At 45.7% G+C, this 243,178-nt stretch overlaps 2 protein-coding genes across 2 annotated transcripts; one reads left to right on the forward strand and one right to left on the reverse strand.

Moving 5' to 3' along the window:
• Positions 1-70,861: 70,861 nt before the first annotated feature.
• Positions 70,862-95,424, reverse strand: SUDS3 (SIN3A corepressor complex component SDS3). Its single transcript, XM_087705647.1, has 12 exons — positions 95,115-95,424; positions 93,919-93,988; positions 92,170-92,225; positions 90,977-91,048; positions 90,669-90,688; positions 89,189-89,345; positions 87,144-87,239; positions 84,942-85,003; positions 82,722-82,743; positions 81,617-81,722; positions 73,554-73,638; positions 70,862-71,879 (listed from the first exon to the last, which is right to left on the reverse strand). Exons 1-12 carry the CDS (start codon positions 95,305-95,307, stop codon positions 71,781-71,783), a joined length of 1,038 nt encoding a protein of 345 aa, XP_087561773.1. The 5' UTR covers positions 95,308-95,424; the 3' UTR covers positions 70,862-71,780.
• Positions 95,425-101,550: 6,126 nt separating this feature from the next.
• On the forward strand, positions 101,551-229,578 carry TAOK3 (TAO kinase 3). The gene is made up of 22 exons (XM_087705648.1): positions 101,551-101,680; positions 143,825-143,936; positions 147,192-147,295; positions 148,363-148,580; positions 151,055-151,126; positions 154,198-154,299; positions 155,028-155,073; positions 157,216-157,312; positions 159,959-160,072; positions 164,283-164,374; positions 164,917-165,010; positions 166,829-166,910; positions 173,034-173,201; positions 178,634-178,822; positions 190,077-190,211; positions 210,975-211,220; positions 213,031-213,180; positions 214,042-214,245; positions 220,081-220,320; positions 224,200-224,412; positions 226,142-226,324; positions 229,164-229,578. Exons 4-22 carry the CDS (start codon positions 148,461-148,463, stop codon positions 229,323-229,325), a joined length of 2,709 nt encoding a protein of 902 aa, XP_087561774.1. The 5' UTR covers positions 101,551-101,680; positions 143,825-143,936; positions 147,192-147,295; positions 148,363-148,460; the 3' UTR covers positions 229,326-229,578.
• Positions 229,579-243,178: the final 13,600 nt, after the last annotated feature.

The raw sequence follows: 243,178 nt of genomic DNA on the forward strand, positions 1-243,178 counted from the left end.
TCTCCATCTCCATCTCTAATCTCTTCTCATCTCTAAATCTCCATCTCTAATCTCCATTTCAATCTCTGTCTCTTCTATCTCATATCTAATATCCATCTCCAATCTCCATCTCCATCTCTAATCTCCATCTCTAATCTCTTCTCTCATGTCTAATCTCCATCTCCATCTCTAATCTCCATTTCCATCTCTGTCTCTTCTATCTCATATCTATCATTCTCCAATCTCCATCTCCATCTCTAATCTCCATCTCTAATCTCTTCTCTCATGTCTAATCTCCATGTCTAATCTCCATCTCCATCTCTAATCTCCATCTCTAATCTCCATTTCAATCTCTGTCTCTTCTATCTCATATCTATCATTCTCCAATCTCCATCTCCATCTCTAATCTCCATCTCTAATCTCTTCTCTCATGTCTAATCTCCATGTCTAATCTCCATCTCCATCTCTAATCTCCATCTCTAATCTCCATTTCAATCTCTGTCTCTTCTATCTCATATCTAATCTCCATCTCCAATCTCCATCTCCATCTCTAATCTCCATCTCTAATCTCTTCTCTCATGTCTAATCTCCATGTCCAATCTCCATCTCCATCTCTAATCTCCATCTCTAATCTCTTCTCTCATATCTAATCTCCATCTCCAATCTCCATCTCTAATCTCCATTTCTAATCTCTTCTCTCATGTCCAATCTCCATCTCTAATCTCCATTTCCATCTCTGTCTCTTTGATCTCATATCTATCCTTCTCCAATCTCCATCTCCATCTCTAATCTCCATCTCTAATCTCTTCTCTCATGTCTAATCTCCATCTCCATCTCTAATCTCCATTTCCATCTCTGTCTCTTCTATCTTATATCTAATCTCCATCTCCAATCTCCATCTCTGTCTCTATCTATCATCTCTATCATCTCTATCATCTCTCTGTATCTCCATCTCCAACTGAACCTCCACCTCTGTAGGCTTGGCTCCATCTACGTTGTAACAGAGTTTTTGAAAACTCTGAACTCTAGAGATAAGAAAATGCACCGCATGTCTTATCTGAATGTCAACTGTATAAGAGAGAGAGAGAGAGAGAGAGAGAGAGAGAGAGAGAGAGAGAGAGAGAGAGAGCTCAATACATTAAGACCATCCATTATATGGAGAGCCAACTGGGGTCCACCGACAAATGTGCCAACGACAAATGCGCGCCGACAAAACCATGGCAAGAAAACTGTGATGTCAAAATCGCACCCACAACAGCGCACTGACAACAGCGCGCCGACAAAAGCGTGACATCAACAAACAACGCGAAAACAACGTAATAACCCTAACCCTAAACCTAACCCTAACCCTTACCTTAACCGTAATCGCTATTTTGTCGGTGCGCTGTTGTCGGCGCGCTGTTGTGGGTGCGGTTTCGACGTCGCGGTTTTCTCGCCGCGGTTTCGTCGGCACGCTTTTGTCGGGCGTGCATTTGTTGGCTCACGCCAACTGGGATGCCTGTATTAAAACAATATATTCCATGTGGGGTCAGAGCCTAAATATGGCTCACCACTTGGCCCCTTTATCTGAACACAGTACAGTACAATTAAGAACTGCCTACGCGGATCGGATGGGAGTACGTTGTGACATAAAATATGATTTGCACTTTTGTTTTAGTTCTGCCTTTTACTCTCTTTGGTAACACATGCTCTCTTTTTTTTTAAATGGTTCTGCATTTTGTGTTCCGATATGATCGTAAACTAGTTTTAATGAGCATCTACTTTGCCCCTCTAGAAGGTTCTGCAATTTGATAGATGTACCCTTCCGCGCAATAATCTTTATGCTCCCTATATCCATCCAATACTCCTACGCCTTCTTTAAAACTCTAAGTTTTTTTTAATATATCTACTCTCTGCTTATTTATACGTGCTAGAAAATCCATGCCTATAAGGGGATGCGGTGGTGCGTTGATTTAATGATTCTGGAACTGCTGGCTAGAAAAGTTCGAGTCCTACTAATTGGCCAAGTGTTCCACCTCTCAGGCTGGGGGTCAAATACTACGCCCCTCAGACAGGGTCCGCAACTTGGGAGTCCTCCTGGACCCACAGCTGACTTTTGAACACCATTTGTCAGCTGTGACCAGGGGGGCATTTGCCCAGGTTCGCCTGGTGCACCAGTTGCGCCCCTACCTGAACCGGGAGGCTCTCACAACAGTCACTCGTGCCCTTGTGACCTCTAGGCTGGATTACTGCAACGTGCTCTACATGGGGCTGCCCTTGAAGAGTATTCGGCGACTTCGGCTTGTCCAGAATGCAGCCGCGCGAGCGATCGTGGGTGCACCTCGGTTCACCCACGTAACACCTATCCTCCGCGAGCTGCACTGGCTGCCTGTTGATCTCCGGGTACGCTTCAAGGTGCTAGTCGTCACCTACAAAGCCCTTCATGGTATTGGATCTGGGTACTTGAGAGACCGCCTACTGCCAATTACCTCCACTAGACCAATTAGATCCCACAGACTAGGCCTCCTCCGAATTCCATCTGCCGGCCAATGTCGACTGGCGACTACCCAGAGGAGAGCCTTCTCTGTGGCTGCTCCGACCCTCTGGAACGAACTCCCCGTGGAGATTCGAACCCTCACCACCCTCCAGGCCTTCCGCAAGGCCCTTAAAACCTGGCTGTTCCGACAGGCCTGGGGCTAAAGACTCGCTGCCCCACTTTGAATGGTATGATTGTTGGGTTTTTTAACTATGTATGGTTTTTATGTTTTTATAACTTTGTTTGTTTTTCCCCTCCCTTGAGTTGTGAGCCGCCCTGAGTCCCTTCAGGGAAAAGGGCGGCATACAAATAAATTAAAATGAAATGAGTCCAGCTCTGTGAGATGGAGCGAGCTCCACCTATCAAATCTTTCCCAAGATTCTAAGCAAGGCAGATGTTATTGTTGGACAGTGTTAAATGTATCCCCTATAGCGTTCTGACCTTGGCTTCCCAAGAAAGCAAAAATCACAATCTTCATCCCCAAAACCCTCTTTTATTTGTACGGCTGTGAATTATGGTCCTTCCCAGTCCGCAAGTCTTCACAAACAGTCTGTGAAGATCCCGGCAGATGTCTGCTCGAGTTGCCACAGTCTTTCAAAGGAATGTTGATAAGCACCGACCTTATCTCCCTGGGAACACTGCCAGAGACCTAATTGCCAAATTAGTTTTGCAAGGCCAAACGTAGCACAGAGTCAAACAGAACTTCTCAAAGCTTGAATCGACCAAATGGACTACTTGCTTCCTGCCAAAAGTTCACATCTCGTTCGCTCATCTTTTATGTCTTATGGGAGGGGCCAATCATCTCCAAGCCTTACTCCCGAGTTGACCCTGTTTTCTTTAACTGTTCTTGTCTTCTGGCTGTCAGCGTTCCAAATATCATGCAGAATTAAATCAGAGTCCAAGGCAGAGCTATCCTTAAAGTTCCAATTTAATAAGACATGTTGGCATCGTGCTGTAGAATCCCAATTCTGGAAGTTACATTGGATTCCCACCCAGTTGAAAGTTCATGATCTTGTCCCCACACCCAGAAATCCATCACATGGTCCAATCTTCTTCTTCCACGCTGGCATCTCCACTCAGTTGGTTCCGGTCAGGTGCAGAGGTGCGGAGACAAAAGATGACCTTGGGCTTCTAGAAAAGAATGACAACAACACATTCCACAATCCTACTCCTTTCTATTCCCCCCTCCCAAGTACTACCCTAATGAAATAAGAGAGAGTGTGGCAGGCCAAAGATCCTAAAAGGGATATAACTGCAGGCCTGACAGTGGCAGCTCTGCGCATGCCCACATTGGGAACAGGCTCCTGCTGTTCTTCTGCCTCGCTGATGTCAGACTCCAGAGGCTCCGGAGGCAGCAAATAACTACCAGCTGGCCTTGGCGCCCTCTCTGCCTCTGACGCAGAGCCCTCATCAGAGCCTTCCCCAAACTCCAGGACTGGCCCATGCTCCTCCCCAACCTCCTCACTGTCTGAATCTGCTGCCAGCTCCACCGGCCACAACATATAGGATTCTACCTGTTTCAAGTACAACAGCTGTTTGCAATTGGCCGATGGTGGTTTTGCAACCCCTTCTGGAAGAACGTAGAACATTCCAGACTTGGGAAAGTTGGTGGATGAGAAAAACCGAGCTGTGCCAAGTCGAAGATTGCAAGAAGAAGAGGAAAAAGTGCGCCGGTTTTTTCACCAGGAAGCACCCGTAAATCACAGCTCTCCTGAAGACAGGCTTTTATGCAAAATGCCAGATGTGCAATTGGCGTGAAGGGCTCGGAAGGCCTTCCATTGTTGGGGAGAGACATGCAAATAGCAGCCAGGGGTCCATCAACTGTCACCCGGAGACTAGGCATCCTTGCTAATATCTGCAAGGTGTCATTATATTCCTCCGAATTTGTCAGCCACAGTTTGAGGCTGGACGTTCTGAGCTAATGCAATTCATGCTCCTTGCCAAATCTAGCTGAAAGCCATGTCAGTTTTTTTTACAGTGAGGTTTCATCGTGAAAGAACAGGTGGAAGAAAGCTTACAATACAATACAATAGCAGGGTTGGAAGGGACCTTGGAGGTCTTCTAGTCCAACCCCTGCTCAGGCAGGAAACCCTATACCGTTTCAGACAAATGGCTATCCAACCTCTTCTTAAAGACTTCCAGTGTTGGAGCATTCACAACTTCTGGAGGCAAATTCTGGAGTTCCACTGATTGATTGTTCTCACTGTCTGGAAATTTCTCCTCGGTTCTAAGTGGCTTCTCTCCTTGATTAGTTTCCACCCATTGCTTCTTGTCCTGTTTTCAGGTGCTTTGGAGAATAGCTTGACTCCCTCTTCTTTGGGGCAGCCCCTCAAATATTGGAAGACTGCTATCATGTCTCCCCTGTCCTTCTTTTCATTAAACTAGACATACCCAGTTCCTGCAATTCAAGCTTGATGCTTTCTTCTGCTTTCCTTAAAAAAAAACAGCATGAAGAAGTGTGGGAGGAATATTGTCAAGAGTACCCTACTCTCATCTGGTCACATGGGCGGCAAGCCACTCCCCTCTGGTCACATGGGCCGCAAGCCACTCCCCCCGGTCACATGGGCAGCAAGCCACTCCCATCCGATCACATGGGCAGCAAGCCACTCCCATCCGGTCACATGGGCAGCAAGCCACTCCCATCCTGTCACATGGGCAGCAAGCCACGCCCATCCGGTCTCATGGGCAGCAGGCCACTCCCATCCGGTCACATGGGCAGCAAGCCACTCCCATCCGGTCTCATGGGCAGCAAGCCAGTCCCATCTGGTAACATGGGCAGCAGGCCACTCCCATCCGGTCACATGGGCGGCAAGCCACTCCCACCTGTCACATGGGCAGCAAGCCACTCCCATCCTGTCACATGGGCAGCAAGCCACTCCCATCCTGTCACATGGGCAGCAAGCCACGCCCATCCGATCTCATGGGCAGCAAGCCACTCCCATCTGGTAACATGGGCAGCAGGCCACTCCCATCCGGTCACATGGGCGGCAAGCCACTCCCACCTGTCACATGGGCAGCAAGCCACTCCCATCCGGTCACATGGGCAGCAAGCCACGCCCATCCGGTCCCATGGGCAGCAGGTCACTCCCATCCAGTCACATGGGCAGCAGGCCACTCCCATCTGGTCACATGGGTGGCAAGCCACTCCCACAAAGGAGGCCACGCCCGCAGAGTAGGTTCGAACAATTTTTGAAACCCACCCCTGCCCCCCTCCCCTTTTCAATGTTATCAGCCTGCTTTGGAAACAGGTTAGTCCTCGGCTTACAACCATTTGTTCACTTTTTCAGGCAGGACAAGACGTAAATGAATCAAGGAGAGAAGCCACCGAGAACGAAAGGGAAATTTCCCGACCGTTGGAAGAATGAAACGGTAGAACGGCTTGCCTCCAGAAGTTGTGGGTCACTGGAGATTTATAAGATGAGAGTGGACAACCATTTGTCGGAAGTGGTCTAGCGTTTCCTACCTGAGCAGAGGGGGTTGGACTAGAAGACCTTCAAGGTCCCTTCCAACTCTGTTATTCTGAGCCATTCCAGAGGTGGAATGCTACCTGTTCAGACAGGTAAAAGGCTGACTCTGTAAAACTGACTCTCAGAGAAGGCTGTAAAGCATTGTGAAACAGTATATGTTTAAGTGCGATTGATAGTCCTTTTCTCCTTCCCTCCCTCCCTCCTTCCTTCTTTCCTTCCCAGATTGTTGGGGGCAATAGGCTCCCTCTGCAAACCGCTTAGAGAGGGCTGTAAAGCATTGTGAAGCAGTATATAAGTAAATGCTGTTTCTTCCTTCCTCCCTCCCTCCCTTCCTTCCTTCTTTCCTTCTTTCCTTCCCAGATTGTTGGGGCCTGTGCTGACTCTGTAAACTGCTTAGAGAGGGCTGTAAAGCATTGTGAAGCAGTATATAAGTAAGTGCTATTCCTTCCTTCCTTCCTTCCTTCTTCCCTTCCTCCCTCCCTCCCTCCTTCCTTCCTTCCCAGATTGTTGGGGGCAATAGGCTGACTCTGTAAACCACTTAGAGAGGCTGTAAAGCATTGTGAAGCAGTATATAAGTGCCATTCCTTCCTTCCTTCCTTCCTCCCGCTCTCCCTCCCTCCCTCCTTCCTTCCTTCCTTTTTTCCCAGATTGTTGGGGGCAATAGGCTCACTCTGTAAACCACTTAGAGAGGGCTATAAAGCATTGTGAAGCAGTATATAAGTAAGCGCTATTCCTTCCTTCCTCCCTTCTCTCCCTCCCTCCCTCCCTCCCTCCTTCCTTCCTTCCCAGATTGTTGGGGGCAATAGGCTCACTCTGCAAACCGCTTAGAGAGGGCTGTAAAGCATTGTGAAGTAGTATATAAATCTAAGTGCTGTTGCTAATTTATAAGTTTGTGTCTCAATCTATTTCCATTTTTTTTAGCAATTTCCCATTTTCTTCTACTTTTATATGCCTGGCCCTACAGCTCCGGAGGCATATGTAATGCCAAATGACTTTTAAAAGGGTGTGTGTGTGAAAAATTCATTCTCATGATTGTGTTCCCATGATTGCCACTTCCCATAAAGATGGAATGGGGGGGGGGGCAGTGAGAGGGTCTGGGGAACGGCATTTCCCAGTGACTCCCCTTTCCGCTATTCTGACTCTCTGCCCCATCGCTACCTTCCCCGTTATTCCGCTAAAACACAAAATGCCGCCATGAACAATCCAATTAAGATCTGAAATGGGCTCGACATTCCCCAACCTCTATTCTGGTTCCAATTTCAGGACCGGGACACATAAACCTCATTAATTTATGAAAAGAAGAAATCTAGGCAGGATCCTGCGAATGGGTCAGTTTGCTTCATTGGAGCACAGCACCTCAATAATGTATCGGAGAACATTGGTAATGACGTCCTAAAATATTAAACAAAAATGCTTCTTTATTTTCCCCCATCCCATCTGTGGACTTATTTTCTTTAAACCCATCTCATCAGGGATGAAATCCAGCAAGTTATGGAGTACCGATACTGGAAATTTTGAGTAGTTCAGAGAACCGGCAAATACCACCTCTGGCTGGTCCCAGAATGGGCTGAGAATGGAAACTTTGCAGTGTCCTTCCCCTGGAGTGGGAAAAGAGATTTTGCAATATCCTTCCCCCTGGAGTGGGGAGGGAATGGGGATTTTGCAGTGTCCTTCCCCCGGAGTAGGGAGGGAATGGAGATTTTGCAAGTATCCTTCCCCTGGAGTGGGGAGAGAATGGGGATTTTGCAGTATCCTTCCCCTGGAGTGGGGAGAGAATGGGGATCTTGCAGTATCCTTCCCCCGGAGTGGGGAGGGAATGGGGATTTTGCAGTATCCTTCCCCCGGAGTGTGGAGGGAATGGGGATTTTTCAGTATCCTTCCCCCGGAGTGTGGAGGGAATGGGGATTTTGCAGTATCCTTCCCCCAGAGTGGGGAGGGAATGGGGATTTTGCAGTATCCTTCCCCCGGAGTGGGGAGGAATGGGGATTTTGCAGTATCCTTCCCCCAGAGTGGGGAGGGAATGGGGATTTTGCAGTATCCTTCCCCCAGAGTGGGGAGGGAATGGGGATTTTGCAGTATCCTTCCCCTGGAGTGGGGAGGGAATAGAGATTTTGCAGTATCCTTCCCCTGCCACGCCCACCACACCCATCGAACCAGTAGTAAAAAAATTGAATTTCACCCCTGCTTCTCATGGTTTCTCTGGTGGACAAATGGAAAATTATGGTCGGTTGCACCATCAGTCAGTTTCAACTTGATTTCCTTTTGCCCCTTGTCCGCAAGGTGGATGGAAGGGGAAAAAAATGAATACGGAAGTATTATTAGGATATTTGCAAGCCGCTGATTGTGAATATATATTGAAAAAACTCAAATTAACTTAGGGTGGGGGTCTGCAACCTGCGGCTCCAGAGCTGCATGTGGGTCTTTGGGCCCTCTGCTGTGGCTCCCTATTGAGTGATCCCACCACTGGCTGGCCGTGCCCCTCACCCTCTCCTCCTAGTCACTCCTTGGCTGAGAATGTTAAGGGCAACTGCAGGGAATGGAGAAGCGGCTGTGGCTGCCCACGCCCACTCGGGTTTTATGGCTCCGGATGTTTTCTTTTCTGTGGGAAACAGGTCCAAATGCCTCTTTGAGTGTTTACGGTAGCAGACCCCTGACACCTCTGACTGCTTTTGCTAGAGGAAAACTAAAAGAATCAGAGCCCGTCATTAAACTTGTCCGTATTGGGGGGAAAACTTGGAAATGAAAAATGTTTTACTCATGCTTTAACTGAAGGAGTTAAATGATAACACAATCATGCTGTGAAATCAATTAACAATGATACAATGAAAAACTGATATAGTTATGAATTGAATACTTTAGAATTTTTTGCTCTAAAAAGGATAAGGATAATAATGATTTTATGTATACTTGATAGAGGATTGGTAATATAATGTATAACGTTAAGAACATATTACAATGATATCTTGTTGTTGATAAATAATTTTAACAAGGGAATAATTGAAAATTGGTATATATATGTAGCGACTATTCAGAATATTTTGTTGAAAAATGAAGGAACAAGATTTCTGTTTGAATGTATGATGTACAAGGATAATAATGAACATAAGCATACCTGGTAGTTGATTGTGGGAATTATGCATAATTGAAAATACTGATATACAAATATAAATGGTTGATAAAAAATTTTTTCTTTCACATGGGGATTATATAAAGGTATACTGTTATCAAATAGACAATCAAGAATGTAAGGGAATCATGATTTACTGGAAAAAAATAATACTAATTGTAACTGAACATATACTGTACAATGAAAGTGAGGTATTTAGTTATACTAGATGTAAAATCTGAGATGGTAAATGTTATTCGAGAATATTTATTTATTTATTTATTAGACTTCTATACCGCTTAATAGGGCTTTCAGCCCTCTCTAAGCGGTTTACAAATTTTTTAGCAAATTGAGTCAGCAACTTGCCCCCACAGTCTGGGTCCTCATTTCATCCACCTCGGAAGGATGGAAGGCTGAGTCGACCTTGAGCCGGTGAGATTTGAACCGCTGAACTGCAGAGCAGTCAGCTGAAGTGGCCTGCAGTACTGTACCCTAACCACTGCGCCACCTCGGCTCTATATATGGATGTTAAAACACCTGTAACCAAACGACATGCTGTATGTGATGATGTTTTTTTTCTCCTTTTTTTATTGTTGTGTGTACGTGTTGTCTATGTAATAAAAAATAAAAATCTATATTTTAAAAAAAAGGAGAGAAGAAAGGAGGGAAGGAAGGAGGGAAGGAAGGAGGGAATGTAGGAGAGAAGGAAGGGGGGAAGGAAGGAGGAAAGGAAGGGGGAAAGGAAGGAGAGAAGGAGAAAAGAAAGGAGGGAAGGAAGGAAGGAGGGAAGGAAGGAGGGAAGGAAGGAGGAGATGTAGGAGAGAAGGAAGGGGGGAAGGAAGGAGGAAAGGAAGGGGGAAAGGAAGGAGAGAAGGAGAAAAGAAAGGAGGGAAGGAAGGAAGGAGGGAAGGAAGGGGGGACGGAAGGAGAGGAGAAAAGAAAGGAGGGAAGGAAGGAAAGAGGGAAGGAAGGGGGAAAGGAAGGATGAGAAGGAGAAAAGAAAGGAGGGAAGGAAGGAAGGAGGGAAGGAAGGAGGGAAGGAAGGAGGAGATGTAGGAGAGAAGGAAGGGGGGAAGGAAGGAGGAAAGGAAGGGGGAAAGGAAGGAGAGAAGGAGAAAAGAAAGGAGGGAAGGAAGGAAGGAGGGAAGGAAGGGGGAAAGGAAGGAGAGAAGGAGAAAAGAAAGGAGGGAAGGAAGGAAAGAGGAAGGAAGGGGGAAGGAAGGAGGAAAGGAAGGGGGAAAGGAAGGAGAGAAGGAGAAAAGAAAGGAGGGAAGGAAGGAAGGAGGGAAGGAGAGAAGGAGGGAAGGGGAAGGAGGGAGGGAAGGAAGGGGAGTAGGAGAGAAGAAACGAGGGAAGGAAAGAGGGAGGGAGGGAAGAAGAAGTAGGACCGTCGTAAGATAAGATGGATCTATGGGATGATAAAAAAGCAATCTTCAAGTATATTGTCAACAGTAGGGAAAAATTGTTATAAATACATATTATTAATAACAGTTATGAGATCATATAATTGTGAATGTATATATAAAATTGATAAAATAAAATAAAATTAAAAAAAAACTTTGTCTGTATTAAACTTTGATTAAAAGAAAAAAGACAGGAAAAGAGAGCTTCACAACCAAGAAATGCCTTCCGTCTCCTACCTGTGTTTTGCCCTCAAGTTCTTCTTGAATTTAATAAAGTTATCCAGCGGGGCACTTTCATTAACCAGAGCTCCAATTTTGGGGGTTCTTTCGCCAGAGGGATGTCACCTTTTTCGCGAGATAAGTGCTTGCAAAGTATCGTTGCAGGCCGCGGGAAGGTGACTTGAAGAATGGCGAGGGGCTCCGGAGAGCCGTGATAAATGTTCCCGATTAGAAGGTAAAAAAGGGTCAGTTTAACCTTGCAGGGGCTTCTTCGCTGTATTTAGCAAGTGACCCCCAAGGACGAAGGCGAAGAAGGAAGAAGGTATTGCATTTTCTCCGCCGGGCTCTTAATCAAGCGGTGACAGGTGTCATATTTGGCAGTTCAGCCTTCCATAAAGATGGCAGGCCTCTCATCATATTGTACTGGCAAAAAGCTGCCCCATGCATCAAAAGTTTGGAAAGAGAGATTGAGAGGCTCGACACAAGCAGCCTAGGGAGGGAGGGGAAGGGATGGGTGGGGCAGGAAACAAGGGGGAGGGAGGGAAGACGGGAGGAAAACAAAGAGGGAGGGAGGGCAGGAGTGTGGTAGAGAGGGAGAAGAACAAAGAGGGAAGGAGGGGGGAAACAAGGGAGAGAAGATAGGGAGGAAAGGAAGTAAGGAAAGGAAGGGAAGGAAGGAAGGGGAGGAAGGAAGAAAAGGAAGGGAGGAAACAATGGAGAGAAAGAAGGGAGGAAAGGGAGGGAGGGAGAAGAGCAAAGAGGGAGGGAGGAAACGAGGAAAGGAAGGGAGGAAAGGAAGGGAGGAAAGGAAGAGGAAGGAGGGATGGGAGGAAAACAAAGAGGGGGGAGGGAAGGAGTGTGGTAAGAGAGAAGAACAAAGAGGGATGGAGGGAGGAAACAAGGGAGAGAAGGAAGGGAAGGAGTTCAAGGAAGGAAGGAAGGAAGGAAGGAAAGGAAGGGAGGAAACAAGGGAGAGAAGGAAGGGAGGAAAGGAAGTAAGGAAAGGAAGGGAGAGAAGGAAGGGAGGAAAGGAAGGAAGGAAAGGAAGGAAGGAAAGGAAGGAAGGAAAGGAAGGAAGGGAAGGAAGGAAGGGAAGGAAGGGAGGAAAGGAAGGATGGGAAGGAAGGAAGAAAAGGAAGGGAGGAAACAATGGAGAGAAGGAAGGGAAGAAACAAGGGAGAGAAGGAAGGGAGGAAAGGGAAGGAGAAGGACAAAGAGGGAGGGGGGAAACAAGGGAGAAAAGGAAGGGAGGAAAGGAAGAGGAAGGAGGGATGGAAGAGAGGAAAACAAAGAGGGAGGAGGGAAGGAGTGTGGTAGAGAGAGAGAAGAACAAAGATGGAGGGAGGGAGGAAACGAGGGAGAGAAAGAAGGGAGGAAATAAGGGAGAGAAGGAAGGGAAGGAAGGGAAGGAAGGAAAGGAAGGGAGGAAACAAGGGAGAGAAGGAAGGGAGGAAAGGGAGGAGTGGGAGGGAGGAAACAAGGGAGAGAAGGAAGGGAAGGAGGAAAACAAAGAGGGAGGGAGAGAGTTTGGTAGAGAGGGAGAAGAACAAAGAGGGATGGAGGGAGGAAAAAAGGAAGGAAGGAAAATAAAAAAGGAGGGAAGGAGGGAGGGGTAAAAGAAGGAAGACAAAGAGGGAGAGTGGGTGGAAGGGAAGAAGAACAAAGAAGGATGGGGGAGGAAAAAAGGAAGGGAGGGGGAAGACCAAAGGTGGAAGGAGGAGGAAAGGAAGGAAGGAAAACAAAAAAGGAGAGAGGGAAGGGGAAAGGATGAAAAACGAGATAGGGAGGGAGGATCAGGTGTCATGTACTCTCAGTAACTGTCTATCCACCTATAGACATTAACTTTTTTTAAAAAAAATATCTCTCTGTTTTACATTTTTAACCAAAGGAAAAGCAAAAGCGAAAATAAATTTAAAAAACCAGCCAACCCGCCATTCCGTAAGAGAGAAGAGAGACGACCAATCACCATTACGTCGAAATCATGGAAAAAGGAACGCGGGAACGAAGAACACCAAGGAATGCCTCTTCGGTGCTGGGCCTTCTCCTGGCCTCCAACATCTCCGAAATGGATGATAGCCGTCGTGGTGAAAAAACACCCACCGTCTCCCGAAGACAGATGTATGGCTGGCTGCGGGGAGCGAGAGGCGGCGGCCAGGTGCCCTCAGCCCAGCTCCCCATCCTCTCGCTTGGCTCTGAGATAAACATTTGAGGTGGGAGGACGGGTGTAGATCAAAATGTAATTTTCTTTTACAAGCTGAGGGAGAACACCAGGACTGGTAGCCAATCTGCCCCCGGGGTCTTCTGCCAACCACTTCTTCTTCTTCTTCTTCGCAAACAGTTCTTGGAAAAGGTCAAACGTAGCTGGAGGCAGGTGGCCAGGAGAAGCGGCAGAAGTTACAAAAAGGGAAAGGAGAAGGGAAAGGTTCCCCTTGGACATTTGTGCTAGTCGTTCCCGACTCTAGGGGGCAGTGCTCATCTCCGTTTCAAAGCCGAAGAGCCAGCGCTGTCCGAAGACATCTCCGTGGTCATGTGGCCGGCATGACTCAACACCAAAGGCGCACGGAACGCCGTTCCCTTCCCACCAAAGGTGTTCCCTATTTTTCTCCTTGCATTTTTTACAGGCTTTCAAAAAGAAAGAAAGAAAGAAGGAAGGAAGGAAGGAAGGAAGGAAGGAAGGAAGGAAGGAAGGAAGGAAGAAGAAAGGAGGGAGAGAGAGGGGCAGGGAAGCAGGGATGAAGGGACCAGGAATCTATTTATTTCTTTAAATATCCATTTGATGTTTAAAGGTAAAGGTAAAGTTTCCCCCCGCACACATTTGCTAGTCGTTCCTGACTCTAGGGGGCGGTGCTCATCTCCGTTTCAAAGCTGAAGAGCCAGCGCTGTCCGAAGACGTCTCCGTGGTCTCTGTGGCCGGCATGACTCAACTCCCGAAGGCGCACGGAACGCTGTTCCCTTCCCACCAAAGATGCTCCCTATTTTTCTCCTTGCATTTTTTATGTGCTTTCGAACTGCTAGGTTGGCAGAAGCTGGGACAAGTCACGGGAGCTCACTCCGTTATGCGGCGCTGGGGATTCGAGCCGCCTTCAACTAAGCTATGCTGGGGAATTCTGGGGAATTGAAGTCCACAAGTCTTAAAGTTCCCAAGTTTGGACACCCCTGGTATGGGGGGTCTATGTTTTATGGCAGACTTCCTGGTTGAAGTGGCCCTTCCCAGTCTGTGATCTCACTCAGATTTCTTTTGTTAACGGATAAATTTTGGACGCTTCTCGTTCGTGGAATCCTTCCCTTCCAACCAAACCCACGTTGAACACCCACACAAAGTTGACTTTCTATGAGATCCACTTGGGCAATTGTGTAACCTCTACCGATAAGAAGAGGACGCTAATTTTGTGCGTCTGCAGCCTCTCTCCCCCACAAAAGTTTAGCCTTTGAATAAAATGTCAATTTAGCCCCCATTTATGGGCCTTTGCATTAGCCTCAAATGGAAGCACTTCAAAATGTGCCGACGTAGCTACCGGATAGCTGAGAGAAATAATTTTTTTTTTAAATTTAAAAAAAAACCTTTTCACATTTCATTAGTGCTTCTAAATGGAAATAGCCTGCTCTTGAAATTTGCTATTTATTCAGTCGAGTCATAAATGTTTTACGATTAGCAGTTGGACTCAAGATGATTAAGCCCCAATGATTCATTCAATCCAAGCTTTCTCCTCGGCCAGATGTATCTAAGCACGGAGGGTGGATTCAGGAAGAGACAGATACTCATGAATTCAGAACCAGGAAGAGACCGTAATGGTTCCCATTTGGAACCCAGAAGGAAGGGAGAGTACTAGGGGGAAAAAAAACCTTAAAATTAAAGGTCCTGGATTGAGCTCAATTTCATGAGGATAGGATAGGATTGGATTGGATAGGGCAGGACAGGAGAGGACAGGAGATAGGATAGGATGAGTGGGGTGGGGTGGGTGAGAGGGGAGGGGTGGGGAGGGGAGGGAAGAGAAGAGAAAATATTGAAGGGAAGGGAAGGGAAGAGAAGAGCTGGAAGGGACCTTGGAGGTCTTCTAGTCCAACCCATGAATTCACAGCCAGGAAGATACCGTAATGGTTCCCATTTGGAAGGAAGGGAGAGTACTAGGGAAAAAAACCCTTAAAATTAAAGGTTCTGGATTGAGCTCAATTTCATGACGATAGGATTGGATAGGACAGGACAGGAGATAGGATAGGATGAGTGGGGTGGGGTGGGTGAGAGGGGAGGGAAGGGAAGGGAAGGGGAGAGAGAGAAGAGAAGAGAAAAGAAGAGAAGAGGAGAGAAGAAAAAATATTGAAGGGGAGGGAAGGATATGAAATTCAGCATGTATGACAATTCCACTATTAACGCTTGCTTGCTTGCTTGCTTGCTTGCTTGCTTGCTTGCTTGCTTGCTTGCTTCCTTCCTTCCTTCCTTCCTTCCTTCCTTCCTTCCTTCTTTCTTTCCTTCCTTTTCAATACAATACAATAGCAGAGTTGCAAGGGACCTCAGAGGTCTTCTAGTCCAACCCCTGCCTAGGCAGGAAACCCGACACCACTTCAGACAAATGATTAGAATAGAATAGGATAGAATAGAATAGAATAGAATAGAATAGAATAACAGAGTTGCAAGGGACCTCAGAGGTCTTCTAGTCCAACCCCCTGCCTAGGCAGGAAACCCTACACCACTTCAGACAAATGATTAGAATAGAATAGAATAGAATAGAATAGCAGAGTTGGAAGGGACCTCAGAGGTCTTCTAGTCCAACCCCCTGCCTAGGCAGGAAACCCTACACCACTTCAGACAAATGATTAGAATAGAATAGAATAGAATAGAATAACAGAGTTGCAAGGGACCTCAGAGGTCTTCTAGTCCAACCCCCTGCCTAGGCAGGAAACCCTACACCACTTCAGACAAATGGTTATCCAACATCTTCTTAAAAACTTCCAGTGTTGGAAGATTCACAACTTCTGGAGGCAAGTCGTTCCACTGGTTAATTGTTCTCACTATCAGGAAATTTCTCCTTAATTCTAGGTTGCTTCTCTCCTTCATTAATTTCCATAATTCTATTCTATTCTATTCTATTCTACCTGGTTAAAGGTAGGGTCTCCCAGACTCTTCCGTGACCTCTCTTGTGCCTGTATTCTGCATTCTGCAGTGTTCTTCTCCCAATGGAAATTTCGGGAAGCGGGGGTGACATCTGCCAGCGGCCCATCATGTGGCAATCAAAGCTGAATGCTGCCATCCTCCGCAAAGTCCTTCACTCGTACTTTCCTCCTGAGTTCTTCTTCTTCTCTCTCTCTCTCTCTCTCTCTCTCTCTCCCTCCCTCCCTCCCTCCCTCCCTCTCTCTCTGCTACTTCACACCACATTAGCCCGCAACCAAAGCTTCCAGCATTCATTTGCAAGAAAGGATTGACGCCTCGTCCCGAGAAAAGCAAGGGGTGACTTCGGTGAGCTCTCAAGCACGCAAGAAAAATCTGTTTAATCAAGGCAAGGGAGATTCCTCCTCCTCCTCCTCCTCCTCCTCCTCCTCCTCCTCCTCCTCCTCCTCCTCCTCCTCCTCCTCCTCCTCCTCCTCCTCCTTCCTCTTCACCTTCCATGGTGGAAAAAGTCAGCCCTCGGAGGTGACTCCTTCTCTCCCTCCAAAGTGTTGAGATTGGCTGCAATCGGAGGCAAAGGCTGATGACTTGAACGCCGCAAGTCTTTATTTATTTTATTTTATTAATTAGACTTATATACCGCTTCATAGGGCTTTCAGCCCTCTCTAAGCGGTTTACAGATTTTTAGCAAATTGAGTTAGCAAATTGCCCCCACAGTCTGGGTCCTCGTTTCACCTACCTCGGAAGGATGGAAGGCTGAGTCAACCTTGAGCTGGTGAGGAGAAAGGAGAAATGTGTTTTTAAGGATAAAGCAGCTTCCTGAAGCTCCCCTTCTTCTCCAAGGTGATGGGATTAAGATATGGCCCTCAGAACATGATAGGATTAGCCCTCTACCCCATGGCATGACAAAACTGCGGTCCACTAAAGCGCGCCCGATTAAAGCGCGTACCTGACGTCATCAGCAGCGCGACAAATAAAATTAAAATTAAATTAAAATTAAATTAAAGCAAGCCGATTCACATAAAGGTAAGGGTTAGGTTTAGGGTTAGGGTTAGGTTAAGGGTTAGGGTTAGGGTTAGGTTAAGGGTTAGGGTTAGGTTTAGGGTTAGGTTAAGGGTTAGCGTTAGGTTTAGCGTTAGGTTAAGGGTTAGGGTTAGGGTTAGGGTTAGGTTAAAGGTTAGGCTTAGGGTTAGGTTTAGGGTTAGGTTTGGGGGGGTTAGGTTTAGATTTACACGTTAATTTTAAGTTTACCGCTCACCAGCGTGCTGTTTTCGTCCCGCTGTGATGACGTCACGTACGCGCTTTCGTCGAGCGCGCTTTAGTCTACCGTGGTTTTGTGGTGGAACCCTCTACCCATCTCACCACATGGGAAGATTACATCACCCAGCAAGGTTCAACCAAGCCTGGGATTCGGGACAGCCTACAGAGATGCCCCTGCATGGCCCCACGGGAGTCTGACAACCAATCAGAAGACAAGCTCAAACTCAAAAGCCCAGAGAGGGCATGAAACCGGAGCAATCTCAGCATCTCTTCCCTTCCATTTCTTCTTCACCCAACATCTTCAAGGCGCGTGATCCTGTCCACCATTTAAAACCATCTTTTCAAACGGCCTCTGTGTTTCCTGGGTCTTCCTCCCCACGTGGAACGAAGCCCAGGCGGACACTTCTTCCAACCACGACCTTGGAGGGTGGTGCCCCACACCTCTTCCAAATCCGCGAAAAGGACCAATCAACCGCGCCTCGCCATGATGGGCCTCAGTGGATGACAGAGCTGAAAACGGGAAAGGGGCATTTTGTCCGTGTCGAGACGATTCGGTTCGGGCGGCCCACGAACGGGGCCGAATTTGGGTGGTGGGCAGTGGTGGGTTTCAAAAATTTTTCGAACCTACTCTGTGGGTGTGGCCTCCTTTGTGGGAGTGGCTTGCCGGCCATGTGACCTGGTGGGAGTGGCTTGCCGGCCATGTGACCTGGTGGGAGTGGCTTGCCGGCCATGTGTTTTCTCTCTCTCTCTCTATCTTTCTTTCTTTCTTTCTACCCATCCATCATATCTCTCTCTCATACACACACTATCTCTCTCTCTCTCTCTCTCTCTCTCTCTCTCTCTTTCCTTCCTTTTGTCTCTCTGTCCCTTTTTCCTTTTTTCTTTCATCTCTTTCTCACTTTTTCTTTTTTTTCTTTTTTTCTTTCTTTCTTTCTTCCTTTCTTTCTCTCTCTCTCTCTTTCCTTTTGTCTCTCTGTCCCTTTTTCCTTTTTTCTTTCATCTCTCTCTCACTTTTCCTTTCTTTTTTTCTTTTTTATTTATTTATTTATTTATTTCTCTCTCTCTCTCTCTCTTTCCTTTTGTCTCTCTGTCCCTTTTTCCTTTTTTTCTTTCATCTCTCTCTCACTTTTCCTTTCTTTTTTTCTTTTTTATTTCTTTCTTTCTCTCTCTCTCTCTCTCTTTCCTTTTGTCTCTCTGTCCCTTTTTCCTTTTTTCTTTCATCTCTCTCTCACTTTTCCTTTCTTTTTTCTTTTTTCTTTATTTCTTTCTCTCTCTCTCTCTCTTTCCTTTTGTCTCTCTGTCCCTTTTTCCTTTTTTTCTTTCATCTCTCTCTCACTTTTTCTTTCTTTTTTTTCTTTTTTCTTTATTTCTTTCTTCCTTTCTTTCTCTTTCTCCCTCTGTGTGAGTCTGTGCGGGTGTCAGTGGTGGGTTTCAAAAAATTTTTGGAACCTCTTCTGTAGGTGTGGCCTGCTTTCCGGGTCCACTGGTGGAACCTCTTCTAACCGGTTCGGTAGATTTGACGAACCGGTTCTACCGAACGGGTGCGAACTGGTAGGAACCCACCTCTGGTGGTGGGTGACATCCCCCAAGACCTCATTGTGGCCCCTGAGATGGTAGCTGCTCCTGCTAAATCGCTCCTTTCCTTTGTCTCTCGTGGGGTCGGTTGGTCAGACGTCATTTCGAGCGCTGCGTTGCTATTGTGGGGCTATTGCAAATCTCCGAATAAGAGGGATGCTTAGGTAAAGGCGTTGCTAAAGAGGAGGAGGAGGAGGAGGAGGAGGAGGAGGAGGAGGAGGAAAAAATAATAGTAATAATAAAACCACGACGGCTTCCATCTAAAAGGAAACCAGCCCACCTGAAATTATGGGTTTTCAACGGGCTCTGTTTGCATGATAAAAGGAAAGAGGGAAGAAGGGAGAGGAAGAAAGAGAATGGTCTTTTCCTAATGTGGTCCTTAGCAACAAGGAAGATGATGTGGTGGGGAGGGAGATAGAGGAATCAATAGAATACAGTACGGAGGTTCAATGCAGGAACCTCTACAGTCCCTTAATCCAGTGTTTCTCAACCTTGGCAACTTGAAGATGTCTGGACTTCAACTCCCAGAATTCCCCAGCCAGCGAATGCTGGCTGGGGAATTCTGGGAGTTGAAATCCAGACATCTTCAAGTTGCCAAGGTTGAGAAACACTGCCTTAATCAGGACGGCTGATGCAGTGATAATTGTTGAGAGAGCTAGTTTGGCCCAGTGGTTAAGGCGCCAGGCTAGAAAGCGGGTGGGCAGTGAGTTCAAGTCCTACCGCAGGCAAGAAAGACAGCTGAGTGACTCTGAGTGACAATCACCAGGAGAAAGGGAGCTCTAGTCTTGCCTTAGACATGAAAGCCAGCTGGGTGACTTTGGGCCAATCGCCAGGAGACTGTGAGTTCTAGTCCTGCCTTAGATATGAATGCAAGGTGGGTGACGTTGGGCCCATCACCAGGAGGCAGTGAGTTCTAGTCCCATTTTAGGCATGAAAGTTGACTAGGTGACCTTAGGCCAAATCACTAGGAGACTGTGAGTTCTAATCCCTCCTAAGACATGGAAGCCAACTGGGTGGCATTGGGCCAATCACCAGGAGATGGTGAGTTTTAGTCCTCCCATAGGCATGAAAGTCGACTGGGTAGCCTTAGACCAATCACTAGGAGACTGTGAGTTCTAGTCCCACCTTAGCTATGAATGCCAGTTGGGTGACTTTGGGCCAATCACCAGGAGACAGTGAGTTCTAGTCCCATCTTAGACATGGAAGCCAACTGGGTGGCATTGGACCAATCACCAGAAGATGGTGAGTTTTAGTCCTCCCATAGGCATGAAAGTCAACTTTTGGGCCAATCACCAGGAAAGTGTGAGTTATAGTCCCTTCTTACCTATGAATGCCAGCTGGGTCACATTGGGCCAATCACCAGGAGACAGTGAGTTCTAGTCCCTCCTTAGGGATGAAAGTTGATTGGGTGACTTTCTCTGCCCTTCTCTCTCTGCCCAACCCACCTCGCAAGACTGTTGCCGCGGAGAATACAGGAGGCGGAAGGAGTCTTAGATATGTCCACCGCCTTGAGTTACAGTATTTGCAAAAATAATCACAGTGGGATACAAATGCATAAGATGGTTTCCCCTGAGGATCACAAGACCATCACAAGAGAGGGAAGAGGGCAGAGGTGGGTTCCTACCAGTTCGCATCTATTCGGTAGAACCGGTTCGTCAAATCTACCGGATTGGTTAGAAGAGGTTCCACCAGTGGACCCAGAAAGCAGGCCACACCTACAGAAGAGGTTCCAAAATTTTTTGAAACCCACCACTGCTAAAGGGTTAGAGGTGCAAGGATCTTGTAACTTGACAGCTTTAAGACTTGCACACTTCAATGCCAGAGTTCCTGAGCCAACATGACTGGAGGAGGAATTCTGGGAGTTGAAGTCCACAAGTCTTAAAGCTGTCAACTTTGAACACCCCTGGGTTTTTTTTTTCTAAAGGGTTAGGGGTGCAAGGGTCTTGTAACTTGACAGCTTTAAGACTTGCATGCTTCAATGCCAGAGTTTCTGAATAGCTACTTGGACCGACCTAAGTACTAATTCATAATTTCATATCCGGTCACATGGGTGGCAAGCCACTCCCATCCGGTCACATGCATGGCAAGCCACTCCCACAAAGGAGGCCACACCCAACAATTTTTGAAACCCACCACTGGAAGAGGGGAAAAAAGCAAGAAGAAGATCAAAGGAAGGAATGATAGCAAGATTCCCTTCGAGTTTGAAATACGGGCTGGAAGAAAATAAGGTGGTTATTTCAAATTTCCTCGCTCGGGATATGATTTTTAATCCTCAGATCAAGCTACAAAGGTGTAGGAAGTTATCACCCAGCCCTCTCCCAGAAAAAATGAAATATCCTAGGAAATATTGAAAAGGCAGAATATTTCGCTGGGTGTGAAAAAAGAAAGAAACAGGTTTTAAAAGACAGAATAGCTCCCTGTAGCTTCCTGCCCATCCCTATTTTGTCAATGGGCCATTAAGAAGGCCAAGCTAGTCCCTTTACATAATAAAGATTTCCCACTGCAGCTCCAGGGGGATGGGATTAAAGCATGATAATATTGACCCCAACTGACCACATGGCATCTGAGAACTCAACCAAACCTGGATTCAAAACACAGCCCAGAGAGTTGCCCCTGCATGGCCCTGCATGGCCCCCTGACAACCAATCAGAATACATTTCTTACACAGGAACAGGAAACAGAGAGGTGGGGCTAAATAGCAATAGCAATAGCAGTTAGACTTATATACCGCTTCATAGGGCTTTCAGCCCTCTCTAAGCGGTTTACAGAGTCAGCATATCGCCCCCCAACAACAATCCGGGTCCTCATTTTACCCACCTCGGAAGGATGGAAGGCTGAGTCAACCTTGAGCCGGTGAGATTTGAACAGCCGAACTGCAGAACTGCAGTCAGCTGAAGTAGCCTGCAGTGCTGCATTTAACCACTGCGCCACCTCGGCTCTAAATAGGTTATAAAAAGCCTAGCAAGCCCCTTCCTCAGCCCTTCTCTTCTTCTCCACCAACATTGAAGCATGTGATCCCCTTTTCTGTTCAGGGCTCAAGCCATGTTGGTCCTGTCCACCAATAAACCATCTTTCCAAGCAGCCTCCATGTCTCCGGTGTCTTTTTCCCCACTTGGAGCCGAACCCAGAGGGACATTTCTTTCATCAAAGGTTCGGCTGAAAGGCGATTCAATCACGTCTGGGTTGTGAATGCGCTCAACGGCTGCCTTTGACCTCTCAAATTGAGTCGGAGGTCTGCAAATGGATTTGGTGGGGGAAAAAAGAATTGAATGCTTTTGCAAAAAAAACCCTTCTCTTCCATTTTTGACCTTCGGCTGATTCAGAGCCGCAGACCTGGCACTGGGTCAGTTTGATCCACTGAATTGAAAACCCTGCTTGAATCAAAGCCTCCAAACAGTGATGAAATCTAATCCCGCCCCCCCCTGCCACAGGTTCTGTGGGCGTGGCTTGGGAGGGGCATCTTCTAAGTTGCTTCTCTCCTTGATTAGTTTCCATCCATTGCTTCTTCTCCTGCCTTCGGGTGCCTTGGAGAATAGTTTGACTCCCTCTTCTTTGGGGCATCCCCTGAGATATCGGAAGACTGCTATCATGTCTCCCCTAGTCCTTCTTTTCATCAAACTGGACATACCCAGTTCCTGCAACCGTTCTTCCTATGTTTTAGCCTCCAGTCCCCTAATCAAAGCTTAATAATGAGCCCTTTGATGGAGTCTGGACAAGAGGCACAACAATGAATACAAACTCTATTAAAGCAGACGTAAAGTGAGATTTGGACATTAAGTGTGAAACCTACTGGGTCAGGCTGGACAGCCTCTTAGAGCCCCTTTACTTCTATATAAAAAGCCACATAGACAGAGTTGGAGCTTGCACAAGAAACAGGAAGCCAGTGCCTAATCACAAGATGTCAAAAGTCAAAAGCCTATGTCAAAAGTCCAAGGTTCAATTAAAGTTCGTTAATGGCACGTACTCCATAAACAAAAGGAGAAGTAAGACCCCATCTCCTTATAAGGCTTTCTCCTCAAGGTAACCACTAAGAAATGTGTTAAGTATTTCCGTGTTGCAATGCTTTTGAGAATGTATAACAGTGGTGGGTTTCAATTTTTTTTCAAACCTACTCTGTGGGTGTGGCCTCCTTTGTGGGAGTGGCTTGCCGGCCATGTGACCTGCTGGGAGTGGCTTCCCGGCCATGTGTTTTCTTTCTTTCTTTCTTTCTTTCTTTCTTTCTTTCTTTCTTTCTTTCTTTCTTTCTCTCTCTCTCTTTCCTTCCTTTTGTCTCTCTGTCCCTTTTTCCTTTTTTCTTTCATCTCTCTCTCACTTTTTCTTTCTTTTTTCTTTTTTCTTTTTTCCTTTCTTTCTCTTTCTCTTTCTCTCTCTGTGTGAGTCTGTACGAGTCTGTGTGTGTCTGTGTGTGTGTGTGTCTGTCTGTGTGTGTGTGTGTGTCAATGGTGGGTTTCAAATTTTTTGGGAGGTGTGGCCTGCTTTCTGGGTCCACTGGTGGAACCTGTTCTAACCGGTTCGGTAGATTTGACGAACCGGTTCTACCGAACTGGTGCGAACTGTTAGGAACCCACCTCTGATGTATAAGAACGTGTGCTTCGATAATGAAGGTGGTTCAGAACTTGCAATGCTAAGCCATGGGCTGGCTTTCTGAACCTGGCTGCCAAATAAACTTTTCCTATATCCTGAGAAGTCTAAAGCCTGTCATTTTCTGCAACCCTCTCTTTCTACATTAATAGACTTGTAAGTCGAAAAGGGCTCCTGATTTCCCTATATGGAAAAGCTGTAACCTCCATCACATCACACATCTCGGTCTTACTCGTTCTCCTGCACTATATTCCTTTATTCCTTTTATATAACTTTAAAGTTTCACGCTTTGTAGTCTTTTTTTTTTTTAAAGTCTAATGCAAAATATGGCATGCTTATCCAGTTTCCAATATTGTGTAATATATCTTCTTTTTCCTGGCGGATAAACCCGAATAATGAAATTCTGTGTGCTAATCGGCTTCCCGGATCAAAGGCTAATGCAAGGGGAGAGGAGGAACCACCGTCAAGCTTTTAAGCTTTTTTATATTGTTATAGAAGTGTTTCAGTACTTCTGCTTCCTGATCTGGCCTGCCTTGGAGGGCTGGTAGCAGTCTTCAAAGTCCAGGGGAATTTATCTCCCTTCTTCTTATGCCAAAGAGAATCGAGGAGAGGCGGTCTTTAGTTTCTTCCTTACCTCTTCCGTCTTTCAAGACTATGTTTTCTCAATGGGTGGGTGGCTGGGTGGAGATTGGTAATAGATAGTGGATGATGTTGATCAGTGTGTGTGTATGTGTGTTTTTGTGTGTATCTCTTTCTCTCTGTGTCTGTGTATCTATGTATCTCTCTATCTACCTATCTATTTATCTGTCTCTAAATATCTATCTATCTATCTATCTATCTATCTATCTATCTATCTATCTATCTAAACAGATATAGAGACAGACAGACACACACACACAAAGAGATACATATACATACATACACCCACATCTATCTGTCTCTATTTATAACTCTAGAAAGATATATAGATGGATAGATAGATAGATAGATAGATAGATAGATAGATAGATAGATAGATAGACAGATAGATAGATAGAATGAGAGATAGAGAGAGACAGAGACAGAGAGACACACACAGAGAGATTCATACACACACATCTATCTGTGTCTAGATAGATAGATGGATGGATAGATAGATAGATAGATATAGATTATATATATATATATATATATATATATATATATATATATATATATATATATATATATATATATATATATATATATATATATATATATGTTGTGTGTGTGTGTGTGAGAAAGAGAGACAGAGATATGATGGATGGATGGATAGAAAGAGAGATAGATAGATAGATAGATAGATAGATAGATAGATAGATAGATAGATAAATAGATGGATGGATGGATAGATAGAATGAGAGATAGATAGATAGATAGAGAGAGAGAGAGAGAGAGAGAGAGAGAGAGAGAGAGGGAAACACACAGAGAGAGATACATACACACACACATCTATCTGTCTCTATCTAGATAGATAGATAGAGAGAGAGAGAGAGAGAGAGAGAGAGAGAGAGATAGTGTGTGGGTGAGAGAGAGATATGATGGATGAATGGATAGAAAGATAGATAGATAGATATAGATGATAGAGAGAGAGAGAGAGATAGTGTGTGTATGAGAGAGAGATATGATGGATGGATAGAAAGAAAGAAAGAAAAGAAAGAAAGATAGATAGATAGATAGATAGATAGATAGATAGATAGATAGATAGATAGATAGATAGATAGATGAGAAATAGTGTCTGTGTGTGAGATAGATGATGGATGGATGGATAGAAAGAGAGACAGACAGAACGATGCAGATGGACGGACAGACAGATGGATAAATGGGCAGAGGGACAGACAGATAAGCACTTGAACCTGCTTTATAATTAAGCCATCCCTCTAGCCTAGCCCTGACTATTCAGATGAAGGGCAGAGTGTCCAGGATCTCGAAGTGGGAGCAATTCCCTCGATAGATTCTGAGTTTATCGCACACGGGAGAAATCCAAAATGGACTTTCTGATGATGTCCTCCCATCGTGAGCTATGGATCTCATTAGCTCAAAACGCAAGCGGTAATGTACAGATTCACGGACTGCCTCCAACGGCATCCATTTGTATGATAAATAAGGTGGATTAAAGTGATTTAAAAAAACAAACAAACCCCGAAACAATGAAGCCAGACAGTCATGAAGTGGAAGATGTTTGCTTTGAGGGGTAGTTTCTCTCTCCCTCCCTCCCCCCCCCTCTTTTCTCCTTCTTCTTCTTCTTTGAATAGTAGAATGCCGTTTATTGGTTCAATTAATTGTTTAAACTGCCAGGCGGATGAAAAGTGTGGGGACTAAACAGATGCTGATCATGATTCAATAGTCATTAAGGAAGAAAAAGGAGTCGTTTCCTATGCATGATTAACTCCTGCCAGCCAATGTTTCATAAAGCAGATGATCAAAAGAGGATTAATCGCTTCACAAATAGCCTCTTTGATAGCTTGGGAATGTCAGCCCGTGATTGGACTCCGCTAGCATTGGAGAGTCGGGAGTTTGTAAACTTTGGGGTTAGTGTGGTGGCCCGCTGGTGGCCAGCCGAGTCGGACGGTTCCACCACAAAACCGCTAAAGCGTGCTCGACGAAAGCGCGTACGTGACGTCATCACAGCGCGACGAAAACAGCACGCTGTGAGCGGTAAACTTAAAATTAACACGTAAATCTAAACCTAACCCCCCCCAAAACCTAACCCTAAACCTAACCCTAAGCCTAACCCTTAACCTAACCCTAAACCTAACCCTAACCCTATACTTAACCCTTAACCTAACGCTAACCCTTAACCTAACCCTAAACCTAACCCTAACGCTTAACGTAACCCTAAACCTAACCCTAACCCTTAACCTAACCCTAACCCTAACCCTAACCCTAACCCTTACCTTTATGTGAATCGGCTTGCTTTAAAACCGCTTTTTAAAGCGCCCTTTTTTCTCCGCGGTCGGTATTTGTCGCGCTGCTGATGACGTCAGGTACGCGCTTTAATCAGGCGCGCTTTAGTGGACCGCGGTTTTGACGGGTCACGGAGTCGGACAGTGAGGAGGTTGGGGAGGAACATGGGGCAGTCCTGGGGGAGGCGGGGAGGAAAGCTTGGATGAGGGCTCTGCGTCAGAGGCAGAGAGGGAGCTAGGCAGCAGTGAGGCAGAAGAACAGGTGGAGCCTGTTCCCCGTGTGAGCATGTAAAGAGCAGCCAGAACACAAGAATAACTAAAAAATCAGGGTCGACTTGGGAGTAAAGCCACACCTTGGATGGGGCCAGAGCCGTAGGCCAGTTATCAGCTGCCTTCAGAGTCAGACATCAGTGAGGCAGACGAACAGCTGGAGCCTGTTCCCAGTATGCACATACACAGAGTTGCCAGACAAAGGGAACAGCTAAAGAACAGGGGCCGACTTGGGAGTAAGGCCCACAGGTGGACGGTGAATGGCCCCTCCCAGAGGAAATAAAAGAGGAGCGAAAGGGGAGTGGAGTTTGCAGGAGAGACCATTAGTTCGCTTCATTGGCTCGCGACTCTCCGAGACTCCTTGCCAAGTTCTGCAGATATCATCCTGGCAGCTCTCCAAGCCAGATAAGGTCTGTGACCGTAAATCCTCCCTCGAAAGACTTTGCTGGATGTGAATGAGCAGAATTCACAGTCAATTTATAAAAGGGGTTTTTGTCGGAACAACAAGGAGTTTGTTTCAGGCTCTCGGGGAGCCTCGATCAGAACAAATCTTTCACCATATCGGATTAGAAGAATTTCGAACAAAAGGTGAGACAATTGCGTTTTTGCTGGAACATCACAGCTGAATAGAAACCCTTTCACCCCTGGGGTGAGCTGCACGCATGTCCATTTTCTGGCCACCGATGCTCCGAAAGGAACACGCCAAGGTCCTGCTGTTTGCTTTTAGTGAGCAGCTGTTTGGTGATAGATAAAAACGGCCCATCAGGCCACGCTCTATCTCCATTTGCTCACGGTGTGTGTCTTGCTGTGTGCCCGAGCAGATATTTCAAAACTAGCCCCATAAATCTCAGAATCTCTCCCTTCACAAAGGAACTGACCCCCCCTCCAAGCAGCTGCGTTTAGAAGTTCCTGCTGCTTTGGGGGGCGGAAACGGAGCATCGGTGCGCAAAACATTATCTTTGCCAAGGGACAGGAGGCGGGAGCTGGGCGGCCAAGTTTTATGGCAGTTTCTCTCCCGGGACATCCGTCTATTGTCTGGATTAAGAACACAGCAGAGAGTCCAATTTAGAGGTGGGCTCCAGAGGTGGGTTCCTACCAGTTTGCACCAGTTCGGTAGAACCGGTTCATCAAATCTACCGAACCGGTTAGAAGAGGTTCCACCAGAAAGCAGGCCACACCTACAGAAGAGGTTCCAAAAAATTTTGAAACCCACCACTGACACACACACACAGATACACACACACACACAGACTCACACAGAGAGAAAGAAATAAAGAAAAAAGAAAGAAAAAGTGAGAGAGAGAGATGAAAGAAAAAAAGGGACAGAGAGACAAAAGGAAGGAGAGAGAGAGAGAAAGAGAGAAAGAAAGAAAGAAAGAAAGAAAGAAAGAAAGAAAGAAAGAAAGAAAGAAAGAAAGAAAACACATGGCCGGCAAGCCACTCCCACCAGGTCACATGGCTGGCAAGCCACTCCCACAAAGGAGGCCACACCCACAGAGTAGGTTCAAAAAAAATTTTGAAACCCACCACTGACACACAGACAGACAGACAGACAGACTCACACAGAGAGAAAAAAAGGAAGAAAGGAAGAAAGAAATAAAGAAAAAAGAAAGAAAAAGTGAGAGAGAGGTGAAAGAAAAAAAGGAAAAAGGGACAGAGAGACAAAAGGAAGGAAAGAGAGAGAGCGAGAGAGAAAGAAAGAAAGAAAGAAAGAAAGAAAGAAAGAAAGAAAGAAAGAAAGAAAGAAAGAAAGAAAGAAAGAAAGAAAACACAACACATGGCTGGCAAGCCACACCCACCAGGTCACATGGCCAGAAAGCCACTCCCACAAAGGAGGCCACACCCACAGAGTAGGTTCGAAAATTTTTTGAAACCCACCACTGACACACACACACACACACACACACACACACACACACAGACAGACAGACAGACAGACAGACTCACACAAAGAGGAAGAGAAAGAAAGGAAGAAAGAAATAAAAAAAGAAAAAAGAAAGAAAAAGTGAGAGAGAGATGAAAGAAAAAAGGGACAGAGAGACAAAAGGAAGGAGAGAGAGTGAGAGAGAGAGAGAGAGAGAGAAAGAAAGAAAGAAAGAAAAAAAGAAAAAAGAAAGAAAAAGTGAGAGAGAGATGAAAGAAAAAAGGGACAGAGAGACAAAAGGAAGGAGAGAGAGTGAGAGAGAGAGAGAGAGAAAGAAAGAAAGAAAGAAAGAAAGAAAGAAAGAAAGAAAGAAAAGAAAGAAAGAAAGAAAGAAAGAAAGAAAACACATGGCCGGCAAGCCACTCCCACAAAGGACCCACAGAGTAGGTTCGAAATTTTTTTTCGCACTGGTTTGGTGGAACCGGTAGTGGAAATGGTGACTGGGTCACTGAACTGGCAGAGTTTGTATGCTCACCACAATCATTAACTGGTTCCCCAGCCACCGCAAGATCTTTTTTTGGATATATTTTTTTAAAGATATATATTTTTATTGTCTTTAGACAAAACAACACATACAAAACAAAGCAAGAGAAGAAAAAAGAACAACTTTCTTCCATTTCATCAAGCATCTCGTTTGGTTACAAGTTTTTCTGCATCAATTCTTAAGCTTAGAATTAACATCCCTGGTTTACATTAAACATAACTGAACGTTTCACTGTCATTGAGCATAATGTGTTCAGATTACCATTAATATTCTTTCATTTGTAACAATCCTTATGTCCTTGAATTCATAATTATCCATCAAACAACAATGAGTCTTTAAAATATTATAGTATCACCTATCTCCAAGGAGGAAAAGCGAAGATTGGAACAAAGAATTCCCCTTAATTTATAATATACATTCATATTTTCAATTAACCATAATGTCACCAATCATCCAGAATTCCAAGAATAGTTTCCAAGAAAGAGAAGGAGAGAAGGAGAGAAGGTAGGAAGGGGAAGAGAGAGGGTAAGAGTAGGGGAGAGGTAAGGGACGATCTACTCGTAGAGATCTGGACCCTTACCACCACCCCCGGCCTTCCGTAAAGCCACCAAGACCTGGCTGTTCTGGCAGGCCTGGGGCTGTTGATCAATATCCAGCCCCATTCAGACAGAATGGATGATGTGTAATTTTAATAATTGTATCTTTTATCTTAAATTTTTAAATGTTTTTTTTTTATCTTGCCTGTAAGCCGCCCAGAGTCCCAAGGGAGTGGGCGGCATACAAATTTTATTAAATTGAAATTGAAAATTGAAAAAGGGAAGAAGGAAGGGGAAGGAGAGGAGGAAGGAAGTAGAGAAGGGGGGGAAGAAGGGAGGGAAAGGAGAGGAGGGTGGAAGGGAGAGAAAGAGAAGGAGAGATAGTAGAAAGGAAGAGGAAGAGTGGAGAAGAGGTAAGGGAAGAAGAAAGAGGTAAGGAGAGGAGGGTGGAAGGGAGAGAAAGAGAAGGAGAGATAGTAGGAAGGGAAGAGGAAGAGTGGAGGAGGGGTAAGGGAAGAAGAAAGAGGTAAGGAGAGGAGTGTGGAAGGGAGAGAAAGAGAAGGAGAGATAGTAGGAAGGGAAGAGGAAGAGTGGAGGAGGGGTAAGGGAAGAAGAAAGAGGTAGAGAGGAGGGTGGAAGGGAGAGAAAGAGAAGGAGAGATAGTAGGAAGGGAAGAGGAAGAGTGGAGGAGGGGTAAGGGAAGAAGAAAGAGGTAAGGAGAGGAGGGTGGAAGGGAGAGAAAGAGAAGGAGAGATAGTAGGAAGGGAAGAGTGGAGGAGAGGTAAGGGAAGAAGAAAGAGGTAAGGAGAGGAGGGTGGAAGGGAGAGAAAGAGAAGGAGAGAGGGCAGGAAGGGGAAGAGAGAGGGTAGGAGTAGGGGAGAGGTAAGGGAAGAAGGAAGGGGAAGGAGAGGAGGAAGGAAGGAAGTAGAGAAGGAAGGGAGGGAGAAAAGAAAGGGAAAATAAGGTGGTGTTACAACAGGCACAGGGATGGTAAACAAAGCAACCCAAATTGGATATTATAACTTTTTAAATGGAATAACAAAGGTATAAGAATGGCAAAGAAAAAGAATAACTATGTGAATGTATACCTATAATTGTATGTAAGAGAATCAATGATAGCAAGAATATAAAGCATAATATAGGTAAACTATATTTTGTTATAAGCCGGAGGTGGCGCAGTGGTTAAATGCAGCACTGCAGGCTACTTCAGCTGACTGCAGTTCTGCAGTTCGGCTGTTCAAATCTCACCGGCTCAGGGTTGACTCAGCCTTCCATCCTTCCGAGGTGGGTAAAATGAGGACCCGGATTGTTGTTGGGGGCAATATGCTGACTCTGTAAACCGCTTAGAGAGGGCTGAAAGCCCTATGAAGCGGTATATTAAGTCTAACTGCTATTGCTATTGCTAGATTCTCCATCATCGAGGTCACATTTGCCCCAAAGATGCTTTTTTTCACCAAGAACCAACTGGACTTCCTTTGTTTTTCTTTGAAAATGTTTCGCTTCTCATCCAGGAAGCTTCGAACAGAACTGAAGACGCTTCCTGGACGAGAAGCGAAAACTCTTCAAAGAAAGCTTCTTCCGCTCTGACCGGATAATTGGGGAATGGAAGGATTTATACTCATTGCGGACAGCTGGTCATTTTGCATCTTTTTAGAGAGCCGTTGGCTCAGACGCCAAGCTTGTCGATTAGAAAGGTTGGCAGTTCGGCGGTTCGAATCCCCAGCGCCGCATAACGGCGTGAGCTCCCGTGATTTGTCCCAGCTTCTGCCAAACTAGCTGTTCGAAAGTAGAAAAATAGGGAGAAGCTTTGGTGGGAAGGGAACGGCGTTCCGTGCGCCTTCGGTGTTGAGTCACGCCGGCCACAGGAGAGACGTCTTCGGACAGCACTGGCTCTTCGGCTTCGAAACGGAGATGAGCACCGCCCCCTAGAGACGGGAAGCACCTCACTGAGGACTACGAGCATAGGCTTTCCAAGCAGAGGGAAGACTTGCGGGAGTGCAAGGCCAGGTGCCGGCTCCTGGAGGCTCAGCGGGCTGAGATGGTCAGCCAGTTCCAGGCCATGGTGCAGTCCCACTGGAACGAGGCCCTCTGGCTCTTCGCCACCAGCGACTCTTCCCTCCAGCCTTCGCCCAAAGCCCCCACCAGGAGGGCAAAGCAGACCCCAAGTTGGAATTTCTGCCCCCCTTCGACCCCCACAAAAAGACCCCGAAGGGGGAGACTCCCTGCAGCAACACAAGCGTTCATTGCACGTATCCGTCCCAGGGGCCGTACTTTGAGGACCCCTGATTTAGTGCAATATCAAAAACGCTAATAAGTTTTCTGCGGACCACCCAAATTTTCTCGCGGACCCCCAGTTGGTGACCGCTGCTCTAAAAGGATGCAAATGACCAGCTGTCTGCAAGGAGTATAAATCCTCTCCCCCTCCACCCCTTCTGCTGCTCTAACTCATAAAATCGTACTAGCTCAAGAAACAATCTGCCAGCCGGCTTGGATTGAGCTCATTCGCAGCGCCCTGGGTACGCATGTGTGTATAATTGTGCAAATGCTTTCAGTGGCGCTGAAAAACACAATTTCTTTTCTCCCCCCCCCCCCGCATTTTTAATTGTTTGGCCACCCTTCTCTCCCAACCCCCTGTTTCTGCTTTCCTTTCCAATTTGGACTTGAATTTCGGAGTCCAATTTAGCTGCAAAACACCGCAATGGCTTCCTTGCGCAGCCAAAGCAGGAAAAAAATGGGCTTAGAGATAGTCCTCGGCTTACAACGGTCTGTTGAGCAAAATCAAGATGGCGGCCTGTGTCGCTGTAACCGGCTGTGACCTCAGGCCTGCCACGCCCCGGAACCGGTTCTCTTGGTGGCGCCACAGGAGCCGCCATCTTGTTTTTGCCTTCTGTGCATGCGCAAAGCATTTTTTTGTTGCGCAGCACACGTCAAGCACATGAAACACCCACGCAGGGCGCATCCCTGAGGGAACCTGCCCTAGTGGCCGCCAGAACCCACCCCTGATCTGTACCAACGACGGTCATAACACCGCTGAGGTCATATGATGGCCACTTAGGGCTTGGCCGCTGTTAAAGACAGGTTGGGAGGTCCTGAAATCACATGATCCTGATTTTACAACCTCTTTTGTACCATTTCTGGCCCCCCAAAACACCCCAAAATGGCATCCATTGGCGGGAAATTTGATACACTGAATGACCCTGCAATTCGTTTTGCAATTACGTCGATTTGCTTAGCAAGCACTGTAAAGCCCCCCCACCCCGTGTACGTCGCCAAATGAGACAGTAGTTCAGTGTGTTTCGCCCCATGGTATGACCTTTCTCGCCAGTGGTGGGTTTCCAAAAAATTTCGAACCTACTCTGTGGGTGTGGCCTCCTTTGTGGGAGTGACTTGACGGCCATGTGACCTGGTGGGAGTGGCTTGACGGCCATGTGTTTCTTTCTTTCTTTCTTTCTTTCTTTCTCTCTCTCTCTCTCTCTCTCTTTCCTTTTGTCTCTCTGTCCCTTTTTCCTTTTTTTCTTTCATCTCTCACTTTTCCTTTCTTTTTTTCTTTTTTATTTCTTTCTTTCTCTCTCTCTCTCTTTCCTTTTGTCTCTCTGTCCCTTTTTCCTTTTTTTCTTTCATCTCTCTCTCACTTTTTCTTTCTTTTTTCTTTTTTATTTCTTTCTTTCTTCCTTTCTTTCTCTTTCTCTCTCTGTGTGAGTCTGTGTGTGTGTGTGTGTGTGTGTGTGTGTGTGTGTGCCAGTGGTGGGTTTCAAAAATTTTTGGAACCTCTTCTGTAGGTGTGGCCTGCTTTCTGGGTCCACTGGTGGAACCTCTTCTAACCGGTTCAGTAGATTTGACGAACGGGTTCTACCGAACTGGTGCGAACTGGTAGGAACCCACCTCTGTTTCTTGCCATTGTCCTTAAGTGAATCCCCGCAGTGGTTAAATTGGGGGCACGGCTGTTAACTGAATCTTGTTTCCCTCCCCCACAAGGACTTTGCTTGTCGGAAGCTCACCAAATGGGACTCAGATGACCCCAGGACACTGTGACCATCATGAATATGAGCCAGTTGCCAACAGTCCAATTTTAATTTTAATTTTAATTTTTAAACAAACAAAAACAAATAAAACCTAAAACACATACAATTGTTTTTTTTTCTGTCTTCTTTTAACTACAATAACAAAAGGGAATGTTAATGTATACTTTGGTGATTATCAACTAGAAATGTCAACATTTTTTAGATTGTTTTAGATTTTAAATGGTCATTTTGCTAACACATATTAATAGATTGTTGTTTAGAGATTGTTGTTTTGCGCCTGTGGAGAGGAGAGGTGAGAAAATTGTAAATAACCTCTAGTTAATTATAATAATAATAATAAATATATGTTAGGGGGAGGGAAATGTTAGATGTCCTATTAATTGATTTTCTTTAGATTATGTTATAAAGATATAAAGATATGGCAGATTGATTGAGACTGGGGGAAGGGGAAAAAAATGCCAGGAGGTGGCTGTGTTCTTGAAAACTTAATTAAATGAAAATGGTGGTATGGTGATAGTAAAATATATAAATTTTTAACATATACAATTCAAACTGAATGGAATATATGTGATTGTGGAAGGAATGCACGGAATGTACTTGTGACCAATGGATACGCTTTCTACAAGATGTAATGAAAGATGATTCTTTCTTTTTTTTGTGGTTTTCCTGTAATAAAACTAATTCAAAAAAATTCAAAAAAAAACATAAGACACATACAACCTTCTTCCCTTTCATAAGGCGTGCCGTTTGGTTACAAGATTCATCTTTTCCATGATCGCCACTTACGATTATATATCAAATCACAAATTATTCCTTAGATAAACATAAGTACATTATTGTCGTTATATATCAATCGTCCAACTGTAATTATTATTCCTTAATTTTAAGCGAGTACGTATGTATTGGGTACATACGTACAATGCAGTGGTGGGATTCAGCTGGTTCGCACCCATTCGAGAGAACCGGTTGGTAACTTTCTAAGCAGTTTGGAGAATTAGTTGTTGGAAGAAATATCCTTTTGTTTCCCCCCCCCCCCACTTTACAGGGCTTATCCTGTAAGGAAGTCAGGAAGGAAACATTCTGGTGTTGTTTCTAGTCTAATCTTTATTGACCTGCTTACAGAAACTGCCTCTCCGGTTAACCCTTATTACATTGTAACAGCTGAGGCGAAGCGCCCATCGACGTGAGTGATGTTGAGTTGGTCAAGTCTTCTGTGAGTCTTTTCGGGATGCAAGATTAACTATGCAGCTGGGGCTCGTTAGGGGCATATTCTGGGGATAAAAGGACGGATGGTGCCACGCCCTGGTTGCAGGAGTCAACGTTCCTTCGTTCATTCAACATTCATTGATCATCGGTCGTGGTTTATTTGAGAGCACTTGGAGAAGTGATTTGCTTTCTGTAACCCTGATTCAAGGAGACACTTGGAGAAGTGCATTGCTTTGTAAGAGTTTTCGTTTTGTATTCTGTTATCTTCTTGAAAGAGACTTTATTTCTGTTTATTTTTGGGCTCGCAGCCAGTCTGAGCCGAGAACTGATAAAGAGAGTTCCTTTTAAGTTTGTTTGCCTGTCGTCTGTTAACGAGCGGAGAAGGGGGACAGAACACCCACCTAGCCACATGACCCCTGAGCCCCGCCTACCCAGCTGGTCATTAGGGCAGAGAACCGGTTATGAAATTATTTGAATCCCACCACTGGTACAACATCATTTTGCATCATTAATTCAACTCCAATTATTTATTCCTTCATTTTAAACAGAGTATTCTATATGCTAAAATCATACGTACAACATCATTCCATTACATCATTCTAGTCTCTTTAACAATGCTAAATTGCCAGATAGCTTATGCTTAAAATCAGTAATAACTTAAACTGTTAAAAATTTGGGTAACAGCAAGAAGCTGAGTTCAATGTAGAGATATTTTAGACTGTGATTGTCAAAAAGTTATACCATGTATGGGCTCTGGGAAGTCGGGGGGAGGGAAGGGAGGTGGGGATCTAGGGGGAGGTGGGGGGGGGGGAATATAATATGTGTTAAATTTTAAAGCATGATTGCACTTGTATACTGTGGTTTTTTAATGTTAGTGTCAAAACAGAACAAACTGAATATATTGGAAGGTAATAGAAGTATACCGAAGGGAGGAGCTGAGTGAAAGAAGAAGGAGAGTAGAGAGGGTGAGAGAGAGGAGGAGGAGAAGGAAGGGAGGGAATGGATTAAGAGAGGGAGTGATAGGGTTAGGGTTAGATAGAGGGGGAGGGGAAGTAGGTGTAGAGGGGTATGAGAGAAGGAAGAATGAAAGTTGGAGGGGGATGAAAGAGGGTGTATGGTGGGCTAAGGCGGTATATTGGGTTTGTATTGTAGGGGGCATTTTCTATAAAAGTGAGGGCTGTGTTTATTACCCAATGTTATATGCCTCGGTTGCACAGTAAACATGTGATTGTATAGAATGAAATGGAAATAAAAAAGACTTGTGGAGAGAAAAAAATAAAATAAAATAATGAACAATGCTGAACCTTTATAGTATTGCATATATATCATTCTACTATTCTTAAAACATGAAAAAATCTCCAACCTTTTCCATTACCGTGATTTTTTTATCTAACCATTTGATAAAACAAATCCCAAACTTTGCAAAATTGTCTGTCTTCTTGTTCTCTAATTTCAAATGTCAACTTACTCATTTCCGCACGTTCCGTTATTTTGTAAATAATTTCCTCCTGCGTTGGCATTTTCTCATTCTTCCGAATTTTGATCACGTGACCACAGGGATGCCTGCGACGGTCATAAGTCACTTTTTTTCAGCACCGTTGTAACTTCGGACGGTGGAGTGGTGTGGTGGCCTAGAGGTGGCTCCTCACAGGCAGGAGCCTGAGGGTTCAATCCTAGGTGGAGGCAGATATTTCTCTCCCTGGGCACACTGAGAATATATCTGCTGAACAAAACTCCTCATTGGTGACATGAAAGGCATCCGGCCAGTAAAATACTCTGCTAGCACCATTCAGTTGCCCAGTCTCCCCCTCCCGCAAGGGATTATGAAGTCATTAAATGATGGTGATTGTAACTTCAGACCAGGGGTGGGTTTCTCGCCCCGTTCCAACCGGTTTGGTTGGAACGGGGCCGGCAGCATCCTCGTGCACACGCGCGGTGCACGCATGTGTACTAGCGTCTGTGCGATGCTCCAGCTGATCCTGGAGGATTGCGCAGGCGCTGTATGTGTCCTGCGCATGCGTGGAAGCGCAGAACTCATCAAAACCAGGTAAGGAGCGCGGGCGGGCGGGTCGGCCCTTCGCCGTTCCCGAAAGTTACTTACTTCCGGGTTCGCCGACCAACCGGTTCGCAGGGACCGCCGCGAACCGGTTGAAACCCACCCCTGCTTCAGACGATCACAAAACAAACTGTTGTAAGTGGGAGACTGCCTGTATTTCTACCTGACACATCTTTCCTTATTTCCTTGAATCTTTGTTAGAGTAGATAAAACCGACTCTTCCATCTCCTCTTTTCTCTCTCCTCCCATCGTCTGTCCTAGTTGCCTGGTTACTGACTGCTTCAGGAGACAAACCAAGGCTAACAGGCAAGCCAGCTAAACAGCTCTCAGTTCTTCTGCTTTCTGCTTTTGTTCACTGGCCTTTTTCTAACCAGCTCCCTCCGCAGAAATTCTTAATTGTATGTGTGCGTCGTCTTCCACGTCCTTGGTGTGTTCGCGAGCCATTCTCTGAATCTTTGGGAAAGAACTTTGCAGCCTCCTGGCCTCTGAATCATTCCAAGAAAAAGTTGGGATTTCGCTTAAAAAAAATATCTAGCTCTGTTGTGGCCCAGCAGGAGCCGTTGGAGCTGCCGATGGACTCCGATAGCAAGGACCCCTATGAGTCGGCTATGGAAGATGGGGAGAACCCTGGGCAGGGGTCAGACTCAGAGCAGGGACCAGAGAGGCTGGTGGCTACCAGGAGGCGCCTGAGGCATGGAGCAGTGGGGAAGATGAAAGGGAGTTTGTCCCTGACGCCCAGGCAACGTGGGGCAGAGAAACGGAGGCAGCAGTTACAGAGACAGACTCATAAGAGATAATCAAGCCCAGGTGGTTGTGGCTTGGCCCCTCCCAAGAGAGTATATAAGAAGAGACTTTGGGAGGAGTCCTTTTGCAGGACACAACCGTTCGGAGTAATCTGGAGAACTCCTTGTCTGGTTTGCCTTGTGTTCCCGCGTCTGTTGGAGTCTGGGTTGCTGCCAACTTCTTGCCAGTGAGTCGTGTCTGGGCTTTCAGCCAACAGGATTATAATTGCTGTGAATAAAGAGTGGCAAACAGCTAAGCCTGTGTCTGTGTTCATTACCGGATGGAGGGGAGGCCAGAACAAGCTGCCTCTGAACCATTCATCGACCTAGTTTGAGTAATAAAACATCTGTAAGAAAACCACCAAGCTCAAAATTGTCCTCCTGCTCCAACTTCTCTTTCTCCGCTCTGCAAACCCTAATCCCTTCCAGCACTGATGATGTTACCAAGTTTGGTAATGAAACGTCTGGAAGAAAACCACCAAGCTCACAGTTGCTGTCCTCCTGCTCCCACTCCTCCTCCTTTTCCTCCTCCTCTCCACAAACTTCACTCCCTTCTAGCACTGATGATGTTATGTGGTTGGGTAATGAAGTGTCTACAAGAAAACAAGCAAGCTCAGAGAGCACCAAGGACATCACAGACCTCCTCCTCCTGTTCACAAACCCTGCTCCCTTCTAGCACTGATTATGTTACCTAGTTGGGTAATGAAATGTCTGCAAGAAAACAAGCTCAGAGAGCACCAAGGATCCCACAGTCTTCCTCCTCCTCCTCCTCCTCCTCTTCCTCCTCCTCCTCCTCCTCCTCTGCAAACCCCAGTTCCTTCCAGCACTGATGATGTTACCAAGTTTGGTAATGAAATGTCTGGAAGAAACCACCAAGCTCACAGTTGTTCTCCTCCTCTTCCTCTTCCTCTTCCTCTTCCTCCTCCTCCTCCTCCTCCTCCTCTTCCTCCTCCTCCTCCTCTTCCTCCAAGCCCACTCTCTTCTACCACTGATGGTGTTACTTAGCTGGGTAATGAAATGTCTGCTCAGAGAGCACCAATAATCCCACAATCGTCCTCCTCTTCCTCCTCCTCCTCCTCCTCCTCCTCCCTACAAAACTCACTCCCTTCCAGCACTGATGATGTTACCTACTTTAGCAATGTAACGTCTGCAAGAAAGCACCAAGGGAGCACCAAGGACCCATCCTTTTGAACCCCGAACCCCAAATATTCTCCTCTTATCGTGGAACGCTACCCTTAAGAGTCTTACTCTCTTCTCTTCTCCTACCTTCCATTCATCGTGGCTCCTCTTTTGCTCATAATCAACCATAATCCCCAGGATTTCAGCATGGCAGCTCCAGAACAGTGCCAAAGGGCAGCCGCACAATTGGGGGGCTGGGAGAAATCTGCCCCAGGTAACTGTGAAGCACGAAGCCATCTGCCGGGATAAGAGAGGCTCCCTCGTCCTGACGCGTCGCCGTTTGATGGAGCCTCTGCAAATCTACTCCTTAATCTTAGCTAAGCGGAACTGAGATTACCAGCACCTGGCACTGGTCGGGAGTCGCCAATGGTGATTTCCGCGGCCACAAATCCTTAGCAAACATGATTAGAGACCGTGTGAAGATTTTGTCGTGTGAGTGGGTTGTTTTACATCCCTTAAAACTGAAATCAGCCTGACATTTTTTTCAATTTCATAACATATAATCACATGTATACTATTACATAACCAACATCATCTTGTATTAGCAATAGCAATAGCAATAGCAGTTAGACTTATATACCGCTTCCTAGGGCTTTCAGCCCTCTCTAAGCGGTTTACAGAGTCAGCATATCGCCCCCACAGTCTGGGTCCTCATTTCACCCACCTCGGAAGGATGGAAGGCTGAGTCAACCTTGAGCCGGTGAGATTTGAACCGCCGAACTGCAGAACTGCAGTCAGCTGAAGTGGCCTGCAGTACTGCACCCTAACCACTTGTATTGTTAAATGTTTACATCAATTCATCTTACCAACAACTCCCCAAAAGCAATTATTGGCTCTTCAGCTCTCCATACACCATATTTGTACCTTATCCATCACTTTCTTCTCCCTCTCTCCTCCCCTTCCCTACCTCCTTCCTTCTCTCTGTCATTCTTCCCTTCTCTACTTCCCCTTCCTCTCTCCTTCTCCTCTCTCCCCTTCCCACTCATTTCTCTCCTCCTCTTCTCCGCCTTGCCCTATCCCTCTCTTCTTCCCTTCCCTCTCTCCTTCTCCTCTCTCCCCTTCCCACTCCTCCTTTCTCTCCTCCTCTTCCCCCACTTGCCCTCTCTCCTATCCCTCTCTTCTTCCCTTACCTCCCTCCCCTTACCACTCCTCATTTCTCTCCTCCTCTTGCCCCTCCTCTCTCCTATCCCTCTCTTCTTCCCTTCCCTTTCTCCTCTACTTCCCACTCTTCATCTCATTTACTTGGTGCATTTCAGCTTCTGAGCAAGCTCCATTTTATTTTGATGGTATTTATAATTCTTTTTCAATGTACGTATTTAATTTTTCGCCTCCTTCTTAGTAAAAAAAATATGATATAACAGAAAAGCTAGACAATTATTATTGCTCCCTGGCAGATATATTTTTGTTCCAAAACTCATATTTTTCAAAATCTTCTTTGCAAGGTGCCTGGTATAGTTGGTAAGAAATGTCCATCGAAGAAATAACGGGGGACCATATAGACTAGAAACCGGAAGTATTTCTATTAGGCATAGCTAGAAAAAAGTAGAGCAGAGGAATACTGTACCTAATCCAGAGGTGGGTTCCTACCAGTTCGCACCTATTTGGTAGAACCGGTTCGTCAAATCTACCGAACCGGTTAGAAGAGGTTCCACCAGTGGACCCAGAAAGCAGGCCACACCTACAGAAGAGGTTCCAAATTTTTTTGAAACCCACCACTGGTCCTTGGATATGATTATTCTACACTATCATGCTCCTATTTATAAAACTCAGGGCCTCTGGGAAAGGTAAGGATGACTACTGCGTTTGTGGTGCAATCAGAACATTGCGTGTGTTGAAGTTGTTTTAACGCAAACCAAAGATGCCTTTAAAAAAACAAGTTTACATCATATTCTTATGCATGCCAGTGCTGTGTGTGAGATAATTTAAGGTGGTTCTGACAAGTGTCATCGGCATCTTCATATCCGGTCACATGGGCGGCAAGCCACTCCCATCCGGTCACATGGGTGGCAAGCCACTCCCACAAAGGAGGCCACACCCACAGAGTAGGTTCGAACAATTTTTGAAACCCACCACTGACCTAATCCCACGTATTATGACTGCAGCCAAAATAACATATTCCCAAAATTGGAAGAGTAATAATGCAGTACCAAAGGAAGACGAGGTGATAAGAAAGATTTTAGAATATAGTAGAGAATTGAAATATTTGATTGTAAATGTGTTAACAGTGCTAGAATTGTATTTGCAAAAAAATTGGAAAAACAAGAAAATACCAACGCAGGAGGAAGTTATCCAGAAAATAATGGAATGTGCCGAAATGAGCAAATTGACATTTGAAATTAGAGAACAAGAAGATAAACAATTTTATAAGATATGGGACTTATTTTATCAATGGTTAAACAAAAAAGTATGGAAATGAAATATGCTGGAGAATTTTAGGATATAAGAATGTAAGAATATAAGGATAATGGAATGATACAGAATGTAATATAATGATATACTACTATTGGATGGATTTAGGATGATGTAATGAAATGTCATAATATAAATTAATTCAAAATTCAGAATGTCTCGCATAAAATGAAGTAATAATAATTATAGTCAAATAAATGATTAACAATGATAACATATATACATATACATATACATATACATATACATATACATATACATATACATATACATATACATATACATATACATATACATATACATATACATATACATATACATATACATATACATATACATATACATATACATATACATATACATATACATATACATATACATATACATATACATATACATATACATATACATGTTCTGACCCCTCCTCTGTCCAGTAACGAATGCCGAGACAAGCTTAACTGGAATGTCCTTTAACAGCAAGACGCCAAAACCTTGGTGGCTGAAAGCCAAGCAGAACAAACAGATAAGGGCCTTGGCAGCAACTCAGACAAACTCAGGTAGCAATAAACACAGGTAAGGCTTGGCAGCAATCCAGCCTGCCAAGCTCACAGTAATGTCCTCCGACATTCAATACTGCGTTGACTTCTGCAAAGAGAGGTGTGTGCACCAGTAGCTTTTTATAGTCTGGAGAGGAGCCTAATGACCACCAGCTGAGTGCAATCACCTCCTGTAATTGCGTAATTGTTCCTGACGCCTAGTAGCTCTTCGATGGCGTGCATCCAGGAACAACTCACTCTCCGGCTCACTCTCCCTTGTCTCCTCCCCACTGGTCCAAGGCTCAGGCGCCACCTGGTGGCCAACCAGTCTCTCTGCGCCCTGCTTGGAGTCGAAACCCTGTCCAGGGTCCTCCACATCCTCCAGGGCCGACTCATAGGGTCCCTCATTGTCGGAGTCTGGTGGCAGCTCCAACGGCTCCTGCTGGGCCACAACACACACACACACACACACACACACACACAAGTGATCATATGAGATTCTATATAAATTGTAAGTGAAGACTATGGAGACTTTGCACAAAAGTTTTATAACCAACCGACACACTGTATGTAACTGGAAGATGGTTTTATGTTTTGTTTCTATTTGTTTGTCTAAAAATAAAAATTTATCTTAAAATGAAAGAAAGAAAGAAAGAAAGAAAGAAAGAAAGAAAGAAAGAAAGAAAGAAAGAAAGATTGATTTTAGAATGTGCCGAGATGGACACATTGACGAAGGAAATAAAAGGAAAGGAGGATTCGGAATACTATTTAATTTGAGAAAAATGGTATAAACGGTTAGATGATAGAAATAAGAAATAGGGAAATGCAAAACAACGATGTAGAAGAAAATTAGTACCTACTGATAAGATAGGAGTCAGTAAAGATACGTCAAGATAGAGCAGTGTTTCTCAACGTTGGCGACTTTAAGTCGACTTTAAGCATAGCTGGCTGGGGAATTCTGGTAGTTGAAGTCCACAGGACTGAAAGTCGCCAACGTTGAGAAACACTGAGATAGAGTATTTAAAATGATAGTAAGAACATAATGTATAATATAGGTCAAACAATATTTCGATATAAGCAGCTAAGCACAAATAAATACGGAACAGTACATAAGAATGGATAAGGGGCACAAATGTAAGATACAAATGTATAGGAGGTAAAACACTCATTGTAAAGATACACCGATACTGAACTGCTTCATGATGTATGATGGAACTTTTAGTTCCTGTGTTGTTTTAATGTGTGTGTTGATGTGTGTGTTGATGTGTCTATGTGTTTAAAATAAAATAAAAAACCTTTTAAAGAAATGTTCCATCTGGGTTCAGTTCCAAGTGGGGGGAAAGACACTGGAAACATGGAGGCTGCTTGGAAAGATGGTTTAATGGTGGACAGGATCACATGGTTTGATCCTGGGCAAAAAAAAAGGCGGGGCAGAGATGCTGAGAGTGCCTGGGTTTTATGCCCTCTGTTGGGCTTTGAATTTGAGCTTGTGTTCTGATTGGTTGTCAGACTCCCATGGGGCTGTGCAAGGGTAACTTTGTAGGTCGTCTTCAGAGTCCCAGGCTTGGTTGACTCCTGCTGGGTGATGACGTGATGAAAGGGCTTTGGGCAATTCCTACGATGGCTCTGCCTGAAGGGGGGAGATCTTTGTTATGTAGAATAGACTCCTGCTTCTGTGAGGGGGGTTAGACTAGATGACCTACACGATCCCTTCCAACTCTGTTATTCTGTTATTCAGAAGTAGGCGCTTCATCCCTGGAAGCTTACAAGAAGAGACTGGACTGCCATCTGTCAGAAATGGTGTATGGTCTCCTGCTTTTTTGGGGGGGGGTTGGACTAGATGACCTATAAGGTCCCTTCCAACTCTATTAATATGTTAAATCTGTGAAGCAGAGGAAGCAAGGAGGAGGAGGGGAAAGAGAAGGAGAAGGGAGAGGCCAGAAAAAGGAGGAGATTTCTAGTTTATGCCATCAGGACTTCATACTGGCAGCGGAGATCTTTTTAGCAATATATTCACAAGCAAAGTTGTTTTCCAGCCCCATCAAAATTTGACAGCTTAGCTCTCAAAGCAATATCTCTCCTTAAAGAAGAGATGTGAAGAAAGGAGAGATGGAGTAAGACGAAGGAAAAGAGAACGGGGAAAGGCAATTAGGTTTGGAACAGCAAACGGATTTGCAAAAATCGGAATATTTTCCCGTCAATCGTTTTAGAGGTGGTGGTGGTGAGGACGCAATTCCTTGCCCCCGATATTAGCACCTGGACTCCAGGTTTAAAAATGGGAAGGCTGTTGAGTCTTCATCTCTGTCTCTTCGCAAACCCCAGAAATAAGCTGCATTGATTTTCATTCGAGCTGTCAAAGCCGTTTCCCCTCGCCTACTGTGTTACATTCGCAACATTGGTGGGTGATAAATTCCAGACCGAAAAAAGAAAGGAAGATGGGAGCCAAGAGGAAAAATTCTGTCTGGCGAAGCCACCCACCCATTGCTACATCCAAGGAAGAAATTTCATTTTGCCTAAAATTCAACCGAGAACTTAGGAGAAACTTCCCAACAGGGTGAATAACAGAATGGGAAGGGACCTTGGAGGTCTTCTAGTCCAACCTGCTTCACAAGCAGGAGACCCTGTGCCGTTGTGGATAAACCGCCATCCAGTCTCTTGAAAACCTCCAGGAATGGAGCGCTCGCAATCTCTGGAAGTAGGTTGTTCCACTGGTTAATTGAGTACAATTAATCAATTGAGAACAATCAATCAATTGAGAACAATCAATCAATTCCTGGGGAGGAGAGCTATGGCAAATCTAGACAGCTTACTAAAAAAGCAGAGATATCATCCTGCCAATGAAAGTGTATCTAGTCAAGGCTCTGGTTTTTCCAATTGCAATGGATGGCTGTGAAGGTTGGATCATAAGGAAGGCTGAGCGCCAAAGAATGGAGGCCTTTGAGCTCTGGCGCTGGAGAAGAAGACTCCTGCATTGAGTCCCTTGGACTGCAAGGCCATCCAACCGGTCAGTCCTAGAGGAGGTCAACCCTGACTGCCCTTTAGAAGGCCAGATCCTGAAGAGGAAACTCAAAGACTTTGGTCACCTAATGAGAAGGAAGGAAGCCAAAGAATGGAGGCCTTTGAACTCTGGTGCTGGAGAAGACTCCTGCATTGAGTCCCTTGGACTGCAAGGCCATCCAACCGGTCAGTCCTAGAGGAGGTCAACCCTGACTGCTCTTTAGAAGGCCCGATCCTGAAGAGGAAACTCAAAGACTTTGGCCACCTAATGAGAAGGAAGGAAGGCCAAAGAATGGAGGCCTTTGAACTCTGGTGCTGGAGAAGACTCCTGCATTGAGTCCCTTGGACTGCAAGGCCATCCAACCGGTCAGTCCTAGAGGAGATCAATCCTGACTGCTCTTTAGAAGGCCAGATCCTGAAGAGGAAACTCAAAAGACTTTGATGAGAAGAAAGGACTCCCTGGAGAAGAGCCTCATGCTGGGAATGATGGAGGCCAAAAGAAGAAGGGGACGACAGAGAAGGAGGTGGCTGGATGGAGTCACCCAAGCAATCGGCGTGAGCTTCAGTGGACTCCAGAGGATGGTGGAGAATAGGAAGGCCTGGAGGAACGTTGTCCATGGGGTCGCGATGGGTCGGACACGAATTCGCAACTAACAACAACAATGATCAATGGAACAATTTGCCTCCCCGAGTTGTGAGCAGGTTTTCAAGAAAAGATTAGACAACCATTTGTCTGAGATGGTATACATTTTGCTGTCATGGGCAAGGGGTTGGACTAGAAGACCTCCAAGGTCCCTTCCAGTCCTTTGATTGTATGCCTTCCTATGCCCAGTGTGCGGCACTTCAAGCATATCAGCAAGTCTCTGAAATTAAGAAAAGATGTAAGCATTTCAATCACAATTTCCCCTTGTGATGAGGCTGCCAAGAGTTCGGTACCCATTCTGCATTTTGTAATTAAAGAGGAGGAGCAGATGGAGGCTGCCGTAACAAAAGCTAGGAGTCTATTAAAATAATATTTGCGCCCTCTCCTACTGTCTTGTGATTGTAAGAGCTCTTTGTCACTGGAGTTGGCTAATGAGCACCGTCACACCTGATTCCGGTCACACAATTTTTTCTATTTACAAGAAGTGGGGGAGGGGGACCCTTCTCATCTCAGCCTTACAAGGTGAGGGAAAGAATGAGAAGTTGTGAAATCCATAAAAATCCCTTTCAAATGAAAAGATTGGGTAAGACCCTTCGGTCTGTTAAACACGGTGGTGTTTTGTCTCACCGGGGGAACAATCAACAGACAGAAATCCATTTGACCCCTGGACCGAAATTCCCCTTTAAAAATAAAAAAATTAAAAACCCCTCACCTGCTTATAGGATGGACCTTCTCAATGGTCAACTTTTGATGCGTCAGTTGTATCACTCTGATTCAGTTTGGGTACCAGATGGAGGAGGATTCACCCCTGTCATTTTCAAAAGTATATTGTGGAATTGAATAGAGTAGGAATAGGAATAGGAATAGGAATAGGAAACGGAATAGGAATAGGAATAGGAATAGGAATAGGAATAGGAATAGGAATAGGAATAGGAATAGGAATAGGAATATAATAGAAATAGGAGTAGGAGTAGGAGTAGGAGTAGGAGTAGGAGTAGGAGTAGGAGTAGGAGTAGGAGTAGAATAGAATAGAATGGAATGGAATGGAATGGAATGGAATAGGAATAGGAATAGGAATAGAATAGGAATAGGAGTAGAATAGAATAGAATAGAGTAGAATAGGAGTTAGAATAGGAATAGGAATAGAATAGACTAGACTAGAAATAGAATAGGAATAGAATAGGAATAGGAATAGAATAGGAATAGGAGTAGAATAGAATAGAATAGAATAGAGTAGAATAGAATAGGAGATAGAATTGAATAGAATATAATAGAATAGGAATAGAATAGGAATAGGAATAGGAATAGGAATAGGAATAGGAATAGAATAGACTAGACTAGAAATAGAATAGGAATAGAATAGGAATAGGAATAGGAATAGGAATAGGAATAGGAATAGGAATAGGAATAGGAATAGAATAGAATAGGAATAGAATAGGAATAGGAATAGGAATAGGAATAGGAATAGGAATAGAGTAGAGTAGAGTAGAGTAGAGTAGAGTAGAGTAGAGTAGAGTAGAGTAGAATAGGAGTTAGAGTTGAATAGAATAGAATAGGAATTAAGAGTTGAATAGAATAGAACGGAATGGAATGGAATGAATGGAATAGGAGTTAGTTGAATAGAATAGAATAGAATAGAATAGAATAGGAATAGGAATAGAGTAGAGTAGAGTAGAGTAGGAGTTAGAGTTGAATAGAATAGAATAGAATAGGAATTAAGAGTTGAATAAAATAGAATGGAATGGAATGGAATGAATGGAATAGGAGTTAGTTGAATAGAATAGAATAGAATAGGAGTTAGAGTTGAATAGAATAGAATGGAATAGAATAGAATAGAATAGGAGTTAGAGTTGAATAGAATAGAATAGGAGTTAGAGTTAAATAGGATAGGATAGGATAATTCACACTAATGAATTAAACTAATTGTCTCCTGCAAACTCCACTCCCCTTTCGCTCCTCTTTTATTCCCTCTGGGAGGGGCCATTCACCATCCACCTGTGCCTTTACTCCCGAGTCGGCCCTTGTTCCTTAGCTGTTCCCTTCTCCTGGCAACGCTGCACATGCACCCATCAGGAACAGGCTCCAGCCCCACTGATCTCCAACTCCAAAGGCAGTTGTTAACCGTCGGACGGCCGTGGCCCCCTCTCTGCCTCTGACACAGAGCCCTCCTCAGAGCCTTCCCCAGACTCCAGGACCGGTCCCATCTTCCTCCCCAACCTCCCCACTGTCTGACTCTGCCGCCAGCTCCCCTGGACGCTGGTGGGCCACAACAGTGGCTTTGAGAACTTCCCAGCAGGGCCTTCCGATCCAAGGTGCTGCCCAGCTCTCATAAGAAAGCGTAATAAAATAAAATAAAACAATTTCCCAGTGGGAGCTCTTTGGGGCTGAAGAGTCGTACTCATCAGCTAGAGTACAGAGGTGTTTTCTTTTTTTTTTTAATGAAGTTGTCATCTTCTCCCAGCATATCACTCTTCCCAGAGCAGGGGAGGGAGAGAGGAAAAGAGATTAGATCTACTCAGGACATTCTTCCCTGAAAGACAGGCCTAGGCATGAGAGCTTTGATTCATATCAGCCCCAAAATGATGCAATGCACCATTGGAAGGGAAACAGAGGACGTGATTTGACTGACCAAGAGAATTTGCATCCCGTCACAATACTTTCATGAAATTTTTACAAAGGTATACGCCAGGGCTCGGGTGCTGGCGGCATTACTGCCGTTTTGCAACCCGCGTGCGATGCACATGCGCACAGTTCTGTGGAAATTGTTTTGCGCCCGCGTGCGGAACAATTCTCAGTGAATAAAAGGAAGGAGAATGGAATAGAGTAGAGTAGAGTAAAGTAGAATAGAATAGAACAGAATAGAATAGAATAGAATAGATTGATCTATAAGAATAGAATAGAAGAATAGAATTAGAATAGAAATTAATAATAGAATAGAATAGAACAGAACAGAACAAGGAAAAAAGGAAGGAGAATGGAGTAGAGTAGAGTAAAGTAGAATAGAACAGAACAGAATAGAATAAATTGATCTATAAGAATAGAATAGAAGAATAGAATTAGAATAGAAATTAATAATAGAATAAAACAGAACAAGAAAAAAGGAAGGAGAATGGAATAGAGTAGAGTAGAGTAGAACAGAACAGAACAGAATAGATTGATCTATAAGAATAGAATAGAAGAATAGAATAGAAATTAATAATAGAATGGAACAGAACAAGGAAAAAAGGAAGGAGAATGGAGTAGAGTAGAGTAGAGTAGAGTAGAGTAGAGTAGAGTAGAGTAGAGTAGAGTAGAGTAGAATAAATTGATCTATAAGAATAGAATAGAAGAATAGAATTAGAATAGAAATTAATAATAGAATAGAACAGAACAAGGAAAAAAGGAAAGAGAATGGAATAGAGTAGAGTAGAATAGAGTAGAATAGAATAGAATGGAATAAATTGATCTATAAGAATAGAATAGAACAATAGAATTAGAATAGAAATTAATAATAGAATAGAACAGAACAAGGAAAAAAGGAAGGAGAATGGAATAGAATAGAGTAGAGTAGTAGAGTAGAGTAGAGGAGAATAGAATAAAATAGAATAGAATAGAATAGATTGATCTATAAGAATAGAATAGAACAATATAATTAATAATAGAACAGAACAGAACAGAACAAGGAAAAAAGGAAGGATAATGGAATAGAATAGAGTAGAGTAGTAGAGTAGAGTAGAGTAGAGTAGAGTAGAGTAGAGTAGAGTAGAGTAGAGTAGAGTAGAGTAGAGTAGAGTAGAGTAGAGTAGAGTAGAGTAGAGTTCTTTATTGGCCAAGTATGATTGGACACACAAGGAATTTGTCTTCGGTGCATATTGCTCTCAGTGTACATAAAAGCTATAAGTAATAAATCATGCTCATGAGTCATCATAAAAATACATTCCTCATAAGATACAAAACTTAGTGATTGTCATAGGATACTAAATAAACAATCCACAAAAATCTTACTAGGAAGCTGAATAAAACAATATAAATCGGAAAGATACAAGCAACGAAGTTATAGTTGTAAGTAGAAAAGGGGATAGGCAATAGGAAGGATGAGAAGAAGAATAGTAAGACAGTCTTACTAAATAGTTTGATGGTGTTGTGGGGATTAGTCGTTTAGCACAGTGACGACTGGTGGGGGGGGGGAAACTGTCCTTGTGTCTAGTTGTTCTGTTGTGCAGTGCCCTATAGCGTCGTTTTTGAGGGTATAAATTAAAACAATTGATGTCCAGGATGTGAGGGGTCTGTAGATGAATGTTTTTGTGTCATAGTGTGGGATTTTCAGTCTGGCTTGCCACCAGAAGCTCCAGTGCTCCATCACTGGAGATTTTCAAGAAGAGACTGGACAGCCATTTGTCCGGAATGCTATAGGGCAGGGGTCTCCAAACTTGGGAACTTTAAGACCTGGCTACCTGAGAGACCACCTCCTGCCACTTACCTCCCAACGACCAACAAGATCGCACAGGTTGGGCCTCCTCCGGGTGCCGTCAACCGGACAATGCCGGCTGGCGACTCCCCGGGGCAGGGCCTTCTCTGTTGCTGCGCCGGCCCTGTGGAACGATCTACATGCAGAGATCCGGACCCTTACCACTCTCCCGGCCTTCCGTAAAGCCGTCAAGACCTGGCTGTTCCGGCAGGCCTGGGGCTGTTGATTGATATCCAGCCCCGCTTAGATGGAATTTTATGTGATGTGAATTTTAATATTGCATTTTTTATTTTTTATTTCTATTTTTTAAATTTAAATGTTTCTTGTCTGTTGTGAGCCGCCCAGAGTCCCCTGTGGGAGTGGGCGGCATACAAATTCTAATAAACTTGAAACTTGTGGACTTCAACTCCAGAATTCTGGGAGTTGAAGTCCACCAGTCTTAAAGTCCCCAAGTTTGGAGACCCTTTCTATAGGGTCTTTGGCTTGAGCAGAGGGTTAGACTAGAAGACCTTCAAGGACTCTTTGTTATTCTGCATTCAGATGCTTCACCCCACTTCCCCCTGCCTTGCAACAACCCTTATACACAACGGTGCGTTTTCGCCACCAACGGCGTTTGATGTGTCAATGGCTCCAGCGAGCAGAACTAATCGGAACAGATGAGGTGCCATTTTCATGCATGAAACTCAGCTTGTTCTTCAGGACAATTAGGCCGGAGGCAATCTCAGGAGATAACGGTCTGTGCAGGAGGCAGTGGAGGTTGGGATCAGAGGACAGGGCTGAAAGAATGCCATTCTATGAAGCCTTAGTTAGATCACGCCTAAAGTACTTCACCCAGTTTTGATCACCACATTATAAAAAAGATGTTGAGACTATAAACCAAGATGATTAGGGGACTGCAACAGAGTTGGGTTCCTACCAATTCGCACCTATTCGGTAGAACCGGTTCGTCAAATCTACCAAACCGGTTAGAAGAGGTTCCACCAGTGGACCCAGAAAGCAGGCCACACCTACAGAAGAGGTTCCAAAAATTTTTGAAACCCACCACTGGTCCTTGGATAGGATTATTCTACACTATCATGCTCCTATTTATAAAACTCAGTGCCTCTGTGAAAGGTAAGGAGGACTACTGCATTTGTGGTGCAATCAGAACATTGCATGTGTTGAAGTTGTTTTAACGCAAACCAAAGATGCCTTTTAAAAAACAAGTTTACATCATATTCTTATGCATGCCAGTGCTTTGTGTGAGGTAATTTAAGGTGGTTCTGACAAGTGTCGTCGGCATCTTCATATCCGGTCACATGGGCGGCAAGCCACTCCCTTCCAGTCACATGGGCGGCAAGCCACTCCCACAAAGGAGGCCACACCCACAAAGTAGGTTCGAACAATTTTTGAAACCCACCACTGGACTGGAGGCTAAAACATACAATCAACGGTTGCAGGAACTGGGCATGGCTAGTCTAGTGAAGAGAAGGACCAGGGGAGACAGGAGAGCATCTTCCAATATTTGAGGGGCTGCTACAGAGAGGAAGGGGTCAAGCTATTATCCAAGGCACCCGAAGGCCAGACAAGGAAGAATGAATGGAAACTCAACAAGGAGAGATTCAACCTGGAAATAAGGAGACATTTCCTGACAGTGAGAACAATCAACCCATGGAACATAAGTTGCTTTCGGAAGTTGTGGGAGCTTCATCACTGGAGGCTTTCAAGAAGAGACTGGGACGCCATCTGTCGGAAATGGTGTAGGGTCTCCTGCTTGGGTGGTGGGTGCTCGACTAGATGACCTACAAGGTCCCTTCCAACACTATTATTGTAGGTTCTACGTTCGAACTTCAGCCGCCACGACAAAGGTGGCCTCTCTTGTTTTGCTGCGATAACGTTCGTGCCGGTTGAGGAAGACGTGGCAATATTTTTCCAAATTAATCCAAATTGTCTCTCCGCTCACAGCCCAGTCTAAATATTCTTATCGCTGTCATTTCCTTCAGGGGAGAAAAATCTGGAGGGGAGACACCCCGAATCGCAACAACTTAATCTTGGGAGCATCGCCCGTTTTGTCATTCAGTTATTCCACATCTCATTTCTTGTGGGCTGTAGCATCCCGTCTCTGCAATCTGTTAACCATCAAACAAATAAATAGAGAACACCCAGCACCAGGAACATCGATTTCATATAATGCACCATTTATTTTCAATTATCGTGGCGCTTTCTGCTCCTTCCCCTGCGCCTCCTCTCTGCCTTCCCTCGCCTTTCCTTCCAACACCCTTGCCAGCTTGGTGCCAGAAATGTTGCAGAATTAAACAACCAACCTCCGCTGCAGAAGCTCTCTAGGGGTAACAGGTTGTTCTGAGCTAGGCTTCCCCAAAAAAGCACAGAGCGGATTCCTGGCCGTGACAAAAAACCCTTTTATGAAACGAAGGTGAATTCCTCTCATTCACGTTCAGCCAAGGCCTGGCAAACAGTCTTCCAAAGGAGTATTTATGACCACAGACCTTATTTAGCTTGGAAAGCTGCCATATAAATATCTTCCAAAGAAAGTGCTGTGCAAGGAAAGGCTGGGCACAGAGTCTCTGAGATTCACGGACAGATCTTCACACTCCTGAAACAAAGGAACGAATGAATGAATTGTTTCCTGCAAAAGCCCCCTCCCCTTTCGCTCCTCTTTTATTTCTTATGGGAGGGGCCATTGACCATCCGCCTTTGGCCTTATTCCCAAGTCGATCCTGATTTCTGACCTGTTCTTTTCTTTTTGAAGCTCTGCACATGCGCATACTGGGAACAGGCTCCAGCTGTTCCTCTGCCTCACTGATGTCTGACTCTGAAGGCAGCTGATAACTGTTGGATGGCCCTGGTCTCCTTTCTGCCTCTGACACAGAGCCCTCATCAGAGCCTTCCCCAGACTCCAGGACTGGCCCAGGTTCCTCCTCAACCCTCCTCACTGTCCGACTCTGCTACCAGCTCGTCTGGCCGCTGGTGGACCACAACACAGGCGTTTTCTGAAGTTGAAATAGAGGAACGCAGATTTTAGGTAACGTGAGATAGACACATAGAGATAGATAGATAGATAGATAGATAGATAGATAGATAGATAGATAGATAGATAGATAGATAGATAGATAGATAGATAGATAGATGATAGATGATAGATAGATAGATAGATAGATAGATAGATAGATAGATAGATAGACAGACAGACAGACAGACAGACAGACAGACAGACAGACAGACAGACATTGGATAGATGGATGGATGGATTGATGGATGAACAGACAGACACGGAGATAGATATAGATAGATAAATAAATAGATGGATGGATGGATTGATAGATAGATAGATAGATAGATAGATAGAAAAATAGATAGATAGATATTGGATGGACGGACGGACGGACAGACACACACATAGAGATAAAGATAGATAGATAGATAGATAGATAGATAGATAGATAGATAGATAGATAGATAGACAGACAGACAGACAGACAGACAGACAGACATTGGATGGATGGATGGATGGATGAACAGACAAACAGACATGGAGATAGAAGGATAGATAGATAGATAGATAGATAGATAGATAGATAGATAGATAGATAGATAGATAGATAGATAGATAGATTAGATAGATAGATAGACAGACAGACAGACATTGGATGGATGGATGGCTGGCTGGCTGGCTGGCTGGCTGGCTGGACAAATAGACACGGAGATAGAGATAGATAGATAGATAGATAGATAGATAGATAGATAGATAGATAGATAGATAGATAGAAAGAAAGAAAGAAAGAAAGAAAGAAAGAAAGAAAGATAGACATTGGCTGGCTGGCTGGCTGGCTGGCTGGCTGGCTGGCTGGCTGGCTGGCTGGCTGGATGGATGGATGGATGGATGGATGGATGGATGGATGGATGGATGGATGGAGAAATAGACACGGAGATAGATAGATAGATAGATAGATAGATAGATAGATAGATAGATAGATGATAGATAGATAGATAGATAGATAGATAGATAGATAGATAGATAAAGAGAGAGAGAGAGATTGGATGGATGGATGGATGGATGGATGGATGGATGGATGGATGGCTAGACAGACAGATAGATAAACACTGTGACAGGCATAAGTGCAATGAGCAGTCAAAAGTCATTTTTCCTGAGTGCTGTTGTAAATTCAAACAGTCACTAAACAAATGGCTGTAAGTCGAGGACTAGCTGCACACAATAAGGGCTTTCCCCATCTTTCTAGAAAGAAGAAGCCAACTGGAAGAGAGAACCAAATGGGGAACCACTGCTGGCGTTAATAAAGTTCTTCTGCAAACCTCGGGGGTTGTGAGCATCTGGCACTGAATTGTGTCCTTGCAGATCTCACTTTGCACAAGAGGGCAACACTCTGGACTTTGGTGCAGTAAAAACCCCTTTTGTGTCTACTGTGACAAAGCCAGAAATGATGGTTTGCTGGGCTTTGTCAGCATCTTTAAAGCTCTCTGTATCCCTGTCCTCATCTATCTTCCATGCCTGTGATTGTCCTGCAATTTTCTAGCCAATGTCACAGGCAGGAATTCTTCTTTCATTCCGCAAGGAGGGATTGGCTAAGAAATAAAATATCCAGCTGCTTTACTGTTGGCATTCTGCCTGGCAATTTGTTTGTCTGTCCGTCTGTCTGTCTATCTAGTTTTCATGTCATCTATCTATCTATCTATCTATCTATCTATCTATCTATCTATCTATCTATCTATCTATCATCTATCTATCTATCATTCATCTATCTATCTATCCATCCATCTCTTATCTATCATCTATCTATCTATCTATCTATCTATCTATCTATCTATCTATCATCTATCTATCTATCTATCTATCATTCATCTATCTATCTATCTATCTATCATCCATCTATCTATCATCTCATCCATCTATCATCTAATCCATCTATCCATCTCTCTATTTATCTATCTCTATCATCTATCTATCATCTATCTATCATCTATCTATCATCTATCTATCATCTATCATCTATCATCTATCATCTATCTATCATCTATCATCTATCATCTATCATCAATCATCTGTCTGTCTGTCTATCTATCTATCTATCTATCTATCTATCTATCTATCATCTATCATTCATCTATCTAGCCATCCATCTCCTATCTATCTATCTATCTATCTATCTATCTATCTATCTATCTATCTATCTATCTATCTATCTATCCATTTATCTCTATGTGTCTGTCTGTCTGTCCGTCCATCCATCCATCCATCCATCCATCCATCCATCCATCCATCCAACCATCCTATCTATCTATCTATCTATCTATCTATCTATCTATCTATCTATCTATCTATCTATCTATCTATCTATCTATCATCTCATCCATCCATCCATCCATCATCTAATCCATCTATCCATCTCTCTATTTATCTATCTCTATCTATCATCTATCATCTATCATTCATCTATCTAGCCATCCATCTCTTATCTATCTATCTATCTATCTATCTATCTATCTATCTATCTATCTATCTATCTATCTATCTATCTATCATCTCATCCATCCATCTATCATCTCATCCATCTATCCATCTCTCTATTTATCTATCTCTATCTATCATCTATCTATCATCTATCTATCATCTATCTATCTATCATCTTCTAATCCATTTATCCATCTCTCTCATCCTCTCTCTCTCTATCCTATATCTATCTATCTATCTATCTATCTATCTATCTATCTATCTATCTATCTATCTATCAAACTATCTATCTATCTACCTACCTACCTACCTACCTACCTACCTACCTACCTATCATCTATGATCTATCTCTATCATCTACCTATTTATCACCTATCTAACATCTAATCCATCTCTCTCTATCTCTATTTATCTATCATCCTATCTCTATTTATCATCTATTTATCATCTATGATCTCTCTCTCTCTCTCTCATCATATCATCCATTTGTCCATCTATCCACCCACCCACCCATCAATCTATATGTCATCTATTATCAATCCATCCATCCATTATGTCATCTATTAACCCTGTGTCCATCCATCCATCTATCAATCTATTGTCATCTATTATCCATCTGTCCGTCCGTCCGTCCATCCATCCATCCATCCATCTATCCATCCATCCCCTACCTTAGCTTTTAATATTATTGTTTTGTATTCCATGCCTCTTATGATGGTCTATAGCTGTAACAATAATGACTTAATGGACAAAAGTTTTGTTCTTTCTAAAGAACTGTATCAAGAGCTTCTGTGGTCTTGTTTTTTGAAGTCACCTGTGCCGTTATCTTGAGTTTACAAGGCCTGAGAAATGGGCACAGATGGGAAACGGTTTGGGGCAGCGAGAGCAAAACAGGTTCGCGAGCCTGTCGGAAGCAAGTAAGATTCGTCATAACTAATTATTAATTGTCAGGGAAAGCCTGGACTAATGAAACACAGCTGCACAGTAACATTTAGTTTTGCAAAGAAAAAAGAACAAATAAACTTCGAGACTGAATGTATCGCCCTTTTCTTTCATAAAGCACAGGCTGTTAATTATCTAAATACAGGCCCCTCCGAGCTGGCTGAATGAAGATTAATTAGTTTTTGAAATAATCGCTACATTGATGCTGGGGGGAAAAATGTGGGCTGGACTTTAGAATAATGGCTAAAAATTAGCCCCCTTATTATTATTTTTTCTTTGTTTCCCTTTGTAGAAGTCCAGATGAAATTTGTCTCCGTTGCGTTGGCAGGAAAAAAAAGCCATTAATCAGCCAGGCAGATGGTCCTTCTTGAAGTCAGAAACTCAGGGGAGAACAGGACAACATTTTGCTCGTGAAAAGCAGCAGTTGATTCCTTCTGCTTGAACACGCTCCAGATTTGATGCTTGAAAGTCTGTACAGAGTATTGATGAAGTCTAAGAAGCAGGTTCAAATTTTAGACGTGCTAGAGAAATTCTCTGAACTTAAGTGTGGAATAGGTGGAGGAGGAATCATAGAATCATAGGGCTGGAAGGGACCTCGGAGGTCTTCTAGTCCAACCCCCTGCTCAGGCAGGAAGCCCTAAACCATTTCAGACAAATGGTTATCCAACATCTTTCCACCCTTCTTGTTCTACCTTCAGGTGCTTTGGAGAATAGCTTGACTCCCTCTTCTTCGGGGCAGCCCCTGAGATATCAGAAGACTGCTATCCTGTCTCCCCATGTCCTTCTTTTCATTAAACTAGACATACCCAGTTCCTGCAACCGTTCTTCATATGTTTTAGTCTCCAGTCCCTTAATCATCTTTGTTGCTCTTCTCTGCACCCTTTCTAGAGTCTCCACATCTTGAGACTCTAGAAAGTCTCAGGAAAGTGTCTCAACTTTCTTGAGTCAAAAGTCGAAAGTTGAAAGTCTCTCAACTTAAAGTTGAGTAGAAGGAGAGGGAACCATAGAACTGAAAGACTGGAAGGGAGATTGGGGGTCTTCTAATGCAACCTTCTGCTCAAGCAGGAGACCCTGTACCATTTCAGACAAATGGTTCTCCAATGTCTTCTTCAAAACCTTCGGTGTTGGATCACCCACAACTTTTGGAGGCGAGTCGTTCCATGGATGAATGGTTCTCCCAAATTTCCAAATCTTTCAGGAGAACAAGAAATGAAAGGGTAAGGTTTCCTTGCCCTGTCCTTGAGTGGGTTGCTTAAGAGGGAGATTTTGTGTCTAGTTGCCATTTGGTAACTTTTAAAGATTTAGATTTAGATTTAGATTTGTTTTATTTATATGCCGCCCTTTTCCGGGAGGGACTCAGGGCGGCGAACAACTCAAAGGGGGAAAGGGAACATAGAACACAATACAAGTAGTTAAAATAGCCAAGAGTCACACAGCCACACAGGTCGAGAGGGGAAGGGAACTCATCAACCCCAGGCCTGCCGGCACAGCCAGGTTTTGACGGCTTTCCGGAAGGCCTGGAGAGAGGTGAGGGTCCGAATCTCTGCGGGGAGTTCGTTCCAAAGGGCCGGAGCTGCCACAGAGAAGGCCCTCCCCCGGGTAGTAGCCAGATGGCATTGGCTGGTAGACGGAACCCGGAGGAGGCCGGCCCTGTGTGATCTAATGGGTCTTTGGGAGGTAATTGGCAGCAGGTGGTCTCTCAAGTACCCAGGTCCAATACCATGAAGGGCTTTATAAGTGACGACTAGCACTTTGAAGCGTATCCGGAGACCGATCGGTAGCCAGTGCAGCTCGCGGAGGATAGGTGTAACGTGGGTGTACCGAGGTGCACCCACAATCGCTCGCGCGGCTGCATTCTGGATGATTAATTCTTGATTTAATGGTCTTATAAGCATTGCAGGTCAACCCTACTTCAAACTCTAGTAAACCAGCTGTGCGACTTCTGGAAAAAATAGGGCTGGATTTTTGAGGGCTCCATCCATTGCCATTTTTGTCTTTTCTCATTCAGATTAGCAGAGGGCCTCTTGAAGAAGAAGAAAAAGCTTTCTGCTTTTATGAAACGCAAAACTCCTCAACGGAGCCCAGCTGGGTGTAAAACAGTGATAAGGGAATCAACTCTTTCAGTATATCTATATTTTATTCAACTCAGCTTGAGAGGGAGATCCTATCTCGGTTTCAGATATCAGCCAACTGGTCTCTGTAAACTGTAACTTGAATCAAAGCCAGTTTAGCAGGAAAGGAAATAATGAGATCTTCTTGAAGTTAACTAGACGGCCTGCAGAAATAGAGATGTAAAAAGTTGCGGTAAGCATAGAATTTTGCCTGGGTTGGCAAAATTTCTTTGCTTATCTGAATCAAGTCCCGGAAAATGTCAAGGTTGACCATTGGAGTTGAACCACAAAAAAAGTTTTTAAAAACTCCATTGTCAATCGAAGTTGCAGACCGCAGCAGGTTAAAATGAGTTTCGACCAGCGTTATATGCCACCTTAACTGGTGTTGTTAGCTTAATTGCACTGTGTGACTCCCAAGTAAATCACTTGGGGTTAAATTAACTTGCCCCGATTAACATATTGTGCAAGAGATGAGGGATGCATGGGGCTTGAGACTCAGTTCCCCCCCCCCAAATGCTTCTGGGCACACTTCTACAATTCTTTAAAGCAGCTGTATCTTTTTTTTGGGGGGGGGAACTGCCCACCGTAGCAATCAGATAATCCTGGATAAAGACATGGCTGCTTTAAAGAGTTGCAGAGAAATGCTGTCCTGGTGTCTCAAATTACCCTTGGAGGAATGGAATCCAAACTGCAGCCTGTAATCAATATAGATAGATGATAGATAGATAGATAGATAGATAGATAGATAGATAGATAGATAGATAGATAGATAGATAGATAGATAGATAGATAGGGAGGGAGGGAGGGAGGGAGGGAGGGAGGGGGAGAGAGATATTAGATAGATAGATAGATAGATAGATAGATAGATAGATAGATAGATAGATAGATAGATAGATAGAAAGAAAGATAGATAGATAGATAGATAGATAGATAGATAGATAGATAGATAGATAGATAGATAGATAGATAGATAGATAGATATTGGATGGACGGACGGACGAACGGACAGACACATAGAGATAGAGAGATATAGATATAGATAGATAGATAGATAGATAGATAGATAGATAGATAGATAGATAGATAGATAGATAGATATAGATGTAGACAGACACACAGACACACACAGACACAGACATATGTATGTATGTATGTATGTATGTATGTATGTATGTATGTATGTATGTATGTATAAGGCTGTGTGTGTGTGTGTTTGTGTGTTCCAGCATAACTCTGGAGTGCCTTGAGCAATTTCAACCAAACTTGGTACACAGATGACTTACTCTCTGAAACAATTACTGTGGGGGTAAAACATCCCCAATACCACTCGGTGTCTGTGTCTGTGTGTTCCAGCATAACTCTGGAAAGCCTGGGCTGCCAAAATGAAAAGGAATGAATTATATCACAATATATCTATAGGATCAAATCACAGTACATTTGACAGTGATAGTGTGCATTTTGAATTCAAGTTCATGTGTTTGTGTGTGTGTTTGTGTGTGTGTGTCTGTCTGTCTGTATGTTTCAGCATTAGTTTGACTTGATACTATAGATATGATTCATTCCTTTGCCTATCAAATATAGGATTAGCATAAATAAATACCAGGGCAATGCCACGTTATCAGCTAGTAAATACATAAAAATGAATAAAAATGCATTACTACTCTTATAAGCTTTCCCATTTCCTAATCTTCTTATAATTTTGTTGCTTCTATCTTACGATGCATATTGTTTGATTTAGTAACCTGGCACAATTGATGTTGATTGCTTATTTACTATCCTGCGGCTGTCACTAGGTGTTGTATCTTGTGAGTGCATTTTTACGAAGACTTACGATCATGATTTATTACTGGTTGCTTGTATGCACACTGAGAGCTTATGCACGGGAGACAAAATTCCTTGTGTGTCCGATCACACTTGGCCAATAAAATAATTCTATTCCCTAGCACCCATGAAAGGAAGATTAGAAACACTTTTGGATTATATATAAATAGCAATAGCAATAGCAGTAGACTTATATACTGCTTCATAGGGCTTTCAGCCCTCTCTAAGCGGTTTACAGAGAGTCAGCATATTGCCCCCAACAATCTGGGTCCTCATTTTACCCACCTCGGAAGGATGGAAGGCTGAGTCAACCCTGAGCCGGTGAGATTTGAACCGCTGAACTGCTGATCTAGCAGTAGCCTGCAGTGCTGCATTTAACCACTGCGCCACCTATTATTAATAATAATAATTAAAAAAGAATTAAGTTAGATTTAGTTAAGTCTTGATTACTAGGGGGAAAATGATATGATGCAGGATATAATCAAATAAAGGAGGGATAATGATAACATGTATGTATGTATGTATGTACGGGTACAATATAAGGAAATGAGATGTAAATTGTAGACAATGATTTGGAAAGAAGGATAGAAAACTTTGTTATTAAATATTATGGAGGTTTAGCTAGAATAGGATATAAGGATTTAGTGTGATTGGAGGATTTTAGAAATAGTAAATGAAATGCCAGTATCTGGTTATGTATTAAATCTTGGTATATTTTATGATGAAGGATGTTTAAACAACTATAGTCAAATGAAAATGGAGGTATGATGACGGTAACATGTATAAATATCTGAGTTAAAATACTTGGGTGAATATGAATTATGCTTGATGACTGTGAAAGAAATGCACGAAAGTCTTCTGTAACCAACTGATACACTTTCTACAGTATGTAAGAAAGGAAGATTTTATGTGTTGTGTTTGTTTTGAAAATAAAAAATAAAAAAACTTAAAAAAAAGAATTCTATTCCACACAAAACACTTCAAAAATAGTGATAAAATGGACATAGAAAAGAATGCAGAATAAAGTACAAGGCACAAACATTATTTCTGGGTAGGGAAATTTTGCTTTTAATTTCCTCAGGCCCCCAACTGTAAATATTACACATATGTATAAGTGTATTTTTGACTAACAGCCTTTCATTGAGCGTGTGCTCAAAGTTAACAGTGGCACTGAAAAATGCGACGCGCGACCAGTCCTCAAACTTATGACCATGGCAGCAACCCCACAGTCACATGATCAAAATTCAGGTGCTTGATATTTATGACGAAAATTGCTAGCAAAATCAATGGGGAAGCTGGCTCTGTTGAACGACCGTGTGATTCTCTTAACAAGTGCAGTGATTTGCTTAACGGCCACGGGGAAAAAAGGCCAACAATTTTTTTTTTTAAAAAAAAAAACCTGGCACAATTCACATCACAACTGCCCTGCTTTGCAATTGTGGACGTTAAGTTGAGGGCTGTATGTCAACGGAGCTGCTGAATCTCGTTTGATTTTAATAAAGGAGACCGTTTGTTTCGCGAATGTCTTCCAAACGTGGGAAATTTCAATACAAAACAGGCAAAGCACAGCTTCGATTTCGCTGATGGGCTGCTTGGATCGAAATTCTGCCTTTCAGAATCAACCGCCCGACTTCCCTTCAGCAGCTGCAACCTTGTTGGAAGCTAATTGAATTCCATCCGGTTGCATGAAATCGAATTTCATTTTTCCCCTCGGTTTGACCCACTGCTCCCTTTTAATCCAATCTGCCTTCTGACGTGCCCCTATAAGTAAAAAACTAGCGGGTATCTTAGATCTCCCCCTGGCCACCAAGCGGCCTCTAAACAAGCTAGCATTTATCCTTAATGATAGGATGAGCTAGCAATGCTACCTTTTAAAGCTTTCTAGAATCCAGAGGATGAAATTCAGCAAGCGTGACCTCGCCACAGCTGTTTTAATTCTTTCTTCCTGCCATCCCATTAGCTACAAGGTTGGAATGGGACTGGACAGCCCCCCTCCCCCTTAAAGCTTTCTGAAATTTATTGTCTTTGCTTAGCTGCGCAGGCCTCTGCAGAGGTCACGCCATCACTGATATACAAATTTTGTTTAAATAAAGTTTAAATTTCATGCACTGGATTTCCGGAAGCTTAAAAGGAAGGTCGCAACTCAGCTACGCAAGGGCCATGCATGCTGAATTTCATCCACTGAGATAGATAGATAGATAGATAGATAGATAGATAGATAGATAGATAGATAGATAGATAGATAGATAGATAGATAGATAGATAGATAGATAGATAGCAATAGCAATAGCAATAGCAATAGCAGTAGACTTATATACCGCTTCATAGGCCTTTCAGGCCTCTCTAAGCGGTTTACAGAGAGTCAGCATATTGCCCCCAACAATCTGGGTCCTCATTTTACCCACCTCGGAAGGATGGAAGGCTGAGTCAACCCTGAGCCGGTGAGATTTGAACCGCTGACCTGCTGATCTAGCAGTAGCCTGCAGTGCTGCATTTAACCACTGCGCCACCTTGGCTCTAGATAGATAGATAGATAGATAGATAGATAGATAGATAGATAGATAGATAGATAGATAGATAGATAGATAGATAGATAGATAGATAGATAGATAGATATGATATAGAGATAGATAGATAGATAGATAGATAGATAGATAGATAGATATAGAGATAGATAGATAAATAGATAGATAGATAGATAGATAGATAGATAGATAGATAGATAGATAGATGATAGACAGACAGACAGACAGACAGACAGAAAGACAGACAGACAGAGTTGGTAGATGGTAGGTAGGTAGGTAGGTAGGTAGGTAGGTAGGTAGGTAGGTAGGTAGGTAGGTAGGTAGGTAGGTAGGTAGGTAGATAGATAGATAGATAGATAGATAGATAGATAGATAGATAGATAGATAGATAGATAGATAGATAGATAGATAGATAGATAGGACAGAGATAAAATAGAGGTAAGATAGATACAGATAGGTATAGTTGAGAGAGATGGAGATAGATGATGGATGGATGGATGGATAGATGGACGGACAGATGGACATATAATTGGAGAGAGAGATAAATAGAAATAGGATATGTAGATACATATAGGTACAGATGAGAGAGATAGAAATAAATAGATAGATAAATTGGAGAGAGAGATGAATAGAGGTAGGATAGATACAGATAGAGATGAGAGAGATGGAGATAGATGATAGATGGATGGATGGGACAGACAGACAGATAATTGGTGAGAGAGAGATGAATATAGATAGATAGATAGATAGATAGATAGATAGATAGATAGATAGATAGATAATAACAGAGAGCTGAATAGAGATAGTAGATAATGAGAGTAAGAGATGAGAGAGATGGAGAGAGAGATATACATAGATGTACATAAAGTATGTGGATAACACTATATGAGAGTAATATATTAAATTAAAACCATAACAAAATCACCATATTGCAATGGGACAGATGATATAATTCAATGTATGAAATTCAGCATGTATGACAATCCCACTATTATTTTAACCCTTCTTTCTTTCTTTCCTTCCTTTTCAATACAATACAATAGCAGAGTTGCAAGGGACCTTGGAGGTCTTCTAGTCCAACCCCCTGCCTAGGCAGGAAACCCTATACCGTTTCAGACAAATGGCTATCCAACATCTTCTTAAAGACTTCCAGTGTTGGGGCATTCACAACTTCTGGAGGCAAGCTGTTCCACTGATTCATTATTCACCCTGCCAGGAAATTTCTCCTTAGTTCTAAGTTGCTTCTCTCCTTGATTAGTTTCCACCCATTGCTTCTGGTTCTACCCTCAGGTGCTTTGGAGAATAGCTTGACTCCCTCTTCTTTGGGGCAGCCCCTGAGATATTGGAAGACTGCTATCCTGTCTCCCCTAATCCTTCTTTTCATTAAACTAGACATATCCAGTTCCTGCAACCGTTCTTCATATGTTTTAGTCACCAGTCCCCTAATCATCTTTGTTGCTCTTCTCTGCACTCTTTCTAGAGTCTCCACATCTTTTCTACATCGTGGCGACCAAAACTGAATGCAGTATTCCAAGCGTGGCCTTACCAAGGCATTATAAAGTGGTATAAACACTTCACGTGATCTTGATTCTCTCCCTCTGTTGATGCAGCCTAGAACTGTGTTGGCTTTTTTGGCAGCTGCTGCACACGGCTGGCTCATATTTAAATGGTTGTCCACTAGGACTCCAAGATCCCTCTCACAGTTACTACTACTGAGCAAGGTACCACCTATACTGTACCTGTGCATTTCGTTTTTCTTGCCTAAATGTAGAACCTTACTCTTTTCACCATTAAATATCATTTTATTAGATAGTGCCCAATGTTCAAGTTTGCCAAGATCCTTCTGTATCTTAAGCCTGTCTTCTGGAGTGTTGGCTATTCCTGCCAGCTTGGTGTCATCTGCAAATTTGATGAGTTCCCCATTTATTACCTCATCCAAATCATTGATGAAGATGTTGAAGAGTACTGGGCCTAAAACAGAGCCTTGGGGTACTCCACTGCATACTTCCCTCCATGTAGATGCAGTTCCATTGAGGACTACACGTTGAGTGCGGTTGGTCAGCCAGTTACGAATCCATCTGGTGGTGATGCTGTCTAACCCACATTCTTCTACTTTATCTATAGTAGGTTATGGTCTACCTTATCAAATGCCTTACTGAAGTCCAAGTAAACTATATCAACGGCATTCCTCTGGTCCACTAATTTTGTCACTTTGTCAAAGAACGCAATAAGATTAGTCTGGCATGATCTGTTTTTGACAAACCCATGTTGGCTTTTGGCTATTACTTTGTTTACTTCTAGGTATTTGCTAATTTGTTGCTTGACTATCTTTTCCAGAATCTTTCCTGGTATTGAGGTCAGGCTGATAGGTCTATAGTTTCCTGGATCTATTCCCCCCCCCCCTTTTTGAAGATGGGAACCGCATCAGCTCTTTTCCAGTCCTCTGGCAGTTCCCCGGTGCTCCAGGATCTCTGAAAGATATAATTCAGTGGTTCTGAGATCTCGTCTTCCTTCAGAACCCTGGGGTGTAACCCATTCATTATGCTATGGTTTAAGATGGACTCACAACCAACCTTTTAAGCTTCCTGAAATTCAATGTATGACAATCCCGCTATTACTTTAACCCTTCCTTCCTTCCTTCCTTCCGTCCATCCGTCCCTCCATTTCATTATGCTACAGTTTGGGATGGACTCGAAACCAACCTTTTAAGCTTCCTGAAATTCAGTGTATGACAACCCACTATTATTTTAACCCTTCCTTCCTTCCCTTCCTTCCTTCCTTCCTGTCCGTCCTTCCATTTCATTATGCTACAGTTTGGGATGGACACACAACCAACCTTTTAAGCTTCCTGAAATTCATTGTATGACAACTCCATTATTTTAACCCTTCCTTCCTTCCTTCCTTCCTTCCTTCCTTCCTTCCTTCCTTCTGTCCGTCCATCCCTCTATTTCATTATGCTACAGTTTGGGATGGACTCGCAACCAACCTTTTAAGCTTCCTGAAATTCATTGTATGACAACTCCATTATTTTTAGTATTTCCTTCTGTCTTCCCATTACATTATATATCCGGTGTGTCTCTTAGGGGCCCTGTATGATTGAAAGGTTAAGACACTGTTGGCCTTCCCCATCATCCTGATGTTCACCTCAATGGTAGGCTGTGACTCAAGCTGGACCCATGTTGCTAAACAGCTCATCCCCACCCAATTTGTACTCAATCCCAAGCCACAGTTTCTGGGGTGGTGGTGGTGTAAACCATCAACCAATGACAATTAAATTAACAGCAAAAAGCATCCTGTTTTAGCAATGGCACCTTCAGTTTTTGAAAGACTGAAGCTCCCCCAGAAAATAAGGTCTGGCACCAGCGAAGGGTAAATGTGCAATTTATCCTGTAATTGCTGTCACGATGATCAAACATTTATTCTGAAAATAAAGGAGATAATTAAGATGTGACATGAAGTGCCAGAAAGCTCAAGATTTCAGACTTGGAAACTTCCTTTTTTTAGAGAATAAATGTTTGCTGAATCCGAGGCTCCATTTGCCAATGCATGACTCTCTGTCCATCCATCATTGTCTCTTATCTATCATTTACCTATCATTATCATGTATCTTTTATCATTATCTATCTACTATCATCTATCTTGATCATGTCTATATCTATCATCTATTATCTTATCTATCTCTATCTTTATCATTATTTACTGTATCTAGCTTTACCTCTTATCTATCTATACCTTATCATCTAGCTACCATCATATCTAGCTAGCTAGCTACCATCATATCTATTATCTATTATCATTATCCTATCTATCTTATCATCTGTCATTTATCTATGTCAGGCCTGCAACGGTTCCTTTAAGAATCTTTGGCCTGCCACACTCTCATTAAGGGGAGGGGGATAGCAAGGGTAGAATGTGTTGTTTTTTAAAATAAAAAATTCCTTTCTAGAAGCTCAAGGTCATATTTTGTCTCCGAACCTTTGCACCTGACCGGAAGCAGCTGGGCGTGGGTGCTAGCGTGAAAGAAGAAGATTGGACCATGTGATGGATTATGTGTGTGGGGACAAGATCATGAACTTTTAACTGGGTGGGATTCTGATGTAATTTCCAGAATTGGGATTTCATAGCATAATGCCAAGATGTCTGATTTATTAAATCGGAACTTTAAGGATCGTTTTGCCTTGGACTCTGATTTAATTCTACATGATACTTGGAACGCTGACAGTATCCCAATTCTGGAAATTACATCAGAATCCCACCTATATCTATATCTACCATTATCTATCTTATCTATATCTTATCAATCCATCTATACTATCTATACTATCTATCATCTATCTATCTATCTATCTATCTATCTATCTATCTATCTATCTATCTATCTATCTATCTATCTATCTATCATCTATCTATCTATGTTGTATTTGTGCTGATAAATAAATAAAGGGAGACTAGTATAGATCTATTTCAAGCTATTTAGTTCTCATCAGCTAGCCGTACCCTTACTGGGATTTGAACCTGGGCTATATTACATACTAGGCAAACATCTTAGCCATTAGGCCACAGGATCTTATCCGTTATCAGCTAAGCCAGGGTGAAAGGTATCTATTAGATTTTTTTTTACAACCCCCGGTATGCCCAAATATGGGAGGAAGATCACTACTTCCATTCTCTGTCCTTCGGCTCGTCACAAGAGACCATCCAGGCAGAAACCCAATATTTTTACTGTTGCCCTTTGTTTATATATATATATATATATAATCTAATAATTAAATATCATTAAACCTGGTTGTTGCAGTTTGCCAAGTGTGAGATCATACTTGGAATACAGTCCTCGACCTATGACAATTGAGCCTAACATTTCTGCTGTTAAGCAAGACATTCGTGAAGTGAGTTTTGTCCCATGTCATGACTTTTCTTGCCACTGCCGCTAAGTGAATCACTGCAGTTGGGAAGTGAGCAACCTGGTTGTGAAATGAATCTGTCTATCCCACTAAGTTTGCTTTTGTCATGTCACAAAAAGTGATCGCATGAACCCTGGAACTCAGCGATGGTCATAAATATGAACCAGTTGCAAGCATCCGAATTTTGATCACACGATTAAGAGGTCCATAAGCGCACCAGCGTGCCCACCGTCCCTGTCTTACTGTCCCCATTTATCTGAATTTACTTCCTTTGTTCATGTTTATGTTCTTACCTATATTTGTTATATATACTTGTTATATACACTGAGTGGTAGCTCAGTGGCTAAGATGCTGAGCTTGTCGATCAGAAAAGTCGGCAGTTGGGTGGTTCGAATCCCTAGCACCGCATAACGGAGTGAGCTCCCATTACTTGTCCCAGCTTCTGCCAACCTAGCAGCTCGAAAGCACATTAAAGAAAAATGCAAGTAGAAAAATAGGGACCACCTTTGGTGGGAAAGTAACAGCGTTCCTTGCGCCTTTGGCGTTGAGTCATGCTGGCCAAATGACCACGGAGGCGTCTCCGGACAGCGCTGGCTCTTCGGCTTTGAAACGGAGATGAGCACCGCCCCTTAGAGTCGGGAACAACTAGCACATGTGTGCGAGGGGAACCTTTACCTTTATACTTATCTTGTACATGTTTGACAAAATAAATAAATAAATAAATAAATAAGATTACAGGGATTCTAACCAAACTGAGCTCGCCGTGTCAATACCTCTGCTAGGTATCTCACACAACCTGCTTATCCTTCATGCACATCAGGAAGCAGAGGCCCTCCACAAAATGAAGGCCTATCCCATTACGTAGGTCAAGCACGATTCTCCTCCCTGAGCTCATCTACGAGGTTATGCTAAAGCAACCTTTTAATTACGAGATTAACGTGCACAGATTAACCTCTGATTAGATGTAATGAGCCAGGTTGGCTTGTTAAGTCTTACTCTTGGGAGGGAGGGGGGGAATCAGCCTGGGGAGGGGGGTGGGAAGGGATCCCAAAACATTTTTTTTACAAGGATGAGCAGTGGAACTAACCCTGCCTTTAGTTTACGGTCTTTAAAAAAAATGGAATTTGAAGGAAAAGGGACAAAAGGAAAAAGGAAACACAATATTTTAAATTGATAACTGTTAGGGTAGAATCGTTGTTTGGTGCTTTTCAAAACTTGGCAACTCCAGATGTGCGGAATTCACAAGCAGCGTGGGCAATAAGAAGTGCGAGTGGTGCAGTGGCCTAGCAATAGAGGTCTCGCCTCACAATCGGCTGGCTGTGAGTTCAATCCCAGGTACAGGCTGATATTTCTCTCTCTCTGGGCGCAATGAGAATCTATCTGCTAAACAAAACTCCGCTCTGGTGACAGGAAGGGCAATGGGCCATTAAATACTCAGCTCCATTTAGTTGCTCCTCCCGGAAAGAGATTATGGGGCCGTTAATGACAAACAACATAGGCAACGAGAAGTGTACGAGTTGAAACCCGCAGATCTTTAAAATCTGCCAGATCTGAAGTTTAACTGCTCTCCAATGGAATCAACCTTCCTCTCTTCATCCCGATTTTGGAGCAGAGCTGTAAAGGGAGGTGGTGTGTGTGTGGAGAGGGAGAGGTCCATTGACTGCCTGCCTTCCAGGTGTGCTGAGCTCAATTCCTACAATTCTCCATCAACGCCTACACTGCTTGTCAATTCCACACACCTGGAAAGCAACAATTGAGGAAAGATAGGGAAGGAATGGCTTATATATACATCCTCTGGAAGTACGGCTGACATGTGTCCTCGGATTCCCAAGAAGTCCACTGGGGCTACATGTGAGGTGCATCCAGGTTGGAAAAATCCATGGAAAAACAATTCTTGATGACGAGGGCATGCAAATATTTTTGCACAAAGAGCACTATGGATTTACTTAGAGCCAATAGAATGCTCCCTGTGAAACCAGGAAATGGTGAGTTCTAGGCCTTGGGTGTGAAAACTGGCTGGGTGACATTGAGCCAATCACGAGGAGATAAGTGAGTTCTAGTCCTGTCTTGGTAACTGTGGGTCAATCACCAGGAGATGGCGAGTTCTAGTCCTTGGCATGAAAGCTGACTGGGCGACTTTGGACCAATCACGAGGAGACTGGGAGTTCTAGTCCCGAGTTCTTAGGCATGAAAAATCAGCTGGGGGACTTTGAGCCCATCGCCAGGATCTCCGTGGAGACTCAGGAGACTGGGAGTTCAAGTCCCATCTTAGGCACGAAAGCCAGCTGGGTGAAGTTGGGCCAGTCAACCAAGACATTGCGGGTTCTAGACCTGCCTGAGGCATGAAAGCAAACTGGGTGACTTGGGCCAATCACCAGGAGACTGGGAGTTCTAGTCCTAGCAATAGCAGTTAGACTTATATACCGCTTCATAGGGCTTTCAGCCCTCTCTAAGCGGTTTACAGAGTCAGCATATCGCCCCCACAGTCTGGGTCCTCATTTCACCCACCTCGGAAGGATGGAAGGCTGAGTCAACCTTGAGCCGGTGAGATTAGAACCGCTGAACTGCAGATTAACAGTCAGCTGAAGTGGCCTGCAGTACTGCACCCTAACCACTGCGCCACCTCGGCTCCTGAGTTCTTAGGCATAAAATATCAGCTGGGGGACTTTGGATCTCCATGGAGACTCAGGTATTCCATCCAACCTTGAAGATATAGGGCGGTATAACTATGACCCTTTTTTTTTACTGCATTCCTGGAATATTTAATCTTGGTGTAGATGGCCGTGGGATGCGTAATCTTGGTTTAACTATGTTGGAGTGTTCCGTGTTTATTTTCGAACCCAATTTCTTCGATTCGTTCCACCCGTAACCATCTGCAGAGCGATCTGGAATAATTTAAGAGACCTTCGCCCTTCAGAGAAGGTCGACGGTGGAGCCAGGGGTTCCACCACAAAACCGCGGTAGACTAAAGCGCGCTCGATGAAAGCGCGTACCTGACATCATCACAGCGCGACGAAAACAGCACGCTGTGAGCGGTAAAGTTAAAATTAACGCGAAAACCTTACCCTAACCCCCCCAAACCTAACCCTAAACCTAACCCTAACCCTAAGCCTAACCCTTAACCTAACCCTAAACCTAACCCTTAACCTAACGCTAAACCTAACCCTTAACCTAACGCTAAACCTAACGCTAACCCTTAACCTAACCCTAACCCTAACCCTAACCCTTAACCTAACCCTAACCCTTACCTTTATGTGAATCGGCTTGCTTTAATTTTATTTTAATTTTAATTTAATTTATTTTTAATTTTTTCCGTCGCGCTGCTGCTGACGTCACGTACGGGCTTTCGTCGGGCGCGCTTTAGTCTACCGCGGTTTTGTCGTGCCACGGGAGCCAGGAAGTGAAGCCGCACGCAACCTTGCGCAGCCTTGTGACACCGGGAGAAATAAAGCCAACACTTAAACACACAAAACGGAGAGATAAAAAATATTCGGGGAGCAACGTGTCATAAAAACAGTACAAGGCTGGGAAACTCAGCCTGTGCTTTCAGTCTGCATCCAAACTCTTACTCTCTTACTATTTACATTTTGGGGAAGGGGATGGGGTGGGGTGGGGGGGCTGCAGTCAGAGGAGAAGTCGACTTGCATGCACAAAGTCAAGGCCCCTCAAACGATGCGACCAAAGTTTTTTTGAGCCAGCCTGAAGAAGGGGAAGGTACCTCGGCAAAGGTGGATACAATCAGCCTCGCCGCTAAGCTGAAGAGCCTTCCTTTGCGGGGACTGGGAGGGGGGGAAACCCACCAAAAAGAAAAGCCCCCCCCCCCGCGTTTGTCCATCTTCCGAGAACGGAAAAAACCACGCCAAGCTCTGAACGCAGCTTGGGCTTAAATCAAGAAAATATGTGAAACCCCTTTCCGTATAAATAACGCAAAATCCAGGGGGCGCCAAGGCAAGTTCTGAGAATTCCCAGCTGTTTCTCGGCACGCCGATGCCTTTTTACGCGTTCCAACGCTGTCACGTTTTCCTCCTGGCGACGTTTTGCCGTCCCTCCACTTCGCCGGAGGGTTGGCTGAGCTTCTTCCAACCTGCCGCACCAGCTTTTGTCCGCGACGGAAACCGTTTACGACAGAATGAAATAATGGGAAGACGAGGGGGGAAAAAAACCCCGGCGGTCCTTCTGAACCTTGGAGATCACGAGACGGCGAAAACAAAACTAATCACTCCGGGCAGTTCCACACGCAGCGGGTGGAGACACACTTCCAAAGAAGGGAAGAATTATGGTTTGGTTTTGGGTTTTCTTGGCCTAATCACACCTACGGGGCGCAACCACACATCTCGCAGACGGATGATTGTCCTGAATACGAGGGTCTGCCGGGGGGGAAAAAAACGACAGTCAAGCTGCGGATCGCCGGCGGATCACAAAAGCGCCTCGCTGGAGCTGCCCAAGGTAGATTCTCATTTTGGTGCTGTCGCTGGTTTTCCTCACCCAGATCTGTCAAGAGTTGGGAGGAGAGAGAGAGAGAGAGAGGAGAGAAATTGTGACACTGGAGAGAGTTGTATCCGTAAACGGAGCGATTTTACAACTGGACTGGCTTGATACGCTGTTATGGCAGCCGGAGGTCCACTTGGATTCTCACCTGCAATTCCACCCACCTTGGTTAAATTACAACATAGAACAATAGGGTTGGAAGAGACCTTGGAGTTCTTCAGGTCCAACCCCCTGCTCATGTAGGAGACCCTATAGCAACCATGGTGGTGCAGAAGTTAGAGTGCAGTACTGCAGGCTACTTCTGCTGGCTGCTGGCTGCTTGCAGTTTGGCAATTCGATTCTCACTAGGGTCAAGTTTGACTCAGCCTTTCCATCCTTCCAAGGCGGGTAAAACGAGGACCCAGATTGTTGGGGCAAGAGGCTGACTCTCTAAACCGCTTAGAGAGGGCTGCAAAGCATTGTGAAGCGGTATACAAGTCTAAGTGCAATTGCTTTGCCCTTCCTTCCTTCCTTCCTTTCCTTCCTCCCTCCCTCCCTCCTTCCTTCCTTCCTTCCTGGCACAGGGGTTAGAATGCAGCATTGCAGGCTGATTCTGCCCTCAGCCAGGAGTTCGATTCTCACTGGCTCAACTCAGCCTTCCATCCTTCCGAGGTTGGTAAAACGAGGAACCAAATTGTTAGGGGCAATATGCTGACTCTGTAAACCGCTTAAAGGCTGTAACACACTGTGAAGCAGTATATACCGCATTTTTCGGAGTATAAGACGCACATTTTTCCCTCAAAAAAGAGGCTGGAAATCTGGGTGTGTCTTATACACTTAATACAGCATTTTTTTGCCGCCCGAAACCCTGCCCCTTCACCAAAATGGCCGTGCATAGCTTTTAGGAAGCTTTCAAAGAGCTCCTGGGGGCTGGGGAGGGCAAAAATGAGCAAAAAATGGCCATAAATAGGCTTTAAGAGGCTTACAGAGTGCTCCCAGGGGGGTGGGCAAAAAATTATGTTTTTCAAAAAAAGGGCATGAATAGCCTTTAGGATGCTTGTAGAGTGCTTGTGGAGGTGGGCAAAAAATGGCCCATTTTTTGTGAAAATGGGCCTGTTTTTCGTCCCAAAAAAAGGGCATGCCTAGTAGCCTTTAGGCTTATAATGTGCTCCTGGTGGCTGTGGGGGACAAAATTGAGCAAAAAACAGCCTGTTTTTCGCTCATTTCTGCCCTCCCCAGTCCCCAGGAGCACTCTGAAAGCCTCCTAAAGACAATGCATGGCCATTTTGGTGAAGGGGAGAGTTTTGGGAGGCAAAAATTGCTGTATTCAGTGTATATAAGACGCACCCAGATTTTCAATCTTTTTTTTTTTTTTGAGGGAAAAAGGCGCGTCTTATACTCCAAAAAATACGGTATATGTTTCTGATCTAGCTTTTACTGCTGTAAAAACTAGACGAGAGTTCTGATTAAGTTTCAAAAGAAGTAGCGGTGGTAAGATCAGAAGTGTAATCCAAAGAAATAATTGCTTGATGAAAATCTCCCTTCCTGAAGGATCCTTCCCCGAAGTCCTCCAGCGGACGGTTGCCATGCAACGGAAGCAAGAACCATGCCGTTTATCGCACGCCAAAGTTATGGGGAAGGATGCTTCTGATTCGCAACTACGGGAACACCTGGACGAAAAAGGAGACGTTGTCTTACCTCGTTGGCTCCCACCGAGCTGATCACGCAACTGATTTTGGTGTTCTCTTTTGATTCCAGGTAAATAGCCTGGCTCTTGTGATACCTGGAAAGGAAAATATTTACTGATTTATCGTAGGGCCCCTTCATGTCATATTTCAGCAAAAAAAGGGAACCCGGGAGTAAAATACAAGACATAAAGAGTGCAAAATCTGAAATCTGAACAGAAAGATTGGTTTTCAAACTACATACTTAGGCTGAATCAAGTTTAATTCGAACCGGGCTGTACTCGCTGTGTGAATACATCTGCTAGGTATCTGTTGACCTGACTCAGTGTATTGTGTGAACACGCGGTCTGTTTCTCCTTCCTGCACATCTGCCTAAGCAGGGGGTTAGACTAGAAGACCTCCAAGGTTCCTTCCAACTATTCATTTTCTATTCTATTCATTTTCAATTCTATTCCGTTCCATATTCTATTCTATTTTATTCCATATTCTATTCTATTCCATATTCTATTCTATTCCATATTCTATTCTATTCTATTCCATTCATTTTCTATTCTATTCTATTCCATATTCTATTCTATTCCATATTCTATTCCATTCCATATTCTATTCTATTCCATTTTCTATTCTATTCTATTCTATTCTATTCCATTCATTTTCTATTCTATTCCATATTCTATTCTATTCCATATTCTATTCCATTCCATTCCATATTCTATTCTATTCCATTTTCTATTCTATTTTACTCTATTCCATTCATTTTCTATTCTATTCTATTCCACATTCTATTCTATTCCACATTCTATTCCATTCCATATTCTATTCCATTCCATATTCTATTCCATTCATTTTCTATTCTATTCCATTCCATTCCATATTCTATTCTATTCTATTCCATTTTCTATTCTATTCCATATTCTATTCTATTCCATTTTCTATTCTATTTTATTCTATTCCATTCATTTTCTATTCTATTCTATTCCATATTCTATTTTATTCTATATTCTATTCCATATTCTATTCTATTCCACTCCATATTCTATTCCGTTCCATATTCTATTCTATTCTATTCTATTCTATTCTAATGTATGCATATACATGTATGGTGCAAGTATACATTTATGTACGCATATAGCATGTGTATACGTGTGTTATGTATGTGTTTGGGTAGCTGTACAGTCCCTTGACAGCAGGCAACTGAATTTCACTTTTAATGCGGGCCAGTGTTCTTGCAGTAAGAAAAAAATAACAATAAAATGATCTTATCTTCTTCCAATGCATCATTTTTTACCGGAGTCTCCTTCTCCCCAATGGGGAGGAGAGATTAAGAGTCTCAGGTAGAGCTCAGCTAAGATTAACCACCCCCTAATCGCAAGCCTAGATTGTTTGACATGCTTCCTTGTTTACGCTGCTCCACCTGGGTATCTAGGCAAGTACAGGGAACCGTTGAGTTCTCTCCCTGTTTCTGATTGCTCTTAATGGCTCAATCTCCAGCCCCACAGCGTTCAAGATGCTGTTTTTTTGCGTCGTTGTTTGTGTAATTTCCCCGCCACTGTTTGCATTACCGTATTGATTGGGAACTTCACCCGCCTGCAAGAAACGTTAAAAAAAACCCAAAACTCTGCAAATGTACGCTGGAGGGAAGAGGACAGGTAATGAGAGAAGGGGGCTGTTTTATGCTTCTCCCCAATTCCTGGCATTTAAAATGGAGTAAAGGTAAAGGTTCCCCTTGCACATATGTGCTGGTCGTTCCTGACTCTAGGGGGCGGTGCTCATCTCCGTTTCAAAGCCAAAGAGCCAGCGCTGTCCGAAGACATCTCTGTGGTCATGTGGCCAGCATGACTCAACGCCAAACGCACACGGAACGCTGTTCTCTTCCCACCAAAGGTGGTCCCTATTTTTCTACTTGCATTTTTTACCTGCTTTTGAACTGCTAGGTTGGCAGAAGCTGGGGCAAGTCACGGGAGCTCACTCCGTTACGCGGCGCTAGGGGTTTGAACCGCCGAACTGCCGATCACCTTTCTGATCGGCAAGCTCAGTGCCTTAGGCACTGTGCCACCGCATCCATTTTAAATGGAGTATACTTGTTGCTTTTTACCCTGCCTGCCAATTTTCATGGAAACGACCACAGGATTTAAGAGAGGAAGGGAAACCTTTTGCTTTCTGATACGATCTGAAATGTTACGCATGGGTTTTGAACGTACGAGTGTGTCAAATCCAGCAGCTTTGATTTCTGGGAGCGACTCGTTGTTCTGACCCAGCCTTCGCAGAAGCCAAAAACAGACTCCTCGCCAAGAAAAAACCCTCTTTATTTACCTCTTGTGAATTAATCGCTTTCACCAACCAAAAGTCCAGGCAAGAGTCCTGGCAAGGAGTTAACGGCAGCACCGACTTTATCAATTCCCTGCAATAATTGCCAGGTCATGAGCTCCCAACCGAAAGGCTGCAAATTTAAGTTCCGGCAAAGGAGTCTTTGACGTACGAAACACAGTGAGCCAAAATCTTCAGAAATACGAACTGTTATCTCCTACGACCACCACTTCCCTTTCCTTCTATTTATTCCCCAGCCAGGGAGGGGCCATTCAGCCTCCATGTGTGTTTTGCTTCCCGAGTTGACTCCTTGTCCTCCACTGTCCTCCTCTCCTAACAGCTCTAAGCATTCATGCATCTGGAACAGGCCCCACCTGTTCTTCCGCCTCACTCGTCTCAGCCCCCAAAGGCAGCTGCCTCGCCAGTGGCTGGGAAATGACAGACAGCCCTGGCTCTATCTCTGCGCCCGACACTGAGCATCCGTCGGAGCCTTCCCCAGACTCCAGAACTGGCTGAAAATCCTCCCCGACAACATAACAACAACCACTCTGCTGAAAGAAATTCTCGTAAAATTGTGGCCCTAAATTGAGAACTTCCTATGTAGCTGTTACAGCCATCTTTTTGCTCTCGTGTGTGCAATTGTCGGAACCAAGCCGCTGCCTGTCACACCTGATTCTATAAATGAGGGTATATTTCCACTAAAAACCAGGTTTCGCTCCAACGCTTTGTGCAGATTCTGGGTTCCAGACTGAATACCACTATTATTGTAAGTCTCAATGCCATTAAAGTGCTTTAGATATTCCATTCCTAGCCATAATCATTTCTTATTTTGAGATAATGATCCTTTTACATGTTCCCTATTAAGAAAAGGAGGGGGGGGGGGAAGAAATATATTTTTGCAGCAGCCGGCAGATTCATTTCTTTTAAAGACATACGATAGCCGGGGAATTTTAATTTGCACGTCAAAGTTGTCCTCCTACACATGAGAGCTATTTTAAAGGTATCAACTTTCTGCCAAACTATTGCAATTAACCTTTTTAATATATATATATATATAATATATGTATTGCAATACACATTTCTAACAGTAAAAGAGGATGGATACGCTGAGCATAGGAAAACCTGTGGAAGGAGAACGAAAGTAACCCAGGAACGTTATGCAATTAAACAAAACATTTAGCCTAAATGCAACAAATATTCTATTGCACGCAGAAAAGCTCAAACCGGAGAATACCGGTGCCAGAAGGGAGAGGGGTTTGTGGAGAAGGGAGGGAGAGAGGGAGGGAAGGAAGGAAGGAAGGAAGCTAATGGCAGGGAAGGAACCTTAGTGCTCTCTGAGCTTGGTGGTTTCCTTGCAGACGTTTCATTACCATACTAGGTAACATCATCAATGCTAGAAGGGAGAGGGGTTTGTGGAGAAGAGAGAGAGAGAGAGGGAAGGAAGGAAGGAAGGAAGGAAGGAAGGAAGGAAGGAAGGAAGGAAGGAAGAAAGGCAGATATATAGCTAATGGCAGGGAAGGAACCTTAGTGCTCTCTGAGCTTGGTGGTTTTCTTGCAGACGTTTCATTACCATACTAGGTAACATCATCAATGCTAGAAGGGAGAGGGGTTTGTGGAGAAGAGGAGGAGGAAGAGGATGACTGTGGGGTCCTTGGTGCTCTCTGAACTTGGTTGTTTTCTTGCAGGTGTACCAGACTAGGTAACATCATGAGTGCCAGCCCAGTAGCACTGATGATGTTACCTACCTTCATTTGGGTAACAGGTCATAAAGTGAGGATTTGTAGATGGGATCTTTTTTAAAGATATGGCAGGTATGGGAAAGGGGGAGAAAGCCATTTTTCTCAGAGAGAGGCCACTTCTGGTGGTCTCCTGCCACCTGGTGGCATAAAAAGTACATAACACCTGGATTTCCATTTCCTTCTGAACTCCATGGGGAGACTTTGGGACTACGATTCCCAGAATCCCCCTGCCAGGCTGACCTAGACAGGATAATTCCTCTTACTGCTCTCCATACTTAAGCTTCTGGCCAAGCAAACCCTCCACAATTTTGACAAATAAACGTGGCTTTCCGAGCGTTCTTAAATTTTCTGCACCAACTCAGGAACCTCAAACTTCCCAAGGAGCTGCTGTTTCTGTTCCACAGAGGAAGGATTGAGTCTCTCATCTGCACCTCCATCACTGTCTGGTTTTGGCTCTGTAACCCAACAAGGCAGACGGAGACGTCAGAGGAGAATCAGAATGGCAGAAAGAAACAAGGGCTGCCAACCTGCCTTCCATTGAGGACCTGCGCACTGCACAAGTCAAAAAGAGGGCTGTGAAAGTATCTACAGACCCCTCACATCCTGGACACAAATTGTTCCAACTCCTGCCCTCAAAACGAGGCTATAGAGCATTGCACACCAAGACAACGAGACACAAGTACAGTTTTTCCCTCCGAACGCCATCACTCTGCTAAAGAAATAATTCCCTCCCCACTGTCAAACTATTGACTAAGTCTGCATTATTATTACTATTAGTCTTCTCATCGTTCCTATCACCCATCTCCTCCCACTGATGACTGCAGGACTGTAACTCTGCTGCTTGTATCCTTACGATTTATATTGATATTCATGGTTTCCTGATTGCTTATTTGTACCCTGTGACTATCATTAAGTGTTGTACCTTATGATTATTGACGAATGTATCTTTTCTTTTATGTACACTGAGAGCATCTGCACCAAAGACAAATTCCTTGTGTGTCCAATCACACTTGGTCAATGAAGAATTCTATTCTAATTCTATTCTATTCTATTCTTTTATTCTTGATTAATATATTTTATTCTCCTTGTGTACACTGAGAGCATCTGCACCAAAGACAAATTCCTTGTGTGTCCAATCACACTTGGCCCGTAAAGAATTCTATTCTATTCTATTCCTTATTTTGCTCTATTCTATTTATATCGATATTGTCTCCTATTGCTTATTTGTATCCTATGACTATCATTAAGTTGCATCTTATGATTTGTGATGAATGTATCTTTTCTTTTATGTACACTGAGAGCATCTGCACCAAAGACAAATTCCTTGCGTGTACAATCAACGCTCGGCCAATAAAGAATTGTATTCTGCTCCGTTCCGTTCCACTCCACTCTATTTATATTTTGCATTCGCCTCTTTAAGGAAGTGCCTGTGGAGCCAAAATGACGTGACGATTGCGACCAAGATGAGGATATTTAATGCTTCCATCCGCACAATCTTACTGTACGGCTCGGAATCGTGGACTTTACTTAAAAGCGACCTGAACCTATTAGAACGATTCCAGCTAAGATGCCTGCGCAACATTCTGCACATAACTCTACGGGACCGGTGGAAAAACGAAACAGTATTGCAGCTGTGTAAAAACCAAACTACAATCGAACTTTACCTAAGAAGACAACGACTTAGATGGTTTGGACACGTTTGCCGTATGGACAATAGCCGATTACCTTACCGATCGATTAACTCGCTGCGACCGGATGGGTGGAAAATCGCACGAAATGCCCCAAAGAAAACGTGGATATCCCAAGTGGCTCAAGATCTTCAACCACTCCACTTCTTGATAACCGATGCCCAACAAGCCGCCCTAAATCGGAACCAATGGCGTGCTGTAATCCGTGACGTCCTGCCCCTGGCCTTCACAATGCAACGGTCACTGCCTTATGGACGTTGACATTTACGAAGATTAAGTCCAAGTAAGTAAGTCCATTTATATTTATATTCTATGCGTATTTATATTGATTGTTTCCTGATTGCTTACTTGTACCCTATGACTATCATTAAGTGTTGCACCTTATGATTTGTGACGAACGCATCTTGTCTTTTTGTGTACACTGAGAGCATCTGCACCAAAGACAAATTCCTTGTGTGTCCGATACAAGGCCGATATAAAATTGAATTCTAAAATTGAGTCTCTCATCCGCAGCTCTATAACTGTCTGGTTTGGTTCTGCAACCCAACAAGACAGACAGAGATTTCAGAGGATGATTAGAACTGCAGAAAGAAACAATTGCTGCCAACCTGCCTTCCATTGAGGACCTGTGCACTGCACGAGTCAAAAAGAGGGCTGGGAAAATATCTACAGACCCCTCGCCTCCTGGACATCAATTGTTTCAACTCCTACCCTCAAAATGACGCTCTAAAGCACTGCACACCAGAACCACTTAACACAAGAACAGTTTTTTCCCGAACGCCATCACTCTGCTAAACAATGAATTCCCTCACCACTGTCAAACTATTTACTAAATCTGCATTACTATTACTATTAGTCTTCTCATCGTTCCTATCACCCTTCTCCCCCCACTGAGGACTGCAGGATTGTAACTGGTTGCTTGTATCCTTACAATTTATATAGATTGTTTCCTAGTATGATTTGATTGCTTATTTGTATCCTATGACTATCATTAAGAGTTGCACCTTATGATTCGTGACGAATATATCTTTTCTTTTATGTATACTGAGAGCATCTGCACCAAAGACAAATTCCTTGGGTGTCCAATCATGCTTGGCCAATAAAGAATTGAATTCTGTTCTGTTCTATTCTATTCTATTCTTCTCTACTCTACTCTACTCTATTTCTATTGATATTTTTTCCTGATTGCTTATTTGTATCCTATGACTATCATTAAGAGTTGCACCTTATGATTCGTGACGAATATATCTTTTCTTTTATGTACACTGAGAGCTTATGCACCAAAGACAAATTCCTTGTGGAATCATGCTTGGCCAATAAAGAATTGAATTCTGTTCTGTTCCGTTCCGTTCTATTCTATTCTATTCTTCTCTACTCTATTTCTATTGATATTTTTTCCTGCTTGCTTATTTGTATCCTATGACTATCATTAAGAGTTGCACCTTATGATTCGTGACGAATATATCTTTTCTTTTATGTACACTGAGAGCTTATGCACCAAAGACAAATTCCTTGTGGAATCATGCTTGGCCAATAAAGAATTGAATTCTGTTCTGTTCCATTCCGTTCCGTTCTATTCTATTCTATTCTATTCTATTCTATTCTTCTCTACTCTATTTCTATTGATATTTTTTCCTGATTGCTTATTTGTATCCTATGACTATCATTAAGAGTTGCACCTTATGATTCGTGACGAATATATCTTTTCTTTTATGTACACTGAGAGCTTATGCACCAAAGACAAATTCCTTGTGGAATCATGCTTGGCCAATAAAGAATTGAATTCTGTTCTGTTCTGTTCCGTTCCGTTCTATTCTATTCTATTCTATTCTATTCTATTCTATTCTTCTCTACTCTATTTCTATTGATATTTTTTCCTGATTGCTTATTTGTATCCTATGACTATCATTAAGAGTTGCACCTTATGATTCGTGACGAATATATCTTTTCTTTTATGTACACTGAGAGCTTATGCACCAAAGACAAATTCCTTGTGGAATCATGCTTGGCCAATAAAGAATTGAATTCTGTTCTGTTCTGTTCCGTTCCGTTCCGTTCCGTTCCATTCCATTCCATTCTATTCTATTCTATTCTATTCTATTCTATTCTATTCTTCTCTACTCTATTTCTATTGATATTTTTTCCTGCTTGCTTATTTGTATCCTATGACTATCATTAAGAGTTGCACCTTATGATTCATGACAAATATATCTTTTCTTTTATGTACACTAAGAGCATCTGCACCAAAGACAAATACCTTGCGTGTCCACAAGGCCGATATAAAACTGAATTCTATTCCATTCCATTGTTAAAAGCCCCTCGTTCTACCCGTGCCCCCTTACCATCGTTTATCGTAGTAAAGCTTCCCGTCTTCTATCCGTGCCTCAAATCGCTGGGCGGGGGATTCTGCAGGCGTCGTTGGAAGATGCTCGGGCGAGGAAGGGGATGCTGGAATAGGAAGAGGGAGACGCGATAAGCATCAGTTTAAAAGTCTACGAAAGTTCTCCGGAACCTAGGTCATGGTTGTCCCAAAGGGTTTTTTTTTTTTTTTGCAAGCGGCAACTGGAACTTTTGAAGACGTTTCGCTTCTCATCCAAGAAGCTTCTTCAGCTCTGACTGGATGGTGGGGAATGGAAGGATTTATAGTCCTTGCAAACCACTGGTCATTTGCATCCTTTTAGAGGATCGTTGAGGCTGCTTGGAGTTTTTCTGTGTCCTACAGCAACTATTTGCACTACTCAGGTGACCCTGAGGACTTCAGATAAATCCTCCAAGTGGCCTCAATGACTCATATATGTGCTAGTCGTTCCTGACTCTAGGGGGCGGTGCTCATCTCTGTTTCAAAGCCAAAGAGCCAGCGCTGTCCGGAGACATCTTCGTGGTCATGGGGCTGGCATGACTAAACACCGAAGGCGCATGGAACGCTCTTCCCTTCCCACCAAAGGTGGTTCCTATTTTTCTACTTGCATTTTTTCACGTGCTTTCAAACTGCTGGGTTGGCAGAAGCTGGGACAAGTAACGGGACCTCACTCCGTTATGCGGCGCTAGGGATTCGAACCGCCAAACTGCCGACCTTTCTGGTCGACAAGCTCAGCGTCTTGAGCCACTGTGTCCCTCAAATGTTTTCCTTTAATGATAGCTAAGTTCTTATTGCCACCGGAGCCAAAAACTAAACAAACCGATAATGGCTTCCCGTTGAGAGACTCTATTAAGCCTTCCAGAAATTTACCAGGCATTCAGTTCCAAACATGTAACCAGGCCCAGGCGCTAGGGTTTCGAACCGCCGAACTTCCTGATCTACAAGCTCAGCATCTTAGCCACCGAGCCACCACGTCCCCTTCCATATGGCAAGGAGGGTACTAATATGCAGTCTTTCCCTCCGTTCCAACCCAAAACAGGCAAAATAACTAATTAAATTAAAACAGTGCCCCTGGTCATATTACTCACCTGGTCTTTTAGGTGATTTAAGCTAAAAAAAGAAAAAGAAAGAGGAAAAAAAGTTGAAGGAATAGTCACAAAAGACGGCCAAAAATTGGGAGAAATTCATTTTTAGCCGTTAAGTTTTCAGTTACATGAAGTGGGACCAGCTAAGGCTGCGATCCAGATGTGCTGGACTCCAAATCCCATCATTTCCTTGGGCATCGTAGCTACAGGCCACATTGACTGGGAGGATTTTACTGGAAGAGAGTCCCAGATCTCAGCTAAAGCTCTGAATTAAGTCAAATCCACGTTGAAATGAATATCAAAATATTCTTCGATTAACTCTCTACAAGGGAGCCCATGACTGACGACCGTCTCTTTAGTTTGAAGTTATGACGGCACTGAGAAGAGAGACTGATAAAACAGTCCTTGCACTTGTGACTTGTAGCAGTGTCCCTGCTCCAGAATGCAGCCGCACGAGCGATATTGGGTGTACCAAGGTACACTCACATCACACCTATCCTCCGCGAGCTGCACTGGCTTCCTATTGGTCTCCGGGCGCAATTCAAGGTGCCGGTCATTACCTTTAAAGCCCTACATGGCCTAGGACCCGGATATCTGCGAGACCGTCTTCTGCCACATACTTCCCAATGACCGATAAGATCGCACAGGGTGGGCCTTCTCCGGGTGCCGTCAGCCAATGTCGGCTGGCAACCACCCGGGGGAGGGCCTTCTCTGTAGCCGCTCCGACCCTCTGGAATAAACTGCCCCCAGAGATCCGGATCCTACCCACTCTCATGGCCTTCCGAAAGGCTCTTAAGACCTGGCTATTCCGGCAGGCTCCGTGCTGTTGAACTCATGATTAAGTTCCAGCCCCAATTAGATTGGGTGTATGTTGTGGTCTTTTTAATCTCTGTTTCTGTGTTTTTAACTTTCTATTTTTTTAAATGTATTGTTGTAAGCCGCCCGGAGTCCTTCGGGATTGGGCGGCCTATAAATTCATAAAACATCAACATCATGCTGTCTTGGCAACCGTCACACGTTTACAGCGAGCGTAGTGTCCCAGTGTCACACTTTTGCTGGCTTTGAACCCATCCGATTTTTCCCTTATACGTTTACAATAGAAGAGAAAAATCTATGGAGGTTTCTCAATCCCCAAGATCACGATTGTCCCAAGGGTGCTTTTTTTCAAAAGGAAAATGGATTTTTAAAAAAATAAATCGGCTTCTCATCCAAGAAGCTTCTTCGGTCCGGAGAACTGAGGAAGCTTCTTGGATGAGAAGCGAAATGTTTTCAAAGGGGAAAAAAAAACCATTTGCCTTTTGGAAAAAAACACCTTTGGGACAACGGAAAAGAATATTTGTAACTCGGGGTTGAACTGTGGAGCCCTCTGTGCTCTCTGAGCTTGGTGGTTTTCTTTCAGACGTTTCATCAACCTACAAGGCAACATCATCAGTGCGAGAAGGGAATGGGGTTTGCAGAGAGGAGGAGGAGAAGGACTGTGGGGCCCTTGGTGATCTCTGAGCTTGGTTATTTTCTTGCAGACATTTCATGACCCAATTAGGTAAAATCATCAGGGCTAGAAGCGAGATGGGAGGAGGAGGGATAAGAAGAGGAAGAGGGGGAAAAGAGGAGGAAGAGAAGGAGGAGAACTGTGGGGTTCTTGGTGCTCTCCTTGCAGACGTTTAATGACCCAGCTAGGTAACATCATCAATGCTACTGTTTTTAACTTTTTGCCATGTTTGGATGTGATGGTTTGCAATGCTGAATAATATGGAACAGGGGTGTCAAACTCAAGTGGGGGGGGGGGGGCTTGGATCTGGCCCGCGGGGGGGGGGGGGGGGGCACCCTGGAAACAGCAAAGAACCGGCCCGTGGCACCAATGCCAACGAAAACAGAGCCTGTGAGAGGAGCCCGTTTTCACCGGCTGAGCACTCGGGCCTCCACAGGTGACCCCAACACGAGTGAAGCCAAGGTCAAACCCTGGCCCTCCAAGGTCAAAGACACCCCGGATGCAGCCCTCGTTGAAATTGAGTTTGACACCCCTGATACAGAAAATAAAGAGGAAGGGTCTCCCCATCGACACCTGCCCTTCGGAAGACACTCGTGAAACCGGTTCTTCCTAATAAAAACAAAAAAATACTCGCTCAAAACCAGAGGAAAATAAAATGGGGGGGTGGTTAGACAGAAAACTAAGGGTGGTTTTTATCTCCCCCCCCCTTTGCTGCTTCCCCTAGCCGCACGTACCTTATTGAGTGTCCTCAAATCTTCCATTATCTGCTCATCCGTTAGGAGATAATTGAGCTGCGGTAATTCCACATTAAGGGCCATCCAAAAACACTCGTGGGCCTGCTGAGGGCAGGGATGGCAAACCTTTTCCCCCTCGCGTGCCCACCCCCATAATTTAATGCCCCCCTCCCACGCTGTGCCCCCTGAGCATGCGGACGTGACACCCGCCCCCACCCCCTTGCTGCCCTGCGCATGCACGCATGGCTTTCTAGGAGCCTGGGGAGGGCAAAAATGGCCTTCCCCATCCCCTTGGGAGGCCAAAAATGGCCCATTTTCTGACTTCTGGTAGGCCCAGGAGGTCTGTCTTTCGCCCTTCCCAGGCTTTAGATCAAGGGTAGTCAACCTTTTTATACCTACCGCCCACTTTTGTATCTCTGTTAGTAGTAAAATTTACTAACCGCCCACCAGTTGCACAGTAATGGTGATTTATAAAGTAGGGAAGTAACTTTACTTTATAAAATTTATAAAGCAGAGTTACAGCAAACCCCTACCGCCCACCTTGAAAGCTGGAATGCCCACTAGTGGGCGGTAGGGACCAGGTTGATTACCACTAGAGGTTTCCTAGGAGCCCGGGGAGGGCGAGAAACGGCCCAACACGCAAACTGGAAGTTTGGGAACGGACTTCCGGCTTGACCGTTGGGCCGTTTTTCCTCCCTCCAGAAGATTCAGGAGGCTGAAAAACACCCCAGTGAGCAAACCAGAAGTACGTTCCCCCCAAAAAAGGCCAAAAATCATGCCCAAAAAATCAGCAGGCACATGCGTGCTGGAGCTGACAGGGCAACACCTTATATAAATATACAATAGCAGAGTTGGAAGGGACCTTGGAGGTCTTCTAGTCCAACCCCCTGCCTAGGCAGGAAACCCTACACCACTTCAGACAAATGGCTATCCAACATCTTCTTAAAGACTTCCAGTGTTGGGGCGTTCACAACTTCTGGAAGCAAGTTGTTCCACTGGTTAATTGTTCTCACTGTCAGGAATTTTCTCCCTAATTCTAAGTTGTTTATCCCCTTGATTACAATACAATACAATACAATACAATACAATACAATACAATACAATACAATACAATAGAAGAGTTGGAAGGGACCTTGGAGGTCTTCTAGTCCAATCCCCTGCCTAGGCAGGAAACCGTTTCAGACAAATGGCTATCCAGCATCTTCCAGTGTTGGGGCATTCACAACTTCTGGAGGCAAGCTATGTGCTTTGTGGCATGCGTGCCATAGGCTCACCATCACGGGTTTAGGCCTTGCCAAAACAACCAAACAGTGCCCTCTCGTTTTTCCATGCCATACCGAGAGGTGTGCTGGAGTTTGCTTTTAGCCAACGTGGATTAAATACGAAGGAACATTCTGTTTTTTGGGTGGGGAAATAGAGGGAGGAGGTGGGAACACGGATCTTTATAACCCTGGAGGTCAGTTTCCCCGATTTGAGGCCATCTTAAAAAGTCAGCTGATGGGATGTAAATGAAACAGAAAAGGGAATGGATGGTAAACTTGATAACGGCAGCTAGATTAGTGATGGCTTAATACTGTGGATGGAATTGGGACATTCAAAGAAACGAGGGATATAATGGAATTTGGAGTATGGCAACAAATGATAAAACAACGGAAATTAAACTTAAAAAAAAGGGATGATCAAAGCGAACAGTTATAATGAAACATGGGGGCATTTTATAAAATCAGTGTTGGTGGAAGGCAAAGGGAATAAACCTACTCAAGAATATAGGCTGTTTTGGAGGGGATAAGGGCACCATTGGAATATATTGTATATTATTTTAGTTGTTAGAGAAGAAGAAATGTAAGTTGGGGGGGGAAAACAGTGTTTCTGGTGTGTGTGTGACTGTACTGTAATATTAGTTTCCCCCTCTTTTTTCTTTCTTTTTCCTTTGTATTTAGATGTCTATGCTTGCATTATTAGCATTTTAAGGAAAAAGAATTTTTTTTAAAAAAGTCAGCTGACTCTGGAAAAAGAGCTTGGAAAGGCATTCACGGGGTTTTCTGGCAAGGGCTGAAGCAGGGGTGTTGAACCTTGCCAACTTTTAAGACTGTTTTCAATGCCGCTGTGACTTTCAACAGCCGTTTTAAAGGAATCGCTGTAAGTGGAGGACCAGCCTACACTGGTTTTTTAAGGGCAGGGTTTCATACGCAGAAAGGATATCTGGAGCTGGTTTCCTCCTTTTGTCGGGAATGGGCACCGGGTCGTTGGGCCTCCTCCGCAGCTTCCTAGTCATGATTGGCTTCACTTCCATGGAATCTGAAGGGAGCAACAAAGCAATTGGATTGTAAGGCCCACAAATTTCTTTTAAAGGCACCCGAGTACTGAGGCATTAAAAAAAACACCTATTTCTTTCCTCCCCATTCTCCCCCCCCCCGCCCCCGATTATTCTGACTGAGGCTTCCCAAGAGCCTGAAGCAAAAACCCCTTTTATTAATTTCCTGTGAATTCTGCTCATTCACATCCAGCAAAGTCTTTCGAGGGAGGATTTATGATCACAGACCTTATCTGGCTTGGAGAGCTGCCAGGCCGATCTCTGCAGAACTTGGCAAGGAGCCTTGGAGAGTCACAAACAAATGAAGCAAACTAATGGTCTCCTGCAAACTCCACTCCCCTTTTGCCCCTCTTTTATTTCCTCTGGGAGGGGCCATTCATCATCCACCTGTGGCCTTACTCCCAAGTCGACCCCTGTTGTTTAGCTCTTTCCTTTGTCAGGCAACTCTGTGCATGCGCACACTGGGAACAAGCTCCACCTGTTCTTCTGCCTCACTGATATCTGACTCCGAAGGCAGCTGATAACTGGCATACGGTCATGGCCCCCTCTCTGCCTCTGACACAGAGCCCTCCTCAGAGCCTTCCCCAGACTCCAGGACTGGCCCATCTTCCTCCCCAATTCTCCTCCCTGTCCGAATCTGCCACCAGCTCTGCTGGCAGGCCACAACCCACATATTTTTTCACACCTCTAGAATGTAGAATCAAACTCTATTGTCCCAACTCTGTTGTTCAATCTCACTGAATCTCCAAACCAGTTTGGATTTCTGCTGTGGCCTCTCCAGCAGCCGAATCAGAGGAGGTGGTGTGGGAGTCGGGGTAAGCATCAGGGCAACCCGAGAGCTCTGAGGGGGAAGAGAGAATGGGGCTGTGGGTCAGCCCTCAGATGGAGAGAGACAGCCCCCAGGTATGGACGTGGCTGATCAGGAAGAGGAGGAACAGCTGGGTGCAGTGCCGGACACACGGATGCACAGACGGCAGAGGAGAGGAGAGCAGTGGAAATCTATGGGCCGGTCCACGGGACAGAAGAGCCACCCACTGCTAGCAAAGCCCCACTCTAACTCTGGGGATAAAAGGCAGGGAGATGAATAGGTGTGGCATCTTCAGAACGGATGGACGTTAGCCTAGGATGAGATAATTTTTTTGCCAGTGCTGCCGGAACTCCTAATAAAAGGAATCTTTTGAGTTCATGCCAGAGGGCTTGTGGTGTTTGGGGAGCTGGATCAGAACAGGCCCATAAACATTGCATCGAATCTGTGTATTGAATCAGGTGCATCCAAAGCGCTCTAATGGGGCTACCCTTGAAAAGCGTTCGGAGACTACAGCTAGTCCACAATGCGGCCGCGCGAGCGATATTGGGTGTACCGATACACACCCATATTACACCTGTCCTCCGCGAGCTGCACTGGCTGCCAATTGGTCTCCGGACGCAATTCAAGGTGTTGGTCATTACCTTTAAAGCCCTACATGGCTTAGGACCAGCCTATCTGCGAGACCGCCTACTGCCACACACCTCCCAACGGCCGATAAGATCCCACAGGGTGAGCCTCCTTCGGATACCGTCAGCCGGACAGTGGCGGGTGGCGGGCCCCCAGAGGAGAGCCTTCTCTGTGGCTGCTCCGACCCTGTGGAATCAGCTACCTCCAGAGGTCCGGACCTTACCCACTCTCATGGCCTTCGGGAAAGCCGTTAAAACCTGGCTGTTCCGGCAGGCCTGGGGCTGTTGACCTTAGTGTTAAGATCCAGCCCCGATTAGAACGTATGTGTGTTGTGAATTTTAAATTATTTTTTTTATTTTGCCTTTCTTCTTTTTTCTTCTTTGTTGTAAGCCGCCCAGAGTCCTCCGGGATTGGGCGGCCTATACATTTAATAAATGAAATGAAATGAAAGCGGTTTGTCTCAAAGGAAACTTGGAAAGGTTTTAGTCTCTGCCTTACCTCCTGTCAGTTCCATGGTGAGCTTCTCGCTCTCAATCATCTTCTTCTTCTCTTCCAACTCCGCGATCAAGCTCTCCTTCAGCTCGATCTTTTTATCCTCAAACTCCTTCACAGCTGCTTTTTTCTCTTTGATGTAGTTTCGTTCCACCTGCTCGGTCTAATCCACACCCAAAAGAAAAGGAGAGCATTTTCAAGGTAAGGCGAAATGCAGGTTTCTTTTCATTGAGCATTCGGTTGAAGAACAACAATTTATTATTACAGACCAGCGACCAGAGCAAATAAAAGCACTCAGTCTATATACACTTAAAACTTCGAGTGTAAAATAATAAATAACAACTAAAATCTATAATAAAATCCAGTGTCAATTATACATGGTCTGACTGTAAGATAGTTGCAATCCCCAAACTGTGTGGCCCGTTGCAGATTCAACGCTAAAAGATAAGTGACTAAGCAGTGCAAAAGGTTTGCCTCAATTGTTATATAACATTGTGTAGTTTATGTGGCAAGCAACCAGAGGAAATGGCAGGGACCAGCTGTGCATGCGTTTAAATATTTTCGGGGGAGGGCTTATTTTGGCGCATGTAATTGGCACATGCCAATTACCTCCAATAGACCTATTAGGTCCCACAGAGTAGGCCTCCTCCGAATTCCATCTACCGGCCAATGTCGCCTGGCTACCACCCGGAGGAGGGCCTTCTCTGTGGCTGCTCTGGCTCTCTGGAACGAGCTCCCCATGGAGATTCGGACCCTCACCACCCTTCAGGCCTTCCGCAAAGCCCTTAAAACCTGGCTGTTCCGACAGGCCTGGGGCTGACGAGTTCCCATCCCCGCTCGAATTGTGTGGCTGTTGATTGTTTTTAAATTCTTTCTGTAATTGTTTGTTGTGTTGTTTCTTTTCCCTTGTCTGTATTTCCCTCCCTTCGATTTGTGAGCCGCCCTGAGTCCCTCCGGGAATAGGGCGGCATATAAATGCAATAAATTCAATTCAATTCAATTCAATTCAATTCAATGTGCTCAAAAGCCCGATTGGGCTTCTTAGAGCCGAGGTGGCGCAGTGGTTAAATGCAGCACTGCAGGCTACTTCAGCTGACTGCAGTTCTGCAGTTCAGCTGTTCAAATCTCACCGGCTCAGGGTTGACTCAGCCTTCCATCCTTCCGAGGTGGGTGAAATGAGGACCCAGACTGTGGGGGCAATATGCTGACTCTGTAAACCGCTTAGAGAGGGCTGAAAGCCCTATGAAGCGGTATATAAGTCTAACTGCTATTGCTATTGTCCAGGGAGGTCTTATTTTCAGGGAAACAGGATAGTTGCGCATTTACTAGACTATTTTTTAACGAGATTGGCTAAAATCAAATCAACAGGAAATTTGTTTACATTTTGATGAATCTGTGCAAATCTGTCTAGGCTGGAAGCCAACGCAGTAAACAGAAAACAATCCTGAAATCCTGACATAAAATAGTTTTTGTGAGATATACTTACTTCCAACTGAAGAAAAAGCTCTGGAAGGAAACAGACATGACAATTATTAGAGGGAAGACACAAGTATATTTAATTTTAGTAGAATAATGGGAGGAGTTGTTCTGAGTTTGTGGATGATAAAAGAGGAGTGAGTTTTAAGGCCTTTAATGCTAAGGTGGCAAGCGAGCTTCGAATATACTTCTCTCTGAACTAAATCCCCCCCCCCCAAAGTACACAATTTACACAAGCACAAATGCACGCACACGCATTTGTTTATGAACCATTTACACAATTTTGATTTTGAATGTGAGGATGAATTTGCTGCTCACCTGCATTGCGAATCCTCTCTTTGTATTGCTGATCCAGCTTCTTCATTCTTTTCTGATATTCTTGTAAGGTACCTTATGGAATAAGGAGTCGGGGCATGAGAAATTGCAACCGTGCACCTCCCCAAAAACCCAACCCAAATAACCCTTCCCTCTTTTCTCAATGTCTTACTATACGCGCAGTTATCTGGGAATCACTGCCAGATTTGAAATACTGCCATCGATATACTTGGGAAGGGAATTATATTGATAGTTTAGCAAAAACTTTTGCATTCCCTCAAGGTTCTGAATCTCCTACCTCTAACACTTGACACACTCATGTTAGCAGGAGATAGTAGGTACTGAAATTAACAGAATAACAAAGAGTGTGAAGGAACCTTGGAGATCTTGTAATTCAACCCCTCAGAGCCTTCCCCAGACTACAGGACTGGCCCATGTTCCTCCCCAACTTCCTCACTGTCCGAATCTGCTGCCAGCTCTCCTGGCCACTGGTGGGCCCCAACAATTGCTTCTCTCCTTGATTACATTCCATTGACTGCCTTCTGGCACTTTGGGGGGATAGGTCGACCCCTTCTTCTTTGGGGCAGCCCCCTCAGATATTGGACTAACGGCTATCATTCACCCCTAGTTGTATGTTTTCCTATAACAATAGCAATAGCAGTTAGACTTATATACCGCTTCATAGGGCTTTCAGCCCTCTCTAAGCGGTTTACAGAGTCAGCACATTGCCCCCAACAATCCGGGTCCTCATTTTACCCACTTCGGAGGGATGGAAGGCTGAGTCAACCCTGAGCCGGTGAGATTTGAACAGCCGAACTAGCAGTCAGCTGAAGTAGCCTGCAGTACTGCACTCTAACCACTGCACCACCTTGGCTCTTCTATGTCTGAGCATTCAGCATTCATTTGGCTTTCCATTGGGAATTGATGTTAAAGTTGTCGGGCAGATTTTGGGCATATGCCACTGGGCGCTTCCTAGATTTGAGCCTTCCGGCTGATAAATAAGATAGGTCAGCATGCACCGGTAGGGATGAGTTGAATAGTTGCAGAAACCATTTTTCGGGACTAACAAACCTTCTTGTTAGCATAAAGGAAGGTTTTTCACCCCTGCAGGATTTGCAAGAGAGCAGATCCAAGAACTCGACATTCCAGTGTAGGCAAACTCACAAAACTAAACCATACCACAGTTGGCAATTTACCTTCCTGTAGCTGCTGCAGCTGCCTTTTCAGTGACGCCAATTTATCCTGGTACATCCTGAAAAGAGAACAGGTTTTAATGTTACATGCTCCTCAGAGTTACCTGGCAGTGGGATGGGTGACAAGCAAATTTAATAACAACAACAAACAAGCAACATGAGAAAGAACTGGAGAAGACAACAAAATACAAAGAATAGCAAATAGAAATAGAATGACTGTGTAGCAAAAGAAAGAAAAGGTGGTACCCATAGTGATAAGATGCTTTGGGTGCAGTCCCAAAACAACTGAAACATTACTGTTATTGTCACTTTTTTCTGTGAATACACTGGCCCAGATTAAAAAATGAAATTATGATGCTCACGCTCAAAAGAAAAATCGATATATAACCATAGACATACACGCACACACATATACATATGGGATATATGTATATGCATATCTACATCTCTCTCACTCTTTCTTTCTCTCTCTCTATGTGTATGCATATATATGTGCATGTATAAATAATAGATAGATAATAGATAAATAGATAGATAATAGATGATAGAAAATAGATAATAGATAATAAATAGATGATAGATAATAGATAGATTAGATAATAGATAGATAATAGATAGATAATAGACAGATAATAGACAATAGATAATAGATAATAGATGATAGATAATAGATTAGATAATAGATAATAGATAGATTAGATAATAGATAATAGATAGATAATAGATAGATAATAGACAGATAATAGACAATAGATAATAGATAGATAATAGATGATAGATAATAGATAAGATAATAGATAATAGATAGATTAGATAATAGATAGATAATAGATAAATAGATAATAGATAGATAATAGATGATAGATAATAGATTAGATAATAGATAATAGATAGATTAGATAATAGATAGATAATAGATAAATAAATAGATAATAGATGATAGATAATAGATAGATAATAGATAGATAATAGATAGATAATAGATAATAGATGATAAATAGATAGATGATAAATAGATAGATAATATAGATGATAGATAATAGATAATAGATAATAGATAGATAATAGATCATAGATCATAGATAATAGATAGATAATAGATAGATGATAGATAAATAGATAATAGATGATAGATAATAGATAGATAATAAATAGATAGATAATAGATAGATGATAGATAATAGATAGATAATAAATAGATGATAGATAATAGATAGATAATAGATAATAAATAGATAGATAATAGATAGATAATAGATGATATAGATGATAGATAATAGATAGATAATAGATAGATAATAGATAGTTAATAGATAGATGATAGATAATAAATAGTGAGAGGTGTAGGTAGATGTAGATAATAAACACACACACACACACACACACACACACACAGAGGGAGGATGGTGTGCGTATAATTATTGTATTTTATTCCAATCTCATTTTAAACTGTTTTTATCGGATATTAGTAATAATTTGTGTTTGGAACTCTGCACTTTGATATGGCCCATGAGCTAATCAGTAAACTAATTATGTACCTACACACACACACACACACACACACGCAGAGTGTATGTATATGTGTGAGCATGTATGTGTGTGGTTATATATTTATACTTATACACGCAGACAGAGTGTGTGGTTATATATTTATATTTATACTTATATTTATAGACACACAGATGTATGTGGAGCGGGAGGAGAGTAAGGAGGTCGAGAAGCTAGATGGTGCAAAGCTGCCACAATACTCACTGCTCCTTCATCTCTACGTAATCTTCCTCATCGTGTTTCGCCAGATCGGTTTCACTGGCATCTTCCGTATCTAAGCAACAGCATCAGCATCATGTCAGAAAACATCAAATAACAACCTTTTCAGCTCCAGAAAGTTTTCCCAGGGTGACCCTGCAGGGCCAAAGTTGCTAACTGGCCTTTTAAAAAGTTCTAGAGATGCTAGACCTCAGCACGGGTGAGTCTTAAAAGTGGCAGAGATGGGTACTGTGATCCACCACCCAGAGTCCCCATGGTAGGGAAACAGAAATGGGTGTTGTGGTCCAGAACCAGCCACTACCCCAACTATACGAGACACAGAGAGAGAGTTATGGGCGCTGTAGTTCATCCCAGGCAGTCTCCATTGTCGGCAGAGCATGATGGGCATTGGGGTCCAGCACCTGCCTCCTACCTCCAAAGCGATGGTTAGTGTGGTCCAACTACCCCAGTGAGGGAATTATGGGTGCTGGAGTTCATCCCATATATAGTCTCCATTGTCGACAGAGCATGATGGGCATTGGGGTCCAGCACCTGCCCCCTATCTCCAAAGCGATGGTTAGTGTGGTCCAACTACCCCAGTGAGGGAATTATGGGTGCTGGAGTTCATCCCATAGTCTCCATTGTCAGCAGAGCATGATGGGCATTGGGGTCCAGCACCTGTCCCCTACCTCCAAAGCGATGGTTAGTGTGGTCCAACTACCCCAGTGAGGGAATTATGGGTGCTGGAGTTCATCCCACATATAGTCTCCATTGTCGGCAGAGCATGATGGGCATTGGGGTCCAGCACCTGCCCCCTACCTCCAAAGCGATGGTTAGTGTGGTCCAACTACCCCAGTGAGGGAATTATGGGTGCTGGAGTTCATCCCACATATAGTCTCCATTGTCGGCAGTGCATGATGGGCATTGGGGTCCAGCACCTGCCTCCTACCTCCAAAGCGATGGTTAGTGTGGTCCAACTACTCCAGTGAGGGAATTATGGGTGCTGACCTTCCATTGTCGGCAGAGCATGATGGGCGTTGGGGTCTAGCACCACCCAAAGGGATGGGTATGGTAGTCCACCCCCCCCCCCACACACAGAAAGCGACGGTCCAGCGCCCCTCCCGTCCTCCACGGCCGGCGGGGAATGATGGGTGTTGGAGTCCTGCCCTCCACCCGCCCCCAGACAGGTCGGCCGGGCTCACCCTCATCTGAATCCCGAGCGCGTCCGCTGCGCTCGCCGTCCTCCTCCTCGGCGGGGCTCTCCAGCTCCTCCTCCTCATAGCTCTCGGCGGCGGCGGCGGCTGCTGCTCCGGCTCCCGGGGCCAGCGTGGAAGGCGGCGGTGGCAGCGGAGGCCCCGGGGGCAGCGCGGGAGAAACCAGGGCGGCGGCGCTCATGGCCCGCGAAGACGGACGAGGCTCGTCCTTCCTTCCTCCGTCCGACCCTCCGTCCGGCGGCGCCGGTCCCTCCTCAGGCGAGCGCCCTCAGAAGCGCGCTCCTTTCTTCTGCGCAGGCGCGCCAGCCGCTTCCGGGACCGCGGGGCGTTTCTTGGCCTCGTCTGGCCCGTAGCTTTTTCCGTAGACGCCTGGGCGGGGCGTCGGCTCCCAGGACGGGGTGGTGGACTCATTCTGTAGAGGTGTACGCGAATCGCCTTCTTCCAGGCTCCGTGATATCCATGTACATATATACATCCGAACTACAGTGTTGTTTCCCTATGTTATATAATATATATAATTTCGCTTTATTTATTTATTTATTTTTATGTAGTATATATTGGAGGTGGTGACCCTTTGACAGCTGTATGCAACGAAATTTCATTTTAAAGTGTGCCGATTAATGTGCATTTATGTGACAATAAAATTATTATTCTATTCTATTTCATTCCATCCTATATTCTCTTCTCTTCTCTATTCTATTCTATTTTATTCTATTCTATTCCATCTTCTCTTCTCTATTCATTCTGTATTCTATTCTATTCTTTTCTATTCCACCCTCTCTTCCCTATTCATTCTGCATTCTATTCTATTCCATCTTCTCTTCTCTTCTGTTTTCTATTCTATTCTATTCTAATTTATTCATTTATTCTGTCATGGTTATGTTGTGTGTATTCGAGATGGTGACCCTTTGACTGCTGTTTGCAACGAAATTTCATTTTAAAGTATCTCTATTATCTCTCTATTATCTTATCTTATTTTTTTTCTATCTATCTATCTATCTATCTATCTATCTATCTATCTATCTATCTATCTATCTATCTATCTATCTATCTAACTATCTATCTATCCATCCATCCATCCATCCATCCATCCATCCATCATCTAACTATCCTCTCTATTATCTTGAGTATGCGTGATTCGGAGGACCTGCCGGGAGTTGCGGGGGCCACGGGGGTGGTTGAGGGGACCAGAGACACGGGAGAGGGTCGGGGTATTGCGGTCGTAACAGGGAGGGGCAGATACGGCGGGGACTTTAGGGCAGGCCATTACCGGGGAAGGAGGGTTCCCTACATTACAGAGATCCCTCCTTCCGGCCCTAGGAGTCCCACTCCAAGACCAGATGGCGCAAGTAGTCAGGACCCTGGTCTCAGGCTGTTGTCGCTAAATGCCAGGTCTGTTGTACATAAAGCTCCTCTCGTCCGGGACTTAATTTTAGACGAGAGGGCAGACCTGGCATGTATTACTGAAACCTGGCTGGGCCCAGAGGGAGGAGTCCCCCTTGTAGAGCTGTGCCCAGAAGGATTTCAGGTGCTGCATCAGCCGAGAGCCCAGGGAAGGGGTGGGGGTGTGGCCGCTGTTATCCGGGAGTCGTTAGTTCCTCGTAGGGTCCCTGCTCCGGAGATTGTCGGGTGTGAGTCTTTGCTGTTAAAGTTGGACCTCAAGGGTCAAGTGGGTCTGCTGCTAACGTACCTGCCTCCCAACAGCGTTGCAGCAGCCCTCCCCTCGCTCCTCGAGTCGGTAGCCGAGCTGGCAATTGAGTTCCCTAGGTTGATGGTCCTGGGGGACTTTAATTTGCCGTCGCTCGGTGAAAACTCTGATGGGGCGCAGGAGTTCATGGCTTCCATGACAGCCATGGGCTTGACCCAAGTAATTCGAGGCCCAACCCATTCAGCGGGACACATGCTTGACCTCGTATTTCTCTCGGAGCAGTGGATTTGTGATCTTGGTCTGAGGGGGAGTGACATCATACCCCTGTCGTGGTCAGACCATTGCCTACTGAGGCTCGACTTCCGGAGGCCAAACCCCCACTGTAGGGAGGAGGAACCGACCAGGTGGTTCCGCCCCAGGCGTCTTATGGAACCGTCAAGGTTCCAGACAGAGCTTGGGGTTATTCCTGACACTTTCGCCCACAGTCCGGTGGAGACTCTGGCTGCTGCGTGGCACTCGGCAGCGTCGGAGGCCCTCGACCGGATTGCGCCACTGCGGCTCCTCCGAGGCGGTGGATCCCGGAGACCCCCTTGGTTCACCGAGGAACTCCGGGAGATGAAGCGCCGGAGGAGATGCCTAGAGCACCGTTGGAGGTCCGATAAGTCCGAATCGAACCGAGCAATGGTAACCACCTGCACCAGGGAATACACCAGGGCACTTAGGGCAGCAAAAAGATCGCACATAGCCACCCTGGTAGCATCCGCTGAGTCCCGTCCAGCCGCCCTGTTTAGGATAACCCGCTCCCTATTGAACAAAAGGGAGGCGGGGGAACCCTTGCAGGGCAGAGCTGAAGAGTATGCCCAATTCTTAGCGGACAAAATTGCTCGGTTTCGGTCGGACTTGGACTCCACCCCTGCAGTTCCAGCCGAGGCGCAGGGGGACCAAGTAGAACAGCTCTGGGTTGAGTTTCAGGATGTTACCCCCGGGGATGTGGACAAGGCCATGAGAGCTGTAAGTACCTCCACCTGCGTCCTGGATCCGTGTCCCTCATGGCTGGTTACTAACTGCAGTGAGGTGACACGAGGCTGGATCCAGGCGGTTGTAACCGCCTCCCTTCGGGAGGGGAACTTCCCCGCCACACTGAAAGCGGCGGTGGTGAGACCCCTCCTGAAGAAACCATCCTTGGATCCAGCTGTTTTTAATAGCTATCGTCCAGTCTCCAACCTTCCCTTCCTGGGGAAGGTTGTTGAGAAGGTGGTGGCCTTCCAGCTCCAACGGTCCTTGGAAGAAGCAAACTACCTAGACCCCTTCCAGTCAGGCTTCAGGCCCGGTTACAGCACAGAAACCGCTTTGGTCGCATTGATGGATGATCTCTGGAGAGCCAGAGATGAAGGACATTCCTCCATCCTGGTCCTCCTTGACCTCTCAGCGGCTTTCGATACCATCGACCATGGTATCCTTCTGCGACGACTGCGGGAGGTGGGAGTGGGAGGCACCGTGTTACGGTGGTTCTCCTCCTACCTCTCGGACAGGTCACAGTCGGTGTTAGTGGGGGGGCAGAGATCGTCCCCTAGGCCCCTAAATTATGGGGTGCCTCAGGGCTCGGTCTTATCCCCCCTACTATTCAACATCTACATGAAACCGCTGGGAGAGATCATCCGCAGGCACGGGATTAGATACCATCAATATGCGGACGATACTCAATTGTATCTGTCCGCCCCGTGCCAACTCAATGAAGCGGTAGACGTGATGAGCCGGGGCCTTGAGGCCGTTATGGACTGGATGAGCGTTAACAAGCTTGTGCTCAACCCAGAAAAGACCGAGTGGCTGTTGTGTTTTCCTCCCAAAGATTTGGCTAATATTCCACCACTCAGGCTGGGGGGTCAAATTTTATACCCCTCAGAGAGGGTTCGCAACTTGGGAGTCCTCCTGGATCCACAGCTGTCATTTGACCACCACTTAACGGCTGTGACCAGGGGGGCATTCGCCCAGGTTCGCCTGGTGCGCCAGTTGCGACCCTACCTGAATCGGGAGGCTCTCACAACAGTCACTCGGGCCCTTGTGACCTCTAGGCTGGAATACTGCAATGTGCTCTACATGGGGCTGCCCTTGAGGAGCATCCGGCGACTTCAGCTAGTGCAGAATGCAGCCGCGCGAGTGATTGCGGGTGCACCCCGATTCACCCGCATAACACCTATCCTCCACGAGCTGCGCTGGCTACCTGTCGATCTCCGGATGCGCTTCAAGGTGCTATTAATCACCCATAAAGCCCTACATGGCGGTGGATCTGGATACTTGAGAGACCGCCTTCTGCCAATTACATCCCTGCGACCGATAAGATCCCATAGATTAGGCCTCCTCCGTATCCCATCGGCCAGCCAGTGTCGGCTGGCAACTACAAGGAGGAGGGCCTTCTCAGCAGTAGCCCCGACCCTTTGGAACGAGCTCCCCGTGGAGATTCGTACCCTCTCCACCGTCCAAGCCTTCCGCATAGCCTTGAAGAACTGGCTCGCCCGTCAGGCCTGGGGATAAGGATAGTTACCCCTCCCGAATGATGAATGTATGTTGCTTACTATTTTATTACATGTTTCTGTCTTAATGTCTGTATTCCCCCTTCCCAGTTTTGTGTGAGCCGCCCTGAGTCCCCTCAGGGAAAAGGGCGGCCTACAAATACTAATAAAATTCAATTCAAAATTCAATTCAAATCTTTCCTATCCATCCATCCATCATCTCTATCATCTCTCTAGATCTTATCTATCTATCTATCTATCTCTCTATCATCTCTCTAGAATCTTATCTATCTATCTATCTATCTATCTATCTATCATCTCTAGAATCTTATCTATCTATCTATCTATCTATCTATCTATCTATCTATCTATCTATCTATCTATCTATCTATCTATCTATCTATCTATCATCTCTAAATCTTATCTATCTATCTATCTATCTATCTATCTATCTATCTATCTATCTATCTATCTATCTATCTATCTATCTATCTATCTATCTATCTATCTATCGCCAGAATTCTCCAGCCAGCAAGCTTTAAGATGCATGGACTTCATTTCCCAGAATTCATAGCTCATAGAACATCATAGAATGTAGAACTGTTTGCAGAGAGAGGCTTCACTAACTCGCACCTAGAATCTTTGCAATGTGCGCTTTCAGAGATCAGAGGGAAATATTCCCAGAGGGGCAGCAAATCCTGAGTACAGGATCCTGTGCAGGAGTTGAAGGAAGTGGGGGGGGGGGCGGGAGCTCCCCGCTTATAAAGAAAATCAGTCCGTGCAAACGGGTGGGGGGGGGGGAGAAGCAGAGAAAGGTAAAGGGGAAAAAGAGGGGAAAGGAAAGGCGAGGTTGGTAAGAACGCCCCGCAATAATACCTTCCGTATGCGAGAGGCTGGGGAATTTAATCCGTAGTCCTCCGAACAGGACGTGGGGGGATGCTCATGATTCAGACCCTCCCAGATGGGAATCAGGGGCGCTCTTGTACTCCCACCCACCACCCAGGCGGAGGGCGAAAGACGAACCAAAGCAATGCACCCTGGAATAGGAATGGGAATAGAATATAGAAAAAGAATAGAAGGGAAGGGAAGAGAATTAAAGTAGAATGGAATGAAATAGAACAGAACAGAATTAAAGTAGAATTAAAGTAGAATGGAATGGAATAGAATAGAACAGAATCAATGCAATGGAATAGAATGGAACAGAATTAAAGTAGAATTAAGTAGAATGGAATGGAATAGAATAGAATGGAATAGAACAGAATTAAAGTAGAATTAAAGTAGAATGTAATGTAATAGAACAGAACAGAATTAAAGTAGAATTAAAGTAGAATGGAATGGAATAGAATAGAATAGAACAGAATTAAAATGGAATGGATAGGAATAGAATGGAACAGAATTAAAGTAGAATTAAGTAGAATGGAATGGAATAGAATAGAAAATAGAATAGAATATAGAATAGAATTAAGTAGAATGGAATAGAATAGAATGGAATAGAACAGAATTAAAGTAGAATTAAAATGGAATGGAATGGAATAGAATAGAAAATAGAATAGAATATAGAATAGAATTAAGTAGAATGGAATAGAATAGATAATAGAATAGAATAGAAAATAGAATAGAATAGAAAATAGAATAGAATAGAAAATAGAATAGAATTAAAGTAGATTAGACTACACTAGAATAGAATAGAATTAAAATAGAATTAAAATAGAATAGAATAGTAGAATAGAGAATAGAATAGAGAATAGAATAGACAATAGAATAGAATTAGAATAGAATAGTAGAATAGAATAGGATCAAAATAGCATAGAATAGAAATAAAATAGAAACAATAGAATTATTTATGGGGCAAGCGTGATGGGACACACAAGGAGTTTCTCTTTAGCAGCAGCCGCTGCCCAGGTGGCATCTTCTACCTCCAACCAGCAGAATCAGAACTCAGGGCTTTTCACCCCAGGCAACATTTACTTCCTGGCTCTTTAAAAAAAAACAAAAACCGGTGCATCGTGCGCAGCATCCCCCCCCCGCACCTACGAATCCCGCTCCCACCAATCCCCCCTCCCGACGCGTGGGCGGAGCCCGATCCATCTTTTACCTCGGAATGCGGAAGCCACAGCTGATTGGTCCGCTGCGAGAGAGCGGGGGGGGGGGAGGGATAGCGTCAGAGCTAAATCCGAGCCGGGCCAGGCTGAAGACATCGAGCGCCGATTCCTCGCTCCGACCGCCAGGGTCCCTCCCGGAGGTTTCGCCCAGGCCGGGCAAGACGAGCGCCGCTCGGGTCGATCGCCCTCGGCCGCGCCTGACGGAGCGAGCGGCGGCTGCTTCTCCGGCGGGCGGAGGTCGCTCGGAGTCCGGACGCCGCCGCCTTCGCCTTCCCGGAGCGCACCGGACGCCGGGTAGGAACTTTTCCCGGCGCCAGACGGGGAAGGAAGCACTTTTGGGGGCGGTGGGGAAAAAAAAAGAGACGGGGGGGAATTAAAAAAAGGGGGGGTCGCATCGCAAGGGGGGGGGACGCGGCTGCCCAGGCGGGGAGAATTGAGGGCAGCTTTTATTTATTTGTATTTATCTTTTCCTACGGGAGGAAGTTGAAAGGCTGCGCGGGGAGGGAGAAAAAGAAAGAAAGAGGAAAGGGGGGAACTCTAGAGGTCATCTAGTCGGGCTTTCTGTTCGGGGTATGCGGGGTGGGGGGAGGAGGAGAGCGCCGCCGAGCAGAGTCTTGGCTGTTCAAAGAGTTCCAGTGAGGGGGGAGAGGGGGCAACTTGGGAAGAGGGGGGTCTGGGGAGGAGGGGGGGTCTGGCGTGGGCAAGAGAGGAGGGGGAGGGGGAAGAAGGGGGCAATATTGGGAGAGGGGCGGGAGAAGGCAAGAGATGGGGAGGAGGGTGGGGGGCTATAATGGGAGAGGTGGGGGAGAGCAAGAGGGGTGAGGGGTGGTCTGCGGGGCCAAGAGATGGGGAGAGGGGTGGGTTGGGGGTTATATTGGGAGGGTTAGGGAGGGCAAGAGAGGGGTGGGGGGGCTATATTGAGAGGGGTGGGGGCTATATTGAGAGGGGTGGGGGCTATAATGGGAGGGGTGGGGGAGGTAAAGAGATAAGCTGATGGGTGTGAATAAATTATTTTCAGCAGAAAAGAGAACAGAATCGAGCCAATTTGGGGTAGCGGTTAAGGGGGGCGCAGACTGTGAGTTCTAGTTCTGTCTTCGGCATGAAAACCTGGCTGGGTGACTGTGAGTCAATTACCAGGAGACTGGGAGTTCTAGTCCCACCTTAGGCATAAGAGTCAACTGGGCGTCTTTGGGCTGATGACTTAGGAGACTGGGACTTCTAGCTGCACTTTAGGTATGAAATCTAGCAGGGTGACTTTGGGCTGACCCCCAGGAGGCTGGGAGTTCTAGTCCCACTTTAGTCATAAGAGTCAACTGGGCGACTTTGAGCCAATTACCAGGAGACTGGGACTTCTAGCTCCACTTTAGGTATGAAATCTAGCAGCGTGACTTTGGGCTGATCCCCAGGAGGTTGGGAGTTCTAGTCCCACTTTAGGCATAAGAGTCAACTGGGCGACTTTGAGCCAAATACTAGGAGTCTAGGACTTCTAGCTCCACTTTAGGTATGAAATCTAGCAGGGTGACTTTGGGCTGATCCCCAGGAGGCTGGGAGTTCTAGTCCCACTTTAGTCATAAGAGTCAACTGGGCGACTTTGAGCCAATTACCAGGAGACTGGGACTTCTAGCTCCACTTTAGGTATGAAATCTAGCAGCGTGACTTTGGGCTGATCCCCAGGAGGTTGGGAGTTCTAGTCCCACTTTAGTCATAAGAGTCAACTGGGTGTCTTTAGGCTGATCACTAGGAGACTGGGACTTCTAGCTCCACTTTAGGTATGAAATCTAGCAGGGTGAACTTTGGGCCGATCCGAAGGAGGCTGGGAGTTCTAGTCCCACTTTAGTCATAAGAGTCAACTGGGCGACTTTGAGCCAATTACCAGGAGACTGGGACTTCTAGCTCCACTTTAGGTATGAAATCTAGCAGGGCGACTTTGGGCCGATCCGAAGGAGGCTGGGAGTTCTAGTCCTACTTTAGTCATAAGGGTCAACTGACTGACTTTTTAGCCTCTCTCTCTCTCTCACACACACACTCTCTCTCTCTCTCTCTCTCTCTCTCTCTCTCTCTCTCTCTCTCTCTCTCTCTCACACACACACACACACACACACACACACACACACACACCAGCCTACCTACAAGGGTTGTTGCACAAGGAAAAGGGAAGAAGGAGGAAGGGACACTAGGCCTGTTCTCTCACCTTGAGTTATTTATAAAAATAACGAAGGCAGGATGAAAAAAAATGTAAATAAAATGTAAAAAATGGAATCCACCCCTGATTTAATGAACTGTGCTGACTTCACCATGAGAACAATGAATCCTGTGTCTTTAGAGAAAGAGATTAGACAACAGTTGAAGGACAGGGAGGCAAACACAATCTTGAGATAAGGATGGGCTGCACCTTTCCAGGGCCAAGTGCTTTCCCAGTATTCTCCCATGGAGTTGGAAGGGACCTTGGAGGTCTCCTAGTCCAACCCCCTGCTCAAGCAGGAAACCCGGTGCCATTTCAGACAATGGGCTGTCCAATATCTTCTTTAAAACTCCCAGTGTTGGAGCATTCACAATTTCTAAAGGCAAGTCATTCCACTGATTCATTTCTCGCACAATTTCCAAAACTTTTTTCCATCCCAAATTCTACCTTGAACTAAAAGATTAACTTTAAGCCAGACGCTAAGACTGAGAGTGCCTTATTTTGAAAGCAATTTGTCGGTGGGGATTTTCAGTCAATCCAGGTCCTGGTTTTTTTTCTTTGAAGACTTTTCATCCAAGAAGCTTCTTCAGTTCTGACTGAATGATTATTCCCCACCATCCTGCCAGACCTGAAGAAGCTTCTTGGATGAGAAGCGAAACGTCTTCGGAGAAAAACCAGAAATCCAGTTAGCTGCCTCTGGAAAAAGCTTCTTAAAACAGCTGGAAAAGCTGTTATAAGTATAAATTTGTGTTTTGTCTTTTAAATGTTGGAAAATTCAATAAATACTATTTTAAAAAAGGGGAAAAAAACCACCTCTGGGTTTGAAAGCAATTCCACTTAAAGTCAACCTAGGCAATACGTTTGCTTCTAAAATCCAAAACATCTGGAAGAAGGAATACTCCAACACACCAACTTAATTATAAGGTACCGAGTCAAGGAGAGGTTTCCTTATGATTACCACTAATTAATTTTGCAAGTGCAGTCATAGACAAAAAAAAAGGCAAAGATAAAAGGAGATGTGGAAACATTGCACCCTTGGCTGTAACTTTTCTAAATAAGCCAGAGATCAATCCGCCTTTTAAAATGTTTTCCAAAACGATTAGGAAAGTTTTCGTGAATATGGAAACTGCCTTCGTATATACAGCCATTATTTTTCTTCCTTACATTTTACTGTGGAATATACTGGTTAGACAGGACGCAGTGGCTAAGATGCTGAGCTTGTCGATCAGAAAGGTCGGCAGTTTGGCAGTTCGAATCCCTAGCGCCGCGTAACGGAGTGAGCTCCCATAACTCGTCCCAGCTTCTGCCAACCTAGCAGTTCGAAAGCACTTAAAAACGCAAGTAGAAAAATAGGGACCACCTTTGGTGGGAAAGGAACAGCGTTCCGTGCGCCTTCAGCGTTGAGCCATGCCGGCCACATGACCACGGAGACGTCTTCGGACAGCGCTGGCTCTTTGGCTTTGAAACGGTGATGAGCACCGCCCCCTAGAGTCGGGAACGACTAGCACAGATGTGCGAGGGGAACCTTTACCTTTTATGCTGGTTAGCAAGAATGTAATGTGGCTATCGAGTCCCAGAATGTCTTTTGAGTTCTGAAGGAACGTATACAGACAGTCCTCGACTTACAACGGTTCGTTTAGCGACCATTCCAAGTTATGACGGTGCTGAAAAATGAACCTTTTTTTCCCCAGACTTAGGCCCTTTGCAGCATTCCCCACAGTCACGTGATGAAAATTTGGACATTTGGCAACTGACTCCTGTTTATGACGGTTGCAGCGTCCCCCCCCCCCCCCCGGGGTGGGTGTGTCACATATGATCCCCTTTTGCAACCTTCTGATAAGCAAATGCTGGCTGGGGAATTCTGGGAGTTGAAGTCCGGACATCTTTAAGCTGCCAAGGTTGGGAAACACTGCCTTAACCCACTGTGTAACGTGGAGCAAAATTCAAAATTCACTTAGGCAGCGTCTCGCTTAACAGCGGAAATTTTGGGCGCCCGGTTGCTGTTGTAAGTCTGAGGACTTCTTGCATTCTCAATTGTCTTCCCTCGTTTTGAATCTTGGGGGGGGGGGGAGAGGCTGGTGGGGGCGGGGAGAAACCCTGATTTCCCCTCCCCTCCTTTCTTTCCGATTATCCTAGTTTTGTGTTATTTCTCCCCTAAATTTCCATGTAGGCCAGGAACCAGCTAGGCGTTTGCTTGATGCTAGGCGACATGGACTAAAATAGAATGGCAGAGAAATCTTGTAAAGTGGGTGAATTTAGCCTCATTTGGAAGGAGGGGTGTGTGTGTGTGTGTGTGTGTGTGTGTGTGTGTGTGTAGGGAAGTCAGGCTTGATAGAACAAGGATTGGATTGAGAATTTTGGGCCAAGTCAAGGCTGTTTCTTAGAAGCTCTGGTCCCGGGTTCCCGGATTTCTTAAATGCTTCCTGATCTTTAAATAGGCCTTCTACTAATAGTGCAAAAATTGCAAAGTTATATAACCGGAAACAAAAAACCCCCGAGTCTCGAATCATATTTTTTTTTCAGAGTTGCGTAACAACCTACACAAGCACACTTGAGTTTGTTCCCCTTACTACCCTAACCCCTCACCAAGCCTTATATGTTACCTTTTTAATCTTAACCATCAGGGATGCTTGCAATAATTTAAAAAAAAAAAAAAAACCCAAATTTTAATATCACTTTAAACTGCGTGGAGTCTCCCTGGAGCATTTTGTCTTGTTATTCATTCAGAAAACGTGTGTGTGTGAGTGTGTATGTAGATAGATTGATAGATAGATAGACGGACAGACGGACAGATGATGGATGGATGGATGGATGGATGGATGGATGGATGGACGGACAGACAGACAGAGACAGATGATAGATAGATAAATGATAGATGGATGGATGGATGGATGGATAGACAGACAGAGACAGATGATAATAGATGGATGCATGGATGGATAGACAGACAGACAGAGACAGAAGATAGCTGGATGGAAAGACAGACAGACAGAGACAGATGATGGATGGATGGATGGATGGATGGATGGATGGATGGATGGATGGGCAGACAGACAGGGACAGATGATAATGGATGGAGGGACAGACAGAGACAGATGATAGATTGATGGATGGATGGATGGATGGATGGATAGACAGATGATAATGGATGGATGGATAGACAGACAGACAGACAGAGACAGATGATAGATGGATGGATGGATGCATGGACAGACAGACAGGGACAGATGATAATAGATGGATGGACAGACTGACAGACAGAGACAGATGATGGACAGACAGACAGACAGAGACAGATAATGGATGGATGGATAACAGACAGACAGACAGAAACATGATAATAGATGGATGGATGGATAGACAGACAGACAGACAGAAACAGATGATAATAGATTGATAGATAGACAAACAGGCAGGCAGACAAATAGAGGCAGATGATGGATGGATGGATGCATGGATGGATGGATGGATAGACAGACTGACAGACACATGATAGATAAATGGATGGATGGATGGATGGATGGATGGATGCATGGATGCATGGATGGATAGATATGGAGGGAGGGAGGGAGGGAGACAGAGACGCAGTGGCTCAGTGGCTAAGACGCTGAGCTTGTTGATCAGAAAAGTCAGCGGTTCGGCGGTTCGAATCCATAGCACCGCGTAACTGAGTGAGCTCCCATTACTTGTCCTAGCTTCCGCCAACCTAGCAGTTTGAAAGGACGTAAAAATGCAAGTAGAAAAATAGGAACCACTAGCATATGTCTCCAAGGGGAACCTTTAATACACACACACACACACACACACACACACACACACACACACACACACGAGAGGAGTGAATATTTATAGCATTGTTCATTTTGAAATGCGCTACAGAAAGGCTAAAAAACAAAAACTTGGCATCCAGTCTTCTTGCGTTGCAAGGAGAAATCAAACGTGGTCCTCCGCGTACTACCCCAGTGGCGCCCAGCATTTTTATGTTGCTAAGAGAGAACTTTGTTGAGGGCGTTTTGCCCCGTTTTATGACTTTTCTCACCGAGTCGGTTAAAACCTGAATCGTTGGCAGTTGTTCAGTTAGGTTGTTAAGAGAATGCGGTTTCCAAATTGACTTTGCTTGTCTCAGAAGGTCGCAAAAGGGGGAACTCAAACGTGACTCTGAGACACTGCGACCGTCATTAATGTGAGTCAGTTGTCAAACATCCGGATGTAACTCACCTGATTAAATTTGAATAGGCAACACAAGGAATGCTATTCTGTTCACCAGCCACTTCCTGATGGAGAAAGGGGGGGGGCGTTCAACGCATTTGAGCACGGTTAAAAAAAAGGGTTGTGTTGTGACTCAGCAGAAGTTTGCTGTGAGTTGAGTCGGGATGCAAGATTAACGATGCAGCTGGGGCTCGTTAGTGTTGTCTTCTGGTGATAAAAAGACGGATGGTGCCACGTCCTGGTTGCAGGAGTCAACGTTCATCATTCATCGGTCGTGGTTTGTTTGTGAGAGACACTTGGAGAAGTGATTTGCTTTCTGTAACCCTGATTCAAGGAGACACTTGGAGAAGTGAATTGTTTTGTAAGAGTTTTGTTTTGCATTCTGTTATCTTCTTGCCAGAGACTTTATTTATGTTTATTTTTGGGCTCACAACCAGTCTGAGCCGAGGACTGATAAAGTTCTTTCCTTTTAAGTTTGTCTCCCTGTCGTCTTTGAACGAGCGGAGAAGGGGGGACAGAACAGGTTGGGGGGCTTATTTATTTTTGTTCTATGCCAGGCGGTTCCAGAAATATTGGAGGCTTCTTCCTCCTTCCACAGAAGGAAGCATGATTAGCATTTGAGTGAGTTGATGCTAATCATCACTTAATTTTGGTTGCTGCTGAATCTCGTCTGGTGTGGAGGAAGTAGCAGAAGAGGCATGCCTGGCACACAACCCCTCGGGGGCACTGATTATTATTTATTATTAAGAAGTCCGGATAGTGGACATGGCAGTGCAGTATGTAGTCCTTGACGTTCGACCACATTTGAGGCCAAAATTTCTGCTACTAAGTGAGACGTTTGCAGTGATGGGTTTCAAAACTTTTTCGAACCTACTCTGTGGGTGTGGCCTCCTTTGTGGGAGTGGCTTGCCAGCCATGTGACCTGGTGGGAGTGGCTTGCCAGCCATGTGACCTGGTGGGAGTGGCTTGCCAGCCATGTGACCTGGTGGGAGTGGCTTGCCAGCCATGTGACCTGGTGGGAGTGGCTTGCCAGCCATGTGACCTGGTGGGAGTGGCTTGCCAGCCATGTGACCTGGTGGGAGTGGCTTGCCAGCCATGTGACCTGGTGGGAGTGGCTTGCCGGCCATGTGTTCTCTCTCTCTCTCTTTCTTTCCTTCCTTTTGTCTCTCTGTCCCTTTTTCCTTTTTTTCTTTCATCTCTCTCTCACTTTTTCTTTCTTTTTTATTTTTTTAATTTCTTTATTTCTTCCTTTCTTTCTATTTCTCTGTGTGAGTGTGTGTTTGTGTGTGTGTGTCAGTGGTGGAATTTTGGAACCTCTTCTGTAGGTGTGGCCTGCTTTCCGGGTCCACTGGTGGAACCTCTTCGAACCGGTTCGGTAGATTTGACGAACCGGTTCTACCGAACTGGTAGGAACCCACCTCTGGACGTTTGTGAGTGGTGTAGGAATAGGAAAGGGAGTAGAGTAGAGTAGAGTACAATGTAGAGTAGAATCAGTGGTAGGTTGATGCACAAAAAGCATTCGACAGTGTAATTTGGGAATTTATAATAACACTATTAGACAGGATGAAATTCGGAGGAAAATTTTAAAAAACGGTAGAAAAAAACTTTATAACAGTCAGACAGCCAAAGTTCTGATGAACAGAGAACTAACAGAGAAGATCGAAATTTTAAAAAAGGGAGTCAGACAGGGATGCCCCCTCTCTCCTTTGCTGTTTATATTAACCCTGGAAATTTTATTAAGTGAAATTAGGAAGGACCAGGGAATAAAAGGTTTGACACTCAAAAACGAAGAATGTAAGGCCCAAGCTTATGCCGATGACTTAGTATTTGTTCTAGAAGATCCATTAGAATCCAGTCCGAAATTAATTAAAAAATTAGAAGAATATGGCGAAGTGGCAGGATTAAAAAATCAATAAAGGCCATGATAGGTTCCGGATCCCGGTGCAACCGGTACGGTGCAACGGGGCCAGGCATCCACCATATGCACACGCGCATGCATACTTAACGCCCACGATGCTCTGTGACGGCTCCGCGATGCTCCAGTTGCTCGGCAGAGCATCACGCAGGCACCGTATGCTCCATGCACATGTGCATCAGGCCCGATTGGTGGGTGGGCTCTCCGGAGCACCGTACCGGAATGGTACCTGGTGCTCCCAGCAGGCACTGGTACGCCCGTACCAGGGTGTATTGGTCATCCCACCACTGAGTAGAATGTAGAGTAGAATAGAGTAGATTAGAGTAGAGTAGAATGTAGAGTAGAGTAGAGTAGAATGTAGAATAGAGTAGAATATAGAGTAGAGTAGAATGTAGAGTAGAATAGAATATAGAGTGGAGTAGAGTAGAATGTAGAGTAGAGTAGAATATAGAGTAGAGTGGAGTAGAGTAGAGTAGAATGTAGAATAGAGTAGAATGTAGAGTAGAGTAGAATGTAGAGTAGAGTAGAATGTAGAGTAGAATGTAGAGTAGAATATAGAGTAGAGTGGAGTAGAGTAGAATGTAGAGTAGAATAGAATATAGAGTGGAGTAGAGTAGAATGTAGAGTAGAGCAGAGTAGAGTAGAGAGTAGAGTAGAATGTAGAGTAGAATAGAATATAGAGTGGAGTAGAGTAGAATGTAGAGTAGAGTAGAATATAGAGTAGAGTGGAGTAGAGTAGAGTAGAGTAGAATGTAGAGTAGAGTAGAATGTAGAGTAGAGTAGAATGTAGAGTAGAGTGGAGTACAGTAGAATGTAGAGTAGAGCAGACTAGAATGTAGAGTAGAGTAGAATGTAGAGTAGAGTAGAATAGAAATAGGAAAGAATAGAATAGAATAAAATAGAATATTGGAATGGAATAGAATTTAAAAATAGAAATATAAATTAGAATTGAAATACAGTAGAAGAATAGAATTAAAGCATAGAATAGAAATAGAAGTTAGAAAAGAATTTAAAAATAGAAATTAAAAGAAATTAAAATTAGAATGGAATAGAATTAAAATAGAATAGAAATAGAAACAGAACTTGAATAGAAATTGAACAGAACAGAACAAAATAAAGGAAATGAATATAGAAAATGATTTAGAATAGAATATAGGAATGGAATGGAATAGAATGGAAGAGTATAGAATTAAAAAATAGAAATAGAAATCAGAATTGAAGTACAGTAGAAGAATAGAATTAAAGCATAGAATAGAAATAGAAGTTAGCATTTAAAAATAGAGATGAAAAGAAATTAAAATTAGAATGGAATAGAATTAAAATAAGAATGGAAACAAATTGAATAGAAGTAGAACAGAACAAAATAAAGAAAAAGAATATAGGAAATGATTTAAATGGAATAGAACATAGGAATGGAATAGAATTCCGTAAAATCGGGTTGAACAAGCATTAAGCCATCCTCTGGCTCAGCAGTGGAAATTCCGACACCCTTTTTGTGTCGTAGGTCGAGGACTTGCCTATCCTCGGCCCGTGATGGTAAGAAAACATCCGATTAAATCTAAGAAAAACTTACAAAACCGCTTTTGGCAAAGCTATAATGGAATGCTTTCAACCTGGGAATATTTTTTTATGTAAGCTGTTCGTTTTAAGGACATACTTTGTGGCCGAACGAGGCGGAAAATATGTGAAATGTGTCAACTCTGTATTTTTTTTCCTGTGGTTTGTTTTCTTTTGGGAGTTAACATTGTTAACATCTTCTGTTTCTTCTGCTTTTAAAACACCAAACGTTGTCTTGTCATTAACTGGGCATCTTCGAAGTGAAGATTCGGATGAGTGTTTTTTTTCCAAACTGGATACCTTTAAGATAACGTTAGACTTCAACTCCCAGAATTCCCCAAGGCAGGTAGTCCTCGACTTAACAATAGCTCATTTAGCGACCGTTCAAAGTTACAAAACGTGACTTGTGACCGTTTCTCACAGTGACGACCTTTGTAGCATTTGGCCGCCGACTCGCGTTTATGACGGTGGCAGTGTCCCCTTTTGCGACCTTCTGACAAGCCAAGTCAATCGGGGAAGCCGGATTTACTTAAAAACTGCGTGACCCGTCAAAACCGCGGAGGACAAAATCGCGCTCGACGAAAGTGCGCATGTGACGTCATCACAGCGCGACGAAAAAAATTAAAAATTGAAATAAAATTAAAATTAAAGCAAGCCGATTCACATAAAGGTAAGGGTTAGGGTTAGGGTTAGGGTTAGGGTTAGGGTTAGGTTAAGGGTTAGGGTTAGAGCGTTAGTGTTACGTTTAGCGTTAGGTTAAGGGTTAGCGTTAGGTTTAGTGTTACGTTAACGGTTAGGTTTAGGGTTAGATTTAGGGTTAGGTTAAGGGTTAGGTTTAGGGTTAGGTTTAGGGTTAGGTTTGGGGGGGTTAGGGTAAGGTTTTCGCTTTATTTTTACATTTTTCGATCACAGCGCGATGTTTTCATCGCGCTGTGATGACGTCAAATGCGCGCTTTCGTCGAGCGCGATTTTGTACTCCGCGGTTTTGTGGTGGAACCCAAAACTGGGTTTACTAACTTACTAATGGTGGCGATTCACTTAACAATGGCAAGAAAGGTCGTAAAATGGGACAAACCCCAACAGACGTCTTACTTAAGAACAGAAATGTTGGGCTCCACTGTGGCCATACGTCGAGGACCATCAGTACAGGGAGTTGCTGACTCACAACCACGACGGAGCCCGACAGTTCTGTCACTCAGCAAGGCCTTTGTTAAGTGAAGCATGCGGACATTAAGCGAATCAGGCTCCTCCCATTGAGTTTGCGATTTTGCTGGACAGACCACTGGCTGGGAATGAGGGCCGCTTGAACCAGAGTGTTCTGACTGAGTCTTTCCAAGAGCCTGAAGCAAACTCCTTGTCCCGACAAAAAACCCTTTTATTAATTGACTGTGAATTCTGCTCGTTCTCATCCAGCAAAGTCTTTTGAGGGAGGATTTAGGGTCACAGACCTTATCTGGCTTGGAGAGCTGCCAGGCCAATATTTGCAGAATATAGTAAGGCGTCTCGGAGAGTCACAAACCAATGAAGCAAACTAATGGTCTCCTGCAAACTCCACTCCCCTGTCGCTCCTCTTTTATTTCCTCTGGGAGGGGCCATTCACCGTCCACCCGTGGCTTTACTCCCAAGTCGACCCCTGTTCCTTAGCTGTTCCCTTCGTCTGGCAGCTCTGCGCAGGCGCACGCTGGGAACAGGCTCCAGCTGTTCGTCTGCCCCACTGATCTCCTGGGTACTTGAGAGACCACCTCCTGCCAATTACCTCCCTACGACCAATTAGCTCCCACAGATTAGGCCTCCTCCGGATACCATCAGCTAGCCAGTGTCGACTGTCGACCACCCAGGGGAGGGCCTTTTCTGTGGCTGCTCCGGCCCTCTGGAACGATCTCCCCGTGGAAATTCGGATCCTCACCACCCTTCAGGCTTTCCGCATAGCCGTCAAGACCTGGCTGTTCCGGCAGGCCTGGGGCTGTTGAGTTCCCGGCCCCACTTGAATTGCTGCGTTTGTTGTATTTTTAATCTGTCTCTGTATTCTGTTTGTTTTTGTATTGCCCCTTTCCCCATGTGTTTGTTCGCCGCCCTGAGTGCCCCCGGGAGTAGGGCGGCATACAAGTTTAATAAATACTAAATACTAATACTAATCTCCGACTCTGAAGGCAGCTGATAACTGTCGGATGGCCCTGGCCCCCTCTCTGCCTCCGACACAGAGACCTCATCCGAGTCTTCCCCGGACTCCAGGACTGGCCCAGGTTCCTCCCCAACCCTCCTCAGTGTTTGAATCTGCTGCCAGCCATGACCCGACAAATGCGTGAACGACAAAAGCGTGCCGACAAAACCGTGGGGCTAAAACCACGATGTCAAAAGCGCGCCGACAACAGCACGCCGACAACAGCACGCCGACAGAAGCGCGATTTAAGTTAAGGTAAGGTTTAGGGTTAGGTTTAAGGTTAGGGTTAGGTTTAGGGTTAGGTTTAGGGTTAGGGTTAGGGTTAGGGTTAGGGTTAGGTTTAGGGTTAGGTTTAGGGTTAGGTTTAGGGTTAGGTTTAGGGTTAGGTTTAGGGTTAGGTTTAGGGTTAGGGTTAGGGTTAGGGTTAGGTTTAGGGTTAGGTTTAGGGTTAGGTTTAGGGTTAGGTTTAGGGTTAGGATACAGCGCGCTTCTGTCGGCGCGCTGTTGTCGGCGCACTTCAGCGCTCATTTGTCGGCGCGCTTTTGTCACCGCGGTTTTGTCAGGCGCGCCTTTGTCATTTGCGCATTTGTGGTGGAACCCTGCCAGCAGGCCACAACACTGGGACAGTGCAACGGGTGACAAATACAGGCTACTTCCGAAGTGCCCCAAAGTTTGACCACGTGACCCATGGTGGGGGGAATGCTGTAACTGTCATAAATGTGAAAAGCCAGTGATGTTCTGGGGCCCCTTTTGTGTTAGTTTTGTGTACCCGTTAGCTCCCCGTTGTGTGACAGGCGATCTGGCGTAGCTTGTTTTTGCCTAGTTTCTCCCCTTGTGGCGAGGTCAGTCCTCTTAAAGCCCATTCAGGCGAATTAGGGAAATCTCTTCCAAATCTGCTTTTCCAATTTCTCACCAAGTAAATAATCAGATTTGAGAGAGAACAAGGGTTAATCTTAATCTACTTTGCTTAAGAGGGAAGCCAACGGAGTTTGCCTTCGCTCGTTCGGCGGACGGGTGGTGGGAAGGTCCTCGACTTACAACGCGAGAACGGGCCCAAAACCTCCGTTGCTAAGCCGGACACTTGCCCAGTGGGTTCTTGCTGCATTTTACGACCTACCTTTCAGTAACCGTTAAGCGAATCACTGCTGTTCTTAAATTAGTCAGAGGGCGGTTAAGGTGAATCTGGCTTGCAAAATGTGATTGCATCACCCTAGGACAGTGGTTCTCAAACTTGGCAACTTTAAGACTTGTGGACTTCAACTCCCAGAATTCTCCAGCCAGCAGAGCTGCCTGGAGAATTCTGGGAGTTGAAGTCCACAAGTCTTAAAATTGCCAAGTTTGGGAACCACTGCCCTAGGATGACATCATCATTATCTTTTAATGAACCCATAATCCTGTGCAGGGTGGAGTCTGGGCAACTGAACGGAGCTGAGTGTTTATTGGCCGGATGCCTTTCCCTGTCGCCGATATGGAGTTTCGTTCAGCAGATGTAATCTCATTGTGCCCAGAGAGAGAGATATTTGCCTCTACCTAGGATTGAACTCACAGCCTCTTGAGTGTGAGGCCAGAACTCCCCCTCTAAGCCACTACACGACTCCACCCTAGGGTAGTGTAATTGTCCTAAATATGAGTCAGTTGCCAAGCATTTCTGGACTCCAGGCAGCTAACCAAAAGAACATTCTATTTAAAAAGAAGAAGCAATAGAATAGAATAGCAATAGAAATATAATTACAATAGAATAGAATTACAATATAGAATATATTTATAATATAGTATAGAATAGATAGAATTACATTATAGAATAGAATTACATTATAGTGTAGAATAGAATATAGAACAGCAATAGAATAGAATAGAATTACATTATAGTATGGAATAGAATATAGAATAGCAATAGAATAGAATAGAATTACAATATAGAATAGAATTACAATATAGAATAGAATTACATTATAGTATAGAATAGAATATAGAATAGCAATAGAATAGCAATAGAATAGAATAGAATTGCAATATAGAATAGAATTACATTATAGTATAGAATATAGAATAGCAATAGAATAGAATTACATTATAGAATAGAATTACATTATAGTATAGAATAGAATATAGAATAGCAATAGAATAGAATAGAATTACAATATAGAATAGAATTACAATATAGAATAGAATTACATTATAGTATAGAATAGAATATAGAATAGCGAATAGAATAGAATAGAATAGCAATATAGAACAGAATTACATTATAGAATATAGAATAGCAATAGAATAGAATAGAATTACAATATAGAATAGAATTACATTATAGTATAGAATAGAATATAGAATAGCAATAGAATAGAATAGAATAGCAATATAGAATAGAATTACATTATAGAATATAGAATAGCAATAGAATCGAATAGAATTACAATATAGAATAGAATTACATTATAGTATAGAATAGAATATAGAATAGCAATAGAATAGATTAGAATAGAATTACATTATAGAATAGAATTACATTATAGTATAGAATAGAATATAGAATAGCAATAGAATAGAATTGCCATATAGAATAGAATTACATTATAGTATAGAATAGAATATAGAATAGCAATAGAATAGAATAGAATTGCAATATAGAATAGAATAGAGAAGACAAGACAAGAGAATAGTTGGAAGGGACCTTGGAGGTCTTCTAGTCCAACTCCCTGTTCAGGCAAGAAACCACATACCACTTCAGACAAATGGTTATCCAACATCTTATAAAACGTTAGAGCATTCACAACTTCTGGAGGCAAGTTGTTCCACTGATTAATTGTTCTAACTGTCTAAGGAAGTTTCTCCTCAGTTCTAAGTTGCTTCTCTCTTTGCTTAGTTTCCAGCCATTGCTTCTGCCTTCAGGTGCCTTGGAGAATAGCTTGACTCCCTCTTCTTTGGGGCAGCCCCTGAGATATTGGAAGACTGCTATCATGTCACTCCTAGTCCTCCTTTTCATCAAACTAGACATACCCAGTTCCAGCAACCGTTCTTTATATATTTTAGCCTCCAGTCCCCTATATAAAATGGGTAAAAAATTCACTTAGCAGCTGTCTCACTTAGCAACAGAAATGTTGGGCCCAGTCGTGGCCGTAATTGGAGGACTCCCTGCCCAAAATGTAATTTTATGAATTCATTTCATTCTGGCGCATTTTAACAGCCCCCCCCCCTTTTTTTTGTGTGTGTGTTTGCCTTAAAGGACCGGGAAAATCGGAGATAAAACCTTGGCTTGTGCACGCATCTTGACACAATCTCCCTTTTAAATAAGCCATGGGGATAAAATAATTGCACACCCATGTGTGCGGTGCGTAGGAGAGCTGTGTCATGACTTTAGTTCCCCAGAGGAAGGGTGGGATGAAGTTTGACTAAAAAAACGTAACCACTTCCTCCAGCTGATTCTGAAAGCGGAAATAAAATTCGATATACAGATACTGTCCTGTGTTGGCAATTGTACTCTCCACTGCCTGTTTTTTTTCTCCCAAATGCTCCATGCTCTAATATTTCTCTTATTTGCCATATAATCTTGCCATCTTTCATCATTGGTGCTTTGTTCTTTGTTCCGCAGCTATAAAATTTGGCTCATTCCCGCAGTCTTTCCTGGATTTGCCGATGATTGACGTAGTCACCTCAATTTTATCCCAAAGGGGCTTTTTCAGGAGGCAACTGGACTTTTCTTGTTTCTTTTTCTTTTGAAGATGTTTCGCTTCTCATCTAAGAAGCTTCTTCAGCTCCGACTGGATGGTGGGGAGTGGAAGGATTTATACTCCTTGCATTCAGCTGGTCATTTGCATCCTTTTAGAGAGTCATTGAGGCTACTTGGAGGATTTATATTCCTTGCATTCAGCTGGTCATTTGCATCCTTTTAGAGAGTCATTGAGGCCACTTGGAGGATTTATATTCCTTGCATGCAGCTGGTCATTTGCATCCTTTTTAGAGAGTCATAGAGGCCACTTGGAGGATTTATATTCCTTGCAGGCAGCTGGTCATTTGCCTCCTTTTAGAGAGTTATTGAGGCCACTTGGAGGATTTATACTCCTTGTAGGCATTTAGTATTTAGTATTTTATTAATATTTATAGGCCGCCCTTTTCCCCGCGGGGACTCAGGGCAGCTTACATAAAATAGGGAGGGGGGGGGTATAAACAATAAACATAAAACAATACATAAGAGTAAAATAGTACACAACATTCATTCTTCATTCGGGTGGGAACAGATTGTGATCTTATCCCCAGGCCTGATGGGATAGCCAGGTCTTGAGGGCTGTGCGGAAGGTCTGGACGGTGGTGAGGGTACGAATCTCCACGGGGAGATCGTTCCAAAGGGTCGGAGCTGCTACTGAAAAGGCCCTCCTCCGTGTAGTTGCCAGTCGACACTGACTGGCGGATGGTATTCGGAGGAGGCCCAATCTATGTGATCTTATAGGTCGCAGGGAGGTAATTGGCAGGAGGCGGTCTCTCAACTGGTCATTTGCCTCCTTTTAGAGAGTCATTGAGGCCACTTGGAGGATTTATACTCCTTGCAGACAGCTGGTCATTTGCGTCCTTTTAGAGAGTCATTGAGGCCACTTGGAGGATTTCTACTCCTTGCAGGCAGCTGGTCATTTGCATCCTTTTTAGAGAGTCATTGAGGCCACTTGGAGGATTTATACTCCTTGCAGGCAGCTGGTCATTTGCATCCTTTTAGAGAGTCATTGAGGCCACTTGGAGGATTTATACTCCTTGCAGACAGCTGGTCATTTGCGTCCTTTTAGAGAGTCATTGAGGCCACTTGGAGGATTTATACTCCTTGTAGGCAGCTGGTCATTTGCCTCCTTTTAGAGAGTCATTGAGGCCACTTGGAGGATTTATACTCCTTGTAGGCAGCTGGTCATTTGCCTCCTTTTAGAGAGTCATTGAGGCCACTTGGAGGATTTATACTCCTTGCAGGCAGCTGGTCATTTGCATCCTTTTAGAGAGTCATTGAGGCCACTTGGAGGATTTATACTCCTTGTAGGCAGCTGGTCATTTGCATCCTTTTAGAGAGTCATTGAGGCCACTTGGAGGATTTATATTCCTTGCATTTAGCTGGTCATTTGCATCCTTTTAGAGAGTCATTGAGGCCACTTGGAGGATTTATATTCCTTGCAGGCAGCTGGTCATTTGCATCCTTTTAAAAGGGTCATTGAGATCACTTGGAGGATTTATACCAGTCATATCTTCTGAACCTTGTTTAAGGAGGGAGTGTCTGCCCCGCAAAACACATTGCTTTAAGTGATAGAATCATAGGGGCGGAGGGGACCTTGGCGATCTGCTAGTCTAACCCTCTGCCCAAGGCAGGAGTTCTTATACTATCACAGACAAATGTCCCAAAAGTCCTTTTTTTTGCAGGAGCCAATGGACTTTCTTGTTTTTTTTCTTTTGAAGACTTTTCGCTTCTCATCCAAGAAGCTTCTTCAGCTCCTGGCCAGGTGATGGAGAAGAGAAGGATTTATACTCCTTGCAGGCAGCTGGTCATTTGCATCCTTTGAGAGGGTTGTTGAGGCCACTTGGAGGTTTGTCCTCAGGTCACTGAGCAGTGCAAACGGGTGTGGAGCCTTCTCAGAATGGCTAAAAGCCTCCACACCTATTTGCACAACTCAGGCAACCCTGAGGACACGAAGAAAGCTTCAAGTGGCCTCAACGACCCTCTCAAAGGATGCAAATGACCAGCTGCCTGCAAGGAGTATCAATCCTTCTCTTTCCCACCATCTGGTGGAGCAACGTGGAGCAAAAGTCACTTAGCTGACTTTTTAAGTTTATAAATATGTATTTATAAATGTACAAATATCAATTTATAAATTATAAATCAACTGTGGTTGGTCCTAAGTTGAGAACTCCTCTTCCGCCTTCTCACTCCTCCTCCTTCTCACTCCTCCTCCCTCCTCGTCCTCCTCCTCCTTCTCCCTCCTTCTCCCTCCCTCCTCCCCTCCTCTTCTTCTTCTGTTTTCTCCTCCTCCCTCCTCCCCCTCCTTCTGTTTCCTCCTCCCTCCTCCTTCCTTCCTCTTCCTCCTCCTCCTCCTCTTCTTCTTCTTTTCTCCCCCTCTTCTTCTTCTCCTCCTCCTCCTTCTATTCCCTCCTCTTCTTCCTCCTCCTCTTCTTCTTCCTCTTTTTCCCTCTTCTTCCTCCTCCTCTCCTTCCCCTTCTCCTCCTCCTCCTCCTCTTCTTCTTCTTCTTCTTTTCTCCTCCTCCTCCTCTCCTCCTCCTCCTTCTTCTATTCCCTCCTTTTCTTTTTCCTCCTCCTCTTCCTCCTCCTCTTCTTCTTCCTCTTCCTCCTTCCTCTTCTTCCTCTTCTTCCTCCTTCTCCTCTTCCTCCTCCCTCTTCCTCCTCCTCTTCTTCTTCTTCTCACTCTTCCTCCTCCTCCTCTTATTATTATTATTACTGCTCCCATAAATGTTTGTGGATAATCTGAAACTTGGCGCACAGCCTCGACGGGGTGAAGAGCTGGGGCACCCCTGTTCTGTCCACTCTTTGCACAGCGGGGGGGTGGGCAGCTGGATTTCGGGAGCTGCCCTATATTAGCAGAAGGGGGGGGGGTGGCATCCCTGCAGAAAGCCAAGCAGGCCTGAAGGTAAAAACATGAGTCACATCCTGACTGATCCACTCACTCTCTCTCTCTCTCTCTTCCCCCACCCCCAAAATTGTGCCATGCATTAAAAGAACCTATCCTTTCCTCCTCCCCCCCACCCCACTTCCCTCACTCCTCCTTCCCTTCCATCATCTTTCCTATGGGGAGCCTTCCCAGGGGCCTTCCCCGGTCTGTGTTGTGCCCCCCTCCCTCCCCTAAATTTTGCTTTTTGATGGAAAGCCAGCGGCTGGGGGGGGGAAGGGATGGGGATATGGGGGTGGGGGGGGCGAGGGAGAAGAAGGAGCAGCTTCTGCCCAGCTACATAGAGGGGGAATTGCAACCGGCTGGTTATTTTTAGCATCTGAAGTTATCTCACTGCAAGCTTGAGAGTCTGTGGTTGCAGATGCTGGTGAATAAGGGTTGTGTGTGTTGTGTGTGTGTGTGTGTGTGTGGTGTCCTTATTCCCCCCCCCCCTCCCGGTGCTTCCTCCCTCCCCCCTCTCTTCTTGCCAGCTCTTCCAGCAGAGAGATTGCCAGCAGACTGACGGGTATGTTACTTTATTTTTATTTATTTTTTTAAGGGGGGAGAGAGAGAGAGGGAAGAAATCTGGGGAAGGGGCTTGAACTCTTGAATTCTCCTCCCGGAGACCTCACACCCCCCCCCCCGTCCTCCTTCCCCCCTCCCCCTTGTGGAGGATTTGAGGAAGGGGCTTGGTCTATTTCATTGGGATCTGACTGGCTGAGTCAATAAATATGGGGTGAGTGTAACTATTGGTTAGTTTCTGGATTTAAAAAACAAAACAAAACACCCCCAACATGCTTGTTGTTTACATTTTGCACCAGTAACGTGTCGCATTTTTTAAACAACCCCCCCCTGGCATTTCTTTTCTTTAACCTGCCATAATCCACCATTTAGGACCTGCGAAAGCTAGCTAAAGAATCTCGGGGTTTGAGAAACAGCCCAACGGAGCAAGTTTCGAACCCTGCTCTCCCCCCACCCACCCACCCCCATTTCTTTCAAAAAGCATCGCAGCGAATACTTGAAAACTTAAGTATGATGTTTTGGTTTTTTTTAGGGCAGCTTGCATTTAAAAAAAAAAAAAAGATTTTATTTTATTTTTAAAACCGGGATGTGGATGATGGCTCGTCCTCTTTATTTTGCTGTGATTTTTTTTATTTGGGGGGTTGGGGGGGGGGAGGAAGAGAATGTGCTAAAACGCTCAGGCTCATTTCCATTTCTGCAAGTATTTTTTTATTTTTATTTTTTTTTAAAAAAAGAAGCTAGAATAGGAAGTCAAAGAATGTAGCCTGGAAAATAATATATATATATATATTTAAAAAAAGGCAGTGCTAACAAAAACCCTCAATTTTTATTTATTTATTTTTTTTGTTGCTAGGAAAACTGCATGGATGTGTCACTGTAGGCAGTAGAGTTTCAATTGAGAGCCTTTTTATTTATTTATTTTTACCTTCTTCTCTTCTAGAAAATCTGCAAAGAGGCGTCTCTTTTGCCAGGGTAGTTTAGGAGTTGAAGATGGTAACCTTTTGGGTTGTATTTGTGTGTGTGTTTGTGTGTATGTGTTTTTTTTAATGGTGTAGCTTCCTTGAGTCCCCTCCCTTGTATAGAAAACTTGGATATAATTCGCCTAAGTAAACAAGAGAGGAGCAGAATAGATCTGGGAAAGTTTTCTATCGTTCCTGAATTCTTGCATTAGAATTTATTTAATTTCCCCCCCCTCCACCGCCCGCCATTTACCACAAGAAGGTATTACAGGTATCGAACAACTTTTACGTATTTCTCCGGGGCTAAGACGCTGAGCTTGTCGATCAGAAAGGTGGTCGGCAGTTGGGCGGTTCGAATCCCTAGCGCCGCCTAACGGAGGGAGCTCCCGTGATTTGTCCCAGCTTCTGCCAACCTAGCAGTTCGAAAGCATGTAAAAAATGCAAGAAGAAAAATAGGGAGCGTCTTTGGTGGGAAGGGAACAGCGTTCCGTGCGCCTTCGGCATTGAGTCATGCCAGCCACATGACCACGGAGACGTCTTCGGACAGCGCTGGCTCTTTGGCTTTGAAACGGAGATGAGCACCGCCCCCTAGAGTCGGGAATGGCTAGCACATGTGTGCGAGGGGAAACTTTACCTTTTTTTTTAAGCGAGATGTTCAGCTGCTCTTTAGGTAAAAGTTGTGTTTAGGCTAATTGGGCGGAGAGGGGGGATAGACATAATGCAGAATAACAGAGTTGGAAGGGACCTTGGAGGTCTTCTAGTCCAACCCCCTGCCTAGGCAGGAAACCCTACGCCACTTCAGACAGATGGTTCTCCAATCTCTTCTTAAAGTCTTCCAGTGTTGGGGCATTCACAACTTCTGGAGGCAAGTTGTTCCACCGATTAATTGTTCTGACTGTCAGCAACGTGGAGCAAAAGTCACTTAGCTAACTTCTGACTTGTTAAATTTATAAGTATATATTTATAAATGTATAAATATCAATTTATAAATTATAAATCAACTGTGGTTGGTCCTATGTTGAGAACTCCTCTTCCTCCTTCTCCCTCCTTCTCCTCCTCCTTCTCCCTCCTCCTCTTTCTCTTCCTTCTCCCTCCTCCTCCCTCCTTCTCCCTCCTCCTCCTCCTCCCTCCTTCTCCCTCCTTCTCTTCCTCTTCCTCCTCCTTCTCCCTCCTCCTCTTTCTCTTCCTTCTCCCTCCTCCTCTTCTCCCTCCTTCCTCCTCCTCTTCTTCCTCCTCCTCCCTCCTCCTCCTCCCTCCTCTTCCCTCCTTCCTCCTCCCTCTTCCTCTTCCACCTCCATCCTCCTTCTCCCTCCTCCTCTTTCTCTTCCTTCTCCCTCCTCCTCTTCTCCCTCCTTCTCCCTCCTCCTCCCTCCTCTTCCCTCCCTCCTCCTCCCTCTTCCTCTTCCACCTCCCTCCTCCTTCTCCCTCCTCCTCTTTCTCTTCCTTCTCCCTCCTCCTCTTCTCCCTCCTTCTCCCTCCTCCTCCTCCCTCCTCTTCCCTCCTTCCTCCTCCCTCTTCCTCTTCCACCTCCATCCTCCTTCTCCCTCCTCCTCTTTCTCTTCCTTCTCCCTCCTCCTCTTCTTCCTCCTGCTCCTCCCTCCTCCTCTTCCTCCTCCTCCTCCCTCCCCCTCCTCCAAATGGGCGTGGAGCCTTCTCGGCATGGCTAAAAGCCTCCACACCCATTTACACTCCTCAGGTGACCCTGAGGACATGGACACACCTCCAAGTAGCCTCAATGACTCTCTCAAAGGATGCAAATGACCAGCCAAATGGGATCGTGCGCACATGCATGGGGGGGGGGTATGCACACGGATGCATGGAGGGGTGCTGTTGCACACAGATGCACGGGGAGGGGCATTGCATTACGGGTGTCGGCACACGCTTGTATACTCCCCGCGCACAAGTGTGCTTTCGGCCCCCAAGGGAAAAAAGGTTCGCTACGACTGGCCTCAGCCATGTTTACCTTTTAGCCTCCAAAGGCATTTTAAGAGTCCGCAGATTATTATGAGGCCTCCTCTAATGTAGCAGCAAGAGAGTGCGATTGGTTTAATCTCCTTTGCTAGCCCTCTAATGATAGCCACAGGGCCTGCCATCTGTTCAGATCCATGGCAGTTCGTTTCCAAATAGGCATGCCCCCCATCGGTTTTGGCCAAATCCCGAACATCCGCAGTGGCGTTGTGTAGCACTTGGTTTTTATGCTTTTCCCCAAAAGGCCAATAATCCCAAACTGATTTTGTGGCTGGACGGCCCTGTTCCACTTAATCCTGAGACGAAAACCCAGTGTTTGGATCAGCGGCGGGATTCAAATTTTTTTTTTTTACTACCAACTACCAGTTCTGTGGGCATGGCCTGGTGGGCATTGCTTGTCTTGGTGGGCGTATCGGGGTTCCAAATAGCATCCAAAATTCAATCAGAGTCCAAGGCAAAGGATTCCTCAAAGTTCCAATTGATTAAGAGAGCCATGTTGGCACAACTGGGAAAACCCGAATCTGAAAGCTTCCCGGTTTTCCCCACCCAGTTGAAAGTTCAAGATCCTGCCCCCCACACTCACAAGTCCATCCCATGGTCCAATCTCCCACTGCCAAACTGGCAGCTTCCACCCATCCAGTTCCGGTCAGGTGCAGAGGTGCAGAGACAAAGGATGACCTTGGCTTTCTAGAAAGAATGTTGTTATGGCTACATAGCATCTAACCCCATACAATCCCCCCTCCCATCTTCCCACAGTAGAAAATGCATAGTAGAATAATAGAAAGCGTGGCAGGCTAAAGAACCCAAAGAAAAGATGGCTGCAGGCCTGACAGGGCATAGCTGGGGAAGGATACTGCAAAATCCCCATGCCGATCAGCTGGGAGGCAGAGAATAGATGAGGGTGGGACCAGTCATAGGTGGTATTTATCAGTTCTCCAGACTGCTCAAAATTTCCGTTACCGGTTCTCCAGAACTGTTCAAAATCTGCTGAATACCACCTCTGGTTTGGATCATTTCAAACAGCCCAGATCAGGGTTTGGTGAACTTTGGCAACTTTAAGATGGGTGGACTTCAACTCCCAGAATTCCCCAGCCACGAATCACCCATCTTAAAATTGCCAAGGTTGAGAAACATTGGCGCACACACACACACACACACACACACACACACATATAAGTTATTGATTTATTATTGATTCATTATTGATTCATTATTGATTCATTATTGATTTTTTTATTGTTTTTTATTGTTTTTTATTGATTTGATTTATTATTGATTTATTATTGATTATTTATTGTTTATTTATTCATGTTTTATTTATTTTTTATTTTTTATTTATTTATTATTTATTTATTTATTTATTTATTTATTTATTATTTATTATTTATTATTTATTATTTATTTATTATTTATTTATTATTTATTTATTATTTATTTATTATTTATTTATTATTTACTTATTATTTATTTATTGTGTATTTATTATTTATTTATTATGTATTTATTATGTATTTATTATGTATGTATGTATGTATGTATGTATGTATGTATGTATGTATTGATTGATTGATTGTAGGTTGGGAGAGGAAGAGGCATTACCTGTATATATTAGAATCTTATCCGCTCCTGGGAAATTTAACTGTGTTTGCAATTGGGCGTCAATGTTTCCAAGGCGGAGTTTGTCAGAGTTTGTTGTAGAAGAATCAAATCCAGAAAAGCACACACACACACACACAGATAACTGATTCAGCTGGATTCATTAACGTCTTTATATACATAATAACAGATGAATAAATGTACAATAGTAGGTTATTTCAACGTGGTAGAGGTTACAAGCAGAACACAAGCAGGAGAGAACAGTTTCATTTCAGAGTTCACAGCAGACAGAGATCAGTTTCAGTTTCGATTCTCAGCACAGATTCAGTTCTGTTTATGCTCCCATTGACTGCCTTAGTTGCAATGCCTGAGCTATTCCAGTCTATGAATATTCATACTCTTGACAAAGTTTTTTTTAAAAAATAAATGGATAGAGAACTTTTGGGAGGGGATTCATGGGCAACTAGATGTCACTGAAATAGGGTGGACTGCATTGTGGCGGACATCAATGGCTTGACAGTGAATTCTGGCCGAGAAAATCTGGAAAAAGGAGCGATTGTGAGATCGCCCACTCGATACTCCAGACAGCTGCTTTTTATGGGTAGACTGTGGGAACGGAGGTTTTTGCGATGAGCTTCTGATTTGAACGGCTGAGAGTTGACGGATTTCAATCAAGTTCAAATCCGTAATATAGCCTTTTTATTTTATTTCATTTTAGGTTTTTAAAAAAATCCCATCTTTATTACTTACAATACAATACAATACAATACAATACAATACAATACAATAGCAGAGTTGGAAGGGACCTTGGAGGTCTTCTAATCCAACCCCCTGCCTAGGCAGAAAACCCTATACCATTTCAGACAAATGGCTATCCAACATCTTAAAGACTTCCAGTGTTGGGGCATTCACAACTTCTGGAGGCAACTTCTGTTCCACTCATTCATTGTTCTAACTCTCAGGAACTTTCTCCTCAGTTCTAAGTTGCTTCTCCTTGATTAGTTTCCACCCTTGCTTCTTCTTCTACATTCAGGTGCTTTGGAGAATAGTTTGACTTCCTCTTCTTTGTGGCAGCCCCTGAGATATTGGAAGGCTGCTATCATGTCTCCCCTAGTCCTTCTTTTCATTAAACTAGACATACCCAGTTCCTGCAACCGTTCTTCATATGTTTTAGCCTCCAGTCCCCTAATCCTCTTCGTTGCTCTTCTCTGCACTCTTTCTTTATGAATTTATAATTTGCCGAGCCTGATTTCTTAATCACTTTCCGAAATTGCTTCTTAACTATTGTTTAACTATTTACGAAAGCTTTGCAACAACATATTCTAGAGCACTAGTATATGTCTCCATCAATCCTTAGTAAAATAAGTTTTAAATATAATTTTAATGATTTAAAATATTTTTGGGGAAGGTTTTTTTTTTTTTAAGAAAACATCAAATGGTTGAGTAGAAAGTTGATTTTGGAAAGTTACCAATGGACTAGGAGTCAAGATGAATTCGAAATAAGGCATTGAAATTAATTTTAAGAATCCTCCCTATGGATAAATGCCGTTGTTTTGAAGTAATTGACTTAAAAACAACATGATATGATGGGACTTTGAAGGCTGTTCGCTAGAAGAACCCGAAAGAATGAACTATTGCAATTAAAGGAGAAGTATAATTTGACTTATTAATACAGGACAGAGCCAAATATTTTGACCTTGAACGAACTGAAGGATATTTGTGAACAATGGAGCCAGAAGATAATTTTAATAGCATCTGCCATTATAAATAAACTGTGTTTGTATGGAAGAACAAGTTTTACCAGACAAGGCTAAGACTGATTTAAAAGTGGATTTAAAAAAATGACAGACTGCAGGAATAATGTAGAAAAAGTTGTTATACTGGATATACAAATGAAACCTGCTAATGTCTTAATAATTAAAAGGGATATACAAACAAGCACACTTTTCCTATATTGAATTTCAAAAGAGACTTGTTAAAATTTTAAACAATTTTGTGACAGGGCAGAGGAAAAAAAAAGATAAATGAAATGTTTGTTTGAAGGGATTAAAGATCAAGACTGCTAAAAGTAAAAGGAAGGAATTTAAAGTTAGATTATTTGACCAAGGTTAATATAGATACGTTATTATCCCTTGTAACCCTTCATGGACTTTGCAAATCAGAACCAAATGACAAGGTTTTAAGGATTTATTTATAGCTAAAGGATGAACTATGGGACAAATATATTGTTTCTTGTATTTTAAGAGAAGGAGATAAGTTAGTAAATTGTTTAGATTTGTGATGAAGGAAAAAGTTGTTTATGTATTTCTTTTCACTTTCTGTATTCTTTCTATTTTCCTTTCTATTTTTTCCCCCTTTTGAATTTGTAATTTTTTGAACTTTGCAAATTTATAATGTTGGAATTTTTATGAACTGTCACTCCTTTCTTTGGATTTCCATGAGAAATCTTCTTTTTTTAAAGAAAAAAAATCATTTTTAAACTGTGTGTTGTACAATGCTATCTGTAGATAGAATAGTTGTTATACAAGGATTCTCTGCAGTGGTGGGTTTCAAAAATTTTTAGAACCTCTTCTGTAGGTATGGCCTGCTTTGTGGAAGTGGCTTACTGGCCATGTGACTGGGTGGGAGTGACTTGCCGGCCATGTGACCGGGTGGGAGTGACTTGCCAGCCATGTGACTGGGTGGGCATGGCCAATTGTAAAATGTTGTGAAACTCACTTAACAACGCTCTTGCTTAGCAACCAAAATGTTGGCTCAAAAACTCTGGCATTTGAAGCACGCAAGTCTTAAAGCTGTCAAGTTACAAGACCCTTGCACCCCTAACCCTTTAGGGGGAAAAAAAAACCCAGGGGTATTCAAACTTGACAGCTTTAAGACTTGTGGACTTCAACTCCCAGAATTCCTCCTCCAGTCATATTGGCTCAGGAACTCTGGCATTGAAGTGTGCAAGTCTTAAAGCTGTCAAGTTACAAGACCCTTGCACCCCTAACCCTTTAGAAAAAAAGAACCCCAGAGGTGTTCAAACTTGACAGCTTTAAGACTTGTGGACTTCAACTCCCAGAATTCCTCCTCTCGCTCTTCATCTTGATGGTGTGCAGATGGGTGGGGGGAGGGAGCTGGAACTGGAACTGGTTCTAAACGGCACTGTAGATTTGTGGAACGTCTTCTATAGAAGAGGTTAGAACTGGCAGGAACCCCCCCCCCCTGATTCTCTGAGACCCAAATATGGACGCCTTCATAGTTTAAAAAAAGGTTGTGAAACCTCCTTTTAATATTTCTTCTGTTTTTATACCGTCTACACCTGCAGCCTTGCGATTCTCCAAATTGAAGTTTCATTTAGGTTTCCTTTTCATCCGCTTTTTTCTTGGACGTTAAAACCTGTGAGCATTTGCTTCGGTTTCCGTTTTTTAGTATATTATTATCTTGTCCATACAAATCTCTTCTCCTGTCTTCCTCATTTGATTTTACCCTTTTATTTCTAATTCACTTCGTTCTGTCGGAAGCTTTTTGTTTAGCCCTCTGTCCAGTTTCAAAACTCGTTTCGATGATCACTCCCCCTTCAATTTATCGGTTCCACCACAAAACCGCGTTCGACTAAAGCATGCTCGACGAAGCCGCGTAGCTGACGTCATCACAGGGCGACAACAGCGCGGAGACAGAAGCACGCTGTAAACGCTAAACCTAAAATTAACCCCTAAACCTAACCCCCCTAAACCTAATCCTAATCCTAAACCTAAACCTAACCCTTAACCTAACCCTAAACCTAACCCTAAACCTAATCCTAATCCTAACCCTTAACCTAACCCTAAACCTAACCCTAAACCTAACCCTAACCCTTAACCTAAACATAACCCTTAACCTAACCCTTAACCTAACCCTAAACCTAATCCTAACCCTTAACCTAACCCTAAACCTAATCCTAACCCTTAACCTAACCCTAAACCTAACCCTAAACCTAACCCTAACCCTAAACCTAACCCTTACCTTAAGTTGAATCGGCTTGCTTTCAAAGCGCTATTTAAAGCGCCCTTCTTTCTCCGCGCTCGCTGTTGTCGCCCTGTTGATGACATCAGCGACGCAGTTTAATCGGGCGCGCTTTAGTCGAGCGTGGTTTTGTCGTGCCACGCAATTTATCTGCCTCTTAATTGGTGATAACCATTTTGCAGCTCCCTTTTCCTTGTTTAGAGTTAGAAGGGACCTTGGAGGTCTTCTAGACCAACTCCCTGTTTAGGCAGGAAACCCTATATCATTTCCGCCTTCCTCGCATTGGTTTATTTCTCTCCTCCTGCCAAGTTTTAAAATAAACTCCCCCCACCCCAAATTTTAGCTTTGTAATTTTGAAGTCCCTTGTTGGTTCTCCTCCCCACACACACACTTTTAGGCTGCGAAGCGAAAAACAATATGCTAACTATCTTAAATCCACCCGTCAATAAAAGAGAACCCAAATCACAGGAGCTAACATTCGCTGGCATTTTTCTCTTTAGTGATAGATCGGTTAAGAAATTAATTGCTGCGCTCTTCGTCTCGAAACAGCGATAGCAACTGTTAGATTTTGAAACGGGCCCAATTCTGTCTGCAGTGACTGCACTTATGCATATGCTATCAAGATTAAGTCTGCTGACATTGTCATAATATTTTGGATATACACGTCAACATATTAATTTCCCAGCTGGTTCTCTGTCATCGGCACTCTGCCTATAAGTAAAAGCAGTATTGGAATCACAGACAGGCATTCCTTTCCCTCTCCCGTGATTATAACCTTACCCCCTTTCCTTTTTCCTCCTCCCTCCAACCCTCCCCAAAACCAGGTCCTCTTGTTCATTTCCTGTAAGTTGCATGATCAGCTGGCTGGGGGATTCTGGGAGTTGAAGTCCACACATCTTAAAAGGGACGAAGGTTGAGAAGGCCACATCTTTTCAATAGAATAGATAGTGTAGAGTGGAATGGAATGGAATAGAATAGAATTCTTTATTGACCAAGTGTGATTGGGCACACAAGGAATTTGTCTTTGGTGCAGATGCTCTCAGTGTACATAAGGAGAATAAAATATATTAATCAAGAATAAAAGAATAGAATAGAATTCTTCATTGACCAAGTGTAATTGGACACACAAGGAATTTGTCTTTGGTGCAGATGCTCTCAGTGTACATAAGGAGAATAAAATATATTAATCAAGAATAAAAGAATAGAATAGAATTCTTCATTGACCAAGTGTAATTGGACACACAAGGAATTTGTCTTTGGTGCAGATGCTCTCAGTGTGCATAAGGAGAATAAAATATATTAATCAAGAATAAAAGAATAGAATAGAATTAGAATAGAATTCTTTATTGACCAAGTGTGATTGGGCACACAAGGAATTTGTCTTTGGTGCAGATGCTCTCAGTGTACATAAAAGAAAAGATACATTCGTCACGAATCTTAAGGTGCAACTCTTAATGATAGTCATAGGATACAAATAAGCAATCAGGAAAAAATATCAATAGAAATAGAGTAGAGTAGAGAAGAATAGAATAGAATAGAACAGAACAGAATTCAATTCTTTATTGGACAAGCATGATTCCACAAGGAATTTGTCTTTGGTGCATAAGCTCTCAGTGTACATAAAAGAAAAGATACATTCGTCACGAATCATAAGGTGCAACTCTTAATGATAGTCATAGGATACAAATAAGCAATCAAATCATACTAGGAAACAATCTACATAAATCGTAAGGATACAAGCAACCAGTTACAGTCCTGCAGTCCTAAGTGGGAGGAGAAGGGTGATAGGAACGATGAGAAGACTAAGAGTAATAGTAATGCAGATTTAGTAAATAGTTTGACAGTGGTGAGGGAATTATTTGTTTAGCAGAGTGATGGCGTTCGGGGAAAAACTGTTCTTGTGTTAAGTGGTTCTGGTGTGCAGTGCTTTATAGCGTCATTTTGAGGGTAGCTGTTGAAACAATTGATGTCCAGGAGGCAAGGGGTCTGTAAATATTTTCCTGGCCCTCTTTTTGACTCGTGCAGTGCACAGGTCCTCAATGGAAGGCAGGTTGGCAGTAATTGTTTCTTTCTGCAGTTCTAATCATCCTCTGAAATCTCTGTCTGTCTTGTTGGGTTGCAGAACCAAACCAGGCAATTATAGAGGTGCAGATGAGAGACTCAAATCATTCCTCTGTAGAACAGAATCAGCAGCTCCAAATTGCCAAGGTTAAGGAACTTAAAGCCTGCCGACTGGGGGATTCTGGGAGTTGAAGTTCACACGTCTTAAAGTGACAAAGGCTTAGAGGCCACACCTTTTCAAGTTGCCAAGGTTGGGAAGCACGCAGCATGCTGGCTGAGGAATCCTGGGAGTTGAAGTCCATGGGTCTTGAAGTCGCCAAGGTTGACAAAACACTCCTTCAGAGTAAGGCCGAGCAAACTCCTTGTAAAGAAAGTTGCTCTCCGTTGCAATGTTTGTTTCTCTGCCCCTGTTAATCCATCTGGAAGTTGAAATATTTTGCTGGAGGGTTCAGGGAAACTGTTCATGCAGATTTGGGGCAAATGTCGGGGAGAGATTGACCAGTAATGAAAGGAGTCATAATATCTGGACACTTCACTCTGCTGATAATACTGCATAACTACCACACCCTCAAGGTTGAGCTGGAGTCAAAAATGTGCTGGCTCTTGGAAGAAGATGCATGAATAGACGGCCTGTTAACAATTCTTTCCTTTCTAGTTTACATTCCTCTCTGCTTTGCTTAAGATCACCAAACATTCTGTTCCAATCTCGGTGGATTTGGGAAAAGAGTTTTTAAAGCAGGAATGTTGTAAGCTGGGTACACACTTTCTCCGTTACTGTATAGTCACGAGAGTCAATAATCCAGGGTTAGATCTCACAAATGAAGGCAAATATAGGTGCCCCAGGAGAACTTGCAGGATCAAATCTGGGTCAATCACAGGGACTAGAGGTTTAGTCTTCCGAGCTTTTAAATTCATGCTGGAGCCCATCCTCAGTGAACTTCTCTCTACAAGAATGTGTGCTTTGGGCTAGTCTATTCGTAGTATTTATGTGATGCCTTGTTGGGAGTGGTTTCTTCTTGGTTGATTGTGGTGTTGATGGGCGACTTATTAACTTGTTGGCTGTTGTTTCCTTGTGCTGCCAAGTTCTCAGCTCCTGACAGGCTGGTGGTAAATCAGCCCTCCTGTTGACTGGCAAGGGGCCCGTTTCCCAGGCTTCAATCATTTCCCGGGCTGTTTTTGTACCTGCTCGGCCAACAATCATCATAGCTGCGAAAGTGAATGGGCGTCTTGTTCATTGCAATGTGACGTTGCCAATGAGTTCGGGTCTCCTCACCTGACCACTCGCTTGTGTTCTTGCAATCTCATTAGCATCCTCCTCGTCCGTCTTGCATAGTCACCGTGGCAATCCACAGAGGGGATCCAGTAGGTTACCTTGGAAGTGTCTCTCGCCTCCAAGCAATTTTTGCAATCCATGACCCAATCACTTCGGTCCCAGTGACTGAGCCAGCAGATTGGATGCTGGATTTGATCTGTTGTATCCAACCCAGCCCATTGGCATTTCCTCAACCAATCCAAGTTTGCCTATCGCATTTGGTTTTTCACCGCCTTCCTCCCTTTTCTTCTTCTGTGGATTCGACCCGAAGAACTTGCAGATTCAGAGTGGTTGTGTATTCTTAAATGCAAAGAATACACGCCCTTCATTCAGTTACAGCCCAAGGAATTGGGTTTTTTCCCTTCCTAGGTTGAAGGGCCGTTGTTCCGAACTAGGCTTCCTGACACAGTGAAAAGCACATGCATGGTCCCACAAACTCTCTTTTTAATTTCAAAGGCTGTGAATTATGTTCTTTCACAGCTTGTAAAGAGTCTTACAGTAGGCTGTCAAAGTCTTTCGCGATCAGGCTGATAAGCACCCACCTTTATCTTCCTTGAAAGGCTGCCAAAGACTTAACTGGCAATTAGCTTGGTAAGGACACACGGAGCAAGGAGTCAAAACGGAGCTTCAGAAGGTGAACTGATCAGCATGAACCAAGTTGCTTCCTGCAAAGGCTCACGTGCCTTTGCTCCTCCTTTATGTCCTATGGGAGGGGTCAATCACCTCCAAGCCTTACTCCCGAGTCGTCCCTTCTGTCTTAACTGTTCTTGCCTTCTGGCAGCTCTGCGCATGCACACACTGGGAACAGGCTCCCCCTGTTCCTCAGCCTCGCTGATGTCTGACTCCGGAGGCTCTCGAGGCAGCACATAACTCCCCAGTGGCCCTGGCCCCCTCTCTGCCTCCGACACAGAGCCCTCGCCCGAGCTTTCCCCAGACTCCAGGACTGGCGCATGTTCCTCCCCAACCTCCTCACTGTCCGAATCTGCTGCCAGCTCTGCAGACCGCCGGCGGAACCACAACAGCCGTTGGGTTTGTGACCATCCAAAATGAATGAATCCGCTTCCCTTTGTTCTTTTGGCAAGTTCCCCTTTGATGATATGTGGTGTTGCTGTTCATGAATAATGAGCAAGTAGCAAGAATGCAAGGGACTCAAGAGAACATCTCCACTGGGCATATCAGGAATCATAGAATGGGAAGGGACCAGTTGGGCTGCTGGGTCCGGCCATCTGCTCAGTGTAAGAAAACCTCCCTGAGAGACGGCTGCCTAAGTTGTGCTTGGTCACACCCAGAGAAAGAAGGTTCACGACCTCCAATAGGGCTGTTCCCACTGTTGGATTGCTTCCCTGGTGAGAAACCTCAAGGAGAATCTGTCCTAGGTACGTTGAACAGTCTTAAGATCAGCCCTACGCTGTCCGTCCCCGTAGTAGAAATCAGCTCCATAGGAATCTAACCTCGTGACCCGTCAAAACCGCGTTCCACAAAACCGCGGTCGACGAAATCGCGTATGTGACGTCATCACAACGCGACGAAAAAGATCGAAAAATTGAAATAAAAATTAAATTACAGCAAGCCGCTTCACATAAAGGTAAGGGTTAGGTTAAGGGTTAGGGTTAGGGTTAGGGTTAGGGTTAGGGTTAGGGTTAGGGTTAGGTTAAGGGTTAGGGTTAGGGTTAGAGCGTTAGCGTTACATTTAGCGTTAGTTTAAGGGTTAGCGTTAGGTTTTTCGTTACGTTAAGGGTTAGGTTTAGGGTTAGGTTTAGGGTTAGGTTAAGGGTTAGGTTTAGGGTTAGGTTTGGGGGGGTTAGGGTAAGGTTTTCGCTTTATTTTTACATTTTTCGATCTTTTCCGTCGCGCTGTGATGACGTCACATACGCGCTTTCGTCGACCGCGATTTTGTCCTCCGCGGTTTTGTGGTAGAACCATCTAACCTAACTATCAGATATCAGCCTAAAGCTATCAGCCAAAGTATCAACCTAAAACTTTCAACCAAATGATCAAGAATCAATCTAAAACTATTAACTGAAATATGAAATATGAAGTTGAAACTCTCAACCAAACTATCAAGAATCAACTTCAAACTATCAAGCATCAACTGAAATTGTCAACCAAACTATCTAGATTCAGCCTAAAACTGTCAACCAATCAAGCATCAACCTAAAACTCTCAACCAAACTATCAAGAATCAACCTCAAACTATCAAGCATCAACTAAAATTGTCAACCAAACCATCTAGAATCAACCTAAAACTCTCAACCGATCAAGAATAGGATCAAGAATCAACCTAAAACACTCAACTGATCAAGAATCAACCTAAAACTCTCAACCAATCAAGAATCAAGCTAGATCCAACCTAGAACTAAGGAGAAATTTCCTAACAGTGAGAACAATTAATTATGTGGAACAGAAGTTGCCTCCAGAAGTTGTGGATACTCCAACACTGGAGGTGTTTAAGAAGAACCATTTGTCTGAAATGGTAGAGGGTCCCGTGCCTGAGCAAGGAGTTGGATTAGAAGACCTCTATGGTCCCTTCCAACTCTGTTGTTCTGTAAATTTTGGACTTCTTGGCATCCTGCAAGAACTGATCTTAAACTGTAGATCAGGGGCCTCCAAACTTGACAACATTAAGACTTGTGGACTTCAACTTGAGGGCTTCAGCTCCCAGAATTCCCCATCCAACATGCCTGGCTAAGGGATTCTGGGAGTTGAAGTCCACAAGTCTTAAAACTACCATATTTGAAGACCACTGCTCTAGAACTTCAGGACATCTGTGGCCTTTAGAGGTCCTGTCACCCAGAAGATGTGAACTAGGCAATTGTAATAAACCTGCCCACCAAGTGGTATCTTTCTAACAGGTAAACCGGTCCCTGAATTTAGTTGAAAATAACCAAACGACAGCACAAAGTCTTTTGACAGAAGATGCTTGAGTTCTTCTTGAGTTACCTGAAGGAGGGATGGACTCATTGGTGTTCATCTTCTGAAGTTTGCTTTTGTTTCCCGCATACTTGTCTTTCAACCCAGGGGTTCTGCTAAGCCCAACCTGTCCTTTCCTTACTGAGTCATATCTTCCTTTCGTTTGCAAAACCAACAACTGGGATCTTAGGTGGGGCCTGCAGTATGTGGTGGAGGAAAATCCGGAGATGCCTACAGATGGGTGGGACGATGCCCTGGAGCCTTTTGCCAGCCTCTTCAGCCCTTGGCTCGCTTTCCCAAAGAACGGGGCATGTTGCCTTGATTCTTGGCCTGCTTCATCAACAGGCTTCTCTCTGTCTTCTTCTTCTTCTTCTTCTTCTTCTTCTTCTTCTTCTTCTTCTTCTTCTTCTTCTTCTTCTTCTTCTTCTTCTTCTTCGTCTCCTCCTCCTCCTCCTCCTCCTCCTCCTCCTCCTCCTCCTCCTCCTCCTTCTCCTTCTTCCAGACTGCTTCCAAGAGGACAAAATATTTAGATCAGGTTGTGATTATCTCTAGGGATGATGACTTACTATGACCCATCTATTTGTAGTAGTTTAATATATTTGGTATGTACACATGACTTAATCAGTATTCTGTTCTGTTCTATTGTATTCATTTTTTTATATTCTATTCCATTCTAATCTATTCAATTCAATTCGTTTCTACTCTACTCTTCTATTCTCCTTCCTTCTTATTCTATTCTATTCATTTCCTATATTCTATTCTATTCATTTCCTATATTATTCTATTCTATTCATTTCCTATATTCTATTCATTTCCTATATTCTATTCTATTCACTGTCCTATTCATTCTTTTCTATTTTCTATTTTCTATTCTATTCATTCTATTCTATTCCTTATTCTATTTTATTCTATATTATTCTATTCTATTCATTTCCTATATTCTATTCTATTCAGTCTGTTCTATTCATTCTTTTCTATTCATTTTCTATATTCTATTCTATTCCTTATTCTATTCTATTCTATATTATTCTATTCATTTCCTATATTCTATTCTATTCATTTCCTATATTCTATTCTAATCTATTCATTTACTATATTTGTCTATTCAGTCTGTTCTATTCATTCTTTTCTATTCATTTTCTATATTCTATTCTTTTCATTCTATTCTATTCCTTTTTCTATATTCTGTTCTATTCCTTATTCTATTCCTTTTCTATATTCTATTCCATTCCACTCCACTTCACTCCAGGTTGACGAACCCTTCCATCCTTCCGAGATCGGTAAAATGAGGAGCCAGATTGTTGGGGGGGCAAAATGCTGACTTTGTAAACCGCTTAGAGAGGGATGTAAAAGCACTGTGAAGCGGTCTATAAGTGCTTTTGCTATTCTCTCCCCTCCATAGGACATAGAATAGTAGGGTCGGAACGGACCTTGAAGGTCTACTAGTCCAACCTCCTATGCCATTCAGGACAAATGGTTGTCCAATCCCTTCTTAGAAACCTCTAGTGATGAAGCACCCACCACCTCTGAACGCAAACCGTTCCGCTGTTTTCAGTCCTAGGTTGCATCTCTCTTTAACGATCTCCCACCTGTTACTTCTTGTCCTGTAAATCTTCTTCTTGGCTGGGTGAAGTTGCCCGTGGTATTTCTGAAGGCATCTGACAAGGCTTCAAAGTCTTCACATCAGGGTAATCCCATTCCCCCACCCCCAGTCAACCTTTTCATCTTTCTGTTTGTTGAGCAGATTGGTTGGCCAAGGCGTTTAGAATAATAAACCATGAAAATAGGAAATAGCTTACCCGAGAGTAAGCCAACACTTTGTTTTTGACAGCAAGTAGGTGTAAGACTTGCTACTGATTGTTTCTCCGTTAATCGTCTCTCACCTCCGTGGAGTTAACGCAAACTCTTCGTATTCCCGGATTGGACAGGAAGGTGTCTGGATTTTGTGTTGAAGTATTCGTCTTCACAGATTATACAACAGGCTTGCTAGTCTGTGGAGATTCTCAGTCATCCGGGTCATGGTTGCCCCAAAGGTGCTTTTTTTCAAGAGGCAACTGGATATTCTGCTTTTTTCTTTTGGAGACATTTCGCTTCTCATCCAAGGAGCTTCTTTAGCGAATAGAAGGATTTATATTCCTTGGTATAGTTTAGTTTAGTTTAGTTTTCCCTTTATTTGTATGCCACCCTTTTCCCTGGGGGGACTCAGGGCGGCTCACAGTTCAAAAAGGGGGGGGGGGGAAGGACAAACAATTTTCCAACATGAAGACAATACAACATATTAAAAGAAAACACAACAGTCACACAATTCGGGTGGGGCTACAATCTTAACCCCAGGCCAGCCGGGACAGCCAGATCTTTAAAGCGGCGCGGAAGGACTGGAGGGTGGTGAGGGTCCGAATCTCCACGGGGAGCTCGTTCCAGAGGGTCGGAGCAGCCACCGAGAAGGCTCTCCTCCGGGTAGTTGCCAGTCTGCACTGGCTGGATGATGGAATTCGGAGGAGGCCTAATCGATGCGATCGTATCGGTCTAGTGGAGGTAATTGGCAGTAGGTGGTCTCTCAAGTACCCAGGTCCAATACCATGAAGGGCTTTGTAGGTGATAAGTAGCACCTTGAAGCGCACCCGGAGATCAACAGGCAGCCAGTGCAGCTCGCGGAGGATAGGTGTTACGTGGGTGAAGCGAGGTGCACCCACGATCGCTCGCGCGGCCGCATTCTGGACTAGCTGAAGTTGCCGAATACTCTTCAAGGGCAGCCCCATGTAGAGCACATTGCAGTATATGCAGTACAATGCCGTGAGCCATGTCCAGACCTGTCCATTGGGGAAACAAAACAGCCACTTCATATTCACATGGTGCAACATAGGAGGACAAACCCAAAAGGACAAGATTCAGCAGCCTGTTTGCATTTAACCCACAAAGGCCACTCTTTAGAAGAAAGCAAAGTCCCATGTTTTGGACAGAGAGGACCGCTGGTTTGCAAGAGGGGTCAAAAGAGACCATCTGTGTCGAAACTGAACAGCCCTCGCTCAACAGATGGGGAGGGATATGACATCATCTATCACCGGTCTACAACACCACAGTTCCGCACCCATTTGCACTACTCAGGTGACCCTGAGGACAAAAGCTAAACCTCCAAGTGGCCTCAACGACTCTCTCAAAGGATGCAAATGACCAGCTGTCTGCAAGGAGTAGAAATCCTTCCATTCCCCACCATCCGGTCCAGAGCTGAAGAAGCTCCTTGGATGACAAGTGAAATGTCTTCAAAGAAAAACCCAGAAAGTGCAGTTGCCTCTTGAAAAAGCATCTTTGGGACAATTGAGGACACTGGTCAACCTCCAAGTGGCCTCAACGACCCTCCAAAAGGATGCAAATGACCAGCTGCCTGCAAGGAGTATAAAACCTCCAAGTGGCCTCAACAATCCTCTCAAAGGATGCAAATGACCAGTTGTCTGCAAGGAGTATAAAACCTCCAAGTGGCCTCAATGACCCTCTCAAAGGATGCAAATGACCAGCTGTCTGCAAGGAGTATAAAACCTCCAAGTGGCCTCAACGACCCTCTCAAAGGATGCAAATGACCAGTTGTCTGCAAGGAGTATAAAACCTCCAAGTGGCCTCAACAATCCTCTCAAAGGATGCAAATGACCAGTTGTCTGCAAGGAGTATAAAACCTCCAAGTGGCCTCAATGACCCTCTCAAAGGATGCAAATGACCAGCTGTCTGCAAGGAGTATAAAACCTCCAAGTGGCCTCAACGACCCTCTCAAAAGGACGCAAATGACCAGCTGTCTGCAAGGAGTATAAAACCTCCAAGTGGCCTCAATGACCCTCTCAAAGGATGCAAATGACCAGCTGTCTGCAAGGAGTATAAAACCTCCAAGTGGCCTCAATGACCCTCTCAAAGGATGCAAATGACCAGCTGTCTGCAAAGAGTATAAAATCTCCAAGTGGCCTCAATGACTCTCTCAAAGGATGCAAATGACCAGCGGTCTGCAAGGAGTATAAAACCTCCAAGTGGCCTCAACGACCCTCTCAAAGGATGCAAATGACCAGCGGTCTGCAAGGAGTATAAAACCTCCAAGTGGCCTCAATGACCCTCTCAAAGGATGCAAATGACCAGCTGCCTGCAAGGAGTATAAAACCTCCAAGTGGCCTCAACCACCCTCTCAAAGGATGCAAATGACCAGCTGTCTGCAAGGAGTAGAAATCCTTCCATTCCCCACCATCCTTTCCAGAGCTGAAGAAGCTTCTTGGATGGGAAGCGAAACATCTTCAAAGAAAAAAAAAACAGAAAGTCCAGCTGCCTCTTGAAAAAGCACTGAGGACACTCATAAACTTCCAAGTGGCCTCAATGACCCTCTAAAAGCGATGAGAAGAGAGAGCTCCAAAGAGGCCCCAGTTGCGCCAGCTTCAGGGTTGAGAGCAGCCCTGTGCCGTAGCTTCAGCCTGTCTGAAAGCTCCCTGCGGATGAGTAAGATGGAAGAACGTCAGTCTGACTCATGTGTTTGGATAGATGTCCACCCCCAGCAAATCTGAAGTGGGGGGGGGGGGAAGCTGGAAGAAAGGCCAATGACGTGGTGAGTGCATTATGGTTTGCCTGGCTTCCGCACCGAGCCGAACAGTGTGGGCAGCCCCCTCTCTGCATTCATCCTTAGTCACATCGTCAGATGCTTTGCAAACCCTCATCTGGCCACAGACCCTTTCTAGAAGCATCCTTTGGGAAAGAGGAAAGCATGGGATTTCAAAACAAAACCGCAGTCGACAGGAACCAAGGCAAGAAGCAACCGGGGGGGGGGAGACTAATCAAGGAGAGGAGCAACCTAGAACTAAGGAGGGATTTCCCGACTGCGAGAACAATTAACCAGTGGAACGGCTTGCCACTAGAAGTTGTGAATGCTCCAAGGCTGGAAGTTTTTTCAGAAGAGAATTGATAGCCATTTGTCTGAAGTTGTGGAGGGTCTCCTGCCTAAGTAGGGGGTTGGACTAGAAGACCTCCAAGGCCCCTTCCAACTCTGTTACTCTCCGTTGCTCTCTGCTCCCCTTGGGTGAAGGAAGGGGGCATCTTTTTAAAAGCAAAGAGGAAAAATACCCCAGAGGTGGTGAAATGGTAGGTCCCATAAATTGTTCAGAAGGGGGACCCTGACCCTTAAGAATGTGTGATACATGTTGTGGCCCAGCAGGAGCCATTGGAGCTGCCACCAGACTCCGACAGCGAGGGGCCCTATGAGTCGGCTCTGGAGGATGTGGAGGACCCTGGACAGGGTTCCGACTCCGAGCAGGGCGCAGAGATGCTGGTTGGCCACCAGGGGGCACCTGAGCCTTGGACCAGTGGGGAGGAGACAAGGGAGAGTGAGCCGGAGAGTGAGTTGTTCCTGGATGCACGCCATCGAAGAGCTACTAGGCGTCAGGAAGAATTACGCAATTACAGGAGGTAATTGCGCTCAGCTGGTGGTCATTAGGCTCCTCTCCAGACTATAAAAAGGCTACTTGTGCACACGCCCCTCTTTGCAGAAGTCAACACAGAATCAAATGTCGGAGAACTTTGTAGGAGCTTGGCAGGCTGGATTGCTGCCAAGCCTTATCTGTGTTTATTGCTGCCCACGCTTGTCTGTGCGGGGTTGCTGTCAAGGACATGTTTGTCTGTTAATTAAATGCTGTAATTTATCTCTGGCTCGGAGTGTGCTTTGGTGTGGAACGAAGGGGGTCAGAACAGATACGTATGTAGGAATTGGATATGTATTGGTAGGATTAGTAATTACCGTATTTTTCAGAGTATAACACACCTTTTTCTCTCAAAAAAGAGGCTGAAAATCTGGGTGCGTCTTATACACTGAACACAGCATTTTAGGCTTCCCGAAACGCCGCCCCCTTTGCAAAAATGGTCATGCATGGTTCCACCACAAAACCGCGGTAGACTAAAGCGCGCTCGACGAAAGCGCGTACGTGACGTCATCACAGTGCGACGAAAACAGCACGCTGTGAGCGGTAAACTTAAAATTAACGCGTAAATCTAAACCTAACCCCCCCAAACCTAACCCTAAACCTAACCCTAAACCTAACCCTAAGCCTAACCCTTAACCTAACCCTAAACCTAAGCCTTAACCTAACGCTAAACCTAACGCTAACCCTTAACCTAACCCTAACCCTAATGCTTAACGTAACCCTAAACCTAACCCTAACCCTTAACCTAACCCTAAACCTAACCCTTACCTTTATGTGAATCGGCTTGCTTAAATTTTATTTTAATTTTAATTTAATTTATTTTTAATTTTATTTGTCGCGCTGCTGATGACGTCAGGTACGCGCTTTAATCGGGCGCGCTTTAGTGGACCGCGGTTTTGACGGGTCACAGTCATGCATAGCCTTTAGGAGGCTTTCATAGTGCTCCTGGGGGGCTGGGGATGGCAGAAATGAGCAAACCCCCCCCCCCAGCTCCCAGGAGCACTCTGGAAGCCTCCTAAATGCTATCTATGCCCCTTTTTAAAGGGAAAAACGGCTCCGTTTTCGTGAAAAACGGGCTGTTTTTTGCTCGTTTTTGCCCCCCCCCCAGGAGCACTCTGTAAGCCCCCTAAAGGCTATTCATGCCTTTTGGTGGGGGGGAAGGGAAACGGGCCGATTTTTGTGAAAAATGCGCCGTTTATGGGAGGTTTGCAGAGTGCAAAACCTTTTTTTTTTTCATATGCCTCTTCAAAACCTTGGTGCGTTTTATCGTGACCCGTCAAAAGCGCGGACGGCAAAAGCGCGATCGACAAAATCGCGCCTTTGACGTCATCACAGCGCGACGAAAAAGATCGAAAAATTCAAATAAAAATTAATAAAAATTAAATTAAAGCAAGCCGATTCACATAAAGGTAAGGGTTAGGGTTAGGGTTAGGGTTAGGGTAAGGGTAAGGGTTCGGGTTAGCTTTAGAGCGTTAGCGTTAGCGTTAGGGTTAGGATAAGGGTTAGCGTTACGTTTTTCGTTACTTTAACGGTTAGGTTTAGGGTTAGGTTTAGGGTTAGGTTAAGAGTTAGGGTTAGGGTTAGGTTTAGGGTTAGGTTTGGGGGGGTTAGGGGAAGGTTTTAGCTTTATTTTTACATTTTTTCGATCTTTTTCGTCGCGCTGTGATGACGTCACAGCGCGCTTTTGTCGAGCGCGATTTTGTCCTACGCGCTTTTGTGGTGGAACCGCGTTTTATACTCCGGTGTGTCTTGTATATAAAAGAAAGGATCAACAGACAGGTAATTTGACTGACTGCACACACCTATGTAATGGATATAAAATGTAGTTGTTCTAAGATCTAATCCAGTGTTTCTCAACCTTGTCAACTTGAAGATGTCTGGACTTCAACTCCCAGAATTCCCCAGCCAGCGAATGTTGGCTGGGGAATTCTGGGAATTGAAGTCCAGACATCTTCAAGTTGACAAGGTTGAGAAACACTGATCTAATCACTATACGGAAACGTTTATGCCAGAAACGTCCAACGTTTTTAATGTTTATCTAATAAAAAAACTTTATAATAATTTTTTAAAAAAGGGGTGGGGCATGATCTACTGCAATGCGCTTTACATGGGGCAGCCCTTGAAGAGCATTCGGAGACTTCAGCTTGTCCAGAATGCAGCTGCGCGAGCAATTGTGGGTCCACCCCGGTACACCCACGTCGCACCTATCCTCCGTGAGCTGCACTGGCTGCCTATTGGTCTTCGGATACGCTTCAAGGTGCTAGTCGTCACTTATAAAGCCCTTCATGGTATTGGACCTGGGTACTTGAGAGACCGCCTGCTGCCAATTACCTCCAACAGACCGATTAGATCCCACAGATTAGGCCTCCTCCGAATTCCATCTACCGGCCAATGTCGCCTGGCTACCACCCGGAGGAGGGCCTTCTCTGTGGCTGCTCCGGCCCTCTGGAACGAGCTCCCCGTGGAGATTCGGACCCTCACCACCCTTCCGGCTTTCCGCAAAGCCCTTAAAACTTGGTTGTTCCGACAGGCCTGGGGCTGACGAGTTTCCCCGCTCCCGCTCGAATTGTGTGGTTGTTGAGTGTTTTTAAATTGTTGTAGTTGTTCGTCCGTTGTTGTTTTTTCCCCCCTCCTGTTTGTATTCCCCCCCCCCTTACTTTGGTTTGTGAGCCGCCCTGAGTCCCTCTGGGAATAGGGTGGCATAGAAATGCAATAGCAATAGCAGTTAGACTTATATACCGCTTCATAGGGCTTTCAGCCCTCTCTAAGCGGTTTACAGAATCAGCATATTGCCCCCAACAACAATCTGGGTCCTCATTTCACCCACCTCGGAAGGATGGAAGGCTGAGTCAACCCTGAGCCGGTGAGATTTGAACAGCCGAACTGCAGAACTGCAATCAGCTGAAGTAGCCTGCAGTGCTGCATTTAACCACTGCGCCACCTCGGCTCAATAAATAAATCAAATCAAATCAAATCTAAAAGACATTGTACCGTGTATTTCTTATTTTAATTCTGGCTGCTTTCTCCTTCTCTTGCAGGTCAGAAAAATCAGCGTACAGAGAGCCAACCGAAACTACGGAAGAAAAATCCTGACCTTTTGCCGAAATGCGTTTGAGCCGTAGACTCCGGTTAATGCCATAGTTGTCCCAGGTAGGTGAAGAATGTGAGCGTGGATCTTGCTGCTCTTCCAGGGAGTCCTCGACTTATGGCCACAAGGGAGCCCCAGATTTCTGTCGCTACCCGAGCCTTCAAGACAAACACGAGCTTCATCCACATCCTTTCTTAATCCCTTCTGGAGTTCGCTTCTTAACCACATTTGGGATACAGGCAGTTCCCGATTTAGGAGCACGATGAAGCCGTGCTAATGTCTGTTGCTAAACGAGGCAGGTGTTCAGTGAGTTTTGGCCCCATTTTACGACATTCCTTGCCACCATTGTTAAGCGGGTCACTGCAGCTGTTTAGTTAGTAAGACGGTTTGTTAAGATTGAATCTGGCTTCCTCATTGACGTGGCTTGTCAGAGTGTCGCTAAAAGGGGATCGCATGACCCCGGGACACTGCAGCCATCATAAATAGGAGTCAGGTGCCAAACATCTGAATTTTAACCATGTGATCATGGGGAATCCTGCAACGGTCGTAAGTGTGAGGACCATTTTAATGTAAGCTGATTAATGTATATTTAAAGTAACAATAAAGATCTATTCCATTCCATTCTATTCTCCTTCCTTCTTTCCTTATTCTATTCTATTCCATTCTTTCTTCTCTTCTTTATTCTATTAAATTCTAATTCTTTTAATTCTTATTCTGTCCTGTCCTCTTCTATTCCATTCCATTCCTTTCTTTCTTCTCTATTCTATTAAATTCTAATTCTATTAATTCTTATTCTGTTCTGTTCTGTTCCATTCCATTCCTTTCTTTCTTCTCTATTCTATTAAATTCTAATTCTATTAATTCTTATTCTATTATGTTCTGTTCTGTCCTATTTTATTCCATTCCATTCTATTTCTCTTCTCCTCTCCTCTTCCCTCCCCTGTTCTATTCTATTCCTTATTCTATTCTATTCCTTCTATTATATTAGTCTATTCTATTTATCTCTTCTCTTTTCTATTCAATTCTAATTCTATTAATTCTTATTCTATCCTGTCCTATTCTATCCTATTCCATTCCATTCCTTTCTTTCTTTCTTCTCTATTCTATTAAATTGTAATTCTATTAATTCTTATTCTATTCTGTTCTGTCCTGTCCTATTCTATTCCATTACATTCTATTTCTCCTCTCCTCTTCCCTCCCCTCCCCTGTTCTATTCTATTCTATTCCTTATTCTATTCTATTCTATTCTTCTATTATATTAGTCTATTCTATTTATCTCTTCTCTTTTCTATTCAATTCTAATTCTATTAATTCTTATTCTATTCTGTTCTGTTCTGTCCTATTCCATTACATTCTATTTCTCTTCTCTCCTCTCCTCTTCCCTCCCCTCCCCTGTTCTATTCTATTCCTTATTCTATTCTATTCTTCTATTAGTCTATTCTATTTATCTCTTCTCTTTTCTATTCAATTCTAATTCTATTAATTCTTATTCTGTCCTGTCCTGTCTTGTCCTCTCCTATTCCTTATTCTATACTGCAACAGTTGTAAATAGGAAATATTTTTCCCAGTTCCGCTTTAACTTCGAACGGACACTAAACAATCTGTTGTTAAGTCAACTATGCCTAAAGAAGTCCTCATTGTAGGGTTCTTCTCGGGAGATTTTTTTTTCCCTTCCTGGAAACAGGAGAAACCAGACTGTTTCCAGGGGGAGAATGAGATAATTAAAAACCAGATGAACTCATGACTAATGAAATGCATGTTCCGTATATGAGGACATCTCCAAAATTCTGTTCTCCTTTTAAAAAAAATGAAATGAAAGAAATGCAATCTGTATATATGAAAGCCAAATACCACTCACTCATCACGAAATCTCCAGAACTGTAAAGCCTACAAACCTGAAATTTGGCCCGTATGTTCCTCTTGGCTTCTAGGCGCTCGCTAAGAAAGGATTTTTCGAAATGACCATCAGATCATCAGTATTTCTTATACAGTATTATATTAACATTAACATTGAGTTAGACTTAGGAGTTGGGCGTTAAGGAGTTAGACTTAGCATTGATGCTAAGGAGTTCTACTCCCCCTCCCCACCTGAAAAGAACTCTGTTCCAACTTCCAACCAGTTGCCAGATATTCGCACGCTCTGATGCTAAGGAGTTAAACGTTCTACTTCCCCCTCTTTGACTGATCTCACAAATTGTCTGTCTTAGCAGCCATCTTCTCCTTTCCTCTGTCGTGTTTTCCAAAATATCCTGATTCCCCCTCCCCCTCCCTCAGTTTTCTCCCATTCAAATGCATATCTGTCGAAATGAGTCACTCCCGTTGGGACGGATGATGTCACTTCATTTTTTAACTTGGGCCTTCAGCATCCCGGCATCTTGTAGCTTGCGTCCCCAGGCGAAGCACAGATGTCTGACGGTCATTTGAGGATTTTTTTTTTCTTAAAAATATAATTTTGGTGAGGTAATGCTTAACAAGCTAAAAACAAATACGTGGACTTGGCGAAAGTTTGCTTCCTGGCCACTCGAAAGCTACAAAGCCACTGAAAACAAAGACTTGTGACCGTTTTTCACACTTAACGACCGTTGCAACGTCCCCACAGTGACATGATCAAAAGTGGGACGTCTGGCCAATGACTCAAACTTACGACAGTCGCTGGGTTGTGTGATTCCCCTTTTGCGACCTTCTGACAAGCAAAATCAATGTGGGAATCGGATTCATTTTAACAACCCAGGTAACTAACATAAGAACTGCAACAATTCGCTTTGCAGCGGTGGCAAGAAAGGTCATAAAATTGGCCAAACTCACTTAACTGTCTCACTTAGCCACAGACATTTGGGCCTTGGTTGTGGTCGTACGTCGAGGACCACCTGACAAATATTTGAAAGGAGACCCAAAAAAATGTCATGTAAATGGGTCTTTTAAAGCGGTTTGAATGAACCTATTACATTTAATTGGGGAGCGATCCCATCCGATAACCTTTGATCTTAAAAGGAAAGGAATACAAAGTTAGCTTATTTGATTAAGTTCAAAATATAGATGTTATTGCTGGTAAGTCTCAATGGACTTTTGTCGGTTAGGACCGAATAACTAGGCTTTAAAATTTTATTGATAGAGAAGAATTGAGATATTCTACCCTTTCTAATCATCAAACCCAATAATTATAAGTTCATATCTCTCTCTCTCTCTCTCTCTCTCTCTCTCTCTCTCTCTCTCTCTCTCTCTCTCTCTCTCTCTCTCTCTCTCTCTCTCTCTCTCTCTCTCTCCCTCCCTCTCTCTCCCTCCCTCCCTCCCTCCCTCCCTCCCTCTCTCTTTTTTAGCAAAAGAAGTTTCTAGGCCCTGATAAATTGTTGATCTTTCTGTAATCAAGTCAATTTTTGTCATCCCTGCCAATTTTGACTTCTTCAGCAATCATTCTTCCATTGTGAGTATTTCAGAGTCTTTCCTTATACGAGTCTCGTAACCGTAATCTTCTTCTATCTTCTTCTATATATATATATAAAAATGGCTGTTTGTATGTGTGTGTGTGTGTGTTCCAGCATAACTCTGGAACGCCTCGAGCAATTTCAACCAAACTTGGTACAAGGATGACTTATACTCTTGAAACATAAGATGGGTGGCATAAGGGATAAGACACCCCTAAAACCCCTCGGGGTGTGTATTCTGTTAAGATACAGCCTGTTGTGCCTTAAAATGGCTTTTACTGCACTGCCATAAAATGGCTTCTACTGTACAGCGCAGTGGAGTTGCCATGGTGATGGCTTCCCAGTACTCCACAAGGGGGCTTCCTCTGGTAAGGGGGAAAATCCAACATTCAAAATTACTTTTGGTCCGGATATTTCCCCCCTATAAATAAATATCTGGGCAACTCCGGGTTATCAGCCCTAGTCATATATAAAAACAATCTTCCATGGCTCTTATCTAATTGACCATCCATTCATGTTTTGATATTTTAATCATTATTTTTTACTACTTTCATAAGCCGCTCGGAGGTACCTTGTAGGGGAGAGATAGCGACATAAAAATGAGAAAGGCGAATCCCTGCAGTTGTTAAGTCAGTCACACAGTTGTAAAGTGAACTTGGCTTCCCCCTTGACTTCCCTTGTCAGAAGGTTCATAAAAGGGGGATCCCGTGACACCCCCCCCAAGAATTCTGCCACCACCATAAATAGGCGTCAGTGTGCCAAGCTTGCCGATTTTGATCCCGTGACTACAGGGATGCTGCAATGGCCATAAGTGTGAAAAATGGTCATAAGTGTGAAAAAGGGTCATAAGTCCCGTTGTAGCTTCGTGCGGTCGCTATCATAATCTTTTAATGACCCCATAGTCCCTTGTGGGGTGGAGCCTGGGCGACTGAATGGAGCTGAGTGTTTGTTGGCCGGATGCCCTTCCCTGTTGCCAATGCGGAGTTTTGTTCGGCAGATCTCAACGTGCCCAGAAAGAGAAAGCTTGGGTTCACCGCTTTGGAGGTTTTTTGTTTTTTTTTTATAGCCTGGAAGGCTCTGAAGCCCTCGAAAATCCCACCGTCAATGAAGGAAGAAACCGCCTTGGATTTTCAAGTGTGGGCGAGGTCCTGATTCTCTCCCAACATGCGTAAGGGGGCACCCAAGGACCCGGATATCGCCGACCTCTTCTACAAAGATGACCCTCAGGAGCTGTTCATGGGTTTACATGAAATCGGGCATGGAAGTTTTGGAGCGGTTTATTTCGTAAGTAGCTTGTGCTTTCCGTTCTCTCTCTCCCTTCCTCTCCCTCTCTCTCCGTCCCTCCCTCTCTTCCTCTCTCCCTCCCCCCTCTCTCTGCCACCCCTGCTCTCTCTCTCTTTTCCTCCCCATCCCTCCTTCTTCCCCTCTCCCTTCCTCTTCTTTCCCCTCTCTCTGCCTGCCTCCACCGCTCCCTCTTTCCCTCTCCCCCTCTCCGTCTCTTCCTCTCTCTCCCTTCCTCTCTTCTTCCCTTTTTCTCCCTCCCCATCTCCCCTCTCCATCCCCATCTCCTTCACTCCCTCTTTTCCTCTCTTCCTCTCTATTTCTCCTTCCTTTCTCTTCCCCTCTCCTTTCCTCTCCCCCTCTCTCTCCTCCTGTCCCTCCCTCCCCTCTCCCTCTCTGTCTGTCTCTCTTCCTGCCCCTCTCCCTCTCTTCTTCTCCCCCCTCTCCCCTCTTCTCCCTCTCCATGTCCTTCTCTGTCTGTCTGCCGCTCTCCTCCTGTCCCCCCTCTCCCTTTCTCTCTCTCTCTCCTCCTGTTCCTCTCCCTTTCTCTCTCTCTCTCTCTCCTCCTGTTCCTCTTCCTCTCCCCATCTCTCCCTCTGTCCATCACCTCTCAAGAATTCATTTGTGGCCCTTTCTCTGCTCTCCAAAGCAATTTAGCAATATTGGTAGAGGACAGTGTTCCCCAACCTGGGTAGCATGAAACAGCATGGGGACTTCAGCATTTTGAGAATCGAAGTCCACATCTCTTCAAGTTGCCAGGGTTGAGAAAAACACAGGTGTCTTACCTCCTCCTCCAACTGCAATTGCTTCTAGATCTGTGAACTTGGAGAATTCTCCTCCAGATATACTGTTTAAGGGAGATTCTTCCTAAGAAGATACAATAATGCAATAGCAGAGTTGGAAGGGACCTTGGAGGTCTTCTAGTCCAACCCTCTGCCTAGGCAGGAAACCCTATACCGTTTCAGACAAATGGCTATCCAACCTCTTCTTAAAGACTTCCAGTGTTGGGGCATTCACAACTTCTGGAGGCAACTTCTGTTCCACTGATTAATTGTTCTCACTGTCAGGAAATTTCTCCTCAGTTCTAAGTTGCTTCTCTCCTTGATTAGTTTCCACCCATTGCTTCTTGTTCTGTCCTCAGGTGCTTTGGGAAATAGCTTGACTCCCTCTTCTTTGTGGCAGCCCATGAGATATTGGAAGACTGCTATCATGTCTCCCCTAGTCCTTCTTTTCATTAGACTAGACATACCCAGTTCCTGCAACCGTTCTCCACATCTTTTCTACACGATAGTTGATTTAAAGGCGAAATTTCATTCATGCATTCCCCCCGCCCCCCCAAAAAAAATTCCTGGAATTTTTCATCCCTTGAGAGAATTAATTTTGAGCACCTGACACCAGCGGTGGTGTTCTTTTTATATATAGCCTTTATTGTCATTGTACAAAATAAATGCAACGAAATTGGTTATTCAGCCGGTGCTTTTCCAGAGTTTCAGAAAGAAAAAAAAATTGCAGACTGCAGGAACCATTTGCACAGAGGACACAGATAAGCCTCCAAGCGACCTCAATGACCCTCTAAAAGGGATGCAAATGACCAGCTGTCTGCAAGGAATATAAATCCTTCCATTTCCCACCTTCCTGTCAGAGCTGAGGAAGCTTTTTGGATGAGAAGCAGAGGTGGGTTCCTACCAGTTCGCACCTATTCGGTAGAACCAGTTTGTCAAATCTACCAAACCAGTTAGAAGAGGTTCCACCAGTGGACCCGGAAAGCAGGCCACACCTACAGAAGAGGTTCCCAAAAATTTTGAAACCCACCACTGGTGGGTGTGTAATGTCCCGCAGTTATCTACGCATTAATAATGATCTAGTAATATTTCCTTATACATTTTAGGGACCTTTCCTTATATAATTAGTGTTTTCTTTCATACTTTTGGATTTCTAATTTCTGTTTCCGTTAGTTGGCAATTGCTAAAACCAATCCCACGTGAAAAAGTATTCAAAGCCTTCTTGATTTTAATTGTCAATTTATTTATTCCTGCACATTGTAATATTTATTCATTTACATATCTCTGTTTTTCCACTGTTGGGCAAACACAATTCCAGCAGCTGCTAACATGTGTAAAATTAAATATATATTATACTCCCTTTCAAATAGCCAACAAAATATTTCTGGTTTTAATTCCATATCTTGCTTTACGATTGCTTCTAACCACTAACTTCTGAATAGCTACTTGGACTGACCTAAGTACTAATTCATATCCGGTCACATGGGTGGCAAGCCACTCGCACAAAGGAGGCCACACCCACAGAGTAAGTTCCAACAATTTTTGAAACCCACCACTGATGAGAAGCCAAAAGTCCACAAGGAAAAAAAATAATGAAGTCCAGTTGTCTCCTGGGGAAAAAAAGCACTTTTGGAAGAAATGAGAACCTTTATTAAATTTTATTTCTCTCCCCCTCCCTTCTTCTTCCATTTCCAGGCCACCAATGCCCACACCAACGAAGTGGTGGCAATCAAGAAAATGTCTTACAGCGGAAAACAAACTAACGAGGTAAGCACAAGACATTCGACGTCTCGACATGGAGCAACACACCAATGCTCTAAAGATGCATATTATTATTTGCTGCTACTGTTGAAAAAGGAAGTTGGGTGTGTGTGGGGGGGTGTAGGTATATCTGTATATATGAATTTGAATAGCAATAGCCCTTAGACTTATATACCACTCCGCAGCCCTCTCTGAACGGTTTACAGAGTCAGCCTCTTGCCCCCAACCATCTGGGTCCTCATTTTACTGACCTCAGAAGAGTGGAAGGGTGAGCCAACCTTCAGCTGGTCAGGATCAAACTCCTGGCAGTGGGCAAAGTTAGTCTGCAATAAAACATTCAGATAGATCAGGAGACAGAGAGAGAAACAGTGAGAGAAGGAGAAATAAATAGAGAGACAGACATAGATAGCAATAGCCCTTAGACTTATATACTGCTGTACAATGCTTTACAGCCCCTCTCTAGGCGGTTTACAAAGTCAGCCTCTTGCCCCCCAACAATCTGAGTCCTCATTTTAACAACCTCGGAAGGATGGAAGGCTGAGTCAACCTTGAGCTGGTCAGGATCGAACTCCTGGCAGTGGGCAGAGTTAGTCTGCAATAATGCATTCAGATAGATAGATAGATAGATAGATAGATAGATAGATAGATAGATAGATAGATAGATGATAGATAGATAGATAGATAGATAGATAGATAGATAGATAGATAGATAGAACTCCTGGCAGAGGGCAGAGTTAGTCTGCAATAATGCATTCAGATGATAGATAGATAGATAGATAGATAGATAGATAGATAGATAGATAGATAGATAGATGATAGATAGATAGATGATAGATAGACAGACAGACAGAGAGACAGACATAGTAGATAGATAGCAATAGCACTTGGACTTATATACCACTTCAGAATGCTTTTATAAAAACGAACACAGGGCATGCATAGGCTTTGGGAGGCTTGTAAAGTGCTCCAGGGGAGCAAAAACGAGCAAAAAATGGCCCGTTTCTTGCTCATTTTTGCCCTCCCCAGCCCCCCCTCCCCCCCCGAGTACTTTGCAGGCCTCCCAAACCATCTTCACCTCCATTTTTGCAAAAGGGGCCTAAAATGCTGTATTCAGTGTATGAGACGCACCCAGATTTTCACCCTTTTTTGGGTGAGTACAAGGTGCATCTTGTACTCCGAAAAATACGGTAAGTCTAAGTGCTATTGTTATTATTTTATTCATTTCTAAATCTGTGTGCCACCCTTCTCTCCTAGAGGCGACTTCCGTTTTATTTTCTCTTTTAATCCCAGCCGCAAAGCATTGCATAATTTATTCTGATAGCTCTGGGCAACTCTTAGCCTTGAATAAGTGCCCTTTGGTCTTTATATCTTAAAGAGATAAGGAATCATGATCATTCCTTCCTAATCTTTCGTAATCTAAAGCCCAGGAAGCGATGTCACTCCCAGGGACATTCCCTGCCATAAAACCTATCTGAACAAAAATGCAGAAAGCATTGACCTTTGACCCCCAAACCTCCACCCTTTTCCAGTTGGTCACCTTTGGAATTTTCTCGATAAAGCGAATCTTTTTTTTTTTTTAATAAAGAGTTTTATTATTTTTCAGTTACAAAAATAAACATTCCATCTTTCCTTAAGCAGTGTGTTATCTGGGTACAAGTATCTCTGTGCAACATCGTTCCTCTTTTGCCATATTTTTCACATTTATATTAACCTAATTTCCCTAAGTTTAGTATTATAATATATTAAGCATTTAAACTTTATAAAACTCTCAATTTTTCTTCTTAGTATCTTCTATCATGATATCATATTAACATCAAACATCATTATTCTCATCATGTACCGTATTTTCACGACCAAAAGCCGCACCGGATTATAAGCCGCAGTATCAATTAACGTTAATTTTTCAAACTTTTTCCACATATAAAGCGCACCGGGTTATAAGCCGCACGTTTCCCGACGCTTCTGGACATCTGTTGCAGTCGCGAGGAGGAGCGGAGAAGAGCGCGAAGGTTCTTGGCGCTCCAGGAAGCCGCGAAAGCAGCTGGGGGAGGCGCACGGCTTGGTTTATCCTCCCTGGACGTCGCAGCAGCAGCCCCAAGCGCACCGATCTCTGTGTTTTTCGCATCGGGGCATGCTCTTGCAGCACACCCCGATGCGAAAAACACTGAGATCGGTGAGTTTGGGGCTGCTGCTGCGACGTCCAGGGAGGAGAAACCAAGCCGTGCGCCTCTCCCAACTGCTTTTGCGGCTTCCTGGAGCGCCAAGAACCTTCGCGCTCTTCTCCACACTCTCCTCGGCTCCTCACAACTGCAATAGACATCCAGAAGCGGCAGGGGCTATCGAGCTGGAAATCCAATCCCCATTAGCCCCAAAAGCCGCTTCTGGACATCTATTGCAGTCGCGAGGAGCGGAGAAGAGCGCGAAGGTTCTTGGCGCTCCAGGAAGCCGCGAAAGCAGCTGGGATATCTTTTTCCACATATAAAGCGCACCAGGTTATAAGCCGCACTGCCGGTTTTGGATCAAATTTTAGGATTTTCAGTGCGGCTTATAGTCGTGAAAATACGGTACATACTAACAGTTTTCATCTTATTTATATCTCTTATCTGAATATATTGTCTACTTATTTTTTAGCCTTCTCCATTTCCAAACTCCTTTTTTTTTGTTCTCCAACCATTGGTAAAATACTTCCCAAATCATACAATATTCAGTTTTTCTCCTCTTTCTCCTTCATTGCTAATGTTAATCTGTTCATTTCTACACATTCTAATATTTTCCTTATCACCTTCTCATCAGTAGGAATCTCTACCCTTTTCCAATGATGTGCAAATACAATTCTAGCTGCGGTTAATACATAAATGATTAAATATACATGCTCTTTATTTTAAATTTCAGGTAAGATTCCCAGCAGAAATGTTTCTGGCTTCAGCTCAATGTGTTGTTGTATCAACTGTTCCAATCATGTCTTTATTTTTGTCCAATATTTCTTTGCCTCTCCACATGTCGATAAAGCGAATCTTGATGTTAAACTTTCTTTCCTTCTTTTTTCTTCTTCTTTTCCCCTCCCTTTAAATGAACAGAAATGGCAGGATATCATCAAAGAAGTACGGTTCCTCCAACAGCTGAAGCACCCCAACACCATAGAATACAAAGGCTGCTATTTGAAAGAACATACCGCCTGGGTGAGTTGCATTTCCGCGAGGTTTTTGAGATGTAAGGTTCTACATTTAGACCAGAAAAAGAAAACGCACAGGTTACAGCATAGGTGGGAGCAATAGCAATAGTCCTTGGACTACTCCTACTCCTACCCCTACTCCCCTTTTCCTCTTTCCCTTCTCCTTTTCTTCCACTCCACAAACCATGCTCCCTTTTAGCATTGATTAGGTTACCTAGTTGGGTCGTGAAATGTCTGCAAGAAAACCACCAAGCTCAGAGAGCACAAAGGATCCTACAGTCGTCATTGTCGTCATCCTCCTCCTCCTCCTCCTCCTCCTCCTCCTCCTCCTCCTCCTCCTCCTCCTCCTCCTCCTTTTCTCTTCCCCTTCTCCTTTTCCTCCACTCCACAAACTCCCTTCTAGCATTGATTAGGTTACCTAGTTGGGTTATGAAATGTCTACAAGAAAACAATCCAGATCAGAGAGCACCAAGAACCCCACAGGCCTTTTTTTCCTCCTCCTCCTCCTCCTCCTCCTCCTCCTCCTCCTCCTCCTCCTCCTCCTCCTCCTCCTCCTCCTCCTCCTCCTCCTCCTCCTCCTCTTTTTCCTCCACTCCACAAACCCCACTCCCTTCTAGCATTGATTCCGTTACCTAGCTGGGCCGTGAAACGTCTGCAAGAAAACAATCCAGATCAGCGCGCACCAAGGATGTCGACCATTCCTTAACGGCTCCATCTCTTTCCATCTTTTCACAGCTAGTGATGGAATACTGCCTGGGATCCGCTTCAGATCTGTTGGAAGGTAAGCCTTCCGCTCTCCTACTGCGCCTTTTAGGCCACGTGGCTCAGGTTTTTAGGGAATTACATTCCACGGCAGCATTTCTTAAGCCCATCACAGTCCCTTACAGCCTCTGATGGTTTCCATGCGATGCACCGAACATCTAATTCAGCGGAATGTCTAGCTTGGAAATTCCCAGGCCAGTCAGCTTACATCTGAATTAACGGCGTGGGGTCCGGTTTCCATCTTTCCCTGCTTCAGTTGGAAGATGGCTCAGAATGACGAGAGAGAGTGGAGCAGGCCCGGAGCACTGTGTCCGAGTCTTTTTCTAACCGTCCGTTGCCAATTTCCATCTTCCTGGATCCGGCCGTGTTTGATTTCCATAGTTGGCGACTGAGGCTGGCAGGTTTGGTCCAAGGAACTCTCCTCCGAGATCGTTTCCTCGCAGAATATTTTCATTTAAAAGCTGAAAAGGAAAGTCTGTCTTTCTTCGGTGGCACTAGGACAGGGGTCGGCAAACGTAAACACTCAAAGAGCCATTCGGACCCATTTTCCCACAGAAAAGAAAACACCGGAAGCCACAAAGGTCCTAACCGGAAGCCCCCTGTTCAATTCTGGAGCTGGCCGGAAGTTCAGTTCCCCCATCATAGAGTCTCCTCCTAGCGCGGCATCATTTTTCCTCTACCTGTCCTAACCGAAAGCCCTATCAATTGTGGAGACAACTGGAAAACCCTCCCCATGCCATAGAGTCTTCTCCTGGCGCACTGCGCTTCTCTCCCCCCACCCACCGGAAGCTCCTCTCAAAATTGTGGTGCCGACCGGTGAGGGAGCCGCAGCAGAGGGAGGAAAGAGCCACATGCAGCTCCACAGCCACAGTTTGCTGACCTCTGCACTAGGACAAATTCCCTGTGGTCGGTTTCCCACGCTTTATTCCCTGGGTAGTGACAGGAAGAAGGAGATATGGAGAGGAGGCTGGGCTCTTTGGCCAGGAGGAAAACAAAAAAACTTTCCCCAGTCTACATTTTAAGTGCTTTTTGGTTACAGATTTAAACCGTGTATGTGTGTTTTTTTATAATTTATTATTTTCTGCCTTTATTATTTTTATAAATAACCTAAGACTGACTCTGTGTGTGTGTGTGTACATAACGTACATAATGTATATATTTTATTTTATTTCATTTTATTTTTTTATTATTTTTTTGTTTTTTTAATTTTTATTTGTATTATTTCATTTTTATTATTTTATTTGTATTATTTTACTTTTATTATTTTATTTTTATTATTTCATTTTAGTTTAGTTTTATTTTTTATGTTTTATTTTATTTTTATTATTATTTTATTTGTATAATTTTACTTTTATTATTTTATTTTTTATTTCATTTCAGTTTATTTTAGTTTAGTTTTAATTTTATTTTATTATTTCCTGCCTTTATTATTTTTATAAATAACCCAAAATTATGTTTGTGTGTACGTACGTGTGTATATATTTTATTCTATTTTGTTTTATTTCATTTCATTTTATTTTTATTATTTTATTTTATTATTTCATTTCATTATTTTATTTTATTTTATTTATTATTTCCGGCCTTTATTATTTTTTATAAATAACCCAGCAGGCTTTTGTGCTTAAGGTGGAACTAGAACTCACCGTCTCCTGGTGATGGCCCAAAACTACCCAGCTGGCTTTCATGCCTAAGACAGAACTAGAACTCACCATCTCCTGGTGATTGGTCCAAAGCCACCCATCCAGCTTTCGTGCTTAAGAAGAAACTAGAACTCACTATCTCCTAGTGATTGATCCAATGCCACCCATCCAGCTTCCGTGCTTAAGAAGAAACTAGAACTTACCATCTCCTAGTGATTGGTCCAATGCCACCCATCCAGCTTTCGTGCTTAAGAAGAAACTAGAACTCACCATCTCCTAGTGATTGATCCAAAGCCACCCATCCAGCTTTCGTGCTTAAGAAGAAACTAGAACTCACGGCCTCCCGGTTCCGAGCCTGGTGCCTTAATCTCTCGTCTCTAGGCCGAGACAGATCCTTCGTTAGCCTCCCTTTTAAACTTTCTGGGCCATTGAAAGGAGCGGATCTGCCTTTATTCAACCTTGTTTACACATCTTAAAAAGTTGCTAGAAACTAAAATCTGGTTTTTTTTCTCCCAATCCAGTACATAAAAAGCCGCTCCAGGAAGTAGAAATTGCTGCCATTACCGACGGTGCCTTGCAGGGACTTGCGTATCTTCATTCCCATTATAAAATTCACAGGTGAGAGCAGAGGTTCATTCTCTTGTTTATCATTTCTTGCCATTGGTTCCTCTCTGCCTCCTGCAGTCGGTTCCACCACAAATCCGCAGTAGACTAAAGCACGCTCGACGAAAGCGCGTACGTGACGTCATCACAGCGCGATGAAAACGGCACGCTGTGAGCGGTAAATTTAAAATTAACGCGAAAACCTTACCCTAACCCCCCCAAACCTAACCCTAAACCTAACCCTAAGCCTAAACCTAAACCTAACCCTTAACCTAACGCTAAACCTAACGCTAACCCTTAACCTAACCCTAACGCTTAACGTAACCCTAAACCTAACCCTTAACCTAAACCTAACCCTAACCCTTACCTTTATGTGAATCGGCTTGCTTTAATTTTAATTTAATTTTAATTTAATTTATTTTTAATTTTATTTGTCGCGCTGCTGATGACGTCACGTACGCGCTTTGATCGGGCGCGCTTCAGTGGACTGCGGTTTTGACGGGTCACGCCTGCAGTCTGCCTTCCTCCTGATGTGTGAGTGTAACAGGTAGCACAGCCACAGTTGAGCCCAAACTTTCTGTGGCTAAGTGAGAATTTGTTAAGGGAGTTTTGCCTCATTTTACGACCTTTCTTGACACAATTGCTTAAGTGAACCTGGCCAAGGGACTCTTATCTCAATCTCTGTGGTGGCCCACCGGCTGGCAGAGCTGGTAGCGGAGTCAGACAGTGAAGAGGTTGGGGAGGAACATGGGCCAGCCCTGGGGGCTGAGGAAAGCTCAGACGAGGGCTCTGTGTTGGAGGCAGACAGCAGCGAGGCAGAAGAACAGCTGGAGCCTGTTCCCAGGCGCAGAGCTGCCAGGAGACAAGAACAATTAAGAAAGCAGGGTCGACTTGGGAGTAAAGCCACACCTTGGAGGTGATTGGCCCCTCCCATAGGAAACAAAAGAGGAGCGAACGGGGAGGGGGCTTTTGCAGGAAACAATAAGTTCATTTGGTCATATCAAGAGTGGAAAGTTCTGTTTATGACTATAAGAGACTCTGTGCCAAGTTTTGCCTTGCCCTGCTAGATTGGAAACTAGTTTTTTGGCAGCTCTCCAAGCGAGATAAGGTTCGTGTGGATAAATATTCCTTTGAAAGATGGTTTGCTAAGCCCTGCCGACTATGAATGAAAGGAATTCACAGTCGTGTAAATAAAAGGAGTTTTGCCAGGACCAAGACTCTTCTTCTTGATTGTTAAGGAAGCCTGAGTCAGAACAATCTCTTATCTTAACAACTGCAGTTGTGTTAACTTAGTAAGACGGTTATTAAGTGAATCGAGCTTCCCCCATTGACTTGGCTTGTCAGAAAGTCGCAAAAGGGGATCACGTGTCCCCCGGGATACTGCAATATGAACGTCATAAATATGAACCAGTGGCCAAGAATCTGAATTTTGATCTTGTGATGATTATAGGGGATGCTGTCGTAACGAAACAATGTGTGATGAGCCAGGGCACGGCACAGAGATAACACACGTAGCTGGCAGTTCAAACCACCCCTTTATTGCTCCACATTTCCCCAAATACTCCCACATTTCTGGCCAGTCCCAGAGCAAAGTGATGACAAATCACCACCACCCCGTACAACACACCTCAAGTAGACACAAATAGTGCAGCCCAGCGTTGTGTACTCCAAGGCTGCACAGCAATAAATCCAGCAGGGCAAATCTCCTTAAATCTCATGTGCCTTGTGAAGAGGGGTGGGGCACTCTTCTCCCGAGCAGCTTGCTTAATCTGCGCTGTTCTCACCTTCTCTCCACTCTCCATGCTCTCGGATCAGGAGCGGGTGGTCCTTGCTCCTCATCTGAGTTTTGTCTCTCGTGTTCATCCTGCCTCTGCTCCTCCCTGCCTACAAACTGTCCTAATCCTGAAAGACCCTGCCCTTCCCCATTTTCCTCCGAAGCCAACAAAGTCGCCCCCTCAATCTCTTGTCGGCTCAGGTTCCAACTCGTTTCCCCCTCCCTCCCTCGCAGATTCAGGCTCCGACAGGGGCATGGCACTATGTTCCTGAGTCACTTTGTTCAGTGCTGTTGTAACTTTGGTTGCTGTTAGGAATATAATCTAACGGTTGGGTTGGCAATATATAAATCATGTAACAATGCTATACCTGTTTCTTTAAATCATACTGTAAAATGTGATTGGTTGCTGTTTTCCTCAATCGTCCATAAGAGGGAGCCAGAACGATTGTTAGCTTTCTGTTTTGTTAGATGCTGGGCTGATCTGATCTGAGTGTTTTTAGAAGCTGGCTGTTAGAAAGTGCCGTGAGCTATTGTAAGTTTTGCAATTGCTAGCAAACTTTGAGTACCAAACTGATTATATGATACTGGACTATGTTATTTGGATTATCCCTTAACTGAAAGACATTGATGACTGACTGTCTTATCCGTGTATGACTTGGACTGTTTGATGGACTCTGATACCTCTATTTCCACGAAAGTAAAAGCCTATTTAAACTGCAGTGTCTCTGTATGCTGGTTTGTGTGGCCTCCAACACAACTCTCACAACGCTTCGCTGAACGCACTCGCTCTCCCAACGGGGAGCTTACCTAACCGTTGCTAACCGAACAGCTTTATGTCGAGAAATATCTGCAGTAAACAACTCTCCTTTATTTATTTTTTCCTGCAGGGATATTAAAGCAGGAAATATTCTTCTAACAGAACCGGGCCAAGTGAAACTAGCAGACTTCGGCTCTGCTTCTATAGCCTCTCCTGCCAATTCTTTCGTGGGAACCCCTTACTGGTAAGTGAAGCTGGTTACACTTTTCCTGCAGCCTTTCAAAAGATGCCGAACAAATGAGGGGAACTAAAGCATCTGTTTTGCTTTAAAATTCAATCCTGACCTTCAAAAAAGCTCCCACTACCAAACCAGTAGTGAAGATAATAGGATACCCTTAGGGAGGTGGACTCCAACTCCCAGAAGTCTTCAGTCGTCGTGGCTGTTCCTTAAGTGTTGCGGACTTCAACTTCCAGAATTCAGCTTTCACGTCTGTGGACTTCAACTCCCAGAATTCCCCAGCCAGCCAGTTGAGGAACTCTGGGAGTTGAAGTCCACGAGTCTGAAAATTGCCTACCTGCTCTGAATCAAGAATCTGTATGCAAGCTTGGCACATTCCATCATCCCGGCACATCCCTGGATGCTGAAATTTGGAACAAGTGAAGCCACTTCCAATGGGTTTTTTTTATCCCCCGCCCTCCACAAAACAACTAAAACCAATCTACGATGCCAATAAGGGCCCTTTGGGGGGCACCAGGCAGGCAAAAGAACAAATATTTCAGAGAGTAAAATATTCAGACAAGCTTGTTAGTCTGGCAACTACTGGGGGAATATATGGGTCGTATAAATCCTCTACTCCAGGGGTATCAAACTTGATTTCATTGAGGGCCACATCAGGATTGTGTTTTATCTCGGAGGGCCCCTGGAGGGCATGGTTGAGTGGGGCCCTCTACCAGGAAAAATGGAGCTCACGGGCCCCGTTTTCTGCTAGGACAAACCCCTGCAGCCCTCTACCAGCAAAAATGGAGTTCACGGGCCCCGTTTTCTGCTAGGACAGCCTCCTGCAGCTCTCTACCAGCAAAAATGGAGCTCACGGGCCCCGTTTTCAGCTAGGACAAACTCCTGCAGCCTTCTGCCAGCAAAAATGGAGCTCACGGGCCCCGCTTTCAGCTAGGACAAACTCCTGCAGCCCTCTACCAGAAAAAATGGAGCTCACGGGCCCCGTTTTCACCCAGGGCAACCTCCTGCAGTCTTCTGCCAGCGAAAACGGAGCTCACAGGCCATGTTTTCAGCCGGGATAGCCTCCTGCAGCCTTCTGCCAGCCAAAACTGAGCTCAAGAGAGCCATGCACCCCCTCCCCTCCTCTCCGATCTCTGTTTTCGTTGGCAGAGGGCTGCGGGAGGCTATCCCGGCTAAAAATGGAGCCTGGGAGGGCTGCAGACATCCCTCCCGAGCTCCATTTTCGCTGGCAGAGGCACCGTGGGCCGGTCCTTCCTTGTTTCCAAGGCGGCCCCAAGGGGCAGATCTAAGCACCCCACGGGCTGGATCTGGCTCCCGGACTTTGAATTTTGACACCCCTGCTCTACGCCCAAGTATCTCTAACCTTGGCAACCTTTTAAGATTTTGTGGACTTCAAACTCCCAGAATTGAAGAATTGAATTGGCTGGCCGGAGAATTCTGGGAGTTGAAGTCCAGAAGTTACCGAGTTTGGAGATACACACACACACTCTTACTGTACTCCTATCATTTTTATAATTGGAATACTTTGGAGAGGGCCTTCTTCCCCTGTCGACATCTAGCCCAGTTGCCTATCAATACGTCCCACCCAAGCCCCTTCAGTCACTATGTCCTTGTGCACATTGTGTTTGTGTCATTTTGGTGTGAGCTTCCAATGCATGGGACCTTCTAGAAGCCACTGATGGGTTGATTGGGTTATCAGTGTATTGTTGATTTGATTTATATAGCCCCTCTACCCCTCCCACCCACCCACCCCCGGTCTCTGATGCTCACAGGTTAGTTGGTTGGTTTATTTGATTTATAGACAGGTAGTCCTCGACTTACGACCACAGTCGAGCCTGAATTTTCCGTCGTTCTGCCCCGAGAATCGTTTAATAAGTGTGTTTGGCCCCTAAATGTTACGACCTTCCTTGCCATGGCTGTTAAGTGAATCCCTGCCGTTGTTATGCTTGCAACTTGGTTGTTACGTGAGCCTGGCTACGGACCTTTATCAGGCTTGGAGACCTGCCAGGCCGATATCTTCCAAACGCCATGCTGTAGCAGCAGTTACGTGGCAAGAAGCCAGGAACAGAACTTCACAGTAATTAAGCGAACTAATGGTCTCCTGCAAGCTCCACTCCCCTTTCGCTCCTCTTTTATTTCCTCTGGGAGGGGCCATTCGCTGTCCATCTGTGGCCTTAGTCCCAAGTCGGCCCCTGTTCTTTAGCTCTTCCCTCCGTCTGGCCACTCTGCACATGCGCACACTGGGAACAGGCTCCAGCTGTTCTTCCGCCTCACTGATGTCCGAATTCCAAAGGCAGCTGATAACTGGCATACGTCTCTGGCCCCCTCTCCGCCTCCGACACAGAGCCCTCACCCGAGGCTTCCCCGGACTCCAGGAATGGGCCAGGTTCCTCCCCAACCTCCTCACTAGCTCCGCTGGACGCTGGCGGGCCACCCCATATGGCTTTGAGTAACGACCGTATTCTTTCTGTAACTCAAGGACTCACCTGTATGGCTTTGAATAAGGACTGTAGTCTTTTTGTAACTCAAGGACTACCTGTGGGAGGTTAGGTTCAGGTGAGGAGGATCCAGCCAATTGCATCCGAGCGTTGGTCTCTCTCCCCCTCTTCCAAGTCAAAGCCCCACCCCACCCCCAAGCGTGCTGGTAGTGTGTGGGTCTTCCTGCTGTGCTTGCCTTGCAACCTGCCTTCTCCCCCACCCCTCTCCCGCACCCCAACTTTCCCTTCTGTGCTCCAGATCCCCCTTATTTCTTTCATAGCTGCAACCCCAGGCTGAACAGCTCCGAGAAAACACACAGTGGGAAAGCTCACCGTATCTGGTGAGAAGTGATGGGACTTAGGAATCCTTTTCAGCCCCTGCTTGGCTGGATCCAGGTACAGTGCCAAGGGGGATGGGCGCCGGCTGCCCCTATTGCCAGCATGTTGCACTGAGATGGATCATTGGAACAAAAACAGCAACCTTTCTTTTTGATTTTGCATTCTCCATACATCCATAATCATCCCGCTCCCCAAATCCCCCCCAACCCCACCCACCTTCACCACCCCCAGAAGGAATTCTTGGCTTAAGGAGGCGAGGACGACGATGACGGTGGTTGTTGTTATTATTATTATTATTTTGTTTTTTGTTTTTTTTAAAAGAACCTCCCCAGCATGGTTTAATTCTATTCCATGCTGATTTTCTTCGTTTTGAGTTGGTATGGGGTGGGCTTTGAAGAGGGGCGGGGGAGTGCATCTGTTGCAGTGCTGTGCCTTTTTTTTCCCCTTTTCTCTTTCTTTCTTTCCTTCCTTCCTTTCTTTCTTTTTTCCTTTTTTCCTTTTTTCTTTCTTTCTTTTCTCTTTTCTTTCTTTCTGTTTTCCTTTTTTCTTTCATTTTTTTTCTTTTCTTTTTCTTTCCTTTCTTTCTTTCCTTCCTTCTTTTTCCTTTTTTCTTTATTTCCCCTTTTATCTTTATTTCCCTGTTTTTCTTTATTTCCCCCTTTTCTTTCTTTCTTTTCATTTTCTTTCTTTTTTCCTTTTTTCTTTCTTTCCTTCTTTCTTTCCTTCCTTCCTTTCTTTTTTCTTTTTTCTTTTTTCTTTTTTCCTTTCTTTCTTTCTTTTTTCTTTATTTCCCTTTTTCTTTCTTTCTTTTCTTTTTTTCTTTCTTTTTTTCCTTTTTTCTTTATTTCCTCTTTTTTCTCTCTTTCTCTCTTTCTTTCTTTTTCCTTTTTCTTTCTGTCCTTCTTTCTTTTTCTTTCTTTCCTTCTTTCTTTCTTTTTTCCTTTTTTCCTTCTTTCTTTCTTTCTTTTTTCCTTTTTCTTTCTGTCCTTCTTTCTTTTTCTTTCTTTCCTTCTTTCTTTCTTTTTTCCTTTTTTCCGTCTTTCTTTCTTTCTTTTTTCCTTCTTTCTTTCTTTTTTCCTTCCTTCTTCCTTTTTTCCTTTTTTCTTTATTTCCCCTTTTTCTTTCTTTTTTCTTTTTTCTTTTTCTTTTTTCTTTTCTCTTTCTTTTTTTCCTTCTTTCTTTTTTCCTTCCTTCTTTCTTTCTTTTTTCCTTCCTTCTTTCTTTCTTTTTTCCCTTTTTTCTTCCTTTCTTTCTTTTCTTTCTTTCTTTTCCTTTTTCCTTTCTTTTTCCTTTTTTCTTTCTTTTTTTCCTTTTTTTTTCCTTCCTTTTTCCTTTCTTTCTTTTTTTCTTCTTTTTACTGGCATCACATAATCTTCCCTCTTGGAATTCATGTACGGTAGGATGGCTCCGGAGGTGATCCTGGCTATGGATGATGGACAGTATGACGGGAAGGTCGATGTTTGGTCGCTTGGAATTACCTGCATCGAGTTAGGTAAGTCAACCGGAGTTGACAATCGTTGGATTTAATGCAACCATTCTGGATAATTCTTGGGGGTTTTATAGGACATACCATGTTTCCCCGAAAATAAGACAGGGACTTATTTTCTTTTGAGCCCCAAAATAAATGCTTGGCCTTATTTTCAGGGAGGTTTTATTATTTTTGAGGTGCAGGAGGTGGTGAGCGTGGTCACTTCGTGGTTCCTGCTGGGTTGCAATATTTTCGGAGAGGGCTTATTTTCAGGGGAGGGCTTATTTCAGTGCATGCGCTCAAAAGCCCGATTGGTCTTATTATCTGGGGAGGGCTTATTTCCAGGGATACAGGGTAATCTTCTGTCAGGTTCTAGTTTTTGTTGTGGCCCGCCACAGGTTCGCCATCACAGGTGTAGGATCTCTTGCTGGGGCTAGATGATCTACAGGGCCCCTTCCAACTCTTGTTAATCTGTCATCTTCCTACAGATTGGAAGCTGGCCAGAATCACCCAGTGATTCCATGGTATCTTACCTTCTCTCTCTTGTTTTTTTGTTTTGTCCCCAGCGGAGCGGAAACCTCCCCTCTTCAATATGAACGCAATGAGTGCCTTATATCACATCGCCCAGAACGACTCTCCCACGCTACAGTCCAATGAGTGGTAAGAGCTGAGGAAAGGGGGTGTCTCTGCTTTGGTTTCCGGAAGAAGTGTGCCGTTGTTTTTTTGCTACCGGTTTCTGTGGGCATGGCTTGGTGGGGATGGCAGGGGGAGGATAAATCTAAGTATAATCTTTATTGTCGTTGTACTTAAATACAACAAAATACATCACACTCCAGGGGAAGGATACTGTAAAATCTCCATTTCCTCCCCACTCCAGGGAAAGATTCTGTAAAATCCCCATTTACATCACACTCCAGGGGAAGGATACTGTAAAATCCCCATTTACATCACACTCCAGGGGAAGGATACTGTAAAATCCCCATTTACATCACACTCCAGGGGAAGGATACTGTAAAATCTCAATTTCCTCCACACTCCAGGGAAAGATTCTGTAAAATCCCCATTTACATCACACTCCAGGGGAAGGATACTGTAAAATCTCAATTTCCTCCACACTCCAGGGAAAGATTCTGTAAAATCCCCATTTACATCACACTCCAGGGAAGGATTCTGTAAAATCCCCGTTTACATCACACTCCAGGGGAAGGATACTGTAAAATCCCCATTTACATCATACTCCAGGGGAAGGATACTGTAAAATCCCCATTTACATCACACTCCAGGAGGAGGTTACTGTAAAATCTCCATTTCCTCCACAATTCAGGGGAAGGATACTGCAAAATCCCCATTCCCTCCCCACTCCAGGGGAAGGATACTGCGAAATCCTCATTCCCTCCCTACTCCAGGGGAAGGATACTGCGAAATCCCCATTCCCTCCCCACCCCAGGGAAGGATTCTGTAAAATCCTCATTTACATCACACTCCAGGGAAAGGATACTGTAAAATCCCCAATTACATCACACTCCAGGGGAAAGATATTGTAAAATCTCCATTCCCTCCCCACTCCAAGGGGAAGAAGAGGAAAGGTTTTGAGTCCTCTGTGCTATCTGAGCTTAGGGAGGGAGGGGTGTTGCGGCTATTTCATTACCCAAGTAGGTAACATCATCACTTCTAGAAGGGAGTGGGGTTCAGATAGCACGAAGGACTCAAAACTCTTCCTCTCCTTCTCCTCCTCTTCCACTCTACAAACCTCAGTGCCTTTTAGCACTGATGGTGTTACTTAGTTGGGTAATGAAACGTTTGCAAGAAAACCACCAAGCTCAGAGAGCAGCAAGGATGCCACAGTTCAACCCTGAGATGCAAATATTCTCTTTTCTTGCAGATGTTTTATTACCCACCTAGATAACATCATCAGTGCTAGAAGGGAGTGGGGTTGGGGAGAAGGAGGAGGAGGAGGAGAGAAAGACAGTGATTATGGGATCCTTGGAGCTCTCTCAGCTTGGTTGTTTTCTTGCAGACCATTCCTTACCCAACTACCTAACATCATCAGTGCTAGAATGGAGTGGGGTTTGCAGGGAGGAGGAGGAAGAGGAGGAGGAGGAGGAGGGTGGTGGTGGTGGTATTGCCCAACTAGGTAACTTCATCAGTGCTAGAAGGATTGCAGAATGGAGGAGAAAAATGTGGAGGGGGGAGGAGGACTGTGGGGTCCTTCGTACTCTAAGCTTGGTGGTTTTCTTGCAGACGTTTCATGACCCAACCCAGGAGTATCATCAGTGCTAGTAGGGAGTGAGGTTGAGGAAGAAGAGGAGGACCGTGGGGCCCTTGGTGCTCTTTGAGCTTGGTGGTTTTCTTGCAGACATTTCATTACCCAACTAGTCAACCACATCAATGCCAGCAATTCTCAGCTGCCACACCTTGAATTTCTATCCCTCCTCCTACCTGAGCCTGTTCTGACATCCGTTCTGTTCCCATATTCAGGACAGACTCTTTTAGAAGATTTGTTGATTACTGCTTGCAGAAAATACCTCAGGAGCGTCCGTCGTCGTCAGAACTTTTGAGGGTAACATTTCACTTTTCTGCTTTGGGATATACACGTCAGGCGACACCCGTTTCAGTTTTCCATTCCTCCCTGTCTTGTTCCCACCCATAGAAAAGTTACCTTCAGATGTATCAGACCAGCTTGGGTAAAACCCAAGTGGTCCATTTTTAGCACCGTTCCTTGGATCTTTTCCCCTCCGAGGAGTCTGGGGATGAGTAAAAGATGAGGCCATCGGGAGATGAGTAGTTGGAAAGCAGCAGAAAGAAAAGTAAGGACAGAGGGAGTGGAATAGAAGGGTTCACCGACAAATGCGCGCTCGACAAAAGCGCGACCAACAAAACCGCGGCGAGAAACCCGCGAGTTCTAAATCGCGCCAATGAATGAGCGCAGAAGCGCGCTGACAAAAGTGCGCCTTCAACAAACAAGTAATAACCGCGAGTTCTAAACCTAACCCTTACCTTAACTGAAATCCCTAAACCTAACCCTAAACCCAACCCTAAACCTAACCCTGAACCTAACCCTTGCCTTAACTGAAATCCCTAAACCTAACCCTAAACCCAACCCTAAACCTAACCCTGAACCTAACCCTTGCCTTAACTGAAATCCCTAAACCTAACCCTAAACCTAACCCTAATCCTAACCCTAAACCCAACCCTAAACCTAACCCTGAACCTAACCCTTGCCTTAACTGAAATCCCTGAACCTAACCCTGAACCTAACCCTGAACCTAACCCTGAACCTAACCCTTGCCTTAACTGAAATCCCTAAACCTAACCCTGAACCTAACCCTAATCCTAACCCTAAACCCAACCCTAAACCTAACCCTGAACCTAACCCTTGCCTTAACTGAAATCCCTAAACCTAACCCTGAACCTAACCCTTGCCTTAACTGAAATCCCTAAACCTAACCCTAAACCTAACCCTAATCCTAACCCTAAACCCAACCCTAAACCTAACCCTGAACCTAACCCTTGCCTTAACTGAAATCCCTAAACCTAACCCTGAACCTAACCCTTGCCTTAACTGAAATCCCTAAACCCAACCCTAAATCTAACCCTGAACCTAACCCTTGCCTTAACTGAAATCCCTAAACCTAACCCTAAACCTAACCTTAAACCTAACCCTTACCTTAACTGAAATCCCTAAACCTAACCCTGAACCTAACCCTAAACCCAACCCTAACCCTAAACCTAACCCTTGCCTTAACTGAAATCCGAAACCCTAAACCTAACCCTAAACCTAACCCTTGCCTTAACTGAAATCCCTAAACCTAACCCTAAACCTAAACCTAACCCTAAACCCAACCCTAAACCTAACCCTGAACCTAACCCTTGCCTTAACTGAAATCCCTAAACCCAACCCTGAACCTAACCCTGAACCTAACCCTTGCCTTAACTGAAATCCCTAAACCTAACCCTAAACCTAACCCTTACCTTAACTGAAATCCCTAAACCTAACCCTAAACCTAACCTTAAATCTAACCCTTACCTTAACTGAAATCTCTAAACCTAACCCTTACCTTAACTGAAATCCCTAAACCTAACCCTAAACCCAACCCTAAACCTAACCCTAAACCTAACCCTTACCTTAACTGAAATCCCTAAACCTAACCCTAAACCCAACCCTAAACCTAACCCTAAACCTAACCCTTGCCTTAACTGAAATCCCTAAACCTAACCCTAAACCTAACCCTAAACCCAACCCTAAACCTAACCCTGAACCTAACCCTTGCCTTAACTGAAATCCCTAAACCCAACCCTGAACCTAACCCTGAACCTAACCCTTGCCTTAACTGAAATCCCTAAACCTAACCCTAAACCTAACCCTTACCTTAACTGAAATCCCTAAACCTAACCCTAAACCTAACCTTAAATCTAACCCTTACCTTAACTGAAATCTCTAAACCTAACCCTTACCTTAACTGAAATCCCTAAACCTAACCCTAAACCCAACCCTAAACCTAACCCTAAACCTAACCCTTACCTTAACTGAAATCCCTAAACCTAACCCTAAACCCAACCCTAAACCTAACCCTAAACCTAACCCTTGCCTTAACTGAAATCCCTAAACCTAACCCTAAACCTAACCCTAAACCCAACCCTAAACCTAACCCTGAACCTAACCCTTGCCTTAACTGAAATCCCTAAACCCAACCCTGAACCTAACCCTGAACCTAACCCTTGCCTTAACTGAAATCCCTAAACCTAACCCTAAACCTAACCCTTACCTTAACTGAAATCCCTAAACCTAACCCTAAACCTAACCTTAAATCTAACCCTTACCTTAACTGAAATCTCTAAACCTAACCCTTACCTTAACTGAAATCCCTAAACCCAACCCTAAACCTAACCCTAAACCTAACCCTTACCTTAACTGAAATCCCTAAACCTAACCCTGAACCTAACCTTAAACCTAACCCTTACCTTAACTGAAATCCCTAAACCTAACCCTGAACCTAACCTTAAACCTAACCCTTACCTTAACTGAAATCCCTAAACCTAACCCTGAACCTAACCCTTGCCTTAACTGAAATCCCTGAACCTAACCCTGAACCTAACCCTGAACCTAACCCTGAACCTAACCCTTGCCTTAACTGAAATCCCTAAACCTAACCCTGAACCTAACCCTAATCCTAACCCTAAACCCAACCCTAAACCTAACCCTGAACCTAACCCTTGCCTTAACTGAAATCCCTAAACCTAACCCTGAACCTAACCCTTGCCTTAACTGAAATCCCTAAACCTAACCCTAAACCTAACCCTAATCCTAACCCTAAACCCAACCCTAAACCTAACCCTGAACCTAACCCTTGCCTTAACTGAAATCCCTAAACCTAACCCTGAACCTAACCCTTGCCTTAACTGAAATCCCTAAACCCAACCCTAAATCTAACCCTGAACCTAACCCTTGCCTTAACTGAAATCCCTAAACCTAACCCTAAACCTAACCTTAAACCTAACCCTTACCTTAACTGAAATCCCTAAACCTAACCCTGAACCTAACCCTTACCTTAACTGAAATCGTGCTTTTGTGGGCGCGGTTTTGTCGGCGCGTTGTGGGTGCATTTATGATGTGGCGGTTTTCTCACCGCGGTTTCATTGGCGCACTTTTGTCGTGCGCGCATTTGTCGGGTCACGGAATAGAAGAGGTGACACATTGAAGACCAAGAAGCAGATTACTGTGAAGTCTACTTCCTTGTTTTGTGAAGGAAAGTAGACTGCTCATCGGTCAACACAACATAATCTTGAGTCCAATCTGAGTTGGTCACCAGAGGTTTATTCTTCCGATCTTTTGGACTCATACTGGAGCCCATCCTCAGAGATCTTCTCCAGGAATAGTATTCACTTACTTTCCACGGCCATCCACGCGGACTTTCAGCCTCAAAAACGTGCCTACATGGGACTAAAATCGAGCCGGGGTGGGCGCGCAGGGGCCACCCGCGACTTCCACTACCGTTCAGTTAAACTGGTCCAAACCGGCTAAATACTACCTGTGATCTTCTCTCTCACCAGAATGTGATTTTTTTTGGTTTAGGTTTATTGGATTTATGGTTCCACCACAAATGCACGCACAACAAAAGTGCGCCTGACTAAACCGCGGTGTCTAAAGCGCGGTGACAAAACCGCCCGATGAATGAGCGACTAATTAGCCCTAAAGCGTGCCGACAAAAGTGCACCGACAGAAGCGCGCTGTAACGTAACCCTAAACCTAACCCTAAACCTAGCCCTAAACCTAACCCTAAACCTAAACCTAACCCTAAACCTAACCCTAAACCTAAACCTAACCCTAAACCTAAACCTAACCCTAAACCTAAACCTAACCCTAAACCTAACCCTAAACCTAAACCTAACCCTAAACCTAACTGTAAATCTTACCTTAAATGAAATCGCGCTTCTGTCGGCGCGCTTCTGTCGGCGCGCTTCTGTCGGTGTGCTTCTGTCGGCGCGCTGTTGTCGGCGCGCTTTTGAAATCGCGGTTTTAGCGCCGCGGTGTTGTCGGCGCGCTTATGACGTTCGCGCTTTTGACAGGTCACGGGATTTATATGCCGCCTTTCTCCCAAGGACTCAGAGCGGCGTACAACATAAAAGAAAACACATATTACAAAAATTAAAATGGACATTAAATAAAGTATCCCCCCCAAAAACCCCAATTGATATTTACATTAAAAATTGAATTAAAATTAACAAATTAATCCCTATATTTTATTCTATTCAGGCCAGACCGGCTTGCTGGAAAAGCCAACTTTTTAGGGCGCGTCGGAAGGACCGGAGGTCGGGGGTTATGCGAAGCTCCAGTGGCAGCTCGTTCCAGAGGGAAGGGTCTCCCACAGAGAAGGCTCTCCCCCTGGGGGTCGCTAGCCAACACTGCCTAGCCGACGGCACCCTGAGGAGGCCAACTCTGTGGGATCGCACTGGACGGTGGGAGGCTACTGGTGGCAGTATGTGGTCTCGCAGGTACCCTGGGCCTAAGCCATGGAGCGCTTTAAAGGTCATAATTAGTACCTTGAATCGCACCCGGAAGACAACCGGCAACCAGTGCAGGCCGCCTAAAAGGGGTGTAACATGGGAACACCTAGGTACCCCCATGATTCTCTCACCTCCATGGTGAGAGAAAAGATGACATTCTGATGAGAGAGAAGTTCCCCGAGGTTGGGCTTCAGCACGAGTCTGAAAGCTCAGAAGACAAAACCTCTGGTCCCGGCACAATACTTAGTTATGGGTCCATGTGAAGTAGGGCAAATCCCATCATCAATAGTCAACAATACATAGTTATGGGTCCATGTGAATTTGGACGTATCCCATCATCAATAGTCAATAATGCACAGTCTTCTATACATAAGGGCGTGTCCCATCAACAACAGTCAACTCTACATAAGAGAGTCTGTGTGGACAAGGGCATAGCCCATCATCAATAGTCAACAATACCTACTTATGGGTGCATATGAAGTAGGGCAAATCCCATCATCAATAGTCAATAATGCACAGTCTTCTATGCATACGGGCGTGTCCCATCAACAACAGTCAACTCTATATAAGAGAGTCTGTGTGGACAAGGGAATAGCCCATCATCAATAGTCAACAATACATAGTTATGGGTCCATGTGAATTTGGACGTATCCCATCATCAGCTATCAATAATGCATAGTCTTCTACACATAAGGGCGTATCCCATCAACAACAGTCAACACTACATAAGAGAGTCTGTATGAACAAGGGAATAGCCCTTCATTAATAGTCAACAATACCTAGTTATGGGTCCATGTGAAGTAGGGCAAATTCCATCATCAATAGTCAACAATACATAGTTATGGGTCCATGTGAAGTAGGGCAAATCCCATCATCAATAGTCAATAATGCACAGTCTTCTACACATAAGGGTGTGTCCCATCAACAACAGTCAACACTACATAAGTGAGTCTGTATGGACAAGGGCATAGCCCATCATCAATAGTCAACAATACCTAGTTATGGGTCCATGTGAAGTAGGGCAAATCCCATCATCAATAGTCAATAATGCACAGTCTTCTACACATAAGGGTGTGTCCCATCAACAACAGTCAACACTACATAAGTGAGTCTGTATGGACAAGGGCATAGCCCATCATCAATAGTCAACAATACCTAGTTATGGGTCCATGTGAATTAGAGCATATTTTATCATCAATAGTCAATAATGCACAGTCTTCTATGCATACGGGCGTGTCCCATCAATAACAGTCAACACTACATAAGTGAGTGTAGTAACGGTACATAAGTGAGAACAAGGGCACAGCCCATCAACAACATGACATCCGTCAACTTGGAACTTGCTTTTTATGTTAAAAAAAAATCCCACTCCTTTAAAATGACCAAATTTTCATCAGAATGCTAAATTTCAGGATCATTCAGTGTTCCTGAATTATCCTGCAAGGATGATGATGATGATGATGATGATGATGATGATGATGATGATGATGATGATGATGATGTTGATGATAAAATGGCGCCTACTTTGTGAAATCTTAATTAATATTTTCTGCCGTAATAGAGAGAGGGAGGTCTGCTTCCCTTGTGCGAGAGATTGGGCGGGCTGGGGGGGCGTCTTGTCTTTTGCCTCTTTTGTCTTCTCACCCAGAACGCTTCTGTCATCCTTCTAAAAACCCAGCACGAATTTGTACGATGCGAGCGTCCGTCCCGGGTCCTGATAGACCTGATTCAAAGAACCAAGGATGCAGTCCGGGAGTTGGATAACCTTCAGTCTCGGAAAATGAACAAAATCCTGTTCCAGGAGGTGTTCAATGGCCCTCTGAACGAGTCCCAGGAAGACGAGGAGGTATCACGTTTATCTATACTGCTGATAAATAGTAATAAGAACCATGAATGTCATCGTAACGGGTCTCCTGCTTCACAGGGTCCCTGCCAAGTCCCTTTTCATGGGTTCCCAGCGCAACATGAGGAATTTGGTTGGGAGCAAGGCTGTCTCACCGCTGAATTATGGCCGATGATGCTTTGGTGACCGTCCTTGAGATGGATGGCAACAGAGCATCTGAAGCAAAGATCAAGTTTGCTCTTAGTTTTGGCTCACGGCTATGGAAACCAGGCCCTACTTAGATCCCGAAAGAGTCAGATCCCAAAACAGTTACCCCATTTCCCCGAAAATAAGACCTCCCCAAATAATAAGCACAAACAGGCTTTTGAGCGTGTGCGCTAAAATAAGTCCTTCCCCGAAAATAAGACCTCCCCAAATAATAAGCCCAATCGGGCTTTTCAGCACATGCGCTAAAATAAGTCCTTCCCCAAAAATAAGACCTTCCCAAATAATAAGCCCAATCGGGCTTTTGAGCGCATGCGCTAAAATAAGTCCTTCCCCAAAAATAAGACCTCCCCAAATAATAAGCCCAATTGGGCTTTTGAGCGCATGCGCTAAAATAAGTCCTTCCCCAAAAATAAGACCTTCCCAAATAATAAGCCCAATCGGGCTTTTGAGCGCATGCGCTAAAATAAGTCCATCCCCAAAAATAAGACCTCCCCAAATAATAAGCCCAATTGGGCTTTTGAGCGCATGCGCTAAAATGAGTCCTTCCCCGAAAATAAGACCTCCCCAAATAATAAGCCCAATTGGGCTTTTCAGCACATGCGCTAAAATGAGTCCTTCCCCAAAAATAAGACCTCCCCAAATAATAAGCCCAATCTGGCTTTTGAGCGCATGCGCTAAAATGAGTCCTTCCCTGAAAATAAGACCTCCCCAAATAATAAGCCCAATTGGGCTTTTCAGCGCATGCGCTAAAATGAGTCCTTCGCCGAAAATAAGACCTCCCCAAATAATAAGCCCAATCGGGCTTTTGAGCGCATGCGCTAAAATAAGTCCTCCCCGAAAATAAGACCTCCCCAAATAATAAGCCCAATCGGGCTTTTGAGCGCATGCGCTAAAATAAGTCCTTCCTCGAAAATAAGACCTCCCCGAAAATATTCAAATGCATATGCAGCCGGTCCCCGCCATTTTCTGGAGGGCAGAGGGGGTGGAACATGTCCCACGCGCTCCGCATGCACCTGCCATCCCCGCAGAACAGCCTCGCAGCAGCCGCTACCATAAACCCTAGTTCCCACGCTGGCAAGAGTGGGCCAGAAACTGAGACAGAACTTCTGACCCTCTCTAGATCAGCTGATCCACGCCCGCCAGCCGAGGTTAAGGGAAGCATCTCAAAAATAATAAGACCTCCCTGAAAATAAGGCCAAGCGCTTATTTTGGGGGGGTGGGTGGAGATAATAAGACCCTATCTTATTTTGGGGAAAGTAGATCCCAAAACAGGGCCCGGTAGTTGGGATTTTGTACCCGGATTAAAGAAGATTGTTTCCTTCGTGGCCATGTCCGACAGAGATGATAGAGCGTCCAGCCCAAGCAGAAATGCAACTCCTTCTCCCCGTGGCTGAATTCAGATGAGGATGGACCAATGGTCACTTCATTCCAGCTTGAAATGGGGATAAGACCAGTCCATGGCCAATCCGCCCATCGATCAAGGGAGGACACTCCATCTGGAGGACAACTGCGGAATGTTTTCCTCATTGGATCTTCTTCTTTATTTATGCTCCTCCCCCCCCCCCCAATATAATACAGTGCTAGTGTGTTAACGTGGTATTTAGATCAGGACAACTGACCAATGGCCCTCTGTAAGCGGTTTACAGAGTCAGCTTCTTGCTCCCAACAGTCTTTTTTTTTTACCGACCTCAGAAGGATGGAAGGCTGAGTCAACCTTGATCGAACTGCTGGCATTCGGCAGAGTCAGCCTGCAATACTGCATTCTCACCACTGCGCCGCCACGGCGCTATAGACTAGAAGGAATCTTGGTTTAGAAAAGCAACAAGGATCATAGAGAAAGCCCAGTGACCGAGATCCTTCCTCCCAGATATTTTAACCCCCTAAATGTGACCATCCACTAGCAAGCATTGGGTTGTGATTTGAGTGTGAATTCACCTTCCCCGTTCTTCCGGAGCGGTCTTCCTGGCACAGTGGTCCTTCACCCCACCAAATAATCACTGCATGCAGCATGATGCAAACCTGAAGGCAGGTAGTCTCCGACTTACGACCATTCGTTTTTGCGGCCATTCAAGGTTACCACGGCCCTGGAGAAAGGGACCAGTCCCCAGGGTCACATGATTAACATTTCGGTGCTTGCCGACCGGCGTGTATATATATCCCGGGGGCCACTTGATCGCCTTCCGACAAGCCCAATCAATACTTGATTCACTTAACGACCGCAGGGTTCATTTAACAACCCCACGGGATTCATCAACCCACCCCCAAAAGGTTGTAAAATTGGGCGCCGCTCACTTAACCAACCACCTCGCTTTGCTTAGTGACGGAAATTCCAGCCCCTCCATTGTGGTCGTAAGTCGAGGACTACCTGTACTTGAACGCATGTCGAAAACCATCATCTGCTTCCTGTCAGTATGGCTGCTGGAATGACCCTGGGCAGATAGCAACTAACATTTTTTTATTATTATTATTATTATTTTAATCATTATTTCTCTTCCTATCTGGGATGGAGTAACTATTTCCAATTTGCAGTTAAAAATAGATGTGAAATAGGAGTTCCCATGAAGCGATTCTCCCCTTTTAGGTACCTGGTGCCTAAAAGATGGGATTTTGAGGCTACTTAGCCCCAAAATGAAAGGGACGTGGCTAAGACGCTGAGCTTATTGATCAGAAAGGTCGGCAGTTGGCAATAGCAGTAGACTTATATACCGCTTCATAGGCCTTTCAGGCCTCTCTAAGCGGTTTACAGAGAGTCAGCATATTGCCCCCAACAATCTGGGTCCTCATTTTACCCACCTTGGAAGGATGGAAGGCTGAGTCAACCCTGAGCCGGTGAGATTTGAACCGCTGACCTGCTGATCTAGCAGTAGCCTGCAGTGCTGCATTTAACCACTGCGCCACCTTGGCTCTTAGTTGGGCGGTTTGAATCCCTAGCACCCCGTAACCGAGTGAGCTCCCCTGACTTGTCCCAGCTTCTGCCAACCTAGCAGTTCGAAAGCACGTTAAAAATGCAAGTAGAAAAATAGGAACCACCTTTTGGTGGGAAGGGAACAGCGTTCCGTGCGCCTTCGGTGTTGAGTCATGCCGACCACATGACCACGGAGACGTCTTCGGACAGCGCTGGCTCTTCGGCTTTGAAACGGAGATGAACACCGCCCCCTGGAGTCGGGAACGACTAGCACATATGTGCGAGGGGAACCTTGACCTTTTTAGCCCCAAAATACTAAAGAGACCCAAACCTATCTTGATTTATGCAGAGGGCAGGACGGGCAAAGATCGACTGGTTTGCAAAACGTCAGATAAACAGGCGTTGGGGAGAAGCGGTTTGGCTTCTGCCCCTTCTCAGTAACCTTTTTTTATGTCACAAGGGAAGAAGGAAGCTGAGAAAAGGGAATATTTGTAGCTCGAGGTTGAACTGTGGGGTCCTTGGTGTTCTCTGAACATGACCCAGCTAGGTAACATCATCAGTGCTAGAAGGAGTGGGATTTGCAGGGAGGAAGAGGACTGTGGGGTCCTTGATGCTCTCTGAGCTTGGTGGTTTTCTTGAAGACGTTTCAATACCCAACTAGGTAATATCATCAGTGCTAGAAGGGAGTGGAGTTTGTGAGGAGGAGGAGAAGGACTGTGGGGTCCTTGGTGCTCTCTGTGCTTAATGGTATTCTTGAAGACATTTCATGACCACTCCTTCCTAGCACTGATAATATTACCTAGTTGGATAATGAAATGTCTGCAAGAAAACAACCAAGCTCAGAGAGCACCAAGGACCCCCCAGTCGTCGTCGTCCTCCTCCTCCTCCTCCTCCTCCTCCTCCTCCTCCTCCTCCTCCTCCTCCCTGCAAACCCCACTCTCTTCTAGCACTGATGATGTTACCTAGTTGGGTAATGAAACATCTGCAAGAAAAGAGAATATTTGCATCTCAGGGTTGAAATGTGCATCCTTGATGCTCTCTGAGCTTGGTAGTTTTCTTGCAGACATTTCATTACCCAACTAAGTAACACCATCAGTGCTAAAAGACACTGAGGTTTGTAGAGTGCAAGAGGAGGAGAAGGGGAGGAAGAGTTTTGAGTCCTTCGTGCTATCTGAACCCCACTCCCTTCTAGCACTGATGATGTTACCTAGTTGGGTAATGAAACATCTGCAAGAAAACCACCCAGCTCAGAGAGCACCAAGGACCCCACAGTTCTCTTCCTCCTCCCCTTCTCCTCTTCCTCCTTCCTTCCCAATTCTCCTCCTCCTCTCTCCCTCTTAGCCCTGATGAGGTTACTTAGTTGGGCCACGAAACGCCTGCAAGGAAACTGCCGAGCTCAGAGACCCCTAAGGACCCCACAGAAGGAGTCCGGAAGGAACTAGAACAGTGAAAGCTAACCTTTTACCTCACCCAACCTGCGTGCCAGAAATGGCATACAAAACCATCCCGCCTGGAACGCGCGGCCTTGCTGGCCTCCCCGCTTGTGGAAGCGCCGAAACCCAGAAGAGCAGCATTTCATTGCACATGCGCACACCGACACCCAAACCTCCGGTTTCTGGTACGCGCCCGACGAACGCCTGGCTCTCGCGCATGTGTGCGCTGGAAACCTTGAGGCTTGGGTGCTGGCGCAGGCATATGCGACGGAAGGCTGCTCTTCCGGGTTTTCGGCGCTCCCGCGCTTGCGAAGACCAGGTGGCCAGCGGGCATGCGGGCACCGGAATGCCCAAGAGGAGCACGCAAGGCCGTGCCGTGACCCCTCAAAAGTGCGAACGTCATAAGCGCGCCGACAACACCGCGGTGCTAAAACCGCGATGTCAAAAGCGCGCCGACAACAGCGCGCCGACAGAAGCACGATTTAATTTAAGGTAAGATTTACAGTTAGGTTTAGGGTTAGGTTTAGGATTAGGTTTAGGGTTACGTTACAGCGCGCTTCTGTCGGCGCGCTTTTGTCGGCGCGCTTTAGGGCTAATTAGTCACTCATTCATCGCGCGGTTTTGTCACCGCACTTTAGACACCGCGGTTTAGTCAGGCGCGCTTTTGTTGTGCGCGCATTTGTGGTGGAACCGGCCGTGCGGCATGGCTCTGCATGCCGCTTTCGGCACACGTTCCATCAGTTCGCCCCAACACGGACCTAGAAGTAGGCAAGAACCTTTGCGCCTCCTCTAGAACGGTCCCTGTTCTAGTCGCGCACACGTACACCTCTCCCCGGTTGGTGGCGCTTCCTTTCATCCCGGCATTAAACCTGCCGCTCCTTATTTTGTAGGACAGTGAGCACGGGACAAAGCTGACTAGGAAGATGGACAGTCTAGGCAGCAATCACTCCATCCCCAGCATGTCTATCAGCACAGGGAGCCAAAGCAGCAGTGTCAACAGCATGCAGGAGGTATTGGAGGAGAGCAGTTCTGAGCTGCTTTTGGTGCATGATTCCGCTTCCTCTGTTGTGATGAAGAAGGTACGTCTGGCTGGTGCTTCCTCACCCAACTGTCCTCCTCCTCCTCCTCCTCTGCTCGCGCCTGATCTCTGTTTCACCGCACTTCCTTTGCAGATCTTGAAGGCACCGTCCGTTGCATCGGTGCAAGCAATGTTTAAAAAAAGGTTGAATCATGGCAACGGGGAAACGGAAGCGTTGCGGTGGCCTAGAGGGTGGAGCTCTCGCCTAACACTCGGAAGGCTGTGAATTCAATCTTAGGTGGAGGCAAATATTCCCCCCTCCCCTCTCTCTCTCGGGAGGGGAAACTCCACCCTGGCGACAAGAAAGGCATCTGGCCAGTAAATACTCAGTTCCATTCAGTTGCCCAGACTCCATCCCACAAGGGATTAAAGGGTCATTAAATGATGATGATGATGGCAAGGAAAAACAAAACTTGTTAATCTGAGATATTTCACCGTGGCACGACAAAACCGCGCTCGACTAAAGCGCGCCCGATTAAACCGCATCGCTGACGTCATCAGCAGGGCGACAACAGCGAGCGCGGAGAAAGAAGGGCGCTTTAAATAGCGCTTTGAAAGCAAGCCGATTCAAGTTAAGGTAAGGGTTAGGTTTAGGTTAGGGTTAGGGTTAGGTTTAGGGTTAGGGTTAGGTTAAGGGTTAGGATTAGGTTTAGCGTTAGGTTAAGGTTTAGGATTAGGTTTAGGGTTAGGTTAAGGGTTAGGTTTAGCGTTAGGTTTATGATTAGGTTTAGGGGGGTTAGATTTAGGTTTAGGGGTTAATTTTAGGTTTAGTGTTTACAGCGTGCTTTTTTCTCCGCGCTGTTGTCGCGCTGTGATGACGTCAGCTACGCGGTTTCGTCAAGCGCCCTTTAGTCGAACGCGGTTTTGTGGTGGAACCATATTTCACTGCTCCTCCGAGCAACTTTGTCGGTCCAAATTAAAAGAAAAACAAAAAGTTAGGTAATTTTAGAAACCTTTGGCCTGGATTGGGGCTCCCCAACCCCTGGGCTGCAGCCCACTACCAGGCTGCTCAAGAGGCAGGCCGGGGCGTGCGCAAAGCTCCACTCTCATGAGCTGTGCTCCGAACCCTTCTCTCCTCCGTGAGCGGAGCTGCGCACATGTATGCTACTCCACCGCTCGCACGGCTCGATTCCCCTCTTCCCCCAGCGCAGACGGGCCGCCAAGCCACCTGCTCCCAATGCTCCAAAACCAGAGCCATGAGTGGAGAGGCTGAACGGGACGAGCATGCCCTGCTCAGCATTGTGGAGTCACCGAGATTGCTTCTGTAGGACACCTGATCTGCTTTTGGAGTGTCGGGCAGCCTCGGTGAGTTGCCTGGAGCCCAAGGCCGTGCTCCCAAAGGCTTCTCCACCCCGAAAGCTTTTGCAAACGGATAAAAGGCTCCGGGGAAACGAATTCGCACTGCTTCAGGCCTTTGCAAAAGCGTTTTGGTGCCGAGAAGCCCGAGGAAGCGCGAAACCATGCCCCAAAGGCTTCTCTCTTGCGTGATTGGAGATGCGCGCATGCACGCAAGCCCACCACTCACGCATCCCATTTCCCCTCTATCGCCCACCCCCCAGCCACAAAAGTTGGGGACCACTGGCCTGGATGATTGAGTCTCCATTGATATATTTCAGGGGTGTCAAAACTCAAGTCCGGCGGGCCGGATGCGGCCCACAAGGTGCTTAAATCTGGCCCGCGGGCCAGCCTGGAAATAGCAAAGGGCCGGCCCGCGGTACCTCTGGCAGCCAAAACGGGGTGCGGCCCCGTATGCCCTGTTTTCGGCCTGGTCGGCCTCCTGCAGCACCCTGCCAGCTAAAATGAGGCACTAGGGGCCAAGGCATGCCCCCCTTTTGCCCCGTTTTGGGTGACAGGGTGCTACAGGAAGCGTCCGTCCCATCTTCCTCTACCCCCACCCCTCAGCCGTGGAGGAGGACTACAATGTCGATCTGGCCCTCGAAGAAATCCAGTTTGATACCCCTGATATATTGCATTATACCATTTTTTTAAAAAAAAATTGACCGAGTTGCTTGGATGGGCAACGAGACTTCCTCAGAGTAACAAATTTCGGTCCCTTTTGCCATGATTCAACCTTTCAGATACCTTTGGCCTGGATGACCGAATCCTCATGGACATATTCATCAGTGCGGGCAGTCCTCAATTTACAACCATTCATATCGTGGCCGTTCAAAGTTACAACAGCACTGGGGGGGGGGGAGTGACCGCTGAGCAGTCCCCGCAGTTTAAAACAACCGTCCCGTTATCCGCAGGATGACACGATCAAAATTTAAGTGCTGGGCCTCTGCCTTGTAGATATGACGGTTGCAGCATCCCAGGGTCACATGATTGTGGTTGTGACCTTCCTGCCCTTCAACAACGTCAACACTTGACAGTTGCAGCTGTAGTGATTCGCTTAACAACTGTGGCCAGAAAAAAAAAAAAGAAGGTTAAAAATTAGGCCCGATTCACTGAACAACCAACTTGCTTAACCATGGAAATTCTGATTCTGATTGTAAGTTGAGGACTACCTTAAAGGCCTACCTGTTTTAAGAGTTTAGGGTCAGTGTCCTTGCAGTACAGGATGGTGTCCAGTGCACATCTTGAGTAGCGTTGGTGTCCAGTTAGCGAATCCAGAAAAAGGAACCTTATTTTACCAAGCGTATATAAATCTTTACCGAATAAACCACACTGGCACTGAAGAAGCAAAACCAGCTCTGGGTTTCCCCGCGCAAAAGCAAATATGGTTAATTCTCGCTTTTCCCGACGGGTCACCCACAGTCCCAAACTTCCAACAATCACTCTGGTTCATTATGTTACGGGGAACAGCCAGCCACGCCGGGACATCTGCTCAGGGCGTCCTTGAGTTGCCAGCTGTGTCTCACGGAAGCCGAGGGACGCTTGAATACCATTCTTCCTCCCTTGCATTCCGACCACACACACCCTCCCTGTCATTGTCAAGCTGCGAGCGAAGAAGGAACGTAGGGGACAGTGGGTATCGGTCTTGGCAGTTGGGCTGGAAGCAAAAATAAGGAAGTTAACGACGAGTGGAAGCTTCTAAGATCCGCCTTTTAAGAGAGAATGCCTGCCAGCCTCTGCCCTACCCTGCTCTCATTGTGTCCTTCAACCCTTGCATGCCTACCTCTGTCCTTTCCTGCAACGCCACGTAGTCTCCGATCCCCCCTCCAAGTGGTTGTCCTCTGGCTGAAACGGTCACAGTCCCTAAACTAACACCGTAACTTCCCACCCGATTCTGATCTACGCATGGATTCTTCTCTTGACCAAAATAGCTGCTCACGGATCTCCCCAAGAAGGTACGTGGTTCAGGGCTCTCAAGTCTCAGTACAAGGTGCGGATCGCGTGGGGACGCCCGAGCGCACGTGGTCTTAGCGGAACAATCCTTCTGATCCAGTGTAGCTTCTATGGGACAGTGTCAGGCGCCAGCCACCAGACCCGTGCATGTAGAGTTCAAACTAGCTACCGTATTTTTCGGAGTATAAGACGCACCGATGTCCCCGTTTTCCGTCAGCTTCAGCCGTCGCGGGTAGGCCACCTAGTAGCTCTCGAAGCTCCCCCCTTTCGACTTGGCCCGCTTCCTGGCCTTGTGCACGGAGGAAAAGTTGGGCTGGCTCTTTTGGATACGGGGCCGGTCGGGTTGATTTCCCCAGCCAGAAAACTGACCGCCCAGCCAAAAGGTAGCACCCGCCATTGTTACTGTTACTGGACATACACACCCACGTCCAATTACCATATTTTTCAGACTATAAGACACACCAGAGTATAAGACGCACCAAGATTTTGAAGAGGTAATTAAAAAAAAAAAAGTTTTTGTACTCTGCACGCCTTGTTTTTTGTGAAAAACGGGGCATGCAGAGAGTTTGAGAGGCCTGCAAAGTACTCTTGGGGGCTGGGGAGGGTGCAAAAAACGAGCAAAAAAGACCCTGTTTTTCACAAAAATGGGCCAGTTTTTTTTTTTTTTTTTTTGCCCAAAACAAAGCATGCAAAGCCTTTAGGAAGTTGTAGAGTGCTCTGGGGGGGGCGGGGACGAGCAAAAATCAGCCCATTTTTCACTCTGCACGTCCATTTTTGTGAAGGGGCGGAATTTTGGGAGTATTCAGTGTATAAGACACAGCCAGATTTTCGCCCTCTCTTTTTGGGGGAAAAGGTGTGTCTCATACTCCCAAAAATACGGTACTTTATTGCTCCATGCCTGTTTTACAGGAATCTTCCCAGACTGGCAAATTCAGCTGGGAAAAAGCTAGATAAAGCTGAAAAGGCATGCGAGGGGATTCAGAACTTGCCCTCTTGTCTTTACCCAATGACTCCATGCTACTTCCCTGTTTGATCCTTCCTCTACTTTGTCGCTCTCCAACGGGTGGATCGATTTAGGCAAAGCCCAGGTCGGTGTGATTGTGTGTGTGAATGAATCGAAACGAAACAAATGAACCTCCCCTCCCTCCTTTTTTAATTTTGAGGGAGTCTGAAGGCTGCCATCTTGAGCTACTGAGGATACTTTCCATGGTGGCAGTGTAGAAGCGTGTTTAAAAAAAACAAACAAACACAGCCAGTCCTTGACTTATGACCACAACCCAACCGGAACCTCCGCCTCTTCAGGGAGTCGATCCTAAGGGAGTCACGCCCGTTTTAACCACCTATTTTTCCCATACTTGCTGAGCCAATGACCAGGACTGTGAAGTGAGCCACTTTGTCATTAGTCAAACCTAGTTTGCTTGTCGGAAGACAACTGGAAATGGAGAGCATGTGTAAGTACAACACAGGTTACCAAGCTCACATGATGCGAAGGGTGTAAGTCCGAGGACCTGTTTGCAAGTTGCTTTTTTTTTTCAGCATGTCCATAAACTTTGAACAGTTGCTAAGTAAACAGTCATAAGACAAGAACAAGGGTGGCTCAGTGGCTAAGACGCTGAGCTTGTCGATCAGAAAGATCGGTAGCGCTGCGGTTCGAATCCCTAGTACTGCGTAACGGAGTGAGCTCCCGTTACTCGTCCCAGCTTCTGCCAACCTAGCAGTTCGAAAGCAGGTAAAAAATGCAAGTAGAAAAATAGGAACCACCTTTGGTGGGAAGGGAACAGCGTTCCGTGCACCTTCGGGAGTTGAGTCATGCCGGCCACATGACCACAGAGACGTCTTCGGACAACGCTGGCTCTTCGGCTTTGAAACGGAGATGAGTACCGCCCCCTAGAGTCGGGAACGACTAGCACAGATGTGCGTGGGGAACCTTTACCTAAGTAAAGGACTAGGAAAGAATGAATTGGTTCAGCAGCGCACGGCAAAGAAACATTGTGGGAAGGCAATGTTTCTTAACTTCAGGATCTTTACAGTGGGTGGACTTCAACTCCCAGAATCCCCCAGCCAGCATTGAGAGAAAACACCAATATTTAAGGAGGGGAAGTTTTTACTCTCTTCCCCAGACTTAAAGCATGAATAGAAAGGAATAAAATTAGTTCCAGGATTAAGTAAGCATCCAATGGCCAGAGAATCTGATTGAAAGAAATGAAAGGAGGTGGAAAAAAGTAAACTTATTCTATAGTAGCAATCTCTAACGCCTAAGGATGTATTTTGGGGAATAATTATTCCGAATCTCTAGAAATGTGACTAGCAAATGCCAAAAATGCCTTTTTTTTTTAACATGCCTTCAGATATTTTATTTTTAAAAACAAAAACAAAAATTTAATGTAAGCCACCCGGAGTCCTCCGGGATTGGGCGGCCTATACATCGATTTAATAAAATAAATAAATAAATAAATAAATAAATAAATAAACCCAGTGTTTTCCTAATTGTCCAGTTGGGTTTATTGGAACATCCATTTACACTGGCTATAGTAAGGTTATTTTTAAAAAAAAATGCTTAAAATTCTCCAGTGCCAGGGAGTTAGGGACATGCTATATATACTTTGTCATTCAAACAATGCAAATAAGTTATAATTTCCCCTATTAATATCAAAGCAGTTAGGGCCCTGATTGTCTTCACTTGCAGTAAAAAAAATAAAAATAAACCCACACCATCCTAATCTGAGCCCAATGCATATAGTTTTTTGCCAAAACGCTGACTAATATATACCTTGTGCAAGATCACACCGTTTTATTGCTGCAATAACAATATATTGCTTATCAGATAAAATTTATGCAGTAGTGTGTTGCTGAATTAGATCCACCAAAGCCACCTAATGAGAGTAATAAGTTTTTGTAGTGGAGCACTTCACATCTATACGCAATAACTAAAACTCCCTCCTGTCTGGCGCCAAAGCCCAACCATTTTGAACTGTCGCAGCGCTAACTTAACCCGTCCATGGGATCCATGACTCCCGCGGAATTGAAATTTCAAGCAGCTACACCCCACTAGATGTCTTCTCAGAGTTGGGGTGTTGCCGTGGCCAGTTGCCACGTCACGCGATCGCGATTTCCGGCATTCCCTGCCGTTCCCTTAAGACAAAGCCATTGGGGAAGCCAGCAGGAAATCGAAAATCACTCCGGTTCCTACTGTATTTTTGCCTGCTCACATTCTCTCTGTTTACTGGTTTAGATAAGGAAGCCTCTCTGGTAGGATGAGCCAACAAGTCAGGGGGGTTGTCCAGTTTGATTTTAACGTAACCCGACAAAAGGGCGAACGTCAAAACCGCGCCCGACTAAACCGCGTCGCTAAAACTGCAGCGTCATCAACGCGGCGACAACAGCGCGGAGACAACAGTGCCGAGACAGAAGGGCGCTTTACAATAGCGCGGAGACAGAAAGCCAATTTAACTTTAGGTAAGGGTTAGGTTTAGGGTTAGCTTTAGGGTTAGGTTTAGGGTTAGGTTAAGGGTTAGGTTTAGGGTTATGGTTAGGTTTAGGGTTAGGTTAAGGGTTAGGGTTAGGTTTAGGGTTAGGTTAAGGGTTAGGGTTAAGGTTAGGTTTAGCATTACATTTAGGGTTACGTTTAGCGTTACGTTTAGGGTTACGTTTAGCGTTAGGGATTAGGTTTAGGGTTGGGTTTAGTTTTACAGCGCGCTTCTGTCTCTGCGCTGTTGTCGGCGCGATTCAGCGCTCATTTGTCGGAGCACTTTAGAACACGCGGTTTTATCACCGCGGTTTAGTCGAGCGCGGTTTTGTCGTTCGCCCTTTTGTCGGTGAATCGATTTTAAAGGTATTTTTGGAGGGTCTGTAGCTTTTTACAGGAATCCCGCCTCTTTTTCGCAGCAAACAGATCCCAAACAACCGATTCCTGTGCAAAGAGATTCCTGACCCCAGCTGGACCAAAGCATCTTTTGGTCTCAAAAGTGCTGCCCAGGCCCAATAATTATCACAAAAATTAGATATATCGTTGAGACCACAGATACCCATTTCTTGTCTCAACCGGTGCAATTATCCCACTCGAAGTTAGCAACCCGTCTGAATTTTGATCGCGGGGATGTGGCAAAGGACGTTTTAAGTGTGAAAAGCCGCCGTCAGTCACTTTTTTCAGTGCTGTTGTAAAATGGAATAGGACAGGTAGTGGTCCTTGACTTACGACCCCTATTGGAACTTCCATCACTGAGCAGTGTGGTCCTTAAGTGAGACATGCCCAGTTTTGATCACCTGACTGTGGGGATGCTGTGATGGTTGTAAGCGCGAGGACCAGCCTTAAGTCACTCTTTTCAGGACTGCTCTAACTTTGATCGAATGGTCTTAACTTGAGGACTACAGGTCGTCCTCGACAACAGTTCATTTAGCGACCATTCAGAGTTACAACAGCACTGAAAAAAAGTGACTTAGGGCTATTTTTCACACTTAACGACTGTTGCAGGTATCCCCAGGGTCACAGGATCAAAATTTGGATGCTTGGCAACTGACTTGCATTTATGACGGTCGCAGTTTCCTGTGATCCTCTTTTTACAACCTTCTGACAAGCAAAGCCTGATTCACTTAACAACCAAATGACCAACTTAACAATTGCAGGGATTCACTTAAACACTGGTGGCAAGAAAGGTCGTAAAAACGGAGCAAAATTCACTTAAGAAAAGTTTCACTTAGCAACACAAATCATCATAACAGAGCCAAGGTGGCGCAGTGGTTAAATGCAGCACTGCAGGCTACTGCTAGATCAGCAGGTCAGCGGTTCAAATCTCACCGGCTCAGGGTTGACTCAGCCTTCCATCCTTCCGAGGTGGGTAAAATGAGGACCCAGATTGTTGGGGGCAATATGCTGACTCTCTGTAAACCGCTTAGAGAGGCCTGAAAGGCCTATGAAGCGGTATATAAGTCTACTGCTATTTCTCTAAGTCTACTTCTATTGCTATCATCCTCTTTTTATGACCCCCAAAATCCCTTGCAGGGTGGAGTTTGGGCAACTGAATGGAAGTAGCAGAGTGCTTAGTGGCCGGATGCCTTTCCCTGTTGCCAGAGTGGAGTTTTGTTCAGCAGATATATTCACACTGTGCCGAGAGAGAGAGAAATATCTGCCTCTACCTAGGATCGAACTCACAGCCTCCTGATTGTGAGATGAGAGTTCCACCTCTAGGCCACCGCACCACTCCTCGCTTAGCAACACAAATGTGAGGCTCAATTGTCGTAACTTCAGAACCACCCATAGCTTGTAAGTGATAAATCACGGCTTAGAAAACCAGTATGGTTGGAGATGCTTAAACTGTCCCATCAAATTTCTTGCCAGACCTGCTTGCTTAATGATGGAAGGTTAGAAAGTCCTGCAAAATCAAAGGCCTCTCACCAGCATAGAGGAGATAGGGACTCCTCGAGTTACAACCATTCGTTTTAACGGCGAAAGTGAGAGCAGCCCTGGGAAGAAAGGACTGGAACCTCGCCCTTCCAACCTTGACACCGTAGCGTCTCTGCACTCAGACAATCCTAACTGGGCGTGACTCGCTTAAAAGACTGCCTTGCTTAGGGGCGGACGTTGTGGTCGTAAGTCGAGGACTGCCTGCATGCAGTGAGGCTTTAGGAGGGCCGTCTTTAAGAATGGTTTGGAAATTCCTCCGTCTGGCCTCTCAACTTTATCGCGCAGCTGGAAACCTTGAAGGATGCTAGCAAATAATAACCCTGAGCCAGTTTTATTTTTACCTGTCCCGGGTCAAAATTTAGCCAACTAGTAGAACCTGGCCCTTGTGTGTTCGTTGTGTATACTGGAACTTGCCTCCCACAGTTGTCCCCTATGTGTTTTCTTTTCACAACGAATGTTGTCGCGCAGCCTCTTCGGCTCTTGCAATCCGTAGACAACTTCACTCCGCAAATTCCTGCTCCTTGCCAGGGTCTCTTGGCAGCAACCCCAAAAGGTGCCAGAGCCAATACCGTCCGGACCATCCCTGTAGTCCTCGTTTAGCGACTGCCTGGTCTCCCAGCCCCGATGACATTGGCGAACAAATCGATCCCCTTGCCCTCCTCCGCCCTCCCCTAGTCTTGGCACCGACCGTCACCTCGGGAGTGTAAAACGAAGCAAACTTGCGATCCGACCATCGGGCCGCGTGGCGGTTTTAAGCAAGCAACTGCTTCGCTGAGCGACTTAATGGCCCCAGTGGTGGTCGTTAAACAAGGACAACCCCCCCCCCCACACCATTATTTGCTGCCCGCATTCCTACACCTGGCGGAAATGCAAGCGGGGGTCTTTTTAAAACATATCTATATTTATACATATATATGTTTTATGCCGATCACCCTTGGCTAGGAACGACAGTGACTTTTGCCAGCGTCTGTGACTCGCTCGCTTGACCACAGATGACCCCACCTAAGTGGGGTTTGACCCACGCCGTTGTGCCCGTTTTCACGTCCAGCCCGATTGCTGGCGGAAGACGGCCATCCATTCCCCCTCCCACCCCCATTTCACAGATGACCTGCTGAGGCTCAGGGTGGGGCGGGAGGGAGGTAAGTAGGCAGCCAAGCTTAGAACTGTGCACCCCGCGCGTGCACGGGCCGTCACGCGTGTGCATGTGTGTGTGTGCGTGTGTGTCTGCGTACGCCTTCCAAATCGGGGACCCACTCATATTCCCCACGTTCCTCCCACCCCATCCCACCCCTCCATCCTATCTTTAGCTCCTTCGGGCCCCGCTCCCTTCCCCTTCCCCACGCCCCAGAGGTGCATGCACGAGCCAGCCAGGGCGCATCCCCTCCCGGTTCCCCTCCCGTCGTTGCCTTTCGGGTCAGGCTTACTTGTAAGGGAAAGTGTGCTCTGTCTCTTTAAATGTGAAAGGGAGAGAGAGAGAGAGAGGAAAAAAAACCACCCCACTCTCATCCCTTTGCAAGGCTATGGAGAGAAAATGCTAGAATCGTGCAGGATCATGACTAGAAAGCACCATCTCTGAGTAGCCACCGAATCTTTTGGAGCCCCCCGAGAGAAAGCCAGAGCACGCTCTCTCTCTCTCTCTTTTTTCCCCCCTTCCCTTCTTCTTCTTCTTCGTTTTTTTTTCCCCCTCCTGCTCCCCCCTTTCCCCCCCCCTTTCTTTTCCCCTCCTCCTAGAGGCTGCAGCCATCCAGGCAGAAAATGCTCCTCCGGAGCAGATAGCCGAGTTCAGAGAGGTGTAAGGGTGGTGGTGGTTAGGAAAAGGAGGGTGGAGAGAAGAAGAAGAGAGAAAGAGGAGGTGTAGGGGGGGGTGAAGAGGAAAAAAAAAGGAGGAAGGGGGAAAAAAAAGAGAGAGAGAGAGAGAGAGAGAGAGAGGAAAGCCCAGGCTGGACAAGGGAATGAGGCAAATCCTTATTCCTCTTTGCAAAGGCGGCAGGAACGGGAGCAGCGTTTTTCCTAGCCATGGAAACCATTTTTTTAAAGCGATTATTTGGGTGCAACGTTCACAGCCAGCGCTACTGAGGAGCCCGCTCACAGCTCTGCAGTGCTCGGCGGCGGCTGCGTTTCCAATGCTCTTTTGGGTACCGATGTGAATTTCTCGGAGGTTAAGCAGCACCCCTCCCCTTCCCCACCTCCAAAAAAAAAAAAAGAAGAAGAAGAAGAAGAAGGGGAAAGAGAGAAGGAGCAAAAAAGAGAGAGAGAGAGAGAGAGGAAGGAGAAGGAAAACCTGCCAGGAAATTCCGGAGGCAGCATCCCCACTTAAGCCATCGTCCGCTGAACGAGAAGAAGGAGAGAGGAAAAAAAAGGAAGAAGAAGGAGAAGGAGAAAAAGAGAGGGAGGCTCCAATGTGCTTTCCCCCTTCGTGTTGTACCGCCGCCGTGGGGTCTATAAGGCGCTAAACTATGCATTTCAAACAGCCGGGCTTATGTGAAAAGCAGGGTGAGAGCAAGGCGGCTGGCGAAGAGCGACGAGCACAAGCGGACTTTCTCCGTCTTTTTATCCATTTCTGCAGGATCATGTATTCATAAGGGATGAGGCGGGCCAAGGGGAGCGCAGGCCTGAACTGCGGCCTACTCATTCGGTCCAGAATCAGGCCCTCCACTACAGGAACAGAGAAGCCTTTGCCACAATCAAATCAGCATCATTGGTAAGCCGCTACCACACCCCTTGCCCTGTTGTCTCTCTCTCTCCCTCTCCCTCTCTCTCTCGTTCCCTCTCTCATCCTCTTCCCCCTTCCCTTCCCCATCACCCCATCTCCTCCTCCACTCCAGTCTAGGGAAGAGGGAGGGGGGGCTCAACCCTTTCTCCCCTTCCCCCCCCCCAACCCACCCCAAAGACCCTCCATTCCCTCCCTCCCACCCACCCATTTTTTTTCTCCTTGCAAAAAAAAAAATTATTTCTTCTTTTTCTTCCTTTACACCCCCCCCCCGCCTCCCCTTCCTCCTGGGGGCAAGGGAGAGGAGGAGGAAGGGGGTGTTGGCATAGCAACCAGATATTGCAAAAAAAAAAAAATTTGATGATGGTGATGATGGGGACCGGGCGGGGGTCGGCAACGGGAATGGGGAAGGGGGGGGCGCGGCGGCGTTCGGTGCCATGCGGAATATTTTTTTTCCTCTCTTTTTGTGTGTGTGTGTGTGCAAATCCTCCCTTCAGCAGCGCCGGGAGTTTTCTCTCTTGCAGCGGGTTCCCCCCCCCCCCCCGTGGAAGCAGGGAGGGCGAAGAGGAAGGGGCTTGGGGGAGAAGAGGGGCTCTGGCTAGGGATGGGTGTAAAAAAAGGACGGATGCGTGCACGCCTGTTGGTGAGGGTGGTCCTTGCACTCGCACACGAGAGTGTGTATCCGTGTGCTTGTCTAATCTAGCCATCCATCCATCCATCTATATCCATCCATCCATCTATCTAATCTCCCTCTCTCTCTCTCTCTCTCTCTTTCTAACCGCCTCTAATTGGTTCGCTCCAAATCGCATCCATTTTTTTTGGTGGTGGTGGGGGGGAGCATTATCTGTCTGGGGTGGGGGGTGGGGCAGCGAGGGGGGTGGGGCCCGGCCGACTTCGAAGTATCGATGATTATCATTTTAATTTGAACGAGCGGTTTGTTGGGGGGGGAGGGGGGGTGTGGATGGATCCCAGCGAAGGGAAGCGGTGGGGGTGGGCTGGCGGTGGAGGGGGGGGGGGACAGCTGGCTACGCTCAGCCCCAGGGTGGCGAGCGAAAGAAGAAGCTCGTTGCGTTTCATTCAATAATACTCCGGCGGCGGGCAGCGTACCGTTGGCAAGCGAATGGCATTGGTCTGTGTGTGTGTGTGTGTGTGTGTGTGTGTGTGTGTCCCTGGTTGTTGTTTTTTTTTTAATAAAGAGATGGGAGAGAGTGTAGGGTCTAGCAAAGGTGTGTGTGTAAATCATTTAGTATTTCTCATATATATATATATATATATATATATATATATATATATATATATATATATATATATATATATATATATATGGGTGGAGGGTGTTTTCTCCTGAAAATGGGAGGCTGGAGGAGGAGGAGGGCGAGCGAGGCTGGTAGCAACAGCGGGAGTGGAATTTCTACTCTAGCAAATGTGGTTGCTAGCACTGCCTTTGTAGTAGGAAAAGGGGTGTGTTCCGATGGAGTGGAAGGTCTGGGCTCCCCCCCCACACACACACCATCCTCACCTCCCCTTCTCTCTCTCTCTCTCTCCTCTCTCTCTCTCACACACACACAGATAAGATAGGCAGAGCAAGGGATGCAAAAGAAAAAAAGAGGGAGCCCTCCCCGAAATCCCCTGGACCAGAAGGGTAGCCAGCAGCCCAATATGTTTAGTTCCTTTCCTCCCTCCCTCCCTCCTTTCCTCCCTCCCTCCCTCTCTCTCTCTCTCTCCCTCTCTCTCTCTCTCTCTTTCCACCCTTCTCTCTTTTTCTCCCTCTCTCTCTCTCTTCCCCCCCTCCTCCTCCATGCAAAACGCTAAGAAATCATTTAGTATTTCAGCCAAATCTCGGTATTAAAGGTCACATGGGCAGAGAGAGAGATGGAGAGAGAGAGGGAGAGAGACACACACACAGAGAGAGAGAGAGATTTAGAAGGTGCCCAGTATTTGGTTAGTTGCATTTGCTGCTTGCCATTATGACATCATCCAGAGCCAGCCCAGAAATTACAATGGTTAACCCTCCTCCTGGTTCTTTTTTTTTCTTCCTCCTCTTGCCTTGCATCTGAATGATGCCTTTTTTCCTTCCTTCCTTCCTTCCTTCCTTCCTTCCTTCCTTCCTTCCTTCCTTCCTTCCTTCCTTCCTTCCCTCCCTCCCTCCTTCCTTCCTTCCTTCCTCCCTCCCTCCCTCCCTTCCTCCTTCATTGCTGTCTCCCCTCCATAGCGCATCTGTCTTTCCGCGCCCCCCCCCCTCTTCCCACAAGCCCACCCCACCCCACCCCGTTTGCTGCTTCGTCTTCTGCTGCCGCTGCTTCTATCCAGCACATCAAAGCCGCTTGCTGGGATCCCTGGCGGGGGGTTGAAAAGCGGGCGAAAGGAATGGGCAGGCATCATGGGAAGTCCGTTCGCCTGGGTGCTGAAAACCCGGGGAGTTTACGGCATTGCTCACGCGCCTTCCTGGCACCGAGCCCAGGATGGGTGTGTGTGTGTGTGTGTGTGTGTGTGTGTGTGTGTGTGCATCTCCCTCCTATCTCTCTCTCTCCCTCTGTGTAGGGTAGTGTGTTTCCCCCTCTATGGCACAAGGGAAGTGCCAACGTGGTGGTTGACCTCAATGCATGGCAAGGCTCTAGGCTTCCCCCAGCTGCTTCAAACGGGCTTTTTTCCCACCCTCCCACCCCCTATATAATAATACCTTGACGGGGGTAGAAGCCTCTCTCTTACTACGAAGCTGGCTATCTTCCAGCGGAACTTACTACGAGTCAACCTCCTTGGATTTTTTTTTCCTCCTGCCTTAGTTGGAGAGCCTAGCTGGGCATCCTTTAAGGCAGCTGAAGCAAAAAAGGGAAGGAAAAAAAAACCCATCCTGTGAATAGGACAGGAGGCATGGCACACTGGCACAGCCCCTCAACCCCACCGTTCCTGAGCTTGGGAGAGCATCCTCAAGTCGTGTCCGAAGCCCATCCCCGTTGGGCTTGGGCAAATGCGGCCGAACCCTCAGGCCAAATGTGGCCAGATTGGGTGGGGAGGGGGCCTCCAGTAGGGCTGGCCTGCATTCTCGTCTCCTTCCCCACCCCCCACTCCCCATGTGGACATATTTATTTATTTCATCCATTGTATCCCACGTTTTGAGCTGCCCCCTCTGTTTAGCTGTGTGTCTTTGCAAAGTCACACTCTCTTTCGGACAGCCTCAAAAGGGGGGATTTTTATTTTTTTTTAAAAATTGGCCAGACCCTAGACAACGTCCGAGGCCCTATTTGTGGTGGGACAGAGAGGACCTCTGCCATGGAGCCTGAAGGGAGGGAGGGAGTGTCCTTATGACTCATGTGGATGCTATATGAGAATAAAATCTGGTTAACCCTTGTCGTTAGAACAAGTAATCAGTGGAACAGAAGTTGCCTCCAGAAGTTGTGAATGCCCCAACACTGGAAGTCTTTAAGAACATGTTAGCTAACCATTTGTCTGAAACGGTGTAGGGTTTCCTGTCTAGGCAGGGGGTTGGACTAGAAGACCTCCAAGGTCCCTTCCAATTCTGCTATTGTATTGGTTTGCATTCCCAATCAATGGTGGTTTTTCTCCAAAGGTGTTCCCCCGCACTCCAAGAGCATCTGGACTTTTCGGTTTCCCTTCGAAGACGTTTCGCTTCTCATCCAGAGAAGCTTCTCAGGTTCTGAAGAACTGAACTGAGAACCGAAGAAGCTTCTGGGATGAGAAGGGAAAGGTTTTCGAAGGGAAACCAAAAATTCCAATGATCTCTTGGGGGGGCAAAAAAGCACCTTTGGGATAACCATGATGACTTGAGAATCTCCATAGATTCGATGGTGGTTTATTTGATCATAAACCATAAAATGATCAGCCGTGGGTCATACAGTGTGCTGGTCCAGAGCCACATTTACCTCCTCGGTCTCCAAACAGGATCACCTCCAAGGCGACCCACATGTCATTCAGACGACACAATAACCCTTTACAAGAATGGTTGCAGGAACTGGGGATGTCCAGTTTGATGAAAAGAAGGACTAGGGGAGACATGATAGCAGTCTTCCAATATCTCAGGGGCTGCCCCAAAGAAGAGGGAGTCAAGCTGTTCCCCAAAGCACTGGGATAAGAAGCAATGGGTGGAAACTAATCAAGGAGAGAAGCAGCTTAGAACTGAGGAGAAATTTCCTGACAGTGAGGACAATTAATCAGTTGGAACAACTTGCCTCTAGAAGTTGTGAATGCTCCAACACTGGAAGTTTTAAAGAAGATGTTAGCTAACCATTTGTCGGAAGTGGTATAGGGTCTCCTGTCTAGGCAGTGGGTTGGACTAGAAGACCTCCAAGCTCCCTTCCAACTGTTATTCTATTCTATTCTATTCTATTCTATAACGTACTAGAAGGGTAGATCTAACTCATTAAAAATGTCTTCTGAAGCCATTCTGGGAGGTCTTCAAAGCTTTCATTAATTCTTCATAACCAGGTCTATAAGGGGATATACTTCTTACCTGTTGAAGAGTGTTCCTCTTTAGGATTTTCAGCTCACCTGTGAAGGGATATGACAAGTAGCTCTTTCCAACTTTGCTTTCTCTTCCCCTGGGGACACTGTTGTTCTTGGAGGTGACGCAGTGGTTAAATGCAGCACTGCAGGCTACTGCTAGATCAGCAGGTCAGCGGTTCAAATCTCACCGGCTCAGGGTTGACTCAGCCTTCCATCCTTCCGAGGTGGGTAAAATGAGGACCCAGATTGTTGGGGGCAATATGCTGACTCTCTGTAAACCGCTTAGAGAGGCCTGAAAGGCCTATGAAGCGGTATATAAGTCTACTGCTATTGCTATTGCTATTGCTATTGGAGGCCTTAATTGGACCAGATGACTTTGGAGTTGTGGGCTGCATATTTCTGCACAATTCTCACTCCCCTTCTCCACCACCCCACCCACCTACCTCTTGGCTGCCAGGTATCCCTCTGACCTCCTTTCATAATTCTCACTTCTTCATTGGCATCTTATTTGGCTCGCTTTCCTGCCCGCGCTCAACGTTCGAAACCTGAAAGTTGAGGAACCCCCAAGGGCAACTTGTAAGGAAGGAGGTGTATACAGGCAGTCCTCGTCTTACGGCAGTCCATTGAGCGGGCGTTTGAAGTTCCAGGGGCACTGAAAAGAGTGGCTGATGACCGTTTTTCACCCTTTTACGTCCGTTGCGCCATTCCCAGGGTCATGTGATCGAAGGGGGCAACTTTGAAGACGTTTCGCATCTCATCCGAGGATCCACATCAGCTCTGACTGGATGGTGGGGAATGGAAGGGACTTCTACTCCTTGCAGACAGCTGGTCATTTACATCCTTTGAGAGGGTCGTTGAGGCCACTTGGAGGTTTTATACTCCTTGCAGACCACTGGTCATTTGCATCCTTTTAGCGGGTCATTGAGGCCACTTGGAGGTTTTATACTCCTTGCAGACAGCTGGTCATTTGCATCCTTTGAGAGGGTCATTGAGGCCACTTGGAGGTTTTATACTCCTTGCAGACCACTGGTCATTTGCATCCTTTTAGCGGGTCATTGAGGCCACTTAGAGGTTTTATACTCCTTGCAGACAGCTGGTCATTTGCATCCTTTTAGAGAGTCATTGAGGCCACTTGGAGATTTTATGCTCCTTGCAGACAGCTGGTCATTTGCATCCTTTCAGAGGGTCGCTGAGGCCACTTGGAGATTTGTTGTTGTGTCCTCAGGGTTACCTGAGGGGTGCTAATGGGTGTGGAGCCTTTCAGCAGTTCCGAGAAGGTTCCCCACCCATTTGAACAACTCAGGTGGACCTTGAGGACACAGATGAAACCTCCAAGTGGCCTCAATGACCCCCTTAAAAAATGCAAATGACCAGCTGTCTGCAAGGAATATCAATCCTTCCATTCCTCACCATTCTGCCAGAGCTGAAGAAGCTTCTTGGATGAGAAGCGAAACCTCTTCAAAGAAACCACAAAGTCCAGTCGCCTCTTGGGGGGGGGGGGAAAGCACCTATGGGTCAACAGGGAAGAAAGATCCGCTTAACAACCTTGGGACTAACTGAACAGCTGCAGGGATTCACTTAACGACTGCAGCAAGAAAGGTCGTAAAAGGGGCAAAAACATTCTTAACAAATGTCTCGCTCGGCGACAGAAATTTGGCGACTCTCTGTATCCAAAACACGAGGAACCCAGAGGGGGTTGCGAGATCAAATCGTCCCACACCACCCCGCCTGGCCCAAACCCCATCCCATCCATCTTCTAGTTACCTGCTCCTAGTTTGAGCGACATGAGACTAGTAAGGGTTCTTCTTCTCAAGGCATCCATCCAATCATCCCTGCAGAGATAACACATGGTGGATCCATTTTTCCAGATATCATGCCCAAGAACAAGAAGCAATGGGTGGAAACTAATCAAGGAGAGAAACAACTTAGAACTAAGGAGAAATTTCCTGACAGTGAGAACAATTAATCAGTGGAAAAGAAGTTGCCTCCAGAAGTTGTGAATGATCCAACACTGGAAGTCTTTAAGAAGATGTTGGATAGCCATCTGTCTGAAACGGTATAGGATTTCCTACCTAGGCAGTGGGTTGGACTAGAAGACCTCCAAGGTCCCTTCCAACTCTGCCGTTGCATTTTATTGTATAATTCCTGGAATTTCCTTCCATCACGCCTCTCCTTCAAAACACACCTGAGCTGCTTTGCCTGTGACACTATGCCACAAAGCGCCATCTTCTAAAGTAGTCCTCGACTTATGACAGTTCCATTTAGTGACAGTTCAAAGTTTACACCGCCACAAAAAAAGTGATTTAGCACTGGATTTCCCCACCCCGCCCCACTTAATGGCCTTCATAGCAGCCCCACGATCCAAAGTCAGACGCTTGGCAATCGGTTCCTACTTACGACCGTTGCTGTGTCCCCACCCCACCCCAGGTCACGTGATCCCTTTGGTCAAGGCCACGTCACTGGGGAAGCCATGTTCATTTAACGACCGGGTTACTGGCTTATCGACTACAGCAATTCACTTAACGAAGGTCGTACAAGGGAGCAAAACTCATTGGACAAACGTCTCCACTGATCGACAGAAATTTGGGGTTTAGTTGTGGTTGTAAGGCAAGGACTACCTGTAGAATAGCTGGGGGTGCATAACGTGTCACGTGCACCTGAGTGTAGAACAAGAAGCAATGGGTGGAAACTAACCAAGGAGAGAAGCAACCTAGAACCAAGGAGAAATTTCCTGAGAACAATTAATCAGTGGAACAGAAGTTGCCTCCAGAAGTTGTGAATGCCCCAACACTGGAAGTCTTTAAGAAGAGATTAAATAACTATTTGTCTGAAGTGGTGTAGGATTTCCTACCTAAGCAGGGGGTTGGACTAGAAGACTTCCAAGATCCCTTCCAACTCTGTTAGGTAAAGGTTCCCCTTGCACATATGTGCTAGTCCTTCCCAACTCTAGGAGGCACTGCTCATCTCCATTTCAAAGCCGAAGAGCCAGCGTTGTCCGAAGACGTCTCCGTGGTTATGTGGCCGGCATGACTTAACGCCGAAGGCGCACGGAACGCTGTTCCCTTCCCACCAAAGGTGGTCCCTATTTTTCTACTTGCATTTTATACCTGCTTTCGAATTGCTTCTGTTGGCAGAAGCTGGGACAAGTCACGGGAGCTCACTCCGTTATGCGGCGCTAGGATTCGAACCGCCGAACTGCCGACCTTTCTGATCGACAAGCTCAGTGTCTTAACCCCTGAGCCGCCGCCTCCCTTTCCCACGATTATTCTATTCTTAAAAACAAATAAGACCCAGTGTGGTTTTAATGCAGGGTTAGAATTGGTTCAGTGATTAAGGCATCGGGCTAGAAACCGGGAGACCAGGAGTTCTAGCCTCGCCTTAGGCATGAAGCCATCTGGGTGACCTTCAGCCAGTCCCTTTTTCTCAGCCCTAGGAAGGCGGCAATGGCAAAATACCCCTGAAAAACCTTGCCAAGAAAACAGCGAGCCCTCTCCGAGAATCGGAGACAATGGAAGAAAAGGAAGGGAAAAAAGGAGGAATAGTAGATTTTAAGAGGAATCTGGAATCCCAAGTCACGTAGCTTTATATCTCCCGAAATGCCACATCTTCTAAACACCCAACAATTCTACAACACAGCACTTCGTTGTTCAGATATAACAGAATAGCAAGAGTTGGAAAGGGACCTTGGAGGTCTTCTAGTCCAACCCCCTGCTTAGGCAGGAAACCCTACACCATTTCAGACAAATGGTTATCCAACATCTTTCTTAAAGACTTCCAGTGTTGGGGCATTCACAACTTCTGGAGGCAAGTTGTTCCACCGATTAATTGTTCTCACTGTCAGGAAATTTCTCCTTAGTTCTAAGTTGCTTCTCCCCTTGATTAGTTTCCACCCATTGCTTCTTCTCCTGCCTTCAGGTGCTTTGGAGAATAGCTTGACTCCCTCTTCTTTGGGGCAGCCCCTGAGATAGATTAGATTAACAGAGTTGGAAGGGACCTTGTAGGTCATCTAGTCCAATACCCCCCCCCCCCCAAGCAGGAGATCCTACACCATTTCTGACAGATGGCAGTCCAGTCTCTTCTTGAAAGCCTTCAGTGATGAAGCTCCCACAATCTCTGAAGGCAACTTCTGTTCCATGGGTTGATTGATTTCCCTGTCAGGAAATTTCTCCTTATTTCCAGGTTGAATCTCTCCTTGATCAGTTTCCATCCGTTATTCCTTGTCTGGCCTTCAGGTGCTTTGAAAAATAGCTTGACCCACCCCTTCCTCTCTGTGGCAGCCCCCTCAAATATTGGAAGGCTGCTATCCTGTCTCCCTGGTCCTTCTCTTCACTAGACTAGCCATGCCCAGTTCCTGCAACCGTTCATTGTATGTTTTAGCCTCCAGGCCTTTGATCATCTTAGATAGATTCAGATTAACAGAGTTGGAAGGGACCTTGTAGATCATCTAGTCCAAGACCCCCACCCAAGCAGGAGACCCTACACCATTTCAGCCTCTTCTTGAAAACCTCCAGGATGAAGCTCCCAGAACTTCTGAAGGCAACTTCCGTTCCATCGATTGATTGTTCTCACTTGTAGAAAATTCCTCCTTATTTCCAGGTTGAATCTCTCCTTGTTCAGTTTCCATCCATTATTCCTCATCTGGCCTTCAGGTGCTTTGGAGAATAGCTTGACCCCCTCCTCTATGTGGCAGCCCCTCAAATATTGGAAGATTCTATCATGCCTCCCCTGGTCCTTCTCTTCGCTAGACTAGCCATGCCCAGTTCCTGCAACCGTTCATCGTATGTTTTAGCCTCCAGTCCCTGATCATCTTTCTTGTTCTTCTCTGTACCCTTTCTAGAGTCTCAACATCTTTTTTATAGTGTGGTGACCAAAACTAGGTGCAGTATTCTAGGTGGGATCTTACTAAGGCTTCATAGAATGGTATTAGCACCTCCCTTGATCTGGATTGTATCCCTCTGTCAATGCACCTTAGAATAGCATTGGGTTTTTTTGACTGCCACCACACACTTCTGGCTCATATTTAGCTGGTTGTCCACTAAGACTCCAAGATCCCTCTCACAGTTACTGCTGTGTTGATTTTTTTATTCCATTTTAATAGCAATACCAATAGCAGTTAGACTTATATACCGCTTCATAGGGCTTTCAGCCCTCTCTAAGCGGTTTACAGAGTCAGCATATCGCCCCCACGGTCTGGGTCCTCATTTCACCCACCTCGGAAGGATGGAAGGCTGAGTCAACCTTGAGCCGGTGAGATTAGAACCGCTGAACTGCAGATAACAGTCAGCTGAAGTGGCCTGCAGTACTGCACCCTAACCACTGCGCCACCTCGGCTCTTGTGGTTGTGCCTTCCTAAATTTGGGCGGCCTTCTCCGTGCAATAAATAAACAAGCAAATAAATAAACATTTATTACCTATTATCTTATTGTGAGTCTGTCTCTCATGTAGCAGCCTGCTTCGCAAGGTTCTTGTGAAACATCAAATATTTGCATTTGAGATGTGCATTCAAAATCCAATCAAATCTTTCTCCTGGCCATGGACCAACCTACCACCAACTGAAAAGCATAGATACATCAGAGACTTAAAATGTGGGGAAAAAACCCTGAAGATATTAGTCCAGAAAGTAGATATAAAAGTCTATAAGAATCTTTAAAAAAGAGAGAGAGAGATAGGAGCATTAGATGGGTGTAGGGGAGCATCAACTTTTAATATGTGGGAGATGGTATGAAACGGACACGAAACGCTAGTTAAACAGTGTTCAGCTTTGTATCCAGTTTGGTATCTTTCGTAATGATGACTCAAACACAAATTATCTGGATAGTTTGCAGCCATTCACTGTTTGGGGTGGCGCAGTGGTTAAATGCAGCACTGCAGGCTACTGCTAGATCAGCAGTTCAGCGGTTCAAATCTCACCGGCTCAGGGTTGACTCAGCCTTCCATCCTTCCGAGGTGGGTAAAATGAGGACCCGGATTGTTGGGGGCAATATGCTGACTCTCTGTAAACCGCTTAGAGAGGGCTGAAAGCCCTATGAAGCGGTATATAAGTCTACTGCTATTGAGATCTTTGAATATAGCAACAACCCTTAGACTTATATTCCATTTTACAGTGCTTTCCAGCCCCTCTCTAAGCGGTTTACAGAGTCAGCCTTTTGCCCCCAACAATCTGGGTCCTCATTTTACCCACCTCAGAAGGACGGAAGGCTGGGGCAGTGGGCAGGGTTAGTCTGCAATAATGCATTCAGATAGATCGAGACACACACACACACACACACACACACACACACACAGAGAGAGAGAGAGAGAGAGAGAGAGAGAGAGACCACGAGAGACAGATAGATAGATTTCAATAGCACTTAGACTTATATACTGCTTCACAGTGCTTTTACAGCCCTCTCTAAGCGGTTTACAGAGTCAGCCTCTTGCCCCCAACAATCTGAGTCCTCATTTTACTCACCTCAGAAGGATGGAAGAGTCAACCGGAAGGAAGGAAGGAAGGAAGGAAGGAAGGAAGGAAGGAAGGAAGGAAGGAAGGAAGGAGGAAAATAGCAATAGCCCTTAGACTTATATACCGCTTTACAATGCTTTACAGCCCCTCTCTAAGCGGTTTACAAAGTCAGTCTCTTGCCTCCCCAACAATCTGAGTCTTCATTTTACCAACCTCGGAAGGATGGAAGGGTGGGCCAACCTTGAGCTGGTCAGGATCGAACTCCTGGCAGTGGCAGAGCTAGCCTGCAATAATACATTCAGATAGATCAAGAGACAGAGAGAGAAGGAGAAATAAATAGAGAGACAGACATAGATAGCAATAGCCCTTAGACTTATATACCGCTTTACAATGCTTTACAGCCCCTCTCTAAGCGGTTTACAAAGTCAGCCTCTTGCCCCCCAACAATCTGAGTCCTCATTTTACCCACCTCGGAAGGACGGAAGGCTGAGTCAACTTTGAGCCGGTCATACGGTTTTTACGAGAAGAAAAATCTTGTCCTGATGGAGTGATCGGTGTCCCATATGGAGCACGCGAACAATAGTAGTAAGAGAATAGGATGCAGTCAGAATTCAGTGAAGGACCTCAGCTTTGACTTGTGTGGATGATGGCGGGAGAGCCAGTTTGGCTTAGTGATGAAGGCAGCAGGCTAGAAAGCTGGAGACAGTGAGTTCTAGTCCCGCCTTAGGCATGAAAGCCAGCTGGGTGACTTTGGGCCAATCACCAGGAGACAGTTGAGTTCTAGCCCCACCTTAGGCGTGAAAGTCAACTGGGTGACTTTGGGCCAATCACCAGGAGACAGGGAGTTCTAGTCCCCACCTTAGGCGTGAAAGTCAACTGGGTGACTTTGGGCCAATTACCAGGAGACAGTGAGTTCTAGTCCCACTTAGGCATGAAAGCCAGCTGGGTGACTTTGGGTCAATTACCAGGAGACTGGGAGTTCTAGTCCCACCTTAGGCATGAAAGCCAGCTGGGTGACTTTGGGCCAATCATCAGGAGACAGTGAGTTCTAGTTCCACCTTAGGCATGAAAGCCAGCTGGGTAACTTTGGGCCAATTACCAGGAGACAGTGAGTTCTAGTCCCGCCTTAGGCCATGAAAGCCAGCTGGGTGACTTTGGGTCAATTACCAGGAGACAGTGAGTTCTAGTCCCACCTTAGGCATGAAAGCCAGCTGGGTGACTTTGGGCCAATCACCAGGAGACAGTGAGTTCTAGTCCCACCTTAGGCATGAAAGCCAGTTGGGTGGCTTTCAGCCAATTACCAGGAGACAGTGAGTTCTAGTCTCACCTTAGGCAGGAAAGCCAGCTGGGTGACTTTGGGCCAATCACCAGGAGACGGCGAGTTCTAGTCCCACCTTAGGCATGAAAGCCAGCTGGGTGACTTTGGGCCAATCACCAGGAGACAGTGAGTTCTAGTCCCACCTTAGGCATGAAAGCCAGCTGTGTGACTTTGGGCCAATTACCAGGAGACAGTGAGTTCTAGTCCCACCTTAGGCATGAAAGCCAGTTGGGTGGCTTTCGGCCAATTACCAGGAGACAGTGAGTTCTAGTCCCACCTTAGGCAGGAAATCCAGCTGGGTGGCTTTGGGCCAATCACCAGGAGACAGTGAGTTCTAGTCCCACCTTAGGCATGAAAGCCAGCTGGGTGACTTTGGGCCAATTACCAGGAGACAGTGAGTTCTAGTCCCACCTTAGGCATGAAAGCCAGCTCGGTGACTTTGGGTCAATTACCCGGAGACGGCGAGTTCTAGTCCCACCTTAGACATGAAAGCCAGCTAGATGACTTTGACCAGTCACCGGGATACTGTGAGTTCTAGTCCCACCTTAGGCATGAAAGCGGTCTAGGTGACATTGGGCTAATCACTGGGTGACTGAGAGTTCTAGGCCACCCTAGGCCCACCTGAGACTCTTGCAAATGTCAGCTCAAAGGGTGGCCCTCGAGCTGCCATCTTCCTTAAGAGAGAAATCATGGGCCAACATGCAGCCGTTCGGTTTTTTCCGGCTGTCCTTCTAAACGTCTCCTTATTTTCGCATACGGTTTTTTTTTTCCTGACGAAGGTCTCGCGCTTTCACCCAACGGGTCCAAACTCTTTTATCACCGGAGAAAACCGTAGGTGATATGAATAATTCAGTTCCACCTGGGTGAGATGGGAGCGCTCACGTGCTCTCTTTTCCTAGAAAGGCACGTCTCAAAAACTTTCCACCGGGGAAATTTCTGTCCAGTCGTTTGCCTTTTTTTTCCCCCTTTTCTGCCTACACTCTTGAATCAGATAACGAAAAAGCCGAGATCCCCTTAGTGTTGAAGTGTGTGTGTGTGTGTGTGTGTGTGTGTGTGTGTGAGAGAGAGAGAGAGAGAGAGAGAGAGAGAGAGAGAGAGAGAGAGAGAGAGAGAGAGAGAGAGAGAAAGAAAGGGAAAGAAAGAAAGAAAGAAAGAAAGAAAGAAAGAAAGAAAGAAAGAAAGAAAGAAAGAAAGAAAGACTTACTCAGGCAATGTGACTCAACCGTAATGCTGTCCAGTTGAATCAGTTAAACCGGGGAGGACTTGGATTGAAATTAGCAATGGGCTGTGTCGCCGAACTTTCAATCCCAATTAATCTTTAAAAGCCACATCGATTAGGGTGGATGACCCCCAAATTTAATCGATTGTCTCTGGGGTGGAGGATTCTGAATCCCCTTGCAGGTTTACAGGTGTTGCTAAGCCAAGAAGAAGATGGCAGCTTCAGGCCACCCGGCAACCATCTTAGCATAAATTAAATATTTTCCTTCCTTCCTTCCTTTGAGTGATAATCTATTCACTGGAGATGGCAACAGCGCAAATTAGTTTGGTGCAGGAAGGACACCAATACTTTTCAAACCCTAGATCCTACTATTTTTTTAAAAAAAGAGGATTTTACTCCACTAGCCGTTGCCGACTCTAGGGGGCGCTGCTCATCTCCCTTTCAAGGCCATTGAGCCAGTGCTGTCCAAAGACATTTCCGCAGAGAATCACAAAGCGCTGTTACCCTCCCTGTGATGTGGTACCTATTTATCTGCCCGCATTTGCATGCTTTCGAACTGGTAGGTTGGCAAGAGCTGAGCTGAGGACGGGAGCTCACCCCGCCACGTGGCGCTGGGTCTCGAACCTGGGCTGCCAGCTTTCCAGACGACAAGCCCAGCGTCTTAACCACTGAGCCCCATTTTACGACCTTCCTTGCCACGGTTGTTAAGTGAATCACTTCAGTTGTTAAATGAGTAGCATGGTTGTTAAGTGAATCTGTCTTCCCCGTTGACTTTGCTTGTCAGAAGGGGGTCACGTAACCCCGCTGGGACGCTGTAACCGTCATAAAAATGAGTCAGTTGCCAAAGATCTGAATGTAAATCATGTGACCATGGGGATACTGAAAGAGTCGTAAGTGTGAAAAGGGGTCGTAAGTCCGTTTCTTCAATGCTGTTGTAACTTCAAATGGTCTGCAAGTGAATTGTTGTAAGTTGAGGACTGCTTGTACAGCAGTTCTATTTGCTGCAGAAATGTCAGAGATTAGATAGATGATAGATAGATAGATAGATAGATAGATAGATAGATAGATAGATAGATAGATAGATAGATAGATAGATAGATAGATAGATAAATAGACAGACAGACAGACAGACAGACAGACAGACAGACAGACAGGAAGGATGGAGTGGATGGAGTGGATAGTGGTTGGTTGGATGGATGGAGTGGATGGACGGACGGACAGACAGTGATAGAGTGGATGGATAGATAGACACAGATACACTAGATACATGTAGAGATTGAATGGGTAGGTAGGTGGATGGATGGATGGAGTGAATGGATGGATAGAGTGGTTGGTTGGTTGGATGGATGGATGGATGGATGGATGGACAGATGAACAGTGATAGAATAGATGGATAGATAGATGGATAGACATACAGTAGATACATGTAGAGATTGAATGGGTAGGTAGTAAGTAGCTGTGTATGTATGTATGTAGGTTGGTAGGTAGTTGGACGGATGGACGGATAGACAGAGACAGACAGACAGAAAGATAGATAGATAGAGCGGATGGATGTATAGTGGTTGGATAGATAGATGGATGGACAGACAGAGATAGAGTGGATGGATGGATAGATGGACAGAGAATGGATAGGTGGGTGGGTGGGTGGATGGATGGAGAGAGAGAGAGATGATGGATGGATGGATGGATGGATGGATGGATGGATGGATGGATGGATGGATAGATAGATAGATAGATAGATAGATAGATAGATAGATAGATAGATAGATAGATAGATAGATAGATAGATAGATAGATAGATCGGATGGATGGATGGATGGATGGATGGATGGATGGATGGATGGATGGATGATCATTGTCCACTTTGAATACTTCTGAAGGCCAGCTCTTCCATTGATTTAATTCAGGAAATTCCTCCCTTCCCACCTGGTTCAGCACCCAGGCTAGCTCTCCCAAGCAACGATTTGCACCCATCTTTGTGGAAAGAGTCCATTGCCTGCAAGGGGGTTCAGTTCTAAATACATTTCCGTGGGTTGAGCTTTGCATCTCCCTGCCAAGAACGGGGTGGGCAATCTTTCCAAGGCCCGTGTTGGCTGTGAGTTGGGAAGTTTCCTCCCCCCCCCACTGCCCCCCCACTCCTTCCTCTGTGTCCCCCACGCCACCTTCCCCTTCCTCTTAAGCCGCAGTGTCGAAAGGATTTCCTGGAAGGAACGCGACTTTCCCCTTCCCTCTCGTCACCCTGCTTGAGGTCGCGGCTCTCCTGCCGTGCGAAACCAGCCAATTTGAAGCAAGGCTGCTTCCTGGGATGTAGGAAAGCTCAGGGTGGGGTGGGGGTGTTCTCCCCTCCTTCCTTCCCAGCATTCCCGAACCAGATTGCCGGTTTCTCACTGTTATTAGCAGCAGGAGCGATCTATTCCGGGCAAATTGTTGATGAGCGGCTTTGAATGACTTAACCAGCATGGCGGCTGAGCCGAGTTTCCCGTGGATCTGAAGGGCTCTGCTGGTTGTTCTCCAGAGCTACCAAAGAACCCACCATGGCCTTGGTTGCCCATTTTTGGCATGGAGATGGACTCAACCAAGATCATATATCTAGGGGAAGGGGTGTCAAACTCAAAGCCCGGGGGCTGGATCTGGCTCATGGAAAGACTCCAGAAATGACGAAAAGGACCAGCCCGCCAGCAAAAACTGACCTCAGGCAGGCCGCGCACATCGTCCCCCCCCCCCAGCTCTGTCTTCGGTTGTGACGGCTTCCTCCACCTGCAAAAATGGAGCTTGGGAGGCCACTTGTCCCATCCCAGTCCCCCCTGAGATCCGTTTTCAGCTGCAGCAGCCTCCTGCAACCATCTGCCAACGAAAACGGCACTCGGGATGGCACTTGGTCTTCCCAAAGGTGCCCCCGACACAATTGACGTTGAGCTGGCCGCACCCACTCTGGCCATGCCCCCCTCCTGGCCCCCAAGGTCAAACACAATCCTGAAGTTTTCACCGTCAGTGAAACTGAGTTTGACACCCCTGATCTAGTGTTATCAATCAGACAGGGGTTAAGATATAGGCAAGCCAGAGAGATCAGATGTCCCATGAGCCACAGCAGGGTGTAGGTATCTGGGTTCCAAGTAACACACCCATAGCCAACCAAACTGCGAGGCAGCTGTAGATTCCTCAAAGAATAGTTTTATTGGATAGATCTATTGGCGCAGTTCTGGTGAAAACCGACTCCGAAAGGTTTTCACCTAATTAATAGGGAGTTTTCCCCACCCTTTCCCAGACAGTCAGTCACATGGTCCAATCAAGGTGCAAATCCGGTTGCTTGGTAACATCGCTCCTCCTCTCTTCCGCCACCACTTGGAATGTCCTTGGTTCCCAAGGGAAAGTATTTTATGGTGGCTACAATCCTCCCCCAGCTATCTCTATTCCCTCCCCCTCCCTAACCCTCATCTTCATTGTGGCATCATGAAGCCTCAAAGATGGCCACCATGAGGCCAACTTCAGAGCTGACAGTAGGATTCTCTTGATTCCTTTTCCTGGAGACCTGGCCATGCTTCGAATCCACCTCCTGATCTTACTGCTGACCCATTCCAGATAAATCACCCTTCTCGTTTCTTTCCGATGCTCCTGCAGAAATGACTCCACACCAGCCCCAGCTCTGATCTTATTTTATTCATTTCACGAAATGTATACAGCCACCCATCTCGTCATGTTCTCCTGCGCACCGTTTTAAGCAGGGCGTCCAACCTCGGCAACGTTTAAGACTTGCGGATGTCCCAACTCCCAGAAATCCCCCAGCCAGTCCACCAGTCTCAAAAGTCCAGTCTCCTGTCTTGAGCAAGGGGTCAGACTGGAACAGTGATCTCCAGGCTGGAATACTGTAATGTGCTCTACATGGGGCTGCCCTTGAAGAGCATCCGGAGACTTCAGCTAGTCCAGAATGCGGCTGCGCGAGTGATCGTGGGCGCACCACGGTTCGCCCACATAACACCGATCCTCCGTGAGCTGCACTGGCTACCTCGATCTCCGGGTGCACTTCAAGGTCCTACTCACCACCTATAAAGCGCTCCATGGTAGTGGATCTGGCTATTTGAGAGACCGCCTTCTGCCAATTACCTCCCTGCGTCCCATCAGATCGCATAGAGCTGGCCTCCTCCGTATTCCATCCGCCAGTCAGTGCCGACTGGCGACTACTCGGAGGAGAGCCTTCTCTGTTGCGGCTCCGACACTATGGAACAATCTCCCCGTGGAGATTCGTACCCTCACCACCATCCAGGCCTTCCGCACAGCCCTCAAGAACTGGCTAGCCCGTCAGGCCTAGGGATAAGTCTACTTCGCCCCTCCCGAATGCTGAGTGAATGTTGAGTTTTACTGTTTAATTTACTTTTGTTCACATTTCTTTTTTATTGTCCTACACTCCCCTTCCTTTTTGATTGTAAGCCGCCCTGAGTCCCCTCAGGGAAAAGGGCGGCCTATAAATGTCCAATAAATACCTAAAAAAAAATTAAAAAAAATACAGCGGTCACCAATTAGTGGTCCGCAGAAAACAATATTTGCATTTTTGATATTGCACTAAATCTGTGACCCGACAAATGCGCGAACGGCAAAAGCGCGCTGACAAAACCGTGGCGCTAAAACCGCGATGTCATCAACGCGCCGACAACAGCGCGCCAACAGAAGCGTGGTTTAAGTTAAGGTTAGGGTTAGGGTTAGAGTTACAGCGCGCTTCTGTCGGCGCGCTGTTGTCGGCGCGCTTCAGCGCTCATTCGTCGGCGCGCTTTAGAACTCGCGGTTTTGTCACCGCGGTTTAGTCAGGCGCGCTTTTGTCGTTCGCGCATTTGTGGGTGAACCCACTAAATCAGGGGGTCCTCAAGCTATGGCCCCTGGGAGGGATACGTGCAAAGAACGCTTGTGTTGCTGCAGAGAGTCTCCTCCTTCGGGGTCTTTTTGTACGGGTCGGAGGGGGGCAGAAATTCCGACTTGGGGTCTGCTTTGGCCTCCTGGTGGGGGGCTTTGGGCGAAGGCTGGAGGGAAGCATCGCTGGTGGCGAAGAACCGGAGGGCCTCGTTCCAGTGGGACTGCATCATGGCCTGGAACTGGCTGACCATCTCAGCCCGCTGAGCCTCCAGGCACTGGCACCTGGCCTTGCACTCCTACAGGTCTTCCTTTTGCTTCAAAAGCCTATGCTCCTAGTCCTTAGTGAGGTGCTTCTGCTGAGCCTCCTTCTCGGCCAGATCCGATTTGAACTGAGCTGTTTTGCCAACTCTTTCTCCTGGGGGCTGCTTAGCTCCAGCAACTGCTCCCTGTTGGGGCCCTAAGGAGCCCGGGCGGGCAGATGAGGAGGGGCTGGGAGGGGAGGGGCCAGTAGAGGCTGGTGAGGCACCCCTTGATGTGAGTGACATCGAGTTGGCCACGCCCACCCACTCACATGACCACCTAGCCACGCCTGCCCACCCAGTCATTAGGCAGATCATGTTAGTGATTCATGGGATTTCAAATTATGAATTGAGTGGTCCCTGAGGTCGTAAAGGTTGGGGACGCCTAGAATAGAGGACCTCTGAAGGTCCCTTCCAGTCCAAGGACTGCATGTATGTTCAAGGTGAAGTAGGCTTTGTGCATGAGTGAAAATTAACAGTGACCTAAATGTCTGGGAGATGGGGCCAGGAACATTTTACGGAAAGAAGAATGCGGTGATCAGATGGGCGGGTATTTCTGGAGGCAACGCTTGCATTGAGATGGTAGGCCGTTAATTGTTTTTTATTCTTTTACATTGGGTTTTTATTGTACGTAAGCCACTCGGAGTCACTTGAGCGGGCCCTGTAAATCTTCCAAATAAATGACGATTAAAAGAGAATATTGTAGCTCAGGATCGGAGTGGTGGGGTGGCCTAGAGGTGGCGCTCTCGCCTCACAATCAGGAGGCTGTGAATTTGATCCTAGGTTGAGGCAGATATTTCTCTCGCTGGCCACAATGAGAAAGAATTCTCTTCTGTTCTGTTCTATTTTAAATATATCTGCTGAACAAAACTCCGCATTGGCAACAGGAAGGGCATCGGGCCATTAAAACACCCTCCTAGCTCCATTCAGTTTCCCAGACTTCACCCCACAAGGGATTATGAGGGTTGGTCTTTCTTTCTTTCTTTCTTTCTTTCTTTCTTTCTTTCTTTCTTTCTTTCTTTCTTTCTTTCTTTCTTTCTTTCTTTCTTTCTTTCTTCCTTCCTTCCTTCCTTCCTTCCTTCCTTCCTTCTTTCTTTCTTTCTTTCTTTCTCTCTCCTTCCTTCATTTCCTCCTACCTTTATCTCTCTCTCTTTCCCTCCCCCCCTCTCACCCCACCCATTCCCTTTCCCTCTCTCCCTCTGCCTGCCACCCCACTCCATAGTCAGTTGACCGTGGTGAAGTGACCGCAGCAAGTTGGCTGTAGCGAATTGTCCCACATTGAGGTGGCCATGGCTAATTGGCCACAGCAAGTTCACGGTAATGAGTTGGTCATAGCGAGTTGTCCATGAAGAGTTGGCCGTGGTGAGTGGGCCACAGCAAGCTTACCGTGGCGATTTGGCCGCAGCAAGTTGGTGGTGATGAGTTGTCTCATGGAGAGTTGGCCATGGGGAGTTGGCCATGGAGAATTGGAATTGGCCATGGAGAGTTGTCATGGTAAGGTGGCCGTGGAGAATTGGCCATGGTGAGTTGGCCATGGAGAGTTGTCTCATGCTGAGGTGGCCATGGAAAGGTGGCCATGGAGAATTGGTCATGGAGAGTTGGCCATGGAGAATTGGAATTGGCCATGGAGAGTTGTCTCATGGTAAGGTGGCCATGGTGAGTTGGCCATGGAGAGGTGGACATGGAGAGTTGGCCATGGAGAATTGGAATTGGCCATGGAGAGTTGTCTCATGGTAAGGTGGACATGGAGAGTTGGCCATGGAGTGTTGTCTCATGGTGAGGTGGCCATGGAGAATTGGTCATGGAGAGTTGGCCATGGAGAATTGGAATTGGCCATGGAGAGTTGTCTCATGGTGAGGTGGCCATGGAGAGTTGCCTCATGGTAAGGTGGCCATGGTGAGTTGGCCATGGAGTGTTGTCTCATGGAGTGTTGTCTCATGGTGAGGTGGCCATGGAGAATTGGCCATGGAGACATGGCCATGGAGAGTTGGCTATGGTGAGGTGACCGCAGCAAGTTGGTGGGGGCGAGTCGCCCCACAGTGAATTGGCCATGGCGAGGTGGCTATGGCGAATTGCCTTAGAGCCCAGGCCATCAGCCTGGGTGGCCTCCTTCCTCCAGGCAGGCGCTAACTCTTGTCTCTTCTCCCTCTTTCCTCCCCTCGGCCGATCACAGGTTACAAGGCAGATCCATGAGCATGAGCAGGAGAACGAGTTGCGGGAACAGATGTCAGGATATAAACGGATGCGGCGCCAGCACCAGAAGCAGCTGATCGCCCTGGAAAACAAGCTGAAGGCTGAAATGGACGAACACCGCCTCAAGCTGCAGAAAGAGGTGGAGACCCATGCCAACAACTCGTCCATTGAACTGGAGAAGCTAGCCAAGAAACAGGTGGCCGTCATAGAGAAGGAGGTGAGCCGGGTTCTCCTGCAGGATGGGCCCCCTTGCCGGCTGAGGGATTCAGAAGGCCACCCAGATTCCATGACACCTTGAGATGCCTGGTGGGGCAGCGTGCAGGTCGTTTGACACACCAACTCTCCCCAATTTCATCTCCCCCCCCACGCCTACCTGAGATGGAAGGTAGTTGTGTGCTCTCTCTGGAGCACTGGTAGTTATGTGTTGCCTCCGAAGTCTGACCTTAGAGAGGCAGAAGAACAGCGGGAGCCTGTTCCCACTGTGCTCACGCACAGAGCTTCCAGAAGGCAAGAACAGTTAAGACCAAAGGGGCGACTCGGGAGTAAGGCTTGGGAGATGATTGGCCCCTCCCATAAGACATAAAAAGAGGAGTAAACGGACGTGAGCCTTTGCAAGGAAGCAATTCTGTTCCTTGTGGTCGGTTTAAACTCTGAAGCTCCGTTTTGACTCTGTGCTCCATTTGGCCTTGCAAAACTAATTGGCAGTTAGGTCTCTGGCAGCGTTTCAAGGGAGATAAAGGTGGGTACTTATCAGCATTATCCCGAAAGACTTCGGCAGACTTCTGTCGGACTCTTCACAGGCTGGTTGTGAATCATTAAAGGGGTGTGAATGGCCAGTAATGATATAGCCTCAGTCACATTGTCCAATCCAGGAGCTGGCCGGTTGCTTGGTTACTTTACTCCTCCCCTGGCCAGCCACCGGTGAGAATGTCCTTGGTTCCCACAAGAAAACTTCATTGCTTTGGCTACAAAACCTCATCTAACTATTTCCTCCCTCCTTCTGTTGTGTGGCAACTCTGAAGCCTCAGCCAGATCCATCTCAGGGTTGACACATTATGCACCAACCGGGGTCACTGCGTGTCACTTGGGGCGCAGTGGTTAAATGCAGTACTGCAGGCCACTTCAGCTGACTGTTATCTGCAGTTCAGCGGTTCTAATCTCACCGGCTCAGGGTTGACTCAGCCTTCCATCCTTCCGAGGTGGGTAAAATGAGGACCCGGATTGTTGTTGGGGGCAATATGCTGACTCTGTAAACCGCTTAGAGAGGGCTGAAAGCCCTATGAAGCGGTATATAAGTTTGTATTTTGTATTTGTATTTGCCTTTATTTGTATGCCGCCCTTTTCCCTGAAGGGACTCAGGGCGGCTCACAATTCAAAAGGGAGGGGGGAAACGACAAACAGTAAACAATACAACATATTAAAAGAGAAAAAACGCAACAATCACACCATTCGAGTGGGGCTATAATCTTAGCCCCGGGACAGCCAGATCTTTACAGCAGCGCGGAAGGATTGGAGGGTGGTGAGGGTCCGAATCTCCACGGGGAGTTCGTTCCAAAGGGACGGAGCAGCCACCGAGAAGGCCCTCCTCCGGGTAGTTGCCAGTTTGAACTGCTATTGCTATATAAAACTGAAAGATGGGCAGACAAGACTGTGGGTGGCTCACAACCATAAAAACCGAACAGTAGAACAGAAAGAAAGAAGAAACTCTGGAAAATTGCTATCATGTCAGTCCTGGTCCCCTTCTTTTCTCTAGAATGCCCAAATTCCCACAACCGTTCATCTTAACGTTTTAGCTTTCCGTCCCCTAAATCAGTGTTTCTCAACCTTGGCCACTTGAAGATGTCTGGACTTCAACTCCCAGAATTCCCCAGCCAGCGAATGCTGGCTGGGGAATTCTGGGAGTTGAAGTCCGGACATCTTCAAGTGGCCAAGGTTGGGAAACACTGCCCTAAATGACAGTCTTGAACCCTGAAAACATGGGTCGTTTTTTTTAATTTTAAAAAAGCCTTTTTTCCCCCCTACACAGGCTAAGACAGGCGGCAGCAGATGAGAAGAAGTTCCAGCAACAGATTTTGGCTCAGCAGAAGAGGGATCTGACCAATTTCTTAGAAAGTCAGAAGAAGCAATACAAGATTTGCAAAGAAAAGATTAAAGAGGCAAGGAGGCGCTCTCCAGATCTGGGGAAGGTGAAGGAGCAAAATGAACTGGTGGGAGAGGAGGTGGGGTCTCATCTCATCCCATTAACCACCACCAGAGTGACGCGCCCCCGTGGGGAGGAAGAGGAGGAGCAGGGGAGAAAGGGAAGGGGAAGAGGAGGAGGGGAGGAATGGAAGGAGGAGGAAGAGGAGGGAGAAAGGGGAAGTGGAAAAGGAAAAGAGGGGAAGGGCAAAAGGAGGAGAGGAGAAAAGGAAAGTGGAAAAGGAGAGGAGGGGGAAAGGGGAAGAGGAGGAGGGGAGAAATGGAAGGAGAAGGAAGAGGAGGACGGAGAAAGGAAAGGCGAAAAGGAGAAGAGGAGGGTGAAGGCCAAAAGGAGGAGAGGAGAAGGGAAAGAGGAGGAGGGAAGAAAGGGAAGGGGAAAAGGAGGGGAGAAAGGAAAGGACAAGGAAGTGGAGGAGGGAGAAAGGGAAGTGAAAAAGGAGAAGAGGGGGGAGGGGAACCAGAGGAGGGGAGAAGAAGGAGAAGTAGGAGGAGGAAGGAGAAAGGAAAGTGGAAAAGGAGGAGGGTGAAGGGCAAGAGGAAGAGAGGAGAAGGGGAAGAGGAGGAGGGAAGAAAGGGAAGGGGAAAAGGAGGGAAGGAGAAAGGGAAGTAGAAGGAAGCTTGGTTGTTTCCTTGCAGACGTTTCATTACCTAACCAAGTAACGTCATCGGTGTTAGAAAGGAACCCTGTTAGCGAGAGAGAGAGAGAGAGAGAGATTAGACAAGGGACCCTGGCTCTACTCAGGGCGCTTCCCCCAAAGAGTCATCGGACGCAGTGCCGGTTTTCATTCTGCTGTAGCCCGTTGGCCTTTTACTCAACACCCCCCCTGGTCTCCCGGCCCCCCTTTCAGGAGATGAACGAGGATCACAGCACACCCAAGAAGGAGAAGCAGGAAAGGATCTCCAAACACAAAGAAAATCTGCAGCACACACAGGCTGAAGAAGAGGCGCATCTTCTCAGCCAGCAGAGACTCTACTACGACAAAAACTGCCGTTTCTTCAAGCGGAAAACGATGATCCGAAGGCATGAGTTGGAGCAGCAGAATATTCGTGAGGTCTCTGCTTTTAGCCTTTGCCCTCCCCCACCACCCCCCCAAAAAAAAACGACGTGCAAGGGGCGATACTGAGCAAATCCAGAGAGAGAGAGTCAGTGTGCTCCCCCACTCCCCAATTTCTCTTTCGAAGGTTCTAGACCAGGGATCGGCAACCGATGTGGCTCTTTTATCCCTCTGCTCCCTGTCGCCGGTCGGCTCCACAATGGATAGGGATTTTGGTTAGGACAGGTGGGAGGAAAAAGGATGGCGCGCTAGGAGAAGACTCTACAGTGGTGGGGACTGAACTTCCGGTTGGCAGAGGAAAAAGGATAGTGCACTAGGAGGAGAATCTAGCGGGGGGGGGGGGGGGACAGGACTTCCGGTCAGCAGGACGCTGTGCTAGGAGGAGACTCTATGGTGGGGGGAACTGGACTTCTGGTTAGCAAAGGAAAAAGGATGCTGTGCTAGGAAGAGACTCTATGGTGGGGGAGCCACCCTGAGTCCCTCTGGGAATAGGGGGCATAGAAATGCAATAAATCAAATCAAATCAAACCAGACTTCCGGTTAGCAGAGGAAAAAGGACGCTGTGCTAGGAAGAGACTCTATGGTGGGGGGAACTGGACTTCCGGTTAGCAGAGGAAAAAGGACGCTGTGCTAGGAAGAGACTCTATGGTGGGGGAACCGGACTTCCGGCCAGCTCCAGAATTGAACAGGGGACTTCCGGTTAGGATCTTTGTGGCTCTTTTGAGTGTTTAATGTGGCCGACCCCTAGCCTAGACCAGGGTTCGCCAGCCTTAACTGCTTTAAAACTTGGGGACTTCAACTGGCTGGCGGAGGAATTCGGATGGATGGAAAGAGAGAGAGAGAGAGGCTCGCGCTCCGTGAGCGTCCCTGGTCAGAGGCGGTAGGCCCACCCCCATTTAGGCACGTTTTCAACCCAAACCGCATTCACGGAAGGCTGAGCGCATGTGCGAACGGGCCGCATGCGAGCGAAGCGCTCGCATTTGCGAGCCAGTAGGGAAGGTATCGTATTTTTCGGAGTATAAGACGCAGCAAGGTTTTGAAGAGGAAAAATTTTAAAAAAAGTTTTTGCACTCTGCAAACCTCCCAAAAACGGCTCATCTTTCACAAAAACGGGCCCGTTTTCTCCCCCCAAAAAAGGCACGAATAGCCTTTAGGGAGCTTGCAGAGTGCTCCTGGGGGGGTTGGGAGGCCAAAAACGAGCAAACAAATGGCCCGTTTTTCGTAAAGAAAAAGGGCACAGATAGCCTTTAGGAAGCTTATCGAGTACTCCTGGGGACTACGGGGGTAAAATTGAGCAAAAAACGGCCTGTTTTTTGCTCATTTCTGCCCTCCTCAGCCCCCAGGAGCTCTCTAAAAGCTTCCTAGAGGCAATGCACGGCCATTTTGGTGAAAGGGGTGGAGTTTCGGGAGGCAAAAAAAATGCTGTATTCAGTGTATAAGACGCACCCAGATTTTCAGCCTCTTTTTTGAGGGAGAAAGGTGCGCCTTATACTCCGAAAAATGCTGTAAGTGAATATCAATCACCCCATTCCCTGATCCTTTGGCATTACTCCTCCTGTCTACCGTATTTTTTGGAGTACAAGATGCACCAAGATTGTGAAGAAGCAAATGTTTTTTTAAAAAAAGGTTTTGCACTCTGCAGACCTCCCAAAAACGGGCCCGTTTTTGATCAGAAAAGGGCATGCATAGCCTTTAGGAGACTTGTAGAGTGCTCCTGGGGGCGGGGGGGGGGCAAAAACAAGCAAAAAATAGCCTATTTCTTGCTCATTTCCACCCTCCCCAGCCCCCAGGAGCACTCTGGAAGCCTCCTAAAGCAGTGTTTCCCAACCTTGGCAACTTGAAGATGTCTGGACCTCAACTCCCAGAATTCCCCAGCCAGCGAATGCTGGCTGGGGAATTCTGGGAGTTGAAGTCCAGACATCTTCAAGTTGACAAGGTTGAGAAACACTGATCTAATCACTATACGGAAACGTTTTTGCCAGAAACGTCCAACGTTTTTAATGTTTATCTAATAAAAAAACTTTATAATAACTTTTAAAAAAGGGGTGGGGCATGATCTACTGCAATGCGCCTCCTAAAGCAGTGTTTCCCAACCTTGGCAGCATTCGCTGGCTGGGGAATTCTGGGAGTTGAAGTCCGGACATCTTCAAGTTGCCAAGGTTGGGAAACACTGTCCTAAAGGCCATGCACAGCCATTTTTGCAAAGGGGGCGGGGCTCTGGGAGGCTAAAAAATACTGTATTCAGTATTTAAGACCCACCCAGATTTTCACTCACTTTTTTGGGGGGGGGTGCGTCTTATACTCTGAAAAATATGGTAATTTAAATCAAAGCTTCCAAAAGGAGGAAAAAAATTGGAGCACAAACAGGAAGCTCATAGTCCTTTCAAAAATGGTTTCTTCGTGTTCTCCTAAATATTTCAGTCATTTCTGGATCTTTCCGCTTTAAGTGATTTGTGATAGGTTTAGATTTGAAGCGTGGATGTCATTTTGCTCGGTGGGAAGTGCTGAAGGTTTAACGCCTACCGATAAAGGAGAATATTTGTAGCTCTCGGGGTTGACAGGAGAGGTTCTTGGTGCTCTCTGACTTTGGTTGGGGTTTTTATTTTGGTTTTTTTGCAGACGTTTCGTTACCAAACTAGATAACGTCATCAGTGCTAGAAGGGAGTGAGGTTGGTGGGGAGGAGGAGGAAGATTTTAGTGTCCTTGATATGGTTTGAGCTTGGTGGTTTTCTTGCAGACATTTTATTACCCAACTAGGTAACATCATCAGTGCTAGAAGGGAGTGAGGTTTGTGGAGGGGAGGAAGAGGAGAAGGAGGAGGAGGAAGAATGTAGTCTCTGAGCTTGATTAGTTTTCTTGCAGACGTTTTATTACCCAACTAGGTAACATCATCAGTGCTAAAAGGGAATGAGGTTTGTGGAGTGGAGGAGAAGGGGAGGAAGAGGAGGAAGAAGAGGAGGAATAGCAGTAGACTTATATACCGCTTCATAGGGCTTTCAGCCCTCTCTAAGCGGTTTACAGAGAGTCAGCATATTGCCCCCAACAATCTGGGTCCTCATTTTACCCACCTCGGAAGGATGGAAGGCTGAGTCAACCCTGAGCCGGTGGGATTTGAACCACTGAACTGCTGATCTAGCAGTAGCCTGCAGTGCTGCATTTAACCACTGCGCCACCTTGGCTCTTAACGTCTTAACGGAATTAGTCCTTAATGCTCTCTGAGCTTAGTGGTTTTCTTGCAGACGTTTTATTACCCAACTAGGTAACATCATCAGTGCTAGAAGGGAGTGAGGTTTGTGGAGTGGAGGAGAAGGGGAGGAAGAGGAGGAGGAAGAGGAGGAATTAGTCCTTAATGCTCTCTGAGCTTAGTGGTTTTCTTGCAGATGTTTTATTACCCAACTAGGTAACATCATCAGTGCTAGAAGGGAGTGAGGTTTGTGGAGGGGAGGAAGAGGAGGAGGAGGAAGAATGTAGTCTCTGAGCTTAAATAGTTTTCTTGCAGACGTTTTATTACCCAACTAGGTAACACCATCAGTGCTAAAAGGGAATGAGGTTTGTGGAGTGGAGGAGAAGGGGAGGAAGAGGAGGAGGAGGAGGAGGAGGAGGAGGAGGAGGAGGAGGAGGAGGAGGAGGAGGAGGAGGAATTAGTCCTTAATGCTCTCTGAGCTTAGTGGTTTTCTTGTAGATGTTTTACTACCCAACTAGGTAACATCAGCAGTGCTAGAAGGGAGAGAGGTTTGTTGTGGAGGAGAAGGAGGAATTGGTCCTTAATGCTATCTGAGCTAGATGGATTTCTAGCAGACATTTCCTTACCAAACTAGGCTACATCATCAGTACACTGATGATGTAACCTAGTTTGGTAATGAAACGTCTTCAAGGAAACCACCAAGTTCAGAGAGCGTCAAGGGCCCCTCCCCTCCTGGTTGTCATGCGCATTTGCTCGTGCGCCATCTGCTGGACAGTTTTGAGAAATACACCATAGGAGCCCCCAGGTTTTTGGCTTTGATGCTCATGCCTGCAGGATGTTCGGTTTGTCTCAGCAGGAAACACTGCAACCAGAAGGCAGGAAAGTTCCTTTTGTGAGATGAAGCCAACGTGCCTTGTTTTAGAAAGGTCTCGTTCAAAAGGGACATGGTGGCTCAGTGGACACTGAGCTTGTCGATCAGAAAGTTCGGCGGTTCGAATCCCTAGCGCCACATTACAGAGTGAGCTCCCGTTACCTCGTCCCAGCTTCTGCCAACCTAGCAGTTCGAAAGCGTGTAAAAAATGCAAGTAGAAAAATAGGAACCACCTTTGGTGGGAAGGGAACAGCGTTCCGTGCGCCTTCGGCGTTGAGTCATGCCAGCCACATGACCACGGAGACGTCTTCGGACAGCACTGGCTCTTCGGCTTGGAAACGGAGGGGAGGACCGCCCCCTAGAGTCGGGAACAACTAGCACATATGCATGAGGGGAACTTTTACCTTTGCCTAGTTCAAGATTTTTCAACCTTGATAACTCTAAGATAGGTGTCCCAAAGATGGTCTTTCAATAGCAATAGCAATAGCAGTAGACTTATATACCGCTTCATAGGCCTTTCAGCCCTCTCTAAGCGATTTACAGAGAGTCAGCCTCTTGCCCCCAACAATCTGGGTCCTCATTTTACCCACCTCGGAAGGATGGAAGGCTGAGTCAACCCTGAGCCGGTGAGATTTGAACCGCTGAACTGCTGATCTAGCAGTAGCCTGCAGTGCTGCATTTAACCACTGCGCCACCTCGGCTCTTAGGCTTTCTTGGTTTTTCCTTGAAGAGGTTTCGCTTCTCATCCAAGAAGCTTCTTCAGTTCTTGGATAAGAAGCGAAACGTCTGAGATTTTGCAGTATCCCTCCCCTGGAGTGGGGAAGGAATGGAGATTTTGCAGTATCCTTTCCCTGGAGTGGGGAAGGAATGGAGATTTTGCAGTATCCTTTCCCTGGAGTGGGGAGGGAATGGAGATTTTACAGTATCCTTCCCCTGGAGTGAGGAGAGAATGAAGATTTTGCAGTATCCTTCCCCTGGAGTGGGGAGGGAATGGAGATTTTGCAGTATCCTTCCCCTGCAGTGGGGAGGGAATGGAGATTCTGCAGTATCCTTCCCTTGGTGGGGGGAGGGAACAGTATCCTTCCCCTGGAGGGGAGAGTGAATGGAGATTTTGCAGTATCCTTCCCCTGGAGTGAGGAGGGAATGGAGATTTTGCAGTATCCTTCCCCTGCAGTGGGGAGGGAATGGAGATTCTGCAGTATCCTTCCCCTGGAGTGGGGAGGAAATGGAGATTTTGCAGTATCCTTACCCTGGAGTGGGGAGGGAATGGAGATTTTGCAGTCTCCTTCCCCTGGAGTGGGGAGGAAATGGAGATTTTACAGTATCCCTCCCCTGGAGTGTGGAGGGAATGGGGATTTTGCAGTATCCTTCCCCTGGAGTGGGGAGGGAATGGAGATTTTACAGTATCCTTCCCCTGGAGTGGGAAGGAATGGAGATTTTACAGTATCCTTCCCCTGGAGGGGGGCGGGAATGGAGATTTTACAGTATCCTTCCCTGGAGAGGGGAGGGAATGGAGATTCTGCAGTATTCTTCCCCTGGAGGGGGGAGGGAATTGAGATTTTGCAGTATCCTTTCCCTGCCATGCCCACAGAACCGGTAGTGAAATCAATTGAATTTCATCACTGGCCACACCCCATTTCTGCTCTGGGCTCAGCAGCCTTTTATCCCTCTGTTCCCCTGGCTGTGGCTCTTCCCTCCGTCTCTCAAGACCATTCTCCCAAACCACGCCGGGAAGGCTTCTCCTCACCTCTGCTCTCCTCACCCACACCCAATGCAGGAGCTGAACAAGAAGAGAACCCAGAAGGAGATGGAACATGCCATGCTAATACGGCACGACGAGTCGACGCGGGAGTTAGAGTACCGGCAGCTGCACTTGCTGCAGAAGCTGCGTATGGACTTGATCCGGCTGCAGCACCAGACGGAACTTGAGAACCAGCTGGAGTATAACAAGCGGCGGGAAAGAGAGCTGCACAGGAAGCACGTCATGGAGTTGCGGCAACAGCCGAAGAATCTGAAGGTAGTCAAGGGGACGAGGGTGGGAGCCCAGCGCAGGAAGGCTCATGAGGGACACACACAAACCCCCAGAGCCTGAAGTTAGGAAACTGCTTCTTAAGGGGGAAGGAGGCGTCAAGTGAGGACTTAGCTTGGAATCGTTGCGTAGCTGCAAGCGGCAATTTGCTTGACTTCAGCTAAGCAGGGGAGGAAAGTAGTCTGGGGAAATTCTTCTAAACATAGGAATAGATGATTCTTTAACGATTCACAAGTGGGGACTGGATGGTCACTTGTCTAAAATGGTAGAGGGTCTCCTGCTTGAGCATGAGGTTGGAGTAGAAGACCTGCAAAATCCCTTCCAACTCTGCTATTCAGTTATGCCTTTTTCCCTTCCTTCCTTCCCACCTTCCTTCCTTTCCTCCTTCCTTCCCATGGAATTCCTCTCTCCCTTCCTTCCTTCCCATGGAGTTCCTCTCTCCCTTCCTTCCGTCCTTCCTTTCTTCCTGTGGAATTCCATTCTTTCCTTCCTTCTTTCCTTCCTTCTTTCCTCCCTTCCCATGGAATTCCTCTCTCCCTTCCTTCCTTCCTTTCTTCCCATGGAATTCCTCTCTTCCTTCCTTTCTTCCTTTCTTCCCATGGAATTCCTCTCTTCCTTCCTTTCTTCCTTTCTTCCCATGGAATTCCTCTCTCCCTTCCTTCCTTCCTTCCTTCCTTCCTTCCTTCCCTCCCATGGAATTCCTTCCTTCCTTCCTTTCTTCCCATGGAATTCCTCCCTCCCTGCCTTTCTTCCATCCTTCCTTCCCATGGAATTCCTCTCTCCCTTCCTTCCTTCCTTTCTTCCCATGGAATTCCTCTCTTCCTTCCTTTCTTCCTTTCTTCCCATGGAATTCCTCTCTCCTTCCTTCCTTTCTTCCCATGGAATTCCTCCATTCCTTCCTTCCTTCCCATGGAATTCCTCTCTCCCTTCCTTCCTTCCTTCCTTCCTTCCTTCCTTCCCTCCCATGGAATTCCTTCCTTCCTTCCTTTCTTCCCATGGAATTCCTCCCTCCCTGCCTTTCTTCCATCCTTCCTTCCCATGGAATTCCTCTCTCCCTTCCTTCCTTCCTTTCTTCCCATGGAATTCCTCTCTTCCTTCCTTTCTTCCTTTCTTCCCATGGAATTCCTCTCTCCCTTCCTTCCTTTCTTCCCATGGAATTCCTCCATTCCTTCCTTCCTTCCCATGGAATTCCTCTCTCCCTTCCTTCCTTCCTTCCTTCCTTCCTTCCTTCCCTCCCATGGAATTCCTTCCTTCCTTCCTTTCTTCCCATGGAATTCCTCCCTCCCTGCCTTTCTTCCATCCTTCCTTCCCATGGAATTCCTCTCTCCCTTCCTTCCTTCCTTTCTTCCCATGGAATTCCTCCCTTCCTTCCTTCCTTCCCATGGAATTCCTCTCTCCCTTCCTTCCTTCCTTCCTTCCTTCCTTCCTTCCCTCCCATGGAATTCCTTCCTTCCTTCCTTTCTTCCCATGGAATTCCTCCCTCCCTGCCTTTCTTCCATCCTTCCTTCCCATGGAATTCCTCTCTCCCTTCCTTCCTTCCTTTCTTCCCATGGAATTCCTCTCTTCCTTCCTTTCTTCCTTTCTTCCCATGGAATTCCTCTCTCCCTTCCTTCCTTTCTTCCCATGGAATTCCTCCATTCCTTCCTTCCTTCCCATGGAATTCCTCTCTCCCTTCCTTCCTTCCTTCCTTCCTTCCTTCCTTCCCTCCCATGGAATTCCTTCCTTCCTTCCTTTCTTCCCATGGAATTCCTCCCTCCCTGCCTTTCTTCCATCCTTCCTTCCCATGGAATTCCTCTCTCCCTTCCTTCCTTCCTTTCTTCCCATGGAATTCCTCCCTTCCTTCCCATGGAATTCCTCTCTCCCTTCCTTCCTTCCTTCCTTCCTTCCCATGAAAGTCCTCCCTCCCTTCCTTCCCCCCTTCCTTCCTCCCTTCCCATGGAATTCCTCCATTCTTTCCTTCCTTTCTTCCCATGGAATTCCTCTCTCCCTTCCTTCCTTCCTTTCTTCCCATGGAATTCCTCTCTTCCTTCCTCCCCATGGAATTTCTCTTTCCCTTCCTTCCTTCCTTCCTTCCTTCCTTCCTTTCCTTCCTTCCTTCCCATGGAAAGTCCTCCCTCCCTCCCTCCCTCCCTTCCTTCCTTCCTTCCTTCCCATGGAATTCCTCTCTCCCTTCCTTCCTTCCTTTCTTCCCATGGAATTCCCCCATTCTTTCCTTCCTTTCTTCCCATGGAATTCCCCCATTCTTTCCTTCCTTTCTTCCTATGGAATTCCCCTCTCCCTTCCTTCCTTTCTTCCTTCCTTCCTTCCTTCCCTCCTTCCTCTCTTCCCATGGAATTCCTTCCTTCCTTCCTTCCCATGGAATTCTGCTCTCCCTTCCTTCCTTCCTTCCTTCCTTCCTTCCTTTCTTCCCATGGAATTCTTTTCCTCCTTCCTTCCCATGGAATTCCTCTCTCCCTTCCTTCCTTCCTTCCCTCCTTCCTTTCTTCCCATGGAATTCCTCTCTTCCTTCCTTCCTTCCCTCCTTCTCATGGAATTCCTCTCTCCCTTCCTTCCTTCCTTCCCTCCTTCCTTTCTTCCCATGGAATTCCTCTCTTCCTTCCTTCCTTCCTTCCCATGGAATTCCTCTCTTCCTTCCTTCCTTCCTTCCCATGGAATTCCTCTCTTCCTTCCTTCCTTCCTTCCCATGGAATTCCTCTCTCCCTTCCTTCCTTCCTTCCTTCCTTCCTTCCTTCCCATGAAAGCCCTCCCTCCCTCCCTCCCTTCCTTCCTTCCCATGGAATTCCTCTCTCCCTTCCTTCCTTCCTTCCTTCCTTCATTTCTTCCCATGGAATTCCTCCATTCTTTCCTTCCTTTCTTCCCATGGAATTCCTTTCTTCCCATGGAATTCCTCTCTTCCTTCCTTCCTTTCTTCCTTCCCATGGAATTCCTCTTTCCCCTCCCTCCTTTCTTCCCATGGAATTCCTCCCTTCCTTCCTTCCTTCCTTCTTTCCCTCCCATGGAATTCCTCTCTCCCTTCCTCACTTCCTTCCTTCCTTCCTTTCTTCCGATGGAATTCCTCCCTCCCTTCCTTCCTTCCTTCCTTCCTTCCTTCCTTCCTTCCTTCCCATGGAATTCCTCTTTCCCTTCCTTCCTTCCCTCCTTCCTTTCTTCCCATGGAATTCCTCCATTCCTTCCTTTCTTCCCATGGAATTCCTTTCTTCCTTCCTTCCTTGTATTCTTCCCATGGAATTCCTCCCTTCCTTCCTTCCTTCCTTCCCATGGAATTCCTCTCTTTCTTCCTTCCTTCCTTTCTTCCTTCCTTCCTTCCTCCCCCCCTTCCTTCCCATGGAATTCCTTTCTCCCTTCCTTCCTCCCTTCCTTCCTTCCCATGGAAATCCTCTCTTCCTTCCTTCCCAAGGAATTCCTCTCTTTCTTCCTTCCTTCCTTTTTTCCTCCCTTCCTCCCTTCCTTCCTTCCCATGGAATTCCTCTCTTCCTTCCTTCCTCCCTTCCTCCCTTCCTTCTTTCCCATGGAAATCCTCCCTTCCTTCCTTCCTTCCTCCCTCCCTCCCTCCCTCCCTCCCTCCCTCCCTTCCTTCCTCCCTCCCTTCCTTCCTTCCTTCCTTCCCATGGAATTCCTCCCTCCCTTCCTTCTTTTCTTCCTTCGTTCCTTCCTCCCTTCCTTCCTTTCCTCCCATGGAATTCCTCCCTTCCTTCCTTCCTTCCTTCCTTCCTTCCTTCCTTCCTTCCTTCCTTCCTTCCCATGGAATTCCTCTCTCCCTTCCTTCCTTCCCTGGCTCATGTTCCCTTCCATTTCAAACCCAACCCACAAAGGGCACGAATGCTAAATGTTTCCGCTATCGGTTTGCTTCCCGCTTCTCCTCTGCAGGCCATGGAAATGCAGATCAAGAAGCAGTTCCAAGACACGTGCAAAGTGCAAACTAAGCAGTACAAAGCACTCAAGAATCACCAGCTGGAAGTGACTCCAAAGAGTGAGCACAAAACTATTTTGAAAAGCCTGAAGGATGAGCAGACGAGGAAGCTGGCCATCCTGGCGGAGCAGTACGAGCAGAGCATCAATGAAATGATGGCGTCGCAAGCGGTGAGAGCGGGTGGGGTGGCTGGTCCTCAGTGAGGAAGTAGCCCCTCCCCTCCCTAAAAACCCAAAGTCACCCAGCTGGCTTTCATGCCGAAGGTGGGACTAGAACTCCCTGTCTCCTGGTAATTGGCCCAAAGTCACCCAGCTGGCTTTTATGTCTAAGGCAGGACTAGAACTCACTGCTTCCTGGTGATGGGCCCAAAGTCACCCAATCGACTTTCATGCCTAAGGTGGGACTAGGTCTCACCGTCTCCTGGTAATTGGCCCAAAGTCACCCAGCTGGCTTTCATGCCGAAGGTGGGACTAGAACTCACTGTCTCCTGGTAAATGGCCCAAAGTCACCCAGCTGGCTTTCATGCCTAAGGTGGGACTAGAACTCACTGTCTCCTGGTAAATGGCCCAAAGTCACCCAGCTGGCTTTCATGCCTAAAGTGGGACTAGAACTCACCGTCTCCTGGTAAATGGCCCAAAGTCACCCAACTGGCTTTCATGCCTAAGGTGGGACTAGAACTCACTGTCTCCTGGTAAATGGCCCAAAGTCACCCAGCTGGCTTTCATGCCTAAAGTGGGACTAGAATTCACCGTCTCCTGGTGATTGGCCCAAAGTCACCCAGCTGGCTTTCATGCCTAAGGTGGGACTAGAACTCCCTGTCTCCTGGTGATTGGCCCAAAGTCACCCAACTGGCTTTCATGCCTACGGTGGGACTAGAACTCACCGTCTCCTGGTGATTGGCCCAAAGTCACCCAGCTGGCTTTCATGCCTAAGGTGGGACTAGAACTCACCGTCTCCTGGTGATTGGCCCAAAGTCACCCAACTGGCTTTCATGCCTAAGGTGGGACTAGAACTCACTGTCTCCTGGTAAATGGCCCAAAGTCACCCAGCTGGCTTTCATGCCTAAGGTGGGACTAGAACTCCCTGTCTCCTGGTGATTGGCCCAAAGTCACCCAACTGGCTTTCATGCCTAAGGTGGGACTAGAACTCACTGTCTCCTGGTGATTGGCCCAAAGTCACCCAACTGGCTTTCATGCCTAAGGTGGGACTAGAACTCACTGTCTCCATCCATTGCAACTGAGAAAACCAGAGCCTTGACTATACGCACTTTTGTTGGCAGGGTGGTGTCTCTGCTTTTTAGTCTGCTGTCTAAATTTCCCATGGTTTTCCTCCCCAGGAGCAAGCCTCTTTTAAGTCCTTGGCTTCTGTCCCCATCTGCGGTGATCTTGGAGCCCAGGAAAATAAAATCTGTCACTCCCTCCATTCCTTCTCCATCTATTTGCCAGGGATTGAGAGAGCCGGATGCCGTGATTTTAGTTTTCTTAAGGTTGAGTTTCAAACCCACATTTGCACTCTCCTCCTTCACCCGCACCAAGAGGCTCTTTCGTTCCTCTTCACTTTCGGCCACTAGAGTGGTATCATCTGCATATCTGAGATTGTTGATATTTGTCCCGGCAATCTTAATTCCAACTGTTGATTCGTCTTGCTCCATATGTTAAATAGGCACAGCGACAGTATACAGGTAGAGGCAGATACTGTATTTCTCTCTCTGGGCACAATGAGAATATATCTGCTGAAAAAAAAACTCAACACTGGCGATAGGAAAGGCATCCGGCCAGTAAACACTCTGCTCCATTCAGATGCCCCAGACTCCACCCCGCAAGGGATCACGGAGGTCATAAAAAGGAGGGGACCAATCAGCGCCCTTCCCTTGACGCTGTTGGTTTTGCTCTCTTGCAGCTGCGGCTAGACGAGGCTCAGGAAGCAGAATGCCAAGCCTTGAGGCTGCAATTGCAGCAAGAGATGGAACTGCTCAACGCCTACCAGAGCAAAATCAAGATGCAGACAGAAGCACAGCACGAACGGGAGCTCCAGAAGTTGGAGCAGAGGGTGTCCTTGCGCAGAGCACATCTGGAGCAAAAGGTACGGAATGGAGGATCCATTGAGTTTTGCAGCAATAAACTAAGATTGTTGGAGGAGCAGGGATAAAAACAACCAGCTACTAAGATTGTTGGACAAGCAGGGACAAAAACAGCCAGCTGCTAAGATTGTTGGACAAGCAGGGACAAAAAACAGCCAGCTACTAAGATTGTTGGACAAGCAGGGGGCCTAAACAGCCAGTTACTAAGATTGTTGGACAAGCAGGGACATAAACAGCCAGCTACTAAGATTGTTGGACAAACAGGGACAAAAACAGCCAGCTACTAATATTGTTGGACAAGCAGGGACATAAACAGCCAGCTACTAAGATTGTTGGACAAGCAGGGACAAAAACAGCCAGCTACTAAGATTGTTGGACAAGCAGGGACAAAAACAGCCAGCTACTAAGATTGTTGGACAAGCAGGTACAAAAACAGCCGGGCAAGTGATTGAAGCCTGGGAAATGGTTCTCTGGTCAGTCAGAAGAAGGGCTGATTCACCACTAACCTATCTTGGGTACTTAGGAGGCAAGGATGGGTTAGCACAAGGAAACAACAGCCAACGACTTAATATGTTAATATGTTGGTTGTCCACAAGGTGTTGGACTTTCTAGTTTTCCTTCAAAGACATTTCGCTTCTCATCCAAGATGCTTCTTCAACTCGCTGTGGGACAATTCCAACAATCCGATTTAATTTTTTCCAATGATTTTAAAAACATTGTAACTTTCGGTCGTTCTCGTTTCATTTTTTTTTTCTGAAAGGAAAGAGGCTGAAGAAGCTTCTTGGATGAGAAGCGAAACGTCTTCCAACGAAAAGCCAGAAATTCCAGTTGCCTCTCGAAAGAAAGTACCTTTCGGGGGGGGGGGGCACGACTTAATAGCTGGGAGGGTGGGGTTTGCGCCTGAGAAACGTCTGCGCGCGGACAACCCAACTCGGAGAGCGCCAAGAATTGCCCAGACAAATAGAAGAAAATATCTGTAACTCGGGGTTGAACGGAACCCTCCGAGGCTCTTGATTGTTTGCTTGCCGACGTTTCAAGGCCCAACTGAGTAACATCATCAGTGCTGGGAGGGAGTTAGGATTTGCAGGAGGAAGAGGAGAGGGGAAAGGAGGAGAAAGAGAACCGTGGAGTCCTTGGTGCTCTCTAAGCTTTGTGGCTTTTTTGCAGATGTTCTATCAGCAGCTAACATTGACAGTGCTAGCCTAGATGAGGATGATGTTAGTGGTAATTGAGGCTATCTAAGTTTGGATAATTAAGCATCTGCAAGAAAACTAAACTCCGAGAGCACCATAGACCCCACAGTCGTCGTCGTCCTCCTCCTCCTCCTCCTCCTCCTCCTCCTCCTCCTCCTCCTCCTCCTCCTCCTCCTCCCATCACCATAGTACTGATGGCGTTACCTACTTAGGGCCATGAGACGCCTGCAAGAAGAGAACCAAACTCGGGGAGCCCCCAAGGACCCCTCCTTTCAACCCTGAGCTACATGATGTGATCTGTTAGCAGAGCTGGCAGCAGAGTCAGACAGTGAGGAGGGTTGGGGAGGAACCTGGGCCAGTCCTGGAGTCTGGGGAAGGCTCGGACGAGGGCTCTGTGTGGGAGGCAGAGAGGGGGCCGAGGCCGTCTGGCAGTTCTCAGCTACCTTCGGAGCTAGACAACAGTGAGGCAGAGGAACAGCTGGAGCCTGTTCCCAGTGTGCGCATGCGCGGAGTTGCCAGAAGAAAAGAACCTGGGCCAGTCCTGGAGTCTGGGGAAGGCTCGGACGAGGGAGGCAGAGAGGGGGCCGAGGCCGTCTGGCAGTTCTCAGCTACCTTCGGAGCTAGACAGCAGTGAGGCAGAGGAACAGCTGGAGCCTGTTCCCAGTGTGCGCATGCGCAGAGCTGCCAGAAGAAAAGAACAGCTGAGAAATCAGGGTCGACTGGGGAGTAAAGCCACAGGGGGACAATGAATGCCCCCTCCCGTGGGAAATAAAAGAGGAGCGAAAGAGGAGGGGGCTTTTGCAGGAAACAATTCCTTCGTTCGTTAGATTCGTTTCAGGAGTGTGAAGATCTGTCCGTGAATCTCAGAGACTCTGTGCCAAGTCTTTCCTTGCGCAGGAAATACTGACACGGCAGCTTCTCAAGCCAGATAAGGTCTGTGATCATAAATACTCCTTTGAGAGACTGTTTGCCAGGCCTTGGCTGAATGTGAACGAGAGGAATTCACATTTGTTTAATGAAAGGGGTTTTGTAGGGACCAGGAATCTTCCGCGTGCTTTTTTGGCGAAGCCTCGTTTCAGAACGAAATAGCAATAGCAATAGCAGTTAGACTTATATACCGCTTCATAGGGCTTTCAGCCCTCTCTAAGTGATTTACAGAGTCAGCGTATTGCCCCCAACAACAATCCGGGTCCTCATTTTACCAACCTCGGAAGGATGGAAGGCTGAGTCAACCCTGAGCCGGTGAGATTTGAACAGCCGAACTGCAGAACTGCAGTCAGCTGAAGTAGCCTGCAGTGCTGCATTTAATCACTGCGCCACCTCGGCTCAATTCCCCTTCGTTGAAACAGGCCAGTCCTTCTGTTCAACAAGGTTGACTCAGCCTTCCATCCTTCCGAGGTGGGTAAAATGAGGACCCGGATTGTTGTTGGGGGCAATATGCTGACTCTGTAAACCGCTTAGAGAGGGCTGAAAGCCCTATGAAGCGGTATATAAGAGTCTAACTGCTATTGTTATTGTTCAGTTTCAGCTTTTGACAGTCCAGGAACCCGAGATTGGAGTGGGGGGGGGGGGCGGTAGGCATCTCCCCAGGCCCTCCACCCCGCACCCTGCCCTTCACCTCACCTTCTCTCCTCTCTTCCCCTTGCAGATTGAAGAGGAGTTGGCCGCCTTGCAGAAGGAGCGTAGCGAGAAGATCAAGGTTTTGTTGGAAAGGCAAGAGCGAGAGATCGAAACTTTTGACATGGAGAGTTTACGGATGGGCTTCGGGAACTTGGTGACATTAGAATTTCCTAAGGAGGACTACAGATGAGATTAAATTCCTTTGGCCATTTCTCCCACCCCCCACCCCACCCCCAAAAAAACATAACAAAACAAAACACACACAAGAAACCACGAAGCAAAAATGCAAACCAAGGAGAGAAACAAAACAAGGGGAAAGTATCTCAAGCCCACCCCATCCCCAAGTTAATGGCCGTGCTCGCTCTCTCTTTCTGTCTGTTACTGACGACCCGTCGGACTTAGTGCCTGTATAATTTTAATCGATCAGGGCCTCCCACCTTCCCACCGAGTGTCTCATTTGGAGCTGGACCATGCTTGGCTGTCTCTGGTTAACTTCATAACGTCTCACAAATTATCAATCAGTGTCTCTCTGTGCAAAGCCATTTCGGTTTTTTTTTCTTCTTTCTTCCTTTTTTTTTTTCTTTTCTTTTTTTTTTAAATTTAAATTTTAAATTTTTTTCCTTTCCGATTAACCTTTCGGTGCAAAACTTTTGGAGACCGTTCCGATGAATCCCAACTATCCAACCAACCAATCAGCACGTCAACCGCCAAAAAAAAAAAAAAAACCAACCCCCCCGGAAGTTCAGGTTTTACTTTTCGGGCGAATCGTTTTCCACCAAGTCAATGAAAAAGGAAAAAAAACACACACACACAGACAAGCAAAAACAAGAAAGAAGCCGACAAAAATTCAGAAGGAACCCGCCAAAACAGGAAAAAACCCTCCGAATAAATAGCATCTCTCTTCTTCTTCTTTTTTTTTCTCTTCTTTCCAGAAAAACAGAAATTTCAAAAAGGAAACAAACAGAGAAAAAAAGCGTTCAGCTTTTTCCCGCGCCCCCCGGCGAAAGGGGGAGAGGAAAAAATAAATAAGTCAAAATAACGTACGCGGAGATCTCGCAGCCTTACTATTCATCCGCTGCTCCATCGTTTTTTTGTTTTGTTTTTTCGTTCTCGGATTTTTGTTACCGTTTCCTTTTTTTTTATTCATTGATTTGATTCGATTCGATTTCTTTTATTATTTTTCCTTTCCGTCTCGAATTCATCAGGAATACAGAAAATTCCGTGGAAATAATAAAAACCGTTTTAAGGAAGAGAAATTTGATAACCTTTTGCAGAAAAAATAATAATAATAATAATAATGATGATGATGATGATCATAATAATAATAATGACGAATTCTGAATTGTGGTGTACATATCAATGGTCGACATTTCTTTGTGGGTGGGGAGGAAAGGGTGGGGGGGTTGAAAAGAGGGAGAGCGTGATTTTTTTTTTTAATTTAAATTTTTTCTTTCTTCTTTTTTTTTTCTTTTTTTCTTTTCGGAAAGGGCAAGGCCGGGCCAGCGGGGTGGGGTGTTGGGGGTACAGGCCTTGGCCTTGGCTTTTGGCACATTCTTGATTGTATCATAATCATTTTCTGCTGTCGCAGAGGATGTGAATACACTTAAAATAATAATAATAATAATAAAATAATAATAATAATAATAAAATTTAAAAAACAAAAAAAACAAAAAAGAAGGAGGCCAGAGGATTCCCAGAGCACAAATTGGGCCTTCTCAAAATTGTGTATTTTGTGTATAGAAGGAAATTTAAGGAGAAATTTACTTATTTTCATATTGTATTTTAACTGTTTCTCTGATCAGAAGTTTTTTTACTACCTAATCTTCCTGTTCCTCGATCCCGTTCCAAGCCACGCCAACCTCCTTCCTCCCCGGGCCTCTCCTCCTTCCCCCCCACCGCCTCTTTTTCCAAGTCAATCTTTGAAGTTGAACACTGTCTATCAAATCACATCACCTTGACCCTCTTCCCCCCCCCCTTTCTTGCTCTCTTCCTGGTCCTTGACCTTCGCCCCGCCCCTCGCCCCGCCCCTTCTTCCCCATCCCCGATAATCTTGGTCATAAATATTGCATTATTCACTCTTTCAAACTGTGTATTTTCTTACAATAAAAGCGGTTTTAAAAAGGTCTCTTCTTTAGCATGCCTTTTCGGAGAGCCCGAAAACCAAAAATTGGAACTGGACATTCGGCGGCACAAGGAACGGACGTTCACGAATAAAAGCATTGCCCTTCCAGATTTGCGGTCTCTTCCGGTTAGAGCCACGATAGCGAACCTATGTGGCACCACAGAGCCCTCTCGGTGAGGCAGACGCGCCATCGGAAGCTGCTGTTTTGGTTTCCGGTGCTCGCATGCACGCCGGCCAGTTAGTCTTCGTACACGCCATCAGAGTGCCGTAAACTCGAAAACCAGCTGGCCGGCGTTTACTTCCTAGACTAGCCAGTTGCTCTTTGGGTTCCTGGTTCTCCGGCCAGCTGGTGCGCCAGAAACCACAAAAACAAAAAACAGCTGACTGCGTGCGCTTGAGCACCAGCCAGCTGGTCTTTGGGTTTTCCAGTGCTCCGGCGCACTCTCACACGAGTTCCGTTTTAGGCACTTGGTTCCGAAAAGGTTCGCCATCACGGTTAGAGTTTGTTGCTTGAGTGTTTGGGGGAGGTTGGAATAGAAGACCTCCAATTTTGTTGTTCTGTTCTTCGTAGCGCACGGAAGTATTTGGGCCATCTCTCTCCATCACCCCACTCCAGCTCCTTAGCTCTGTGATGGAAGACAGTAGGACTTCCAGTGGTGGGCTGCAGGCAGTACGCCCCGGTATGGGCGTACCGGAGCCTGCCCGGAGCACCGAATACCGTTCCCGTACGGTGCTCTGGAGGGCCCGTCCGCCCGAGCTCCTTACCGGTCTTTTAAGTCTTCCGCACATGTGCATGGTGCGTACAGCGCCTGCGCGACGCTCCGTTGAGCAACTGGAGCATCGCGGAGGCGGTTTAAAACGCATGCGCGCACTGCGGCCTCCATGTGACAAACGCTGGGCCCGTTCCAACCATACCGGTTGGAACGGGATCTGGAACCCACCGCTGAGGACTTCCTACTAAACTTTCATCCCACTGTGGTGGGGGTATGTGACCCCCCTCATCATGGATAACGGGACAACTGGCCACGGGAAGAACTAGCGGTGGGACAAGAATGACGCGAATAGATCTATTTCGAAGAAAGGATGCCAAAGGAGGGGCAAAATGGAATGCGAATGACAACAGTTAAAATGTTTTTAAAATTCTTTTAAATGATTGCATTGAGTTGTTGGAGTTGGCCACGGCAAGTTGTCCCATTGTGACAGTGATGTGGGTTCCTGACCACCTCAACAATCTCAGTCTCCTTTGCTCAGATCTCTGAAGGTCCCCGGAGGGCACACCCATCCAGAAGGTAGCTGTGATCCCAAACTCCTGGCCTGCTCATCAGGCTAAGCCGTCATGGGTAGGCTCAGACGCATCCCACCAAGCCAAGAATAATCCGACAATGTTATGCAAGAATCAGGCACCGCTTCTTCTTCTCCGGGCTAGGAAAGTAGGGGTGTGGAGGAGACACACACACACACACACACACACACACACCGAAAAGATTGTCAGAATGACAGAAGGTCATTGTGTGGCAATTTCAAAACACGCGAAAACAATGTCAATTAAGCTCAGCTGAATCCAGCCAGCTGAATCATGCTCCCTTCATGTAATAATTCCATCTGTCACATTGGGCATTGCATGGCCCCGGAGCTCATTCCCCCACAGCGAACGTCTTATGCGCCAGCTGTGGTTGGACTCATGGCTTCATTGGTGCCATATGAAACGTCCTTTTGGGATGGATGTGTGTGTGTGTGTGTGTGCTCAACATTTTTAAGGCAGGGTGCAAGTTGTTAAATGTATTGTGCTTCCCCCCCCCCAATGGATTATCGTTTCCAGGTGTTTTAAAGAAGAGATTGGGTGGCCAATTTGTCTGGAATGATCTAGGGGGTCTCCTGCTTGAGCAAGGGGTTGGACTAGAAGACCTCTGAGGTTCCTTCCAATTCTCAGCTCAAAAGGACCGTAATTTTGTAGCAAGGCCTAGTTACGGATAAACATCCATGAGTCGTCCCTTGTCCAGAAAACCTGAATCCCAGGTCGATCTGGACAACTTTCTGTTGTTGACACACTTCCACCGTTGACAAAACGTCATTGTGATGTCTCCAAATAAGTTGTGCGAGGAGATGTGCCCAAGGTTGAAATACAACCAGTTGTGAGTCCTCCTCTTCTTGTGACTTCTGCCTTCGTTCTTCTAAATCCAAAGATAATGTTCTGATCAATAAAAGTGAAATTAAAAGAGATTTCCCCCCCCCAAAAGCCAGGTGATTTGTTTTGAAGTCAGCAAAGAAGGATGCCGCCACCAAGGGAGTCAAATTAATATTCAAGACCGATGGGATTATTTTGGGAAGGGGTTTTGGCGATTGGCGTGAGAAAAACTGTGGTCATGTCAAAAGGGTGAAATGGAAATGAATGCTGTAAATGTTCGTTTTTTTGGGGGGGGAACGATGAGAAAAGAGGTTCACCAATGGTGCGGAAATATCAAAAAAACTTTAAGGCCGGAAGAGGTTGTAATTATCACAGATGGATGTGATTTGCTTTCCAGAGTGTTGTTGATAATGCATTTTCATGTCTGTACATAAAGTTTAGATCTGTGATTGACAATGGGGAGAAAGCATGTTTGTCAACAGGCTGAATGCAAAAACTGTCGGGAACGTATTGGGTGTGTTTTCTTTTTTTTACGATTATTTTAAAAAAAATATTTATTTTTATATAAAACGATCCATTTTTCATTAAAGAGTGTGTCGTCTGGGTACAAATATTTTGAGCCAGCATTTAAAATTTACAATCCTATTCATTACTTAATCTGTTCTTAGCTTAATCTCCAGCACCTTAACTGTCTTATAACAATCCTCATCATGATTTATTTCACTCTATTAATTATATTAACTGTTGATACAACTTTACACGACTTCTTTTACTATTAATTCTTATGTCTATTCTCTAGCCACTGGTAAAGAGATCCCAAAATTGTATAATAATCACTTTGTTCTTTCTCTTTAATAGCTAGTGTCAATCTATTCATTTCTGCACATTGTAGTATTTTCCTAATCACATTCTCCTCTCTCGGGATTGCTTCTCTTTTCCAATTTTTTGCAAATACAATCCTAGATGTGTTTTGTTTTTCTATTTGCCTGGGAAATATTTTGTCAAAACTCCTGATCGAATGTATCAAATGCGGGGGCGTGCAGCGCGGAGCTGATGGGCCGACGGCATCCAACCCAATCCTTGCTCTTTGGTTGCTGAGCAATGTGAAAAAGTAAGCGTATTGTGGGTTTGTCGATTCCGAGAAATGCACAATAAAGCGATGAGGCTTGAACGAGGAAGATCTAAGTTTTAAGAAGGTTGCTCAGTTAGAATAGCAGATAAGGATGCAAGAGCATGAATAATGTGCTTGTGGAACGATTCATGAAGATGTGTGAGGTCGCCTTGGTTATTGATAATGATGATGATGATGGAGGTGAAGAAGAAGGGAGGAAGAGGAGAAGAAGGAGGAGAAGATGGGAGGAGGAGAAGGAGGAGGAGGAGGAGGAGAAGAAGAAGAAGAAGAAGAAGAAGAAGAAGAAGAAGAAGAAGAAGAAGAAGAAGAAAGATAGATCATCCGTTCAGTCATGTCCAACTCATGTCCAGTTCTTCCCTCAGATTCATTACCCAATGAGATAATATCATCAGTTAGAAGGGAGCCATGGTTGCAAGTGGGGAGGGGGGAAGCGGAGGAGGAGGAGGAGGAGGAGAGGAGGAGGAAGAAGAAGAAGAAGAAGAAGAAGAAGAAGAAGAAGAAGAAGAAGAAGAAAAGAAAGAAGAAGAAGAAGAAGAAGAGAAACATCATCCATTCAGTCATGTCCAACTCTTGGTTATTCTATTGGCCAGGTCTCTCCAAACTTTCTAATCTTGCGCTACTTTGAGTTGTTGGATACTCTGCCTGTGTCATTTGTAATGGCTGGTGTCAACTTTGATGGTCCATGTTCTTTGGCAGCCTAGTTTGCTTTTACCACTAATTCTTCCAAACAAAATCGCTTTCCCCGGTGAATTCCCCTGCGTGCTACTTCCCTGTCCGCTTACGTCTGACTTTAAGGCAAACGGTACTCATCTCCACTTCATGGCCGAGGGAACCAGCATTGTCCGAAGACATTTTCAATAGTCATGTGGCCAGCACGGCTATATGGCAAAGGCGTTCCCACCAGAGTGGTACCTATTCATCCTGCTTGCAGTTGCATGCTTTCGAACTGCTAGGTCAGTGGTCCCCAACCTTTTTATCGCCGCGGACCAGTCAGCCTTTGATAATTTTACCGTGGCCCGCTGAGCGCGCGCAGGGGTACGGAGGCATCTCTTCCCTGGAGCCTTTGCGCACGGCCCAGGAGCTACCATTATAACTTTCAGGCAGGCCTTCCATAAAAATAACATAGAGGTTAGTCTTTCTTCATCTTTTTTATGTCTATTAAATTTTAATAATTAAAACACTATCAGGATCTAAAGCAGGGGTGTCAAACTCGATATCATTGAGGACCATATCAGGATTGTGTTTGACCCTGTGGGGCTGGGTTGGGCGTGGTCAATTTGACATCACTCGTGTTGTGGCCCGAGTGCTCTGGTTCTCCAGGAAGAGGACGGACACCCCGAACGCCATCACCGCCAAGAGCTGCAATTTAGGCGGCAACATAATCCGGAGCAGCCCCATCGGCGGCTGCAGCAGCAGCAGCCGCCATCACCGCCACCTCCCTGGTCTCACACGTCCGCCCGGAGATCATGACATGACGCGGGGCGCTGACAGGGGAGGCCGGGTTGGTGGTGGTGGTGGTGGTTCAGGGAACAGCCTCTGCGGGAGACAAAAACGGCGGCCGCAGACGAGCGAGGGGAAAGCCCGGCGCCGCCGAGAGCTCGCGGGGAAGAGGGGGGAAGGAAACAACCACCTGGGCTTCTCACATTCCTCGCGGTGAAACCTCGCGACGGCACACCCCACCAACCTACTCAGTCCGGTGGCTCCGCTCCGCACCACCGTCCCAGGCACGCGCCCGGCCACCCCAGCCACCAATTTGCGTGCGCTGCTCAGCACTGAACGCCCGGCTTAATTCACGCCCCTTTAGCTTACCTCCCCTACCTCGCCGACCAGCCAGAATACTGATTGGACGACGTTGTCCCGTAGGCCTAGCGACTTTCCCTTAGGCCCCCGGCCGCTGCGCGGCCCGGTGCCAGGTACTCCACGGCCCGGCACCGGTCCGCGGACCGGGGGTTGGGGACCACTGTGCTAGGTGGCCAGGAGCCGGAGCGAGGATGGGAGCTCAATCCGTCATGCGGCACCCGGGTCTCAAATCCAGGCTGTCTGTTATCCAGCTGATAAGTTCAACCTCTTTACCCGCTGACCCATCATGACCCCGTGTCTGTGTGTGTGTGTGTGTGTGTGTGTGTGTGTGTGTGTGTGTGTGAGTGAGTGATGCAAGAACAGAAATAACACATTCCCTAAGTGATTCAAGAAGATATGTGAGATTCCCTCGGTTATTTATCTATAGATCTAAATAAATGTTCTCCATCATGTTTCTGATGTTGTTACAAATGTGCTGGTTGGTGACATGGATGCTCATATTCCTTCGTGTTCTGACCCCCCTCTCCGTACACCAAAGCACACCGAGACAAAGATACTGCAAGGATATATTAATACACAGACAAGACCTTGGCAGCGATCCAGCACAGACTAGACCTTGGCAGCAATCCAGCACCGACTAGACCTTGGCAACAATCCAGCCTGCCAAAACAACCCCGATAGCTTCTCTAGCTCTAGTAAATACTTTGATTCCTGCGAACAGCTTGTGGAAAGTCATTCCTTTTATAGTTTTGAGAGGAGCCTAATTACCACCAGCTGAGTGCAATTATCTCCTGTAAACTGCGTAACTGTTCTTTACGCCTATTAGCCCTCAGTTGCCGGGCATCAGGACCAACTCCCTTGTCTCCTCCCCACTGCTCCAATGCATGACGTCAGGACCACACTCCCTTGTCTCCTCCCCACTGCTCCAAGGCTTGACTTCAGAGCACACTTCCCTTTAGAGCTTTCACGGCTTTTACCGCTGCTCCAGGCCTCAGGCACCTCCTGGTGGCCAACCAGCCTCTCTGATCCCTGCTCGGAGTCGGAACCCTGTCCAGGGTCCTTCACATCTTCCAGAGCCGACTCCTAGGGCCCCTCGCTGTCGGAGTCTGGTGGCAGCTCCAACGGCTCCTGCTGGGCCACAACACCTTTGTATGCATGTGGCGCCACACTGACTTAAGATGGTGCATGAGTTGCAACCAATGTCAGCTAGATTTCACGCTGCATCTGAAAATTAATGGATCAAGACTTAAGATGTTTTGACAGGAAAACGAAGTGAGCAATGCTGAGTAAAGACACACCAGTTACCAGATTATGGCTATTAAGTACACTTCTGCACCTGACAAGATGCTTGGGGATTATGGGAGTTGTAGTTCAACAAGTGGAAATAGTTTCCACCCTTCTAGTTTTGGCTGAAATCCTTTTTTGGGCTGAAATTTCTGGCTGACAATCTTTTCGATGACCTGGCTCCAGTTCACATCGTCCACGGTGCAAGAAAAACAGAACAAGGAAGTGGAGTAACAGCCACACTTAGTTTATTTTTTGTTTATTTTATTTATTTCATCAGTACATATCAGTAGAAGCATGGTTTTGAATACATGGATGCAAATAAATGGGGACAGGAGGACAGAGACGGTAGGCACATTGGTGCGCTTATGCACGCCCCTTTACAGGCCTCATAGGAATGGGGAGAGGTCCACGATAGACATTTTAAGGTTGAAGCTGTGGGAGTTTGGGGGAAGAAACCACAGAGTCAGGTAGAGCATTCCAAGCATTGACCACTCCTGTGGCTGAAGTCGTATTTCCTGCAATCAAGTTTGGAGCGGTTGACCTTGAGTTTGTATTGATTGTTTGCCCGCGTGTAGTTGAGATTGAAGCTGAAGTAGTTGTTGACGGGTAGGATGTTGTAGCAGACAATTTTGTGTACTACGCTCAGGTCGGATCGAAGGAGGCGTAGTTCTAAGTTGCTTAAGCTCAAATTTTGAAGTCCGGTAGCATCAGGGATTCTGGTGTGAGCAGAGGAGTGGAGGACTCTTCTCGTGAAATGTCTCTGGACTCGCTCAATTGTGTTAATGTCGGATAGGCAGTGCAGGTTCCAGACAGACGAGCTGTATTTGAGAATTGGTCTGGCAAAGGTTTTGTATGCCCTAGTTTGCAATACAATATTACCGGAGAAGAAGCTACACAAGATTAGGTTAACAACTCTTCATGCCTTTTTTTGGCAATGCTGTTACAGGGAGGTCCGGCACTGAGATCATTAGAGATGAGTACTCCAAGGTCCTTGATCGCATGAGGGTCATCTACAAGATCATGTCCACCCAGCTTGTATTTTGTGTTCTGTTTTTTTGTTTTTGGCCAATGGATTTTATGGGCAAGAGGTTTGCAAGCGACTCCACCCACCTTCAATCTCTCTCTTTAACAGCTGCTTAAGTTTGGTTGCATGGTGGCCGACACTCACAGATGGCATTATTGGGGAAAGGGGCCTATTGTTCCACTTCAGCCAATCAGAGAGTCTGGAACCTCCCCTTCATTTGAATACTGACCGCTATATAAGGGCAGGGCTCAGGGCTGCTCTCCATCATTCGCAGGCGGGTCAACTCAACTGTGTGCTGATGTCAACATCACAAGCCATGGCGGTTGTCAAGAAAGAAAGGAAGAGCAAGGTTCTGAGAAGGACCCGGCCCAACAAACCAGCCAAGATGGTCACCAAACGTGCCAAGATCCATGTCAAACCCAAGAGGAATATGTGCATTATCAGGTTCCCCAGAAGCAGCTACTTAACCTCGTGCCCTCTGCTCTCCTGGTATTTCAACAGGAAGATGCGGGACGATGTCCTTGCCTTGCACAAGAGTAGACATTCCTTGAGCCCTTGCATCGCGGACACTCACCACAAGTTGTCTCTGAGGCTTGACCGGCAACAAAAGCCACCGTCCTTTGTCCGAGGTGGACCTCATGCTTTGAGAGCCACGCTCCGGGAAGTGGCCCGAAAGAAACGAGCCAAGTGGGTGGTGGAACCAACCCGGAGAGGAGAAGATACTCGGACAATGAGATCTTCTACAGGTTGGCCAACAGTCCCCTCCTTATCAGAAGATGCCGACGGCTCCTCTACTGAGGGAGAGCTTGAGGACTTGGCTCCTGGGATACCCCAACCAACTGCCAACGAATTGCAAGAAGCTTGCAGCTAAGTGAACAGCCCTCGCTTCTTCTCGGCATGGCAAGCAAGCTTCAAGAAGAGCCGAGAATAGAAGAATAGACAACCGAGGAGCCACTAAACCACCACAAAAGATTCAGTAATTTGGGGAAGTCCGACCTGCACTCACGTTTCAATCCTGCACCCATTTCTTTTGATGTAATTAATATTTATCAATCCTTAAAAGAGAAAGAAGTAGGAAGGGGGGGAAAAAACCATCATCTGAACCATCTGTGAAATTTTGCCGCCTGGGGAAAGAAGACCGAGTCGCGACCACGAGAACACAAAGATAAAAAGATCTCCCGTTATATCAGAGCGACAACGGAATCACTCTTGCCTTGTTAAAGCTCCCCGTTCCTCGGGGAGATCCATCTCGAAATCCTAATAAAAGCAGGATCTTTTGCAACGCAACTCGCTATCCCGTGATTTCTTATCCCAAAGACAAAGTTAAAAACGCAACATTTTAGGGGTCTGTAGGATGAATTGAGGTGGGCCTAGAAGGTTGGGTTTTTTTAAAAAAAAAACATTTTGAAACGGAGAAAGGGAAAAGAGGACTTAAAACAGCTGGGTTTAAGTTTCAAAAAGCAAAGGGTGGCACAATGTGGAGTTGTTAATTCAGTTTGGAAAGAATTTGCTGAACAATTGCTAAATGCTAAAGAGACAAACGAAATTGGTGTGCGTGTATCCCAAAGTGTAGAAGGAGGAAAGGCAGAGCTGGGGGTGGAGTTAAGCGCATCATCATCTTAGAATCTTTATGTTGCCACAAATGTTCCAAGTCCTGAATTCCCGTTGACCCTTATCTGATGCCAATTTAGCGTTGGATTTAGTTGATCAGAATCTTCCGTGCCGTCTTAAAGAAATCTTCTATGCTGCAATCTATTGGATTGTCCTGATACTTTGTACCTGAGATTGACATTGGATTATTGCCCTGAAACAATATGAATTTATATTAGACTATCTGATAACCTGGCATTGCCCTGAAACAAAAACTCCCTTACCAGAGGGAGCCCCCCTTGTGGAGTACTGTGATGCCATTACCATGGCAACTCCACTGTATGTGTACAGTAGAGGCCATTTTAAGGCACAACAGGCTGTATCTTAACAGAACTTGAATCCAAAATGCACGTTATCACTGTCAAAAGTGCTGGGATTTGACACTATACAATTCCTTTTCATTTCATCGGGCCAGACGTTATGCTGGAAAACACACAAACACACACACACACAAACCAAGGGGTGTTAGGGTGCCTTACCCCCACAGTATTTGTTTCTAGAGAGTAAGTCATCTGTGTACCAGGTTTGGTTGAAATTGCTCGAGACATTCGAGAGTTTTGCTGGAACACAGACACACAGACACACACAAATAAGATATATTCTGAATATATCTGTTCCTCAAAGATTCTTGGTCTTTCTTACACCAGTGTTTCTCAACCTTGGCAACTTGAAGATGTCTGGACTTCAACTCCCAGAATTCCCCAGCCAGCATTCGCTGGCTGGGGAATTCTGGGAGTTGAAGTCCGGACATCTTCAAGTTGCCAAGGTTGAGAAACACTGTCTTACACCATTGTTCAGTGAATCATTGCAGAGTTTAAGTTAGTGGTTAAGTGAACGTGGCATCCCCATTGGCCTTTGCTTGTTGAGAGGTCACAAAAGGCGATCCCATGACATAAGTATGAGACAGTGGCCAAGTGTCCAAATTTTGATCTGGTGGCCACAGAGATGCAGCAACAATTGTTGACTGGGAGGGCTACTCTAATGTATGCTGATTAATGTACATTTAAGGTAACGATAAAGCTCTATTCTATATTCTATTCTAGTCTCCTTCCTTCTTCTTATTCTATTCTCATTCACATTCCTATTCCATTCCACTCTATCCTAATTTCTATTCTATTGTAATTCTATTTCTGTTCTACATTTTATTTTCTATTCTATTCTAATCCCTTCTATCAGGGCTGTGGTAACTTTGGTTGCTAAAGGTTCTGTTAAATGAAGGACAGTCTGCACCGAGCAGAATTTTCAAGACAAAATAATGACCTGGTTACTTTCCCACCTATTCTGATTTTTTGCAAACGATGCATTTAGAAAGCTCGCACTGAGGTTTGCAAAGATTCAACGGGATTATTCAAACTCCCTGAACTCATGGGGTGGGGAGGGAATGCCTCTACACACAAACACCCCCATCCCGCAGCCCCTGAGCATCCCAGGATGCAGTGTCCGTTGTCGCAAAAGATCCAGTTTTATTTATATTTCCCAAAAAAAAAAAAATTTCCTTGAGTGGGTTCAGGGCAAGAAGACCATCGCTGGAGGTGACAATCTCGCTGCAGCCAGGACCGAGGGAGTTGGTTTCTCCTCCAGTTGTGCTCTTGCTTGTCTTATCCAGCTGTTAGATACCAACTAATTGTAAAGGTCCTGGAGAAAGGTCCTCCCTGCAGGACTGAAATATCAACTCAGGTGGTCTCCTGAAGATTGCTGGATCTTTGGAGTAGGGCAAGTTCTTGACTTCTCTCTCTCTCTCTCTCTCTCTCTCTCTCTCTCTCTCTCTCTCTCTCTCTCTCTCTCTCTCTCTTTCTCTCTCTCTCTCTCTCTCTCTTCCATGTTGGTTCTCCTGCATGTTCTTCAAAGAAGAGAGAGGCATGGATCTTCTAAGTTTCTCCAGTTGGTTGAGATACTTGGGGGGCCGCCCCCTCAGATCTTCCTTCAGCATTGTCTTGTCTTCTCCTCGACAGAGAGTTGGCCAACTTGTAGAAGATCTCGTTGTCCGAATAATGCCTTCGCCTTTTGGCTGGCGCCGATGCCACCGTCCGCCTTGCCCCTTCCTTCTTGGCCATCTCTCTCAACGCCGCGCGTAGGAAATCTGGGCAGCGCCGAGGTTGGGCGTGGGGTTTCTTCTTGGACCTACATCTAACTCGGAAGGGCATTCCTAAGGCAAGGCCCGCTTTTCTTACATGACTGGTGAGGTTTGGCCACCTGGAATGGAATCCTGTTGCCCCGTATCCACCGGTCAAAACACCAGGACATGAGTGGGCAGTTCATCCGATAACCTCTTTTGGGAAATCTGATGATGCATATATTTTTCTTGGATTTGACCGGTAATTTCCTTCTCCTTCGGACCAAAGTCCTCCATGGTCTTCTCCTTCTCAGAGGGCTCCTCTTCCTCCTGATTTCTCCGCTCCTCCTCCTCTTGCTCTCTCCGCTCCTCCTCCTCTTCGCTGGGCCCCTCCTCCTCTTCACTTTGCTCCGCCTCCTTTTCTGACTCCACCTCCAGCTGCTACTTATCAAATAAGTCCGCCTTTGCATTCTGAGAGGAGCCAGAGTTTCGGTAGGATTCCTTCCTCACTCCTCTTGGTCTTTTAGAAATCAGGAGAGTCTCACTCCAGCCGCCCCCTTATATAGCTTCCTTGCATTCAAAATGAGGGTCTGGTTTTGCCTTCCCTGATTGGTGGGTGGAGAACAATAGTCAAACCAGCGACCCAATAATATCAAGACTATGAGCCTTTTGCTCCTGTGTGAGGTGGGGAAAGGGAGGGGGCAGGCTCAAAGGGTTGGGGAGGGGCAGAATTTGACTCAACACCCACCCCCCTCCGCCAAGGTGGCATTATGAATCTGCATTTTCTTTCTCTTTTTAAAAAAAAAATAGTTTATTTATATATTTTTCCTTAACATACATAAGCATTTTA

This window comes from Thamnophis sirtalis, unplaced genomic scaffold, assembly GCF_051295495.1.
Source record: "Thamnophis sirtalis isolate CommonGarterSnake01/CBP01778 unplaced genomic scaffold, rThaSir2_p1.2 scaffold_2, whole genome shotgun sequence".
Classification (NCBI taxonomy): domain Eukaryota; kingdom Metazoa; phylum Chordata; class Lepidosauria; order Squamata; family Natricidae; genus Thamnophis; species Thamnophis sirtalis.

Coding starts and splice junctions, on each gene's coding strand:
- SUDS3 (XM_087705647.1), bottom strand. CDS start 95,307: ATGAGCGCCGCCGCCCTGGTTTCTCCCGCGCTGCCCCCGGGGCCTCCG. Junction 90,689..90,976: donor AGAGAGGATTCGCAATGCAG/GTGAGCAGCAAA, acceptor GTTTCCTTCCAG/AGCTTTTTCTTCAGTTGGAA. Junction 82,744..84,941: donor ATTTGAGGACACTCAATAAG/GTACGTGCGGCT, acceptor TTCTTTTTTTAG/CTTAAATCACCTAAAAGACC.
- TAOK3 (XM_087705648.1), top strand. CDS start 148,461: ATGCGTAAGGGGGCACCCAAGGACCCGGATATCGCCGACCTCTTCTAC. Junction 178,823..190,076: donor CCTCTGTTGTGATGAAGAAG/GTACGTCTGGCT, acceptor CCATTTCTGCAG/GATCATGTATTCATAAGGGA. Junction 214,246..220,080: donor AGCAGCAGAATATTCGTGAG/GTCTCTGCTTTT, acceptor CACCCAATGCAG/GAGCTGAACAAGAAGAGAAC.